At 41.0% G+C, this 288,358-nt stretch overlaps 10 protein-coding genes across 17 annotated transcripts in view; 7 read left to right on the top strand and 3 right to left on the bottom strand.

Annotated features, from left to right (window-relative positions):
- Positions 1–16,117, top strand: part of cfap58 (cilia and flagella associated protein 58) — a 23,408-nt gene extending 7,291 nt beyond the window's left edge. Inside the window, exons 8-18 of the mRNA XM_024443860.2 lie at positions 2,384–2,466; positions 2,826–3,017; positions 4,444–4,605; positions 4,703–4,849; positions 8,109–8,249; positions 8,769–8,992; positions 10,815–10,926; positions 11,108–11,212; positions 12,028–12,147; positions 12,405–12,538; positions 15,833–16,117. Of these exons, the coding sequence (XP_024299628.1) occupies positions 2,384–2,466; positions 2,826–3,017; positions 4,444–4,605; positions 4,703–4,849; positions 8,109–8,249; positions 8,769–8,992; positions 10,815–10,926; positions 11,108–11,212; positions 12,028–12,147; positions 12,405–12,538; positions 15,833–15,953 (1,541 nt within the window). The 3' untranslated portion in view covers positions 15,954–16,117. The remainder of the gene's footprint in view (positions 1–2,383; positions 2,467–2,825; positions 3,018–4,443; positions 4,606–4,702; positions 4,850–8,108; positions 8,250–8,768; positions 8,993–10,814; positions 10,927–11,107; positions 11,213–12,027; positions 12,148–12,404; positions 12,539–15,832) is intronic.
- A 16,356-nt stretch (positions 16,118–32,473) lies between these two features.
- aars2 (alanyl-tRNA synthetase 2, mitochondrial (putative)) lies at positions 32,474–59,531 on the top strand. Of its 2 annotated transcripts, none has more exons than XM_024443882.2 (22): positions 32,474–32,759; positions 33,183–33,371; positions 33,449–33,594; positions 33,699–33,890; positions 34,587–34,731; positions 36,418–36,563; positions 40,161–40,269; positions 40,349–40,387; positions 40,601–40,715; positions 40,845–40,972; positions 41,715–41,859; positions 42,085–42,254; positions 42,458–42,571; positions 43,515–43,655; positions 46,981–47,118; positions 47,335–47,438; positions 47,807–47,915; positions 48,380–48,505; positions 53,044–53,154; positions 53,405–53,488; positions 53,760–53,873; positions 58,288–59,531. In XM_024443882.2, exons 1-22 carry the CDS (start codon positions 32,505–32,507, stop codon positions 58,459–58,461), a joined length of 2,994 nt encoding a protein of 997 aa, XP_024299650.1. In that variant the 5' UTR covers positions 32,474–32,504; the 3' UTR covers positions 58,462–59,531. The 2 variants fall into 2 exon arrangements, with proteins under 2 accessions (XP_024299650.1, XP_024299640.1); XM_024443872.2 differs by having other exon boundaries at positions 40,845–40,981.
- A 9,854-nt stretch (positions 59,532–69,385) lies between these two features.
- Positions 69,386–92,272, bottom strand: capn8 (calpain 8). The gene is made up of 21 exons (XM_024443894.2): positions 91,948–92,272; positions 90,846–90,915; positions 88,748–88,866; positions 88,350–88,483; positions 85,536–85,704; positions 85,035–85,118; positions 84,570–84,655; positions 82,270–82,344; positions 81,863–82,023; positions 77,950–78,119; positions 77,184–77,195; positions 76,735–76,946; positions 76,128–76,164; positions 75,904–75,969; positions 75,754–75,811; positions 73,582–73,646; positions 73,262–73,330; positions 73,088–73,166; positions 71,302–71,418; positions 70,862–70,920; positions 69,386–70,756 (listed from the first exon to the last, which is right to left on the bottom strand). Exons 1-21 carry the CDS (start codon positions 92,182–92,184, stop codon positions 70,733–70,735), a joined length of 2,103 nt encoding a protein of 700 aa, XP_024299662.1. The 5' UTR covers positions 92,185–92,272; the 3' UTR covers positions 69,386–70,732.
- A 3,393-nt stretch (positions 92,273–95,665) lies between these two features.
- Positions 95,666–113,696, top strand: LOC112266436 (calpain-2 catalytic subunit). Its single transcript, XM_024443907.2, has 21 exons — positions 95,666–95,972; positions 96,528–96,597; positions 100,031–100,149; positions 100,384–100,517; positions 100,722–100,890; positions 101,411–101,494; positions 102,925–103,010; positions 103,102–103,170; positions 104,509–104,669; positions 105,234–105,403; positions 105,865–105,876; positions 107,328–107,539; positions 107,696–107,732; positions 108,015–108,080; positions 108,305–108,362; positions 110,920–110,984; positions 111,285–111,353; positions 112,079–112,157; positions 112,600–112,716; positions 113,107–113,165; positions 113,302–113,696. Exons 1-21 carry the CDS (start codon positions 95,736–95,738, stop codon positions 113,323–113,325), a joined length of 2,097 nt encoding a protein of 698 aa, XP_024299675.1. The 5' UTR covers positions 95,666–95,735; the 3' UTR covers positions 113,326–113,696.
- A 140-nt stretch (positions 113,697–113,836) lies between these two features.
- On the top strand, positions 113,837–142,712 carry capn1b (calpain 1, (mu/I) large subunit b). Of its 4 annotated transcripts, none has more exons than XM_024443931.2 (23): positions 113,837–114,622; positions 116,236–116,265; positions 118,626–118,872; positions 120,636–120,705; positions 130,400–130,518; positions 130,839–130,972; positions 131,377–131,545; positions 132,145–132,228; positions 132,742–132,827; positions 135,496–135,570; positions 135,785–135,945; positions 137,013–137,182; positions 137,402–137,413; positions 137,488–137,699; positions 138,770–138,809; positions 139,118–139,183; positions 139,301–139,358; positions 139,627–139,691; positions 139,932–140,000; positions 140,106–140,184; positions 140,821–140,934; positions 141,777–141,835; positions 141,930–142,712. In XM_024443931.2, exons 3-23 carry the CDS (start codon positions 118,627–118,629, stop codon positions 141,954–141,956), a joined length of 2,115 nt encoding a protein of 704 aa, XP_024299699.1. In that variant the 5' UTR covers positions 113,837–114,622; positions 116,236–116,265; position 118,626; the 3' UTR covers positions 141,957–142,712. The 4 variants fall into 4 exon arrangements, 3 of the variants coding, with proteins under 3 accessions (XP_024299699.1, XP_024299684.1, XP_024299708.1); XM_024443916.2 differs by having other exon boundaries at positions 113,837–114,629; XM_024443940.2 differs by lacking the exon at positions 116,236–116,265 and having other exon boundaries at positions 113,837–114,629.
- Positions 142,713–143,237: 525 nt separating this feature from the next.
- On the bottom strand, positions 143,238–143,981 carry LOC112266492 (28S ribosomal protein S28, mitochondrial-like). Its single transcript, XM_042301484.1, has one exon. It carries the CDS (start codon positions 143,943–143,945, stop codon positions 143,367–143,369), a length of 579 nt encoding a protein of 192 aa, XP_042157418.1. The 5' UTR covers positions 143,946–143,981; the 3' UTR covers positions 143,238–143,366.
- Positions 143,982–144,175: 194 nt separating this feature from the next.
- LOC112266476 (replication stress response regulator SDE2) lies at positions 144,176–152,940 on the top strand. The gene is made up of 7 exons (XM_024443970.2): positions 144,176–144,355; positions 148,338–148,455; positions 148,662–148,773; positions 148,951–149,120; positions 151,021–151,126; positions 151,270–151,615; positions 151,924–152,940. The coding sequence occupies exons 1-7, from the start codon at positions 144,254–144,256 to the stop codon at positions 152,134–152,136; spliced, it is 1,167 nt and encodes a 388-aa protein (XP_024299738.1). The 5' UTR covers positions 144,176–144,253; the 3' UTR covers positions 152,137–152,940.
- Positions 152,941–158,042: 5,102 nt separating this feature from the next.
- Positions 158,043–158,776, bottom strand: mrps28 (mitochondrial ribosomal protein S28). The gene has a single exon (XM_024443982.2). The coding sequence runs from the start codon at positions 158,737–158,739 to the stop codon at positions 158,161–158,163; it is 579 nt and encodes a 192-aa protein (XP_024299750.1). The 5' UTR covers positions 158,740–158,776; the 3' UTR covers positions 158,043–158,160.
- A 178-nt stretch (positions 158,777–158,954) lies between these two features.
- Positions 158,955–167,244, top strand: sde2 (SDE2 telomere maintenance homolog (S. pombe)). Its single transcript, XM_024443957.2, has 7 exons — positions 158,955–159,129; positions 162,963–163,080; positions 163,288–163,399; positions 163,569–163,738; positions 165,783–165,888; positions 166,035–166,380; positions 166,702–167,244. The coding sequence occupies exons 1-7, from the start codon at positions 159,028–159,030 to the stop codon at positions 166,918–166,920; spliced, it is 1,173 nt and encodes a 390-aa protein (XP_024299725.2). The 5' UTR covers positions 158,955–159,027; the 3' UTR covers positions 166,921–167,244.
- Positions 167,245–177,596: 10,352 nt separating this feature from the next.
- LOC112266500 (CSC1-like protein 2) lies at positions 177,597–275,332 on the top strand. 4 transcript variants are annotated; one of them, XM_024444017.2, is made up of 24 exons: positions 177,597–177,644; positions 205,583–205,826; positions 212,198–212,277; positions 216,928–216,966; positions 221,257–221,347; positions 222,457–222,494; positions 229,336–229,478; positions 231,494–231,545; positions 231,781–231,889; positions 232,076–232,146; positions 238,647–238,727; positions 243,967–244,090; positions 244,199–244,332; positions 244,522–244,659; positions 260,499–260,652; positions 261,664–261,770; positions 265,263–265,349; positions 266,126–266,191; positions 266,489–266,651; positions 266,735–266,840; positions 269,072–269,239; positions 269,527–269,663; positions 269,803–269,889; positions 271,889–275,332. In XM_024444017.2, exons 2-24 carry the CDS (start codon positions 205,653–205,655, stop codon positions 272,069–272,071), a joined length of 2,532 nt encoding a protein of 843 aa, XP_024299785.1. In that variant the 5' UTR covers positions 177,597–177,644; positions 205,583–205,652; the 3' UTR covers positions 272,072–275,332. The 4 variants fall into 4 exon arrangements, with proteins under 4 accessions (XP_024299785.1, XP_024299794.1, XP_024299775.1 ...); XM_024444026.2 differs by having other exon boundaries at positions 177,597–177,924; positions 269,527–269,642; XM_024444007.2 differs by having other exon boundaries at positions 177,597–177,924.
- The last annotated feature ends 13,026 nt before the right edge of the window (positions 275,333–288,358 follow it).

Below are 288,358 nucleotides of genomic sequence, written 5' to 3'. Positions count from 1 at the left end.
TCCCAGACAAACTAAACTAATTCTTTGCTCGCTTTGAGGACAATACAGTGCCACTGACAAGGCCCGCTACCAAAACCTGCGGGCTCTCCTTCACTGCAGCCAACGTGAGTAAAACATTTAAACGTGTTAACCCTCGCAAGGCTGCCGGCCCATACGGCATCCCTGGCCGCGTCCTCAGAACATGCGCAGACCAGCTGGCTGGTGTGTTTATGGACATATTCAATTGATCCCTATCCCAGTCTGCTGTTTCCACATGCTTCAAGAGGGCCACCATTGTTTCTGTTCCCAAGAAAGCTAAGGTAACTGAGCTAAACAACTATTGCGCCGTAGCACTCACTTCCGTCATCATGAAGTGCTTTGAGAGACTAGTCAAGGATCATATCACCTCCACCCTACCTGACACCCTAGACCCACTCCAATTTGCTTACCTCCCAAATAGGTCCACAGACGACGCAATCACAATCACACTGCCCTAACCCATCTGGACACGAGGCATACCTATGTAGCTGTTTATCGATTATAGCTCAGCATTTAACACCATAGTACCCTCCAAACTCGTCATTAAGCTCGAGACCCTGGGTCTCGACCCCGCCCTGTGCAACTGGGTCCTGGACTTTCTGATGGGCCGCCCCCAGGTGGTGAGGGTAGGAAACATCTCCACCCCGCTGATCCTCAACACTGGGGCCCCACAAGGGTGCGTTCTCAGACCTCTCCTGTTCTCCCTGTTCACCCATGACTGCGTGGCCATGCACGCCTCCAACTCAATCATCAAGTTTGCAGACGACACTACAGTGGTAGGCTTGATTACCAACAACGACGAGACGGCCTACAGGGAGGAGGTGAGGGCCCTCAGAGTGTGGTGTCAGGAAAATAACCTCACACTCAACGTCAACAAAACAAAGGAGATGATTGTTGACTTCAGGAAACAGCAGAGGGAGCACCCCCCTATCCACATCGACAGGACAGTAGTGGAGAAGGTGGAAAGTTTAAGTTCCTCGGCGTACACATCATGGACAAACTGAAATGGTCCACCCACACAGACAGAGTGGTGAAGAAGGCGCAACAGGAGAAGGCGCAACCTCAGGAGGCTGAAGAAATTTGGCTTGTCACCAAAAACACTCACAAACCTTTAGAGATGCACAATAGAGAGCATTCTGTCGGGCTGTATCACCGCCTGGTACGGCAACTGCGCCGCCCACAACCGCAAGGCTCTCCAGAGGGTAGTGAGGTCTGCACAACGCATCACCGGGGGCAAACTACCTGCCCTCCAGGACACCTACACCACCCGATGTCACAGGAAGGCCAAAAAGATCATCAAGGACAACAACCACCTGAGCCACTGACCTGTTCACCCCACTATCATCCAGAAGGCGAGGTCAATACAGGTGCATCAAAGCTGGGACCAAGAGACTGAACAACAGCTTCTATCTAAAGGCCATCAGACTGTTAAACAGCCATCACTAACATTGAGTGGCTGGTGCCAACATACTGACTCAAATCTCTAGCCACTTTAATAATTAAAAAATAGATGTAATAAATGTATCACTAGTCACTTTAAACAATGCCACTTTATATAATGTTTACATACCCTACATTACTCATCTCATATGTATATACTGTACTCTATACCGTCTACTGCATCTTGCTTTTGCCATTCGGCCATCGCTCATCCATATATTTATATGTACATTTCCTTATTCATTCCTTTACACTTGTGTGTATAAGGTAGTTGTTGTGAAATTTTTAGATTAGTTGTTAGATATTACTGCACGGTCGGAACTAGAAGCACAAGCATTTCGCTACACTCGCATTAACATCTGCTAACCATGTGTATGTGACCAATAACATTTGATTTGGAGACACACAAATATCTGGGTTGACACTTCAACACTCCTCTGCTCTGTCAAAAGCACTTTTTACTTTTTACCCCTTTTTCTCCCCAATTTCGTGATATCCAATTGGTTGTTACAGTTTTGCCCCATCCCTGCAACTCGCATACGGACTCGGAGAGGCGAAGGTCGAGAGTCTTGCGTCCTCTGAAACATGACCCCGCCAAGCCACACTGCTTCTTGACACACTGCCCGCTTAATCCGGAAGCCACCCGGTCACGGCCTGCTGCGACATATCCCGGGATTGAACCCGGATCTGTAGTGACGCTTCTAGCACTGCAAGGCAGTTCCTTAGACCGCTGCTCCACTCGGGAGGCCAAATGCACTCTTTTTGACAGGAAGATGACATTTTTTCTTACCTTTTAGTAACTCTGAAAATATTAAATGTAGTGGTTACGTTGTGGTGGGGTTTGTGTGCAAGGTACATCAATTATCTATACAGAATTTCTGTCATTCTCTCTCACTCAAAAACATGAACCATGTGTTGTGAACAGAAATGGAGTCCTCCAAAAAACAGATGGAGATTGACAAGAAAGGCATTGACGAACTGGTGCGGGAAAGAGACATCCTGAACAAGGTATGTAGAGAATAATATAATTTAGCAGACACTTCTATTTGAAGCAACTTGCAGAACTGTCAACATTGACAGTGACAAACATCCCGTGTGTACCCCATGCAGAAATCAAACCGACAACCCTGGCATTGCCAGCACCTACTACTACATGACATTATGTACATAGCCTATCATGTTGAAGGTCTTGTTTAGCATGATTTGTTTAATTAGACACATCTTAATGTGACAAATGTGCACCAAGCACACTCTCATCTGCTCATAACCCATTGTTAAAGTGTGTCTGTGTTCGTTTGTGCATGTACATTTGTGTGTGTGTGTTTGTTTTGTGCGTGTTTGCATGCACGTGTGTGTGTACATTGTAGAACATGATCAAGGCAGCTAATGCCACGGAGAAGCAGCTGAATGTAGTGAAGCTCCATGAGCAGTCCAAGAAGAACCTGGACCAGGAGATCATGAACTACCGCGACGAGGCCCAGAAGCAGCGCAAGATCATCTACCAGCTAGAGAAGGAGCGTGACCGCTATATCAACGAGGCCAGCGACCTCACACACAAGGTGCACTAAGATAGCTCAGGGATGAGTGGAGAGACCAGGGGCCTCATTTATAAACGCTGCATACGTACAAAATATTATATTTTGCGTGCAAAACATAACATGCACCCGTTTTCAGTGCATTTATAAAAACTGAACTTGCCTGGAGAATGTGCTTACCTCCACGCAAAGTTCAGACCATCCAAAGCACAACTTCTTGCTACTTATAGTAATTATTGCATTGCAAGCAGGCAAGTAAGTACTTTGTGCAAATGAGGAATGGTTAGGTTGACACGCTGTTCATAAAACAACAACAGAAAAACATCATGACAAAACAAATGCAGCTTTTTGTCGTTACTAAGAAGAGCGAACATCTATTTACTTTATATTTGCAATCTAATTGATAAATAGGAATTATTGAACCTTTATTTAGGCAGGGTAGTTCCATTGAGACCAAGGACTCTTTTACAAGGATGCCCTGCATGACAAGACCAAGCAGTTAAAAGCCGTTTTACTTAAATCTGTGGTGACAAAAGGAGTTTCAAGATTTAGCCATCCCTTTGACTGGATATGGTATCTTGTACATCTATTAGTAACGACAAAGACAGTACAGTATGAAGATAGGCAGAAACTGCTTTTCCAATAGAAATCCCCAAAGATGAAAACATTGTGGTAACACTTCCAAAATATTTGATAAAATGTGCCATTGCTTGTTTTTGGTGAAACTGTTCTGGCTTAATTTCAGTATACCTCCAAATTATACAGAAAATAGGGTGTTATTAATCACAATAAAAGGTGAAAGTTTTCCAGGCGAATAAATAATGCTCATTCACATGCACACAGTTTTAGGACGGGGCTGATTTTATAGTGAGAAACATGCGTATGTATGGTGTACGCCAAGTTTATGAATCTCAAATGTTTTTTATAAGTAATGGGTTTTCAGAAATTGGTTACGTAGATATTTAGTGTGAGGATTACACAATGCTTATCAATGAGGTGCCCAGAGTGCTGGCAGGTCTTATTCGTTGTGATCTAAAGGGCATAGCTGATCCTAAATCCACGTTGGATACATAACAGCCCCAGGGATTTAGGCTCAGTTACATACTGTACCAGTAATGTAGCACTAGCATTAATGTTGATGAAGCAGAGAAAATGGGAGAGAACTCCATTTGAACATTGCAGTTGATCAATTAGGATTTCAACACAGAAGACGAGATAATGTGATATGCGACGTGTGTTGCAACAGACTAAACATCTTTACATGTGGAGAAAATTTGAACATTACAGTTTATCATTTAGGACTACAACAAACCGGTATTGTGTCTAGGTTGTCTTTTATAAACACCTCGCTTTCAGCTTCTGGTTACGTAAGCCCAAGTCTTATATTAAGTCCCAAACTAAACCCCCTCTTGGGATGATTCTTTGTTCTCGCTGTTCTTTTCTTCCACAGGTGCTCCAACACATGGAGGACATTAAAATGAGGGAGATGCAGATCTTTGAGTACAAGAAGAAGATTGCAGAGGCAGAGACCAAGCTCAAACAGCAGCAGAACCTCTATGAGGCGGTCCGATCTGATCGGAACCTCTACAGCAAGAACCTCATCGAAGCCCAGGTTGGATTTACATAGGAGTAGTCAGTCGTGTGGACAGGAAGGCGGGTGATTGTCCGGTCTGTCGACTCACTCATTCACTCTCCGTCCTCTCTTTCAGGATGAGATTACAGAGATGAAGAGGAAACTGAAGATCATGAACCATCAGATTGACCAGCTAAGGGAGGAGATCAACAGCAAAGAGTCTGCCCTGGTCAAGGAGCACCTGGAGTTCCAGCGAGTGGAGAAAGAGAAGGAGGCTCTGAAGGTAATTTACTATGCCGTGCTCACTGTATGAGTGGCTGAAGTAACTACTGTGCAAATGTACTTTTTAGTCTGGGAACCCATTGGTGTAACTAGTCATGAGAGAAAGGAGGGTTGTAATTGAGCGTTTTGTTTTACTCAAATATTAACACCAACCTCAAATCAAATCAAATTTTATTTGTCACATACACATGGTTAGCAGATGTTAATGCGAGTGTAGCGAAATGCTTGTGCTTCTAGTTCCGACAATGCAGTAATAACCAACAAGTAATCTAACTAACAATTCCAAAACTACTGTCTTATACACACAAGTGTAGGGGGATAAAGAATATGTACATAAAGATATATGAATGAGTGATGGTACAGAGCGGCATAGGCAAGATACAGTAGATGGTATCGAGTACAGTATATACATATGAGATGAGTATGTAAACAAAGTGGCATAGTTAAAGTGGCTAGTGATACATGTATTACATAAAGATGCTGTAGATGATATAGAGTACAGTATATACGTATACATATGAGATGAATAATGTAGGGTATGTAAACATTATATTAGGTAGCATTGTTTAAAGTGGCTAGTGATATATTTTACATCATTTCCCATCAATTCCCATTATTAAAGTGGCTGGAGTTGAGTCAGTGTGTTGGCAGCAGCCACTCAATGTTAGTGGTGGCTGTTTAACAGTCTGATGGCCTTGAGATAGAAGCTGTTTTTCAGTCTCTCGGTCCCAGCTTTGATGCACCTGTACTGACCTCGCCTTCTGGATGATAGCGGGTTGAACAGGCAGTGGCTGGGTGGTTGTTGTCCTTGATGATCTTTATGGCCTTCCTGTAACATCGGGTGGTGTAGGTGTCCTGGAGGGCAGGTAGTTTGCCCCCGGTTTGCAGACCTCACTACCCTCTGGAGAGTGATCCGTAACAGGTGGTGATACAGCCCGCCAGGATGCTCTCGATTGTGCATCTGTAGAAGTTTGAGTGCTTTTGGTGACAAGCCGAATTTCTTCAGCCTCCTGAGGTTGAAGAGGCGCTGCTGCGCCTTCTTCACGATGCTGTCTGTGTGGGTGGACCAATTCAGTTTGTCTGTGATGTGTATGCCGAGGAACTTAAAACTTGCTACCCTCTCCACTACTCTTCCATCGATGTGGATAGGGGGGTGTTCCCTCTGCTGTTTCCTGAAATCCACAATCATCTCCTTAGTTTTGTTGACGTTGAGTGTGAGGTCATTTTCCTGACACCACACTCCGAGGGCCCTCACCTCTTCCCTGTAGGCCGTCTCGTCGTTGTTGGTAATCAAGCCTACCACTGTTGTGTCGTCCGCAAACTTGATCAGAACGCACACTTGTGGGGCCCCAGTGTTGAGGATCAGCGGGGTGGAGATGTTGTTGCCTACCCTCACCACCTGGGTGCGGCCCGTCAGGAAGTCAAGTACCCAGTTGCACAGGGCGGGGTCGAGACCCAGGGTCTCGAGCTTGATGACGAGCTTGGAGGGTACTATGGTGTTGAATGCCGAGTTGTAGTCGATGAACAGCATTCTCACATAGGTATTCCTCTTGTCCAGATGGGTTAGGGCAGTGTGCAGTGTGGTTGAGATTGCATCGTCTGTGGACCTATTTGGGCGGTAAGCAAATTGGAGTGGGTCTAGGGTGTCAGGTAGGGTGGAGGTCCTTGACAAGTCTCTCAAAGCACTTCATGATGACGGAAGTGAGTGCTACGGTAGTCGTTTAGCTCAGTTATCTTAGCTTTCTTGGGAACAGGAACAATGGTGGCCCTCTTGATGCATGTGGGAACAGCAGACTGGGATAGGGATTGATTGAATATGTCCGTAAACACACCAGCCAGCTGGTCTGCGCATGCTCTGAGGGCGCGGCTGGGGATGCCGTCTGGGCCTGCAGCCTTGCGAGGGTTAACACGTTTAAAGGTTTTACTCACCTCGGCTGCAGTGAAGGAGAGGCCGCATGTTTTGGTTGCAGGCCGTGTCAGTGGCACTGTATTGTCCTCAAAGCGGGCAAAAAAGTTATTTAGTCTGCCTGGGAGCAAGACATCCTGGTCCGTGACGGGGCTGGTTTTCTTTTTGTAATCCGTGATTGACCGTAGACCCTGCCACATACCTCTTGTGTCTGAGCCGTTGAATTGAGATTCTACTTTGTCTCTATACTGATGCTTAGCTTGTTTGAATGCCTTGCGGAGCGAATAGCTACACTGTTTGTATTCGGTCATGTTTCCGGTCACCTTGCCCTGATTAAAAGCAGTGGTTCGCGCTTTCAGTTTCAGGCGAATGCTGCCATCAATCCACGGTTTCTGGTTTGGGAATGTTTTAATCGTTGCTATGGGAACGACATCTTCAACGCGTTCTAATGAACTCGCACACCGAATCAGCGTATTCATCAATGTTGTTGTCTGACGCAATACGAAACATATCCCAGTCCACGTGATGGAAGCAGTCTTGGAGTGTGGAATCAGATTGGTCGGACCAGCGTTGGACAGACCTCAGCGTGGGAGCTTCTTGTTTTAGTTTCTGTCTGTAGGCAGGGATCAACAAAATGGAGTCGTGGTCAGCTTTTCCGAAAGGAGGGCGGGGCAGGGCCTTATATGCGTCGCGGAAGTTAGAATAGCAATGATCCAAGGTTTTGCCAGCCCTGGTTGCGCAATCGATATGCTGATACAATTTAGGGAGTCTTTTTTTCAGATTAGCCTTGTTAAAATCCCCAGCTACAATGAATGCAGTCTCAGGATGTGTGGATTCCAGTTTGCAAAGAGTCAAATAAAGTTCGTTCAGAGCCATCAATGTGTCTGCTTGGGGGGGAATATATACGGCTGTGATTATAATCGAAGAGAATTCCCTTGGTAGATAATGCGGTCGACATTTGATTGTGAGGAATTCTAAATCAGGTGAACAGAAGGACTTGAGTTCCTGTATATTGTTGTGGCCACACCACGTCTCGTTAGCCATAAGGCATACGCCCCCGCCCCTCTTCTTACCAGAAAGATGTTTTGTTTCTGTCGGCGCGATGCGTGGAGAAACCAGCTGGCTGCACCTGCTTTAACTCTTTCAATCACACCAGGATGACACCCTCACCACCAGGGTGACACCCATCCTGCCTTCTTGAAGAAAATGCTGCATTCCAAATGGCACCTAATTCCCTTTTGTAGTGCACAACTTTTGACCAAGGCCCAAAGTGTTTTCTTTTTCTTTACCCCTCATTTACCTCATTTTCAAATTCAAATTTTAAGTATAGGCCGTCTTTCCATTCCTCCCATAGGCCGAGCTCCAGAAAATGAAGCAGCAGGCTCAGGAGACTAAGCAGTTTATCGACAACCAGGAGGCCGAGGAGAGAAAGCTGCTCAAGATCATATCCGACGCTGATGCTGAGCGGCTCAGACAGAAGAAAGAATTGGATCAGGTAAGGGACAGAGAGAGGGGTGGAAAGGTGGCTGCCTGCTTTCATTGAGAACTCACTGCCCATTCAAAGAGACAAATAGTACTGTCATAGCGATAAAATAGTGCTGATTTGAATAAAGGGGCAGGCCCTTCCCATAGAGGCCTGGGATGGAGAGAGATGTTTTCATCAGCCAGCAGATCTGTCATGCCTTTGTGGTCTCGCATCACATGGGTCAAAAAACATTGTGTTGATGTGGCTGCAGAATGTGACAGAGCTGCAGCTTTTCATTTCTTCCTAATGAGGTTTGTCTTTGAATGTATGAGACCAAGTAAAACATTCTATAAATGTGACTTTCTAGGAAATAGCAGGTCATTTAGCAGGTCATCTACCAGTATCCATTTAGATGGAAAATAATCAAACACGTTATCACAAAGGGCCAATATCACAAATATGTTTTATTTCTAAATGTATTTCTACAGTCTTTGATCAAAGTAACCTGGGGTTTTTGTTGTTTGCTCTTTTGCCATCACCGTCTTGTAGGTGATCAGCGAGCGAGATATCCTGGGCACTCAGCTGGTACGACGAAATGATGAGCTGGCCCTACTCTACGAGAAGATCAAGATCCAGCAGTCCATGCTGAACAAGGGAGAGATCCAGTACAACCAGAGGGTGGAGGACATTCGCCTCCTCAAGATGGAGATCAAGAAACTCAGACGGGAGAAGGGCATCCTGGCCAAGACTGTGGCTAATGTGGAAGACTTAAGGTGAGATTGAAAGGGGAAGAGGGAGAGGGAGTAAGAGAAAGACAGAGGTAGAGAGTGAGAGAGTGCAAGACAGCAAGAAAGTGTATTATATTTCTAACCTACTAAGCGGGGTCAACTCCTTGCACATCTACATAGCCAATGCATCTACGTTGCTAGGCAGGAACTAACTTGGTTCCTCTCAAATGGTATAGTCATGGCCTTGCCTGATGCTAGAACCTTTGTAGGCGTGGAAGTGAATATGTGTGAGATAGGACTGTAGTAGGATGGTTGTTGGGGTGGGCCCCTCTGGCCCCCCTCCAAGAGGTTTCTTCTCACTTCTTCTGTTGACTTGGACCTCAAGTCGAATGCCTCGCTCCTCCCTGGTTCCGCAGCTGGCCTGCTTTATCAAAGACTAACTGTTGCCCTTCGCCTCCCTCATTAACTTTCCATACACGTTCCTTATACACCTTTCAATGACACAGAACATCCTTTTACGGCTAGGGGTTCCGCTACCGGAACATTTCAACAACGTCTGGTGAAATGGCAGAGGGCGAAATTCCCAAAGAATTATTTGAAATATTTAACTTTCATACATTCACAAGTCCAATACACCAAATTAAAGCTTAACTTCTTGTTAATCTAGCCACCATATCAGATTTCAAAAAGGCTTTAGGGTGAAAGCAAACCATGCAATTATCTGAGGACAGCACCCCATCAAACAAACACATGACAATCATAATTCAACCCGCAAAACTCAGAAATAACGATATAATTCATGTTGGCACTCCAATATGTCCCATAAACATCATAAATTGTCCTTTTGTTCGATAAATTCCGTCGTTATATCTCCAAAATGTCAATTCCCACAAAGTGGAGCGAGCTTTTAGGTCGTGCGCCCCAACCACAACAGTACACTAGACTCGACTCTTGTTCTGAACAGCAATACTTCTTCATTACTCAAAAGAAAACATCAACCAATTTCTAAAGACTGTTGACATCCAGTGGAAGCGATAGCAACTGCAAGCAAGTGCCTTAGAAATCTAGATCCGCATAGAAAACCCATTGAAAACACTGTCACACATTGGTGCGGCTGGCTTCCGGGTTGGATGCGCGCTGTGTTAAGAAGCAGTACGGCTGGCTGGGTTGTGTATCGGAGGACGCATGACTTTCAACCTTTGTCTCTCCCGAGCCCGTACGGGAGTTGTAGCGATGAGACAAGATAGTAGCTACTACAACAATTGGATACCACGAAATTGGGGAGAAAACGGGGTAAAATTAAAAAAAGAAAAAAGAAAACACTGTCACCTAAAAAAAAAAATGTATCTGGGTTTCGCCTGCCAAATAAGTTCTGTTATACTCACAGACATTATTTTGACAGTTTTAGAAACGTTAGTGTTTTCTAACCAAATCTACCAATTATATGCATATCCTAGCTTCTGGGCCTGAGTAGCAGGCAGTTTACTTTGGGCACGCTTTTCATCCAAAATTCCGAATGCTGCCCCCTATCCTAAAAAAGATAAACAGTTATCATACATGTTATGTAATCAATAACTTATTATATAGTGACAGGAATAAGTATATTTCAAATTAGAACCCAACACCATTCGAAGAGCACAGCACACTAAACTCCTAATCAATGTCTGTAATTTATGCAAAATTCTTAATAACTTTTCTTTTCACATTATTTCACTATTTAAATGGTTTTTTTACATCCTTAATGATTAATGAAAATAGTGGAATTGAAGTCTGTTTTCAATCTATGCCCCACTTGAATTTGTTGTCATACAATATGTGATGAGGAAATGCCATGACATTTGATGCCCTTTTTTGGGTTTTGTGACAGACGTGAGGTTTACCACATGCAGAAGGAGCTGCTCAAAGAGAGGACAAGGTGCAGAGCCTTGGAGGAGGAGCTGGAGAATCCTATGAATGTACATCGTTGGAGAAGGCTGGAGGTGTGTGTGTGTGATTGTGTGTGTGTGTGTGTGTGCATATTTTGTGAGTGCTTGGGCTCAAAAACATTTAGACCTGTTTCAGTACATTAACTTCTTAATGCTTCGGCCTAGCTTCTGTGAGACATAGCCAGAGAACCTATTTAGGGTTATACATTAATGCCTCTTATTTGACTTTCTTCAGGCCAGCGACCCAAGCACCTATGAGTTGATCCAGAAGATTCACTCTTTACAGAGGCGTCTGATAACCAAGAGCGAGGAGGTGGTGGAGAAAGAGCTTTTATTACAGGTAAACTCCAGATAAATCTGTCTTATCCTGTTGGCTATCCTGTTGGCTACCCAAACACTAAACACCTACTACCATACCCCGTTCAAAGGCACTTAAACCTTTGTCTTGCCCATTCACCTTCTGAATGGCACACATGCACAATCCATATTTCAATTGTTTCGAGGCTTAAAAATCCTTCTTTAAAACCCTTTCCTGGAGTCAAATGACCTAGTGACCTTATTTTTCATAGTTTCTAAATTAATAAACTTTTTTTTTTTTACGCTGAAAATCTGGTGTTTCTATGTCAAACAGTTTTGATATATTTCAGTCCTCTGTGATATATAAAGTGTAATATTAGAAAGCAAACTAAAAATGAAGTACATTTCAACTCTATATGTGACATGGTATACAGGTGTCTTATTTTTTGTAAGGCCATAAACACCATGTTTATGGCTCACCATGTGTGTGAGGTGTATACTTTTGTTTCAAAGTAGATTTCTTTAAGACTGCCAAGAGGCACTGATTTAGCCCACTGCAATAAAATGTTAACCTGTCTCCTCTCCTTCATCTACACTGATTGAAGTGGATTTAAGTGGCATCAATAAGGGATCATAGTTTTCAGCTGGATTCACCTGGTCACTCTATGTCATGGAAAGAGCAGGTGTTCTTAATTTTTATATACTCGGTGTAGATACAGTATGCAAATATGTAAATAATGGGTGGGTCGAGAGCTGGTAAGGAGGCGCCCAGTGGGATGTGTGCACGTTTTTAAAGAGCCCATCCCTGACTGAATGTTTGGCTGCCTAACGTCCCCTCTCTTCCACTTAAATGCTCAGGAGAAGGAGAAGCTGTACGTGGAGCTGAAGCACATTCTGTCCCGGCAGCCTGGACCGGAGGCAGCCGAGCAGCTTCAAATCTACCAGCAGACACTGAGGCAGAAGACAAAACAGCTCAAGGTCCTCTGTGCCTTTCATCTTCTTTTTGTACATCCCTCATCTGTCTGTCTGCCTCTCTCTCTCACTCTACTTCCAAGCAGCTCTGACCACTGGCAGAGAAATGGCCACTTCAGATACAGCAGGACCATGCACAGGCTTGCGAGCCAAGCTCACAGGCCCAGAGTAACTTTTTCCCTGCTATGTCATTTTCAGTTTAGTCCTATGCTGCTGCTTGAAGTTGATTTATTTTAGATGTCCTTTTAATCCCCCACATCCAGGCTTTGTCATCAGAGCTGAACATGTATGAGTCCCAGACACAGGAGTACAAGTATGAGATTGAGAGACTGGCCCATGAGCTGCAGAACATCAAGAAGAAGTACCTCAATCAGAAACGCAAAGAACAGCAGTGCAGGTAAAGATTATCCTGGTATAGTACTTACCAACCACGTGAATCACACTTGAGCTCATTCTGGGGTTTCTGATCTAAACTGATTGAACTGTTCAAGTAGGGCTGGGCGATATATCAAATTCATTTGAGTGTATATGTTTGTGTGATATTCCAAATGCCTGTATCGCAAGAATCAAGGTTTTGTTATTTTTCTTTTTTATGATTGTTTATGTCCGCTTGTTCTCATGTTGTATTTTTGGTCTCATCTCCTTCACTCCTCTGTGCTGTGTGCACCTTCCCATTTACACCAGAGATCTGTATATAATGACGAGTTGCACATCTCCGCCCTAACAATGGGAGTCGTTGTCACAAAGGCCGGAAGGCAGGTGACTAGCTTAGGTCCAAAATAAGCCCATAGAAACACATTGGCCTTATTTTGGACAGATTTTAGCGAGAGTGGAACCTCTCGCTTTGCCTCTTCCTCTATGGTTTACACACACACCAAGCCCCTCTCCCCATGCCACTCACGCCAATAAAGTTCAGAGATCACATCTTCTCTGACAAGTGGTTTCAACTCGCTATTTGTATTTGAGGTTTGGTCCAACAGAATCGGTCATCTGGACACCAAAACACATTTAGACATTATTTTACTATAATAGAGAAGTTAACTTTTTGAACAATATCCTTTTTATGTTTCAACTACTCAAATTGCGCACAGAGCAGACACTACTAAAACAGGAGTATCAATGAACATTGATTTGCGAAAATTAATACTCAGTTTGTCGCAGGACATTAGGGTACCGCTTGCAGCATTTTAACCAAATACTGTTATACTAGCTGGCTAGTCTGTGTTTTATAAACGTGCAATAAGCATAAAACACAATTATACAGTTGAAGTCGGAAGTTTACATACAGTCGTGGCCAAAAGTTTTGAGAATGACACAAATATTAATTTTCACAGTCTGCTGCCTCAGTTTGTTTGATGGTCAATTTGCATATACTCCAGAATGTTATGAAGATTGATCAGATGAATTGCAATTAATTGCAAAGTCCCTATTGCCATGCAAATGAACTGAATTCAAAAAACATTTCCACTGCATTTCAGCACTTGCCACAAAAGGACCAGCTGACATCATGTCAGTGATTCTCTCATTAACACAGGTGTGAGTGTTGACGAGGACAAGGCTGGAGATCACTCTGTCATGCTGATTGAGTTCGAATAACAGACTGGAAGCTTTAAAAGGAGGGTGGTGCTTGGAATCACTGTTCTTCCTCTGTCAACCATGGTTAGCTGCAAGGAAACACGTGCTGTCATCATTGCTTTGCACAAAAAGCGCTTCACAGGCAAGGATATTGCTGCCAGTAAGATTGCATGTAAATCAACCATTTATCAGATCATCAAGAACTTCAAGGAGAGCGGTTCAATTGTTGTGAAGAAGGCTTCAGGGCGCCCAAGAAAGCTTCTGATAGGCTAATTGACATCATTTGAGTCAATTGGAGGTGGACCTGTGGATGTATTTCAAGGCCTATCTTCAAACCTAGTGCCTCTTTGCTTGACATCATGGGAAAATAAAAAGAAATCAGCCAAGACCTCAGAAAAATAATTGTTGACCTCCACAAGTCTGGTTCATCCTTGGGAGCAATTTCCAAATGCCTGAAGGTATCACGTTCATCTGTACAAACAATAGTGCACAAGTATAAACACCATGGGACCACGCAGCCGTCATACTGCTCATGAAGGAGACGCCTTCTGTCTCCTAGAGATGAACGTACTTTGGTGCAAAAAATGCAAATCAATCCCAGAATAACAGCAAATGACCCTGTGAAGATGCTGGAGGAAATGGGTACAAAGTATCTATATCCACAGTAAAATGAGTCCAATGTCGACATAACCTGAAAGGCCGCTCAACAAGGAAGAAGCTACTACTCCAAAACCGCCATAATAAACCCAGACTACGGTTTGCAACTGCACATGCGGACAAAGATCGTACTTTTTGGTCCTCTGGTCTGATGAAATAAAAATAGAACTGTTTAGCCATGATAACCATCGTTATGTTTGGAGGAAGAAGGGGGAGGCTTGCAAGCCGAAGAACACCATCCCAACCTTGAAGCACAGGGGTGGCAACATCATGTTGTGGGGGTGCTTTGCTGCAGGTGGGACTGGTGCACTTCACAAAATAGATGGCATCATGAAGTAGGAAAGTTGTGGATATATTGAAGCAACATCTCAAGACATCAGTCAGGAAGTTAAAGCTTGGTCGCAAATGGGTATTCCAAATGGACAATGAACCCAAGCATACTTCCAAAGTTGTGGCAAAATGGCTTAAGGACAACAAAGTCAAGCTTTTGGAGTGGCCATCACAAAGCCCTGACCTCAATCTCATAGAAAAATGGTGGGTAGAACTGAAAAAGCGTGTGAGAGCAAAGATGCCTACAAACCTGACTCAGTTACACCAGCTCTGTCAGGAGGAATGGGCCAAAATTCACCCAACTTATTGTGGGAAGCTTGTGGAAGGCTACCTGAAACATTTGACCTAAGGTAACCAATTTAAAGGTGATGCTACCAAATACATATTGAGTGTATGTAAACTTCTGACCCACTGGGAATTTGATGAAAGAAATAAAAGCTTAAATAAATCATTCTCTCTACTATTATTCTGACATTTCACATTCTTAAGAAACAAGTGGTGATCCTAACTGACCTAAAACAGGGAATTTTTATTAGGATTAATTGTCAGGAATTGTGAGAAACTGAGTTTAAATGTATTTGTCTAAGGTGTATGTAAACTTCCGACTTCAACTGTATAATTTATGGTACAGTATGTCTGAAGCCATCACTGATCACCCACCTCACATTGAAGGTCACCATCAGTTAGGATCACGCATTCAAACACACTCACTTCATTTTCGCAACCCTTGTGTGATACGGCCTAAAAATCATATCTACATTAAAAAAATAAAAAATAATGGGCAATTCTGTGTTTTGTGGTTGAAAAACAAGTTTTAATGACCCCAACCTAAGTGTATGTAAACTTCCGACTTCAACTGTATTTAGTATAGTTTTATCTGGAAAAACTTTTTAAATATTTTACAATTTTTATTTTTCTGAAATTCACTGAGGAGGATGGTCCTCCCCTTCCTCCTCTGAGGAGACTCAACTGCTCAAATCAAAAAAGCTGGGAAGACGACCAGAGAATCAATTAGCTAGAGCTTAGGGCGACCTTACCGTGTGTGTGTGTGTGTTGACGGAGCAACTCTTAAATGCGTCTGCATGTGTCTGTGTGACAGATTTCCTGGAACTCTCTTGTGTGTCCGCAGGGAGAAAGAGAGGAGCCTGGCCCAGGTGGGACAGTCGGTGATCCTGCCCCAGCGCAGCGATGGTCCATGCTTCACCGGTGGAGGCTTCAGTCTTAAACAGCCTGGCAAAATCACCACCTAGAGGGAGAGACAAGAAGTTCCCTCCAGCCTTGACACACTGCCTCTTATTACCACTTATAGGACACTCATCTTTGTCGATACTGTTTTTAAGAGCTCTTATAAAGGAAAAATCAATATTACCAGAGTTGGGCTGTGATTTTATTAAATAAAATCGTACTTCACGTATCAGTCTGGCCTTTCTCCAATATTTGTTTGAAGTTAGAAAATGGCCAGTCCAATCAGCGTTCTCTCAGATAGAAATGTGTGGGTTTAGGATAACCTCGGAAACCCTGAACTAAAATATTGTGTAATTGCGTCAGATGCTCCATTAGGTTCTGGAGAAAGGTGAATGAGAAAATTATACTAACGAGACTAGTGAAATCTCCACCCTGCTAAATGGAAACTCTCAGCCAAAGCCCTCAACCACTTCTGAAAACTTTCTGTTTGAAATCATTGCTTGAAATCCCCATCCCCACTTTAAGCACCACCATCACACAATCGTAATATGTCCAAATAACCAGTGATGTAAAACCAAAGCACAGGAAATACTGCACTTTAGTCGTCACATCAGTCTTTTGACAGACGATACCATTTATGTTACATAGTCTGTCCACGAGAGATTAGGTTTAGGACAACAACTCACACAGCCAAATACTGCACTTTTAAATATTGGTTAAAGGTGCTCTTATCGCAGACAAATTAGTTTTTAATAATGCCCCTCATTACAAGCGTGGGCTCTTAGGCTGATACTGTATGTGAAGTGTACAGAAAGGTGAGTAGCTAAACTTATTTATCACAATTTGGAAGTGTTTGCACCCTCTGTAGCCATTATGGTTCTGATCCTGCTGGTTATCAAAGTTTGAATGTATTTTTGTGTGCTCCATCCTGTTGTGGTTATCAGTCTGCCAAGCATGCACACCATGAACTGATTAACAATCTGGCCTTAATGGAAACATGTACTCTTTATCTCTACCCGGTACAACCAGAAGAGGACTAGCCACCACCTAGAGCCTGCTTCCTCTTTGGTTCCTTCTTTCTAGGGTGGTCACTTAGTATCTGCTTCTGCATTGCTTGCTCTTTGGTGTTTTAGGCTGGGTATCTGTAAAGCACTTTGTGGCAATTGCTGATGTAAAAAGGGCTATATAAAGCCAATTTGATTGATTCAATGAGCAGTTGCTACATTTTTGGATTTATATATTAATGATATGTACCCATTGATTTTTGAAGAATAGAATTTATAAGTATATCATAATTCAAACCATTGATGATGTTCTTTTCTACACAGAAGATCAGTCACAATTATTGCCTGATGATTTTCCTTGATGTTTTCCTGAACTTCCCAATAACTTTCGGAAGCATTTCAGTTACTGCTAACCATACTTCGGACTGAAATATGAAATACTGTCAAAAATATTGTCAGACTGATTTGTAATAGACTGCCATAGCCTCAAACAAAAAAGGAAATATTGGCTGTTGATTACATTCTTTTTTTCACATGGTGGGGTCATGATAAAGTTCTTATATCAATGTGGGGTTGTGTGCCAAAAAAGTTTGGGAACCCCTGTTCTAGCGGTTCGTGACAAACAGCGCCAGATACCATTACAAACCAGTAGAGATTACCTCATCACTGTCATGCCTAGATAGAATAAAGCTTATATCAAATTGACGTCAGAAGTGGGAATGTTTGTATTTTAGCTAACACGAACCCTTTTTCCTAATCGTAACCTAATTATCCTAACCTTCTACATGAATTATCCTAACCTGCGTATATTCTCCTAATCTTGCCTGACGACTCGCCCTGAATTGCTGCTCTATCGATCGCTACACACTGTACAGTACATTTGTTCAGAATCTGCCACCCTAGAAGTATTTTGTGTGACTTCAAACTGACAAACACAAATTCATAAGCGTTTGGATTGTCTCTACCAAACTGGCTCTGGCCCAACCCATCCGTTTCTGGGACCAATTGGAACGGTCAGAATGTATTCACATTCTAGAAATCGTAGGGGAGGGAGGCTCTCCTCATGGAGAGCGATGTGGAGTCAAATCTGGTCAATTCTGACAAACTGTATACTATTTAGTCAAAACCCCACAACCCAGATAACCCCTGGTCGAAAAGTGAATTATACAGTCTTTTGAGCAATGTTATTTTTACAAGATTTTAGTTTGTTTTGTTTTATGACAGCAAATGTTTATCAGCAGCACAGTGTTCCAAGTTTTTATTTTTGTCAAAATCTGTGTGAAGGCTGATTTGGTTGATACTGAGATCCAAGCGACCATGATTCTCCGATCCCAAGAACTGAGTTACTAACACCCATTCGACTTGATAGGCACGTGCAAGCTGCACTTCATACTGCTTCATCCTTCATCCATTCATCCTTTCCATCTGGAGCACGTTTCTTCATCAGGGGTTGGAACCAAAATGATTTTCTAATCGTTTTGTTCTGAACAGAACTACAGTACAGTCAAAAGTTTGGACACACCTACTTTTTCAAGGGTTTTTCTTTATTTTTACTATTTTCTACATTATTGAATAATAGTGAAAACATCAAAGCTATGAAATAACACATGGAATCATGTAGTAACCAAAGAAATGTTAAATCAAAATATATTTTATATTTGAGATTCTTCAAGTAGCCACCCTTTGCCTTGATGACAGCTTTGCACACTATTGGCATCCTCTCAACGAGCTTCATGAGGTAGTCACCTGGAATGCATTTCAATTAAGGTGTGCCTTGTTAAAAGTTAATTTGTGGAATTTCATTCCTTCTTAATGCGTTTAAGCCAATCAGTTGTGTTGTGACAAGGTATACAGAAGATAGCCCTATTTGGTAAAAGACCAAGTTCATAGTATGGCAAGAACAGCTCAAATAAGAAAAGAGAAATGACAGTCCATCATTAAGACATGAAGGTCAGTCAATCCAAAGAAATTTCAAGAGCATTTCTTCAAGTGCAGTCGCAAAAACCATCAAGCGCTATGATGAAACTAGCTCTAATGAGGACCACCACAGGAAAGGAAGACCCAGAGACATCTGCTTAAGAGGATAAATTCATTAGAGTTACAGTACCAGCCTCAGATTGCAGCCCAAATAAATGTTTCACAGAGTTAAAGTAACAGACACATCTCAACATCAACTGTTCAGAGGAGACTGCGTGAATCAGGCCTTCATGGTCTAATTGCTGCAAAGAAACCACTACTAGAGGACACAAATAATAAGAACAGACTTGCTTGGGCCAAGAAACACAATGGACATTAGCCGGTGAAAATCTGTCAAAATTTGAGATTTTTGGTTTCAACCACCGTGTCTTTGTCAGATGCAGAGTAGGTGAACGGATTATCTCCGCATGTGTTGTTCCCACCGTGAAGCATGGAGGAGGAGGTGTGATGGTGTGGGGGTGCTTTTTTAGTGACACTGTCTGTGATGTATTTAGAATTTAAGGCAGACTTAACCAACATGGCTACCACAGCACTCTCAAATGTATGAGAGAGATTCCTACTGCCTGAGCTATGTTGTTGATGTAAATTGAGAAGGCCGTGGGGCCTAGGATCGAGCCTTGGGGTACTCCCTTGGTGACAGGCAGTGGCTGAGACAGCAGATTTTCTGACTTTATACACTGCACTCCTTGAGAGACGTAGTTAGCAAACCAGGCCAAAGCCCCTCAGAGACACCAATACTCCTTAGCCGGCCCACAAGAATGGAATGGTCTATCATACCCAAGTCAATAAAAATAGCAGCAAAACATTGCTTAGAATCAAGGGCAATGGTGACAATATTGAGGACCATTAAGGTTGCAGTGACATGTCCATAACCTGAGCGGAAACCAGATTGCATACCAGAGAGAATACTATAGACATCAAGAAAGCCAGTCAGTTGATTATTGACAAGTTTTTCCAACACTTTTGATAAACAGGGCAAAATATAAATAGGCCTATAACAGTTAGGATCAGCTTGATCTCCCCCTTTAAATAAAGGATGAACCATGGCTGCCTTCCAAGCAGTGGGAACCTCCCCAGAAAAGAGAGACTGAGATAGGCTTGACGATGATAGGGGCAGCAACCTTAAAGATAAAAGGGTCTAAACCATCTGACCCAGATGTTTTTTGGGGGTTAGGTTTCAGGAGCTCCTTTAGCACCTAGGACTCAGTGACTGCCTACAGGGAGAAACTTTGTAGCGGGGCAGGGGAAAAAGAGGGAGAAGCATCGGGGATAGTCGCATTAGAAGGGGTGGGAGATGAGGAAATGTTGGATGGGCAAGGAGGCATGGCTGAGTCAAATAAGAATCCTGATTTAATGAAATGGTGATTAAAGAGCTCAGCCATGTGCTTCTTGTCAGTAACAACAACATCATCAACATTAAGGGACATGGGCAGCTGTGAGAAGGAGGGTTTATTCTCCAGGTCTTTAACCGTTTTCCAGAACTTCTTGGAGTTAGACCCACAGAGAGAGAACTGCTCCGTAAAGTAACTAACTTTGGCCTTCCAGATAGCTTGAGTGCACTTATTTCTTATTTGCCTGAACGAGAGCCAGTCAGCCTGAGTATGCGTGTGCCGAGCCTTTCGCCAAATGCAATTCTTGAGGTGGAGTAACTCTGCAAGATCACGGTCGAACCAGGGGCTGAACCTGTTTTTAATTCTCATTTTCTTTATGGGGGCGTGGTCGTTAACAATACCACTGAAAATATCAAAAAAGAAGGTCCAAGCGTCTTCGACAGAGTGGATAAAGCTGATTCTATATCATTTTACAGAGGCCAGTTCATGAAGGAAGGCTTGCTCATTAAAGTTTTTTAGCAAGCGGCTGTGACAAATCAGGACAGGGCGTTTCACTGAGCAGCCATTACGAACACAGGCTGTAAAACAGTGATCGCTAAGGTCATTACAGAAAACACCAGACTGATACCTATCAGGATTATTTGTGAGGATAACCTTTTCTGGGTGTTTGGAGTCATACCTTGTGGGATTGGTAATAATCTGAGAAAGATTTAGGGAGTCCCATTACTTTCAGACTTGGTCAAGTGGTTTAAGCATGTCCCAGATTAGGCCACCTAGCAGGACAAATTTACTTAGTGCAAGGGGCCAGGAGAGAGCGTAGGGCAGGTAGGGTACAGACTGGTGATGGAGGACGATAGCACCCAGCAACAGTCAACAAAGAGCTATTTGAAAGTTGAATGCTTAAAACCAGCAAATCAAATTGTTTGGGGACAGACTTGGTGAAGACAACCGAGCACTGTAGGTCATTTTTGGTAAATATTGCCACTCCCCCACCTTTGGAAGATCTGTCTTGCCGAACAAGGTTATAGCCAGAAAGGTTAACATCAGCATTCAACACACTCTTCCTTATCCACGTCTCAGTCATTTAAAAAAATTGTTTTTAACCTTTATTTAACCAGGAAAAGCCCATTGAGACCTAAAGTCTCCTTTTCAAGGGAGACCTGGCCAAGAATGCAGCAACTATTAGTACATTACAGAATTAAAACATACAACAATACAATACAACAACATGATCCAGCCAAAAAAAGCATTTAGACTCCTCGGTAACAGAGTCTCCCATCAATATTTTAAATTCATTCAGTGCCACTAACATATCTAGATGAAGCATGGATTATCTGGTGCACAAGAAGAGAAGGCAGTCTTGCCTAATACTGTGAATGTCCTGGGGGTTTTAATAAGAAGCAACCACCTAGCAGACGGGTATGGTAACTGCTGTTGGTGAAGGAGACCAGACTACAGAGCTAAAGAGGGCATTTACCCAAAAGGGCTTTGTAGATGAACACATACAAATGTATCTTTCTACGCATATAAAGTGAGGTCCAACCCACCATTTGGTACAATGTGCAATGGTGGGTGAGTGACTTGGCATTTGTAATAAAGCGCGAGGATGCATGATCAACAGAGTCCAGTCTCTGTAAGAAGGAGGAGGCTGCATATATGCATATACAACAAGTATATGCATATGCATAATAAATTACAGAGAGAAAGGTGGCCTGAACAAGCTTCTTTCTAGCCATAAGCGGGAAGCAAACCTTATTACGAAAATAAAAACCCAATTTCAATTTAAGCTTTGTCACAAGATTATCCACATGAACTTTAAAGGACAACTTGTCATCCAACCAAATACCTAAGTATTTGTAGGATGACACTTTTCAATGGATAAGCAACCAGATGTGACAATTTTAACATTCTCTGGCAGAGTTCTAGCTCTGGTAAAGGTCATGAATTTTGTATTTTGTATATTCAAGACCAGTTTGAGACCATAAAGGGAGGCCTGCAGTGACTGAACAGCAGTCTGGAGCTCTTCAACAGTCTGAACCAGAGAAGGAGCACATGAAAATATAACTGTATCATCTGCATATAGATGTAACTTTGCTGGTTACATCCCGTTTCCAAAATCATTAATAAAAATTGAGAACAACACAGGAGCTAAAATTGAACCTTGGGGCACACCTCTATTAATCTCAAGAAAGCTAGACTTATGATTGTCAGTATATACACATTGTGTTCTGTCAGAAAGATAGTTCCTAAACTAATTTACTGCCCCTTCACTGAGACCAATGTTTCTGAGTCTAGCTAGTAACAATTCATGGTCAACTGAATCAAAGGCCTTTGATAAATCCACAAACAGAGTAGCACAATGTTGCTTTTTATCAAGTCCATTAATGATGTCGTTTGCCACTGCCATAGCTGCAGTTGTGGTGCTGTGCCCCGATCTAAAGCCAGACTGCTTCTGTGTCTTTAGATATTTTTGTCAGATGTTACTATGGAATACTGAAGTATAATTACAAGCATTTCATAAGTGTCAAAGGCTTTTATTGACAATTACATAAAGTTGATGCAAAGAGTCAATATTTGCAATGTTGACCCTTCTTTTTCAAGACCTCTGCAATCCGCCCTGGCATGCTGTCAATTAACTTCTGGGCCACATCCTGACTGATGGCAGCCCATTCTTGCATAATCAATGCTTGGAGTTTGTCAGAATTTTTGGGGGGTTTTGTTTGTCCAACCGCCTCTTGAACCCTGGCTAACAAGTTGAATCAGCAATACAAAATTGGGTTTAATTATTTATTTACTAAATACCTAACTAATCACACAGAATTACACATACACATAATTAATCATAACTTGATTAGAAATTATGTCATAAAGGAAAAAGTCCCTAGCGGGCGGAACAGATATGACAGCTTGTTACACAAAAGAAAAGAGGCTGGGTTTGAGTGAAAGTGCGGGAAGACTGAGTAACAAAGGAAGAAGCTGTGCTACCGTAAATACAGAATCTTATGCATTCTAAATTACCGCCCATTTGGAAAAGGAAAATGCAATAAATATTTACTCTGAGCTGCGCTTCGGTAGGTTGGTGGTAGATGGAAGGCTGTGTTGCCCAACCGAGTCCTTTGTCCTTTGAAGAATGTCTCTGGTGGTCAGTTAAATACGTTGTAGTAACGGCGTTGTGTGATAAATGGGATACTCTGTCTGTTCCTTCCTAACCCTTGTTTGCAGCTGCTGTTGCTAACTCAACGGCTAGGAGGTATCACTTCTGTAGTGAATAAGAGTTCAAAAGTTCATACCATTCGCAACCAAAGCTCATGCTGATGTTGGCTTCGTTCTGAAGTTATTATCTGAACCATTCTGACATCGGACCGTCGTCCTCACATCCTCGGAACTGGAGGTTACATTTTCGTCAAGGCTTTATATAGTGGAGCGAGAAGGGTGTGTCTGAAAAGTTTTGTAACCCATTAGTCTTCACAGGGGCGGGCCACTGATTGAGCAGAGCCCTAACCTTATGAAAACCCAATTTTCACATTTTAGAAGCTAAAATCACATTTAATTCCATCAAAAATATTTATATATTCAAACATTTAAATTGAACAACAATTCCATGTGAATCTGATAACTCTGATGTGCAGACTTTCCACTGTAGAGTTTATGTCATCTTATCATTGATGAGAATGTCTCAGATGACAACCGAACTGACATCATATTCATTAAGTACCACCGCATATGTTCAATTGGTCAGATTACCAGAATATAGTTCATTTCCCCCCACCTTCTGATGTTCCCAGAATCTCTATGTTAACCAAGGGGTTTGCAAATGTAACATCAGTAGGGTAGAGAGAGGAAAAAGGGGGGAGGAGGTATATATGACTGTCATAAACCTACCCCCAGGCCAACGTCATGACACATGAATGGCCTCAGGATGCTTTACTGTTGGCATGACACAGGACTGATGGTAGCGCTCACCTTGTCTTCTCCGGAAAAGCTTTTTTCCAGATGGCCCAAACAATCAGAAAGGGGATTCATCAGAGAAAATGACTTTACCCCAGTCCTCAGCAGTTCAATCCCTGTACCTTTTGCAGAATATCAGTCTGTCCCTGATGTTTTTCCTGGAGAGAAGTGGCTTCTTTGCTGCCCCTCTTGACACCAGGCCATCCTCCAAAAGTCTTTGCCTCACTGTGCATGCAGATGCACTCACACCTGCCTGCTGCCATTCCTGAGCAAGCTCTGTACTGGTGGTGCCCCGATCCCGCAGCTGAATCAACTTTAGGAGACGGTCCTTGCGCTTGCTGGACTTTCTTGGGCGCCCTGAAGCCTTCTTCACAACAATTGAACCGCTCTCCTTGAAGTTCTTGATGATCCGATAAATGGTTGATTTAGGTGCAATCTTACTGGCAGCAATATCCTTGCCTGTGAAGCTGTTTTTGTGCAAAGCAATGAAGACGGCATGTGTTTCCTTGCAGGTAACCATGGTTGACAGGAAGAACAGTGGTTCCAAGTACCACCCTCCTTTTGAAGCTTCCAGTCTGTTATTCGAACTCAATCAGCATGACAGAGTGATTTCCAGCCTTGTCCTCGTCAACACTCACACCTGTGTTAACGAGAGAATCACTGACATGATGTCAGCTGGTCCTTTTGTGGCAGGGCTGAAATGCGGTGGAAATGTTTTTTTGTGGGGATTCAGTTCATTTGCATGGCAAAGAGGGACTTTGCAATTAATTGCAATTCATCTGATCACTCTTCATAACATTCTGGAGTATATGTAAATTGCCATCATACAATCTGAGGCAGCAGACATTGTGAAAATGTATATTTGTGTCATTCTCAAAACTTTTGGCCACAACTGTAGAAGCACGATGGATAGGAAAAACTCCCTAGAAAAGCCAGGACCTAGGAAGAAACTTAGACAGGGTCCAGGCTCTGAGCGGTGGCCAGTCCTCTTCTGGCTGTGCTGGGTGGAGATTATAACAGTACATGGCCAAGTACTGCATGAGTAGGCTACCTAGTTGTTCCACCTTTGGGCAGCCAAACATTCTAGGCAGAGCATGTGTATCCAGACCGGTAACCAGAGTCTGATAATGGTCGAGTTATTTTTGCAGTGCCTCGGTACACTATTATTGCCTTACATCGTTTGTCAACTACTTACACTGCCTTTAGATGACGTCCCTCCCCGTTTTGTTCCATTTGCTCTCTTTGCTTCTATTTGACACTTCGTCCAACCAGACCTACAACCGAAGACCACGTGTATGGCGTTGTGTGGGTGAGCGGTTTGCTAGTGTCACCATTGTGAACAGAGTGCCCCATGGTGGTGGTGGCGTTATGGTATGTGCAGGCATAAGCTACTGACAGCGAACACAATTGCATTTCATCGATGACAATTTGAATGTAAAGAGATATCGTGGCAGGATCCCGAGACCCATTGTTGTGCCATTCATCCGCCACCATCACCTCATGTTTCAGCATGATAATGCACGGCTCCATGTCGCAAGGATCTGTACACAATTCCTGGAAGCTTAAAATGTCCGGCATTCTCACCAGACATGTCACCCATTGAGCATGTTTGGGATGCTCTGTATAACCTACGTGTTCCAGCCAATATCCAACAACTTCGCACAGCCATTGAAGAGGAGTGGGACAAAATTCCACAGGCCACAATCAACAGCCTAAACAAATCTATGCGAAGGAGATGTGTCGCGCTGCATGAGGCAAATGGTGGTCACACCAGATACTGACTGGTTTTCTGATCCACGTCCCTAACTTTTTAAAAGCTATCTGTGACCAATAGATGCATATCTGTATTCCCAGTCATGTGAAATCCATAGATTAGGGCCTCATGAATTTATTAAATGGACTGATTTCCATTTGTGAACTGTAACTCAGTAAAATATTTTAAATTGTTTCTTGTTACATTTATAATTTTGTTCAGGATAATAAAAGAAATGAGGAAACAACATAATTACTAACATACTTGGAGCAGGATTTCATTTGGAACCTTTTCAATTTGTCCCTCAATTATTTATGCAGGAAATTAAAGTGTATAGTGCAGTACTGAAGGGACAATCTTGGAAATGTCCTGCTGTTCAGTTATTTAACTACACTGCTCAAAACAGGGAACACTTAAACAACACAATGTAACTCCAAGTCAATCACACTTCTGTGAAATCAAACTGTCCACTTAGGAAGCAACACTGATTGACAATACATTTTGCATGCTGTTGTGCAAATGGAATAGACAACAGGTGGAAATTATAGGCAATTAGCAAGACACCCCCAATAAAGGAGTTGTTCTGCAGGTGGTGACCACAGACCACTTCTCAGTTCCTATGCTTCCTGGCTGATGTTTTGGTCACTTTTGAATGCTGGCGGTGCTTTCACTCTAGTGGTAGCATGAGACGGAGTCTACAACCCGCACAAGTGGCTCAGGTAGTGCAGCTCATCCAGGATGGAACATCAATGTGAGATGTGACAAGAAGGTTTGTTGTGTCTGTCAGTGTAGTGTCCAGAGCATGGAGGCGCTACCAGGAGATAGGCCAGTACATCAGGAGACGGGGAGAAGGCCGTAGGAGGGCAACATCCTCCAGCATGACCGGTTTGGCGGTGGGTCAGTCATGGTGTGGGGTGGTATTTCTTTGGGGGGCCGCACAGCCCTCCATGTGCTCGCCAGAGGTAGCCTGACTGCCATTAGGTACCGAGATGAGATCCTCAGACCCCTTGTGAGACCATATGCTGGTGCGGTTGGCCCTGGGTTCCTCCTAATGCAAGACAATGCTAGACCTCATATGGCTGGAGTGTGTCAGCAGTTCCTGCAAGAGGAAGGCATTGATGCTATGGACTGGCCCCCCTTCCCCAGACCTGAATCCAATTGAGCATCTTGGACATCATCAGACTGTCCAGGAGTTGGCGGATGCTTTAGTCCACATCATGTCCCCCACCTCATCCATCCACCAACGCCACGTTGCACCACAGACTGTCCAGGAGTTGTTCGGATGCTTTAGTCCAGGTCTGGGAGGAGATTTCCATTTGATTTCCATTGATAATTTTTGTGTGATTTTGTTGTCAGCACATTCAGAGATGGCCAAGATGAACCAAGATGGCATAGCAGTTCAGACGTCTTTTTGTCCTCGTCTTGTCGTGTCCTGTATATATATATATATATATATATTTACAACTTTTTTCACATACATTTTATGTTTATTTTCCATCAACTCATCTTCAAAACACTCTCCTGCAACCCGCCTCACCAATTTATATTTATAAAAAAGTATTATTTACCTCAAATCTGTAATCCTCCAAGAATACCTAGGTTTACCTCCACTGTATTCACATCCTACCATACCTTTGTCTGTATATTATACCTTGATGCTATTTTATCGCCCCCAGAAACCTCCTTTTACTCTCTGTTCCAGACGTTCTAGACGACCAATTCTTATTGCTTTTAGCCGCACCCTTATTCTACTCCTCCTATGTTCCTCTGGCGATGTAGAGGTTAATCCAGGCCCTGCAGTGCCTAGCTCCACTCCTATTCCCCAGGCGCTCTCTTTTGACGACTTCTGTAACCGTAATAGCCTTGGTTTCATGCATGTTAACATTAGAAGCCTCCTCCCTAAGTTTGTTCTATTCACTGCTTTAGCACACTCTGCCAACCCGGATGTTCTAGCTGTGTCTGAATCCTGGCTTAGGAAGACCACCAAAAATTCAGACATTTTAATTCCAAACTACAACATTTTCAGACAAGATAGAACTGCCAAAGGGGGCGGTGTTGCAATCTACTGCAAAGATAGCCTGCAGAGTTCTGTCCTACTATCCAGGTCTGTACCCAAACAATTTGAACTTCTACTTTTAAAAATCCACCTCTCTAAAAACAAGTCTCTCACCGTTGCCGCCTGCTATAGACCACCCTCTGCCCCCAGCTGTGCTCTGGACACCATATATGTGAACTGATTGCCCCCCATCTATCTTCAGAGCTCGTGCTGCTAGGCGACCTAAACTGGAACATGCTTAACACCCCAGCCATCCTACAATCTAAACTTGATGCCCTCAATCTCACACAAATTATCAATGAACCTACCAGGTACCTCCCCAAAGCCTTAAACAAGGGCACCCTCATAGATATCATCCTAACCAACTTCCCCTCTAAATACACCTCTGCTGTCTTCAACCAAGATCTCAGCGATCACTGCCTCATTGCCTGCATCCGTAATGGGTCAGCGGTCAAACGACCTCCACTCATCACTGTAAAACGCTCCCTGAAACACTTCAGCGAGCAGGCCTTTCTAATCGACCTGGCCGGGGTATGCTGGAAGGATATTGATCTCATCCCGTCAGTAGAGGATGCCTGGATATTTTTTAAATGCCTTCCTTAACCATCTTAAATAAACATGCCCCATTCAAGAAATTTAGAACCAGGAACAGATATAGCCCTTGGTTCTCCCCAGACCTGACTGCCCTTAACCAACACAAAAACATCCTATGGCGTTCTGCATTAGCATCGAACAGCCCCCGTGATATGCAGCTGTTCAGGGAAGCTAGAAACCATTATACACAGGCAGTTAGAAAAGCCAAGGCTAGCTTTTTCAAGCAGAAATTTGCTTCCTGCAACACTAACTCAAAAAAGTTCTGGGACACTGTAAAGTCCATGGAGAATAAGAACACCTCCTCCCAGCTGCCCACTGCACTGAAGATAGGAAACACTGTCACCACTGATAAATCCACCATAATTGAGAATTTCAATAAGCATTTTTCTACGGCTGGCCATGCTTTCCACCTGGCTACTCCTACCCCAGTCAACAGCACTGCACCCCCAACAGCAACTCGCCCAAGCCTTCCCCATTTCTCCTTCTCCCAAATCCATTCAGCTGATGTTCTGAAAGAGCTGCAAAATCTGGACCCCTACAAATCAGCCGGGCTAGACAATCTGGACCCTTTCTTTCTAAAAATTATCTGCCGAAATTGTTGCCACCCCTATTACTAGCCTGTTCAACCTCTCTTTCGTGTCGTCTGAGATTCCCAAAGATTGGAAAGCAGCTGCGGTCATCCCCCTCTTCAAAGGGGGACACTCTTGACCCAAACTGCTACAGACCTATATCTATCCTACCATGCCTTTCTAAGGTCTTGAAAGCCAAGTCAACAAACAGATTACCGACCATTTCGAATCTCACCATACCTACTCTGCTATGCAATCTGGTTTCAGAGCTGGTCATGGGTGCACCTCAGCCACGCTCAAGATCCTAAACGATATCTTAACCACCATCGATAAGAAACATTACTGTGCAGCTGTATTCATTGATCTGGCCAAGGCTTTCGACTCTGTCAATCACCACATCCTCATCGGCAGACTCGACAGCCTTGGTTTCTCAAATGATTGCCTCGCCTGGTTCACCAACTACTTCTCTGATAGAGTTCAGTGTGTCAAATCGGAGGGTCTGCTGTCCGGACCTCTGGCAGTCTCTATGGGGGTGCCACAGGGTTCAATTCTTGGACCGACTCTCTTCTCTGTATACATCAATGAGGTCGCTCTTGCTGCTGGTGAGTCTCTGATCCACCTCTACGCAGACGACACCATTCTGTATACTTCCGGCCCTTCTTTGGACACTGTGTTAACAACCCTCCAGGCAAGCTTCAATGCCATACAACTCTCCTTCCGTGGCCTCCAATTGCTCTTAAATACAAGTAAAACTAAATGCATGCTCTTCAACCGATCACTACCTGCACCTACCCGCCTGTCCAACATCACTACTCTGGACGGCTCTGACTTAGAATACGTGGACAACTACAAATACTTCGGTGTCTGGTTAGACTGTAAACTCTCCTTCCAGACCCATATCAAACATCTCCAATCCAAAGTTAAATCTAGAATTGGCTTCCTATTTCGCAACAAAGCATCCTTCACTCATGCTGCCAAACATACCCTTGTAAAACTGACCATCCTACCAATCCTCGACTTTGGCGATGTCATTTACAAAATAGCCTCCAATACCCTACTCAACAAATTGGATGCAGTCTATCACAGTGCAATCCGTTTTGTCACCAAAGCCCCATATACTACCCACCATTGCGACCTGTACGCTCTTGTTGGCTGGCCCTCGCTTCATACACGTCGCCAAACCCACTGGCTCCATGTCATCTACAAGACCCTGCTAGGTAAAGTCCCCCCTTATCTCAGCTCGCTGGTCACCATAGCATCTCCCACCTGTAGCACACGCTCCAGCAGGTATATCTCTCTAGTCACCCCCAAAACCAATTCTTTCTTTGGCCGCCTCTCCTTCCAGTTCTCTGCTGCCAATGACTGGAACGAACTACAAAAATCTCTGAAACTGGAAACACTTATCTCCCTCACTAGCTTTAAGCACCAACTGTCAGAGCAGCTCACAGATTACTGCACCTGTACATAGCCCACCTATAATTTAGCCCAAACAACTACCTCTTTCCCAACTGTATTTAATTAATTAATTAATTAATTTTGCTCCTTTGCACCCCATTATTTTTATTGCTACTTTGCACATTCTTCCATTGCAAAACTACCATTCCAGTGTTTTACTTGCTATATTGTATTTACTTTGCCACCATGGCCTTTTCTTGCCTTTACCTCCCTTATCTCACCTCATTTGCTCACATCGTATATAGACTTGTTTATACTGTATTATTGACTGTATGTTTGTTTTACTCCATGTGTAACTCTGTGTCGTTGTATCTGTCGAACTGCTTTGCTTTATCTTGGCCAGGTCGCAATTGTAAATGAGAACTTGTTCTCAACTTGCCTACCTGGTTAAATAAAGGTAAAAAAAAAAAAAAAACAACTATGTAAAGGAAAAAAGTATTTAATAAGAATATTTCATTCATTCAGATCTAGGATGTGTTATTTTAGTGTTCCCTTTGTTTTTTGAGCAGTGTATATAGCTCCAACTGTTTATAACTATCAAGTCAATGTCATCTCATTTGTCAGTATTCTCAAGGTGTAGTTTTTTATAATTCACATTTTTACACCAACATTTTAGTTCGGGCAAGCACACAGGAAAAGTCTATTTGATTTTGCACTTCACTTGGACATTAGCACACCTAAAGACCTTTCTCAGACAAGTGTAGGTCAGGAAATTATTTCAGGTGCAGAGAGTGTTTCATTCAGGCATTACAATATTTTTTCTAGAGTCTAACCATATGTAATGCACCCAAAATAAAGTACGGTCGCAAGGCCACCTATTCAGACGGCCATGACAAGTATTTCAGTGATTGGACACAGACTGCACACCTTTACCTTTGACCTTAGATGAGCTGCCACCATGGCCCTCTGTGCAGAGGAGATGGCGGAAACGGATGTTTTATTTGAAACCGACGGTGCTTCAGGTGAAGATGAGAGCACAGAGTGAGAATAAGTGGGTTACATTTGTGAAAAAGAAAGGAAACAAGAGAAGTAAAGGTGTACTGAAATCCAAGCCTAATCTAGACACATTTTTTGATCGTGTGTCTGCGGAGCAGAAAAAGTGTGCTGTGCATCTCAAAAAGATATCCTAGTGGAATGTTTTGTGTATGGTTTTTCTAAGCAGGGCACATATCAAGAGGGTTATCTCTGGGATGGGGCATGAAGTAAATGCAGATTGTATAACTGAAGACCTTGATGGAGTGCTTGGTGCACATCAACTGACCCATATGGTGGATGGAGTAAAGACATTTGCTTCATCAAACTATTGTTCTTTGATGAAGAGTCTCTCCTTTCTCATGTAAAGTTAGGATTCATGAAATACCCTGTAAGAGCTTTCGTGCACAAGCCCCAAAATATATGGTAATGTGTCAAGTGTATGCAGATGGGAAGAGTATCGTATGCCAGCTGAGTTGAAATGCTGCAATTGTGGTGACAAACATACGCCCAAAGGAGACAGAGGTGGTAAGAGTAAGTGCTCTCCAGGGGTTCTCCTATCTGGACGCGATGAGAAGAGGGAAGGAGTGAGTCGTGGTGAAGAAACAATGGTAGTAGAGACACCACCAGTGAAGGTTTCACACCAACTAAGGGATCATGATACATTACATGTTAAAAGGGTGGGATTTGTGTCATTTATTGCAATAGTCATCAACTGTAAAGCACAGGAAAGAGTCAGAGAAATTGGATTGGACTGTGACTGAATGAGGGGGGTGGGTTTTGCTTGTTGATGCGTCTGTCTATTTTTGTATTTGGTATGATATCGTTTCCCCCTTTTTTCGGCAATATGTTTGGTATTTTCTCGTTCAACAGCCCGTCCAGTTGGTGGCGGTAATGCCCCATTAACATTTGATGCCAACCGCAGTTAAACTCCACCGAAGAAGAAGAGCTGCCAACATGGCGGCGCACATGAGACGCTTGACACATTGGTACAGAGCAGTGATAAACAATAATTTAACATCACTTTCAAGCGTCAGAGGATATTTATCAAGGTCATATTCTCAGGTTCAAACAGACTTTTCGTCTAATCGTGTGCGGCGTACGTTCACAGATTTTTTTCATGAACTCTACCAACACATAATTGTGCCATCCTCCCCTGTTCGTCCGCGGGGAGACCCGAGTCTCCTGTTTGTCAACGCAGGCATGAACCAGGTAAATTGAACAATCATCGGTCGGTTTTCACATGAAGTATTAGCTATATTATCGAATACAGTAGACACTAATTTGATTATTGGCAAAGGGGCTATAGCGAAGAAAGCTAGCCTCATGCATGACACTGGAGATTTGACACCTCTGACAGTTCTGTTGCTCTATGGGTGTACAGTCCCGCGTGAACAACAGCATTGGCGAGTGTAGACAATACATAGACCTACTAGCTAGCTATCTAAAGGCAATTCCAGTCAAATGCAGATTTGTGTCTTGTTGACTTGTTGATTTTTTTTGCGTAAAAGTGAAAAGTTGTGTATACATACCATACCTTAGGCCATGCATCAAATGCCTTCATAGCTTTTTTGGGGTGCTTCAACTTCACTGGCTCTGAGTTGGAATGACGCCTCTCTTCTCCTCTTCACTTAGTTCAAGCCTATTTTCCTTGGAGCAGCAGACCCGCGCAGTGAAATGGCCACATACCGGCGGGTGGTGAATAGTCAGAAGTGTGTCCGGGCTGGGGGTAAACACAACGACCTGGAAGATGTTGGTCGAGATGTCTACCACCACACCTTCTTTGAGATGTTAGGAAACTGGTCCTTTGGCGATTACTTCAAGGTGTGTGACATACATGTAGCTGTGATCTATGATGCCATAGCAGTTTAAAAGGCAGGTTTAAAAGTGTCTCTGTGCAGGAGGAAGCGTGCATCATGGCTTGGCGTCTACTCACAGAGGAGTACAGGATTCCTCCAGAACGCCTCTACGTCTCATACTTTGCCGGTGATGCCACCTCTGGTTTGCCAGCAGATGAGGAAACACGCCACATCTGGCTAAGCATGGGGTATGAAAGCCATAGTTTCCTCTCCAAGATAATAACAACTTCCTGACTCATTTGTGTTTTGATCCTTTGCCGTTCTCTTTTTTGGTTGATGTTTTTGTTTGTAGAGTGCCCTCTGATCACCTCCTGCCATTTGGGATGAAGGACAACTTTTGGGAGATGGGGGAGATTGGCCCCTGTGGCCCCTGCACAGAGATCCACTATGACCACATTGGGGGCCGTAACGCAGCATCGCTGGTCAATGCAGACAGTCCTGATGTGGTCGAGATTTGGAACCTGGTCTTCATGCAATACAACAGGTGCTATACCTACTACCAGGGGCTTATAGTTTGGTTTTTAATTAACCATACTATATACTATTTAGAACATGCTGTTTAGTATAAAAATGTTGCAGTAAGCAACAAATATCAACATTCTAGACTCATTCATAGGATTGCATCATCTAATGCACAACTGCGTTGTTTCCCACCGTGTGTACATTTTGGTACAACTCATCCTCATTACTGAATATAAATAGTGTACAGTGAATTCATACTAAATGAAAAGCTTAAATTAGTTTGACTTCCTGGCATTTAAAACATAATACATTTTTGTAATGTAACATACTATAAAACTTTATGTTTTTGCATACCCAATCGATGTACTATTTAGAATGCAAGTTTGGGTATTCGGACAAGCCCACTTGCGAACTCATTTCGTTTTTATTTCAGCCAAGGTCTCATGTATCAAAGATAAACAAACACAAGCACTTTTGGCACACACAGCTAGCTAGTTAGGAACAATTTCTGCTAATGCTCATGCACTCTAACCTTGGCAGAGGATGTTAGCAAGACGATAACATCTTTACATTATTATGTGATGAAAATATATTCCATCTGGAGTTCACTCTACTATGGACTGTTATACTTTTTCCATGACTGAATCAAATTACTAGGGTGGATTGTGTGTCTGTGTTTACAAGCCTATGTCTGACTCCTTGCGTTTGGCTGTTCCAGAGAGGCAGATCACAGCTTACGGTCACTCCCCCAGTTCAGCGTGGACACTGGCATGGGTCTGGAGCGACTGGTGACCGTTCTCCAAGGACAACGCTCCAACTACGACACTGACCTCTTTACCCCTCTGCTGTCTGCTATACAACAGGTAAGTTTAGTTTGTTTACAGATAATTAGGTACAATAAGATAGAGGATTGAAGAAAAACATTTAAGAAATTAAACAAAATACATGTGAAGGAAGAGAAGCAGACATTTTATTTAACCTTTATTTGATCTGGAAGTCATACTGAGATCAAGGTATCTTTTACAGATGAGTCCTGAATTACATAAATTACAGAAAATACACACATCAAAATCTAAATACAAAATGCAAGCAGAAAGAAAAACACGGCCATAAAAAACGAACACATTAATGAGTAGTACGATCCTTAATCAGCTTTGTGAATTGCCCCCAAAAAGCACCATAACATAAAATGTAAGAACATTTAGAAGATTGTTCCACAGATAAGGTGCAAGGAAACAACTAAAAGCTGATTTACCTAACTCAGTATAGACCAAAGGACCGTGGGGGACAATAGCATACGCAACATTATCATCGGCATACAAGTGCAGGTTACAGTTATTTACAGATAAAGTTGATATTGTTCATGTAAAAAGTACAGGACCCAGAATCAACCCCTGCAGGAAATATCCAGGACACCCTATTTAATGCCATCTGTAGATATAAATTGAGTTCTATGTGTCTAGAAATTATTATATATTACCAGTCAAAAGTTTTGACACACCTACTTGTTCCAGGGTTTTTCCTTATTTGGACTATTTTATACAATGTAGAATAATAGTGAAGACATCACAACTATGAAATAACACATATGGAATCATGTAGTAACCAAAAAAGTGTTAAACAAATCAAAATATATTTTATATTTGATATTCTTCAAAGTAGCCACCCTTTGCCTTGATGACAGCTTTGCATGCTTTTGGCATTCACTCAACCACCAGCTTCACCTGGTGCAGAAGCCGGATGTGGAGGTCCTGGGCTGGCGTGGTTACAAGTGATCTGTGGTTGTGAGGCCAGTTGGAAGTACTGCCAAATTCTCTAAAATGACATTGAAGACGACTTATGGTAGAGAAATTATCAATCAATTATATGGCAACAGCTCTGGTGGACATTTCTGCAGTCAGCATGCCAACAGCATACCAATTGCATGCTCCCTCAAAACATCTGTGGCATTGTGTTCTGTGACAAAACTGCACATTTTAGAGTGGACTTTTTTGTCCCCAGCACAAGGCACACATGTGTAATGATCATGCTGTTTAATCAGCTTCTTGATATGCCACACTTGTCAGGTGGATAGATTTACCTTGGCAAAGCAGAAATGCTCACTAACAGGGATATAAATACATTTGTGCACCAAATTTGAGAGAAATAAGTTTTTTGTGCATATGGACACTTCCGGGATATTTTATTTCAGCTCATGAAACATTGGACCAACACTTTACATGTTGGGTTTATATTTTTGTTCAGTATAGAATACATTTCAAAGATAAGAAGGATCTTAGCTGAGAATTAATCAAGATTATATTTTTGGCAAGAAAGATAATGAACTAAACCTTCCCTACATAGGTAAATTTGTATCTGATTGTCCAAATTATGTGTCATAATTAATTTCACAATGAACTGCTATGGCTCTGTTGCTCCCACGGGATTAAATGAATGTTCACTGACGTCTATATCTTTCTTACAGGAGAGTATTAGTGCCAAATGATTTGTCTGTTTTGTAGTTTGGTTTGTTTCTTTTTCTCATTTAGTTATCATCTAAATCCATCTAGCGCTCCAATTGCCCTGAGTATAGAGGGAGGACTGGAGAGGCGGATGTGGGCAAAGTGGACATGGCATACCGCGTCGTTGCTGACCACGTGCGCACCCTGTCTGTCTGCATTGCTGACGGAGTCTACCCGGGCATGTCTGGGGCCGAGTGAGTCAAACTGCTGTTAGTCTCTTGCTGCACCATGCTCCGATTATGGCTGATGCACAACAGGCAATCTGAAAAATGCCAGACTTACTAAGCATTTCCACTTCATTGAGGAAGGGAATGATAACACCTAAAGGTATTTAAAAAAAAACGGTAGTCAACACTAGAACAGCCTGGCCTTTGAGCCTATAAGTACCCGCTAGAGAACGTTGAGTGTTACTAGGCATCCCGGAGTCCCCTTTAACATCAGATGCATATCAACCCGCAAGGTGCCCAAATATAAGCACCAACGGGTGATAAATAGAGCATAAACAGTTGTGAAGCATGAATAAATATTCATGGGAATATATCCATGTAAAAAAATATAACAACTGTTATTTGTTTAGATAGAGTCAAGGATATGCTTAGTGTAATTCTACAAAGTTTGAGTGAGAAATATGCTATTGGAATAATATACAGTTGGTTGTGTTTATAAAGGCCTTAGGCAACATTAGAATACTAAAACACAATTATTTCAAAGAACATAATAGCATTTTCCCTTGTTTATTTTACTCTAGGCTATAAGTTAAAACTAAAAACCACTAGTTCAAGTCCATCACAAAGAAGTCCTTTTATAATTTCATTTTGGCAGATTAAAAGAAACATTGTGTAAAATAAGAAAATGTATTTAGAAAAAAAACAACCGAATATCATATTTTTATTATGTTACTAGTGTTGTGACGTTGTATTGATTGTGACGACTGCTGTTCATCGAATTATTAACTGTTTATAATTACGTGATTAAATTCATCAGGTCATCATTAACTCAGTAACCTGGGGCACCATGGGAAAGTTTGTTTTTATTGAGTTTCCATTTCCCAAATTAACTCAAAAGAATATCAATATAGAATTTACAACAGTTGCTAATTAATCGATTTCCTCTACAGTCTCATCCTGAACGTTGCATAATCCAGGAATCTGCACAAACCCGAGTCCCACTAAATGAGTCCTTACCACACCAATTGAGATGATTATTTATTGATAATATACTGATAATATAAGATACACAAACACACAGTCTAGGCTATTGATTAGAACTTAGTACAATGAAATAGGTCCCTAGCGGTCCAACACAATATGACACACAAAATGGGAATATAGAAAGAGAGAGTGCACGAGAGAAAAGCACACTTGGATACATTTGTAAACTATGCTTACTTTACCCCTAACACCTTGCCCCGAACTACAGCTCTTATGGGTCAGAATATAATGATGTAGTTATCTCCTCGTGGACCGAGTTCCGACTTCCCCTCTGATGGCGACACTTCTGTTGTTACCGGGTGTAAGTCTCTGATTGTCCACACGATGTCAGTGTCCTTGCTCTTAATGGTCTGTTTCCTCGCGCTTGTTCTGTAAGAGGGTCTTGTGAGGACGATCAGCCGTGTAGATGGTTCCAGCGTGGGAATGAAAGCAGTGTAGGCGCACGATTCATTGGAGAGAATAACTGGGTGGTCCTGCTTGAATTCACCTTAGATACAGATACAGTTACTCAACCGTAGCATCCGTCTTTATGGCAAATTCTCTGGGGCGTCACTAGTTACGAGTCAAGGTCTGAATTTGACTCAGATCCAATTTAGACAACTAACTTCACATTTCATCTTTAAAAAAACATTCTCTTTGAAATGAACATTTTCCACACAACGTACAGTATGCAAACATCAGGTACATATTATGAAAACTCTTCAAGTTACAATGTTTTTGTTATAACGTCGTCATTTAATAACATAACAAAAATTACATTAATTTTCATATTCCACCACCATTTTGGCTGACGAAACATATTGTCCCCAAGTCCATTTATTGCATGTGACTGTTCTGAGGTTATTTCTCCATAGGCCCATCATACATTCCATTCCTCCACACTGAGAGGACAAAGGGATTTTGTCTGCTGCCTTAAGATTTACAATGGGTGTGAGGTGGGAAAAAAAACCCACCTCCATATCTCTTGATTTCTCTTGATCTCTCCCCCAGAGAGATGTCTCTGTAGGATTGTGGTCCACAGTAACCTGATCCGAACAGGCCAGTAGAAACTGCAGAATATGCTCTTTCTTATAGAAATCAAAATGTTTTACCTGCATGTGACTGACGGAGGATTTGATAGTGATGTTCCTTGCCCTGCGTCTGTCAATTACAAGATGTGCCTATCTCTTCATGTACAATTTGACAACTGATAGTATTGTCACTCATCAGACTATTGTCAATTGAATCTTGTCTATAGGCTTACTGTTATCATGTGTTAAATGAGTTTCGGTATAGTTTGTGTAGTTTCGGTGGGCAGGCTGAGTGGCATCATTTATTTTCCCTCGCTCATCATCTTGGATAGAGTCAAGGATATGTTTAGCATTATTCTGAAGGCCTGCTGCAACACGTAGCATGTTATCATTTCCCTTACAATAAATGTGATTCACAATAGAGTTATAGTTAATAAAATGTAAAAGAGAATGGTATCAACCCACAAGGTGCACGGGGAAATTATTAACATGAGCGCCAACACTGATAAATAGACATAATACAAACTCATCATTACACTATTGTTGTTCTAAATGAACTCAACTACGTAACCCTCCTTATCATTCAATTAGGACTATTTTAAATTTGACCGTGGAGTAATGTACACAGTTATTACCCATTCATCCATTTGTCATTCAGTGGGCTGGCATCGTTTGCTTCCCTTCGCTCGTCAACTCAGATAGTCAAGGATATGTTTTGCCTTATTCTAAAGGCCTACTGCAACACATAGCATGTTTTTGTTTTCCCTTACAATAAGTTTGAATAATTATAGTAAATAGTAAATATAAATAAAGTAAATAAAACAGTCCCATAACAGCTTATTTTTACAAAGTAGAACTTCAAAGAGAATGATATCAACCCATAAGGCGTGGTCAAATTATTTGCCTTAAACATGAGCGCCAACGCTGATAAATAGGCATAACACAAACTCATCATTACAGTATTGTCTTTCTAATTTAAATCAACCTCTTCACCCTCATTATCATTCAGTTTGGCCTAATTTAAATTCCATTGTGAAGTAAGGTGAACAATTATTGCCCATTCATCCATTTGTCATTCATTCAGTGAGGAGAGAGAGAGAGAGACACGTCAGTGCCTGGCTGTGTACCAACGTCCTACAGCGCATTGTTTCGGCGGGTTATGTTGGGTGTGAATAGGTGTGAACAAAACAGGAAACAAAGTCTCTAAAGGCCGTTTCTGATTTCAAAATTCGGACAAATGACCAATGTAAAATACAAATATTTAGGATAAGTCAGGGAGTAGCAGGACTTACTTTTTCCGGGGGGTATTTTATTTATAAAATCAAACGTCAGTGGCTAATGGCGTATGGCGGTTCTAGAGTTAAAGGTTAAATTAACTGAGAGTAATATTTCAATCTAAAATTAACATATCTCAATCCCAAAGATTGAGAAAGAAGATTGACATGGTAAAATTAGTTTGGGATTGAGACATAGCTGAATCTACAAAATAGACTGTGGGAGGTCTGAACACATCTAACAATTGTAATTTTCATTCTCTTTCAATTAATATGTTTGTGTGTGCCTGCTGCAGATTGGTTTTACGCCGTATCCTCCGGCGAGCTGTGAGGTTCAGCACTGAGGTACTGCAGGCCCCTGAGGGAGCGCTGGCAAGCCTGGTACCCACCGTTGCCCACATCCTGGTGAGTTGGGCTGTGATATCAGACTTGTGACCTTTGTCATCATGGTCTTGATCCTCTATCATCCACATCTTTTCTACAGGGTGATGCTTATCCCGAACTGCATAAAGAGTCAGATAGGGTAAGTTAATTACCATGAAATTAGAGAAATTACATCAACACGTTTAATGATGGTTATACACCAGGAAGTAAAGTTCTTCCAAATAAAATAAAGTCTTGCATATACAAACTTCCTGACATTTCGACACAGCCATTCACTTGACACACTTTCTCAGATGAGTGGCAAGGAAGGTATAGTGATAAACTACTAAGATCTATTTGATTTATTTTTCAGATCATGGATATAATCAATGAAAACGAGGCCCAATTCCTGTCCTCTCTGAAGCAGGGGCGCAGAGTGATTGACAGGACACTCCAGAGATTGGAGAACAATGACACTCTATTCCCAGGTCAGCTTCAGTACTAGGATACAGTATTGGGATAGGGTATGGTTTGTAATAGGGTATTTGTGGTATACATTTTTGGGCCAATTTATTTCAATAGTCAATCCTTTGTGTGTGTGTGTGCTTATCTCCTAGTGTCTGTTGCCTGGTCTCTGCATCGTAACCTGGGCTTTCCTCTGGATCTCATTGGACTAATGCTGGAGGAGCAGGGCTTGAGTGTTGACCAACGGGCCCTTGATGTGTTGGCCATTGAAAATGAAAATGTAACTACAGTCAGTGCTTTTCCTCTCCTTTTCTATACATGAAGCCAATATTGCTAGTCTAATCTAGCTTAATGAAGCTGCATAGCAAAATACCAAAAAGTAAATGTCCAATGTTTCCAGATTTCTATGAAATATCACATGTAATTAATTACCCTGTGTGAAATAGTTTCCCTTCCAAAAATTGGTAATTAAGTATTTCTGTGTTTGAATGGCGGGGACATACCCCAACAACAGTATGGTGGGCGTATAACGGTCATTAAAAATATTCATGTGAGGAGACCGCTGATTGATGAGCCAACATGACTTCATGTGCTATGAGGATATTGCAAGCATTTTTGAAACAGCCTGTTTGAGATTCAACTTTGAGGTGGAGTTCTTGTGTCTTTTCTCTAATTTATGCTTTGGCCACACATGGGACGAGTCAAAAACAATATTTGGGTATGAGTTGAATGTGAGATTTTCACTGGACAGTTGCTTCAAACATGACACTTTTATGATTTTATCATATATTAGTTTGTTCCTTTACTCAACACTGAATTATTTAATGAGTACCGTGCTACATTTTACATTAAAAGCTTGAATTACTTCTTAATAAAAAAATATTTATGGTTTTAAACTATTGAAACTAAATGTGGCCATCCAGCTTTTTCCGCAACCCTTGCAGATAAGTATCTTTTCAGTATCTTTTTACTGAAAATGATCCACCCCATTCCATGGCTGTCTCTCCTCTCCCCACCACCAGCTTAGGTGTCAGGTGCAGACCTCTGTTGGGGATACGCTGGTCCATCTGGATCTGCACAGCCTAGCCCAGCTGCAGAGTGGAGAAGTTCCCCACACAGACGACTCCCCCAAGTACCACTACAGCTTGGCACAGGATGGCAAATATGGTATAGATGAGTTCTCGAGATTATAAACAACATGCTCACTCACAAATACAGTAATTAGTCTAAAACGGTTGGGTGCTGGATCCTCGCTAGTAAAATCCTTAGAGAATGAGTTAGACAGCACTCCAAAGGATAATCTTCAGTGAATATATTATATTCAGGTCAATTATCCTTTGTTTTGCTGTCCAATTTATTCTCTCTGAAAGGAGCCCTGTGTCTTTTCTCCAGTGTTCCAGCCCTGCCATGCTACCGTGCAGGCCCTGTACTGTGGACAGACTCTTGTCTCGGAGGTGTCCGGGGGCCAGAGGTGTGGTGTGGTGCTTGACCGGACATGTTTCTATGCAGAGCAAGGGGGGCAGTCCCATGACCAGGGCTACTTCATCAGAGATGGACTACCGGTCAGCATTAGCTACACCTTTTTTAGGACACCATGTTTAAGTACACTGTGTCATAACGTGTGTCTGTGAGCTGCTTGTTAGGGATGTACCTGAAAATGTAGGGTCCATACATTGAATGTTTCTGATGTCAACTTTGAACATTGAATCATTCAATTGATAGTACATTTACTAGCCTAGTTGGGATGGTGTGTGTGTTCCCTCAGGATGTCCTGTACCCTGTTGAGGCTGTGCAGCTTGCTGGGGGATATGTGGTTCATCAGGTCACTGCTGCTGAAGTGCTGAGAAAAGGGGACCAGGTCCAGCTCTACCTGGATGAGGTATAGCATTTTCTACAGGTTGACCCTTAGCTTACACAATGGACCTTATTTACACAGCAGTCATGATCATTTGAAATCCAGGCTAGTCGGGTCGTAGGAAGAAAAAGTGTTATTTTGAAGTCTATGGAAAGTAGTGGTGAAACTATCCTCACATTCAACATTTAAATTAACAAAAAAGTCATAAATCAACAGAGTATCTATAGTCACACTGTATTTGACTGCCAACCCTGTTTAAACATATGTTGGTTACCATGGACCAGGGGTGTCAAACTCATTCCATGGAGGGCCTAGTGTTTGCTGTTTTTTGTTTTTTCCTTTCAATTAAGCCCTAGACAACCATGTGTGGGGAGTTCCTTACTAATTAGTAACCTTAATTCATAAATCAAGTACAAGGGAGGAGCGAAAACCTGCAGACACTCGGCCCTTTGAGGAATGTGTTTGACACATGCCATAGACAAACGCAGTATAGCTTATAAAAAAAAATATTTATTCATAAGGCTTCTGCAACAAATTAACTGTGGGTGTGTGTGTTATTTGTGAGATGTGCTCTTTAAAGCTATTTGTGAGATGTGCTCTTTAAAGCTATTTTGGCAAAAACTGGTTGAATCAATGTTGTTTTCCACATCATTTCAACCAAAAAATACAATGTGAGGATGTTGAATCAATGTGGAAAACTGATTGGATTTACAAAGTCATAAACGTACAGGAATTTAGTATTTTTTTCACCGAACTTTTAACCTAAATCCAATGACAGGGGGACATTTTTGGTTGATTTCACGTTGAATTCACATGAACGTAAATCAAAACTAGACGTTGAACTGAAGTCTGTGCCCAGTGGGATGTTTGTGACGTATACTTTGTCATAAATATGATTATGTTAATGACATATTACATGTCATAATTGAATTTGCTAATAAGAAAATGAATGTTTATTCACATCCAGCCACAGAGACTAGCCTGCATGGTCAAGCACACCGCCACACACGTCCTCAACTTCGCCCTCCGTCAGCTGCTGGGTTCTTCTGTGGAGCAAAGAGGCAGTCATGTCGCTGCAGACCGCCTACGCTTTGACTTCAGCGTCAAGGTATACAGTATGATCCGTGAATTTCATCATCTGTCGTTGTCCAACAATTCAATTATATACATTTTCAGTAACTTTATTTTGATTTATTATTACTATTTCATCCTTCCACAAAATATAGTCCCAACACAAATCTAGGGTTGCTACCCAAGCCGGCTGGTCGTTCGTTCTATCGATTCGGTTGCCAGAGACGCGACCCAGTCATTAAATCTTTGGTCTCCAACTATGGACTCGACCCAGTCGTTTGTTCTAAATGTTCTGTTGCCATGATGGCTGGCAACATTCTTATCCCTTGCATGCTAGCTAGCCTACTTTGGCTAACACAGTCACGTCAAACAATGGAGCCAGAATAATAGCAAAGTAGCTGCATTTTCTTATGTTTAAGCTGTTTTCTAGTTATTTATTTTGGGGGAGGGAATACATCCATAACACTGATGTGCAATTTCACCTGTAGAACATTTGCTCTCTTGCCAGGCCATTGTTCAGAAGAGCCAACTACACAGCTAACACAATCACTTCAAACTGAAGTTGGAATGACAGAAAAATAGCTGCATCTCGTGTTTTTTATTGACATTTCTTTGTATACAGTATATCCATAAAAACTATGCTGATTCATGATTTAGACTGGCTGAGAAAAGCTGCCAGCCGGTCTGTCTCGTCCCGACTCCCGACACGTTCATTACCATAGGACAGCTAGAGATCGAATTTCAATATTGAAACAATGTTGCAAATGTCAGAGAGGCAGATTATTACTAATCTCCTGTTGAAAACCGAATGCTATTCTAAAAGAAATGGGAGATAATCTCTAGATGCTTTGTACAGTGCTTTCGGAAAGTGTTCAGATCCCTTGATTCTTTCCATATTTTGTTACCTTTCAGCCTTATTCTAAAATTGATATATTTTTTAAATCGTCGGCAATCTACGCACAATAACCCATAATGACAAAGCGAAAACAAGTTTTTAGATATTTTAGCAAATGTATTATAATATCAAAAGTAGAAATACCTTTTACATAAGAATTCAGACGCTATGCTATGACACTCTAAATTGAGCTCAGGTGCATCTTGTTTCCATTGATCATCCTTGAGATGTTTCAACAACTTGATTGGAGTCCACCTGTGGTAAAATCAATTAATTGGACATGATTTGGAAAGGCACACACCTGTCTATAAGGTCCCACAGTTGACCGGGCATGTCAGAGCAAAAACCAAGCCACTAGGTCATAGGAATTGTCCGTAAAGCTCCAAGACAGGATTGTGTCGAGGCACAGATCTGGGGAAGGGTATGAAAAACATGTCTGTAGCATTTAAGGTCCCCAAGAACACAGTGGCCTCTATCATTCTTAAATAGAAGAAGTTTGGAACCACCAAGACTCTTCCTAGAGCTGGCCACCCGGCCAAACTGAGCAATCGGGGGAGAATGGCCTTGGTCACTGAGGTGACCAAGAACCCGATGGTCACTCTGACAGAGCTCCAGGAGTGGCTTCATAACAAGTCTCTGAATGTCCTTGGCCCAGACATGAACCTGATTGAACATCTCTAGAGAGACCTGAAAACATGGTGCAGCAACTTTCCCCATGCAACCTGACAGAGCTTGAGAGGATCTGCGAAGAAGAATGGGAGAATCTCCCCAAATACAGGTGTGCCAAGCTTGTAGCATCATACCCAAAAAGACTTGAGGCTGTCATTTCTGCCAAAGGTGCTTCAACAAAGTACTGAGTAAAGGATCTGAATACTTATGTAAGTGTGATATTTTAGTTTTTTATTTAAAAAAATCTGAAACAAACTCTAAAATCCTGTTTTTGCTTTGTCATTATGGGGTTGTGTGTAGATTGCTGAAAAAACAACAACAATTTAATAAATTTTAGAATAAGGCTGTAACCTAACAAAATGTGGAAAAGATCAAGGGGTCTGAATACTTTCCGAAGGCACTGTAGATCTAGTATATACTGTACATTGCCTGGCTGAGCTGATGAGACAGTGCTTTGTGTAGTCAGATGGAACAGAGTAAATAGGCATTTCGTCATATATTTAGCCTGTGGTAACTTGTGGGATAGACACCAGCTGGAATGCGGTTTTAACCAAATATTATCTAGGATTAGACCCATACGTTGTATAATAACACTGTAATAGTAATAATATCTTGAATATATAAGGCCCCTGTAGCCTATTTTTATAAACATGGATGACTTAAATGTTGTTTTTATAAAACACACAAAAAAACAATAACCAAGCCAATTAAGTATTTTTTTAATTGAATTGATTGTTTGCACAGCCTACATAGTCTGTGTTAGATTTTTTTTAATACTCATCGTAGAAATTAGATTTGACAGTTTTGCTTGTCATAAAAAACTTCAGCAACTGATGATTTTGTGAACGCTTTCCATGTTCAATTTTAAAGCCGGGCAAAGTATGAGGTGATAGCATCACTGAAATCACTGCTGCTGTGGTCAGGCTATGGTAGGCCCTGTGGTACCTGGCCCTCCCTTCCAGTTGCATTGCCGGGAATTATTTGTTGTTGTACTTCATCCTCCTCAAAATACTTATTATGAATTTCACAGAAATGATACAGCTAACAACATGCCATAATTAGTGTGTTTATTGTGTCAATGTGACAGTCATTGCGTTTAAGCAAACACCTCCATCTCCCCTTCAGTCGACCAAAAGCCCTCTACAGTCATGCGAGAACTACTGAACCTCTCACTACAGTTGGTCTTTTATTATACTCTATAGAGGCAACAAGTTGTGCAGAAATAGCCAGGCATCATTTTACTCACCTTGTTGCGTGCTTTTGGATGAGTATGCTGAGAAACATATCCAACCTCTAACTCTTGATTCATCCTTAAAATCCGCTGGCCTCTGGCTTTGTTGTGTGAGCCTCCTGTGTCAGTTTAGGCAGATAGTTTGCTGCTTACATCCTTCACTATATGCATAATGGTCCCGACATTTCAACAATACTGTTGATTCAAGCAAATCATAAGAGAAAGTAAAAATTCTTGTAAATTGGTCTCCATGTTTAAGCTAGTGGGGTTTTAATGGCGACAGTCCCAGAATTCCCAAAAACATTCTGATACATAAAAAATAAAATACATTGTGAAACCCAAACGTATTCTGTGGAATTCTTCCAAGCGCACCAGAGAACAGCACCAGGGTAACAAATTTCATGTGACTACGCCCTTAGAGTCATCACATCCGTTATGAATAATGTGAAGTTATATACATTGCCAAAGTCCAGTAGATAATCAAAAAAAACTCACTTTTGTATAGAAGCATGAAAATGCTTTTTTGGATGTAATAATAATCATTGATTTTTGGTGGTCACTCTGTAGGGATCATTGAGTATTCCCCAGCTCCAGGAGATTGAGAGGAGCATCCACAACATTATCACAGAGAATAAAGCGGTGTACATAGAGGAGGTTCCCCTGGCCCGGGCTAAAGACATCCCAGGTCTAAGGACTGTGGATGAGGTAACTGTGTGTTGATTCGGGGACTCTCCTACCCAGATTAAAAGGAATAATGTTGATAATAATTGTGTTTTGTAAAGTGTTCAATTCTCTTAGCAACATAATACATTAACAATGTATAAGTGTCAACCCAATGGTTGCAATTTGTAAGTGCAAGATATACTGCATAATAGTGTGTTGGCATTGGAGGATTCCTGAATCCTCTGTAATTCTTCCTAGGTGTACCCTGATCCGGTGAGAGTGGTGTCCGTGGCAGTTCCCGTAGCAGACCTGTATGATTCTCAGACGGACAGATGGACGTCAGTGGAGCTCTGCTGTGGGACGTAAGTTTTGTCTGTCTGTCTCACTCAATCACTCTTTCTCCCTCTCTATGATAGATTCAAAAGGCATTTTTAAATGTAGGACTTAACATTACTTGTTATTTACCATAAGATATTATGAAATGACAATATGCACAGCCTCACCTTTCGGGCTGTGAGGATGTGGCAAATTGTTCTATATACTGTAAAGGGGCCAAAATGAGAAGAGACAGTAGAATGTATACGTTTTATCATGGGTTAAGGATAGAAACGGTTCATATATTTGGAGGAGTAGATTTGACAATTCCTATAGTTGTGAACAGTGCTAAATATTTTATGTTCATTGGCTGTTTCTAAAGGGCTACTAGACCAAGCGGTTTTCTCTTTTTCAGGCATTTACTGACGACCGGGGAGATCGGGGATTTGGTTATCATTTCCGAGAGGCAGATGGTTAAAGGGATCAGCCGCATCGTGGCAGTCACTGGAGACGACGCCAGAGAGGTGTGTTATATAAAAGCAAGAAGGCATAAAACTAAATAGGTCGTGTCTTATTGTGAATATGCCAGAGGTGCATAGTAGCGGACTATATAATCACGTCACTTTATCCCATGTATTCTCGTGTTTTACAACACCAGTTAGTCCCTCGCTCAAGACTTTTGTGTTGCTGATTCAGTATTAATTTTGTACATTTTCCTATTTAGGATGTCATGTATCACTGATCTTTTAAAAAACACTCCATGATCAAATATGCATCGGATTGTTGGAGGCATGGGCTTGTGGGAGTTTGCACCATATTTCTTAAAGCAGTCATTTCCTTTCAAATTAGTGAAGGGGAGTGAATAAGTGCACACTTTGGAGGAAGGAGAGATAATTGGGACGTAGCCCAAGTTGAGAGTTTTACAGAATCACAAGTAGCTTTCAACGAGATTCATTCTGATATTTGTCGTTGTTTTGTTGGCTCACAGGCTCGAGAGGCGGGTCAGGTCCTGACCCAGGAAGTGGAGTCTTTGTCAGCACGTCTTGCAACGGTCGCCAGCCCCTCCCTCGCACATGCCAACCGGCTGGCCAAAGAAGTGGGCATACTGACAGATGTATGTATGCTTTTCCACTCCCTCCCTACTGACCTAACTGATGGTCATTAGACAGACAATATTGAAAATGCTCCAAAAGGCAATTTCAGACAGTATTAAATTATTGCCTAAGTGTTTGAATAGCTGAGAACATGGGACCTGCATTTTTTACATTTTAGTTATTTGTAACAGTATTTTTATTGGAATTTCACCATTTTCACCCATATTAAGAGATACAACAACAGAGACAAAGCACACAGAACAAAAACAAGAAAAACAGCACCCGCTTACACATCTACACGCATATATATACACATACATACATACACACATACATATACCCATGCATATACACACACATACGCATAAATACGCGCACGCACATACACACATACACACCCATACATACACACACATACATATACCCATGCATATACACACACATACGCATAAATACGCGCACGCACATACACACATACACACCCATACATACACATACATACACACACATACATATACCCATTCATATACACACACATACGCATAAATACGCGCACGCACATACACACATACACATCCATACATACGTACACCATTTTCCTCTTCCCGCTCGGTGCTTCTCTCACCCCATCACCATCATTGCGTCTCTCAATACATACATTTTAAACAAACTTACAAACAGAAATTAAACTAAAAAGCTCAGTTTAAACCAAGAGGTTAGGTTCCACACATGGAACGTACAGTGTAGTTCTGAAATACATAGATCCCCGCCATTCTAAGAGAATCCTTGCAACATAATAGCTGATACCTCAGGTTCTAGGTAATTTAGATAAGGTTCCCATACTTTGTAGAACTGGTCTGTTTTAGAATGCAATGTACATGTCAGATATTCCAGAGGCACCCATTCAAATAGTATCTTATGCCAATCTTTAATAGAAGGAACCTTATCACTAATCCACTGTAAAAGGATGTTTTTCCTCGCTGCGAAGGTAAGGATGTTGTAAAGACTCCTTTTACCCACAAAAGTAACATGCCTACTAGGGAAACCTAGTAGGCATGGAGACCTAGTAGGCATGTAGGGAGACCTAGACAGTAAAGAAACTGGGTTCAATTCTAGATTAACCCCTAGGATCTTTTCAATTTCTTGCAGAACACCAGACCAGTATCTTTGTATTTTGGTACATGACCATAAACAATGTGTTAGAGTGCCTGTATCAGTTTTGCATTTAAGACTCTGAGGGGAAGAGGAAGTGGGGCTAAAAGCATGTCTGCGATTTAGGGATATATGCAATCTGTGTATTATTCTTAATTGGATTGCTCTAGTACGGTTACATATAGATATTGTTTTTGCATATCTCCAAATGTCCTCCCACATCTCTTCGTCAATATAGTAACAGACAATTCTTTCTCCCACACTTGTTTCACCCTCTGTGTGTTGACAGCAGAAAAGGACCTTAAAGTATCATAAAACAGACTTACAGACATTTTCCTTTGTGGGGAAAAAAATCATTATTTCAATGACAGACACATCAGGGTTACCAATTAAGGTGGTGCTCTTCAGAATATAATGTCTTACTTGTAGGAAGAGGAAAAAGAGTCGATATTGGGAGTCGATATTTCTCGACCATCTGCTCAAATGACAACAAAATCTTATCAGCAAATAAGTCATTTAGCCTGCGTATGCCCTTATTAAGCCATAAGTTAAAGCCAGCAACCCTGGACTGAAATCTGGGTTGTTAAGAATTGGGGTAAGAGCAGAGGTTAGTTTGGACCTTCCCATGAAGCGTTGAACTGACCTCCATACTTTGAGAGTGTTAAGTGTAACAGGATTATTGCAGTGATCTTCTACAGACTTGAAACTTCTGAAAAATAAAAGATCCTGTAAGGGGTATTTTGAAAGAGAAGTCTCAATGTCTAACCAAATAGAGGAGTCATCATTTGTGATCCAGTCAGAAATATAACAAAGGTGGGCACACCATTGATAGAACCTGATATTGGGCAGGTCCAAGCCGCCCATAGAACTTGGCAGCTGCAATATTGACATCTTAAGTCTTGGCTTGCGTTTACTCCATATAAAGGAACTTAGCCATCCATTTACATCCTTTATTACCTTATTGGAGAGTAATACTGGGATCATTTGGATTGGGTAAAGTAGTCTAGGTAAAATGTTCATTTTCAAGAGGGATATTCTACCCAACCAAGAAATCGGGAGAGAGTTCCAGCGCTCCAGATCCTGTCTTATTGTATCAAACAAAGGAACAAAATTGGCTTTGTACATTAGCTGGAATTTAGGAGTTACAAATATACCCAGATACATGAAACCTGAGGGAGACCATTTAAAAGGGAAGGGGGAGAAGTATTAGGTACCAAGTGGCTACCAAGTGGCATAGCCTCTGACTTATTAAGGTTAATCTTGTAGCCTGAGAATTCGCTGAATAATTCAATAATATTAATAAGAGATGTAATTGAAGTCTCGGGACTAGAGATGAATATCAGGACATCATCAGCATACAAGCTTATTTTATGAGCAGCCCCTGTATAGCAGGCGTTACCCTGATGGCCTCGGCCAGTGGTTCCATAACGAGTGCAAAGAGGAGGGGGGATAAAGGACAGCCCTGTCTGGTACCTCTGTGTATAGAGAAGCTATTTGACCTTAGCCCATTAGTAAGGACAGCAGCCTGAGGATCATCATATAAACTTTCACCCATTTTATAAAGTTGTTTATTTTGTATTAAGTTGTTTACCAAATTTATTTAGAGCAAATAATAGGTAAGACCACTCCACACGATCAAATGCTTTCTCAGCATCTAGGGAGAGCACAAGACCATCCACAGCACTTTGTTGGTAGGCTTGAATTACATTAAGAAGCCGCCTGACATTGTTGCATGACTTACAGCCCCTAATGAAGCCAATTTGGTCTCCTTTCACAATTAGTGGCAGTGAGTCCTCTAATCTTGTGGCTAGAATTTTAGAAAGCAATTTTCTATCCACATTCAGAAGGGAAATTGGTCTGTACGAGGAACAAGACTCTGGACATTTTCCCTTTTTGAGAATAAGTGAAATGTTGGCTTCTCTCAGCATTTGAGGGAGTTGGTCATTTGAAAATGAGTGGTTAAACATATCACGTAATGGCTCAAGGATCAGGCCATGGAACTCTTTATAGAACTCACTACAAAACCCGTCTGGTCCTGGTGCCTTACCATTTTGCAGGTTCTTAATTGCGAACATTATCTCTTCCTTGGTAATAGGGGCATTAAGGAGGGAGATAGTAGGGAGCTCAATCTTACAAAATAGGGTTAATTTGGGTGCATCCTTTGGCAGTTCTGAGGCATAAAGGTTTGTATAAAGTTTCTTAAATGAGTCACTTATCAATTTATTTTCATATAAATGATTACCATCAGAATCAGTAATAGTAGCAATTGACTGAGAGTCAGCCCTCTTTTCAGCTAGGTATGCCAAGTACTTTCCTGGCTTATCGCCATGTTCATATAGCTTTTGCCTGACAAATCTCATTTTCTTTTCAGCGTCCTGTGTTACGAGAGAGTCTAACGTTGATCTAATGACTGATATTTCCTTTAATAGGGCAGGAGTGGGCGTTTTAATGTAGTCCTTCTCTTTAGTTCCTAATTCACCCTCTAACATTTTTGCTTTTCCCGCTTTTTCCGTCTCTTAGTAGCTGTGTATGACATAATCAGACCCCTGGCATACGCTTTACAGGTCTCCCAAAGGAGCGAGTGGTTATCTGTTGATTGAGAGTTAATAGAGAAAAATGCTTTAAACTCTGTAATAAAATATGATGTGAATGTATGGTCTTTAAGAATGGTTGTGTTCAACCTCCAATGTCTTGACCGATTGAATGCCCCGTTGAGTTTTATGTCCAGGATCACCTCAGCATGATCAGATATGACTATGCTTCCTATCCTAGCGGATAAAACAGACTGCAAAGACGTCCTGGGCATAAAAAAAAAATCTATTCTAGTCTGACATCCATGAGGTGCAGAGAAAAAAGTGAACTCTCTGTTGGAGGGATGAAAAGCTCTCCAGACATCCGCATACCCCAGATCATCACAAATAGCTTTTTGTGACTTAGCTTGAGGAGAGAGTGAAGCTATACCACTGGGAAACTTATCAATAAGGGGGTTCAACAAGCAGTTAAAATCTCCTCCAACCACTGCAGTGTCCGAGTTTAATTCTGAAAAGTCTAGAAATACCTTGGTGAGGAAATCAGGGGGGTGAGCAGGGGGGGAAGTAAATATTCATTATGGAAATGTTCTGCCCTAAATTTTAGTTATTGACATAGCCTTGTTCTGTTCAATGTTCTCCACCTATATAGTACTCTAAATACCCCAATTCATGTTGTTAAGTTCAAAAGAATACAAGATAAAAACTCCTTACACCATTCAAACCAATGATGGTTCGAAACTTTAAAGGTCATTTACTCAGAATCATCTTTTTGCAGATATAACCTTATAGTCCCAAGCTACCACATTACTTTAAATAGTTAGAATTAAATGTGAATATGACACAAATGCTTAGGCCTTATTTGTGTTTTGTCCCAGGCAGTGGATTGCACTCCTATACCACAGTGGAAGCGGAGGGAGCTTCAAACTCGCCTCAAAGGTCTACAGAGGACAACCAACACAAGCATAAGGAAACTGGAGACCAAAGAGGTATCACAAGCACACAACCCCATTGTCCTTTCAAACATGTATTAAATCCCCCACAATAACTATTTCATGTGACAAGTAAAAATACATGAAAATGATCTAACTTTTTGTATGCAGGAAGACACATGAGTCACAACAGCATTATAAAACAATCACAATAGTTAATGCATGATAATTACTGCATGATAAACCATTATACTAATTGTACTTTTAACTACTTTCTCTTTCTTACTTACTTTTGTTCCATTTTCAGGCTGCTGTGAAAGCCCAATCACTATTCATAAAGAATAGCAACAAGAATATTGTAGTGGACACTGTGGACACAGACTCTATATCAGTATGTTTTTCATCTGAATTTCTGATGAGGCTCAGTAGTTGTTTAACATCCACAATTAGATCATTTTGCCCCATATAAAACTAATGCATCAGTTTTCACAGCGAGTGAGTTACTGTATTTTATCAATCACTTTCAGTGCAACCATCGTTTTTTTGGAAACACCTTAGATTCTAATGATGCACTTAAAGTGGGATCTAATAATGAACTTACCGTTACTAAGGCTCTGGGAAACTGAGCCTCGATGTAGTTGATCCCATTGCTCTCATTGTAGGTGCTGATGAAGACAGTGAACCAATACAGTGACAGAGCCCCAGGGACCCTGATCATGCTACTCTCCCACCAGCAGCCATCGGGGAAGGTCCTGTGTGCGTGCCAAGTGCCCAAGGTATAGGGTCTAGCTCTTACATCACTGTATTTACTGATATGGCATTTTCTCTCAATAGGTCAAGGGTGGGGGGGACTAAATACATAAAGCGCTTTCATTTCTTAATGGTAATAAAAAGATAGGTGAGAGTGGGGTAAGTTGTGCCAAAGGGTTAGTTGAACAACCCCTTGTTTCTAGGAAACCATGCACAAAATTAATAGTGTGACCAAATATTTAGGGAGAGGTCATTATTTCATGGAGTCTGTGATGGAAGAAAACACATGGGAAAAGTAGTAAGCAAGTTCGGTCCAAAAACCTGATTTTCACAAAGTCAAATTTATTTATTTGATAGGTTTCATGATTATTTTATCTAAACCAAAGTAGATTGTTTTAAGACTGTTTTGTACATCAGTTGGGGTCTCTATAAGCTGTAATATGAGGTCCTAACCCTAGCATGAAAGTGCATCCTTGTAGCTCTATGGGCTAATATAGTCAAAATGATTGCTTTGTGGGTAATTGATCTAATGGCTAATCAATATACAGTGGGGCAAAAAGTATTTAGTCAGCCACCAATTGTGCAAGTTCCCCCACTTAAAAAGATGAGAGGCCTGTAATTTTCATCATAGGTACACTTCAACTATGACAGACAAAATTAGAAAAAAAATCCAGAAAATCACATTGTAGGATTTTTTATGAATTTATTTGCAAATGATGGTGGAAAATAAGTATTTGGTCAAAAACAAAAGTTTATCTCAATACTTTGTTATATACCCTTTGTTGGCAATGACAGAGGTCAAACGTTTTCTGTAAGTCTTCACAAGGTTTTCACACACTGTTGCTGGTATTTTGGCCCATTCCTCCATGCAGATCTCCTCTAGAGCAGTGATGTTTTGGGGCTGTTACTGGGAAACACGGACTTTCAACTCCCTCCAAAGATTTTCTATGGGGTTGAGATCTGGAGACTGGCTAGGCCACTCCAGGACCTTGAAATGCTTCTTACGAAGCCACTCCTTCGTTGCACAGGCAGTGTGTTTGGGATCATTGTCATGCTGAAAGACCCAACCACGTTTCATCTTCAATGCCCAACCACGTTTCATCTTCAATGCCCTTGCTGATGGAAGGAGGTTTTCACTCAAAATCTCACAATACCTGGCCCCATTCATTCTTTCCTTTACACGGATCAGTCGTCCTGGTCCCTTTGCAGAAAAACAGCCCCAAAGCATGATATTTCCACCCCCATGCTTCACAGTAGGTATGGTGTTCTTTGGATGCAACTCAGCATTCTTTGTCCTCCAAACACGACAAGTTGAGTTTTTACCAAAAAGTTATATTTTTGGTTTCATCTGACCATATGACTTTCTCCCAATCTTCTTCTGGATCATCCAAATGCTCTCTAGCAAACTTCAGACGGGCCTGGACATGTACTGGCTTAAGCAGGGGGACACGTCTGGCACTGCAGGATTTGAGTCCCTGGCGGCGTAGTGTGTTACTGATGGTAGGCTTTGTTACTTTGGTCCCAGCTCTCTGCAGGTCATTCACTAGGTCCCCCCATGTGGTTCTGGGATTTTTGCTCACCGTTCTTGTGATCATTTTGACCCCACGGGGTGAGATCTTGCGTGGAGCCCCAGATCGAGGGAGATTATCAGTGGTCTTGTATGTCTTCCATTTTCTAATAATTGCTCCACAAGTTGATTTCTTCAAACCAAGCTGCTTACCTATTGCAGATTCAGTCTTTCCAGCCTGGTGCAGGTCTACAATTTTGTTTCTGGTGTCCTTTGACAGCTCTTTGGTCTTGGCCATAGTGGAGTTTGGAGTGTGACTGTTTGAGGTTGTGGACAGGTGTCTTTTATACTGATAAGTTCAAACAGGTGCCATTAATACAGGTAACAAGTGGAGGACAGAGGAGCCTCTTAAAGAAGAAGTTACAGGTCTGTGAGAGCCAGAAATCTTGCTTGTTTGTAGGTGACCAAATACTTATTTTCCACCATAATTTGCAAATAAATTCATTAAAAATCCTACAATGTGATTTTCTGGATTTTTTTTCTCATTTTGTCTGTCATAGTTGAAGTGTACCTATTATGAAAATTACAGGCCTCTCTCATCTTTTTAAGTGGGGGAACTTGCACAATTGGTGGCTGACTAAATACTTTTTTGCCCCACTATACCTCAAATTATGATTACATTTTGGCAGTTTTTTTTTCATAATATGCATAATATTTTGAAGACAGCTCGCGTTCGTGTGATTAGTCAAGTTCAAATGATGAGAAATGCCTTCCTCAGTTGGATTCGCCCCCCTCTAGGCCACAATTTAAGTATTTTCTTCCCAGGTGTAATGCAGGGCATTATCGCTGGGATATGAGGTTACACCAGGACCTGAGTCTATGTTAAAAGTGCAAAGTTTTAGAAATGTGTCCCTATGCTCAATTTACCCCATAATCAAGGTAAGTTGTGCCAAGAGACCACTTTTTTTGGACAACTATGTTTTCAAAACTGTTATGTTTACATGAATTCTGATTATTTTCAGGGATGATCAACATCCTGAAATATTTGTAGATATCTATGTTAGAAATAATAGTATATTTCCTTTGATATAGTGATCCTGAATGTAAATAATGTCTCAACATACCCCACTCTCACCTACAATGCATTTGGAAAAGTATTCAGACCCCTTGACTTTTTCCACATTTTGTTACGCTACAGCCTTGTTCTAAAATGGATTAAACTATTTATTTTCCTCATCAATCTAAACACAATGCCCCATAAAGATAAAGCAAAAACAGTTTGTTTCTTTATTTTAGCAAAAATAAATAAAATAAATTAGCATAAGTATTCAGACCCTTTGCTTGGAGAATTTAAATTGTGCCTAGGGGCATCCTGTTTCCATTGATCCTCCTTGAGATGTTTCTACAACTAGATTGGAGTTCAGTTCACCTGTGGTAAATTCAATTGATTGGACATGATTTGGAAAGGTACACACCTGTCTAAATAAGGTCCCACAGTTGACGATGTATGTCAGCAAAAACCAAACCATGAGGTCGAAGGAATTGTCCGTAGAGCTCCGAGACAGGATTGTGTCGAGGCACAGATCTGGGGAAGAGTACCAAAACATTCCTGCAGCATTGAAGGTCCCCAAGAACCCACTGGCCTCCATCATGTTTAAATGGAAGAAGTTTGGAACCACCAAGACTCTTCCTAGAGCTGGCCGCCTGGTCAATCTGAGCAATCGGGGGAGAAGGGCCTTGGTCAAGGATGTGACCAAGAACCAGATGGTGACTTTGACAGAGCTCCAGAGTTCCTCTGTGGCGATGGGAGAATCTTCCAGAAGGACAACCATCTCTGCAGCACTCTACCAATCAGGTCTTTATGGTAGAGTGGCCATACGGAAGCCACTCCTCAGTAAAAAGCACATGACAGCCCGCTTGGAGTTTGCCAAAAGGCACCTAAAGGGCTCTCAGACCATGAGAAACAAGATTCTCTAGTCTGATGAAACCAAGATTGAACTCTTTGGCCTGAATTCCAAGCGTCACGTATGGAAGAAACCTGGCACCATCCCTACGGTGAAGCATGGTGGTGGCAGCATAATGCTGTGGGATGTTTTTCAGCGGCAGGGACTGGGAGACTAGTCAGTCTCAAGGGAAAGATGAACAGAGCAAAGTACAGAGAGATCCTTGATCAAAACCTGCTCCAGATCACTCAGAAGCTCAGCCTGGGGCGAAGGTTCGCCTTCCAACAGGACAATGACCCTAAGCACACAGCCAAGACAACGCAGTAGTGGCTTCGGGACAAGTCTCTGAATGTCCTTGAGAGGCCTAGCCAGAGCTAGGACTTGAATCCGATCGAACGTCTCTGGAGAGACCTGAAAATAGCTGTGAAGCAATGCTCCCCATCCAACCTGACAGAGCTAGAGAGGATCTCCGGAGAAGAATCTGACAAACTCCCCAAATACAGGTGTGCCACGCTTGTAACGTCATACCCAAGAAGACTCGAGGCTGTATTCGCTGCCAAAGGTGCTTCAACAAAGTACAGAGTAAAGGGTCTGAATACTTATGAAATGTAATATTTAATTTTCTAAAAACCTGTTTTTGCTTTGTCATTATGGGGTATTGTGTGTAGATTGATGAGGGGGAAAAAAACAATTTAATCCATTTTAGAATAAGGCTGTAACGTAACAAAATGTGGAAAATGTCAAGGGGTCTGAATACTTTTTGAATGCACCTTATGAAAATAATCTTGAATAATAGTTTTTTTGTTTTTGATTTTACTGTCGCCTTATATGAAACATTTGATCTCAAATCCAAAAATGCTGCAGTATAGAGCCAAATTAAAACATGGAGCTTCACTGTCCAAATACATGTGTATATTCACACACTCTTTACCCACCTGTTCTCTCTCTCCATCACACCAACACTCACTCCTGATCTTTGTCTCTCCATAGGGCTTTAGTGCTCTCTCTGCCAGTGACTGGGCCCTGACAGTGTGTGCCCGCCTGGGAGGGAACGCAGGTGGCTCTGCCACTGTGGCAAAGGGCACAGGGAGTGGGGCCAACCTCACTGAGGCACTCAGGTGTGCTGAAGAGTATGCACAGGACAAGACCCAAAACGGATGCTAAGTACAAACGTCCAGGGATCACAAGCCCACATTTACCATAGGGTGTAGGCAAAATACACCTCTGTTCAATGGAAAAGTTCTCCAACTGCCACATGGCGGGTTGATGACAAAAGTACATATTACAGCATACTACAGGTTGGAAGAACCTACCATTTTGGGGGGGGAGGAATGACTGTGAGAAGTTCAGTTCGGGTGACTTTTAAAAGGACAGCCTATTGAAATGAAATGATACTGACATCTAAGATATAGTTTCCCCTGTTGTAGCTATAAATAAATAGACTGAGGGTTACCCATCTGCATTCACCCCATTGGGCTAATCATTAGCTAGATCACAAACTCTAAACATTATCTTGTTGCTAGTTAGCAACATATTGATGATTTGAATGTCCCACTGGCACCTATCCAAGGATCATGTACTGTGAATACCTCCTGCCCCATGGTACGTTTAGCCCTGGTCTTTCCTATGCATTCAACACCATTGGCGAGTGCCAACGGGCATAAACCATGCCTCTGCTAAAAACTCTGGTTCTAAAATGGTGCAGTTCACAAATTTTGGGGATTTGAGAAATACGTTGAGTAAAAAAATTAGAACGCTCTGTGATCCTCCTCTTTTAACAGTGGCCATCAAAAATGATTTAAAATGTGTGTTTTCCAGCAACTACATTAAGAATGTTGTAGGCCACAATGACTTGGCATGCATGTTTTTCTCCATGTTGTTCTCCACTGCAATTTGAAAGCACTTTGAGAGGGATTTTCTTTTCTCTCATAGAATGCGACGGCCCAATTTAACCCCTGCTCCTATTTATTATGGATGGAAGTGTCTGGAATTTCTGTCAGGACTCAGTATGTACATGTGTATGATAAGCATTATGAATAGGTAGTCAAGACAGTGTTTGGAGATTTGTATTGTGCTTCTGTCCTAAGATTGTGGAGAATAAGGAAAGTCTAGTTTGTCCTGCGATGTACTGAATGCCAGCCTTGTAATAATTAACAATTTATGAGTGTAAGGATTATGCATATTCCAGTTGTCTACTTTCTTTGTTTTAGAAGGAATAAAGACATTTGAGGTCATTTATTATTGTACAATTTTCACAAATGATTCACTTGATAACCTTGAGTAACTCAAAGCTCACATTTTTACAATAGGTATTATTGTATATTTAAATTGTTAATGACTGACCACCAGAATCCAAATAGATCAGGTTTGCAATGAATAACTTCAATCAGACCCCCTCTCACCCGTAGAGGGGGAAGGCAATAATTGGTGGGGATTAACAACTCATGCCCTGTTGTTAATCAAGGGAGAAGATCCAGGCCTGTGCTCTCCAAATTCACCAAATAATGTGCTTTGTCTCAACAGACCCTTTGTCTACTTACAACCTCAAATTAAAATAGATTTTTTTTGGCGAGGGTTGTATCATTTGATTTACATAACATGCCTACCACTTTGAAGATGCAAAATATTTTTGATTGTGAAACAAACAAATAAGACAAAAAAACTTGAATACTTGAGCATGCATAACTATTCACCCTCCCAAAGTCAATACTTTGAAGAGCCACCTTTTGCAGCAATTACAGCTGCAAGTCTCTTGGGGTATGTCTCTATAAGCTTGGCACATCTAGCCGCTGGGATTTTTGCCCATTCTTCAAGGCAAAACTGCTCCAGCTCCTTCAAGTTGGATGGGTTCCACTGGTGTACATAAATCTTTAAGTCATACCACAGATTCTCAATTGGATTGAAGTCTTTCCAAGACATCTAAATGTTCCCCTTAAACCACTCGAGTGTTGCTTTAGCAGTATGCTTAGGGTCATTGTCCTGCTGGAAGGTGAACCTCCGTCTCAATTCTCAAGAATGTCCCTGTATTTAGTGCCATCAATCATTCCTTGAATTCTGACCAGTTTCGGAGTCCATACCGATGAAAAACATCCCCACAACATGATGCTGCCACCACCATTGCTTCACTCTGGGGATGCTGATCTCGGGGTGATGAGAGGTGTTGGGTTTGCACCGGACATAGCGTTTTCCTTGATGGCCAAAAAGCTACATTTTAGTCTCATCTGACCAGAGTACCTTCTTTCATATGTTTGGGGAGTCCCCCACATGCCTTTTGGCGAACACCAAACGTGTTTGCTTACTTTTTTCTTTAAGCAATGACTTTTTTTCTGGCCGTTCTTCTGTAAAACTCAGCTCTGTGGAGTGTACGGCTTAAAGTGGTCCTATGGACAGATACTCCAATCTCCGCTGTGGAGCTTTGCAGCTCCTTCAGGGTTATCTTTCGTAGTTGTTCGGTATTCGGTGTCTTCTTGCTCAAAGCGGGCGGCGGTTTGTGTGCAAAGTATATGGTTACTGTGGGTGAGAGTCGTTTCTGAATGTGGCAATGTTAAGTGTCTCTTTCCCTCTCTCTCTCCCTCTCCATATTTTCTTTTACCTCTTAAGGATCTCTACAGATCGGGGTCCCACCCGCAGGACGGTTGAGCTACTGTGCGCTAATGCGATTAGCATGACGTTGTAAGTAGCAAGACAATTTCCCAGGACACAGACATATCTGATATTGTCAGAAAGCTTAAATTATTGTTAATCTAACTGCACTGTCCAATTTACAGTAGCTATTACAGTGAAATAATACCATGCTATTGTTTGAGGAGAGTGCACAGTTATGAACTTGAAAAGTTATTAATAAACAAATGAGGCACATTTTGGGCAGTCTTGATGAAACATTTTGAACAGTAATGGAATGGCTCATTGGATCAGTCTAAAGATCTGTACATACACTGCTGCCATCTAGTGGCCAAAATCTAAATGGCACCTTGGCTGGAATATACACTGCTCAAAAAAATAAAGGGAACACTTAAACAACACAATGTAATTCCAAGTCAATCACACTTCTGTGAAATCAAACTGTCCACTTAGGAAGCAACACTAATTGACAATAAATGTTGCATGCTGTTGTGCAAATGGAATAGACAACAGGTGGAAATTATAGGCAATTAGCAAGAAACCCCCAATAAAGGAGTGGTTCTGCAGGTGGTGATCACAGACCACTTCTCAGTTCCTATGCTTCCTGGCTGATGTTTTGGTCACTTTTTAATGCTGTCGGTGCTTTCACTCTAGTGGTAGCATGAGACGGAGTCTACAACCCACACAAGTGGCTCAGGTAGTGCAGCTCATCCAGGATGGCACATCAATGCGAGCTGTGGCAAGAAGATTTGCTGTGTCTGTCAGCGTAGTGTCCAGAGCATGGAGGCGCTACCAGGAGACAGGCCAGTACATCAGGAGATGTGGAGGAGGCCGTAGGAGGGCAACAACCCAGCAGCAGGACTGCTACCTCCGCCTTTGTGCAAGGAGGTGCACTGCCAGAGCCCTGCAAAATGACCTCCAGCAGGCCACAATGTGTGAATGTGTCTGCTCAAATGGTCAGAAACAGACTCCTTGAAGGTGGTATGAGGGCCCGACGTCCACAGGTGGGGGTTGTGCTTACAGCCCAACACCGTGTAGGACGTTTGGCATTTGCCAGAGAACACCAAGATTGGCAAATTCGCCACTGGCGCCCTGTGCTCTTCACAGATGAAAGCAGGTTCACACTGAGCACATGTGACAGAGTCTGGAGACGCCGTGGAGAACGTTCTGCTGCCTGCAACATCCTCCAGCATGACCGGTTTGGCGGTGGGTCAGTCATGGTGTGGGGTGGCATTTATTTGGGGGGCCGTACAGCCCTCCATGTGCTAGCCAGAGGTAGCCTGACTGCCATTAGGTACCGAGATGAGATCCTCAGACCCCTTGTGAGACCATATGCTGGTGCGGTTGGCCCTGGGTTCCTCCTAATGCAAGACAATGCTAGACCTCATGTGGCTGGACTGTGTCAGCAGTTCCTGCAAGAGGAAGGCATTGATGCTATGGACTGGCCTGCCCGTTCCCCAGACCTGAATCCAATTGAGCACATCTGGGACATCATGTCTCGCTCCATCCACCAATGCCATGTTGCACCACAGACTGTCCAGGAGTTGGCGGATGCTTTAGTCCAGGTCTGGGAGGAGATCCCTCAGGACACCATCCCCCACCTCATCAGGAGCATGCCCAGGCGTTGTAGGGAGGTCATACAGGCACGTGGAGGCCACACACACTACTGAGCCTATTTTTGACTTGTTTTAAGGACATTACATCAAAGTTGGATCAGCCTGTAGTGTGGTTTTCCACTTTAATTTTGAGTGTGACTCCAAATCCAGACCTCCATGGGTTGATAAATTTGATTCCCATTGATAATTTTTTGTGTGATTTTGCTGTCAGCACATTCAACTATGTAAAGAAAAAAGTATTTAATAAGAAATATTTCATTCATTCAGATCTAGGATGTGTTATTTTAGTGTTCCCTTTATTTTTTTGAGCAGTGTACATTATGCCATTTCTCTTGCAAAGATGATGGTACAAAAATACAAAGGAATGGTTGTTTTTTTCTTTGTATTATCTTTTACCAGATCTATTGTGTTATATTCTCCTACATTCCTCTCACATTTCCACAAACTTCAAACTTTCCTTTCAAATGGTACCAAGAATATGCATATCCTTGCTTCAGAGCCTGAGCTACAGGCAGTTTGATTAGGCTTTGTCATTTTATGCGAAAATTGAAACAAAGGGGCGGATCCTTAAGAGGTTTTAACAAGCATCCATGTTGATGTCATTCCGCTAAGAACCTGTTTTCAGTGTGTTAAGTCTCCAGTCAATAGCCGGTGCAGAATGTGTGTGTTTATCCTGTGTTCCCATTTAATTAGCTATTAAATAAATAATTAAACCAATTTGTGTAGCACTGTATCATGAGTAGGGCTTGGGTTTTTGCAGATGCAAGGAGGTTATGACTGTTCAGAATGATGATATGATACAAGGTTTTGATTAATAAGTTGACTGTTTATATATGTGATAAGTAAAAATCTTTTTATAGTTTAATTCGGGAGATTTAAAGAACCGCTCTAATGAGTTAATTGTTACATGATTAATTTAATTGGGTAGCAATTACTAACTGTCTTAAGATTCAAGTCACGACATATTGGTGCCCCCGTGTGAGGAATCTAAGACAAAATTAGGCCTTACTGTTGAATTCAGTCATCAGGAATTGCAGAGCAAATTATTTTTAAAAAGCAGTAGGTAGGTTTGATGTTGAGTGGTGTGTGTTTCTTTTCGACCCAAATACCAGGGAGAGATTGTCACCTGTGTGGTACAGTGCCTTGCGAAAGTATTCGGCCCCCTTGAACTTTGCGACCTTTTGCCACATTTCAGGCTTCAAACATAAAGATATAAAACTGTATTTTTTTGTGAAGAATCAACAACAAGTGGGACACAATCATGAAGTGGAACGACATTTATTGGATATTTCAAACTTTTTAACAAATCAAAACTGAAAAATTGGGCGTGCAAAATTATTCAGCCCCTTTACTTTCAGTGCAGCAAACTCTCTCCAGAAGTTCAGTGAGGATCTCTGAATGATCCAATGTTGACCTAAATGACTAATGATGATAAATACAATCCACCTGTGTGTAATCAAGTCTCCGTATAAATGCACCTGCACTGTGATAGTCTCAGAGGTCCGTTAAAAGCGCAGAGAGCATCATGAAGAACAAGGAACACACCAGGCAGGTCCGAGATACTGTTGTGAAGAAGTTTAAAGCCGGATTTGGATACAAAAAGATTTCCCAAGCTTTAAACATCCCAAGGAGCACTGTGCAAGCGATAATATTGAAATGGAAGGAGTATCAGACCACAGCAAATCTACCAAGACCTGGCTGTCCCTCTAAACTTTCAGCTCATACAAGGAGAAGACTGATCAGAGATGCAGCCAAGAGGCCCATGATCACTCTGGATGAACTGCAGAGATCTACAGCTGAGGTGGGAGACTCTGTCCATAGGACAACAATCAGTCGTATATTGCACAAATCTGGCCTTTATGGAAGAGTGGCAAGAAGAAAGCCATTTCTTAAAGATATTCATAAAAAGTGTTGTTTAAAGTTTGCCACAAGCCACCTGGGAGACACACCAAACATGTGGAAGAAGGTGCTCTGGTCAGATGAAACCAAAATTGAACTTTTTTGGCAACAATGCAAAACGTTATGTTTGGCGTAAAAGCAACACAGCCCATCACCCTGAACACACCATCTCCACTGTCAAACATGGGGGTGGCAGCATCATGGTTTAGGCCTGCTTTTCTTCAGCAGGGACAGGGAAGATGGTTAAAATTGATGGGAAGATGGATGGAGCCAAATACAGGACCATTCTGGAAGAAAACCTGATGGAGTCTGCAAAAGACCTGAGACTGGGACGGAGATTTGTCTTCCAACAAGACAATGATCCAAAACATAAAGCAAAATCTACAATGGAATGGTTCAAAAATAAACATATCCAGGTGTTAGAATGGCCAAGTCAAAGTCCAGACCTGAATCCAATCGAGAATCTGTGGAAAGAACTGAAAACTTGCTGTTCACAAATGCTCTCCATCCAACCTCACTGAGCTCGAGCTGTTTTGCAAGGAGGAATGGGAAAATTTTCAGTCTCTCGATGTGCAAAACTGATAGAGACATACCCCAAGCGACTTACAGCTGTAATCGCAGCAAAAGGTGGCGCTACAAAGTATTAACTTAAGGGGGCTGAATAATTTTGCACGCCCAATTTTTCAGTTTTTGATTTGTTAAAAAAGTTTGAAATATCCAATAAATGTCGTTCCACTTCATGATTGTGTCCCACTTGTTGTTGATTCTTCACAAAAGAATACCGTTTTATATCTTTATGTTTGAAGCCTGAAATGTGGCAAAAGGTCGCAAAGTTCAAGGGGGGCGAATACTTTCGCAAGGCACTGTATATCTGACAAAGGTTCAGAGTGTTTACGGTGAATTATACATTTTTCAGAGCTAGGACATAAGGGCTAGCCGATTTAAGGATATTTGAAAAAATATATTTGCTTGGCAGAAGCGTAGTATTATCTCTCTGCCTTTCCGAGTATTTTTTTGTTATTGCGTGCTCTGGTAACATCACTAGCAAGAAACGCAGATTGGGTTGAACGTGAGACATCGTTAGTAAACCCCCATTCCCAAATTGAACGGGACCTTTTTGTGCTTGAAGTGAACATTCTTGTACAAGAGCGGTTAGCTTTGTATTAGAAGCTAAGCTAACAGAGAGAATACATTTTTCTTTGTTTACAGCGGACATCCCAAGCTTTGGGCGACTGAAGTCCCACCTTTGCTGGAATCCTGTTTGATTTCAGTTTTCAGGGTCAGTGACCCCTTGTAGTGAAGAATCTGCTATTTTGGGGGGGAATAATTGTTTTTCCAATGTGAAGGCAAACATCTTCTCACATCTGTAAAATCTGGTTACACTTAATAATATCCAACCAATCTCAACTGATTGGATAGCGTGTCTCATGATTTAACAAGGAAGGTAAATTGCCAAACAAACCTTTTTTCCCGGTTAATCATTCGGCTAAGGACCAAATTAATTTGTTCCAACCAATGAGACATTTTAAACTTGTCAATCTTAACCTAGATACAATGACGCTTTCAGGTTAATTAAAGTTGAATTCCCAGATAGCCTATACATGTATGATTAATCATTAAAATTGCTAAATCAATTAAGTTTTGCAAGTTCATTGAAGTCCAACTCCCACATTACTGATCCAGTATTAATTCATTAACATCTATACATTGATTCAAATTGTTTTTGCAGTTTCCAACGAGTCAAAACACAAACTTTATAAAATAGTAATAATAATAATAATGAGCAAGCTATCAGAGGTGGTGCCTCCCATTCCCTTGCTAATAAGTGAACCCTCACCAATGGACACAGCGTAAGTAGCGATATAAACCCAAACTATGCCAAAGCGGAGATATCTCTTTCTCTAAACAAGGTTCTGGGCATACTACCAAATTGCAGATAGTGAAGATTCGATCAATCAGTCACTTGCATGAACACAGAAATTGGTTATTAGAAAAGAAAATGAATATAACACAGAAATTGGATGTTAGAAAAGCACAAACATAAAATGTTCAATCACACATGTTTATTCTGTATAGGCTTCCTGCATTTCACTCTGTCATTTAGGTAAGTGTTGTGGAGTAACTACGATGTTGTTGATCCATCCTCAGTTTTCTCCTATCACAACCATTAAACTCTGTTTTAAAATAACCATTGGCCTCATGGTGAAATCCCTGAGCAGTTTCCTTCCTCTCCAGCAACTGAGTTAGGAAGGATGCCTTTTTATTTGTAGTGACTGGGTGTATTGATACACCATCCAAAGCCTAATTAATAGCTTCACCATGATTAAAGGGATGTTCAGCATCTTCTTTATTTATTTTTACACATCTATCAATTGGTGCCATTCTTTGCAAGGCATTGAAAATCCTCCCTGGTCTTTGTGGTTGAATCTGTGCTTGAAAGTCCCTACTCGATTGAGGGACCTTACAGACAATTGTGTGGGGTACAGAGATGAGGTAGTGTCACAGTTGTTGTAAGAATGGGACGAAGACGCAGCGTATGTAGAGTTCCACATCTTTATTTTGAGGACTCCGGCCGCAAAACCTGAAACCAAAGGGGAGGGTTAGGGGGGATGACTAGTGTCGGTGGCGGCCCCGGTGCGGGTCGTAGCCCCCCCCAGACCCTGGATCCGACCATGGCGCCGGGCTAAACGACGTGCCTGTACTGGGCATCGGCGCAGTGAAGGGCTCTGGCCCTGGAGCTGGGTTGGACCCCGTGCCTAGACTGGGCATCGTCGCAGAGGAAGGCTCCGGCCATAGAGCTGGGCTGAACGCAGCAGCCCGGAATGGGAAACGGCGCAGAGGAAGGCTCTGGCCTTGGAGCTGGGCTGGTCACCGTGTCTGGACTGGACACCGGCGCAGAAGAGGGCTCCTGCCATGGAGCTGGACTGGACACCGTGCCTGGAATGGACATCGGCACAGAGGAAGGCTCCGGCCTTGGAGCTGGACTGGACGCCGTGCATGAACTCCGGACCACTGCCCCTCGCTGGAGGTTCCGGACCGTTGCCCGTTGCTGTAGGTTCCAGACCGTTGCTGTAGGTTCCGGACCGTCGCTGTAGGTTCCGGACCGTCGCTGGAGGTTCCGGACCATCGCTGGAGGTTCTGGACCGTGGACCGTCACTGGAGGTTCCGGACAGTCACTGGAGGTTCTGGACTGTGGACCATCGCTGGAGATTCCGGATCGTGGACCGTCACTGGAGGTTCAGGATCGTGGACCGTCACTGGAGGTTCAGGATCGTGGACCGTCACTGGAGGTTCAGTATCGTGGACTGTCGCTGGAGGTTCCGGACCATGGACCATCGCTGGAGGTTCCAGACCGTGGACCGTCGCTGGTCCACGAGCAAATGCGAGGCACAAGACGTACCGGACTGAGAACACGCACTTCAGGGCGAGTGCGAGGAGGAGACAAAGGACGTACCGGACTGGGGAGCTGCACTGGAGGCCAGAACCGTGGAGCCGGCCCAGGTTTCACCAGACAGTTAACCGGATCTTCTGGTCGGATGTTGAGCAGAACACACTTGCACAACATCTCTCTCATCTCTCTCTCTCCCAACTTCCCCATTGCCTCCCTGATGGTCTCTGGCTCTTCAGGGCAAGTGCAGGGAGCAGGCACATGACGTACCGGGCTGGGAAGGCGCACTGGAGATCTGGTGCGTGGAGCCGGCACAGATGGCACCGGACTGATGACCCGATCTTCAGCCAGCCTGCGCTGCAGCCTACTCTTCGCCAACATCATTCTCCGATATCCCTCTTCACACTGCTCCATCGATTCCCAGGCGGGCTCTGGCTCTCTCCTTGGGTCGACCGACCACCTCTCTATCATCTGCTCCATGTACTCTGGCTCCTCCCGCGGCTCAGACGGCCACCCCCTGTGCCCCTCCGCCAAAAAACTTGGGGTTGTCCTTGGGCTCTCTCTGGCCGCGAACCCTGGCGTTGTCGCTGTCCTCAATTATTATTTTCCGTCTGCCTCCAAGGAAGGGTTTCGTATCCACCCATCACTTCTTCCCATGTCCAAAACTCCTTTACCTCGTAGATACGCTGCTTGGTCCTCATTTGGTGGGATATTCTGTCACGGTTGTCGTAAGAACGGGACCAAGGCACAGCGTACGCAGAGTTCCACATCTTTATTATAAAGTGAAACTTAAGCAAAACAAATAAACGAACAATGAAACGTGACTACGTGGTGCACATAAACAAACACAAAATAATATCCCAACAAACACAGGTGGGATAAATGGCTACTTAAATATGATCCCCAATTAGAGGCAACGATTACCAGCTGCCTCTAATTGGGAACCAAACCAAAACACCAACACAGAAATTTTAAACTAGAACACCCCCTCGTCACGCCCTGACCTACTCCACCATAGAGAAACAAGGGCTCTCTATGGTCAGGGCGTGACAGGTAGTCATTCAAAAATCATGTTAACCACTATTACTGATCACAGAATGAGTTCATGCAACTTATTATGTGATTTCATTTTTACTCCTGAACTTATTTAGGCTTGTCATAACCGAAGGGTTGAATAGCTGTTGACTCAAGACATTCCAGCTTTTCATTTTTTATAAATTTCAAAACATTTCTACAAACAAAATTCCACTTTGACATTATGCCGTATTGTGTGTAGATCAGTGTTACAAAATCAAAATGTTCAAAACTGTTAAATCACCAGGAAATCTGCTCTAAGTGATTTTATTTTAGGAAATCTATATATGTTGAGTCAATTTGCAGTGTACAAATCTTTTATAATTCTGTACCGGTAATGACACATGCAATGAAATCATATGTATGAGTATAGCACTAGAGCGATATTCGATACGGAATAGATTTTATAATTGCGCTTTAATTCCAATTGAAATCTTGAATTTTAATAAGGCTATTTGTAGAATATGAATTGGAATGAAAGGAAACTGAATTGATTGAAATTAAAATGTCTTATTTATTCATTCTATACAAGTGGTTGTGATACAGTGAGCTACAAAGGTTTTGGGACAGTGACACATTTCGTTTTTTGGGCACTGTACTCCAGCACTTCCTTATTGTAATTGTGAGAGGTTAGCATGTCTTTATTTTTTGCATCTGTAACTTTCACTCATCATTATTCATTATAGTGATGTATTTTCTTAACAGTTCACCCGATATGGATGTAAATACCCTCATATTAAAGCTGACAGTCTGCACTTCAACCTCATAAGTCATTGTATCATTTCAAAACAAAACAAATTGTCACAGTCCCAATACTGTTGGAGCTCCCTGTATATCATGAATATAGTTACAACCTAACGTCTAAAAAACAAAACATAAAATAAACATATTTAAGTGATAATCAAGTTATTATTTTAAATGCTATATTCAATATTTTGCAGTGATATGGCTAGTGGCAGGTGATTTTAGTAATATGAATGAGACTTTTCATGTCTCAATTCAAATTTCAATTCTGAGTTGAAATTAATTATTTGTACGGGCAAAACAAAATCCATGTTGTAAGAATGTTTCAGAGGAACTACATGTTCCCCCATTAGATGGTTCTTTGGATGCCATCTACCATTGTGCCTTTCGGTTTGTTACAGGTGACAGTTGTGATACTCATCACTGCAGACTGTATCAATAGGTTGGCTGGACTTCGTTAAAGATCCGTAGATCTCTACATTACTCCGTTTTCGTTTACAAGGCCCCATTTCATAAACTTCTAACTTATCTAACTTTGCTGTTGAAGTGTAGACACATGAGTTGCCTAACTTGTTCACAGGATTGGTTAAATCTTGAGGTTCCTAGGGTCTCCACCAAGCTAGGTAAATCTGCTTTTTACTTTTAAAGCACTGTGCTGCTGGTACAAAATTCAAAATACATTTCATCTTAATATTCTGGTGCTGTTCGGGGCAGTTTAGAGTATTGACCGGGGACTTAATTGTGTAGGAATGTAACTGTTTTTCTGCGTGATTTGTGATGTTTTACTTGTGCTTCCCATAATGTGTATATTTTTGTTGTTGTATTGCGCAGGGCACATTTGAATAAGAGACCTAGGTCTCAATATGTCTAATGGTAAAATATAAAATATTTTTTCAATCTGATTGACCCCAACCCTGGTGTAGAGTGATCCATATGCTATTGTAGACAAGAGCCCTATAAAGTATTTTGTCCAAGTCTCATTCAATAAAAGCAACAGTAAAATAACACATTGAGAAATCTTATCCGTAGAGTCCAATGCAATTGAGTTGTATGTCTTCATCTGTCCCTGTAGTAGATTATTATCTCTGGAATCTTAATTGAGGCCCAGGCAGACCCACTGAAAAACATGCACACAAACACAAATCGTTCAGAATTGATTGGAAACAATTTCAGGAAAATATTTATTAAATGAACAAATTAAAGATTAGATGTGAAGACATACCTGCAATGCATCCAATTCGATCTTCCCACTGTCATGTTTGTCAAGTGTTTTGAACATTTCTAGTAGAGAGGGAGAGAGAGATATATATATATATATATCTTTATATATCACCTTGTATTTATATAAATATAAATACAAGGTGATTCTGACTCTGAGAATCTGCCTGCCCATTACAGGTATTGCTAATACCTTTAATTTGATTGTAGTAACTTTATAAATGTTAATTTAAAACAATATCCTGTGCACACTCAGTTCATGGGCTTTCCCCAGATAGTTTATTTTTTATTTATAAGAATGATAATAATAATGGTCATGGAACAGACACTTTTATCCAAGGCAATTTATAGTGTACAATATCCAGAGATGCAAGCACCATGCTCTGGATTGAATCATTGGAACCACCTCTATTAGAAGACATTATGAAGTCAAAAACCACTCACTAAATAGCATTTCCAGTCGTATCAGGCAGCCCATGAAGCAGTCAAAGTCCATGGAGTACTCTGAGTTAGCGTAGCGGGACACAATTAGCTGGAGCACCTCGCTGTTAAGCTGAAATCCTGCGACAATAATAAACACAATAATAAAATCCTGGCCCAGCATTTCAACCAAAGTCCTAATACAACAATTTGTTATTGACTGACCCATGTAAATGTTGTGTGACATGGGGGTAAATGAAACAGCGTAATGCTGCATTCTAATAAATATTTACAGTTAACAAACAAATGCATTTGAATTGATAATATTACAATATTACAATAGTAAGAGCCCCTCCGGTAGTAGTAGTTGTGGTAGGGGTAGCATACAGTAAGTAAGAGGTAGCCGCATTAATGTGACTTTAAAGGGATACTGCGAGATAGCATATACAAGCAGCTAGCATACACTAGCGTACCTGTAGACTTCCAGTCATTGTGCTAACAATAGTTAGCATTGGCTTGCGAAACTACCACTAATTCACACCTTTAAATGTGTTTTAAGTTCTCCATAAAGGAAAGAGTGTGTTCTATTGACCCTGATATGTCTGTGCTAGTGTACAGTTGGCAATGTTTTCCTGAAGGGCAATACTCCATTTTCTCATTGCTGCAACTCCCCAAAAGGAGAGGTGAACGTCAAGTGTCTTCCGAAACATCACTTGCCAAGCCACGCTGCTTCTTAAGATTTGCTTGCTTAACCCGGAAGCCAGCCGCACCAATGTGTCGGAGGAAACACCGTTCAGCTGAAGTCAGCTGTCAGGCTTACAGACGCCCGGCCCTCCACAAAGAGTCACTATTGCACAATGAGCCAAGGAGGCCCCCTCGGCCAAACCCTCCCCTTATCCCGATGAATTGTGCACCGCCCTATGGCACTCCCGGTCACGGCTGGCTATGACACATAGCCAGCTGTGGGATCGAACCCCAGGCTGTAGTAACGTCTCAACACTGTGATGCAGTGCTTTAGACCATTACAACACTCGGGAGGCCCGCACATAGGTAGATTTCTAATACCCTTCTGTTTAACTACACTGAGTGTACAAAACATTAAGAAGACTTTCCTACCCCCTTTTGCCTTCAGAACAGACTAAATTTGTCAGGGCATGGACTCTACAAGGTGTCGAAAGCGTTCCACAGGGATGCTGACCCATGTTTACTCCAATGCTTCCCACAGTTGTGTGAAGTTTGCTGGATGTCCTTTGGGTGGTGGACCATTCTTGATACACACGGGAAACTGTTGAGCATGAAAAACCCTGCAGCGTTGCAGTTCTTGACACATTAAAACCGGTGCGCCTGGCATAGCCACGGGTAGGGGTGCTGGGCACCCCTGATAAATTACAATTAAAACAATAATTTATATGTTTTTTAATTATTATAATAATGTGAGAAAAAAAAATCACATTTAGTGCACTAGGCCTTTATTACTCCTGTGTGAGCAGAGAAATTGTCGTCAGCAGAGTAGGGAGAAAAATACCCCCCAAAACATGTTCCCGCGGCCATGGCGCCTGCAGCTACTACGATAGCCTGATACTGTAAATCTTTTTTCTTGCCCATTCACCCTCTGAATGGTACACATACACAATCCTTCTTTAAACTGTCTCTTCCCCTTCATCTACATACACTGATTGAAGTGGATTTAACAAGTGACATCAATAAGACATTTCACCTGGATTCACTAGGTCAGTCTATGTCATGGAAAGAGCATGTTTTGTACATTGTAAATTAAATGGTTAAATAAGTCAATGTTTCTTAACAATACCTGCTTCAGTCAACGCCTCCCTCATCTCGTGGGTGCTCATCGTGCCAGAGTTGTCAGAGTCGTGACTTTTGAAGATTTCCTATAAGACATCGAAATTATTGACAGACTCGAATACGATTAATAATACCAGTTTCAATGCTGTACACTCAGCACAGTCTCTGACCTTAATCTTACCAAATACTTCTGGATCTTAGTCCACACAGTATGGAACTCAACCAGGCCCAACTTTGCATTGCCATCCATCTGATTGTTGTCAAGACAGATATAATATATGCCAGTTAGCAGACACTTTTATTCAAAGCGGCTTTCAGTAGTGCATGCATACATTTTCCCCTGTGGGAACCGAGCCCACGACTTTGGCGTTGCAAGCGCCATGGTCAACCAACTGTGCCACACAGGAACAATTTCCTAATACCACATGTTGAAAAGTAAAATGTGCATTTTTCCATATCATATTGAGAATGAATGGCTCATGCTACTGTAGGAAAGGATACATCCAACAGACTGATGATGTGACGACAGGTCTCGAGGCTAAATCCATCAGTTTTGACGTGAGATCCTTGAAAACAGAGTGGCAACAAGTAAAGCTAATATACCGTACTGTTAACACATACTGGGTCCATACTGGTGAATATTTAAGTTGACATTTTATCTGTCTCAAAATGCACATCAGCCAATTCAAAAAATATTGTTGCACGTGATACAATACTACATGTGCATTTTAGTCAGTTATCCAGACCAACTTAAGGGAACATCAACAGATTTTTTTAACCTAATTGGCTCAGGGATTCAAAGCAGTGACCATTCAGTTACTGGCCAACGCTTCCCATAAAATAACCTGGCATATTTAGTGTTTCTTAAAATAGGTCCATTTGGCCACCAGAGGGATATTTTAAACCTCCAAATGAAAGGTTTACTTTTCTTTCACTTGGTCTGTAAAGTGTCTTGTCCCAATATTACCGTGTCCCAATATTGAATGACGAATCCTTGACTAGGCTACTAGCTTCTAACGTTAGACAAAATTAAAAAGGTATGTTTTTTTGCATATATGAAAAAAAAATCACATGTTTTTGCTTATCCGTTTCACACACATCCATGTGTTTTACAGGAAAAATATAAAGGAGGTCTACACAACATTTCAGTTTATCGTACATTGTAAAAATAAATAAAAAAAGCTGTCATGTACCTCCATTACAATCACTGCCAGGTGGCATACACGCTAAACTGGTTAACTGTGAATCTGTGGGGTACAGTATCAGTTGGTTCAAGGCCCACTCTTGTCAAGCTTTTTTGTTAAGGAAAAAACTGTTCTCTGCTGGTCCTCGATGATCGATTCAAATAGGCGATGAAATGGATGATTATAATGCATGTAAATTGTTGTAAGTGTAGCCTACATAAAAAATTAAGACGTTTTGGTCTAACAGTAACGTTATACTATGCTATTATGTTCAGTATATTCGGTATGCTAGGCCTATATAGAATACTAATTCATCCTTAAAGTTAAGTGTCCAGTGATAATCTCACTTTTAAAAGTTCATATTCTTTTAACTCATACCCAAATAATGTTGTTGACTCGTCCTATACTCGTATTTGTGGCCAAAGCATAAACTGGAGAGAAAAACCCACACCTCAAACATGTATCTCAAAAACACTGTTTCAAAAATGCTTGCTATTTTGTCATAGAGTATGATGTCATACTCCTGAGAAGGATAAACTGGCCAATCAGTGTTCTAGAGGTGGATGAGCTGGCCAATCAGATGTCAACTCTGATTAATATTTTTAATAACCAATATATACCCATACCATTCTTTTGTTGGAATATACCTACACCATTCCAACACAAAAAAGCTGCTTTTTAATTACCAATTTTAGGAAGAAAAACTATTTCACTCATATTGTAAGTAAATAGAGGTCATATTTCATAGAAATCTGGAAACACTGGACAGTTACTGTAGGTGATCTTGCGAGACATTGATTCCGCTTTGATCTAAACTTTATTAAACAAGCACCATTCTGAGAAGCGTCGCTTCGGTGCACATCGGCAGCACTAACGTTAACGTTACACCACTGTAGCAGTAGCTTACATGTTGGTCTGCAATAGGGACTCCAAGAACCTCCTCATTAAATATATTTGTAATCTTCATTTGCAAGGTTTTGGCCGTACTTTGGATAACACTATCACAATAAATGTAATTCTACATTTCAAATGAAAAAACCTCTCCTGGGATTTCAACTTGCCACAAACTGCAAAAATTACCCAGGAACCAAGTTCGCTACACTATGAGCTTATCATTTAGTTGAGATTTTGCGTGATTTTTAGTAACCGTTTTTAAATTATTATTTTTTAAACTTCTGTTAAGAACATTTTCATGAAAAAGTGTTAAATCACGTCCACCTACATCAACATTTGTAATTGGCTGATGAGGAATTTGTGACCGGACATAATCACTGCCACCTGGTCAGGTTAGCATAGGGTTAAATGTGCCAGGTTATGTAATGGGAACAACTAAAATGTAGCATTTTATCACGTGCAACTATGTCAACAATTTTAATTGGGATGGAGAAAAGGTTTAAATTGAAACCTTTTCTAATGTTGGTAAATATAGACCCCACTGTGTCTCATCACAGATGATGCTTCACAATGTATATACATCTCCTTTACTCACTCTGAGTTACCACTCTGTTTAAAATCTTTTGAAGTTCAAAGGCAGAAACTTCGGAATCCTGTCAAGATTAAATTAATATATTAGAAAGAAAAATAAGATTGTTATGTGACTGATTTAAATAAAGAACAAAAATAATATAGAAATACATACGCTTCCAGCAATCTGCAAGAATAGACGTTTGAAGTAGGGATCCACATCACCCTCTGTAATATCAGGCTAAAAAGGGTAAAAAAAAAAATTTAAACGTTCAGAAATCTCTGTTTAAATATTATGTTGCACTTGGAGTGTCCAGCCGGAAACATACCTCAGTAAACATTTTTTTTAAATTGTTGGAAGATGTTGAGATCAAAAGACAAGAAATAACTATGATGTACCTCGTCAACTTCCACACTGATATCCTCTTCCATTGGACTGCAACAAAACACATAGAAAGATATACATATAACATACACCATATGATAAACGCATCACATTTGTACATATGTTTGTCATTGTGCCCTGGAAACAAAGCTACATTTTCAAATTGAATGAAAATGTATGATCGAACTCATGTAAGTGTCAATAATGTCACGTTGCTTCCTTAGCGAGTACCACTTCCTCCTGATTCGGCTCATACCGAGGCTCGAACCCAGGACCTCTCTGCCTCACAAACACACATGACCGCCCTCCTGAAATGTCTTACCCAGCCGTGCCATAAAACAAATTGTCAGCACGAGTGGATCCCCATTCGCTATAAAGGCCTGCATTATTTTTAAAAACACTTCCGTCTTTGCTACATAGGCCTACATTATATAAAACGTTACAGTGTTCACAACAGCATCTAGAAACATAAAAGCAAGAATGTTAATAAAACAATGAGACACATATGGATCTATTCACATGCCTTACGACTTAATAATGTATTTCAAATAATCACTATAAAAATGGTATAGTCCCACTCTATTGCAGGCTGTATAACCTCTTCATAAACGCGGGGCCCACCTGGTGGCAGCATGCTTCTCGGCGAAGACTCTCAAGAGGAAGCTGCCCTTCTTGTGCGGCTCAAACGTGGAGGGGATGATGACGTACTCCCCGGGGGGCAACTTGAAGCGGTCACAGATCTCCCGCAGGTTGATGAAGGTATTGCTCATTGCCACAGACTTCTGTCTCAGCAGCACATCTGGGCCCAGGTGGATGTTGGTGCGGCCCTTATACTGCCATCAAACACAGAGGATAGGGCCTTTTTACAGTAGTCTACCTTGTGGCATTATACATTGGTTTCAAACAACATATTACCTTACTTTTTGTGCATTTGACACTGTACTCATATTTTGGCTCAAAATAAAAGTTGAGAATGTGATGTGAACAGATCAGCATGAAAATGGCCTTATACTGTATCTATAATTATGCTTGAGTTTCTTTCTTTGTATGTGTTAATGTACCATACATACCTCATCAGGAACCTGGAAAACAAACAAAAACAAAACAAACATCAGAATATTAACAGATTTGACCATTTTATTTAAAAATTGATTAAGTCAGGGGTAGCCAACTCTCCTCTCTGAGAACTACTGGGTATGCATGCTTTTGCTCCAGCCCTGCTCTAAAACACCTTATTCAGCGAATTCATGATATCATAAACAGCTGATTTGTAGAAAGAAAAAAACAATCTGTGTTTTGTATCATATTGTACAACAGCTGATTAAACTAACGCGGTAAAAGTGTAAAACAAATATGATCAGTGTTATTTTCTGATAGTTGCTGGTTGAAAAAAAACATTTTAACAGGACCTTCTAATTAGCAGGTTTTGCATGGGTGGAGTTTTGGCTTACCTGGTGACATCACCAGGCGGTGTAAGTTCATAGACCAATAACAAAGAGAGTTCCAAACCTCTCTGCCGATAACAGCTAGTTTTCAGGTAACATATCCCTCCCATTAGGCCCCTCACTCAGACCACTCCCAGACAGTCCTAGCAAAAGTATTGCTTGTGAAGTCCCCCCCCCAAAAAAAGCTGTTTGTTTCTTTTTGACAATTTTAATGGAAAACTATTACACTAAGGAACCTCATTGTTACCCAGAAATGATTTAACATTGAGATAAAAATGTCTGCATTGGCCCTATAAGGCAGGGGCTGGAACAAATGCCTGCATACCCAGGTGGAGGGTTGGACAGTTATGGATTAAGTGAATAAATTCACTCTGGGGTGGTGATGTTGCACCTGGTATATTGAAAAGCCAATGGTGTTGAGGTCCCGGCTGAATCTCCTCTCTTTGCGGCCGTCTTTTTGCATGAGGCCCACCAAGAAGGTGCAGCCATCCTTGCCATCATGAGGGTCATCATCCACATCATCCAATTTAATGGCAAACTGGGGGTTAGAGCAGAATGTGGCTGCAGAGAAGTGGGTGAGAAAAAAGATTTGTGAAAAAGGATTAGTGACTAATCGAGGCAACACTATCAGAGTTGCCAGGTTTAGCTACAATGTCCAGTCTATGACCGCTCAAAACCTGCACAAAGGCCTGAAAACTAGCCTCAAGAGAGGAGTTGCCACATGTATCGAATAAGTGTCTCCATATTAGCTAGCTAGTGCCGTCAGTTCGTTGTTCTCACATCACTTGTCAAGATGTGAGCGCATGTGCTGCTTTCCTCATTTACGTGATTCAGCTGCCTGCTGCCAGTGATGCCAATTTAGCTATTTTTTTGCTATATTTAGCAACTTTTCAGACTACCCTGACAACTTTTTTTTTTCAAACAGCACCTAGCAACAAATGTATCAAAAATTTGTTTGGAACTTTTAGCAACTTTTGAAAAGTGACTCAAATGCTAAAATGCACACATTTTCCCTCTAAATGACACAAAAACGATTTTCTCTCAGTCACAACACACGTGCCTGGCTGCAATAGTGCATTGTGAGTGACGTCAGCAGCAGGCGCTCAGCTCGTGTACAGGCAGCAGCAGGCAAGCAGCAATTTGGGCAAATTGCCAATCATTGTTGGCTGAGTGCGGCACGAGCTAAACTCAATGAATATAGTTGGTCACAAATGTTTGATCTTGAACAGAACTTACAACATCAATCAACATATCCCAATCAAAAGCGTACAGCCAGAAGTACAGAAAAGAGTGGGTGTCTGTACCTGAACAAATGTCAAATCATATTTTTTGCCGAGATGGCCAGTCAATTTGAGAAACGTTATTGTGTATTCTACGTAATGACGCAGTTTTACGTTATCACGCAATGACATCACAACATCATTTAGCAACTTTTAGCAACAAATTAACCTGCCTCTAGCAACTTACCCTGAAAATGTGTTGGCAACACTGCCTGCTGCAGCGCTTGTCTCAACACACACACACACACACACATACATTCATCTAACACACACACACATACATTCATCTGGCCCACACACTCACTCAGCAACTGCCTGTCTCATTGTCTGATAATCAGAAGCAGCAGGTCACAGTAAAATTAATAGATACAAAAAAATAAGAGAAATGCCATGGTGGACGCAGTGCAATTTAGAAGTAGCCCAAAATCCCGCAACCCATGACAAATACATTTTCACTAGCAACATTTTCCCGGAAAATCGTGGACATGGCTACCCTGAACACTATACACTTTTTACTCTAAACCAGTGCTTAATTTGAGCCTCTCCGTTTTGGAGTTTTTCTTCCAGAAACGATTTGTCTGAATCCCGTACCTCTCGTGGCATGAATTTATTTTCTCTCACCTTTTTGCAATGTAAAAATTCAAATAAAAGCAATCAAAGTTCATTCGAGTTGCCCATTCGTTCATTCTCATGCCCCCACAACAGAACATAATGTGAAAAGGTTGATTTTCCGCTGGTGCCTAATATTCTAAGAGTTGATTTTGGTTGGCCCGGCCCAGGTTTATGGTTTGCGCAACATTGTAACCTATGTTTGAGACCAAACAGACGTCGCTGTGTGAGAAGCGTGCCAGTATCTCTCACATAGGTAGAATGAGATTCACTTTCTATGATCTGCTCTGATAGACATGAATGAGCCTGCAACTCTCATCTCTCTAGCGTTGCACGTCATCATTTCCTTATAGAATCATCGCCACGCGAAGGGTTCTGAAGTAACTGCAGCACCCCTTATACATTGAAATACATTTGCCAAAGCTTTAGAATTACTACTGTACTACTGATGTGATCTTCCTGTCTGGGTAGGCGCCCCCCTTTGGTTGTGCCGTGGCAGAGATCTTTGTGGGCTATACTTGGCCTTGTCTTAGGATGGTAAGTTGGTGGTTGAAGATATCTCTCTAGTGGTGTGGGGGCTGTGCTTTGGCAAAGTGGGTGGGGTTATATCCTTCCTGTTTGGCCCTGTCTGGGGGTATCATCGGATGGGGCCACAGTGTCTCCTGACCCCTTCTGTCTCAGCCTCCAGTATTTATGCTGCAGTAGTTTATGTGTCTGGGGGCTAGGGTCAGTTTGTTATATCTGGAGTACTTCTCCTGTCTTATCTGGTGTCCTGTGTGAATTTAAGTATGCTCTCTCTAATTCCCTCTTTCTTTCTTTCTCTCTCTCAGAGGAACTGAGCCCTAGGACCATGCCTCAGGACTACCTGGCATGATGACTGCTTGCTGTCCCCAGTCCACCTGGCCGTGCTGTTGCTCCAGTTTCAACTGTTCTGCCTGCGGATATGGAATCCTGACCTGTTCACCGGACGTGCTACCTGTCCCAGACCTGCTGTTTTCAACTCTCTAGAGACAGCAGGGGTGGTAGAGATACTCTTAATGATCGCCTATGAAAAGCTAACTGACATTTACTCCTGAGGTGCTGACTTGCTGCACCCTCGACAACTACTGTGATTATTATTATTTGACCATGCTGGTCATTTATGAACATTTGACCATCTTGGCCATGTTCTGTTATAATCTCCAGCCGGAAGAGGACTGGCCACCCCTCATAGCCTGGTTCCTCTCTAGGTTTCTTCCTAGGTTTTGGCCTTTCTAGGGAGTTTTTCCTAGCCTCCATGCTTCTCCACCTGCATTGTTTGCTGTTTGAGGTTTTAGGCTGGGTTTCTGTAACAGCACTTTGAGATATCAGCTGATGTACGAAGGCCTATAGAAATACATTTGATTTGATTTGATTGCTACCAACGTGACTGCTACAGGGCAGTAACCATGTAGGCAGGTTACCTTCGTGTAGGTATTACAGACTGGATCAGGGAGAGGTTGAAAATGTCAGTGAAGACACTTTCCAGTTGGGCCGTGCATGCTTTGAGTACACGTCCCGGTCATCTGGCCCTGCAGCTTTGTAAATATTGACCTGTTTAAAGTTTTCACAATATTTTAAATTGAGGGAAAACACAGGTTATAAAGCAAATGGCTACTGCTGAAAAGAGAAGACTGCTTTAGGTTACCAACATATTTGATCAACTTCCAAATATTGTTTTACAAAAGAGAGATAGGCTTTTGGCATGAGCGCATCGGCCATCACCAGCACGTGAGCTGCATATCATTGGATGAGTCAGTGAAACTGGAAAGCATTTTTAGGGCAATAATTTCCTCTTCATATTGTAGCCTACGATATGTGTCTCTATACACCTGGGCCTTGGCTATTGATGGATTCAAGACAAGGTAATTTTTATTTATCTCATATTTTCTGTTTGTCAGTGTCAACGTAGCCTGCCATTTTGATTATTTTTAGTGGTATTAAAAAAAATTCTGCTGAAGTCTCCAGTTATGTCAAATAACGTAGATTTGCATGAAATGCGTTAATAAAATGCCATATTTTTCCCAGATCCTAGAAAACTAAAAATGTTATCCATGTGTGCAACTTCTGTAAGTGCCTCTACTCTACTGCTCTATTCCACTACGCAAATGCAATGCTATGCATGCAATGGTTTATTATAAAGTTTTTAATGCATTCCGGTACCTCAGAACTCCCCAGGTCACCCCACTCTCACGCTCACTTTTTGTTCCGGAACCTCCCGATTTACAAATTAAGCTCTGCTTTTACCATAACGGTAAACATAATATAACTCATCAGCTGTCCATGAATATTGCAGGTAGGATTAGTGCAAATAGGCAAGCAGCACAAAATCTCTTACAAGTAGTTTTAATACCTACTGAATATAATGTTATATTATTAGATTGACAGGTTCTGTACCTGCATGGTTCCTGCATCCTCCAGCGGTAGAGCCTACCCTCCACATCCCCTCAAACTGGTAGTGGTTCCAGCGACCCACTTCATCACTGACCAGCGTGTCTGGAGTCAGGTTGCAGATCTCCAGCTTGGAGTACTGCCTTAGGAAATCAGAGTAGGCCATCCTGGATAAGGAACAAGGAGTAGGTTGCTACCATGTACATCAAATATAAAGGAATATATATTTTATGTATGACATTTGAAAGAGACAATAATGGAAATAAACACTTTTTTTATGTTACAATCAAAAGTTATTTTTATGCCAGCTGTTAGACAATATCATTCTAATGAAAGTGTTATACTGTAGCAAACAATATTATTGGGGTGTTTAATACAGTGCAATACCAATAGAAAAAAAATAACAGTTTCACCAAAACTCTCCATCTTCTGCAGAGTGGTCGAGCTTGGATTTCTCCTCCGGTCGTACTCCATCCCATTCCCTGGAACTATTGAGAGAAAGAGTTTAAGCTTGTCACGTGGCTTCCCCAAGCGGTATTACAACATCAGGGAATTTCACAACCAAATAAATATGCTTTCTTGGAGGCTTACCTACAGCTTTCTCCCAGACATTGTCAACACAGTATCACCATTTTTAAAGCTTACAGTGCATTTGGAAAGTATTCAGACCCCTTAACTTTTCAAATTTGATTTGTCACATGCGCTGAATACAACAAGTGTGTACCTTACAGTGAAATGCCTACTTACAAGCCCCCTTAACCAACAATGCAGTTTTAAGAAAAATAAGTGTTAAGTAAAAAAAATCGATAAGTACATTTAAAACATTTGAAAAAAGAAAGTCACAAATAATTAACAAGCACAAGTAAAGTAACAGTAGTGAGGCTATATACAGGGGGTACCGGTACAGAGTCAATGTGCGGGGGCACCGGTTAGTAGAGGTAATTGAGGTAATATGTACATGTAGGTAGAGTTAAAGATAATAAACAGAGAGTAGCAGCAGTGTAAAAGAGGGGGGCAATGCAAATAGTCTGGGTAGCCATTTGATTAGCTGTTCAGGAGTCTTATGGCTTGGAGGTAGAAGCTGTTAAGAGGGCCTTTTAGACCTAGATTGGGGCTCCGATACCGCTTGCCGTGCGATAGCAGAGAGAACTCTGCTCCCGAATGGCGCAGGGTCTAAGGTACTGCATCTCAGTGCAAGAGGCACTGCAGTCCCTGGTTCGAATCCAGGCTGTATCACATCTGGGCGTGATTGGGAGTCCCATAGGGCAGCGCACAATTGGCCCAGCGTCGTCCAGGTTTGGTCGGGTTAGGACATCATTGTAAATAAGAATTTGTTCTTAACTGACTTGCCTAATTAAATAAAGGTTTTAGGGCCTTCCTCTGACACCGCCTGGTATAGAGGTCCTGGATGGCAGGAAGCTTGGCCCCAGTGATGTACTGGGCTGTACACACTACCCTCTGTAGTGCCTTGCGGTCGGAGACCGAGCAGTTGCCATACCAGGCAGTGATGCAACCATTCAGGATGCTCTTGATTGGTCATCTCCTTTGTCTTGATCAGGTGGAGGGAGAGGTTGTTTTCCTGGAACCACACGGCCAGGTCTCCTCCTCCCTTTAGGCTGTCTCATCATTTTCGGCGATCAGGCTGTTGTGTCATCTGCAAACTTAATGATGGTGTTGGAGTCGTGCCTGGCCATGCAGTCATGAGTGAACAGGGATTACAGGAGGGGACACAACCCTGGGGGGCCTCCGTGTTGAGGGTCAGCGTGGTAGACGTGTTGTTGCCTACACTTAGCACCTTGGGGCGGCCCGTCAGGAAGTCCAGTTGCAGAGGGAGGTGTTTCGTCCCAGGGTCCATAGCTTAGTGATGAGCTTTGAGGGAATATTGGTGTTGAACGCTGAGCTGTAGTCAATTAATATCATTCTCTCACATAGGTGTTCCTTTTGTCCAGGTGGGAAAGGGCAGTGTGGAGTGAAATAGAGATTGCGTCATCTGTGGATCTGTTAGGGCGGTATACAAATTGGAGTGGGTCTAGGGTTTCTGGGATAATGGTGTTGATGTGAGCCATGATCAGCCTTTCAAAGCACTTCATGGCTACAGACGTGAGTGCTATGGGTCGGTACCTTTTGGTACCCTTCCCCAGATCTGTGCCTCGACACAATCCTGTCTCGGAGCTCTACGGACAATTCCCTCAACCTCATGGGTTGGTTTTTTCTCTAACATGCCACTGTGGGACCTTACATAGACAGGTGTGTGCCTTTCCAAATCATGTCAGGTCAATTGAATTTTCCAAAGGTGGACTCTAATCATGTTGTAGAAACATCTCAAGGATGATCAATAGAAACAGAATGCACCTGAGCTCAATTTGGAGGCTCATGGCAAAGGGTCTGAAAACGTATGTAAATAAAGGTGTTTCTGTTTTTTAAATTTAAAACATTTGCAGCAATTTCTGAAAACCTGTTTTCACTGTTTTATTATGGTGTGTTGTGTTTAGATTGATGAGGACATTTAAAAAATGTTAAAATTTTTTAGAGCAAGGCTGTAATGTAACAAAATGCGGAAAAAGTCAAGGGATCTGAATACTTCCAGAATCCACTGTATATACCTGCAATTAAGTGTTGTATAATTGTTTGTTGTGTGTGCCACAACAATCCAAAATTGTTATATGGTCAATAAAGTTGCTCAACACTGCTACTAATTGAGTTATTTACTCACTCATCGCTCCAGGCACCCGTCCACTCCACCTGACCCCAGGGGTTTCTGATCCTCACCAGCTCAACTGGAGTCCCATGCAGGTGTACCTTCACTCAACACGAAAATTCGACAGACTGTTACGATTGACAAGAGGCTACCTGGCTATCTTATCTTGTTGAAAAACACACGCCATCTACAAACTTCATGCATCACGATCTGTTGTCTAAAATACGTATTTTTTTAAATGATCTATGTGTCATGTGTCATAAAATGACATAGTAATAGTATGTCAGTTAGAATACTACTAATGATATCATAGTCGTTTTTATGACATTGTTGCAGAGACAACATTAAGTGTAATGTTACCAAAGCAGTATTTTTAAAACAGTTCAACTCATTGAACTGCTAAAAAGGCTGACCACATTATATTAACTTATTTTACTTCTCCTTGATAGTTTTATGTACTGAGAAAAGACTTATTCTTACCTCTTCTGCTGCAGTGATTGAGTATGCATGCCCCTTCACCAGCTTCTGACCAGTGACTGCCTCCGTCTCGTACGCACTTGTTATCTACAGTACCCCAGAACACTACATATCAAAAATGTTTACCGCTACTGCACACTCTAATTTATTCATGTAGGACCGATCCAAACAGATGTATAATTGTATAATTTGTCTTCTCACGTCAATAAGAGATGTATGTAGTTACACATGCCAATCTTAAGGTAGGGTTTCGCACTTTCCGTTGTCTGACATATACATTTAAAAAACAGTCATGACATCAGACCTATATTCAAAAAAATGTTACTATGGACATTGGATTTCTGGGATCAAGGTGTATAGTCTGCTCACAATTAAAACGCATTTCGGTGTGTCCCAAAGGTACAGTAACACGTCAGGACCTTGGCAGCATTATATTTCTTGGCTCTTGTAATGTACAACTAGAATAGTCTGTATTTAAAGATGACTCATCAAAAACACCCTTACATCAATGGAGCAGCCCAAAAGAGAACCCAGCCCCAGGGCCTTCTTCATGATTTTGAACAGGCACTGTGGGGCCTTGCCAAGATTATATGTCTCAGCGATGCCCCCAGTGAAGTCCTCAAAGCCTTCTGTGGTGGAGCCCCCAGACAAGGCCTCATAGGAACTGTTGACTCTACAAAGAAAAGAAGAGTTTGATTATGTTTGGTTATATCAAAATCAAATACAATGTCATCAACACAACACATTTCTTGAAAAAAAAAAAAAAAGTAAGAATCCATCTCTGTTTAAAAACTCACATCAAACAAAACAGGTGATTGAATTTATTTGATTTGTTTAGCACGTTTTTGGTTACTACATGATTCCATATGTGATATTTCATATTTTTGGTGTCTTCACTATTATTCTACAATGTAGAAATAGTCAAACTTTGACTGGTACTGTATATATATATATTTTTTTGTCTCAGGACAATATTGTGCATTTAAGCTACTTTTTTCCCCCCCTCAGTGCAACGTTGTGCAGTTAGGCTACTTTTCAGGGCAATTCAGTATGATGTTCAATGAAAGACATGTAATTTGATGTAAAAAACAAACAACCCCTGACATTCACAGGCAATGGACACAGGGACGTTCTATGGGCGAAAGGAGCCTAATCGAGCAGTTAGGATCATACCCTCTGGTAGTGAGGACAGTGAGCTTGAAGACCACGACAACGATGAAGAATGGACCCCAGAATCAGGTTTGAAAGGCTGTGAAATATTAGTTTATGCCCAACTTGTATTATTTCATGAAAAGAGTGCTTGTTTATGATATTTCTATTTTTATTTTTTTATTTCACCTTTATTTAACCAGGTAGGCCAGTTGGGAACAAGTTGTCATTTACAACTGCGACCTGGCCAAGATAAAGCAAAGCAGTGCGACACAAACAACAACACAGAGTTACACGTGGAATAAACAAATGTACAGTCAATAACACAATAGGGGGGAAAAGTCTATATACAGTGTGTGCAAATAGCGTGAGGAGGTAAGGCAATAAATAGGCCATAGTAGCGAAGTAATTACAATTTAGCAAATTAACACTGGAGTGATAGATGTGCAGATGATGATGTGCAAGTAGAAATACTGGTGTGCAAAAGAGCAAAAAAGTTAATAAAAACAATATGGGGATGAGGTAGATTGGATGGGCTATTTACAGATGGGCTGTGTACAGCTGCAGTGATCGGTTAGCTGCTCAGATAGCTGATGTTTAAAGTTAGTGAGGGAGATATAAGTCTCCAACTTCAGCAATTTTTGCAATTCGTTTCAGTCATTGGCAGCAGAGAACTGGAAGGAAAGGCGGCCAAAGAAGGTGTTGGCTTTGGGCATGACCAGTGAGATATGCCTGCTGGAGCGCATGCTACGGGTGGGTGTTGTTATCGTGACCAGTGAGCTGAGATAAGATGGAGCTTTACCTAGCAAAGACTTATAGAAACCCTTGAGCCAGTGGGTCTGGCAACGAATATGTAGCGAGGGCCAGCCGACGAGAGCATACAGGTCGCATTGGTGGGTGGTATATGGGGCTTTGGTGACAAAACGGTAGTAGAGTGTTGGAGGCTATTTTGTAAATGACATCGCCAAAGTCGAGGATCGGTAGGATAGTCAGTTTTACGAGGGAATGTTTGGCGGCGTGAGTGAAGGAGGCTTGTTGAGAAATAGGAAGCCGATTCTTGATTTCATTTTGGGTTGGAGATGTTTAATATGAGTCTGGAAGGAGAGTTTACAGTCTAGCCAGACACCTAGGTATTTGTAGTTGTCCACATATACAGTATTTCACTTAATAAATGTTCTGAAAATATCAGATTTTGCTTGGTGTTTTAGTAAAATCCACCCTCTGGTGGTATGGATAACTTATTGTGTCTCCAGAGAAACCTAGATTCAAATAAAGGTCACATCTATCAAATTATTACAGGCGGAATTAGGTGTTTTTAGCTGGGGTCAAAATGACCCCAAAGTTATAAGTAAGAACAAGGTTATTGACAAAGTCTGGAAAAAGTTTAAGAATTGAATAAACCACCTTTGAGCTATGATAATAAATATGCCTCTGTGCTAAAATGACCCCAGTCGGTAGTATGAGGGTTAATAATAGTTAATTCTTTTAAATGAATCGTTTTACAATAAAATAACTTTTTTTAAGAAGCTAAAATAACTAAATTAAAATAATAGCAATAATATTGCTAACCAAAAGCCATGCTAAGAAGGTTTTCAAAATACTGCAATAGGTGTTGAGGTTTTTGTACAGGAATGTTTTGTAAAAGATATGACAAATTATACAATTTAGAGCATAATAGGGACTGGCATAACAAACACAGTAAGTAAAGAAGGTGAGGGGAGCAATCTGGTGGCATGTTTACATTTGAGGCTGTGGCTGGTGGCTACAGGTACACTTCAATATTTATTCAACAGTGACTATGACTAAAGCCTCTGCTGGTCACCACAATGGTCCAGATCAAAATTATACTATAGCGAATGTTCTGTAATTCATTCAGAACAGTTAAATTTAAATCCATGTCCTTTGTGTTATTCCCTTTGTGCAGGTTCAATGCCTTGGGCCCTATTTAATCAAACCTAGTCACTGAGTATACGGGATAAGTCAAAGCCACATTTTCTTCAATTGCAGGGATGCATATTTGAGTAAATAAAATAAATCTGACTGCAAAGTATTTATAGACTGACAACAACAGAAAAACTGTAAGAAAATGTGTTTTTATGTGTGGTTATCAATTCTGATTGAATAGGACCCCAGTTTACTAACCATGACGGGTGAATGATGTTTACTCACTTAGCATAGGCCTTCTCCAGCAGGGCGCTCCAATACTCTGAGCCCTCAGCTGAGTGAACAAACAGCAGTTTCCCCTCTCTTGTGGGCAGCCTATCGTCAATCACAACATCCACCCACTGTCCATACTGCCAAAACTGTAAACAAGGAAATCTGAGCAGAGGTAGAACACAACTTCCCCTTCCTGTTCAGCTTCACCCTTTAAGTACTTTTTCCTCTTTACCACTCTTCACAAATAAATCATTAAAGGTTGAACATTTCTCTGAGTGTACAATAACATCTACCCTACTCCCCCAATCCTAACTTTTGGAGGTAAAAAGGGGGTTAAAAAAAGACAAATTGATCTTAAATCAGCACTTATGGGCAACCTCATCTATCACTACGAAAAACACATTGCTCACCTGGAAGTGAAAGATGCCAGCATAATTCTCCTCAAAGCTCTGCCCAGGGGGTACCACTCGAGCCAAGATGTCTTTGTCCAAGGTAAGAGAGGCAAGGGCTGCCAGCAACCAACAGTCACCTGTATACATACATCAGTGGGAATAAGAATATGTTTACTCTCTATATTAAATAAGTAATACAAAATGTGTATATATTCTTAGGAATGTTTTATATACCGGGAACATTCTAGAGAACTTTGAGATTCTTCTTGATATTCATTTGTTTATTTTGATTTTGATAATAATCCAACTTTATTGAATAACTTAATTTGTTAAACACTTCATATCTTACACTCAAAGTGCTAATAGTAAAAACATTGCATTTTAATACTTTAGTGTGCTACCAAGAAATGGGTATGTCACTTGATAGAGTATTCAAGTATAAACTACCAAAGTTACCATAGATTGCCATAGATTACCAAAATTACAGAACATTTAAGTAACTTTGGTAAATTACTGGTAGTTTTGTGTCCCTTATTATTATATTAATATATTATGAAATACTAATATAACATGATGCAATATAGTGAAACATAAATGCTGAATAGTTTAAGACTGCAGATATATCAGCTCCGGGTATCAATTTTGGAGAGCGAAATCAAAGTACTGTAAAATCAAGGCAGAGTTAACTGTACAAACATGAACAGTAACAGCCAAAGCAAAGGGAGTGCACAACAGTGAGCAAACATTCTCAGCATGAGTAATTCTTCATGACTATATGAATAGGTGTATACCACCCTCTATTGTAATAGAAATTGAGTCAAATCTGTAGCTAGCTGTGAATAAAATCTTGTTTGTTCAGCGTTGCACACTTGAGTCTTCCATGTCTGTGTAAATTAGGGGTGGTGTATGTTTACTACAAAGGGCGAACCTGATGTATCATTTCTTCAAGAAGCAGTATAGTAGTCAAATTATACTAATGTGTACTGTAGGCCTTTACATGAATGTAACATTTTGTGAACATTACTGGGACATGTCGTGGAAATTTCCTCTATTTACCAAATCATGGGAGCAAACCACACACACAAGTCAGAGTTAGTTATAAAAGTCCATCTTTAATTATATAAGCTCTATAGCATTTTGACTTTCAACAGTTCAGTATCTCTAATGACAAGTTGAGAGTCCCCCCACAATGGCAAAATGGGATCCTTTATAGCAAAGATCACACATAGTCAGACAGCATAGACATAATTCATCGTTCAGCTTTGTCTCCTTTCCCAAACCCCAGAACCATAAACCAATCCTCCAAATCAACATGCATATATCAAATTGTCATTTAGATACAACCAACTCTAAATACAGTCTCCTGGACAAACTCACAGAGAGGAGAATGAGGCTATAGGTTAAGATAGAAACAACATTAGAGGGAGCATAGAATGATTCCAGACACTGCCACCCTCCTTTCCCCACTGGGAAAGGTAGGGAGTAAAAGATATGTTTACACATGAAGACACTTTGACCTCTCCCCTCTCAGCGGCCAAGGCAACTTAGTCTTGACATAGAACAGATAACTGCAACCTCGCCACAGTATTATACAAAAATACCATTCTGATGAGAAGTAACTTACACACATTAGATAAATATAAAACATCTTACATATGTTACCAACAAATTCTGAATCTTCCCTAACAGACACTAAAGGGAAGTGGCAACCTACCACATACAACAGGTGTATAGACACTATTTGAAAAGTAAGAGGTTTTGAACAATTGGTGCCACTTCCATTTCACTCCCATTGATGACTCGATGACTACAGTGACACACACCTTTGTCATTGAATACAGATAAACATAGGTGAGTGAGATAACTTATCCTTAATAACCATGCTTTGGGATGTACACTACAGTATGTTGTCTGGAAGAAACTAGTGACAACAATATGTGGTTTAATGTATTATTAGAATTTTTATTTTATTTTATCTGTAGTAAAGGTGCCGTTTGGATATGTAAAGCCAATACATTTTCAAACAAACAATAAAATATAATATCATTACACCCTATCCTATGTTATGGCAAACATACAGAGCAATATACATATGGGGGTTAGGTGTCAAACTCACCCAAAGCCCCTTGGCAGATGTCAGTTCTCGTGGCTCCTTCAACAATGAACTGAGGGTTTGAGCACAACTCCTGTTTGGAAAATGCATAGGTTGTTTAACTAACAGAATGAATAGGAGGAATTTGGTTCATTTAAAAAATACTAAGCAATTGGTACTTTGCTCCACATGATGCTAAATGGCATGAATTGTTTCCCGACATTAAGACCAAATGTGTTGACTGGAGTGTAATTTGTTTCAAGGGCAGAGCAAAAACAGTGACAGAATATAGGGACGGTTCATGGAATTTGCATGCTTGAGACAGGGTGCCAGCACAAATACAGGCAGTAAGTTGCAATGACATTCTTTATCAAGACTTCATTTGCCTTCCAATCAGTCTTAAATATTCCCTGCACTATGGTTCATCTTCAATCAAGAGTTTTGAGACATAGACTGGAGAAATGTCACCCAAGATCACATTTTCAGTTATTGACTAAATCAGAATTAGGCCTATCTATGCCTGAGTATATTCCACCTGTCTGTGAAAATAAGAAATTGGGGCATAACATAGTCCCTTTCATGACTGCCACCACCCCTATATTCCCCATTGCAACTTCTTAGAAACTTGAACTATGAGGAGGTTACCCTGGTGACGTGGACAGTAGGAGTCAAAAGACACACAAGTTATTTGAGAGGAGGAGGGGTTTGGGTGTTAATTGTTCCAATTTATAGTTTCATTTTAATCTGTCAATTGTGGGAAGAAAATGTTGTCCATCCGTGTATTTTTGTGAACAAATCCTGATCAATCCAAATACACATAATATTAAATAAGCACACAGAAAGTAAGAGAAGGGAAAACAATGGGCCCTTCTAAAACAAAGTAAAACAAAAGCCTAAATCAAGTTAATAATCCAAAAGACATACTGTGAGCTCGATAAATGTATCTTGATGAAATTGCAAGAAGTACCAAAGCAAGAATCTCATTGATAAGTGCCTCTGTTACTGCACATCTAACAAATCACTAAAGCAGAAATGGCTAATATCATGTGAGATGTGGTTAGCCTACCACATCCTTGTGGATATACCTCCTACAGCTATCCTCCTTACACTGAGACAAAGTCCTCACCTTTGGTCTTTTCCACTCAACGCCCCGGGTTTTTGAAGAGTAGCGACCCAACTCATTGTACCCAAGAGAGTTCCAATCAGCAGGGAAGGATGTGTCACTGAAGAGTTTCCCGCTCTCCAGACACTCTCTCCTCAGGGTCTGGAAGTCTTGCTTGTTAAAGGGGATGGCCTTGTCGTTGCTACCTTCACCTTCCTCCCTAGCTTTCCTCCTGGCCAAGTGGTTAGCTATACTGGACATAGTGCTGTGAACTCAGATGGCTGCAGTGTGTGAAGTGTGACTGTGTGAACTGTGTCGTAGTTGCTTCTGTGTGTATACTAAAAGGCTTTTGGGACTGGGGAGGTAGATGTGAAGGGGTGGAGTCAATTTACCTGCAGTCTATAAAGACAGAGGTGGAGGTGTGGCATCTGCTGCCTGCCCCATACAGGTACTGGCCTAAGAAGTCTCAGCAATATTGAGGAACACATTCCCAGGGGATAATTGTAGATGACATACGACAACAGCAAGAGCGGTGTGTGTGTGTGTGTGTGTGTGTGTGTGTGTGTGTGTGTGTGTGTGTGTGTGTGTGTGTGTGTGTGTGTGTGTGTGTGTGTGTGTGTGTGTGTGTGTGTGTGTGTGTGTGTGTGTGTGTGTGTGTGTGTGTGTGTGTGTGTGTGTGTGTGTGTGCGTGTGCGTGCGTGCGCGCGGTCTTTCAAAGGGACCCCTTTTATGCAAAGTAGACTAGTTACTATTAGCCTAGACCAGTGGTTCCTAAACTTTTTATAGTCCCGTACCCCTTCAAACATTCATCATTGTAAGCCTGCCACGCACACACTATACGATACTTTCGTTAAACATAAAAATGAGTGTGAGTTTTTGTCACACCCCGGCTCGTGGGAAGTGACAAAGTGCTCTTATACGACCAGGATACAAGTAATAATAATAAACAGTAATGTTGCTCTTTATTTAACCATATTACATATAAAACCTTATTTGTTCATTGCAAATTGTAAATAACTCACCACATGTTAATGAGAAGGGTGTGCTTCAAAGGATGCACATAACTCTGCAATGTTGGGTTGTATTGGAGAGAGTCTCAGTCTTAAATAATTTTCCACACACAGTTTGTGCCTGTATTTAGTAGTCATGCTAGTGAGGGCTGAGAATCCACTCTCACATAGGTACATGGTTGCAAAGGGAATCAGTGTCTTAACAGCACGATTTGCCAAGGCAGGATACTCTGAGCGCAGCGCAATCCAAAAATCTGGCAGTGGCTTCTGATTAAATTCAATTTTCACAGGACCGCTTGTTGCAATTTTGATGAGGCTCTCTTGTTCAGATATCCATAGGTGGACTGGAGGCAGGGCATGAAAGGGATAACGAATCCAGTTGTTTGTGTCATCTGTTTCGGGAAAGTACCTGCGTAATTGCGCACCCAACTCACTCAGGGGCATCGCTATATCACATTTGACATTGTCCGTAAGCTTGAGTTCATTTGCACACAAAAAAATTAATACAGTGATGGAAAGACCTGTGTGTTGTCCTTGTTAATGCAGACAGAGAAGAGCTCCATCTTCTTAATCATAGCCTCAATTTTGTCCCGCATATTGAATATAGTTGCAGAAAGTCCCTGTAATCCTAGATTCAGATCATTCAGGTGAGAAAAAACACATTCCCCAGATGTGAGAAACTCATAATCATGCAAGCGGTCAGACAAGTGAAAATGATGGTCGGTGAAAAAAACTTTAAGCTCGTCTCTCAATTTTTAAAAAATAGCGCACTTCTGCATGTTGTAAAAGCAGTACATGGTTGCTGCCCATATCATTGCATAGTGCAGAAAATACACGAGTTCAGGGGCCTTGCTTTAACAAAGTTAACCATTTTCACTCTAGTGTCCAAAACATCTTTCAAGCTGTCAGGCATAAATTCCCTTGGCAGCAAGAGCCTCTCGGTGGATGCTGATGTATAGGTGGATGCTGCGGTATAGGTGGATGCTGAAGTATAGGTGGATGCTGCAGTATAGGTGGATGCTGAAGTATAGGTGGATGCTGCAGTATAGGTGGATGCTGCAGTATAGGTGGAGGCTGAAGTATAGGTGGATGCTGCAGTATAGGTGGATGCTGCAGTATAGGTGGATGCTGCAGTATAGGTGGATGCTGCAGTATAGGTGGATGCTGCAGTATAGGTGGATGCTGCAGTATAGGTGGATGCTGCAGTATAGGTGGATGCTGCAGTATAGGTGGATGCTGCAGTATAGGTGGATGCTGCAGTATAGGTGGATGCTGCAGTATAGGTGGATGCTGCAGTGTAGGTGGATGCTGAAGTATAGGTGGATGCTGCAGTATAGGTGGATGCTGCAGTATAGGTGGATGCTGCAGTATAGGTGGATGCTGCAGTGTACCCAAGTGGCATCGGGAGCAACTGCTTGCACTCTTAACACTCCACTATGTCTCCCTGTCATGGGTTTTGCACCATCAGTACAGATACCAACAGATCTTGACCACCAAAGTCCATTTGATGTCACAAAGCTGTACTTCCTCTCCTCTCCTGTTGTCCTGGTTTCCAGTGGTTTGCAGAAGAGGAAGTCTACCTTAATTGACCCCCCGTAAACGTAACGGACATATACCAGGAGCTGTGCCAGGCCCGCCACGCCTGTTACTCATCCAGCTGTAATGCATAGAATTTACTGGCTTGTATGTGAAGCAGTAATTGTTTCAAAACATCTCCTGCCATGTCACTGATATGTTGTGAAACAGTGTTGTTTGACGAAGACATTGCCTGTATAGTTTTTTGGGCCTTTTCCCCCAGCATTGTCCCAGCCATATCTGCAGTAGCAGGAAGAATTAAGTCCTCCACAATAGTATGGGGCTTGCCTGTCCTAGCCACTCGGTAGCTCACGATATAAGACACTTCTAGCCCCTTCTTATTAATGGTATTTGTTGCTTTTATACACGTCTTACTACTCGAAAGTTGTCTTAATTCTCACTCAAAACACTCCTGTGACAAATTTTTCAAATTGACATGTTTAGTTTCTAAATATCTGTGCAAGAGTGAAGGTTTCATCGAGTTGTGAGATAATACTTTTGCACATATAACACACTGTGGCTGAGGAAAGGCACTACTCCCAATATAAGTGAACCCCAAATCAATGTAGTTCTCATCATATTTGCGCCTCTTCGATTCGCTACATATGGACTGTTAGTGGAATTCCCGCTAGAGAGTAACGGTTAATGTGATTGGATGTTAATTGTATGACTATGCTACCTGTATTTGACATTGTGTTGTAATTTCGCTGAACACTAGATGGTCAGATGTCAGTGAAACAAGGCTACTCAGGCAAGAAAAAAAACCTCACCCAAATGTATAGCCCCATTGGAAAATATAAATGGACTGTTTGAAAATGTGGAGAATGTTTAAAAAATATATATTTTTTTTATTTAAAAAATCTATTTATATAAAAAAAGTGAATATCTGGCCTAGACTATTATTAGTTGACTTTGTTAATGGAAAGGCTAGTAGTGTTGGCTACACTACAGAGAACGTTCAATTTATGTCAAATGCCCAATGAATATTAGAGATTTCTGATTTCTAAAATATGTGTTGTTAATGTGCAATTAAAGATGTGAAAATTGTATGGAGATGTTCAATTGAGCTCTTTCTTTTCCCCGTAAGAGATGTTGAGAAAACACGCATTAACTTGCGTCTGACAAGCCACGCCTGTAAAAGTTTTGGGCGGAGAGTCACAGCAAAACTTTCCATTAACATCTGTAGATTTTTTGGTGATAACGACGTTGTACAGCATCTCACTGATAATGTCTGGAATGGCGTCTAACCTAGCTAAAAAGCGGGCATTGGCTGCAGGGTTTGGCACTAATGCTAATGCGGTGAAATATCTCAATCAGGATTTTGAAGCGCTTAGGGCGCAATGTTTAAATCGAGGAGGGCTGTTCTCGGATCCAACTTTCCCAGCCGCACCCGAATCTTTGGGCTTTAATGAACTCGGACCAGGCTCGTACAAAACTAGAGCAGTGCAATGGAAAAGGCCAGGAGTAAGTCTATTTTTCCACCCATTAATGTTATATGTTCAAGTTTATTTAGAAAGTTTTATTTTAAACATTATAATATATATATGTATTTCCAATTTCCCATCATATTTGCTCCGTTCATATTGTTGCTCCGTGCGTTTTAAACTACCCGTGTATCATTTGGCCTATAGCCTATTCTGTGATTATTTTCCAAAATATTAAGTAGAGGGGCTTTTGAATCAAGCTCAACTCAACTGCGTCAATAGTCTACTCATGCTGCTGAGACAAGATTTGTCCAACGGAGGCCAGGATAAAACCAAGCTAAGCATTGATTTATGCAGTTTAATGATTCTAGAGAATGCTTGTAAAGAATTTGGAATTTGCGACAGCTTGACAATATTGCATATACTATGTAGATTGTGAATTTCTTAATATATCATTTGAAATTGTTACTTGATTTATCCATATTTCCTTTGCTTTTACATGAGATATCCTAAGCATAGAAAATGCTCTTGGCTTTGTTGTTTGTTTTCTGTTCTTGTGGTTAATGCATGGTTAAATGTGACATAATATCCCCAGGAGTTGTGCTCAAGTCCAGAGTTCATTGTTGGAGGAGCCACCAGAACAGATATCTGTCAAGGAGCTCTAGGTAAGTTATGTCACACTCTTATAGGCTCCACTGCAAAGCAATTTTTATTCGAAAAACTGCCTTTGGAAAAAGCCCCCATTGCATCAAAACACGAGTTAAACTAGTACAGTCCCTACACTCATGGCTTAAAACATTTACATTCTTCATGCACTGCATAAGAGCTCCATGGCCTTACTCAGCACTGTTTATTGTAGAGTCCAGTCTTCTGCCAAATAAATAATACAAACCACCTGAAACATATAACTGTGCCTTTTCTAGTATATATTCAGGAAGGGCAATCATCTAAAAGGGATAATAACGTTTTTTGGCCTTGAAAAAAATGCAGCTGAAATTTGATATCATCCTCATACCACAGAAAGGGGTTTGGCCATTGTTTGTCACTGGTTTAATCAACGGCACCATATGCTTTTAAGGAGACTGCCGAAGTGGGAAGTGAAGACCACACACACACACACACACACACACACACACACACACACACACACACACAAACACACACACACACAAACACACACACACACACAAACACACACACACACACACACACACACACACACACACACACACACACACACACACACACACACACACACACACACACACACACACACACACACACACACACACACACACACACACACACACACACACACACACACACACACACACACACACACACACAAAGTCTGCCTATCCCAGTTGCAGAATTGGAGAATATAATTGTTTGTTTTTCACAGGCTGGCTCACCACTTGTGTGCGTGCCTCTGTAAAACCACACAAGAGTTCTAGTTTATCTTTTTTCAAAGCTACCACTTTGAAAACATGCATGCCAGCTAAGCTTTCTTTTGTAGGAGCCAAGACACTCGTAGGTTGCAGAAGTTTGAATAGTCTTTTATTCATTCAGAGGCATCACCATTTGTGTGCCAGTTTTTTGTAAACCGACAGCTTCAAGGCCAATTTATAATGCTTCTTTTAAGCTTGATATGTTCTGAGCGTGTATAACAGGCTGTAAGTTGTAAGTTAAATTAACTTATATATTAAAAATGTTTTCAATCGCATACATGCATTTTTTAGAACAGTGTTGATTTTCAAAACAGTGTACACTAGTTACCTTATCAAAACAGAAAATACATTAATCAATCGCAAATACAATCATCAAAAGAACATGACTTCCTGCAAAAGGATTAACACAACATACCTCTTGAGTCAAACTGACAAAACAGAAAGGTAGTCCCATTAAATCAATATATTTTCTTTGCAGTCACTTATTGACCAAAATTCGAAATTCAACTATCAAGGTGCTATATTATGGGCAATTACTGTCCTTTTATGCGTTTTTAACCAAATAAATTCATATACATCAAGTTCAATATTGTTTCTAATCAAAAAGAAAATGGAAATCAGCACATTGTGTGCAGGATATATTAATCGGTATCATCAGAAACCAATTCCATGTATATAATAAGTAGGCTGGTCTACGTATTCCTTTGTAGCCTTTCCATCACCAAGCAGACAATCCCCAATAGAAGTAACGAAATATAAATACAGTGGAGAAACACAACTTATATGACGAATGTATAAGCCTCAACACACACCAAAGACAAGCGCTGTAATAGAAGGTCACAATGTTGGAAATGACGACTTAGGACTAAACCAAAGTTACTTAGAAATAACCCAACCTTATTCTCTGCGCCTCTGCATGTCTGCAATGTTGTTAAAATATGGAACTGATGGTGTTTTAGAGTTTTGTGCACTATTATTTACTGATGATGGCTGGAAACAGTGAACACAATCAGGCTTATTTCTCTTCTGATGAAAATGTGAGATGATTTAGAGAACAAAACTCTTAACAGTGAACTTGACACCTAGTGTCATAACACGTTATATGTCATAACAGCTGACATAGCGTGTCATCTGTCGTAATATGGTCATAACAATGTCATGACACATATATTTAGACCTGTTGTGACATATATTGCATCGTTTCATGGCTGGTTATGGCACCTACATAAGAGTGTCAAAACCCACATCACAAGGCAAAACATTCCATTACACCATAGCCTATTTGTCAACAGTATTTATATGTTGTAAACATTTTCTGAAATTGACCATATTGAATTATCATTGTAATTGCGCACACACTGATGTCAAACATGTACCTACCCCAATTCTCTGTTGCTGATGACTGGGATGAATGCAGGAGCAGACTGATGATTGACATAAGGGCATGTATGTAATAGGCCTATCTGGCTTATATGATTCTGACGGTCATAATGCTTCTTGACAGTGTCTTAAAGTGTATTTTATTAGTCCAAGTAAAGTGACACAGGATGGTCATAGTGCTTCTTGACAGTGTTATAAAGTTTAATAACACGACTTTAAAGAACTCATTACAACAACGACACAGGATTTAAGAATCACATTTTCAATCGAAAGGAAACTTCTTGGCAGGGAAAAAACACATTTGAATGTAGGTGTCATAACCAGCCATAAAATAACGCCATATATGTCACAGCAGGTGTTAATATAAGGGTCATGACAGTGTTATCACCATATTATCACAGGTTATCACAAGTTATGTCAGCTGTTATGACACCTTATGACATGGTTATGACCGTATCATAATGTGTTATGATGCTAGGTGTGAAGTAAAGTGTTATCAAATTTTGTGTTCACTGATTTGTATTTATTTGTATTTATAGTTTTGCAAAAGGGCGTCAAAGATATGCAATCCAGATACAAAGACAAAAAAGTGATCAGAAGTTTGTCAAATTCATTTGGCCATTTGATCATTGTTGTTCTGCTACAGTTACGTTTGTCCACAGTTCTGGAAAAAAAAAAGGCTTGCACGCGATTGAGAAAAACGTTATAATATAACTAATATTTTGTTACCTAGTTTTGTTCATTGGATTTCCTCAATTGACTTAACTTGAAAATTTGACTCAATGGCCTATGTCCTCATAACAAACTTTATGATAGGACCCTAGTATACAGAATTGTTTGTCTCCAGTTAATGGTTCGCCTTCCATTGCAAATGTCACAACTGCATTGATAATATAATAGATAACCCAAAATCAACCAGTTACACCACTTAGAACCAGTTATTTTATTGTCAAGTGACTGTTGGCTTTTCGCTTTCTGCTGTTCTCTGGGTGGACTTAACAGATCTGTTTATTGTTCCCTGTCCCCATTGGAAACGACATAACATGAGAGGAGGTTAGACATATCCTTCCAGTGTGTTGCCACGTCACAATGCACTCTTGTTTGCATTGTTTGCTCTTGTTTGCATTGGGCAATAGCTTGGTGCACTCACTGCTTGTGGTTAAAATCATAATGCAAGTATTCCCCTAAAGTACACAACCGTAATCTATATAAATAATGCAAATAAACCCAAATATACAAACTTAGATTCTGTTCTTTTTTTTTTATTTAGGTGACTGTTGGCTTTTAGCTGCCATTGCCTCTTTGACACTCAATGAAGATGTCATGGCTAGAGTGGTCCCCGTTGGACAGAGCTTTGGGGAAAGTTACGCTGGCATTTTTCATTTTCAGGTAAAATAAAAGCGAAAAAAGCAAAATAATGTTAGGCCTCTGTTTGTAATCCATGTGTACTCTGTGTACTCACCCAAAATACAAATAGGTAACTATGTGTACCTTTAATGTAATCAAAATATGCCACATGTGTTTAACCATTTAAATCCATAGGTTGAAAATACACAAGGTCTAAACTAAATCTAAATTATGGTACGAAATTGTATGTATTAATTTCTGTCCCCCATTACACAGTTTTGGCAGTTTGGGGAGTGGGTGGATGTTGTCATTGATGACAGGCTGCCCACAAAAGATGGAGAGCTGCTGTTTGTTCACTCAGCTGAGGGCTCAGAGTTCTGGAGTGCACTGCTGGAGAAGGCCTACGCTAAGTGAGTCTATATACTTGCGCTGCCTTAATGATTAACTGCCGGTGTAGCAGTCAAAAATCTATGCTGACAGAATGCAAATATTGCATGGCAAATGCTAAGAATACAATACTTTCTTTAGGCATTGTAGGGGAAACCATTGTGTGACCTATTTTAAACATGTGTGATTTAGTCTTTTTAATTTCAGTCTTTCTGCCTTGCCCACAGGGTGAATGGCTGCTACGAGGCCCTGTCTGGGGGCTCCACCACTGAGGGCTTTGAGGACTTCACTGGGGGCATTGCAGAGAACTACGACCTGAGGAAACCCCCTCCGAACATGTTCCAGATTATTAAGAAGGCAATTGAGTCAGGGGCTCTGCTTGGCTGCTCCATTGACGTAAGGCTCTCTTTTCTGTCCTTTTCACTCTGTTTATTTTAACAGCACAATTATCACCATAGACCGTTAAAATATATATATATATATTTTAAATATCATTAAAATATATGTTTCAAGTTATCCTTTTGGATAGTGTGTTGGGTATATGGGTTTACTTGCACAGTGTGTGTGTTTAGAAATGGAAAATCAATGTGTGAAATACGTTACGAGAGGTAGAGTAGAAAGGGGTAAATGTGTAACATAAACAAATCAATCAAGTTATGCAGTTATTTTTTAAACACATTTGTTGCAAAGTGCTTAACAATAGTAACCTAGACCTAAGCCAAAATGCCTATCAGGGGTGTCAGTGGCAAGGAAAAAGTATCTTGGTAGGAAGTAACCTGGTCAAGTTGAAGTTCAAAATATACTGTATATTAACATCTAGGTCTTGTGTAACTATTCAGTTCATAGTTCATTCCAAGTTTTTTCTCACACCCCTACAATTCTTTGGTCTAATCTTAGTTTTCCTGTGTTGGTGCAGATAACCAGCGCCGCTGATTCTGAGGCAGTCACACGACAGAAGCTGGTGAAAGGGCATGCCTACTCCCTAACAGGGGCTGTTGAGGTGAGACCCAAAATGAAAGTAGATGATATACAGTTGAAGTCGGAAGTTTACATACACCTTAGCCAAATGCATTTAAACTCAGTTTTTCACACAATTCCTGACATTTAATCCTAGTAAAAATTCCCTGTCTTAGGTCAGAAAGGATCACCACTTTATTTTAAGAATGTGAAATGTCAAAATAATAGTAGAGAGAATTATTTATTTCAGCTTTTATTTCTTTCATCACATTCCCAATGGGTCAGAAGTTTACATACACTCAGTTAGTATTTGGTAGCATTGCCTTTAAATTGTATAACTTGGGTCAAACGTTTCATGTAGCCACATTGTAGCCACAAGCTTCCCACAATTAAGTTGGGTGAATTTTGGCCCATTCCTCCTGACAGAGCTGGTGTAACTGAGTCAGGTTTGTAGGCCTCCTTGTTCGCACACACTTTTTCAGTTCTGCCCACAAATTTTCTATAGGATTGAGGTCAGGGCTTTGTGATGGCCACTCAAATACTTAGACTTTGTGGTCCTTAAGCCATTTTGCCACAACTTTGGAAGTGTGCCAGGGGTCATTGTCCATTTGGAAGACCCATTTGCGACCAAGCTTTAACTTCCTGACTGATGTCTTGCGATGTTGCTTCAATATATCCACATCATTTTCCTACCCCATGATGCCATCTATTTTCTGAAGGGCACCAGTCCCTCCTGCAGCAAAGCGCCCCCACATGATGTTGCCACCCCCGTGCTTTACGGTTGGGATGGTGTTCTTCGGCTTGCAAGCCTCCCCGTTTTTCCTTCAAACATAACGATGGTCATTATGGCCAAACAGTTCTATCAGACCAGAAGACATTTCTCCAAAAAGTATGATCTTTGTCCCCATGTGCAGTTGCAACCCGTAGTCTGGCTTTTTTTTTGGCGGTTTTGGAGCAGTGGCTTCTTCCTTGCTGAGAGGCATTTCAGGTTATGTTGATATAGGACTCGTTTTACTGTGGATATAGATACTTTTGTACCTGTATCCTCCAGCATCTTCACAAGGTCCTTTGCTGTTGTTCTGGGATTGATTTGCACTTTTCGCACCAACGTACAGTACATTAATCTCTAGGAGAACACATCTCCTTTCTGAGCGGTATGACGGCTGCGTGGTCCTATGGTGTTTATACCTGCATACTATTGTTTGTACAGATGACTCCAATCTAAGTGAATGTAAACTTCCGACAACTGTAGATATGTGGATTTTTTTACATTTTGGTCAGAAAAATTAAGATAAATGATAAATTACTTCATTCTTCTAACTATAAACATTCTTGTTATGGCATAAGGGCAACTTAATGTAAAGTGTCACCCAACTGATAATGACTGTGAAGACGCAATCATTCCCCCACCCACATGATCCCAATTGATGGTCCATGAGGGTACTTATGTGTAAGTTGTGCATGTGTTTTTAGGTGACCTATCGTGGCCGTAAGGAGAAGCTGATCAGGATACGTAACCCTTGGGGTCAAGTGGAGTGGACAGGGGCTTGGAGTGACAGGTGTGCCTTTATCAGAACAATAGCTCAGAGAAATGAAGGTTCCTTGTACCTTATAGTAATATGACCTTTCACTGCTTTGCCCTCCTTCCAGCTCCTCAGAGTGGAACTCCGTTGATGATTCAGAGCGCCAGAACGTCAAAGCTGATGATGGAGAATTCTGGTACAACAATTTTAGTTATTTAGAGTTGATAACCTTGTGTCTAAAACTAAGAAATATGGGTAACACATTGAGCTACGTATCTTATGCCAAGTTACAAACTTTTCAATAATGTGTGTTATGAGGTGATTAATACTAGTTTAGATAACCTTGTCCTTTTAATGCTTATTGTTGAAGAGTTTCCAAATAAATCAAGCTGCCAAATTATATTGAGGTTTATGATAAGTTTTGCACATAATGGTTTTGCATTACGAAAATGTTGCCCTTATGTCATGGGCAGGATGTGAACCCTGGTCTCTCACAGGAGAAACCCACAATATTTCCTGTTGGGCCCAGAGTGACATTGATTTTGAAGTCGCTTGCACGCGGGGATACCCCATTACGAGACTATGAGCCGGACTCATGTCCACTACACGTAGGCCAACATTTCTAGATGTAGCCAAAGTCTTGAACCCTGTTAGTTAAAATGTTCTACCTGTAGGCAAAGCATGAATAAACCTGTTAGGCTAAATTTGCAAGCTGTAGCCTTAAGACATATGTTATGTTATATGCATTCGCTTAACAGTAACTATTGCCAGACAGTGGTGAAAAAAGTACCCAATTGTAATACTTGAGTAAAAGTAAAGATATCTTGATAGAAGATTAATCAAGTTAAAGTGAGTCACCCAGTAAAATACTACTTGAGTAAAAGTCTAAAAGTATTTGGGTTTAAATATACTTAGCCAGGGCACACTCCATCACTCAGACATCATTTACAAACTAAGCATGTGTGTTTAGTGAGTCTACCAGATCAGAGGCAGTAGGGATGACCAGGGAATTTATCTTAGTAAGTGCTTGAATTTGACCATTTTCCCATCTTGCTAAGCATTCAAAGTGAAATGAGCACTTTTGGATGTCAGGGAAAATGTATGGAGTAAAAAGTACATACTTTTCTTCAGGAATGTAGTGAAGTAAAAGTAAAAAAATATAAGTAGTAAAGTACAGATACCCATAAAAGCTACTTAAGTAGTACTTTAAAGTATTTTTACTTAAATACTTTACACCACTGGTGCCAGAAGATGAAAGGTGCATTCTGTAATTTCCAGTCAAAAGTGCTGCCCCTGTTTTTGTTTCTAAACTGAAGGGTGGATCGTAGCAAATGTAATTTTTTTGTTAGTGTTTCTGTTTTTTTTTCTTCTGTTTTATCTTTTAGTTAAGCTTCTTGCCCAAATGTGTTTATAGTACCTGATATGAAAATTAAATGAAAGTTACAAAATGCATTTACCTTTAAAGTGGATCTGTCCCCTTTAATCTATTAACTGGTATCCGCTAAGTATTCCACCCATTCTTGCCCATCTGCAGGATGTCATTTACAGAGTTCCTGCGGCATTACTCTCGCATAGAGATTTGCACTCTGACCCCAGATACACTAACGGATGACTCTGTGAAGCACTGGAGTGTGTGTAACTATGATGGTAGCTGGAGGAAGGGTTCCACTGCTGGGGGGTGCAGGAACCACGCCTGTGAGTACAATTGCTGAAGTATTCAAAAGTGACCATATTCGTCTCTCTCTACTTTCACATTCACTTAGAGAGCAGAGAACCATTCATTTCAATGGAACCTATTTGATATGCATCAATAGTGCAAAAGCCAGTACAAAAGCTGGAATTATATTGAACTCATAGCAATGTTTACGCAAAGTGTCTTTGTTTACAAAACAACTGCCTGTGTACAGTGCTAGTTCAGTGGTATCAGTGGTAGTTGTTACAAATGCTGTACACAACATTGTATTGAATATTAGCACAACATTCCGATGATATTTGAAAGTAGACTATAAATAGCACTTTGTTTGTGAAATTATATAATGCTATTGTTTGTTTATAACCTAAATAAAAATTAATAATGTGATTGTTAGCTAATACTAGCTGGGAATGTCCTTGGTTTGCTGGGTGTACTGTTACTCTGTCTTGTGCTTGTATTCAACCTCATTCAGCGTAACACTCCTCAAACAAAAATACTTTCCAAGTAAACTCACACTATTTCATGCTTTAAAAAGGTATATTCCATTACCTCCCTCCCAACTCCAGACACCTTCTGGATGAACCCCCAGTTTGTGATCAGGCTGGATGAGGAGGACGATGACCCTGATGATAACGAGGTGGGCTGCAGCTTCGTGGTGGGCCTGATCCAGAAGAACCGGCGCCGGCTGAGGAAAGTAGGCGAAGACATGCACACCATTGGCTTTGCCATCTATGAGGTGAGGAAGGTCTTTCTCAACCCCCTGAGGTGTGGCTTGAGGAAGGGGGGTAGGTTCTAGTGGGCAAAGCAGTTTCACTAAAAGTTCCACATACTCCATACTCCTCGTACAAGTTGAACTAGATAGTGTTTAAATCACAATTAAAAGGCGTCTGACATGCTCTGTTGGCATTAGCAAATGCATTTAAATGCTTTGTTTTGTTTTTGGCATTTATATATTTGAATGTATATATTTGGATAACTGTTTATTTCGATGCTGTAATTTTTTAATTGACTGAAAATATCTGTTATTAATTCAGGATTTCATTGTCATTATGAGATGATACTAAGACTATATAAGGGGGTCATACATGCTTATCAGAAGTTTTATAATGATTATAACTGCATCACAATAACAGATATTGGCAGAAAATGAATTTGTTGATATGAGGTGAAAATATAGTGATTTTTCTTTTGTTTCAGGTTCCATCACAGGTGAGGGATTTAAGAGACCATGCAGTGTGTAAGGACCAATAGTCAACAAAGGTCTGCTACATATGTTTACATATGTTACAGTTATCTCCTTTAATTGTATTCTGTACCAGGGGTTGGAACTGGTTCAGGGAACAGAACCAAAATCTGGAAAATAATTGTAAAAAATTTAGGAACAGAACCAGAACCGAGAATGAAAGTGATCTCTACTGTTCCGGAACAGAACTGTTATTCTAAAAACATGGGAACCGGTTAATAACGTTATTTTACGTTCCAGGCATTTTTTTCCAGTCCCACAAAAAAATGCAAAGCCCTCACTGTCACTCAGAAACGTATTCCAGTGTCTGCTTGCCAGCTGAAAATCTTTGCCAGTGTGTGTGTAGGCTTCCTGCCCCTCCCCCTCCCGCCGAAGCATGCATAGTCTACTGTAGCTACTGAATTTACAGGCATGATTCCGAAATTAGGGAGAGAGATTTTTTATTCGCGAACAATAGATTTACTTTTTCAATGCTAGTTAAGGAAACTACAGTTATCACGTTTCCCATTGGATTTATTAACAACAAAAAGGTAAGATGTGTTTTTATTTGAATTATAGTGCCACTCTGCACACACTTCGGGGTGGCAGGTAGCCTAGTGGTTAGAGCGTTGGACTTGTAACCGAAAGGTTGCAAGATCGAATCCCCGAGCTGACAAGGTAACAACAAGGCAGTTAACCCACTGAACAAGGCAGTTAACTCACTGTTCCTAGACTGACAATGAAAATAAGAATTTATTCTTAACTGACTTTCCTAGTTAAATAAAGGTATAAAAAAGAATAAGCTTGTTAGCTCTGGTCTAGCTCTTGAAAACTCTAGGTGGCATTATGTGTAATGTGATGGAACTGAGAATTATGATCAAGGTCAAGCTCTGGTAAAATGTTAGTTAAGCCAACTCTCTGAAGTACAAAGACATTCAAAGTTCCTTCATAGAAGCTGCTCCTCCGTAGGTAAAGTTTTGTAGGCCTAATTCAGATAATGCACGTTATAATAACAAGATGCCCAGCGCTTCATGCCTAGCACTCTCCTCACCCGCATCATTTCAGTCGCATTGTAGATGCATTGGACTTGCCTGTCCAATGCATCTACATAGCTTGCCCGCTCCATAGCGAGCTGCTCTATCCATTGGTAAAATTATGTAATGTCGAGCTAAATGTAAAAAAATATGCTGATTTCAGAGGTTGAAAAGGGAACAATATAAATTGCTTTTTGGTTCAAACCGGTTTAGAATTTTATTTTGCTTTTCGGAACAGTGGAACGGGATGAAAAAAATATTGGTTCTGTTCAGAATGAAACAATTAGAAAATAATTTTGGTTCCAACCCCTGTTACTTTAAATAACCTTTAGGAATGCCTTTTGTTGGTTTGTTTCTTAAAACACACCCTGCATCTTTCCCTGATTGGTTCGTTCTCCTGTCAGTTTCATGGTCAGAGGGAGGTTCACCTGGACAAGAATTATTTCCTGACACATGCTCAAAAGGCCCGGTCTGAGACCTTCGTCAACCTTCGGGAGGTTAGCACCCGCTTCAAAATGCCCCCTGGGGAGTACCTCATTGTGCCCTCCACCTTCGAGCCGCACCTAAATGGTGACTTCTGCATCCGTGTTTTCTCAGAGAAGCAGACTGAGACTCGGTAATGCTCTCACCTTTGCTCAGGTTTCATACATTTTCAGGGCCAAGTGATAAAATGACTCCTGCACACACAATGACATCTGACATACAGTATAATGTGTTGGTAGTCTGACTTGTTACTGCCTGATGTCAACTTTTTTTATGTTGTGCTATTTAGACCATGTGACGATCCTGTCAAGGCAGACTTAGATGATGTGAGTAGTGCACAGAATGTTTTGGTTTCACTTTATTTTATGCTATTGTTTCCTCTAGTATTTACTAGGAAATTGGGTAGTAACAATGCTTAAGGTACTTTCTGATACTTAAGACAATTGATAACTAACCGTGCCTAATAGTCCTTGTTTAGAAGAATCCCAAAGAAACAAACATGTGATTACAACTCAGGTTTCTTGGTTTATTGTGAGTATTGCTCTCATATCTTTACATGTATAAACATTCTCTAATTATGTTCTAAAATCAACTATTTTATTTTTTAGGAGACTGTATCTGATGCTGAAGTCGACGCAGGATTTAGAGGCTTGTTTACAAAGCTTGCAGGAGATGTACATTCATTTTTACACATCATTCTTTTGACGCTTTTATCAGTGCATTACAACCTCCTAACCACCTCATTCACTTACAAAGGATGTTATAGAGGGTGAACCTAAACATCATTAATCTGGAAAACGATTCTCTTTGCGGTTCTTGGGAGTTCTGATTTCTTTAGTATTCAAAATTGTGTAAAAAAACACATTTTGAATTTGATATGTTTTGTTTATTTATTCAGGACATGGAGATCTCTGCAGCAGAGCTGAAAACCATCATGAATAAGATTGTCTCCAAACGTAAGTAAAAGTTTTGTTTTGTGGATCTGAGGCAGATGCGAATCAAATCAAATCAAAGTTTATTTGTCACGTGTGCCAAACAAAACAGGTGTAGATCTTACAGTGAAATGCTTACTTACAGTTTCTAACCAATAGTGCAAAAAGTAGGTATGTGTGTGTGTGTGTGTGTGTGTGTCTGTGTGTGTCTTTGTGTGTGTGTGTGTGTGTGTGTGTGTAGGTAAGTAAAGAAATAAAACAACAGTAAAAAGACATTTGAAAATAACAGTAACAGTAGTTACTCCGGGTAACCATTTGGTTACCTGTTCAGGAGTCTTATGGCGTGGGGGTAAAAACTGTTGAGAAGCCTTTTTGTCCTAGAATTGGCACTCCGGTACCGCTTGCCATGCGGTAGTAGAGAGAACAGTCTATGGTGTAGAGGTCCTGGATGGCAGGCAGCTTTGCCCTAGTGATGTACTGGGCCGTACGCATTGACCTCTGAAGTGCCTTGCGGTCGGTAAGCCGAGCTATTGCCATACCAGGCAGTGCTCTCGATGTTGCAGCTGTAGAACCTTTTGAGGATCTCAGGACCCATGCCAAATCTTTTTAGTTGCCTGAGGGGAAAAGGCTTTGTCTTGCCCTCTTCACGACTGTCTTGGTGTGTTTGGACCATTGTAGTTTGTTGTTGATGTGGACACCAAGGAACTTGAAGGTCTCAACCTGCTTCACTACAGCCCCGTTGATGAGAATGGGGGCGTGCTCGGTGATCATTTTCCTGTAGTCCACAATCATCTCCTTAGTCTTGGTTACGTTGAGGGATAGGTTGTTATTCTGGCACCACCCGGCCAGGTCTCTGACTTCCTCCCTATAGGCTGTCTCGTCTTTGTCGGTGACCAGGCCTACCATTGTTGTGTCGTCTGCAAACTTAATGATGGTGTTGGAGTCGTGCCTGGCCATGCAGTCGTGGGTGAACAGGGAGTACAGGGACTGAGCATGCACTCCTGGGGAGCTCCAGTGCTGAGGATCAGCATGGCAGATGTGTTGCTACCTACCCTCACCACCTGGGGGCAGCCTGTCAGGAAGTCCAGGATCCAGTTCCAGAGGGAGGTGTTTAGTCCCAGGTTCCTTAACTTAGTGATGAGCTTTGAGGGTACTATGGTGTTGAACGCTGAGCTGTACTCAATGAATAGCATTCTCACATAAATGTTCCTTTTGTCCAGGTGGGAAAGGGCAGTGTGGAGTGCAATAGAGATTGCATCATCTGTGGATCTGTTTGGGCGGTATGCAAATTGGAGTGGGTCTAGTGTTTCTGGGATAATGGTGTTGATGTGAGCCATGACCAGCCTTTCAAAGCACTTCATGGCTACGGACGTGAGTGTTATGGATCTATAGTCAGTTAGGCAGGTTGCCTTTGTGTTCTTGGGCACAGAGACTATGGTGGTCTGCTTGAAACATGTTGGTATTACAGACTCAATCAGGGACATGTTGAAAATGTCAGTGAAGACACCAGCCAGTTGGTCAGCACATGCCCGGAGCACACGTCCTGGTAATCCGTCTGGCCCCGCAGCCTTGTGTATGTTGATCTGTTTAAAGGTCTTACTCACGTCGGCTACGGAGAGCGTGATCACACAGTCGTCCAGAACAGCTGATGCTCTCATGCATGCCCCAGTGTTGCTTGCCTTGAAACAAGCATAGAATTGATTTAGCTCGTCTGGTAGGCTTGTGTCACTGGGCAGCTCGCGGCTGTGCTTCCCTTTGTAGTCTGTATTAATTTGCAAGCCTTGCCACATCCGACGAGCGTTGGAGACGGTGTAGTATGATTCAATCTTAGCCATGTATTGACGCTTTGCCTGTTTGATGGTTCGTTGCAGGGCATAGCGGGATTTCTTGTAAGCTTCCGGGTTAGAGTCCCGCACCTTGAAAGTGGCAGCTCTACCCTTTAGCTCAGTGCAAATGTTGCCTATAATCCAGGCAACAGTGTTGGATACGCAGTGCTGGATAGCCCATTGTACAAGGGATTTCATCCGCCCTAAGATCTAGTCAACTGTTGCTCACTCCGGTTACACGGTTGACTTGAGTGACAAGGTGTTGTTGGGACCATTGGATCGTCCAAGGATTGCTGTTCAGGGTTAGTCTCTGTTACTCCTACTATTTAGAAAGCACACAGCTTCAGATGGACATGAAGGCTATTCCAGAAAGATAAATAATGCAAATGCAAACTTTTATTATGTAGGTTACACTCATTGATGCCCTAGTACAAATGTATCAGTGCAACAAACAACTAGCAAATCCTCATCCACATTTTATCTGTCACTGTGTCACATGTTGGAATAGTGACATTCTTGGAAGAGGTAGGACATTTGATTTGATTGGTTGAGAACTTGTGAATGTAGCCACAAATTCAGGATAGAGTTGAGTTATCCTTTTTTATGGATGATTTGTTGCCATCGTTTCAGCTCTCTCTGGCGCAGAACATTCTATCTAGAGCAGCGTTGATTCAAGATCTGACAAATTTGCTGGCTAACTCATTAATCTCCCTTTTCTGGAACATCCCTCAATAGTCCTTTTTATTGTTTTGCAGGAACTGACATCAAAACAGATGGCTTCAGTCTTGAAACCTGTAGAATCATGGTCAACCTCATGGATGTATCCTTTCTTTCTGTCAGTATTCCCAGACTAAATGTGGTTTCCATATGTTTGATGTGTTTGATACCGTTCAATTTATTAAATTCCAGCCATTACAATGAGCCCGTCCTCCTATAGCTCCTCCCACCAGCCTCCTCTGTTCTATACTATAGTATGTCAATCGCTTAACTTATATCACATTAAGTAAAGCAGTGTTTTCATCTGCTGGCCAGTGGTACAAATTTGCTTAAGTTCCATGTTCAACCAATTATACGATATGGTGTGCTCATACTGAAAGTTTGAATCTTAACTCTACAGTAGGACAGTGGGAATGGAAAATTGGGCCTTGGGGAATTCGCTACTCTGTGGAAGAAAGTGCAGAAATACCTGGTAAGATATGTGTCGAGAAGGGTTTGAATTTCTACCCCGAAGTGGGTGCCCTGATTGCAATTTTCTATTGGTAGTTCCCAGCAATTTCTCCAACAGGTGTCACAGGTATGACATAACATGCTCAACCAAAAACAATGATGAGATGCATATCTGAGATTAGTTACACAAAGAAAAGAGGAGGGTCTTGACCCCTGTAATACTCTCATATTTATTACAAATAGATGGCCAGCGTTTCGGCAGTAGGTAGCCGAGCGGTTAGAAAGGCGAGCCAATAACTGTAGGGTTGTCAGTTCCAATCCCGGGTCTGATGGAAGAAATCTGTTGGGAAGTGAGTTGGCAACCCAAAGGTATGCTATATGCCAATGTGTGCCCTTGGGCAAGGCACTTAAAAACAACAGCTACCTGGGCACCCCGTGTATAACATAATCATTAGAACATAAGACACTCAACATTTACAACAAAACTAAAAGATAAACAAACAAATACTTATTTTCCACCATAATTTGCAAATAAATTCATAAAAAATCCTACAATGTGATTTTCTGGATTTTCTTCTCTCATTTTGTCTGTCATAGTTGAAGTGTACCTATGATGAAGATTACAGGCCTCTCTCATCTTTTTAAGTGGGAGAACTTGCACAATTGGTGGCTGACTAAATACTTTTTTGCCCCACTGTATAACCAAAAAATATTTCATTGGGTAACATGTGTCATTTGTTCCTACAGGGTATCTATAAGAAGAATGACATGGACAATTCAGGCACCATGAGTACTCCAGAGATGCGTATGGCCCTGAAAGAAGCAGGCGAGTCTCTTGGCATTTTCTGATCCTGTGACTACTTTTTAATTGAGGCTATCTTTTTGGCTTCCTTGGAGATTTCGCTGATCTGACAGATATGGGTTGGTGAAAGTGTTCACGTTTAAGTAGAAGTAGATAGGGGAAGGACAACTATCAATGGTATTGCAATGAGGCACCCGATTTGGAAAAGGACTGGTGCTCGTAACCATAGAGTTCAAATTTCCAGAAATTGAGCCGTTGAGCAAGGCCTAAGGTGATTGGTCTTAGAAGTGAATAATGTATGTGCATAACAGACTAAAAACCCATTGAAGCATTTTGGAGTAAGGTGAATTGAGCTGAACTGAAGGTGTTTGCAACAGAAAGAAACTATTAGGTACACAGGCTGCCATTGCACTCAATGCTTCACTGCTCAGTTTCTAACAAGGAAACGCTTCTTTTCCTTCCTCAGGCTTCACTTTGAACAATGGCATTTATCAGATCCTCGTGGCTCGCTACGCTGAGCCAGACATGACCATCGACTTTGATAACTTTGTGGCCTGCCTTATGCGTCTGGATATGATGTTCAGTGAGTATAGTTGGCTTTCTCAAAATCCCAAACCATAAAGATTTCCTGTTGTTCAATAGTCATCATTTCAGTTAATGATATAGTCATTTATTCTTGAGGGATTTAACTTACAGTTGCTTTATGAACATCTGTCTTACCGTATCATAACCCAAAGCCTGTAGTTTCACTCCAAACAATGTAGTTTGTTCTCTTCCAGACTAAGTGGCTGTTTGGGCTGAAACACAAACTTCAGTTTGTGGTCATTTTAAAACTAATGAAGAAACAGTGTTTAAAAACTTTTCAATTATATAAATTCTAGCTAGTCTAACACCAGGCACTGATTTCATAGTTTGAGCTGTAACCTGTGTTTTTTTTACTGTAAACAATGGATAACTACTCTATTTTATACAGGAGTCTTTATGAAGATTGATGCTCATGACAGTGGCTCCATTGAGCTCGACTTCCATCAGGTCAGTGAATGAATTATTCAAAGAAACAAGGATGGCTGCTCAGACTTGGATATGATGGATATGGTACTGCAGATAGCTTGGATTCACATCACAGGTAGGCCTAATGCAGTATGATGGTCTGTTCTTTTTGTTACAGTGGCTAACATTTACGATGATCTAGAAGACCCCTGTTCATTCCGAAGAAAAATGTGCAAGTTAAAAAAACAAGTATTAAATTCATTATTTAATGGAATTTTTTAGATTTTTATGTCACATTTTTGTATGTATTTTATTCACTGCTGCATGGTATTGTGTATTCGGTTAGACATTACTAACTGTGGGATGGTATTACTGTGGTAGATTTCATGTGAATGTCATTCTGTAAGAGGAACAAGGAAATATTTGTTCGCAAACCACTGTAATCTGTTTACTTTTTATATTAGAAAATATGCCTTGTAGAAATTGTGAAATTGCTTTTTATTTTGGCCTGTTTTATGGAATGTCTACATGGAATTCCATGCAATGCTCAAATAAAGATTTCTTATATTCTAATAATGTTAAGTCGGAAATGAATCCATCCGCTATATGTAGGCTTTTAGGTTATAAACCAACGGTCTACGACAGTCTATAGGCCTATACGGCCTATGATGCCCAGTTGCGCACCAACTATACACGGATCTTGGCCCTTCAATAATACGCTAAATACGATTGGGTGGATAAGATTGGATTGGTTGATTCATTTATGCTGAGCCGCGGGGCACCGCACATAGGCACCACACGTCATCGGGCGAAAAGGAGGCGCTCCTTTCTCAAACCAAACAGTAATCTGCCTCGCTCGGTCATTTTGGCATCAAGGCAGAATGGTGCATCGTCCAGAAACACATCTCTTTTCCATAAAATAAATGTTTGAATTTTCTATCTAGTTTTCATTAGGAAAGCAGATAACGCGTTTTTATCTAACGCAATCCCTTTTGCATGGGAAAACACAGAATCTTAGCTTCATTGCGTCACTTTTGTTTTGAACTGCATCACATCCGGCGGTGATTGGGAGTCCCATAGGGCGGCGCACAATTGGCCCAGCGTTGTCCGGATTTGGCCGTCATTGTAAATAAGAATTTGTTCTTAACTTAACTGACTTCACGAGTTAAATAAAGGTTAAATAAAAAATGAACCGACTTCGCCGTGGGCTTTGAACGGGACTCCTGGCTCACGCCCGGGAGGCAGTCCTGTTCCAAATCGAATGCAATCAACTTTTAGTCGTCGCAAAACACGCCTGCCCGGGCGGGATTAATCGAATCCCCTCATTTTGATGCTGCTAAACCCCTCCCACCGGAATGGGCTGGGCAAGACACTGCAGTAACAACACTGATTGCATCTTTGTTCTGGCCTTCACTCATATGACATGATAGATATATTTACACATATCGGTTAACAGAGACACTGAACGTCACCTCGGAAAGTGTCTAAAAAGATTTCGGGTCAGTGGTAAGTTATATCTGATCTATGATTTGGAATGCAAGATGCATGTCTCTATGTGATTGTGTTATTGAATTGGGACTATTTACCGAAATTAAATGCGCTGAAACTCAGCATAACAGCATATATTGCATGTTACCATGCTTCATTGCAATGGTAATCTATGTGAAGCATGTCCAGTCATGGAAATTAGTTTTGCGGGTTTGGATGATGCAATATGATGTGATGAACTGCTCAGTATCAGCTGATTCCTCCAAACATGGCAGGCGACTCTCTTCTTTGAGAGACGTTATCCTTGGTCCTTGATATGATTTCTAAAACAAAATAAATTCTCTCTGAAAGGCTCCATTACTGTCATACACCCTTCACGGTCAACACTTGACATGCTGCTCTGAGGCATTTTATTTATACAACTATAAAAAGATCATGAGCTCATTTGATCCACTGAAAACAACATGAACAAATGTGATATGCACAGGGATTATTGCAGAAATTAAAGTAGTCTACAGGCCTATACTTCAAATGACTCGCAACCATGTAGATTGTGGTTCAATTAATTATAATAAGGAGGCTAACACAGTGTTATTGAGGGTTTATTTTAAAGGTGATGCAGCTTTCTGGAAGGGGTGTGAACCTGACTAGACTGAAATCAATACTCAAAGCAACAATTTGATCAGTTTGATGCAGGCTTACAGCATAGGCTGTTGGATTTATCCAAGAATATGAAATGATCATTCAATGTTTTCTTGATGACCATGAAATGAACAAGAAATGCACATTTAATTCCACATAGTTAACTATAGTGTTGGCAGGCAAATTGGCATTAGTTCCAATGGACTTGCCACAAGCATTTCAGTTTCAATCAACAGTATTGATTCAAATGTATTGTTGCAGCCTTGTTTATTGATATATCAACCCAAACAAATTCCTTGTTAGACTTTCTTTCTGGTTACTATGTAAAATGTATATATGGAGTATACCCCATAAAATGTATTTTATTGGTAATAGAAGAAGACGAGGGCTGTTTATTGTATTAGGTGCGCGGTGTAAATGAGTGCAAAAACAAAAGGGGATTCCAACTGTGTGAAAATTGAGCATCACTACCAGTTTATTGAAGTGTGTTTGATTTCCACAGCAAGTGTCTTTGGATGGAGGAAGGGAGTCATTGTCTGCAACAATTGAATTCTGTTTTTAGGTCCTACTTTGTCATGTACCATACAGATCTGCTACAACGATCGACTATTGTACCATAAACCTTTTTTGTTATGAGACACAGTTCAGCATTCAAAAACAGTTGCTTCTTGTTATAAGTCTGTGATGCTACAGTGCCGCTGTGTTCAAAGCAATCCCCCCTCTAGTCAATTAACCTAGTGAATGACATGACATACTGTACCATCCAGCTCTATAGGTACCTACAAGAGTTCTCTACCAGCTGCTGTCCTTATCAATCTCATGTCAGTGAAATGTACAACATGGACAACGAACAGTGCTTCTTGCTTGCATGTGTGTATAGCTCACTGCTTTGCTATACTACAGTGAAATTCCAGCTATGTATGCATGTGACTGCACCTGTGAAGACTGAATCCTAAATTAACTGGACTTTTGTTTTCCCAAGCCTGCTGCCTCCCACACTGAAGGACTGAAGGTACAATAATATATATGTGTGTTCTTGTCATGGTCTGTTCAGTGACTGGAGTGGAGTCTAATGTACAGATTGGAATTGTAGTCCCTTCTCTAACTTAAGCATCAAATAATGTTTTATGCTGCAGTTTCAGTTTTGTGTCTAACAGAATTGCGTTGACGGACACAGGGTGTCCTTCCTCTGTATCCAATTATGTTAGAGCATGATCACCTTTTTTTAGGGCAGGCCAGGAAGAATGCCTCTTCAAAGTATTTGAGCATAGTGATTGTTCTACCGTATAACTATCCAGCCATATAAACAAAATATATGTTTTATATGGCTGGATATAAACATACTGAAAGTGTATGATCAATAGTCAAACTGTATCTGCAAAAGGCTATCATCCCACTTATTAATTTACATGAAAATACTAGTGGAATTCCAGACAATCCAAACGCCTTTACATTGTGGCACTCAGTTTTACCTATGAAATATTCAGACAGCACTCAGAGAGAGTGTCCTACCCATGGCCACTCTGGGGCCATCACGGCTCCTAGCTCTGATACATTATCTCCATTGTCATGAGTAAAAAGCGTTTACTGATAATGAGCCACATCGTACAGTGTCCCCTCTCATTTGAAACAATGTCCCTCTGCCTACACGTTTATTCTGTTGGGGCTATTTACAGTGCCTTGCGAAAGTATTCGGCCCCCTTGAACTTTGTGACCTTTTGCCACATTTCCGGCTTCAACATAAAGATATAAAACTGTATTTTTTTGTGAAGAATCAACAACAAGTGGGACACAATCATGAAGTGGAACGACATTTATTGGATATTTCAAAGTTTTTTAACAAATCAAAAAACTGAAAAATTGGGCGTGCAAAATTATTCAGCCCCCTTAAGTTAATACTTTGTAGCGCCACCTTTTGCTGCGATTACAGCTGTAAGTCGCTTGGGGTATGTCTCTATCAGTTTTGCACATCGAGAGACTGAATTTTTTTTCCCATTCCTCCTTGCAAAACAGCTCGAGCTCAGTGAGGTTGGATGGAGAGCATTTGTGAACAGCAGTTTTCAGTTCTTTCCACAGATTCTCGATTGGATTCAGGTCTGGACTTTGACTTGGACATTCTAACACCTGGATATGTTTATTTTTGAACCATTCCATTGTAGATTTTGCTTTATGTTTTGGATCATTGTCTTGTTGGAAGACAAATCTCCGTCCCAGTCTCAGGTCTTTTGCAGACTCCATCAGGTTTTCTTCCAGAATGGTCCTGTATTTGGCTCCATCCATCTTCCCATCAATTTTAACCATCTTCCCTGTCCCTGCTGAAGAAAAGCAGGCCCAAACATGATGCTGCCACCACCATGTTTGACAGTGGGGATGGTGTGTTCAGGGTGATGGGCTGTGTTGCTTATACGCCAAACATAACGTTTTGCATTGATGCCAAAAAGTTCAATGTTGGTTTCATCTGACCACAGCACCTTCTTCCACATGTTTGGTGTGTCTCCCAGGTGGCTTGTGGCAAACTTTAAACGACACTTTTTATGGATATCTTTAAGAAATGGCTTTCTTCTTGCCACTCTTCCATAAAGGCCAGATTTGTGCAATATACGACTGATTGTTGTCCAATGGACAGAGTCTCCCACCTCAGCTGTAGATCTCTGCAGTTCATCCAGAGTGATCATGGGCCTCTTGGCTGCATCTCTGATCAGTCTTCTCCTTGTATGAGCTGAAAGTTTAGAGGGATGGCCAGGTCTTGGTAGATTTGCAGTGGTCTGATACTCCTTCCATTTCAATATTATCGCTTGCACAGTGCTCCTTGGGATGTTTAAAGCTTGGGAAATCTTTTTGTATCCAAATCCGGCTTTAAACTTCTTCACAACAGTATCTCGGACCTGCCTGGTGTGTTCCTTGTTCTTCATGATGCTCTCTGCGCTTTTAACGGACCTCTGAGACTATCACAGTGCAGGTGCATTTATACGGAGACTTGATTACACACAGGTGGATTGTATTTATCATCATTAGTCATTTAGGTCAACATTGGATCATTCAGAGATCCTCACTGAACTTCTGGAGAGAGTTTGCTGCACTGAAAGTAAAGGGGCTGAATAATTTTGCACGCCCAATTTTTCAGTTTTTGATTTGTTAAAAAAGTTTGAAATATCCAATAAATGTCGTTCCACTTCATGATTGTGTCCCACTTGTTGTTGATTCTTCACAAAAAAATACAGTTTTATATCTTTAGGTTTGAAGCCTGAAATGTGGCAAAAGGTCGCACAGTTCAAGGGGGCCGAATACTTTCGCAAGGCACTGTATATGCTAGCTTCCAGTAACCCACCTCTTAACACACACCCACACACCCTCTTATTTCTTCCATCCCAGCATGTACCCATTCGGAGGGGTCTCAGCGCGCATCCAGAGGGAGAGACTACACGCCGAGGGAATGGGAACCAACGAGCGGGCGCTGAAGTTCCTCAACCAGGACTACGAGGCCTTGAAGCAGGAGTGCCTGGAGAGCGGCTGCCTGTTCGAGGACTCCTGCTTCCCCCCCGAGCCACCCTCCCTGGGCTTCAAAGAGCTGGCCCCCCACTCATCCAAAACCCAGGGCGTGGAGTGGATGAGGCCCACAGTAAGAGACTGATAGGAGTCAGTGTTCCAAATTAATATTGTATTTGAAGCCATACAAGAGATACACATACAAATCCCTTGGTTGTATCAACCCTTTGGGCTCCTGAGTGGCACAGGGGTCTAAGGCACTGCATCTCTGTGCTATAGGCGTCACTAAAGACCCTGGTTCGATTCCAGGCTGTATCACAACCGCCGTGTTTGGGAGTCCCATAGGGCCATGCACAATTGGCCAAGCGTCGTCTGGTTTAGGGTATGGCCGGGGTAGGTCGTCATTGTAAATAAGAATTTGTTCTTAACTGACTTGCCTAGTTAAATAAAGGTTAAATAAAATAAATGCAGATCTCAAGTAAGGATTTGTCCCTAAACTCATAAATGATATTGCAAAAAAGTGTGTAAGCTATTCTTGTGGTGTCTAAATGGCTTTTGCTCCAGCCTCTGAATCAAACCCTTGTTCCTGTGTGGTTAGACTGCAGGATGTGCACAGTATGTGCTACTTGCAGACACATGGAACTCTAGATATATTTTGTGCCTATGCTGAGAATTAAATAGTTATTTTGGCATGGAGGGGCACAATGAATGGCATGTCATGAGAAAAAAAAACAGCCGGTCTTTTCAACAAAGAGGGTTAGGGGGTTGAGAGTTAGCTTTTAGGGTTAGCATTTCACCAAACCTGAAAAGGTGCTGTTTAAGATGAGTCTCTCATTGTGACTTCTGTGTCCTTACCAGTAATTCCTCCCTCTCCATGCAAAGATAAAGGTCGCAGTTGCCAGGTCGCAGTTGTAAATGAGAACTTGTTGTCAACTGGCCTACCTGGTTAAATAAAGGTGAAATATAAATATAAAACACTCAAACAACAAATGAGTCCCTTCCTTGATTATGTATCCACAAATGGTTGATACATTACTGTGGTCACAATGTGCCAGTCTATTTCTGCTTTCAAATAGTTCTTTGTATTGAAAAATGTATTTTATTCTTTACTACAGGAAAATGTTAGTGTCTGGTGGGCAAAAAACAAATGTAACTCAAAATCCCTCTTTCGCGCAGCATGTGATGACACTGTCATTATGTAGCAGAGGTAAAGACAGCACTGTTGATAGATTAATGTGGCGGTGGGCTGGCGTGAGAGCCATGCTCACTTCAGTCAGCGTCCCTTGTCGGGAAGTGTTGAACAAACAGTCTAGAGGCCTACATGCCAGACATATCTCCTCCAACAGCTGCTGCTTGTGTATACTAACGAACAGCACAAGCTGCTAAATTATTTAAATAACTTAAGGCTGAGATGGCAGCCCTGCTCTCTCACACTAGCGGCAGCTTTTCACTCCTCAAATCATGCTTTGATGTCATTTGACTCTGTACCGGTACCCCCTGTATATAGCCCCGCTATTGTTATTTACTGCTGCTTTTTAATGATTTGTTATTCTTATGTCTTTTTTTTGGGGGGGGGGTTCTTAAAACTGTATTGTTGGTTAAGGGTTTGTAAGTATTCGGCACGTGACAAATAACATTTGATTTGTTGAGAGAGTAACAATCTACTTTTGACAGACATTTTGAAAGCTTGAAAAGTTTGACCAAAGATACTTTCAGTGTCAGTCCAAAATGGCCATGGGTAAAGTTGCAAAATCCTAAGTAGGGGTACTGTAATTACACAAGCTTTTGCACCAGATTTAAAAACATCAGCCACATTTTCATTCATGATATTTGTCTCTGTGTACATATTTGCGTGTCTTTAAAATACTGTTTCTGATTTAACTTCATTTTCAATAGGAGTTTTCAGATAACCCTGAGTTCATTTTGGGCGGCGCCACAAGGACTGATATCTGTCAAGGAGCACTGGGTGAGTATCAATGTGCTTAGGTGTCAATGTGCTGTAATAGTTTGACACTAAAAGGGGGCTTAATGGAAGGCCTTAAAAATAATATGTATTTCTGTTTTCTGCAGTGTGGTACTCCAGGAACTACAGTACTACTATTGTAATAGCTCAGACACACCGATAGGATTGTCAAACTTTTGCTTGCCGACAGTACTTAGCACCTCTGAACAGAGTGTTGGCAGTCGATCTCTTTTGTATTCACACAGCAAAGACCTTGAAGTCATCAGCTATTCAGCCTTGTTAAAATACTCCAGACCAGAAGGTGGCAGTAGCCTTGTTTGGCAATGCATATCCATGTGAGTTGCTTCATGGTCTAGTCAATGTTACTTAGCTAACTAGCCAACTGCGCTAATGTTGCTATTGTTGTAGAAAGCCATTGTTGATACCAGCCAGCTGGCCACAGCTAGTTTGGCAACAGCTAAATAATAGCTAGCAAGATGACAAAAACTATTTAATTTACTCTCACATGGACAGTCCATAGATATATTTTTAGCTATCTGGTTAACATTAGCTAAATTGTTAGCATGATTCTCTAGATAGCTAGCTAGCTGTTGTGCTAGCTAGGTAACGTAAAGACGCTGTATTGACTCTGGGCAGCCAGCTACAGGCTGCTGCTTCATGGAAATTAGTCCATTGTGATTTCATTATAATGTTACTAGCTACAGTGGCCAGATAGCTAGCTTGGTAAAGCATTTAGTGTTGTGTGCATTGTGCTGCACTTATTAAGACCCCATTCATTTTATATGAAGTGTGTGTGACTACCTTGCTCAGTTAGCAAGCTAACGTTAGCTATCTAGCGAACTAATAAGCTAGTGCACATTAGCAAAAAGTACTTATTCGAGCACAAAACTCCTTAGCTAGACGTAAAAAAATATAAAGACTTGCTCTAGAAAAAAATATGTATTATACAGCTTTATTGTTTTATTTAGAACACTGACGAAAAGGGTGGATTAGACCAGAAAAAGTGCCCTATTTTTTTCCCCCTTGTCACTCCTGTCGGCTCCCCCATGTGGAGGTTCGTGCTCTCTGATTGTCTCAAAGTCAAGTTGTCGGCTACTGCCTAGCATTGCGATTCTACAAGTAGAAGCTGTAGTTTTGGCGGTACCAGGTCGATACTCAGCAGGTATGTATTTTGTACTAGCAAGAAAAGGAACGGCCTCCTTCTGTGATAAGTACCTATTGGGAGTCTATCTACACTCAGATTTTCTGTGTGTTTCTTCCTTAAGCGGTTTCTGGGAGAAAAAGTCCCTGTTATAAAAAAACTTGTTGCTTAACAGCAGCGTCCCTCCCCCTCCCTCTAATGTGTTGCATGTTTTCAATGTGAATGTTATTTTCCTTGACAGAGCACTTAAGTGAAACCAGAGGACTAGAAAAACTAACAAAGTTACTGCCTGCATGGAACAGTGAATAGCTCTTCCCTCATTCTGAGACATACAGTAGTTCATTCTGCTCCATAGAACAGAAAAACAACTCATCAATTCTTGCCAGACCTAACTTGCCTAGATGTGCAGTGGGATAGATTACGGTTATGGTTTTTCACATTCCTTGGGAGTGGTGGGAGTTCTGTGAATCAAGTAGTATACAGCATTGTATGAGATCTTCAGTTTCTTGGCAATTTCTCGCATGGAATAGCTTTAATTTCTCAGAACAAAAATATACTGACGAGTTGTTTCTGGCCATTTTGAGCCTGTAATTGAACCCACAAATGCTGATCCTCCAGATACTCAACTAGTTTAAGAATGCCAGTTTATTGCTTCTTTAATCAGGACAACAGTTTTCAGCTGTGCTAACATAATTGCAAAAGGGTTTTCTAATGATCAATAAGCCTTTTAAAATGATAAACTGGGATTAGTGAACACAACGTGCCATTGGAACACAGGAGTGATGGTTGCTGATAATGGACTATCTACATAGGAGTATAAAGGCCCATTAAAAATAAGACATTTCCAGCTACAATAGTCATTTACAACATTAACAATGTCTGCACTGTATTTCTGATCAGTTTGGTGTTATTTTAATGGACAAAAAGTGAGCTTTTCTTTCAAAACCAAGGACATTTCTAAGTGACCCCAACCTTTTGAACGGTAGTGTACATATATACATACAGTACTAGTCAAACGTTTGGACACACCTACTCATTCAAGGGTTTTTCAGATTTTTTTCCTAATTTATACATTGTAGAATAATAGTGAAGATATCAAAACTATGAAATAACATAGTAACCAAAAAAGTGCAAAACAAATCAAAATATACTTATTTATTTTATTTTATTTCATCTTTATTTAACCAGGTAGGCAAGTTGAGAACAAGTTCTCATTTACAATTGCGACCTGGCCAAGATAAAGCAAAGCAGTTCGACACATACAATGACACAGAGTTACACATGGAGTAAAACAAACATACAGTCAATAATACAGTATAAACAAGTCTATATACGATGTGAGCAAATGAGTTGAGATAAGGGAGGTAAAGGCAAAAAAAGGCCATGGTGGCAAAGTAAATACAATATAGCAAGTAAAACACTGGAATGGTAGATTTGCAATGGAAGAATGTGCAAAGTAGAAATAAAAATAATGGGGTGCAAAGGAGCAAAATAAATCAATAAATTAAATGCAGAAGGGAAAGAGGTAGTTGTTTGGGCTAAATTATAGGTGGGCTATGTACAGGTGCAGTAATCTGTGAGCTGCTCTGACAGTTGGTGCTTAAAGCTAGTGAGGGAGATAAGTGTTTCCAGTTTCAGAGATTTTTGTACTTCCTTCCAGTCATTGGCAGCAGAGAACTGGAAGGAGAGGCGGCCAAAGAAAGAATTGGTTTTGGGGGTGACTAGAGAGATATACCTGCTGGAGCGTGTGCTACAGGTGGGAGATGCTATGGTGACCAGCGAGCTGAGATAAGGGGGGACTTTACCTAGCAGGGTCTTGTAGATGACATGGAGCCAGTGGGTTTGGCAACGAGTATGAAGTGAGGGCCAGCCAACGAGAGCGTACAGGTCGCAATGGTGGGTAGTATATGGGGCTTTGGTGACAAAACGGATTGCACTGTGATAGACTGCATCCAATTTGTTGAGTAGGGTATTGGAGGCTATTTTGTAAATGACATCGCCAAAGTCGAGGATTGGTAGGATGGTCAGTTTTACAAGGGTATGTTTGGCAGCATGAGTGAAGGATGCTTTGTTGCGAAATAGGAAGCCAATTCTAGATTTAACTTTGGATTGGAGATGTTTGATATGGGTCTGGAAGGAGAGTTTACAGTCTAACCAGACACCTAAGTATTTGTAGTTGTCCACGTATTCTAAATCAGAGCCGTCCAGAGTAGTGAAGTTGGACAGGCAGGAAGGTGCAGGTAGCGAACGGTTGAAGAGCATGTATTTAGTTTTACTTGTATTTAAGAGCAATTGGAGGCCACGGAAGGAGAGTTGTATGGCATTGAAGCTTGCCTGGAGGGTTGTTAACACAGTGTCCAAAGAAGGGCCAGAAGTATACAGAATGGTGTCGTCTGCATAGAGGTGGATCAGAGACTCACCAGCAGCAAGAGCGACCTCATTGATGTATACAGAGAAGAGAGTCGATCCAAGAATTGAACCCTGTGGCACCCCCATAGAGACTGCCAGAGGTCCGGACAACAGACCCTCCGATTTGACACACTGAACTCTATCAGAGAAGTAGTTGGTGAACCAGGCGAGGCAATCATTTGAGAAACCAAGGCTGTCGAGTGTGCCGATGAGGATGTGGTGATTGACAGAGTCGAAAGCCTTGGCCAGATCATTGAATACGGCTGCACAGTAATGTTTCTTATCGATGGCAGTTAAGATATCGTTTAGGACCTTGAGTGTGGCTGAGGTGCACCCATGACCAGCTCTGAAACCAGATTGCATAGCAGAGAAGGTATGGTGAGATTCGAAATGGTCGGTAATCTGTTTGTGGACTTGGCTTTCGAAGACCTTAGAAAGGCATGGTAGGATAGATATAGGTCTGTAGCAGTTTGGGTCAAGAGTGTCCCCCCCCTTTGAAGAGGGGGATGACCGCAGCTGCTTTCCAATCTTTGGGAATCTCAGATGACACGAAAGAGAGGTTGAACGGGCTAGTAATAGGGGTGGCAACAATTTCGGCAGATAATTTTAGAAAGAAAGGGTCCAGATTGTCTAGCCCGGCTGACTTGTAGGGGTCCAGATTTTGCAGCTCTTTCAGAACATCAGCTGAATGGATTTGGGAGAAGGAGAAATGGGGAAGGCTTGGGCGAGTTGCTGTGGGGGGTGCAGTGCTGTTGACCGGGGTAGGAGTAGCCAGGTGGAAAGCATGGCCAGCCGTAGAAAAATGCTTATTGAAATTCTCAATTATGGTGGATTTATCAGTGGTGACAGTGTTTCCTATCTTGTGGGCAGCTGGGAGGAGGTGTTCTTATTCTCCATGGACTTTACAGTGTCCCCAAACTTTTTTGAGTTAGTGTTGCAGGAAGCAAATTTCTGCTTGAAAAAGCATTGGCTTTTCTAACTGCTTGTGTATAATGGTTTCTAGCTTCCCTGAACAGCTGCATATCACGGGGGCTGTTCGATGCTAATGCAGTACGCCATAGGATGTTTTTGTGTTGGTTAAGGGCAGTCAGGTCTGGGGAGAACCAAGGGCTATACCTGGTTCTAAATTTCTTGAATGGGGCATGTTTATTTAAGATGGTTAGGAAGGCATTTAAAAAAAAATATCCAGGCATCCTCTACTGACAGGATAAGATCAATATCCTTCCAGGAAACCCCGGCCAGGTCGATTAGAAAGGCCTGCTCGCTGATTTAATATATGAGATTCTTCAAAGTAGCCACCCGTTGCCTTGATGACAGCTTTGCACGCACTCTTGCGTTTCAGCCAATCAGCTGTGTTGTGACAAGGTAGGGTTGGTATACAGAAGATAGCCCTATTTGGTAAAAGTCCTTATTGTGGCAGGAACAGCTCAAATAAGTGAAGAGAAATGACAGTCCATCATTACTTTAAGACATGAAGGTCAGTCAATCTGGAAAATTTCAAGAACTTTGAAAGTGTCTTCAAGTGCTGTCGCAAAAACCATCAAGCGCTATGATGAAACTGGCTCTCATGAGGACCACCACAGGAATGTAAGACCCAGAGTTACGTCTGCTGCAAAGGATAAGTTCATTAGAGGTACCAGCCTCACAAATTGCAGCCCAAATAAATGCTTCACAGAGTTCAAGTAACAGACACATCTCAACATCAACTGTTCAGAGGAGACTGCGTGAATCAGGCCTTCATGGTTGAATTGCTGCAAAGAAACAACCACTAAAGAACACCAATAATAAGAAGAGACTTGCTTGGGCCAAGAAACACAAGCAATGGAAATTTGACCCGTGTAAATCTGTCCTTTGGTCCTAATTTGAGATTTTTAGTTCCAACCGCCATGTCTTTGAGAGACACAGAGTAGGTGGACGGATGATCTCCGCATGTGTGGTCCCCACCGTGAAGCATGGAGGTGATGGTGTGGGGGTGCTTTACTGGTGACACTGTCTGATTTTATTTGGAATTCAAGGCACACTTAACCAGAATGGCTACCACAGCATTCTGCAGCGATATGCCAATCCCACTAAGCCCAAACCAGATGGGATATCATTTTGTTTTTCAACAGGACAATGACCCAACACACCTCCAGGCTATGTAAGGGCAATTTTATTTTACCAAGAATGAGAGTGATGGAGTGTTTCATCAGATGACCTGGCCTCCACAATCACCCGACATCAACCCAATTGAGATGGTTGGGATGATTTGGACCGCAGAGTTAAGGAAAAGCAGCCAACAAGTGCTCAGCATATGTGGGAACTCCTTCAAGACTGCTGGAAAAGCATTCCAGGTGACTACCTCATGAAGCTGGTTGAGAGAATGCCAAGGGTGTGCAAAGCTGTCATCAAGGCAAAAGATGGCTACTTTGAATAATCTAAAATATATTTTGATTTGTTTAACACTTTTTTTGGTTCCATTATTCCACATGTGTTATTTCATAGTTTTGATGTCTTCACTATTATTCTGCAATGTAGAAAATAATAAAAAATAAAAACCCTTGAATGAGTAGTTGTCCAAACTTTTGACTGGTACTGTATATCTCTTTTGTAATAGCTCTGTGTGTAAAATAAGAATGACCCTGACTAGGCAGCTGACTGTTTGGGTGTGGCAGAACCCATTTGTGAGTCAGGGAGACCCTGGTAATGATTCACAGAAAGGCTAATAGCGGACACGCCTACAGAGAAAGCGTGCTAATGGATCTTGGCTGATGTCCCATGCAGCAATCTCTGGCGTATGTTTGCAAAACAGGGTGGAGGGAGGCGGATAACAGACCTAGCCACTGGAATGGAATTCAAGATAAAAGATTGTTCAATCAGCGAGCTATCAGTCGTGATTAATGCCATGATCAGCTTCCTTTTTAACTAGTGAGAAAATGTTGTGAGTAGATCACAGGATATGGCCCAAAAAAAGCCCAAAACTGTTCTGTTCTTGGGATCTCATAAGTCTTGGTTAAATTTTTCTCACATCTCTAGTCTAGTTGGAACTGAAAAGGTGGTCGGATGTGTAATTGTTATACACACGACGTTCTGAAGACCCAGCCCACAAACAACTTCCTCTCTTTCTGTCTTTGGCAGGAGTCGACTCTCCTGTTATGTCACAGCCTGTGGGCTCCCCCTCTGTTTGTTTTGGGGAATTATCTTGACTGAGTTATGTAGCCTTTCAAGTATTCTATAAGGCTCGTCAAACTTCAGGTTGAAGCTAACCAGTGCTTGAAATGTAATAGAAGATGTGACAATGATTGACAATCTGATAATACTCCTCACTATAAGGTCCATACTTGAACTTTTTCACCAGAAAGCAGTGCTAAGCTTATTAAACATATCCACTTCTGAGTATACACTTATATGGATAAGGCTGCTGTCATATGCACCCACATTACAACGCCGACACACTAGAATTTTATGTTTGAGAATTTCGTATGAAGCCAATGCTTTTTGAAGTGGTAATTTTGACAAAAACGGACAATGATATTGGTCATACACAATTTAATCTGTTAATGCGTTTGAGTGTGGCCTTAGCCTTAGGATTTCAACCCCTCAGTCGATAACAGCAGTTACACTTAAAAGAAAGGGAGATTTTAGCAAGACCTTGAGGCCAGAGCAATCCCCAGTTGTGACATTAGGGACGTTTTAAAATTGCATTAGCAATCCCCATAGCTCTCTCTCTAGGGAAGTAGCTCATTCTTACTCCCCACACTAATTCAGTTACAGTACATGGCCCCTTAAAGGCTGAATACATTTACATTTGAGTAATTTAGCAGACGCTCTTATGCAGAGCAACTTACAGTAGTGAGTACATACAATTTCGTACTGGTCCCCCGTGAGAATCAAACCCACAACCCTGGTGTTTCAAGCGCCATGCTCTACCAATTGATCTACACGGGACCATAATAGTTGAGGTTGCCTCATGGTTTTAACAATGTGACGATGGTGGGAATAAGCCTTTGACATGTTCAGCTGTTCTTGCTGCATGCCATTGATAGTAGTCTACTGATGGTATATGATTTCAGTTAAAGCAAATTGGAAGCGATTTTCAAAGAGGAGTTGAGGTTTTGGAAAACCAGAACAAATGTTTGAAGGCTTGGCTCAGACTGGCCAAAATGCATTAGGTTGGCTATTCACTCACTACTAAATGCTGAACAAGGGTGATTTGAGCTGAGTGCTTGAAATGAGTTAAGTGTTTTGTTTTCTACTTAACAGCAGCCTTCATTTAAAGTGGTGAGATACAGTGCCTTGCGAAAGTATTCGGCCCCCTTGAACTTTGCAACCTTTTGCCACATTTCAGGCTTCAAACATAAAGATATAAAACTGTATTTTTTTGTGAAGATTCAACAACAAGTGGGACACAATCATGAAGTGGAACGACATTTATTGGATATTTCAAACTTTAACAAATCAAAAACTGAAAAATTGGGCGTGCAAAATTATTCAGCCCCCTTAAGTTAATACTTTGTAGCGCCACTTTTGCTGCGATTACAGCTGTAAGTCGCTTGGGGTATGTCTCTATCAGTTTTGCACATCGAGAGACTGACATTTTTTCCCATTCCTTCTTGCAAAACAGATCGAGCTCAGTGAGGTTGGATGGAGAGCATTTGTGAACAGCAGTTTTCAGTTCTTTCCACAGATTCTCGATTGGATTCAGGTCTGGACTTTGACTTGGCCATTCTAACACCTGGATATGTTTATTTTTGAACCATTCCATTGTAGATTTTGCTTTATGTTTTGGATCATTGTCTTGTTGGAAGACAAATCTCCGTCCCAGTCTCAGGTCTTTTGCAGACTCCATCAGGTTTTCTTCCAGAATGGTCCTGTATTTGGCTCCATCCATCTTCCCATCAATTTTAACCATCTTCCCTGTCCCTGCTGAAGAAAAGCAGGCCCAAACCATGATGCTGCCACCACCATGTTTGACAGTGGGGATAGTGTGTTCAGGGTAATGAGCTGTGTTGCTTTTACGCCAAACATAACGTTTTGCATTGTTGCCAAAAAGTTCAATTTTGGTTTCATCTGACCAGAGCACCTTCTTCCACATGTTTGGTGTGTCTCCCAGGTGGCTTGTGGCAAACTTTAAACGACACTTTTTATGGATATCTTTAAGAAATGGCTTTCTTCTTGCCACTCTTCCATAAAGGCCAGATTTGTGCAATATACGACTGATTGTTGTCCTATGGACAGAGTCTCCCACCTCAGCTGTAGATCACAACAGTATCTCGGACCTGCCTGGTGTGTTCCTTGTTCTTCATGATGCTCTCTGCGCTTTTAACGGACCTCTGAGACTATCACAGTGCAGGTGCATTTATACAGAGACTTGATTACACACAGGTGGATTGTATTTATCATCATTAGTCATTTAGGTCAACATTGGATCATTCAGAGATCCTCACTGAACTTCTGGAGAGAGTTTGCTGCACTGAAAGTAAAGGGGCTGAATAATTTTGCACGCCCAATTTTTCAGTTTTTGATTTGTTAAAAAAGTTTGAAATATCCAATAAATGTCGTTCCACTTCATGATTGTGTCCCACTTGTTGTTGATTCTTCACAAAAAAATACAGTTTTATATCTTTATGTTTGAAGCCTGAAATGTGGCAAAAGTTCGCAAAGTTCAAGGGGGCCGAATACTTTCGCAAGGCACTGTAGAAACCGCATCAGCCAGTGTAAATGTTGTGTTTTTAAGACACATGGGTAATATTTTAGAAAGATGCACACATTACTAATTTAGGCTATGGTGCCTTTTTAGATTTTGAATGTTAAGGTTTCTGTATCGTTATTTGGTGTTATTTTAAGAAAACATTTGAGGCTCAGCTAAGCTAGCTTAAATTTATTCACCCTCTCTCACACTTTCACCCCAGGTTGAAATGATTACGTTTGAAAATGCTTTAACTATCTCCCTCTTCTCCCATCTGGGCCAGGTGCTTCTATTCTGAGCCTGGTTCCTCTCTAGGTTTCCTCCTCGTAGGAAGGTTTTCCAGGCCACTGTGCATCTGCTTGCTCTTTGGAGTTTAGGCCAGGTTACTGTGAACCACTTGGTGACAACCGCTCAGTGTTTAAAAGTGCTTTATAAATACATTTGATTAATTTATTTTTTACTATTTTACCTCTGGTTAGGTGACTGCTGGCTCCTGGCAGCCATTGCTTCCCTCACCCTTAATGAGAAGCTGCTACACAGGGTGGTCCCTCATGGTCAATCCTTCCAAGACAACTACGCTGGCATCTTCCACTTCCAGGTCCATTCAATCAAATACAATAGAGGAAATGGAATAGAAAAACCTTTTAATGAAAGATAATATAATGATACAGCATTGTAGCCTAAATATGTAAGAAATAATGACTTGCCATATTCAGAAGTTTGATTGGAGGGATTTTAAATCAACCTTTGTAGGAGGCTCAATCCTGAATTATCAAGTCAACAGTTCTCGCATATATTATTAGGTGATTATGGGGAGCACTTAGAAACATATGCTGGAGACGTTATTTAGCTTCATAGGGGAGCATAAAACAATTATAACCTTCGTGTCTGACTCCAAACTGTTTTGTTTGTTCACAGTTCTGGCAGTTTGGAGAGTGGGTGGATGTTGTCATTGATGATCGACTGCCTGTCAAAGATGGCGAGCTCATGTTTGTTCACTCTGCTGAGGGTAACGAATTCTGGAGTGCCCTGATTGAGAAGGCTTATGCCAAGTATGATTTTCCTTAATATTAGCTATTGTCCGTGTCAAAAGCTTTAAATGTTTTTAATGGTACCGTAAAACAGGCTTTAATTCAGGTATACAGTGCATCCATCTTTAGAATATAATTGTATTTTTTCTAAGTTTAAGTTGCTACACCAAGTAAACAGTGGGTAACAATTGAATGTTCATAAAGCATTCATGTCACAAGTCCAGTTAGCTCTGACTAATGTGTAATTGCATCATACATTTCTTAAGCTTTCATAAATCTATGTAGCTATAATGTTATGTTTATTATGTTTGTTTTATGAACATAAATTTCATTTACGAATATTGTAGATGGCGAATACTTTTACATTGTTGCATGAAGGGATGTAATTATTTTCCAGGATTGACACACTGACATTTTTGTGTTAGACTGAGTGGCTCCTATGAGGCCTTGTCTGGTGGCAGCACCACAGAGGGCTTTGAGGACTTCACCGGTGGCGTGGCAGAGTTTTACGAGCTACGTAAGGCACCTAAGGATCTGTACCGGATCATCGGTAAAGCCCTGGAGAGAGGCTCCCTTCTGGGCTGCTCCATTGACGTAAGTTACATGTTACATGGCACACACGACAACCTGCAGTACACATATGCAGTCCTCTCAGATGGGGGTTGTTTCTGGATGGGACCTATGTCACTGGTTCTAATCTAGCTTGACATTTTCCCCCATTCAGCTTTTAAATTCCCCAAAACAACAGAATCACTCACAACATGAATCTTGGCTTATTTTAAAACAACCTATTTTTCCACATATTGGAATTGTGAGCTGCAGTATGCTCATCGTTTGCCTCTGGGGATGGTTTGAGCCAAAAGTGGTCCCCTAAAATGGACAGAAATATTGGTTTAGACATTGCCACATTGGACAGAAATGGGCACATCTTCCCACGCCCATGGACATAAGGTATATTGTTAGCCTGAAGCTACTTAAAAAATGATTTATATTGTAATATGTGTATATGAACCACACAGGCAACACTCAAGCCAACATTTTAGGTAAACAATAACTAAACATCCATGCAGCCTCTTTAAAGTGGAGAGAAAAAGAGTTTGTTGTCACAATTGTAGTTTTGGCCAAAGATGTCATGTCCGAAGTGCGTGTGGTAACAATTGGAAATGTATGATGACATCTGTTTGCATTACCAGATCACCAGTGCCTTCGACATGGAGGCAGTGACCTTTAAGAAGCTGGTTAAAGGCCATGCCTACTCTGTCACAGGTCTGAAGCAGGTGAGTGAGTGAAAATAAGGCTTCGTGGAAAAGTGAGGGATTTGCCTCTTCCTGCGGGCCATTTCAAGCCTTAGGCGATTGTGCCTGATTCATACTAAAGGGCAGACCCGAACCATACTGTAATAGCTCAGATTTTTCATTTTCACATTGTCCTTTCCAGCATGGTTCCATGGTGGATTCGTAAGCAGGCCAGCTAAGTACAACTTAGCATAGCGTGGCTCAGCTTGACCCTAGTGTGAATCTGGAATTGGAGGAAAAGGAGTGGTGAAAACAGGAATATAAACGTCAACAAATCACAAAAAGCAAAATAAGAAGCACGTATTCTCCTCATCTTTCAGTAAACAGACAATATTTTACAGAAATGACTTATTTCCAAATGAATAGTTATACGGGCATCTGTGACTATCAAACATCATGATTGAGAAATTCTACTCTCAAATTGGAATGTGGCAAGTGGTTAAAATTTCTAAGTAAAATCTGACCCAAATTTTGTGTGTCTGTCTATCATCATAGGTGGATTTCCGGGGTCGCATGGAGAGGTTGATCCGTATTCGTAACCCCTGGGGTCAGGTGGAGTGGACCGGGGCTTGGAGTGATAAGTGAGTTCACATCACAACCATCATGCTTTTCTTGACAGCGTAGGGCTCCGTGGCTCAGTCTAGTATAATAGTCAATGTGCATCAGCAGTTTTTCTCTTATGTCAGTCACTGACAGTCACTCAATTAGCCCATGTCAGCTAATATTTTCTAAGATTGCTAGGTAAGTTAGCCAAGCCAGCTATATCTAAACCTTCATGGCTGAATTACCTACCGGGCATGAAGGGCATGTGCCCAGGGGCCCTGATCTTCAGGGGGCCCCTGACCTCCAGGGGTCCCCCATTGATTTTGTTATTCACCCAGATATCGTATGAACATGGCATAAGTCAAGGCAAAATGTGCTTTAAAACTGCAACCAAATCTCGCTTAGGGCCCCCAAAAGGCTGCGTGTGTGTCTGTGTACATCTGTTCGTGTGCACAAATTCGCTATTCAATTTTCACGTTTTATTAGACGTATATACAGGATACACATTGTATCCACCATCCAACAAAATGCTTATTTGCAGGTTCCTTCTCGACAATGCAACAACAATAAGAACTAAGAAAAGTTAAGGATACGAACATAAAGTAAATTACTATTAGAATAATCATTTTAGCATAAGTATAGTAGAGGAAGCCACAATTTATAATCTAATATTTACACTTGTTTTGGGGAAGGGGGGATTGGGGGGCAAGTGTTTTAAATTGTGCAGTATTTAGCAATAATAATAAGAGTCTGTTTGTTAGCAGCAGTGATGTGTGTGTGTGTGTGTGTGTGTGTGTGTGTGTGTGTGTGTGTGTAGCATGAATGTGTGTGTGTGTGTATATCTGTGTGGTTGGGTGTGTCCGTGAGTGGGTGCATGCGTGCTAAGGTATGGAGAATCAGTGGCTGCTGGTCAGTCCAGTTCAAGTGTTCAGCAGTCTGGTGGCTTGTAGATAGAAACTGTCTTTGAGTCTGTTGGTATCAAATTTTATTTGTCACATACACATGGTTAGCAGATGTTAATGCGAGTGTAGCGAAATGCTTGTGCTTCTAGTTCCGACAGTCTATTGCTCCGATACGTCATGCTCTTTACCACCCGCTGAAGGGCCTTGCAGTCGTGGATGGAGCAATTCCTGTACCAGGCCCCGATTCAACCGGTCAGGATGCTCTCGATAATGAAGTTGTAGTATTTAGAGGACCCAGGGTGGCTTGCCAAATTTCTTTAGTCACCTTAGGAAGTAGAGATGCTGTTGCGCTCTTTTGACAAGACTGGTGGTGGTGGTGTTGGTTATTGTCATGTCCTTGATGATGTAGACCCCGAAGAACTTAAAACTGCAGACTCTTTCTACTGCAGTCCCGTTGATGTGGATCATGGCATGTTCCTTCCCTTGCTTCCTGAAGTCAACAATCAACTACTTTGTTTTGCGGACGTTGAGGGAGACCACAATGCCAGTTCACTTACCTCCTTGCTATAGGCTGACTTGTTGGTGTCATGCAAAGCCACGCAGTCGTGGGTGAACAGGGAGCACAGAAGAGGGCTGGGGACACACCCCTGGGGGGCCCTATGTTAAGAGTCAGTGTGGGGGAGGTGTTGTTACCAATCCTCACAGCCTGTGGTCTGCCTGTCAGGAAGCCCAGGATCCAGTTGCAGAGCTTGGTGTCGAGCTTGTAGGGAACAATAGTGTAGTCAACTGTAGTCAATGAACAGCATTCTCACACAAGTGTTCCTCTTGTCCAGATGTGTTAGGGCCATGTGAATAGTGATGTAAATGGTATCTTCTGTGGATCTGTTGGAGAGGTTGGCAAATTGGAGTGGGTCCAGTGTGCCTGGCATGCTAGCCTTGATGTGGGCCATGACCAGCCCCTTGAAGCTCTTCATGATGACCGGGGTGAGTCTGATAGTCATTTGGGCATGTCACCTTGTTTTTCTTGGGCACCGGTACGTAATGTTCTCCTTGAAGCATGTGGGGTCTACAGCCTGGGACAGTTTGAAGATGTCAGAGAAGATGCCCCCCTGTTGGTAAGCACTAGGACTGGGATGATATCGGAATATTTTTTTCCATGGCAAAAATGAAAAAACGAAGCAGAACAAACTCTTTGGTCCTTTAAAAACCTTCTATATGTAAAATATTGTCTGCTATAGCTTGGAAAATAAATAAATGTGACTCTGGATGACAACGTGATGATGATTGTTACCAACATTAGGGCTGTTTTCCTAAAGAAGGTGAATCCGCTTTGTTTCCTTGCCCACGATACTAACGAGTATCGTGTTACTGGTATCATCCCAGCCCTTGTCAGCACACACTCATCTGGGCTGGTGGGTTTGTGAGTATTCACTCATGAGTTGTCCTCACGTCAGCCTCGGAGAGCAAAAGCACCTGGTCATCCGGAGCAGCGAGAGTTTTCCTGGATGGCTCGGTATTGGCTGCCTCGAAGCAAGCATAGAATGTGTTAAGCTCGTCTGGGAGGTGGGCTTCGGTGGGCACCACACACACAGCTGGATTTGCCTGTGATAGTCTGTAGTCCTTGCCACATGCGTCGTGAGTCTGAGTTGTTGAACATCAATTCAAGTTTGTGTCTTTGACTTTTTGCGTCCCTAATGGATTTGCGGAGCTTGTATCTGCTTGCCTTGTAGTTAAACAATACTCATCACTGTCTCTTTTTTCTCTCTCTCTCTCCGTGTCTCTCTCTCTCGGATATTGCTATTAGTTCGTCTGAGTGGAATGCGATTGATCCAACAGAGAGGGAGGACATGAATTGTCACATGGAGGACGGGGAGTTCTGGTGAGTTCACATTCTGAGATATTACCTTGTGTGTTTTCTACCCACAACTCTGTTTTCTATGGTGTCCTGTTTGTTGAGGCTGGACCCTGTATACCATACCGGCACCCGATAATAATCTAACCCAACCCACACCTGACCCAAACCAGATGGAAATATTCCAATTTTATCAAACAGATTCCATCTGTCTCCCTTTCCCTGCTCTCTGAATATCCAGGATGCCCTTCCAGGAGTTCCTGCGCCAGTTTTCCCGGCTGGAGATCTGTAACCTGACAGCAGATGCTCTGAGTGATGACAGCCAGAGTTTCTGGAACACCATCAAGTTTGACGGAGGCTGGAGGAAGGGCAGCACGGCTGGAGGCTGCCGGAACCACCCAAGTGAGAGAGCACCATGACCACCACACTACACCCACTACCTTGTAGGCTCTTGTGTAGTCCTGAGAGGAGAGGATAGGATAGTTGTAAGCAATATGGTAACAATTCCACCTAGGTGGTAGGGGCTAGGAGTTGATTTCGGATTCAGGGATACACTTCAACTTCATCAGTCACTGACTGCATGTCTTTTGTTTATCACATGAGTTGCATACATTGTTCATGGATTGCATATGTTGCTAAATACAAATATCCTAGTGAGAACATACCATAACATATTTTATAAGGAATATACTGATATTTTGGTGTAATGCTTTCAAGTACCTAGTTATGACATTAGGGGGTGCTGTAGGATCATAAGGAATCAGATAAAGGAGAGAAGTGAACAAGTACTGCAGTCGGAGAGACGTGATCTAAGATATTTGCCTGTTTGTTTTCTTCACGTGGCAAAGTCACTATACAGACGATATCAAACAGCGAAGGTTGGCTAATCTTAAAACCTTTTGCAGGCAATGTCCATGGCTCGGACCTGCATTGCAATTTAGGCTATGGAAATGCGAATGCAATGTGTAGGCTAGTTTTCCCATGTTGAAGGCAATTACCTTTTATGAATAACTGGGTACATGTTTTTTTTTAAAACTAGGCCTATTATAGGGTTACTGTAGGCCTATGACGTTTAATAAACAGTCTTCAATGGATAGGACGCACAGCCATGCCTTCCTAATGAATTGGAGTTCATGACAACGGAACATCAAACACTAAATGCACAACCACATTAAAAGCTTCAGAGCAGGTTTTCATTGGCCAGTAAGTGGTCAAGCCCTTGTTACACCTACAACAAATTAATGAAAAGCGTGCCTCTACACTACCACCAGCTGTTGTGCCCATAATTCCCACTGTCAAAACAACAAAATTATTTCTGACACACCCACAGCACTGCGCGAGTGTGCTAAGATTTGCGTTTGGTTTGTTAAAATAGAGCCCTGAGTTTAGTTTGAATTGACTGCAGGCGTTTTTACTTGCTATGTTCAAAAGGAGGCATTATCATGGCCTCTGCCTTCTGTCTTTGTTAGACACCTTTTGGATCAACCCCCAGTATAAGATTACCCTGCTGGAGGAGGATGATGACCCTGAGGATGAAGAGGAGGCCTGCAGCTTCTTGGTGGCTCTCATGCAGAAGGATAGGCGCCGTTACCGACGCCAGGGGCAGGACATGCACACCATTGGCTTTGCCATCTACGAGGTGAGGGGTCAAAGGTGACATGCCAGTAGCAGAGGAGAAAATTAAGCTGCAATAAAAGTTGATGAAAGGTAGAATAAACTAAAGATACATTTAGCCAAGTAGGGGTAGATTCTGTGTATAATGTCTGTTTATTTGATGTGATACCCAGTGACCAAAGAATCAACAGTAGACCAAAACAAAATGTCCCTAAAACTGACCTTGTCCTTTCTATCATTACAGATTCCAGAAGAGGTATGTAACAGTTTCAGTTACCCACATAAACACACACACAAACTAGCCCTATCTACCCCCTGTCCTTCTCTCAGTTTAAGGGTTGTCAAAGTGTTCATTTGAAGAAAGACTTCTTCTTGAAGCACTCATCATGTGCACGTTCTGAGACCTTTATCAACCTGAGGGAGGTGAGCGCACGGCTGCGCCTGCCACCCGGGGAGTACCTGGTGGTACCCTCCACCTTCGAACCTGGGAAAGAGGCTGACTTTGTCCTCAGAGTGTTCACTGAGAAGCAGTCGGAGACACAGTGAGTACAGTATAGTAGTACTTCAGGGATGTGCAACTTAAATGGAGAAATACAGTTCTGTTAGCAGCAAAATTGTCAATCCTAAATAATTTCTCGTCTGGTTTTCTCAATACACCTTAATGAGTTGTTGGTAATTATGTACAGATGATGGGTCTTAAATTGACCCATTTTGTCGCAGGAGAAAATAATCCTGCACTAGGAGGATTTGAATGTTTGAGGAAATATTTAGAATCGCAGCCAGGTGGCAGCTGGAAGCGGCGTTTGTATACAATGCAGTATCGTACCTACATTTTAGGCCTACTGCAGGTCCACTGGGTACCAGTTCAACTGGTTTTAAGATGTCCTTTTTTTTGATAATATATACTGTAGATCTAAAAAGGTAGCCTACACAATGGCTCATGAAAACCTATGATTTTTTATGACCATGGGGGGAGTAATATCGTTTCATATTTAGTTTGTATTCACCTGTGGGCTGCCACTCGGAAAAAAAAAACATTTAAAAAAAAGTACATATATACAAAGTATTGATCATGTTGATCACAGAGTTTAAAAAAACTATACATTTAGTATGTAAATGAAAAGAATGAAAAATAAGTGAGCCTTGATCCCCAACCCCACATTTCCAACAAGACTCCATCCAACCAACCAACCAACCACCCACAATATATATCTGTGTTATTAAGCTATATAAAATGACAGTTGTTGATGAGTATGGCTGTAATACAGATACATTTTTGTACATTTGAAAGTTGGAGTAATGGACCTGGGCCTAGCATTTGACTGCCCCCGCATGGAGAGAAAAATATTACTTTTCAGGGAATCACATTTGAATTTCCTGATGCAGTAGGAAAATTCTCAGTGACAAAAGAGTGATCAAGTTAAGAATTGACATCTGTATACCACTGTAGCTTCTAGACATTGGCACAATTTGGTAAAGAATTGGAATAAGAGTCTGTGGCTATTGTATTGTATGGCTATTACTGAATGTAAAAAGCAGCTTTGGTATAATCTAAACATTGCATGTAAACATTTATGGAATTTATTTTTAAATAGTTGCTATGTCATTTCAGAGAACTGGATGATGATGTGGTGGCAAACTTTGAAGATGAGGTAAAGAGTCAAGCTTAGATGTTCAAGTGTCAACTCCCTTGCAATAAGTGCTTAACCAAGAACTTGACTCAGGGGTGTGAATACTTGTGCAATTGAGACATTCCATTTTTTATTACGGGAAAAATACAAATGTATTTTTCTTTAAGTTTGAATGTGTGGAGTAGGTTGTGTGTGTATGTGTGTGTATATATATATATATATATGTTACTGCAACATGTCAGAACTTTGCAAGGAATGAAATACTTTCACAAGGCACTGTTATTTCACTTGTTGACCATGGATGGACAACCGAGTCTTTATCTTCACAGGAGGACATCTCAGAGAGTGACATTGAGGACTCATTCAGGGCCATGTTCGCTCAGTTATCTGGGGAGGTGAGTTTCAAGTTTGGTTTTGCTCCGAAACGCATTTGAGTGCAAAGATAATGTGTTTTATGTTTAAGAACATGGAGACATTTTGAGTACAAAACCATTATCTGCTTTATATTTTAGGACATGGAGATCTCTGTCCGTGAGCTCAGGACCATTCTCAATAGGGTGGTGACCAAACGTAAGTACTGTTCATTCAATGCTCTTCAGGTCCAGGGGGTTTAGTGGTCTGTTATCCTATATTCAGGTAAAAGGGGAATACACCATTGAGGTTTTAAATCACTTTTAAAACCCCACCTTTTTAGCCGGGCCTTTAATAAGTGATTATTTTACACATATTCTGTGATCTTATTTTCTTTTATTTATCCTCTTTAATTCTTTAACTTTTTTTTAAATGTATTGCTTTAATGTAAAGTGTGTTGTGATTTTAAATTGGATTTGATTCCCAGACAGGGACCTGAAGACTGATGGGTTCAGCATGGAGTCCTGTAGAGGCATGGTCAGCCTATTAGACGTATCCTTCCTCAGCTAGTCACTTTAACACTCCCTACCCTTCATTTCAATACATACACATACACTCAACTTTATTTGGGCAAGGATATATTACGGCAGTATTAATGAAAAATACAAAACATACATAACCAATTCCGTGATCACAAAAAAGTATCATTACTTTGACATGTGACACTAACAGACAAATGTTGCACTCCATTTCCAATTGCTATCATGACACCTTGACTCACCTGTCACGCAGAAAGATGGCAGCGCTCGCCTTGGTATAGTTGAGTTTCAGATTCTGTGGAATAAGATCAGGAAGTGGCTGGTGAGTTGAAATATGCTGATAATTGTATGACAATATTCACGTCTGTAATAGTAAAATTGACAATGGCATGCAAGAATGCAAGGCTCTAATCTCTTCTTTTCCCAGGGAATCTTCCGCCAGTTTGATCTGGACAAGTCTGGATGTATGAGCTCCTATGAGATGCGTCTGGCCTTGGAGTCTGCTGGTGATTACTCTATCTTCGCACTACTGGATTGGTGTTGTTCAGTAGACATGAAACAGGCAAAAGTATTTTTGAATAGAGTAAGACAGAGATGTACTAGCTACCTGCACTTGAAAATAACTTGTAGGTTTTGCTACAGTGTACCTACTGAACACAATCCAGGGGCTTCAATTAAACAGCTAATAACGATAACTTATGCACTACAACACATTATGAATTGCAGAGTTGATGTTGTCAATTACGTCAATGACATTATAGGTAATTCAGTACTGTTTGTCACAGGAGGTTGGTGGCACCTTAATTGGGAAGGACAGGCTCGTGGTCATGACTGGAGCTGAATAAGTTGATGCCATCCCATTCGTTCTGTTCCAGCCATTATTATGAGCCGTCCTCCCCTCAGCAGCCTCCACTGGTTGATATCAATGGATAACACTGCTTTCATCTATACAGTCAGACTACAGTAGCCTGGTCCCAGATCTGTTTGTGCTATCATGTCAACTCCTTGTCACTTATTGCCATTGCATTACTATGACTTGACATGATAACACAACCAGATCTGGGACCAGGCTTAGACAACTGTATGTGATGTCGGAAAAACACTTTGGTTTTCATGTGTTACATGCTTTATGATCTTCACAGGATTCAAACTGAACAACGGGCTGAACCAGGTGCTTGTGGCCAGATATGCTGAAAACGAGGTCATCGACTTTGATAACTTTGTCTGCTGTCTGGTCAAGCTAGAAGCCATGTTCAGTATGTATTTTTTTGTCTTTGACTACACAACCTGGTCCAGAAACAACATTTAGTCCTGAAAGTATTGGATATATGTACGCTCCTCTATGCCTGATTGGAATGGTTAGTGGAGCCATTTTCACAATTTTGCATACATATCTGATTATTCTACATCTGCAAAGGGGTGTGAGGGCTAGGCCAGTGATTGTTTCTGGACTGTGATTTTGTGATTGAATTCACATGATAATTTCATAACTAGGATCAGGAGAAATTCTTGACTTCTGTCTGTACTGCTAGTTCTGTCCTCCAGCACCAAGACATTGATGTAATGTCCTCTGAAGCTTACAGTCATTCATCACATCTTCATACCTTAATCATTTCCATTAATAGTCTACTTATCACACATTAAAGGGATACTTCAGGATTTTGACAATGAGAATGCTAGCAAGTACCCATAGACTTAGTCTTTGTGATAACGCTAGTTAGTATTGGCTAACGAAACTACCTCTACCTGCCTTCATACTGGACACAGAGACATAAAAATGGTAACCACAAGTTCATCCATCTCTGGGGAAGTAGATAAATGGCCTCATTGCCAAAATCCCGAAGTCTCGCTTTAAGCTTCTATGCATGTGAATGGTCCACACAGTCTTCTATTAACTGGGGCATTTATATTACTTCTGCTTCCCAACATACCAAAAAAATGGTTCAGCAATGGTGTTTCTTTTGAGGGGGGGGGGGTGCGCATCGAATTACAGGTTAAAGATGTCATTGGTCAGATGGTCAAGAAAAGTTAATGGCCTTAATTACTGGTAGTGTTAAAGCACAATTAAAAATATATATATTTCCCCTTATTTTCATAGAGGCCTTCCAGGCGTTGGATAGAGAAGGCGCTGGAACTGCTGAAATGAATGTCACAGAGGTGAGACCATTTGAATTTCAATGCTTTGTGTCTTTTAATCACTGATTCACTACGGATAACGTAACCTTATCCACTCTGTCTTTGTCTCTCACAGTGGCTGTATATGACCATGTGTGGTTGAAGTGGATGGTGATCTAGTATGCTGTAGAAGAGGACACATACACACCCATAGTAGAGGACAACCATAGCCTCAAAGAGTCTCCAAAGCATCATCTCAAACAATCCCAAAGAAAATGCTACTCCCTGCATTTTAATAACCACCACAAATACTTTGCTGCCTCTGCTCAATAACTTGGCAATTGCATTTAACCTGGTCAATTACACGTGATGAAAATGAAATGCTCTACTAAGGGAGTCGCTGCCTATAAATCACTGCACGCATTATACAATTGCAAAGTTTTCAGGGCATACCGTTATGCAAAAAATACATGTATTTTTAAAGTTCCATTCCAAACCTCTTAGGTTTTCCTCTCTTTTGTTTAACCATCAAATTCAGATGTTAGTCTGTCATAAGAGATGATGATGACATCGTACTCTGACATTATGTATTTTTTGCTACCTTTCACGGGATCTTGGATTATAGAAAGTATGTATTGCTATAGGCTGTTAATGAACTGCAAATTGTACTGATGCCTTCGTCTTTAGGATACCTCAGTACAGTAAACTACATCAGTTAAAGACAGAAATATAACCAATCTTTTTCTCAAGATGGCAATTTTAGTCTAAAAATTGGTGAGGGTACTTTCAATTAAAACACTAAATGTAGGAAAGGGATTCCTCAATGTGACAAGGTAAAAAGTAACTTTGATGCATATGCTGAAGTGCACATTTTAATTCTACGAATAATGTCACTGAATAAAAACTGACTGATCATGTACCTTTTGAGTTATTCATTTTCTAAAGATGATTAAGAACATGGTTAATGCATAGTTATAATCCCTAATGCAAACAAGGTGTGTATGAATAACCTTTTATTTACCTTTCATATCAACGATAAATAAGGTCCTTTTGCTTCCAAAACCGTACCGCAAGAGATGCATGTTAATGTTCAGACCGAGCGTGTGGGATCTTTAAAGAACTCTCCCCTACAGAAGACACCTTCGTCCAATGACTTATAGTATAGTGTAATGGAATGTAAGAGTCATGATCAAGTGCTACCCCAACACTTGATTTGCTGAGAGGTAGTATGGGACTGGAGAAATGTAACCACTTTCATATTCAAACATTGACATGCAAGGATTAACAGTCCATGAGATCTTGATTAAACATTTGAAAGCTACAACCTTATTTGGGGTTATGATTATACATGACTGTTACTAAGCATGAGGCATTTAATGACTCTTCCAGGGTAAATTAAATGACCATTTAACATGGATGTAGCAGATTTCAAGATGAAACAAACGTTACATTTTTATACATTTATTGTTCAAGCTCTCAGTGACAAATGCCAATAATGTGGGAATAGTGACATCAACAAGAAAAACTGTCCTCTGCTGGGGCAGGTCTATTGGTCGGAGGAGTCAATGCTGTTCTACTCTTTGGTCTTTCCGTCCTTGCTCTCGATCAGTCCAAGAAGAAAGGCATCTGCTTCTAGTAGTGTTGTGTCGGTGTTCGCACCCAGGAAGCGAGATGTGAGCTCGAGGTCCTCAAGACGCAGACGTACCCTGCTCCCCCTCTGGTACTTCTCTCCATCCACTGTCGGTCGTTTACATACACAATGGAACTTGGCACCAAAGTCTATGTATAAATCGTCTTTGATTATGTGAAAGATCTTCCCGATTACCATTTTGTCCTTTGCTGGGCCCATCTGCATGAGAGGAGAATTTCGTAGCAATGACGCAAATGATTTTTCATTTCTTGTTGACCCAAGTCTGACAGTAGTTCCCGTCTGATTTTGTCTCTGCTGAAGGTCTGTGTGTTGTTCATATGCTGCAGCGAAGCCACTTTTCACCTTGTCGGCTGCTGGTTTTTGCGTTTCTTCCACCGCTTTTCCTTCCGATGTCTCCCCGATATCTGTGCTGTATAAGGACTTGCAAATATCAATTGCTCGTTTTGGAAACACACTTGCGCCAGTCCTCAGACCTGACACGACCTTGCACAAAGCTGCCATGTTGGTGTGTCTGTCGCAAAGGATGGTGGGTGTTTTATTTGTGTTACATTTAAATGAAAAAGGAAGGAATACCACAATAATCCAATTCGTACTGTGTATAACAATAACGAACTCATTACATTTGTGGTGGCAAAATTAGTATAAAAAACAAAGCCCTTAAAAAACGCTACATCGTCACGTTACGTTTTTCGGCTTCCGTGGCATAGCTCTCCGGCTTCCGTGGCATAAAACATTTTGACGTCAGCGTAAATATCCGGTATTAGCTCGACAAAGTATCCTTACATTTCTGTGCTATCTTTGGCAACATCATGGAGTTGTTTCTTTCTGGTCCACTTCTTCATTTTTGCAGCGCTTATTTTCCTACTGGAGCATCTGTTCGTGATCTAGTTGATATTTTTACGAAAGAAAAGGTTGGTATCAAAATGGTCGTGTTATCAATTCAACTGAAACATTACTTCATAGGTTCTACATCCAACAAGCTAGCTACTGGTAGCTAGATAACTAACGCGGTATTAGCGGAAGCTAGCTAGCGATCTAGTTTAACACACTTTGCCAACCAGGATTTGAAAATACGTAGTATCAGACGGCTCTGCGCTGTACTTTTCTTTATAACTAGCTAGCTAGTACTGGCATTACTAATACTAGTAGGGATGTGCGTATTTTCCTTTCAAGACGATTCGATACGCATTTAACGTTAGATGGGCTCCGATGCGATTCAATAACGAAACATTTTCCAACATTTTAGTCATTTAGCACATGGTTCCCAAACTTTTTGGTGGGTTTATAAAGAACTCCGTCCGGCTTTAAACGTACTCTTGACAGTTGTAATAGTAGAATGCACAATGATCTGCCTTCTGTCTGTACTGGGTCTGAAGTTCAAATGTATGCAGATGATACAGTGATATATGTGCATGCAAAGAGCAAACAACAAGCTGCACAAGAACTCACTACTGTAATGGTCCAGGTTACAAAGTGGCTCAGTGACTCGTGTCTGCATCTCAATGTGAAAAAAACTGTTTGCATGTTCTTCTCAAAGAGGGCAACAGATGCTCCTGAGCCAGATGTCTATGTGTCAGGGGAGAAGCTCCAGGTGGCATCCGATTTTAAGTACCTTGGCATCATACTTGATTCCAACCTCTCTTTTAAAAAGCATGTGAAAAAGGTCATTCAAATAACCAAATTCAACCTAGCTAATTTCCGATTTATACGAAATTGTTTGACTACAGAGGTAGCAAAACTACTTCAAATCTATGATACTCCCCCACTTAACATACTGCTTGACTAGTTGGGCCCAAGCTTGCTGTACAACATTAAAACCTATTCAGTCTGTCTACAAACAGGCTCTCAAAGTGCTTGATAGGAAGCCCAATAGCCATCATCATTGTCACATCCTTAGAAAGCATGAGCTCTTGAGTTGGGAAAATCTTGTGCAATACACCGACGCATGTCTTGTATTCAAGATCCTTAATGGCCTGGCTCCCCCTTCCACTCAATATTTTTGTTAAACAGAAAACCCAGACATATGGCAGCAGATCCACAAGGTCTGCCATGAGAGGTGACTGTATAGTTCCCCTAAGGAAAAGCACCTTTAGTAAATCTGCATTCTCTGTGAGAGCTTCCCATGTCTGGAATACACTGCCATCAGACACACATAACTGCACCACATATCACACTTTCACAAAATGCTTGAATACATGGCTAAAGGTCAATCAGATTTGTGAACATGGTCCCTAGCTGTGTGTTGCCGCTCTCCATGTTGTCTGTAGCTTGTGAGGTGTGGAAACACTTTGTTGCTTTTATGAATTTTGTCTTGCTGCTTTTTGTTCTATTTTGCTCTGTCTGTATGCTATGTCTTGCTTGTTCTATGTTGCTATTGTCTATATTGTAATTTTTTTTTAATAACCTGCCCAGGGACTGCGGTTGAAAATTAGCCTGCTGGCTAAAACCGGCACTTTTACTGAAACGTTGATTAATGTGCACTGTCCCTGTAAAAATAAACTCAAACTCAAACAATGTGCAATTTCGAAATTGAGTAGTGCACCATCAGGTCCTCTTGTCATGTTTGTCATTGCATACCTTTTTAGATAACTATTTATAACTTGTCAGAAATGTCCAGATCAACTAGCCTATGTCAGCAGTTTTTTTTTTTTTTTTTTTTTGCCCATAGATATTGTTGTAATATTGTAGTCACACAAATATTACATGAATACACATTAGACATAGACAAATGTATAGAATTGCCGTTTTAAAGCGACCTTTTTTTTGTCCTCCACATGACAATTTGTAGAATTGCTGGAAATAAGCTTTAACCCTGCAAAATTCTCTCCACCAACGAGGGGTGTTAACGGTTTGTGTCATGGACAGTGCTTTTTCCTATGGAAATAGAGGTGGTGGGCGTGGGATGTTACCCAATGCTGGAAGTGGGGGCCCCAACTGGAAAAAGTTTGAGAACCCCTGATTTAGCAGATGTTGTAATCCAGAGTGATTTACAGTTTGCTTTAATCTTAAAATGGCTAGGTGGGACAATCACATATCACTTGCATCTAAATGAACATCTTCCTCAAAGTAGCCATCATTAGAGTCTGAGCTAGAAAGGGGGGGGTGCAAGTGCTGGTTCAACAACCCTCATTTTAATAACTAAAAAAGGAGTACAGTAATGAGATTTATCCACCAATCCAGATGAAGGATAGGCTGGAGCTAGACAGCCTGCTGTGCCTCTTTGCGGACCACGACCCATTATTTGGGCGGAGAGACATGTATCTTGTCAGTATATCCATAATCTTTGACCAAGGTAATCACAATTGTTAATGAGATTACGTTTTATATAGCCTAGGCAGCCCATAGTGGGCGCTAGATCTGCACAATCATCTAGGATTGATGTGCGTTCTTGGTAACACACTCGTGTACCCCGTGGACCGGCTCCTACATAAAGCATCTTCCATTCAGGTTGCAAAGGCATAATTTTCCTCCTTTGCTTTCTATAATGGCGAGCCACCGGAAATAAAACAGGAAAAATGTGTCCTGACCTTCCACCACCGTTTTCGTATTTTCAGACTTTAGAATGTTGCACACCGCTTTCGAAAGTGCACACTCCTAACTTTTCAGCTGAAATCACCATCAGATTTAAAGTCTTAGCGCTAGTAATGTATCAAGATATATATATATCTTTAAAAAATATCGACGACATAGTCAATGAATAAATGGCATGAATTTGGATTTCACCCCCGTCTCATCAAATGGTTTAGACCGTTTGAAAGTTTTGACACACTTGATTGAGCTTCTCTTCTCCTGCTTCAACCATGAAGTGCTGGTAGTTAAATAAGTAATATCCAAGAAGACTCGAGTCTTAATTGCTGCCAAAGGTGGTTCAGTAAAGTAAAGGGTCTGAAACGTATGTAAATGTGATATTTTAGTGTTTATTTTTAATAAATTAGGAAACATTTCTAAAAATCCAGTTAAAATCCAGAATAAGGCAGTAACATAACAAAATGTGGAAAAGTCAAGGGGTCTGAATACTTAAAGGTCACTTTTTTTAAATAAATTTTTAAACCAGGCAAGTGAGTGGAGAACAAATTCATATTTACAATTCTGGCCTACCCCGGACCTGGGCCAATTGTGGGCCACCTTATGCGACTCCCAATCATGACTGGATGTGATACAGCCTGGATTTGAACCAGGGACTGTAGTGAAGCCTCTTGCACTGACATAGTGCCTTAGGGCGCTGCACCACTTTTTGTGTGTGTGTGTGTGTGCACTCTGTTTTCAAGTGACACCATTGCTGATGGTGAACCTGAACAATCAAAGTAAAATCGAATGTAATCTCCATCATGTGTGTATCCTGATGAGTTGTCTCCTGCGGTAGCTTAGGCTGCATTTATTCTGGTAACAGCACGTTTGATAAAATAACCTAGCAAATTATGTACTCATCTAATAAAGCCTATTATTGCGCATGCCATTTTACAAACATTTGAATGCTAAAGGTGACGCATAGATGTGCCAAATCAGGAATAAGCCTACCTCTCGTTGGTCAGCGCGCAAAGCTGCATACAGCGTGCGATTTGACTTGGCTACTGATATTGCCTGGGGTTGTAGCTCAATGACTGTCAACACAATTAAATGCTTAGCTCTACACTGAAGGAGAGAACGCAGTTGTTACCAAAGATTAGTTATTTTCTGAAGGTAGAAAGTCACTTGAGCAACAACAAAAAATGGAACTTGTGATTCGTAACGTTTGAATCGATTTCCTGGCCTATTCTACATTTGGATCGGTTTGGAGTCCTGAAGACCAACCGCACTCATATCTTTCACATCGGTCCCCGGTTCAAATGTTTGTTCAATCATTACGTCCCTACTAGCTAGCTACTTGCCTAATGTTTCTTCTATACTTTTCAGGGAATCCCATCATCGGATCTCTATGTCAAGAATAATGGACGACTATCAGAGCTTGATGAGAAATTGCAGGCTGGAGCGGTGTATCGACTGGAGCCTCGTCTCTGTGGAGGGAAAGGAGGTAACTAAGTAGTTTTTAAAGTCTGCTTGTCCCTTAGACTTACAGTAACAGGTTCATTACTATAACTTCTAGTAAGCTAGCTACTTAAGAAAATGATAATTTACTGTTAAGCCTAAAGTTAGTGGACAGGTGTGAAATGTTGCTTACATTATTCTGAATAAGTGAGTAAATGAAGAACTAACTGTTCCATTATTTGTAACTGGCAGGCTTTGGGTCTATGCTTAGGGCTCTTGGGGCACAAATTGAGAAGACCACAAACCGCGAAGCCTGCAGAGACCTAAGCGGAAGGAGACTAAGAGATGTCAACCATGAGAAAGAGTAAGATGGTCACCCACAGACTCAATTTTATCTGGTATTTGAATTATTTTTCTAAATAGGGTTTTTTGATGAAGCTCACCTGTTGGATTTGATTGTCAGTTTGCACTTTTGGTACAATGGGATGAATAAATAGGTAATGAAAATGTAGTCATATTGTGTGTGTGTGTGTGTGTCCAGGATGGCAGAGTGGCTTAAGAAGCAGGCAGACCGCGAGGCAGAGAAAGAGCAAAGGCGTCTGGACAGACTGCAGAGGAAGCTGGCCGAGCCCAAGCATCACTTTACAGACCCGGAGTACGAGAAGCAGTGCCACGATCTCTCAGAACGCCTGGAGGACTCCGTTTTAAAAGGCACGAATTTCAAATGGATATTTAGAATGAAATGGTAGAATAATATGTTTATTGTCCATTTGTAAGAATGGTAATGTTTGTTTTTCACCCAACCCCTCTGAGACACACGGAAGCTACACAGGGCCAAACAGTGCAGAGCCCCTGGTGTAATTTTTATGGAGATATATTTATATATACACTACTGGGCACAAGTTTTTGAACACCTACTCATTCAAGGATTTTTCTTTATTTTTACTATTTTCTACATTGTAATAATAGTGAAGACATCAAAGCTATGAAATAACATATGTGATCATGTAGTAATCCAAAAACTGTTAAACAAATCAAAATATGTTTTAGATGTTAGATTCTTCAAAGTAGCCACCCTTTGCCTTGACAGCTTTGCATGCTCTTGACATTCTGTCAACCAACTTCATGAGGTAGTCACCTGGAATGCATTTCAATTAAGGTGTGCCTTGTTAAACGTTAATTTGTGGAATTTCTTTCCTTAATGCATTTGAGCCAATCAGTTGTGTTGTGACAAGGTAGAGGGGGCTTTACAGAGTCGAACCAGAGTGTATGTAGTGACGCCTCTAGCACTGAGATGCAGCGCCTAGACCTATTTGGTAAAAGACCAAGTCCATATTATGGCTCCCGAGTGGCGCAGCTGTCTAAGGTGCTGCATCTCAACAGCTCAGATAAGCAAAGAGAAATGACAGTCCCTCAAGTCACCTCTAAGACATGAAGGTCAGTCATTATGGAACATTTCAAGAACTTAGAAGGTTTCTTCAAATGCAGTCACAACAACCATCAAGCGCTATCATGAAACTGGCTTTCATGAGGACCGCAGGATTGGAAGACCTAGAGTTGCCTCTGCTGCAGAGGATAAGTTCAGTAGTGTTACCAGCCTCAGAAATTCCAGGCCAAATAAATGCTTCACAGATTTCAATTAACAGACCCATCTCAACGTCAACTGTTCAGAGGAGACTGAAATAGGACTTCATGGTCGAATTGCTGCAAAGAACACTAAACACTAAAGGACACCAATAATAAGAAGAGACTTGTTTGTGCCAAGAAATGTGAGCAATGGACATTAGACCAGTCTGATGAGTCCAAATTGGAGATTTTTGGTTCCAACGGCCGTGTCTTTGTGAGACGCAGTGTCGGTGAACGGGTGATCTCTGTATGTCTATTTCCCACTGTAAAGCATGGAGCAGGAGGTGTTATAGCTTGGGGGTGCTTTGCTGGTGACACTGTCAGTGATTTTATTTAGAATTCAAGACACGCTTAACCAGCATGGCTACCACAGCCTTCTGTAGCGATACGCCATCCCACCTGGTTTGTTTTTCAACAGGACAATGACCCAACACACCTCCAGGCTGCGTAAGTGCTATTTTTACCAAGAAGGAAAGTGATGAAGTGTTGCATCAGATGACCTAGCCTCCACAATTACCTGACCTCAACCCAACTGAGATGGTTTGGGATGAATTGGACTGCAGAGTGAAGGAAAAGCAGCCAACAAATACTCGGCATATGTGGAAACACCTTCAAGATGGTTGGAAAAACATTCCAGGTGAAGCTGGTTGAGAGAATGCCAAGCTTTATGTAAAGCTGTCATTAAGGCAAAGGGTGGCTATTTGAAGAATCTCAAATAGACAAGTCAAAATATATTTTATAACACTTTTTTGGTTACTACATGATTTCATATGTTATTTCATAGTTTTGCCTTCACTATTATTCTACCATGTAGAAAATAGTCAAAATAAATTACAACCCTTTAATGAGTAGATGTATTCAAACTTTTGACTGGTGCTGTATATACGTTTCTTAATGATCTGTGCTGTGGAAAATGATTACAATGTAAAGAGCTGTTTGTTCCATAGAACTAATTCAAGGGTGAGTCTAACAGTTTGTTTTTTAGGAATGCAAGCCTCTTCCAGTGGACTAGTGAAAGTAGACGAGGCACCGAAACGCAAAAAGCCACCTCCAAACAAAGGCCAAGGGAAAAGCAAGAAGAAATGCTTTTGGTGAATGAGCTTTGTCACCTTGGTTTAACATTTTTTTGTAAATAAAATAAATAATACTCTTTAAAGCCTCTTAAAAAAATTAAAACATGCCAAAAAAATGTCATGGGGACAAAACTGATAGTGAAATGCTTTGGATATTACAGGACGGGTGTTGGTGGCCTGGATGACCTCGACAGCTCTGAGGATGACGACGATGCAAGCGACAGCGGGAACTCTCCCTCCACATCTGCTTCCGGTTCAGGGGTGCCTGATTGTCCCGTAACGGGAGCAACGTCAGCTCACACATCAGCCTCTCAGAGCAGAGCGGAACAAACGGCAACTCCGGAAGCTCCTAGGGCAAGCAGCAACTCCATCTCAGGACCCAGCTCTCCAGAGAGCCCAGCCGAGGTGCAGACACAATCTCAAGCAGAGGCAGCAGCTTTTGCTACCAGTGGTAGTGGGGAGCAGGAGGTGGTCCCCACAGAAGAAACATTCCCAAAGACCGACAATGTAAGCGTAGCTCAGAGTAGCGTAAACCAAGCCGCTGTGAGTTTCTTAATGTTCCACTCAAGATTTGTCTTATTGGGTCTTGTTACTTCATTATTTAATGTTTTCCATTTTCATTATCCACCCATACATGCTCCTTAGTTGTTCTGGGTCCCACAAATTAAGCAGATTTCCTTGTGAGCATAATGCAAATGAGATGTTGGGATGACCAAATATGTTTAAAGACCAACTGCAGTCATGCAAAATAGAACAGTGTAATGAACAGTTACTTTTAAAGATGAACTCATGTGTGTTTCTCCCCTGGTATGCAGTGTGAAGATGGGCCCTTAGACCTCCAGGCAGTGCACTCAGACAAGGAGTTGGAGACTTTGGGGTTGGACAGGCTAAAGGCAGAACTGATTGCACGGGGGATGAAGTGTGGGGGAACCCTGTCCGAGCGCGCTACTCGCCTTTTCTCCACCGTAGGGCTTTCTGCAGAGGACATCGATCCTGCCCTATTGGCCAAACCCAGCAAGAAGCAATGACTGCCTAGTGCCTATTACAGCACCGTATAATATTGAGTCTTCTGCTAAGTGGACTCCTGATATAACTATGCCATGTGCCCCAGATTCAAAGTGTGATTATTTTTGTTTGCCCTATATAGTGGACACACTTAAAGATTGTCCCAGCTATTGGATATATCCCAGAATTCTCCTGTTCTCAATGTATTTCTGACATTTTTTTCTAGAGTAGATTTTACTTTTTGAAATTCTAAAGTCAATGTACTGTCCCTTATGTTTGATGAAATGTCACAAATTAAATGAACTTTCTCTATCACAGTAGCTAGGTTTTTATCCAATTGGTGACAGATTTTCATGCAAATTTTCTAAAACGATATGTGCATTTTTCAACTAGAGATGTTACCATCACGTGACTCCAAGTTTACATTGATATGATGGTTATTATATTAACATTTGAGTATGAAGGTGTTTCCACTGCCATTTCTCGTGTAATTAATTTTCCAGAAATACAGTGTTCCCACCTTGTCTTGCCTTTTGTTGACATTTGGAAAGTTAACACAATTTGCTGTTTCCAAAAGGCCTGTTGTGACTTTTTTTTAAAATTCAACGCTCTTTACTCACATAAAAAGGTTGAATGGCAACCTGGTTAGTGAGTGGTTGTTCTCACAACCAACATCTTTTTAGGACAGAGAAATTCTTTGCCTTAAAAATTAGGTTCGTAACTCTGGAAATGGCTATCTTGTTGTTCTGTGGTCTTATATGTACCTATGTTCCTTTTGTGGATATATGGTTGAATAAAAGGACTTACTCTATTGTTTTAAGCTCAAATACCTGAATGTGACTTTTTTTAAACCATAAACAATATTATAACCATGATGGCGCAATCAACATTTGCGTCATCTCTGTGTACCTCAGAGACGCTGGGCAATCCGGGGCTATCAATATGATTGACAGCCAGCCTGGTCTGAACCAGTAGATCTGTCTCCAACTCTAGGAGGTTGATGGGGCGTCCCGAGGGAGGCCACACACCTCCGACCGCCTGAGCCTGGCATGTCCCTCCCCATCCAGTCAGACAAGCGCCTGTAAACACTGGAATGTAGGAGGACACTGCCTATTGGAACCCCTTGCGTCCTCCAATAGTGCAGGTTCGCGCTGCGCAAGAGGGGAACTACCAACAACCGACGACGATGCCTCACTTAGTCCAGTCGTAGTGTTTTCTATCCTAATCTGTCAATTATAGGCATATTCTAGCATCTGGTCCTGAGAAATAGGCTGTTTACTTTGGGAACATTTTTCCAAACCTAAAAATAGTGCCCCTAGCTTCAAGAGGTTAATTAAGCAAACCATCGCTGTGTTCTGCGCATGTGCAGAAGTCCCAGCGGAACCACAGAGTGGCCAGACAACATGAGACCCAAAAGTGTAATGACGGAATGCGCTGTCACCATGTCATTCGGATAAAACTTTCGTAGGGCTAGCAACAAGGCAGCCAGCTGAGGATCTGAAATTCGAGCCTTCATAGTCGGTGTCTAGGTGTAACCCCAGGTAGACAATCCGATGACTGGGCCAAGGCACGCTCTTTTCCCAATTCACAGCGAACCTCAGACGTGTGAGATGAATCACTGTCTGTGTCGTGTGTGTGATCGCCAGCTCTGCTGACGTGGCGACAACCATTAGGTCTTCTAGGTAGGCTAGTAGCCTTATCCCCTGATGATGCAACGGTTCCAATGCCGCCTCCACGCATTTGGAAAAGGTGCGGGGTGCCAGGACGTACCCCAATGGCATCATTGCATATTCCTATGCCACCCATTGACAGGTGAAACACAGAAACTTCCTATGAGGTAGATGCACCGGCACATGAAAGTACGCGTTCTTTAGGTCTATACTTACACAGTATTTGTTGTGGATACAATCCAGCAGACGTTTTGACGTAAGCATTCGAAATGGCCTTTTGACTACGATCTCATTGAGAGTGCATAAATCCAATAGTCGCCTCATTCCCCCCATCCTTTTTGGCACTAGGAAGCAGGGCGAATATAGCCCGCTGTTCCTTTGGTGTTGGGGAACTACTGTAACCGCCTCCTTCGCCAAAAATTCCGTAATCTCTTTTACAAGAGCGGCAACTTTCTCTGGAGTCTTCATCGCCGTCTCTACCAAGCCCGAAAACGGGGGAGGAGTTCGGTGGAATTGGATGGCATAACCATTCTCCAGTGTCCGACTTAAATCGGATGTGAGGGTGCAGCTTCACTGCCACTCCGAGTAATGCTCTGAGAGTGGGAGAGCGAGAAGCTGTGGTACAGGCATTAGGAAGGACCTGTATTCCTCTATGGCGAAAGCTGCGATGTCCCTCGACACTGAAGTGGTGGGACAGGCCAGGGTGGGCCCCCCTCGAAAGGGGGAGGAAATATTGGCGCCTCCTGTGAGAAACGGGGGCGCCAAGATTTTGCCGGCAGGTAGCCTTGTGGTTAGAGCGTTGGACTAGTAACCGAGCTGACAAGGTAAAAAATCTGTCGTTCTGCCCCTGAACAAGGCCGTTAACCCACTGTTCCTTCATTGAAAATAAGAATCTGTTCATAACTGACTTGCCAAGTTAAGTAAAGGTAAAACTTTTTTTTTTAAACAGCGTTGTGGTTCCAACCCTTCCTGAACGCAACACGGGTCTGAGATGCACTGACTGAGGCGCCGGTAAACCAATAGAAACAGAGCTCCACTATGGGGCGGAGCTCCAGATATAGAACATTTTAGCCCTGAAGGTTTTGGATATATGTACGCTCCCCTATGCCTGATTGGAATGGTTAGTGGAGCCATTATCACCATTTTGCATACATATCTGATTCTTCTACATCTGCAAAAGGGGATGAGGGCTAGGCCAGTGATTGTTTCTGGACTGTGATTTTGTGATTGAATTCACATGATCATTTCATAACTAGGACAAGGAAAAATGATTGACTTCTGTCTGTACTGGTAGTTCTGTCCTCCAGCACCAAGACATTGATGTCGTGCCCTGTGAAGCTTACAGTCATTCATCACATCTTCATACCTTAATCATTCCCATTAATATTCTACTTATCACACATTAAAGGAACATTTCTGGATTTAGACAATGAGCATGCTAGCAAATACCCATAGACTTAGTATTTGTGATAACTCTAGTTAGTATTGGCTCTGGAAACTACCTCTACCTTCCTTCATACTGGACACAGAGACTTAAAAATTGTATCCACAAGTTCATCCAACTCTGGGGAAGTAGATAAATGGCCTCTGCCAAAATCCCAATGTATCCCTTTAAGCTTCTATTTAAGCTTCTATGGATGTGAATTGTCCATGCACTCTACTTTAACTGGGTCATTTATATTACTTCTGCTACCCACCATAACAAAAAATTGTTCAACAATGGTTATTTTTCATTTGACAACAGCAAGCAGGGAAATACTTCCAAAGAGATGTTTAACAGTCTTGTTTGTTGTGAACAAACTCCAGTCTTCTACTTTAAAGTTGTTAATAATTAGATCCTAATGTGAGATTTAACTGGTGAGACTGGGGGGAAGGGGCGGGGGGAGCCTGCAGTGGTGCCTTGAATCGAAATACAGGTTAAAGATGTCATTGGTCAGATGGTCAAGAAAAGTTCATGGCCTTAATTACAGATAGTGTTAAAGCACAATTAAATATATATATATTTCCCCTAATTTTCACAGAGGCCTTCCAGGCGTTGGATAGAGAAGGCACTGGAACTGCTGAAATGAATATCACAGAGGTGAGACCATTTGAATGTCAATGCTTTGTGTCTTTTAATCACTGATTCACTATGGATAACATAACCTTATCCACTCTGGTCTTTGTCTCTCACCGTGGCTGTATATGACCATGTGTGGTTGAAGTGTATGGTGATCTAGTATGCTGTAGAAGAGGACACATACACACCCATAGTAGAGGACAACCATAGCCTCAAAGAGCCTCCAAAGCATCTCAGTGCACCCAACTAAGGCTTGCATCATCTCAAACAATCTCAAAGAATCTACTACTCCCTACTTTTTAATCACCACTACAAATACCTTGCTGCCTCTGCTCAATAACTTGGGAGTTGCATTTAACCTGGTCAATTACACGTGATCAAAATGAAATGCTCTACTAAGGGAGTCGCTGCATATAAATCACTGCAAGCATTATACGATGGCAAAGTTTTCAGGGCATACCGTTGTGCCTGTATTTTTAAAGTTCCATTTCAAACCTCTTAGGTTTTCCTCTCTTTGTTTAACCATCAAATTCAGATGCTAGTCTGTAATAAGAGATGATGACATCATACTCTGACATTATGTATTTTTGACTACCTTTCACAGGATCTTGGATTATAGAAAGTAAGTAGAGCTATAGGCTGCTAATGAACTGTAAATTGTACTGATGCCTTATTCTTTAGGATACCTCAGTACAGTGAACTACATCAGTTAAAGACAGAAATATAACTCGTCTTTTTCTCAATATGGCAATTTTAGTCTAAAATTGGTGAGGGTACTTTCAACTAAAACACAAAACGTAGGAAAGGGACTCCTCAAAATGTGACAAGGTAAAAAGTAACTGCACAAAAAGTATGCTGAACTGCACATTTTAATTATGCGAAGAATGTCACTGAATAAAACGGACTTATATAACTTTTGAGTTATTCATTTTCTAAAGATGATTGAGAACATGGTATTCTGTATTTTACATTATAGCCATTACCATATATATATGATTAAATATTATCTGATGTTGGCTGTGTGAAGTATCTGCATTTGTGCACTTGAGCATCATCATGAGATTAAACAACTGCTTGCTACATCTACTTGCCTGTTTGTGTGTGTGACAAGAACTGAGTAACATGGTGTGACCTGCATGTTGCAAAACTGTAGATAACAGCCCAGCAGATGCTTTGTCCTTGTGTTTGTATGTAACCATATTGAGCACATGGTGTGACTTGCTGTATCTTACAAAGTTGTGGTTAAGCAGGCATAGGGAGTGGTGGTCATCACGAGGTTTAACTGAGATGGAAAAATACTGAACAACACAATAGCAGGAACTGAGCAACTGTTATAACAAGGCTGCAATACCAGAACAGTAAGAATCTATACATCGACGGAGGGAGGACTCCAAGAAGCGCCAAGAGGGGACCCGCCTGAGCGCCTGCGATAGGCTGAGCAAGTCTAAACCACGCTCAGCCTCTACTGTGATAGGCAAACAGACGGGTCAGAACTATGTCCATCAGAGTATAAGAACACTGTTTACATACATCCTGTCAATTCCCTGTTCTGCCCTGCGAGGTATTACAGTGAGCCCGTATATACGAAAGTTGCATTTGCCATTTATTGCTTAGTTAATAAAAAATACATAGTATACAATCAGTGACTCATAGTCATATTTATCCTGATTCCAGATTTGAATTTACGCAACTCTAACAATGGTTAATGCATAGTTATAATCCCCAATGCATTCAAGGTGTGTATGAATGTAACCTTTTGATACTAATTATTATTTATCATTGATATGAAAGATAAGGTCCTTTTGCTTCCAAAACCGTACCACAAGCAATGTTAATATTCAGACCAAGCGTCTGGGATCTTTAAAGAACTCTCCCCTACAGAAGACACCTTTGTCCAATGACTTATAGTATTGTGTAATGAAATTTAAGAGTCATGATCAAGCGCTACCCCAACACTTGATTTGCTGAGAGGTAGAAATGTAACCACTTTCATATTCAAACATTGACATGCAAGGATTAACAGTCCATGAGATCTTGATTAAACATTTGAAAGCTACAACCTTATTTGGGGTTATGATTATACATGACTGTTACTAAGCATGAGGCATTTAATGACTCTTCCAGAATAAATGGGTAAATTAAATGACCACTTAACATGGATGTAGCAGATTTCTCAAGATGAAACAAACATTACATTTGGATACATTTATTGTTCAAGCTCTCAGTGACAAATGCCAATAATGTGGGAATAGTGACATCAACAAGAAAAACTGTCCTCTGCTGGGGCAGGTCTATTGATCGGAGGAGTCAATGCTGTTCTACTCTTTGGTCTTTCCGTCCTTGCTCTCGATCAGTCCAAGAAGAAAGGCATCTGCTTCTAGTAGTGTTGTGTCGGTGTTCGCACCCAGGAAGCGAGATGTGAGCTCGAGGTCCTCAAGACGCAGACGTACCCTGCTCCCCCTCTGGTACTTCTCTCCATCCACTGTCGGTCGTTTACATACACAATGGAACTTGGCACCAAAGTCAATGTATAAATCGTCTTTGATTATGTGAAAGATCTTCCCGATTACCATTTTGTCCTTTGCTGGGCCCATCTGCATGAGAGGAGAATTTCGTAGCAATGACGCAAATGATTTTTCATTTCTTGTTGACCCAAGTCTGACAGTAGTTCCCGTCTGATTTTGTCTCTGCTGAAGGTCTGTGTGTTGTTCATATGCTGCAGCGAAGCCACTTTTCACCTTGTCGGCTGCTGGTTTTTGCGTTTCTTCCACCGCTTTCCCTTCCGATGTCTCCCCGCTATCTGTGCTGAACAAGGACTTGCAAATATCAATTGCTCGTTTTGGAAACACACATGTGCCAGTCCTCAGACCTGCCACGACCTTGCACAAAGCTGCCATGTTGGTGTGTCCGCCGCAATGGACGGTGGGTGTTTTACTTGTGTTACATTTAAATAAAAAAGGAAGGAATACCACAATAATCCAATAAAAATAACAAACTCATTACATTGGTGGTGGCAAAATTAGTATAAAAAACAAAACCCTTAAAAAACGCTACATCGTCACGTTACGTTTTTTTTTAAAGCTCTCCGGCTTCCGTGGCATAAAACATTTTGACGTCAGCGTAAATATCCGGTAGTAACTCGACAAAGTATCCGTACTTATTTCTGTTCTCTCTTTGGCAACATCATGGAGTTGTTTCTTTCTGGTCCACTTCTTCATTTTTGCAGCGCTTATTTTCCTACTGGAGCATCTGTTCGTGATCTAGTTGATATTTTTACGAAAGAAAAGGTTAGTATCAAAATGGTCGTGTTATCAATTCAACTGAAATATTACTTCATAGGTTCTACATCCAACAAGCTAGCTACTGGTAGCTAGATAACTAACGCGGTATTAGCGGAAGCTAGCTAGCTATCTAGTTTAACAAACTTTGCCAACCAGGGTTTGAACATACGTAGTTTTTTTCTGCACTGTATTTTTTTAAATAACTAGCTAGCTAGTACTGGCATTACTAATACTAGTAGGGATGTGCGTATTTTCCTTTGAAGACGATTCCATACGCATTTAACGTTCGATGGGCTCCGATGCGATTCAATAACGAAACATTTTTCAACATTTTAGTCATTTAGCACATGGTTCCCAAACTTCTTGGTGGGTTTATAAAGAACTCCGTCCGGCTTTAAACGTACTCTTGAACGTTGTAATAGTAGAATGTGCAATTTCGAAATTGAGTAGTGCACCATCAGGTCCTTGTCATGTTTGTCATTGATCAACTAGCCTATGTCAGCAGTGTTTTTTTTATTTTTAATGTAGTTATTTTATTTTTTTGCCCATAGATATTGTTGTAATTTTTTAATCACTCAAATATTACATGAATACACATTAGACAGCAAATTGTATAGAATTGCAAAACAAAAAGTAGCTTTAAAACTCCACTTTGTTTTTGTGCGCCACATGACAATTTGTAGAATTGAAGGAAAAAAGTTTTAACCCTGCAAAATAATTTCCACCAACAAGAGGGGTGTGAACGGTTTGTTTCATGGACTGTGCTTTTGCTGATAGAAATAGACGAGGGGCGCGCGGGATGTTACCCAATGCTGGAAGTGGGGGCCCCCCAATTGGAAAACTATTGAGAACCCCTGATTTAGCAGATGCTGTAATTTAGAGTTATTTACATTTAGTGCTTTAATCCTAAAATAGCAATGGGCGACAACTACATATCACATGCATATAAATGGACATTTTCCTCAAAGTAGCCATCATTAGAGTCAGAGCTAGAAGGGGGGGCAAGTGCTGGTTCAAGTTCTGGTTCAGTTGTTTATTTTGGTTAATCTCTTGTGTACAGATGAAACAGCAAGAATCTGTCAAAGCCCAAGTAGAACAACATGCGCTCGGTCCAAGACTTGCTCTTTTCTGATAAATGATGGATTTACTCTTTCTTTTCTTTTTTTAAACATTTGACATGGTTGAACACCCTTATTTTCTATCCTTTGGAGCTTTATGGTTTTGGAGGAAAGTTCAGGAACATGATTAGATCCTTTTATCAAAACACTAATAGCTCAGTGTCCTTAACACTAGGGACTTCTCCACGATTTGACATAAGTCGTGGAATTCAACAAGGCTGCTCTATTTCACCATCACTCTTTCTTATGTCTGCAGAAATTCCGTCAATTCTTATCAAGAATTCTGATATTGAACAGCAGAGTGTTTTTGATGACCAGATTTTCATGAATCAGCTGGCAGTTTGTTTTTGAGAAATATTGTCCAGTTTCCAAAAGCTCATAAACCATAAAACAATTTCCCAAAGCTTATGTTTTACACCTTCAATTAAGGAAGTGTGAATTAATGGCTCTTGCATGACTGTCACCTTGTGGTGGCTCATGATATTCCAATTAAATCCACAGACAAATATCTAGGTATACATATTACCAAAGATGTCAAGATAAGTGAGACTTTCAGTGTCTGGAATCATTTGGATGAATGCAAGGCCAGACTTAACAGATGGATGCAAAGAGATGTCTCTATTTGGTCGCATATATTTAACTAAAATAAAGTTTATCCAGGTGCATTTATCCAGCTTAAAGAAAAGCCATGAAGGCCATTTTAATTTAGACTATCTAGAAAAAGAAAGTTAATTTGTGACAAGCTGTCTTGGTAAAGGAATATATGTTATGCCTTATTGTATTTGGACATTGACAAAGCATTTTTAATAAAGAGCAGCAGTTTTTCCTGGTTTTGGATTTTCGTCTGTGATTATTTCGATGACTCAGGATTGAGCGAAGGCGGTGGTTAAACTGATGTCCACTAGAATCTACAGCCACAAAGTCAAAATAGGCTGTATCGTAAAAATTCTTGAAAATACAAATGTTTTTGGGGGCCATGGTAAACATGGGTGACATTAGCGGAAGAGATGGGTTTAGCCAAGAGTTTGTCTGTAAGGGAGGAGACTTCACTTCCTTTCTTTGCACAAAGGCAGAGAGGCCCATCTCGGCAGAAAATCTGTCTCCCTCCAGCAGGTGGTGGTTTTTGTTGTTTTACCAATTAAGAAAGTAGTTTTTCTATGGAGGTCAATGAGAGTGTTGAATTTGGTCAACATTTGTTTTTAGGGGGCTTATTTGGTATGTGATGTTATTTGATCAAATAGTTTCGTAATGCACAAATTAAGAGTGTACTGATTTATATAAGTAGGACACGTGGCATCCCATCAACTTTGAGATAAAACACTGTTGGAGTTCTCTAAATTTCTATGCATATTCATGTATTGAAGCTAGTAGCATAGCATCTCTCTCCATTGACTACAGGCGGTTGACGTCACAACCCTCATTTTAATATCTAAAAAAGGAGTACAATAATGAGATTTATCCACCAATCCAGATAAAGGATAGGCTGGAGCTAGACAGCCCCCCGTGCCTCTTTGAGGACCACGATTCCCATTATTTGGGCGGAGAGACATGTATCTTGTCAGTATATCCATAATCTTTGACAAAGATAATCACAGTTGTTAATGAGATTACGTTTTATATAGCCTAGGCAGTCGATAGTGGGCGCTAGATCTGCACAATCATCGAGGGTTGATGTGCGTTCCCGGTAATACACTCGTGTACCCCGTGGACCGGCTCGTACATAAAGCATCTTCCATTCAGGCTGCAATGGCATAATTTTCCTCATTTGCTTTCTATAATGGCAAGCTGCCGGAAATAGAACAGGAAAAATATGTGTACTGTCTTAACATCTTCCACCACCATTTTTGTATTTTCGGACAACTTGGGATGTTGCACACCGCTTTCGACAGTGCACACTCTTGACTTTTCAGCTGAAATCACCATCAGATTTAAAGTGTTAGAGATGGTAATGGATCAATACTTATCTCTAAATATGACATAGCCAATGAATAAATGGCATGAATTTGGATTTCACCCCCGTCTCATCAAATTGTATTGACACCCTTGAGTGAGCTTCTCTTCTTCTCATGCTTCAACCATGCGGGTAGCTAAAGAAGTCATAGCCAAGAAGACTCGAGTCTGTTGAAGCACCTTTTGGCAGTAATTACAAAGTAAAAGGCTTGAAACTTATGTAAATGTGATATTTTAGTGTTTACTTTTTTTAATAAATTAGCAAACATTTCTAAAATCCAGTTTTTGCTTTGTCATAATGCAGTATTTTGTGTAGATGGAGGGGAATAAAAAATTAAAATACATTTTAGAATAAGGCAGTAATGTAACGAAATGTGGAGAAAGTCAAGGGGTCTGAATACTTAAATAAAGGTCACTTTATTATTATTTTTTTTTAACTAGGCAAGTCAGTTAAGAACATTCTTATTTACAGCTACTGATATTGCCTGGGGTTGTAGCTTAATGACTGTCAACACAATTAAATGCTCAGTTCACGCAGTTGTTACCAAAGATTAGTTATTTTCCGAAGGTAGAAAGTAATTTGAGCAACAACAAAAAATGGAACTTGTGATTCGTAACGTTTGAATCGATTTCCTGGCCTATGCTACATTTGGAGTCCGAACGACCAACCGCACTCATATCTTTCACATCGGTCCCCGGTTCAAATGTTTGTTCAATCATTACGTCCCTACTAGCGAGCTACTTACCTAATGTTTCTTCTATACTTTTCAGGGAATCCCATCATCGGATCTCTATGTCAAGAATAATGGACGACTATCAGAGCTTGATGAGAAATTGCAGGCTGGAGCGGTGTATCGACTGGAGCCTCGTCTCTGTGGAGGGAAAGGAGGTAACTAAGTAGTTTTTAAAGTCTGCTTGTCCCTTTAGACTTACAGTAACAGGTTCATTACTGTAACTTCTAGTTAGCTAGCTACTTAAGAAAATTATAATTTACTGTTAAGCCTAAAGTTAATGGACAGGTGTGAAATGTTGCTTACATTATTCTGAATAAGTGAGTAAATGAAGAACTAACTGTTCCATTATTTGTAACTGGCAGGCTTTGGGTCTATGCTTAGGGCTCTTGGGGCACAAATTGAGAAGACCACAAACCGCGAAGCCTGCAGAGACCTAAGCGGAAGGAGACTAAGAGATGTCAACCATGAGAAAGAGTAAGATGGTCACCCACAGACTCAATTTTATCTGGTATTTGAATTATTTTTCTAAATAGGGTTTTTTGATGAAGCTCACCTGTTGGATTTGATTGTCAGTTTGCACTTTTGGTACAATGGGATGAATAAATAGGTAATGAAAATGTAGTCATATTGTGTTTGTCTTCAGGATGGCAGAGTGGCTTAAGAAGCAGGCAGACCGCGAGGCAGAGAAAGAGCAAAGGCGTCTGGAGAGACTGCAGAGGAAGCTGGCTGAGCCCAAGCATCACTTTACAGACCCGGAGTACGAGAAGCAGTGCCACGATCTCTCAGAACGCCTGGAGGACTCCGTTTTAAAAGGCACGAATTTCAAATGGTTATTTAGAATGAAATGGTAGAATAATATGTTTATTGTCCATTTGTAAGAATGGTAATGTTTGTTTTTCACCCAACCCCTCTGAGACACACGGAAGCTACACAGGGCCAAACAGTGCAGAGCCCCTGGTGTAATTTTTATGGAGATATATTTATATATACACTACTGGGCACAAGTTTTTGAACACCTACTCATTCAAGGATTTTTCTTTATTTTTACTATTTTCTACATTGTAATAATAGTGAAGACATCAAAGCTATGAAATAACATATGTGATCATGTAGTAATCCAAAAACTGTTAAACAAATCAAAATATGTTTTAGATGTTAGATTCTTCAAAGTAGCCACCCTTTGCCTTGACAGCTTTGCACGCTCTTGACATTCTGTCAACCAACTTCATGAGGTAGTCACCTGGAATGCATTTCAATTAAGGTGTGCCTTGTTAAAACGTTAATTTGTGGAATTTCTTTCCTTAATGCATTTGAGCCAATCAGTTGTGTTGTGACAAGGTAGAGGGGGCTTTACAGAGTCGAACCAGAGTGTATGTAGTGACGCCTCTAGCACTGAGATGCAGCGCCTAGACCTATTTGGTAAAAGACCAAGTCCATATTATGGCTCCCGAGTGGCGCAGCTGTCTAAGGTGCTGCGTCTCAATGCTAGAGGCGTCACTACAGACACTGGTTCGACTCTAGGCTCTATCACAACCGACTGATTGGGAGTTCCATAGGGCTGCACACAATTTGCCCAGCCTCGTCCGGGTTTAGACGGTATAGGCCGTCATTGTTAGAATAATAAATATGTCAAGAACAGCTCAAATAAGCAAAGAGAAATGATAGTCCCTCAGTCACCTCTAAGACATGATGGTCAATCATTATGGAACATTTCAAGAACTTAGAATGTTTCTTCAAATGCAGTCACAAAAATCAAGCGCTATCATGAAACTGGCTTTCATGAGGACCGCAGGAATGGAAGACCTAGAGTTGCCTCTGCTGCAGAGGATAAGTTCATTAGAGTTACCAGCCTCAGAAATTCCAGCCCAAATAAATGCTTCACAGATTTCAATTAACAGACCCATCTCAACATCAAATGTTCAGAGGAGACTGTGAAATAGGCTTTCATGGTCGAATTGCTGCAAAGAAACCAACACTAAAGGACACCAATAATAAGAAGAGACTTGTTTGTGCCAAGAAATGCGAGCAATGGACATTAGACCGGTCTGATGAGTCCAAATTGGAGATTTTTGGTTCCAGCGGCCGTGTCTTTGTGAGACGCAGTGTCGGTGAACGGGTGATCTCTATGTGTATTTCCCACTGTAAAGCATGGAGCAGGAGGTGTTATAGCTTGGGGGTGCTTTGCTGGTGACACTGTCAGTGATTTATTTAGAATTCAAGACACGCTTAACCAGCATGGCTACCACAGCCTTCTGTAGCGATACGCCATCCCACCTGGTTTGTTTTTCAACAGGACAATGACCCAACACACCTCCAGGCTGCGTAAGTGCTATTTTTACCAAGAAGGAAAGTGATGAAGTGTTGCATCAGATGACCTAGCCTCCACAATTACCTGACCTCAACCCAACTGAGATGGTTTGGGATGAATTGGACTGCAGAGTGAAGGAAAAGCAGCCAACAAATACTCGGCATATGTGGAAACACCTTCAAGATTGTTGGAAAAACATTCCAGGTGAAGCTGGTTGAGAGAATGCCAAGCTTTTGTAAAGCTGTCATTAAGGCAAAGGGTGGCTATTTGAAGAATCTCGAAGACAAGTCAAAATATATTTTATAACACTTTTTTGGTTACTACATGATTCCATATGTTATTTCATAGTTTTGTCTTCACTATTATTCTACCATGTAGAAAATAGTCAAAATAAATTAAAACCCTTGAATGAGTAGGTGTATTCAAACTTTTGACTGGTGCTGTATATACGTTTCTTAATGATCTGTGCTGTGGAAAATGATTACAATGTAAAGAGCTGTTTGTTCCATAGAACTAATTCAAGGGTGAGTCTAACAGTCTGTTTTTTAGGAATGCAAGCCTCTTCCAGCGGACTAGTGAAAGTAGACGAGGCACCGAAACGCAAAAAGCCACCTCCAAACAAAGGCCAAGGGAAAAGCAAGAAGAAATGCTTTTGGTGAATGAGCTTTGTCACCTTGGTTTAACATTTTTTGTAAATAAAATAAATAATAATACTCTTTAAAGCCTCTTAAAAAAAATTAAAACATTCCAAAAAAATGTAATGGGGACAAAACTGATAGTGAAATGCTTTGGATATTACAGGACGGGTGTTGGTGGCCTGGATGACCTCGACAGCTCTGAGGATGACGATGATGCAAGCGACAGCGGGAACTCTCCCTCCACATCTGCTTCCGGTTCAGGGGTGCCTGATTGTCCCGTAACGGGAGCAACGTCAGCTCACACATCAGCCTCTCAGAGCAGAGCGGAACAAACGGCAACTCCGGAAGCTCCTAGGGCAAGCAGCAACTCCATCTCAGGACCCAGCTCTCCAGAGAGCCCAGCCGAGGTGCAGACACAATCTCAAGCAGAGGCAGCAGCTTTTGCTACCAGTGGTAGTGGGGAGCAGGAGGTGGTCCCCACAGAAGAAACATTCCCAAAGACCGACAATGTAAGCGTAGCTCAGATTAGCGTAAACCAAGCCGCTGTGAGTTTCTTAATGTTCCACTCAAGATTTGTCTTATTGGGTCTTGTTACTTCATTATTCACCCATACATGCTCCTTAGTTGTTCTGGGTCCCACAAATTAAGCAGATTTCCTTGTGAGCATAATGCAAATGAGATGTTGGGATGACCAAAGATGTTTAATGGTTCACAATGCACCATGAATAGGACTTTGCTACAAGACCAGCTGCAGTCATTCAAAATAGAACAGTGTAATGAACAGTTACTTTTAAAGATGAACTCATGTGTGTTTCTCCCCTGGTATGCAGTGTGAAGATGGGCCCTTAGACCTCCAGGCAGTGCACTCAGACAAGGAGTTGGAGACTTTGGGGTTGGATAGGCTAAAGGCAGAACTGATTGCACGGGGGATGAAGTGTGGGGGAACACTGTCCGAGCGCGCTGCTCGCCTTTTCTCCACCGTAGGGCTTTCTGCAGAGGACATCGATCCTGCCCTATTGGCCAAACCCAGCAAGGGCAAGAAGCAATGACTGCCTAGTGCCTATTACAGCACCATATAATATTGAGTCTTATGCTAAGTGTACTCCTGATAACTTGGTGACAATTAAGGCAACAGATTTAACTATGCCATGTGCCCCAGATTCAAAGTGTCTGATTTTTGTTTTCCCCAAATAGTGGACACATTTAAAGATTGTCACAGCTATTGGATATATCCCAGAATTCTCCTGTTCTCAATGCATTTCTGACATTTTTTCTAGAGTAGATTTTACTTTTTGAAATATGTAAGTCAGTGTACTGTCCCTTATGTTGGATGAAAAGTCCAAAATTAAATTAAGTTTCTCTTTATCACAGTAGCTAGGTTTTTATCCTATTGGTGACATATTTTCATGCAAATATTCTAAAACTTTGTTTGGTAAGTTGAGGGATGGGGCTGGGGAAATGTAGCCATTCACAGAGAGCTGGATGCAAGGATTCATAGTTTGAGATTGGCATGGTGGTTTTAATTTTATTTAAACTACATTGTTTACAAACACTTATACTGAACAAAAATAAGATGCAACATGTAGTGTTGGTCCCATGTTTCTTGAGCTGACAAAATATCTTTGAATTTTTCAATGCACTCCCCAAAAAATTAACTAATTTTGTGCACCCTTTTGTTAAACAGCATGATCATTACACAGGTGCACTTTGTGCTTGTGCCAATACAAGAACACCGAAAGGTGCAGTTTTATCACACCGCACAATGCCACAGATCTGAGGGAGTGTGCAATTGGCATGCTGACTGCAGGAATGTCCACAAGAGCTGGTGCCAGATAATTTAATCTTCATTTCCCTACCATACATATCTCCAATGTTGTTTTAGAGAATTTTGCAGTACATCCAACCGGCCTGACAACTATGTGTAACCACACCAGCTAAAGACCTCCACATCTGGCCTCTTCACCTGCGGGATTGTCTGAGACCAGCCACTCGGACAGCTGATAAAACAGGAGTATTTCTATCTGTAATAAATGCCTTTTGTGGGGATAAACTCATTCTGATTGGCTGGGCCTGGCTCCCAAGTGGCTGGGTCTATGTCCTCCCAGGCCCACCCATGGCTGCGTTCCTGCCCAGTTGTGAAATCCATAGATTAGGGCCTAATGAATTTATTTCAATTGACTGATTTCAGTTGACTGTAACTCAGTAAAATCATTGAAATGGTTGCACATTGCGTTTGTATTTTTGTTCAGTATATATGACTAAAAACAATGGACTAATATTGCCTAAGACATTCTTCAAGAATCAATTGGTATATGTTATTACTTGAAATGACCAGTCGCCTGTGAACAGCAGGAAATATTCTAGACTTCGAAAAGACATCACAAAAATCATATTACCTGCATAAAGAACAAAGATAATTGCCAAAAGAATAGGATTATATCTACACTTTGGTTTTGAAAAGCTCTGTCTTAAGTAGCCCTAGACCAATCAATCAAATGTATTTATAAAGCCTTTTTACATCATCACACAGAAACCCAGCCTAAAAACAAGCAATGCAGATGTAGAAGCCCTGTGGCTTGGAAATACTCACTAGAAAGGCAGGAACCTAGGAAGAAACCTATCATTCTTCAAGATGTTCAAACATTCATAGATGACCAGCAGGGTCAAATAATAATCATAGTGATTATAGAGGGTCAGCACCTCAGAAGTAAATGTCAGTTGGCTTTTCATAGCCGAGCATTCAGAGCTTGAGACAGAAGGTACGGTAGAGAGGGAGAAAGAGGGTCAAAACAGCAGGTCAAGGTAGCACGTCCAGTGAACTGGTCAGGGTTCCATAGCTGCAGGCAGAACAGCAGAAACTGGAGCAGCAGCACGACAAGGTGAACTGGTGACAGCCAAGAGTCGTCAGGCCAGGTAATCCTGAGGCATGGTCCTAGGTCCTCCAGGAGGGGAGACAGAGAGGGATGGGAGAATTAGAGGGAGCATACTTAAGATCATACAGGACAACAGATAAGACAGGAGAATTACACCAGATAGGATAGACTGACCTTAGCACCCCGGCACAAAAACTATTGCAGCATAGATACTGGGGACTGAGACAGGGAGGGCGCAAAACCAGACAGGAAGATCACGTCAGTGACTCAAGCACCCCTCCTAGGGATGGCATGGGAGAGCACTAGCTAGCCAGTGACTCAGCCCTCGTAATAGGGACAGAGGCAGAGAATCCAAGTGGAGAGAGGGGAGCCTGCCAGGCAGAGACAGCAAGGGTGGTTTGTCACTCCAGTGCCTTGCCATTCACCCTTCACACCCCAAGTCAAGACTAAACTCGATCATAAGACTGACTGAAGAGATTAGTCTTCAGTAAAGACTTAAAGGTCAAGACCCAGTCTGCATCTCTCATATGGATCAGCAGACCATTCCATAAAAATTGGGGAAAGCCCTACCACCAGATGTTTGCTTAGAAATTCTAGGAACAATAAGGAGGCCTTCATCTTGTGACCATCATCATAAACAATGTATGGCAGCACCAAATTGGAGAGATAGGTAGGAGCAAGTCCATGTAATGCTTTGTAGGTTAGCAGTAAAATCTTGAAATCAGATCCTAGCCTTAACAGGAAGCCAGTGTTGAATAATCTGATCACATTTTTGGGCTCCAGTCAAGATTTTATCAACTGTATTTATCACTAGCTAAAGTTTGTTTGGTGCTTTATCCGGGTAACCGGAGAGTAGAGCATTGCGGTATTCTAATCTTGAAGTGACAAAAGCATGGTTAGTCTTTCTGCATCATTTTCTGACAAAAGTTTCAAGTTTTTTATCAATGTTACGAGGATGGAAAAAATGCTGCTCTTGAAACAATTTGTATATGTTTGTCAAAAGAGAGAAAAGGGTCCAGAGTAACGACGAGGTCCTTCACAGTGGATGCTGCTGAGGGGAGGGCGGCTCATAATAATGGCTGGAATGGAGAAAATGGAATGCCATCAAACACATGGAAACAATGTGTTTGATGTATTTGATACCATTCCACCCATTCTGCTCCAGCCAACCACGAGCTCCAACCACGAGCCCATCCTCCCCAATTAAGGTACCACCAACCTCCTGTTCACAGTTTTATTTGAGACGACTGTACAACCATTGAGATGAACTGTCAAATTAAACAGCAGATCTCTTTGTTTCTTGGGGCCTAGAACTAGCATATTTTTGTCTGAGTTTAAAAGTAAAACGTTTGCCGCCATCCACTTCCATACGTCTGAAACACAGGCTTCCAGGGTAGGCTGAAGACTTCAATGTCGATTTTCTCATTGCAATTTTCTATGTCAATGTAAAATAAATAAAACACAACAATAATACGTAGTGTACTTGGGCTATCAAACTACTGTATTTGATCAGGTGACTTTCTAAAGAAAATGTTAAAACATGTCTTTTGCAAAGTGTTCTAAAGATTGAAAGGCAGCAAATCTGACAGATCATTTACAGTAGTTACACCAAATTGGGAAAAAAACGATGGTTACAATTTTATATTTACAATTGCTCTCCACAGATTGCAGAATTCTTGGCAGTGGGTGGTTTATCACTTATCAGTGTAAAAATAAAGTATTTTTTCAGGGTGAATAAAAGCATGAACAATTGAGCTTTACTTCCTTTGTTATTAAAGTTGCATAACACAGGCAGCCCAAATCCGATCTTTTGCCAATTACAGTACGTTCGGAAAGTATTCAGACCCCTTAACCTTTTTGATTTTTTTTTGACGTTACAGCCTTCTTCTAAAATAGATTACATCATTTTGTTCCTTAATCAATCTACACACAATACCCCATAATGACGAAGCAAAAACAGTGTTTTTTTGAACATTTTGCAAATGGAAATATCAAATTTACATAAGTATTCAGACCCTCTGTCAGCGATTACAGCCTAGAGTTTTCTTGGGTATGACGCTACAAGGTTGTCACACCTGTATTTGGGATCAAGTCCAGGCTCTGGCTGGGCCACTCAAAGAAATTCAGAGACTTGTCCCGAAGCCACTCCTGCGTTGTCTTGGCTGTGTGCTTAGGGTTGTTGTCCTGTTGGAAGGTGAACCTTCGCCCTAGTCTGATGTCCGGAGCAATCTGGAGCTGGTTTTCATCAAGGATCTCTCTGTACTTTGCTCCATTCATCTTTCCCTTGATCCTGACTAGTCTCCCAGTCTCGAAGGCCAGCATCCCGGAGTCGCCTCTTCACTGTTGATGTTGAGACTGGTGTTTTGAGAGTACTTTTTAATGAAGCTGCCAGTTGAGGACTTGTGAGGCATCTGTTTCTCAAACTAGACACTGTAATGTACTTCTCCTCTAAGGATCAATAAGCCTTTTAAAATTATAAACTTGGATTAGCAAACACAACATGACATTAGAACACAGGAGTGATGGTTGCTGATAATAGGCCTCTGTACGCCTATGTAGATATTCCTTAAAAAATCTGCTGTTTCCAGCTACAATAGTCATTTACAACATTAACAATGTCTACACTGTATTTCTGATCATTTTTATGTTATTTTAACGGACAAAAAAATGTGCTTTTCTTTAAAAAACAAGGACATTTCTCAGTGACCCCAAACTTTTGAATGGTAGTGTATGTAAATAAGGTATTTCAGTTTTAATAATAATAATTTTACAAAAATTTCTAAGAACTTGCTTTCACTTTGTCATTATGGGGTATTGTGTGTAGATAAATTATCAAAAAATATATTTTAGTGGTGAAGGGGTCTGAATACTTTCCGAAGGCACTGTTTTTTGAATATTTGATACCTATTTGATCTTTCCCTAATGTGTAAACAGCAACAAAAATGTTTGAGTTCAGATTTATACCACATCCATATGTGGATCTAAATCCTAACACAATTCTAGTGCTCCATCTTTGACCTCAGTCTGGACGGGCAGATCAGATTTCTTTGCTCTGACCTCTTAAGCCTCATAAGAACCATCCTGGGCCTTTATTTCCCGATAGCAATGCCACTCTTCTCGGAAGGCTTTCCACTAGATCTTGGAACATTGCTGCGGGAATTGCTTCCATTCAGCCACTAGAGCATTAGTGAGGTCGGCACTGATGTTGGGCGATTAGGCCTGGCTCGCAGTCGGCGTTCCAATTCATCCCAAAGGTGTTTGATGGGGTTGAAGTCAGGGCTCTGTGCAGGCCAGTTAAGTTCTTCCACACCGATCTCGACAAACCATTCCTGTATGGACCTGGCTTTGTGCATGGGGGCATTGTTATGCTGAAACAGGAAAGGGCCTTCCCCAAACTGTTGCAACAAAGTTGGAAGCACAGAATCATCTAGAATGTGGTCTAAGGCTGTATGCTGTAACATTTAGATGCCCCTTCACTGGAACTAAGGTGCCTAGCCCATGAAAAACAGCCTCAGACCATTGTTCCTCCTCCACCAAACTTTCAGTTGACCCTATGCATTCGAGAAGGTAGCGTTCTCCTGGCATCCACCAAACCTAGATTTGTCCGTCTGACTGCCAGATGCTGAAGCATGATTCATCACTCAAGAGAACGCCTTTCCACTGTTCCAAAGTCCAATGGCGGTGAGCTGTACACAACTCCAGCCGACGCTTGGTATTGCGCATGGTGATCTTAGGCTTGTGTGCGGCTGTTCTGCCATGGAAACCCATTTTATGAAGCTCTTGACGAACAGTTATTGTGCTGACGTAGCTTCCAGATACAGTTTGGAACTCGATAGTGAGTGTTTTAACCGAGGACAAGTGATTTTTATGCACTAAGCGCTTCAGCACCTGGCGGTCCCGTTCTGTGAGCCTGTGCAGCCTACCACTTCGTGACTGAGCCATTGATGCTTCTAGATGTTTCCACTTCACAATAACAGCACTTACAGTTGATCAGGGCAACTGTAGCAAGGCAGAAATTTGACTAATTAACTTGTTGGAATGAGCACTATGACGGTGCCACGTTGAAAGTCACTGAGCTCCTCAGTAAGGCTATTCTAATGCAAATGTTTGTCTATGGAGATTGCATGGCTGTGTGTCTGATTTTGTACACCTGTCAGCACGAGTGTGGCTGAAATACCCGAATCCACTAATTTGAAAGAGTGTCCACATACTTTTGTATATGTAGTGTATACAGTATATTCTCCAAATCTATGCAAATTGTTATTGTTCCTAAAGATGTTAAAATTGCCAAAGTTATCCCCCTCTATAAATCTTGGGATCCAAGATCTTTTACAAACTATCTCCCAATATCTGTACTTCCATGTTTTTCTAAAATCCTAGAAAAATGTGTGTATAAGAGAATGTTGAAACATTTAAATCAACACCGTATTCTTAATGAGCACCAACATGTTTTTTGTAAAAACTACTCCACAGATTTGGCTCTTTTGCAACTTGTGGATAAAATCTTTACAGCATTTTTAACAACATTTTTTAAAAATCTATCCAAAGCATTTGACACAGTTGATCATGACACACTACCTTCTAAATTGCATTATTACTGTTATATTGTTATGTTTATGCTAGAGAACAGTTTGTTTATGCAAACGGCTGTGCATCTACCAGGGCCAAGATATCCTGTGCTGTGCCACAGGGTTCGATAATTGGACCTTTGTTATTGATGACCTTGCTGCTGTGTCTTCTACTGTACTTCCCATTCTCTTTGCTGATGATACCAATTTAATTTTATCACACAATCATTTTGATTCACTAATTAATGAAGCCAGCTCAGGTATGGCCAAATTTTCTGAATGGTTTCAGATAAACAATTGTCCATTAAATGTTAAAAAATCTAACTTTATTCTAAAAACTAGTAAGAGTAAGAGTAAGAGACAGAATCTCAATTGGTGGGAATGAAATGGAACAAGTCACATCCACTAGATCCCACTAGTTCTAGTTGATGAAAAGTTATCCTGGAAATGTCATATTACATTTGTCTGTAGCAAAGCAATGAAATCTGTTATCATCAGAAAGATTAGTGGTTTGGTTCATCAGGCTTGCTTCCTAACTCTATACTATAGCTTAATTTACCCATATCTCATTTACTGTAATATTGTCTTGGCCAGCACATATGCCTCCTACCTACACAAATTACTCATCATACAAAGACATTTGCAAGACTAGCCACCTCCTCTAATTACTTAGCTCCATCTGCAACTTTGTTTGAGAAACTCAATATATTGTCTGTTTACAACATTAATGTACGCCAATTATGCACTAATTTTGCACGCCCAATTTTTCAGTTTTTGATTTGTTAAAAAAGTTTGAAATATCCAATAAATGTCGTTCCATTTCATGATTGTGTCCCACTTGTTGTTGATTCTTCACAAAAAAATATAGTTTTATATCTTTATGTTTAAAGCCTGAAATGTGGCAAAAGGTCGCAAAGTTCAAGGGGGCCGAATACTTTCGCAAGGCACTGTATATAATCAAACATGTTTCTTCTTGTATGCTAAATATATAATGTACAATTATAGTTAATATGCTTTGTTTAACTGATATATATATATATTTTTACATATGGATTCTTTAGGCCTTTTGCCATTTGGTAGGCCGTCATTGTAAATAAGAATTTGTTCTTCACTGACTTCCCTAGGTAAATAAATGTTCAATAAAATTTACAAAAATAAAGACATTCAGAAAGGTGGAAAAAATGCAAATAGAGAGCCACTCTACAAATGATCACTAACCTAAACAGGTCTATAATAGATAGTAAGACAAAATATGTTGCAGCTTCCCCCAGTCTCCCCTTACTAATAGTGAGCGTGCAACTTTCAAAAAATTTCTCCCACTCTTGCCTACCAGCAAATCAATGAAATTCCGATTTATAGAGGGAGATAACTTTGACAATTTTCAAGTCTTGAGGAAGAATACCAATTTGCATAGATTTGGTGAAGATACCGTATTCGCTACATATACAAAAGTATGTGGACACTCTTCAAATTAGTGGATTCTGCTATTTCAGCTGACAGGTGTACAAAATCAGGCACACCGCCATGCAATCTCCATGGACAAACATTGGCATTAGAATGCCACAAAGTTTGCAAGTTGTTCAACGAATGTAAAGGACGGAAGGTAACTATTGGGAACAGTAGGAAGCCCATGTTTCAATAGGCGATAAGGTATTAATGTGTCATGAAAGGAGTGTGGATATTTGGCCTAGCGAAGCCTGGAATGGAAGCTGATACTGGTCACGTTCCTCTGCTCACAGTGCATTTCCACATAGCACTATGGGGGTGATGAAACAACAGAGCCCCATTCATTTTCAGTGGAGGGAAGTGAAGTGGATGGGGGGACCATTGGGCGATGCGAGAAAGAGTGAACAAAGCAGGACCAAAGTTGGAGAAAGCTGAACTTTATTCAAATATTCTACGATAATGCGATGCTATTGACCAATTGAAGCTCACTATAGCTTCCAGCCCCTACTGGATTGGCTGTTGATACCTAGCACTACCTCAGCTGCTTGCTAGCTCCCACACGAAGGCAAAGCTAGAATGGCTATTGGAATTATTGTGTTATGTGGAAATGTACTGATAGACGTAGCCAGATCTTACGTCATATGTTATAGCAATCTGTCTGTAGATGACACATTCAATGACGAGGCACAAACCATTGGTTGATGCATGCAACATCTAAGCAGTGGAACGCGACCACTGCAATTATGAGTTTTTTACTCTGCTGGTCTCGCCTGGTCTCTGGAAGAAATTATGAGTCCTCATTGTCTGAGACCGAGTCAAGACTGAGTAAATACGTATCAGACACTGAGACCAGACCAAGACACTCAATATGTGGTCTTGATTACTACAACACTGAACTGTTCCTTGTAGTTACTGCAGACTGCAGATAGATATTATAGGGAAATATGGTCACAATGTGGACACAGTAGACAGATAACAGACACATTTTATTACCATGTGTAAACGTGACAGGACTTGTTTGGATCATCTTGATCAGATAATGAAGGTGAAAACAAGGCTTTTGGGTGTGCACAGCCTTTAGTAGCATTCAGAAAGCATATTGTACAAACCTAGGAACACACCTAGGGTTCCAAGGATGACTACAGGACAGAAAGAACACATTTATCCCAATGTTGGAAGGAAAACAGACTCATTTTTATGTGAAAAAACAACAACAAGGAAATGACAATAAACTTCAGAACTTTAAAAGATGATCTCGGGCCCATTCACATTGACTCAGAGCAAATAGAAACAGTTGAGCAACACAAATATCTTGGAACTATAATTGACTCAAAACTCTCCTGGACTGTAAACACAAAACAGATGTACAAAAAGGGACAACAACGACTGTCTTTCATGAAGAGATTAATTACATATCAGGAGTTAATCTCAAGAACATGGAAACGCTGTTCTTAGAGAGAGTAATGAGGGCAGGAGCGAGAATTGCCACTGATCTGACACACCCACTCAACCAGGAGTACCAGCTCATACCGCTGATGCAGAGTCCATCTTTACAACACCGCCAGAGCCCAGAAATCATTCATTCCCACCAGTATAAATAACTACTCACTGCCCACCTGAATTGATGAACATGTCTGCTGTAGTTATTGCTTGTGATTTATGTATTTTACTAGGCAAGTCAGTTAAGAACAAATTCTTATTTTCAATGATGGCCTAGGAACAGTGGGTTACGTGCCTTGTTCAGGGGCAGAACAACAGATGTCAGCTCAGGGACTCGATCTTGCAACCTTCCGGTTACTAGTCCAAAGATCTAACCACTCGGCTACCTGCCACCCCACTTATTGGTGATGCTGTGCTGTTGTTTGTCGAGATGCAATACACATTTCCCAAAAGGGACGCACAATAAATAACGTTTTAATATCTCATCAGAAAGTTCAAACCTCTTGGTGTAACAATTTAAGTTTTGGACTCACAGTAGCAGTAACCTGGGTTTGTGTCTTGGTCGGGCTACATATTCGCTATGTTGGTGTTAGAACAAGAAGTGTGTCCCAAGGGACTTGTGAGAGAAACATGGGGATGGCAGTAGCAGACAGTAAGCATGTAGAGACCTTTGTACAACAACTAGTGACCTCATCAAGAAGTGGCAGAGTCCCGAATTGGGCTTAGCCCTGAATTTGCTACAATATTTTCAAAAACAGCAGTCTTCTGGTAGCCTAATATGGATGAGTGTAAAAATGATCATAATGGTTCATTTACGTTATCATTAGTCTTAATTTTATTTTGTGAATACTGTTACATATTTACTGATCTATTTGTGCATATGTAGCAGATGGGGATCTATGAAACTCACTCTTCATCCTGAAAGTGTCATCCCTTGCGCTATTGAAATAGGCATTTTTTTGGCAGTGCAATGGGTTGGAATGCTCTAGGAGGGCCGTCATGTGTGCTTGCGAGGCAGAGGTCCTGAGTTTGCGCTGGGTAGGAGCCGAATCGGATGGAAGTGGCACTCCCTAAGCAAGCAGCATGATCTGCAGTTGCCACTTGGTAATTTGCAACTTCCATACTAATAAAATTTGGTTTTGGTGAGCTGAGTGGACTGGTTTTTAGTTAAGACAATATATTTTTTGTTCTTAAGATTTCAAGTAAATAAAACAGGTGTGTTCCAATGATTCCAATGAGGTGTAACTAATAGGAAATAAATAAAATAACACTTTACAAAATGTCTGTGGGCACTGACAGTCACACTTTGCAAAATTACTTTGCATGCGTTTTTGGATAAAGGGACTTTTATTCTGAAAACCTAACGGAAGTGTTACTTTGTCGCCACCGAGTGGTTGTTGTTGGGAGAGAGGCTCACAATGGAATATGTCGGGCTTCCAATTGCCGGTAATTATTTTCCTAGCGTTCACGTCCATTTTCGGTGTCGTTCAAAGGGACTGTGAAGCAATTCGCCGCTTTTTTAACTTTTGCAACAAAAAGCCCATAATGGATTTCGAATATGTTTCTGACTCTTCTCAGTAGCTTTCTCTCGTGAGGCTGATTGCTTGATTTCCAGACCTTGTCACCTTGGTGGTGGATTTGTAACGATATATTTAGCCTCTCTCGTTTGGGATATTGCCATTGGAGCAAGAGAAGACGCAAACAGAAATTCAAATTGGATTGCCAGGTAAAAGACGATGCGGCTTCATTTAATTTGTTTTGACATATGGCCAGAAGGTAAAGACCTACATACAATATATACTATTTCGAGGGTTCACGTGTTTAAATATGTTGACGCAGCGCAGCAATCATGCAGAATCGCATTCGCACTATTGTGCTCTGGGCCTGTCACGCCTATAGGCTAGTTGAGGGATAACCTACTTTATATAATTTTATAGTAGCCTAGACCATTTGAAGAATTATTTCAAAACCAAACAACGTCGTGTCGTATGATCTAATTGACGTTCTAAGAACCGCATTTAAAATAATTTTGGGCTGATCTGTCTTTGCAGAAAGACTTTGTAGGATCCAGTGAGAGGAACGGTCTTGAGTCTAGCCCAGTTTCTAGACAGATATTGTAATCTCCATCTAACAGCATAGGGTAACGTGGGATAACTGACCCTTCTGTAATTCTCACAGAAACTAATTTGTAACACTTTTCCTGGCTGCCACTACTCGAGTTAAGCTAAAAATGTCGAATCTACATTTTTAAGTCACTAACAGAACTATTCTGAGGTAAATTAATCGAATATTTAATCATTTAGAAAAATAAATTACTATATAGTACCACCTACTCATTCCAGAGTTTTTCTTTATTTTTACTATTATTCTAAAATGTAAAAAATAAAGAAAAACACTTGAATGAGTAAGTGTCCATACTTTTGACTGGTACAAAGATATATATAAGCGATTTTTCTAAGTTACAGTTCATATAAGGAAATCAGTCAATTGAAATAAATTCAGTATGACTTAATGTATGGATATCACTTGACTGTGCGGTGGTGCAGCAATTGGAGGGCATAGGCCCACCCACTTGAGTGCCAGGCCCAGGCAACCAGAATGAGTTTTTCCCCTCAAAGGGTTTTTATTACAGACACAAATATTCCTCAGTTTCATCAGCTTTTCGGGTGGCTGGTCTCAGACGATCTGACAGGTGAAGAAGCCATATGTTGAGGTCCTGGGCTGGTGTGGTTACACGTGGTCTGTGGTTGTGAAGCCGTTTGGACGTACTGTCAATTTCTCTAAAATTATGTTGGAGGTGGCGTATGGTAGAGAAATAGCAACATGTCTGGTGGACATTCCTGCAGTCAGCATGCCAAATGCACGCTCATTCAACTTGACATTTGTGGCATTGTGTTGTGTGACAAAACTGCAAATTTAGTGGCCTTTTATTGTCCCCAGCACAAGGTGCACCTGTGTAATGTTCATGTTGTTTAATCAGCTTCTTGATATGTCACACCTGTCAGGTGAATGCATTATCTTGGCAAAGGAGAAATGCTCACTAACAGGTTGTGTTTTTGTTCAATATATGTAGATAGATTAGTGTATTCAGACCCCTTGACTTATTCCACATTTTGTTATGTTACCTTGTTCTAAAATGTGTTCAATTGTTTCTTTCCCACTCATCTATCTACACACAATACCCCATAATGACAAAGCAAAAACAGTTTTTTTGAAATTTTGCCAAAAATGTCAAACGTATGTACATGTGACATTTCAGTGTTCAGACCCTTTACTCAGTACTTTGTTGAAGCACCTTTGGAGCGATTACAGCCTCGAGTCGTCTTGGGTATGACGCTACAAGCTTGGCACACCTGTATTTGGGAAGTTTCTCTCATCCTTCTCTGCAGATCCTCTCAAGCCTGTTGGGTCGGGAGCGTCGCTGCACAGCTATTCCCAGGTCTCTCCAGGGATGTTCAAGTCCGGGCTCTGGCTGGGCCACTCAAGGACATTCAGAGGCTTGTCCCGAAGCCATTCCTGCGTTGTCTTGGCTGTGTGCTTAGGGTTGTTGTCCTGTTGGAAGGAAAACCTTCACACCAGTCTGAGGTCCCGAGTGCTCTGGAGCAGGTTTTCATCAATGATCTCTCTCTGTACTTTCCTCCGTTCATCTTTCCCTCGGTCCTGACTAGTCTCCCAGTCCCTGCCGCTGAAAAACATCCCCACAGCATGATGTTGCCACCACTGTGCTTCACCGTAGGGATGGTCCCAGGATTCTTCCAGACTTGACACTTTAATCTTGTTTCTCATGGTCTGAGAGCCCTTTAGGTGCCTTTTGGCAAACTCCAAGCGGGCTGTCATGTGCCTTTTACTGAGAAGTGGCTTCTGTCTGGCCATTCTAGCATAAAGGTCTGATTGGTGGAATGCTGCAGAGATATTTGTCCTTCTGGAAGGTTTTTCCATATCCACAGAGGAATTCTAGAGCTCTGTCAGTGACCATTGGTTTCTTGGTCACCTCCCTGACTAAGGCCTTTCTCCCCTGTTTGGCCAGATGGCCAGCTCTAGGAAAATTATTGGTGTTTCCAAACTTCTTCCATTTAAGAATGACTGTGTTCTTGGGGACCTTCAATGCTGCAGACGTTTCTTTTCTTAATTTTTTTGGGATACCCTTCCCCAGATCTGTACCTCGACACAATCCTGAATCGGAGCTCTACGGACAATTCCGTCGACCTCATGGCTTGGTTTTTGCTCTAACATGCACTGTCTACTGTGGGATGTTATATAGACCGGTGTGTCTTTCCAAATCAAGTCCAATCAATTGAATTTGCTAAAGGTGGACTCCAAGTTGTAGAAACATCTTAAGGATCATCAATGGAAACAGAATGCTTCTGTTTTTTCTTTGCCATTATGGTGTATTGTGTGTAGATTGATGAGGGGGGAAAAAACAGTATAATCCATTTTAGAATAATGCTGTAAATGAACAAAATGTGAAAAGTCAAGGGGTCTGAATATTTTCAAAATGTACTGTATGCATGACCAAGGTGGCAGGTGAAAGAACACTTTGAAGATGATTGGGAAATTATCAGACCAATAGTGAGGACACAACATTTTCACCTGACACAAGAATCCAAACATTACGCTGTTTATTTTGGTGCATTTTACATTTACTTCACTTTTCAATAACTAAATCTGAAAATACTCTGAATACATTCAGTGATGTAAGAATATTCATTTACATTTTGGAGTAGGTGCAAGATAAGAAAAAAACAATTACAAGGGTTTGAGTGAGAGGTCAAACTGGTGTTTCCAGGTGGCCACACACCTTTCCAAGCTGCACAGTTCCTAAGTAATTTCAATGCAGTTTTATGACTCAAGGAAAGAGCCTTCAACTATGAAGGTTCTTTTTAATTTTTTTATATAAAAAAAATTAAGGTCTTCCTGCTTTGCCATTTGAGGAACTGAAGCAAACATGCTTGTGACTTTTTGTTTGGAACAAAATGACTGTTTTTGCAATCCAAAAACGTTTCATTATGAATCACAATCTGGGTCAGGTGGGTATCGTGAAAGCTTATTCTATTGCCAGCACAGCTAGCTAAATTATAAAATTCAATCTTAGTGTTAGCTTTGTCAGACAAAAGGATTGTAATTTTACATTTTCAAATATGGAAATGGTGAAGTGCACATTTTGGACTCATGGGTGTGTGGTTTGCTTGTGTGACATCAAAGCGGTCTTTGTTATAATCCTCAATGTCTCATCTTTCAGAACACCGACTCCTTTTGAGTTAGGCGCTTGTCAATGACAAGGATAACTGGCTGTGAGTGGAAAGGACTACTACACGGAAGCAAAATATCATTGTTTTCCAAAATATTATTGTTTTAATTGCAAAACTAGAGTTTTAGAACTGTTTGGCCCATCGGGTGAACGCAGGGAGGGAGGAGCGCCCTTCTCAAATCTAACAGTAATCTGCTCATCCATGTTGTCAAAGATGCAGCATAGTACATCATCCAGAAACAAACATCGCTTTAACATAAAATAAATGTAACATTTTTCAAGGCAGTTTTCATTGGGAAGGCAGATAAAACATTATCGAAACAAATCACTTTTGCATGGGAGAACACAGATCCCAAGTAATTGCTTAATTATGTCACTTTTGTTTGGAGCAGACTTCACCATCGGACCGAGCGGGGCACCTGGCTCACCCCCGGGAGGCAGCCCGTTTCCAAATGGAATGCAATCAACTTTTAGTCTATGCAAAACACGCCTGCCCAGGCGAGATTAATCAAACCCCCTCATGGATTACACCTCAGGTGTGAAACAGACAGGTGTGTGCCCGGATAGTGAAAACAACATTGAATCCATCTATGTTTGGTTTTAAATTAGAGGTGGGTGGTCGCATCTAACAATTGTATTGACTTATTTCTTGAGTTTCTTGTGTTCGAGACCACCTAAAGCAAGACTGATTCAAGACCGAACAATGGGTCCAAGACCGAGACCAGAAAAACGTCCAATTCAAGACCATGATTGTAATTCTGTCAAATCGCCACCATAATAAGAGTTCAAAATGTCCAGTATTTCTGAACAACATATGGATTTTTTTGCCATTCAGAAGTGAAAAAATGCATGCTGAGGGAAAATAGAACTGCTCTACAAATTATTATTAACCCAGACACAGTGAGGAAGAATGGGTCTTCTAAGCCTTCAGAGAAGATTAATAAAATCATTCTAATATTATTTTCAATGATTTTCGGATTTCATTGCTTAAATTTTTTTTTTTTGAAAAGAAAGGGAAAAAAGATCCAATCAGCATTTGTATTTGCTGGTCTCTGGGGAGATACAGTAAATCTAGCTAGATAAGTCAACTATTGGCTAGGCCATCAGAAGCTGTATAGAAGGCATCTGCCATTCACCTGTATTATGGCAAAAGTGACATTGAAATCAACCTATCACATTTGGACAGTTTTAACAAAATTGTATGGAAACTTCTGCCTTCGAGAAGGCCAACGGGTCACAATAATGAGCAGTAGTTTTCCCCCATGGTCTAGCTAGCTAGCTTTTGTTGTCGGCTAGTTTGCGGAGGCTGCAGCAGGTGTTGTTGCTAATTTGTTAGCTTCTCCCCTTTGAAGACTAACTTCCAACAGGAAGTCCAGTTTTAAATGATCATCTGGTGACTGGAACTGTTTTTTAATGCAGCACACCTGCTGCTGATAGCTTGAAGCATTGTTGCACTTCAACTTTAGGTCAGCGCTTACTTTGTGTGCTAAATGTAAAAATGTCAGTGTGAATGGACTGCTTATCCTTTAACATCATGCTGTGTGTGACTGCTGTCTTTTTATCGGCCCTGTGTAGTGGTGCCTGGAGAAGTGGGAAAGGCACCCTGTGTGTGAAATCCTATGTTTCACTGGTGATGTTGTAAGTCCACAACAATGCTTAAGCAACATCAATCTGATTGGGTGGGCCTGGCTCCCCAGTGATGCAAACAGCGCATGACAATTGGGCATCATAAATGGCCTACTAACAAACACTTCGGACCAAACTTTTTCAATACCTGGTTTTCATATCCATTGTTGCCTTAGTTAGCATTTACTGGGAGATATCTTTCCTACCCTACCGGCTACCGATTTCATTCTTCTGTGAGCTGCTGTTTACCAAAGCCAGTTGAGTACTGTGCGCTCTTGCTGCCTGCAGATGATATTCTGCTGAAACTAAGCTATGTGTGTGGCGCTCGTGACTATACAGTATTTCATGTGTTTTGCGACGTGTGTAGGCTACTTTGTGCATGATTTCTCTATTGTACTACATAATTTATAAGCCTTATACCTCCACTACTCTACTTTGATACGCATCAGTAGGGATTAAGAAGTGAGTTTATGCAATGCCAACTGAAGAAGAAAGAAAAAGGTGTGTGTATATGGCTTATACCGGGTGTATAACTTCCACTGCACCACTTGGCCGTTGTGTTTTACTAAAAGTGTAATCTCCCTTAGCCGCGGAAAGTAAGGGTGCTGAGGGTGATAATAATATATTACTATTTTTTAAATTTAAAATCACAGGTAGTGCACTGGGCCTTTACTAATCAAATTAAATTGTATTTGTCACATAGACATGGTTAGAAAATGTTAATGCGAGTGTAGCGAAGTGCTTCTAGTTCTGATAGTGCAGTAATAATATATACCAAGTAATCTAACAACTACCTAATACACACATCTGAAGGGGTGAATGAGAATATGTACATATAAATATATGGATGAGCGATGGCCGAGCGGCATAAGCAAGGTGCAATAGATGGTATAAAATACAGTATATACATGGAAGATATGTAAACATTATTAAAGTGGCATTATTTAGAGTGCGTTGTATAAAGTGACTAGTGAGCCATTTGTGGCCAGTGGTTGGGTCTCAATGTAGGCACCAGCCTCTGAGTTAGTGATTGCTGTTTAGCAGTCTGATGGCATTGAGAGAGCTGTTTTTCAGTCTCTCTGTCCCAGCTTTGATGTACCAGTACTGGTCCCGCCTTCTGGATGGTAGAGGTGTGAACTGGCAGTGGCTCGGGTGGTTGGTGCCCTTGATGATCTTTTTGGCCTTCCTGTGACATTGGGTGCTGTAGGTGTCATGGAGGGCAGGTAGTTTGCCCCTGGTGATGCGTTGTGCAGACAGCACCACCCTCTGGAGAGCCTTGCGGTTGAGGGCGGGGCAGTTGCCGTACCAGGCTGTGATACAGCCCGACAGGATGCTCTCGATTGTGCATCTGTAAAAGTTTGTCAGGGTTTTGGGTGACGACAAATTTCTTCCTCCTGAGGTTGAAGAGGCACTGTTGCGCCTTCACCACAGTGTCTGTGTGGGTGGACCTTTTCAGTTTGTCTGATGTGTACGCCAAGGAACTTAGAACTTTCCACCTTCCCCACTGCTGTCCCTTCGATGTGGATAGGGGGTGCTCCCTCTGCTGTTTCCTGAAGTCCACGATCATCTTTGTTTTGTTGACGTTGAGTGAGAGGTTGTTTTCCTGACACCACAATCCAATTGCCCTCACCTCCTCCCTGTAGGCTGTCTCGTCGTTGTTGGTAAACAAGCCCACTACTGTTGTGTCGTCTGCAAACTTGATGATTGAGTTGGAGGTGTGCATGGCCACGCAGTCGTGGGTGAACAGGGAGCACAAGAGAGGGCTGAGCATGCACCCTTCTGGGGCCCCAGTGTTGAGGGTCAGCGAAGTGGAGATGTTGTTTCCTACCTTCACCACCTGGTGGTGGCCTGTCAGAAAGCCCAGGACCCAATTGCACAGGGCGTGGTCGAGACCCAGGGTCTCCAGCTTGATCATGAGCTTGGAGGGTACTATGGTGTTGAATTCTGAGCTGTAGTCAATGAACAGCATTCTTACATAGGTATTCCCTTTGTCCAGATTAGATAGAGCAGTGTGATGGCGATTGCGTCGTCTGTGGACCTGTTGGGGTGGTATGCAAACTGAAGTGGGTCTGGAGTGGCCGGTAAGGTGGAGGTGATATGATCCTTGACTAGTCTCTCAAAGCACTTCATGATGACAAAGTGAGTGCTACGAGGCAGCAGTCATTTAGTTAAGTTTGCCTTCTTATGTACAGGAACGATGGTAGCCATCTTAAAGCATGTGGGGACAACAGATTGGGATAGGGAGTGATTGAATGTGTCCGTAAACACACCAGCCAGCTGGTCTGCACATGCTTTGAGGACGTGGCTAGAGATGCCGTCTGGGCCAGCAGACCGTTATAGATGTCGGTTGTGCAAGCCAATTTTTACTTAATTTATTTTTTAAAGCATCTTAGCGTTGACAAAAAAGGTAGTTTTCTAATTAATGCAGGATTCAATAGTTGGAATTGTAAGAGTTTTTGCTCTGTCCCTTTCTCTGCTGTTGTCATTCTAATGGAATCCATAAAGAACAAAATCCTGTCCTCAAAATAATTTACATCAAAAGGTGCAAAGTGTAAATTAACATTACTGTATTGTATATAGGCTGGTCATCTAGGTTTGTACCTGTAGGCTTTACATCACCATGAAGAAAAACAATGACCAATACAGTGTTTGAGTACATTGAGACATCAAGTGGTTTGTGATGATGTGATGTGGCTCAGTTGGTAGAGCATGGCGCTTGTAATGCTAGGGTTGTGGGTTCGATTTCTACGGGGGGCCAGTATGTAAATGTAAACTCACTACTGTAAGTTGCTCTGGATAAGAGTGCCTACTAAAATGGAAAAGGAATGAATAGACGATTTCTGTTTTCACATAAGTTGCATTTGGAAAGTATTTCAAGAATCTGGAAAACTTATATCAAGCAAGTAATTTTTATATTCCTCAAGTATTATCAGAATAACTGTTTTGTACCGATAATTATCAGACTCCAATTACAAATGCTGGTAAACATTCAAATACATTTTTTGTTTAAAAAAAAAATCTGAAAAGCAGTGCACTGGGCCTTGTATTAACGGACCGATATAGATGCCTTTAGCGCGGGCAATTCCAATGCCAGGGTCATGGGTTAGGTTCCTGCTGCACTAACTATTGTATAATAGGTAATGCTAATGGCATGCAGACAACCTGGGTTCAAACCCAGATGGTAACACAATTATGCAACCTTAATTTTCTGTGGAGACTTTCAGCATGTGCATGTACCCACTAGAATTCTGCACAACCACTATTGATAGAGGTGTGAAAGTATCTTGCAGAGTCTGCCACAGACACGCACATTTTTATGATCTTCATGGTTGAGTCAAGTTTCATGGAGTTGGGATGATTTGGAAATAAGTCTGACTTTATTGTCATATCCCAGTTGTGTAAAAAAAAAATATATATACTGTCTTTTTTTTCATGAAAAATTTGTCAATCAATTAAATTTGAAGACCTCCTTACAAAATAATAAGGTAATGAAATGGTTTGCTGTCCATAGCTTTTCTGTCAAAACTAGATTCTATATTTTGTAGTCTGCAGCCACCACCGATATGTTGATCATCATCCATTTACCCCATTGTCTTTTGAGGAGTGCATGCAACTCTTCAATCTAGATAAAGTCCCTTGCATTAAATCAGGGGTGTCAAACTCATTCCACAGAGGGCCAAGTGTCTGCAGTGTTTTTTTTTCAATTCAGACCTAGACAACAAGATGAGGGAAGTTCCTTACTAATTAGTGACCTTTAATTCATCAATCAAGTACAAGGGTGGTGTGATAACCCTCAGACACTCGGCCCTCCATTGAATGAGTTTGACACGTGCATTACAATGTCCCAGGTTATTTTGAAATATGCCAGGTATGATTTCCAATACCATACCAATACCGATTTCCAATTCTTTTAAAGGTATGATTTTCAGAAGGCTACTAATTTGGATACCACCCAATCCATATTTCCAATGGCTCTGTGTTTTCTGACATGGAAGCATTGGAGGGAGAGTCATTATCTTTTGTTTTTATGTGGGTTGATTCTAATATTTTATATTTAATATCTTTAAAGTCAGTCATTCTTTCACTCTCATTCTGTATCATTTTCTCTTCTCTCACTATCTCCTGCTCTCTCTCTCTCTCTCTCTCTCTCTCTGTATCTACCTTTCAAGTACATTTACTGGTTACCTTGGGTCTGTGTAATGGACACAGTGTTTGAAATTCAGTGAGAGAGCTCCTGCATGGGACCCAATCTACTGCAGCTAATGAACGAAGATAAGAATTCTGTGTCCGAGAGAGAGAGGGATGCGGAGTCATAACGCAGCACTTGTTCAACTTCACTACAGCATGTCCTTCCCATTGATTAGTCTGGGTCAGCTTTACCTTGTTCCTAGGGCAGAATTTTATATTTATAATCTAGTCTTTAACTCAGGTTTACGATACGGATACATACGACCAATGTACAAACAGGCTATGTAAGTGGTAACAAATACATGGACAGTCATGGGACTTTTACGAGATGTTTCTGTGTTTGTTGATAAGCACTGCACTCATGTTAAGCGGGTGCGTTCTTATAGGCTACCTAGACATTTTTTTCGCCTCTCTCTGCTCCTTTTCCCCTTGTTGCACACTTGCTCTCTGCTTGGAGCAGATAATCTCACTCTCGCAGAAGAACATGTTCAGTGCAGATATGTGATAATGAGCAGCCTGCTATATGACGATCCACATCAGTTTCCCTTTGAGAAATTGCTATGATTGTAAAAAGAATTGGCTTGTATACATACCACTGGAATAGAGTTCTTGTTTTGGCCTAAACAAATAGATACAAAGTACTTCTAGAATTCCAAATTATACATTCAAAAATAGTCTATTTCATATGGAGGGAGTATAGTGGATTCTAGTATTCATAAATGGTTATGATTGTAATTTGTTATAATGTGAAATCTACTGCTGTTTGATGCAGTGTTATGTGTCCTGCTCCATTGCAGTGTTGTTGACAGCATAACCCCCCCCCCCCCCCCTTACCCACAAACCAAACACTGGTCAGAGGCAGGTTGGTCATAAGAACCTCATGCGCTCTGTTGACCAGACTAAATGCTAACGTTCAATTTGGTCATGTACGAGTGTCAGCCAACAATGTTACGGCACTCTTAGTCAGGGATACACCGACTCTGTACACCTTAATGGGTGTGTACCTATTGTTGTATTGATAAAGCTCTACTATTCAGCTGTTCTGATGTTTTGACTTGCAGTATGACATGAGGGTTTCTGATGCAGTGTATGAATCATGTACGTCAGGAGATGTTCGTCGATCTGCACATTGAAAAGCGATACTGACTGATAGGTTTTGATTCGGTGCTTGGTAGCACATTCCGGCATATAGAATTATCAATGGTTGCTGTTGGTTATTATTTTTAGAGATTGACAGATTAATCGCAATGGGCGATTTTAATTAGGGCCGATTTTCAGGTTTTCATAAAAATCTGTAATCTTTATTTTTGGACGCCGATTATGGGCAATTACATTGCAATCCACGAGGAGACTCCGTGGCAGGCTGGCTACCTGTTACGCGAGTGCAGCAAGGAGACAAGGTAAGTTGCCAACTAGTATTAAACTTATCTTATAAAAAACAATCAATCTTAACATAATCACTAGTTAACTACACATGGTTTATGATATTACTAGCTTGTCCTGCGTTGGATAAAGTCAATGTGGTGCCTGTTAATTTATCATCAAATCACAGCCTACTTCGCCAAATGGGTGATGATTTAACAAAAGCACATTCGCGTCAGGGTATATGCAACAGTTTGGTCCGCCTGGCTCGTTGCGAACTGTGTGAAGACCGTTTCTTCCTAGCAAAGACCGTAATTAATTTGCCAGAATTGTACTTAATTATGACATGAGGTTGTGTAATGTAACATAAATATTTGGACTTAGGGTTGCTACCCGTTCGATAAAATACAGAACGGTTCCGTATTTCACTGAAAGAGTAAACGTTTGGTTTTCGAAATGATAGTTTCCAGATTGACCATATTAATGACCTACGGCTCGTATTTCTGTGTGTTTATTATATTGTAATTAAGTCTATGATTTGATAGAGCAGTCTAACTGAGCGGTGGTAGGCAGCAGCAGGCTCGTAAGCATTAATTCAAACAGCACTTTCCTGCGTTTGCCAGCAGCTCTTCGCAAGGCTTGAAGCACAGCGCTGTTTATGACTTCAAGCCTTTCAACTCCTGAGATTAGGCTGGCAATACTATAGTGCCTATAAGAACATCCAATAGTCAAAGGTATATGAAATACAAATGGTATAGCGAGAGAGTGCTATAATAACTACAACCTAAAACTTCTTACCTGGGAATATTGAAGACTCATGTTAAAAGGAACCACCAGCTTTCTCATGTTTTGAGCAAGGAACTTAAACGTTAGTTGTGTTTTTGCATTATTTAAACCAAATTGAACATGTTTCATTATTTATTTGAGACTAAATTGATTTTATTTATGTGTTATATTAAGTTAAAATAAGTGTTCATTCAGTATTGTTGTAATTGTCATCTATCTATCTAATCTTGTCCAATAATCGGTATTGGCTTTTTTTGGTCCTCCAATAATCGGTATCTGCGTTGAAAAATCAATTATTCGTCCTTATTTCCATTTGACATTAAATGTGTTCTCTGTAGCTGTTGGCTCTGTTATGGAGCAGAAAGATCGATTGGCTCTCTTGTTTGAACAAGACATGGCTGAGGTGTTTGGACAGCTTTGGACAAGTTCAGCACAGACTTCTCAGGTGCAACCCAACTCCTTGAACATGGCTCAATATGCACACAAATGTTTTATGTGAATTAATGTATCTATTTACATTGTTTGTGTTTTCGACCATCCCCAAATTGAAGCGATGGATCGTTTGACAACTATAATGAACCATGATTGAAGTGTTGGTTTCTTGCTTTTTGTTTAATAAACAATGGCATGTAGACAAGGGACTTTCACTCTTGAATATTTAATATGTTTGCGACCACAGTGGAGCTGCTTGGTATGGTGAGTGAAGACGACAAGATGTTCCAGTTGAAAGTATGGCGATCAACAGTATTTGTCTGTAGGCCGAGGGTTAGTACTAGCAGCCAGTCCTTCAGAAATTGGTGCTGAACCTGGCAGTGTGTCAGTGAAGGATGGGACAAAACTCACTCACACAGACACACACAAACCTAGACATATGGGTTGTGATGCAGGACACACGCACTAACTAACCGTGGATGTTGGTGAATAATGGGGTTTGTATTTCGCCGCTGTACCCTGACAGTTTGCCATGGCGCAAGGCACCAGGCCTCAGCCCTGTGTTAATAATACTAACATAGTTGTCAGCAATGACACAGGGAATTTACGACTTGCTATCCATGTGATGCCCTTCTATATATTTCATATTTACTTGCTGTCTACATGGGCTAGAGAAGTGAATTATTATTTATATATCCGTAAATAGATAATTAATCTGTTGGTTATCGCTCAATATTGTTTATGCTCCATGCTACTGGTAATTCCAAAACAACTGAGTATTTCTTGGTGAGTTCCTGCAAATTTCTTCAGGTCTGCTGTTGTGGTGGAGGAAAGTGATGTTTTTTTTTTAATTAACTGAATCACTGGACAGTTGTTTACACCATACTATTACTGAACAAAAATATAAGCGCAACATTCGGTTTCAAAGATTTTGAGTTACAGTTCAGTTCATATAAGGAAATCAGTCAATTGAAATAAATTCATTAGCCCCTAATCTATTGATTTTCACATGACTGGGAATAAAGATTTTTTTTTAAATGAAAAGAGAGGCGTGGATCAGAAAACCAGTCATAGATCCAGGGTGACCACATCTCCTTCACATAGAGATTATCAGGCTGCTGATTGTGGCCCGTGGAATGTTTCACTTCTTTTCAATGGCTGTGCGAAGTTGCTGGATATTGGCGGGAACTGGAACATGCTGTTGTACATGTCGATCCAGAGCATTGCAAACTTGCTCAATGGGTGACATGTCTGGTGAGTGCAGTCCATGGAAGAACTGGGACATTTTCAGCTTCCAGGAATTGTGTACATATCCTTGCGACATGTTTCCGTGCATTATCATGCTAAAACGTGAGGTGAAGGCGGAGGATGAATGGCACGACAATGGGTCTCGGGATCTCGTCACGGTATCTCTGTGCATTCAAATTGCCATCAATAAAATGCAATTGTGTTCGTTGTCCGTAGCTTATGCCTGCCCATACGTAACTTTGACAACAGCAAACCGCTCGCCCAAACAACACCATACATGTAGGCTGCTTGGACGTATTGCCAAATTCCCTTAGATGACATAGGAGGTGGCTTATGGTAGAGGAGTTAATTCAATGTTATCTGTCAACAGCTCTGGTAGACATTCCTGTAGTCAGCATGCCAATTGCACGCTCCCTCATCATAAGATGCCTGTGGCATTGTATTGTGTGACACAACAGTGGCATTGTATTGTGTGACACAACAGTGGCATTTTATTGTCTCCAGCACAAGGTGCACTTGTTTAATGATCATGCTGTTAATCAGCTTTTTGATATGCCACACCTGTCAGGTGGATGGATTATCTTGGCAAAGGAGAAATGCTCACTGATAGGAATGTAAAAAAAAATGTATGCACACAATTTTTGTGAAATGTGTTTTGTGTGTGGAACATTTCTGCGATCTTTTATTTCAGCTCAGGAAACATGGGACCAAAACTTTACATACAGCGTTTATATTTTGGTTCCGTGTATTTATCCACAATTATAATATTATGTAACTTATGTGCCCAAATTAGACGTTAAGAGTTTCACTGTGGAGTAGTGGTGTAAGAAATAGACTTCATTATGGTATTCTGCCACGTCTTGCCTTTTGACTCAATAAAATGATTGTTGTATAAAGTCTATCCCGGTAGGCTATTTTATTGCATAATATCTTCTGCTTGGCAGTTAAATCAAGCAGAAATGGTTTGAATGGTATCTGAAGCTTCCCTATATGAATGGACTAGGATGATTCTTTAGTTTACAGAATTTTGTTCTCACACAGTCTGGACGGGGGGGGGTAGGGGGTGACAATGTTGGGATGGGCTGAGGGGTTTCCATGTCAGGAAGTGCAGAGGGCTTTCCATGTCCTCCACCATGAGTCACATGTTTCCACTGCACCCTGGCAGCCCATTGAGTGTTCATTGTTACATCTGTGAGAGTGTTGTATTGGGGAGTGAAAGAAAGAGGGAGGGAGAATGTGTTGAGGTGCGGAGAGAAAACAAAGGCCTGTGGGTAACAGGGATTTCGCTGATCTGCAGAGTGGGATGATTTAAAAAAATAATTGTCACTTGTGTGAATAAGAGTTTGGGCAGTCTGGCCTCGAGTCGGATGCATTTTTACCCAGAATGTTATTTTTTTTGTCTGCCGACCTGCTACCACGCTGCATTTGTGCACGTCGCAGGTGACCATAACTTGGACCAATGTATTTATTTTATCTAACTTTTATTTTATCAGGGAGTCCTACTCAAATCAAATGTTAGTCACATGCGCCGAATACAACAGGTGTAGACTGTACAGTGAAATGCTTACTTACAAGCCCCTAACCAACAATGCAGTTTCAGAAATATGAATAAGAAATAAAAGGAACAAGTAATTAAAGAGCGTCAAGAGTCAATGTGCGGGAGCACCGGTTAGTCGAGGTAATTGAGGTAATATGTACATATAGGTAGAGTTATTAAAGTGATTATGCATAGATAATAACAGAGTAGCAGCAGCGTAAAAGAGGGCATGGTCAATGCAAATAGTCTTGGTAGCCATTTGATTAGATGTTCAGGAGTCTTATGGCTTTGGGGTAGAAGCTGTTTAGAAGCATCTTGGACCTAGACTTGGCACTCCGGTACCGCCTGCCGTGCTGTCGCAGAGAGAACAGTCTATGTGGGGTGGCTGGAGTCTTTGACAATTTTTAGGGCCTTCCTCTGACACCGCCTGGTATAACGGTCCTGTATGGCAGGAAGCTTGGCCCCAGTGATGTACTGGGCCATATGCACAACCTTCTGTAGTGCCTTGCGGTCGGAGGCCAAGCATTTGCCATACCAGGCAGTGATGCAACCCGTCAGGATGCTCTCGATGGTGCAGCTGTAGAACATTTTGAGGATCTGAGGACCTATGCCAAATCTTTTCAGTCTCCTGAGGGGGAATAGGTTTTGTCGTGCCCTCTTCAGGACTGTCTTGGTGTGCTTGGACCATGTTAGTTTCTTGATGTGGACACTAAGAAACTTGAAGCTCTCAACCTGCTCCACTACAGCACTGTCAATGAGAATGTGGGTGTGCTCGGTCCTCCTTTTCCTGTAGTCCACAATCCTCTCCTTTGTCTTGATCACGTTGAGGGAGAGGTTGTTGTCCTGGCACCACACGGCCAGGTCTCTGACCTCCTACCTATAGGCTGTCTCGTCGTTGTCGGTGATCTGGCTTACCACTGTTGTGTCATCGGCAAACTTAATGATGTTGTTGGAGTCGTGCCTGGCCATGCAGTCGTGGGTGAACAGGGAGTACAGTAGGGGACTGAGCACGCATGCCTGAGGGGCCCCTGTGTTGCGGATCAGCTTGGCGGATGTGTTGTTACCTACCCTTACCACCTGGGGGTTGGCCCGTCAGGAGGTCCAGGATCCATTTGCAGAGGGAGTTGTTTAGTCCCAGGGTCCTTAAGCTTAGTGATGAGCTTTGAGGGCACTATAGTGTTGAATGTTGAGCTGTAGTCAATGAATAGCATTCTCACATTGGTGTTCCTTTTGTCCAGGTTAGAAAGGGCAGTGCGGAATGCAATCGAGATTGCAGGATCTGTTAGAGCGGTATGCAAATTGGAGTGTTTCTGGGGTAATGGTGATGTGCGCCATGGCCTGCCTTTCAAAGCAGTAGGTGCTACGGTTCGGTAGTCATTTAGGCAGGTTACCTTGGTGTTCATGGCACAGGGACTATGGTTGTCTGCTTAAAACATGTTGGTATTACAGACTCGGACAGGGAGAGGTTGAACATGTCAGTGAAGACACTTGCCAGTTGGTCAGCTTATGCTCGCAGTACACGTGCTGGTAATCCATATGGCCCTGAATGTTGACTGAGACCAAAGTCTATTTTACAGATGAGCCCTGAATTACAAAAGTTCACATCAAATACAGAAATAAGAGAACAAACTTGGGTCTGAAGGAAGATATGTTGAGGGCTCCCGAGTGGCGCAGCGGTCTAAGGCACTGCATCTCAGTGCAAGAGGCGACTACAGTCCCTGGTTCGAATCGAGGCTGAATCACACCTTGTCGTGATTGAGAGTCCGCGCACAATTGCCCCAGCGTCGTTTGGTTTGGCCGGGGTAGTTTAAAATGTTTTTTTTTTACAAATTGCCTGTCGGCCCATGTGGGGCAAGTGCCGAGTTGTTATATGTTGACGCTTTTGTTGTCCCGACTAAATTGTATTTAAATTCAGCTTAAGCCCCGCCCCCTCTTGCTCTTCTTCATTCTTATGTGCGAGAGAGGGCGCTCATTATCTTTCCTTAAAGACACCGCACACATTATATATCTCAGCTGTATCTCACTCACTCACACTGTCTGACTTTATTACAAACCCATGATTCCTCCCTGCAGACCAAGGAAATTCAATCAGATGGATCATTTTAGATTTGTATTTTATGTGCACTTAATTGCAGCTCATGAGTTGGCCCCAAAGTTTTTCCACTCTGGGTGTAACTCTTATACTGACATGGAATTGATCTTGTAGGAGAATTGTCCTTTTTCAATAATAATGTATATGCCTTTGTTCGCTACACACACACTTATATTAATAAACTGAGTACCTTACAGTATTTTTGGCAACGGAAGGGTGGATTTCTATTTCATTAAGCCCTTTGTGTACTTTTCTGACTATCCTCTCATGAGGTCTTACGGCAATGGAAAGTAATCACATTTGTACTTATAAGACATGGGCTTTTCATCAGGACGGTTAGATGGCTGCATAACACTATGTTCAGATACAGCTATGAAGCCATGTCAAACAGAAAAAGGACACTTTTTCATACCAAGAGTAGTAAAAGAGCCCTGTATGAAACAAAGCTGTGCACCTGGCCTTTGTTGTGCTGTAGACTGCAGTGCACCTGGATTTAAAAAGAACAAAGCCCCTCTTTCCTCTGCTAGGATTCAATGGTAACATGTAGATGTGAATTTGGGGGGGGGGGTAGCCTGATCTAGAATTGAACCCATGTCTCTGTGACTCAGTCCAACACCTTAGTCATTACCCCAAGAGGCTCAAACCTCATGGCGAGGTTCCTACTTTGTACTTAGTTGTACAAGTTACTTTCTACTTAAAATACCCCTTACTTTGTAAATAATTGGTGTCAGAAGCATTCAACTTCTGACAACAATGCAGCTAATTTGGGAATAGCCTGACTGGAACTCAGTCATGGGTCTTTGCAACTGTCGGTCAGACGCCTTAGTCATTGCGAAGAGGCTCAAACCAGTCAAGTTACTAGGTTTTGTACTAAGGTCGCTACAATGGCACACCCACAACTGAACCTGTGGTTACTTTTGTTACTTTTGAAGTTGAAAACATTTATATAACACTACTTCACAACCCCGCAATTTTTTGTTTGTTGATAAGATAAGGAGGTAGTAGGCTAAGGTATTAAGTGTTTCTGAGCAGTGTTCTTCAATCACCACAGACGAATCACAATGATCATTATCAAGGCTGCGTAGGAGGTACAACAACATATATTTTCTGTCAGATTTTCCCTATTGAGTCCACATCCTTATTTAGTCTTTGGGAAGTTCAATGTTGTCGGTAAGATCTTTGCATAGAATTCCTGTTGATCAGCTAGAATTCAGCTGCCAGAACTCCACACTCATCACTATCTTGGCTCATTTTCTCTCTTTTTTTTTGCTTCTCTACTCTGATCGGACACACAAGCGAAGAGGGAAAAAAGCATTCCATTCTCTTTTGATAAGAGAAAGTGGGACGATTTTAGGTGTGAAAAATAGGTTGGGAACACCTCACCATATCCATAAAGGGAATGCCGTCACCGAGTAGTAAGGCTGAGGCGATAGTCAATGCTAGCCCTGGGGAGTGGCAGCTGCAAGACTCATTGAAAGTCCTTAGCTTCATTTCTAAGCTGAGTACTCTGAAGCAAGCAGACATGCCATCTTTCGGGGAACGCAAATAGGCCAAACCCTTTTCATCTTATTCCTCAACAACATCAAGACCGATTGCACAGTTCATATTGATCCAACCTGTATTAGTTTATCGCCCAGTCAATCTAGCGCATGACTGTACAAGTGGTAGGAACTCTGAAACAGGTTACACTGTATCAGACAATGTATGAATCAATAGCTCTGTTTATAACTATCATGCACCCTTTGTCCAGATCTTGCCCACATTCTGATTGTGCCATCTTTAGACCGATTTTGACGATTAAAAGACACATTGTGATATGATTGTGATCAGATCTTCCTGACCACTTCCGGAGGTTGTCGGTCACACGGTGCCTGGATATCAATCAAGTGTAAACAGATCTAGATCAAACCATTTTAAATCATCATTATACTGGTCTCTAAAATCTGACCAGTAGCACCATTCACTAATGGCATTGGTAATTATCTTAAAATAAATATTATTTAGAAAATCTGTCAAATTATTTGCATACAGGGAGACACCAGCTGATCTGGTCACAAAGAGACACATTTCAACACAATAGAATGTGTAGAGAGTGATTGGATCATATTGATTAGATATCGAAACTCGTGTTAGTGCAGGGTGTCAACAAAACTAATGACTGAATAATATGGCTGAAGTAATGTGGTGACGTTCTTCAGGGAAGCATCACATAGCAGGCACCAATGATTTCAACTATTTAAAAACAACACTATTGAGCTATTTTAGACCCCACTACAGACAGCTTGTTCAACTATGCCTTTAGATAATAATGCATTGTCCATGTAAAAACTGATATCTTTGAGTATAAGGGTGTTTTTATTTTTTGTTCTTGTCATAATTATTTTGTGCAAATTATCACTATGTGTGGGATTAGATGTCAACTTAAATCAAATCAAATTGTATTTGGCACATGCGCCGAATACAATGTGATGCTACACAAGATTTATTTTAGATTTCTATCATTGTAATTTCAGAAAATGTCCATAATATACAGTGCATTCGGAAAATATTCCGACCCCTTGACTTTTTCCAGTTTTGTTCTTTCTCCAATCGACACACACTACCACATAATGACAAAGCAAAAACACAGGTTTTTAGAGTTTTTTTGTAAATGTATAAAAAAATAAAAACTATAATATTACATTTACATAAGTATTCAGACCCTTTACTGAGTAATTTGTTGAAGCACCTTTGGCAGTGATTACAGCGTCGTCTTCTTGGTTATGACTCTACAAGCTTGGCACACCTGTATTTGGGGAGTTTCTCCCATTCTTCTCTGCAGATGCTCTCAAGCTCTGTCAGGTTGCATGGGGAGCTTTGCTGCAAGTCTATTTTAAGGTCTCTCCAGAGAGCTTAGCTCGGGTTCAAGTCCGAGCTCTGGCTGGGCCACTCAAGGACATTCCGAGACTTGTCCTGAATCCACTCCTGCTATGTCTTTGCTGTGTGCTTAGAGTCGTTGTCCTGTTGGAAGGTGAACCTTTGCCCTAGTTGGAGGTCCTGAGCACACTAGAGCAGGTTTTCATGAAGGATCCCTCTGTACTTTGCTCAGTTCATCTTTGCCTCAATCCTGACTAGTCTCCCAGCCACTGAAAAACATCCTCACAGCATGATGCTACCACCATGCTTCACCGTGGGTATGGTGGCAAGTTTCCTCCAGACGTGATGCTTGGCATTCAGACGTGACGCTGGGCATTCAGACCAGAGAATCTTGTTTCTCATGGTCTGAGAGTCCTTTAGGTACCTTTTTGGCAAACTCCAAGCGGGCTGTTATGTGCCTTTTACTGATTCAAAGTAAAAATGCATTCATCACTGTGCAGGGGAATGAGGTAGATATGTACATGAAGGCAGGGTAAAGTGGCTAGGCATCAGGATAGATATGATTGTAAAAAATGTGTGTTTTGTGTTGTTGGTATGTATGTGCATATGTAGTTTGTGAATGTGTGGAGCGAGTGCTTTTTGAGGTGAGGTAAGTTTACCCTCTTTCTACTGTAGTCCATGATCAGCTCATTGGTCTTACTCACGTTGAGGGAGAGGTTGTTGTCATGGCACCACACAACCAAAGTCTCTGACCTCCATCCTGTAGGCTGTCTCATCGCTGGCGGTGATCAGTTCTACCACGTCGTGACCGATGGTGTTGGAGTCGTGCGTGGCCACAGTCGTAGGTGAACAGGGAGTACAGGAGGGGGTTAAGCACACACCCCTGACGAGGCCCCCATGTTGAGGATCAGTGTGGTGGTGTTGCCTACCTTCACGACCTGGGCCCGTCCCGTCAGGAAGTCCAGGATCTAGTTACAGAGGGAGGTGTTCAGTCCCAAGATCCCCTACTTGGTGATGAGCTTGGCGTTGAACGCTGAGCTGTAGTCTATGCACAGCATTCTCAGTTATTTCTCCTCTTGTCCAGGTGGAAGGGGGCATTGTGAAGTGCAGTTGACATTGCGTCATCTGTGGATCTGTGCATCTGTGCATCTGTTTGGACGGTATGCGAATTTGAGTGGGTCCAGGGTGTCTGGGATGATGGTGTTGATGTGTGTCATGACCAGCCTTTCAAAATACTTCATAATTACAGACGTGAGGTTACCTTGGAGTTCTTGGAAACAGGGACAAAGGTCGAGGACAATGGTTAGAGCACTTGTCAAACTCATTCCATGGAGGGCCAAGTGTCTGCAGGTTTTCCTAGGCCGTCATTGAAAATAAGAATTTGTTCTTAACTGACTTGCCTAGTTAAATAAAAATAAAATAAATAAAGGTCTTAATTATTCTTTTCACATGTGAGTGACACACAATGCATTCCGATTATGGCATAGATTGTAATGGACACGTGTGTGTAAAGTACCTTTTTGAAGGTTAACGAACTAGACGTTCTAAATAACCATTCCAATCACACCGGTTTGAGCTTACGCTGCAGGGACCACTGTAGAATGATCTCACCTGTTTGTCACCTTGACACCTTGTGAAAAGGTTAATTGGACACATTGAATGGAAGTAATGAAAACCAGTATACTCTCGGCCCTCCATGGAATGCGTTTGACACCCACGATTAGAGGAAAGAGCAAACCTTCCTTTTTGGTTTACACATCCTATGAATTCACTCTTCATAATGGATGAAGCACATGTGTAATACATTTATAATGCCTTCATATGATAATGTTACCTTTTTCTCTGTGACTAGAGACAGATGAGATCACTGAAGTCAGTACATGACATTTCCTTTGTGTCTGGCTCTTCTTGAAATGTCATTGCTCTTTGAGTTTGATTGATGAATGTCTTTGCCAGTGTCTACTTACCATGTCTCTGTCACCTTCTGTTGGCATTGTCGATCTCTGGGAGGATTTTTCTGTTATTGGCTGTTTGTTGACACTAGTTCACAAAGCAGGTGAAGACCCACACTGGGTTGGACTAATATGAGTGGAAACACTGTTTCCCAACAGAAGATGAAAAGCTTTGGATGTAATTCTAGTGCTCCGTTACATCAGACAGACAATTGATAGAAGAAGCCACTCCATAACTGTGCTATAAAAATATTTGTGGTCAAAAGATGGAAAAGGGTCTTAGAAAACATCTACCAGAAAGTCTAGAAATACATTAAAACACGAATGTTGAAGTAATGACCCCGACCTAATATCGGCACTTACATTTCTTTTTGGAGAAGTTATTTGCCTTCTGCAAGTTTAACTACATTGGCCTGTGCCTTTTTATTTATTTCACCTTTTATTTAACCAGGTAGGCTAGTTGAGAACAAGTTCTCATTTGCAACTGCGACCTGGCCAAGATAAAGCGTAGCAATTCGACACATACAACAACACAGAGCTACACATGGAATAAACAAAACATAGTCAATAATACAGTAGAACAAAAGAAAACAAAAGTCTATATACAGTGAGTGCAAATTAGGTAAGTTAGGAAATAAATTGGCCATGGTGGCGAAGTAATTACAATATAGCAATTAAACACTGGAATAGTAGATTGGCAGAAGATGAATGTGCAGGTAGAGATACTGGGGTGCAAAGGAGCAAAATAAATAAATACCAATATGGGGATGAGGTAGGTGGATAGATGGGCTGTTTACAGATGGGCTATGTACAGGTGCAGTGATCTGTAAGCTGCTCTGACAGCTGGTGCTTAAAGCTAGTGAGGTAGATAACCTGTAGCCAGTGGATTTGAGGGCCAACCAATAAGAGCGTACAGGTTGCAATGGTGGGTAGTGTATGGGGCTTTGGTGACAAAACGGATGCCACTGTGATAGACTGCATCCAATTTGTTGAGTAGAGTGTTGGAGGCTATTTTATAGATGACATCCCCGAAGTCGAGGATCGGTAGGATGGTCAGTTTTACGTGGGTATGTTTGGCAGCATGAGTGAAGGATGCTTTGATATACGAAGCTGATTCTAGATTTAAGTTTGGATTGCTTAATGTGAGTCTGGAACGAGAGTTTACAGTCTAACCAGACACCCAGGTATTTGTAGTTGTCCACGTATTCTAAGTCAGAGCCGTCCAGGGTAGTGATGCTGGACGGGCGAGCAGGTGCGGGCAGTGATCGATTGAATAGCATGCATTTAGTTTTACTTGCGTTTAAGAGCAGTTGGAGGCCACGGGAGGAGAATTGTATGGCATTGAAGCTCGTCTGGCATTGAAGCTCGTCTGGTGGTTAGTTAACACAGTGTCCAAGGAGGGGCCAGAAGTATACAGAATGGTGGCGTCTGCGTAGAGGTGGAGCAGAGAATCACCAGCAGCAAGAGCAACATCATTGATGTACACAGAGAGTCGGCCCGAGAATTGAACCCTGTGGCACACCCATAGACTGTCAGAGGTCCGGACAGCAGTCCCTCCGATTTGACACACTGAACTCTATCAGAGAAGTAGTTGGTAAACCACGCGAGGCAATCATTTGAGAAACCAAGGCTGTCGAGTCTGCCAATAAGAATGTTGTGATTGACAGAGTCGAAAGCCTTGGCCAGGTCGATGAATACGGCTGCACAGTAATGTCTCTTATCGATGGCGGTTATGATGTCGTTTAGAACCTTGAGCGTGACTGATGTGCACCCATGACCAGCTCTGAAACCAGATTGCATAGCGGAGAAGGTATGGTGGGATTCGAAATGGTCACTAATCTGTTAACTTGGCTTTCGAAGACCTTAGAAAGACAGGTTAGGATATATATATAGGTCTGTAGCAGTTTGGGTCTAGAGTGACCCCCTTTGAAGAGGGGGATGACCGCGGCAGCTTTCCAATCTTTGGGAATCTCAGACGATACGAAAGAGTTTGAACAGGCTAGTAATAGGGGTTGCAACAATTTCGGCAGATAATTTTAGAAAGAGAGGGTCCAGATTGTCTAGCCCGGCTGATTTGTAGTGGTCCAGATTTTGCAGCTCTTTCAGAACATCAGCTATCTGGATTTGGATAAAGGCCTTGTAATTCCATTACCAAAAACTCACATATCGTAAAGATTTTTTTTCCAAATTTCTCTCCCTCATGAGGAGGAAGAATAATGAAAGTTCACAGAAGTAACACGTAAAAGTAGACCTCAGAAAGTACTCACACCCCTTGACCTTTTTTCCCCCACGTTTTGCTGTTACAGCCTGAATTTAAAATGTATCCCATTTTTATTTTTGTGAACCTGGCCAACACACACTACACTATAATGTCAAAGTGGAATTATGTTTTTAGACATTTTTACAAATTATATTTTAAAGCTGAAATGTCTTGAGTCAATAAGTAGTCAACCCTTTTGTTATGGCAAGCCTAAATCAGTTCAGGTGTAAAAATTTACTTAAGTTGCATGGATTCACTCTGTGTGCACGAAGTGTTTAACAAGATTTTTTAATGACTACCTCATCTCTGTACCACACCAGTGTTTCCGCTGCAGTCTTTTATGTGGTGCTGCGCCATGGCAAAATGATTGAAGCAACATCCCAAAAATATGGAACATGAAAATATATATCTGCAGGAAATATATATCTGCAGAGGTGCACTTTAAAGATGCTAAGACCGTTTACATTTACTTTCCCTCTGCAAACAAAACAAGTAATTAATATAAAAAACAGACTACCCCATAGTAGAATAGTTTATCCATTTCCCTCGTCGGCTTGTTGTTTTGTGTTCAATGCTAGGGAAATACTCCTCTCAAAGAGCATTAAACTCAACTTTTTTTGAGTGACTTAAATTGTGATTAGACAGATTTATATTTTTAGTTGAGCAAGAGTAGTGGCAATTCTCCCTTGGCGTTGCCACCACGTGTTAATAGGCAAAAAGGGGGCATGTATGTTGACATTAGAGGTCGACCGATTATGATTTTTCAACGCCAATACCGATTTATACCGGACCAAAAAAAGCAGATTAATTGACCAATTTGTGTGTGTGTGTGTGTGTGTGTGTGTGTGTATATGTGTATATACATATGTATGACGATTACAACAATACTGAATGAACACTTATTTTAACTTAATATAATACATCAATCTATTTAGTCTCAAATAAATAATGCATAAGCAAAGTGTTGGAGAAGAGAGTAAAAGTGCAATGTAAAGAAGCTAACTTAAGTTCCTTGCTCAGAACATGAGAACAGCTGGTGGTTCCTTTTAACATGAGTCTTCAATATTCCCAGGTAAGAAGTTTTAGGTTGTAGTTATTATAGGAATTATAGGACTATTTCTCTCTGTACCATTTGTATTTCAGTAACCTTTGACTATTGGATGCTCTTATAGGCACTATATTATTGCCAGTCTAATCTCGGGAGTTGATAGGCTTGAAGTCATAAACAGCGCAATGCTTGAAGCACAGTGAAGAGCTGCTGGCAAATGCGGTCAAGTGCTGTTTTGAATGAACTCTTACGAGCCTGCTGCTGCCTACCACCGCTCAGTCAGACTGCTCTATCAAATATCAAATCATAGACTTAACTATAATATAATAACACACAGAAATACGAGCCTTAGGTCATTAATATGGTCAAATCTGGAAACTATCATTTCGAAAACAAAATGCATATTCTTTCAGTGAAATACGGAACCGTTCCGTTATTTTATCTAACGGGTGGCATCCCTAGGTCTAAATATTGCTTTTACATTGCACAACCTTCAATGTTACAATTCTGGCAAATTAATTACAGTCTTTGTTAGGAAGAAATGGTCTTCACACAGTTCGCAACGAACCAGGTGGCCCAAACTGCTGCATATACCCTAACTCTGCTTGCACAGAACCCAACAGAAGTGACACAATTTCCCTAGTTAAAAACTTCTTAGGGCTGCAATCCCGTTAACGGGATTGATATGACAACAGCCAGTGAAAGTGCAGAGCACCACATTCAAAAACAGAAATCTTATTAAATATTCCACAAACATACATGTATCTTATAAGGTATCATTTTAAAGGTAATCTTGTTGTTAATCCCACCAAAGTGTCCGATTTCAAATGGGCTTTACAGCGAAATCACCACAAACGATTATGTTAGGTCACCGCCAAGTCACAGAAAAATTCAGCCATTTTTCCAGCCAAAGAGAGGAGTCACAAAAAGCATAAATAGAGAGAAAATTAATCGCTAACCTTTGATGATCTTCGTCAGATGACACTCATAGGACTTCACGTTACACAATACATATGTTTTGTTCGATAAAGTGCATATTTATATCCAAAAATCGCATTTTACATTGGCTTTTTACATTGGTTATGTTCACTAGTTCCAAAAACATCTGGTGGTATTGCAGAGAGCCACATCATTTTACAGAAATACTCATTATGAATGTCGATGAAAATACAAGTCTTAGACATGGAAATATAGATACAATTCTCCTTAATGCAACCGCTGTGTCAGATTTCAAAGAAACTTTACGGAAAAAGCAAACCATGCAATAATCTGAGTACAGCTTTCAGACAACAAAGCAGCCAAAAAAATATCCGCCATATTAGGTAGTCAAAATTAGTCATAAATAGCATTATAAATATTAACTTACCTTTGATCTTCATCAGAATTCACTCCCAGGAATCCCCGTTCCACATGAAATGTTTGATTTAGTTCAATAATGTCCATAATTTATCCCCAAAGAGCTAGTTTTGCTAGCACGTTTAGTAAACAAATCCAAAGTCATGAAGCGCGTTCCCTAGCTGCAGACGAAATGTCAAAAAGTTATGTTACTGTCCGTAGAAACATGTCAAACGATATATGGAATCAATCTTTAGGATGTTTTTAACATTAAACTTCAATTATATTCCAACTGGAGAATTCCTATGTCTGTAGAAAAGCAATGGAATGAGAGCTAATTCTCTTGTGACCGTGCCTCAGAGCCTGTGGCAATCTGCCAGACACCTGGCTCAAACAGCCCTTAGGAGCCCCCACTTTACAGTAGAATCCTCAAACAAGTTTCTAAAGACTGTTGACATTTAGTGGAAGCCTTAGGAAGTGCAACATAACCAATATCCCACTATGTATTCAATAGGGGCTGGGTTGAAAATCGACCAACCTCAGATTTCCCTCTTCCTGTTTGGATTTCTTCTCAGGTTTTTGCCTGCCATATGAGTTCTGTTATACTCAGACATCATTCAAACAGTTTTAGAAACTTCAGTGTTTTCTATCCAATACTAATACTACTATGCATATATTAGCAACTGGGACTGAGGAGCAGGCTGTTTACTCTGGGCACCTCGGCACCTTTCATCCAAGCTACTCAATACTGCCCCTGCAGCCATAAGAAGTTAACAGAAATTCATGTTAGCAGGCAATATTAACTAAATATGCAGGTTTAAATAAATATACTTGTGTATTGATTTTAAGAAAGGCATGGATGTTTATGGTTAGGTACACATTGGTGCAATGACAGTGCTTTTTTTCACAAATGCGCTTGCTAAATCACCCATTTGGCGAAGTAGGCTGTGATTCGATGATAAATTAACAGGCACCGCATCGATTATATGCAACGCAGGACAAGCTAGATAAACTAGTAATATCATCAACCATGTGTAGTTAACTAGTGATTTTGTTACGATACGTTTAATTCTAATTAGCAATTTACCTTGGCTCCTTGCTGCACTCGCATAACAGGTAGTCAGCCTGCCACGTAGTCTCCTCGTGGAGTGCAATGTAGTCGGCCATAATCGGTGTCCAAAAATGCAGATTACCGATTGTTATGAAAACTTGAAATCGGCCATTTCGATTAATCGGTCAACCTCTAGTTGACATAATTGTAATCCAAACCCAGCCCTCATGTATTTCTATATAAAGTGCACAATTCCTCTCCCTAAGCGATGATGTTTAGGTGTTTTTCGTTGCCGTAAGTGGTTTATCTGGATATCTGAAATCGGTGGTTTCACCCTCCTTTTCCTCCTTCCTTCCACGATAGGTTTCCAGGAAGATGTGGCTGTGAGCTTGCTCACAGTGCTGATCCTGTGGGTCTTCACCTGATCGTGACCATGGGGATATGGCCGGGGGGTGTCCGGGCCTGCATTGCAGGCCAGGAGAACTGCTCTGCCAACAATGAGTCCAAAGACTACTGTTACTCAGCCCGTATCCGCAGCACCGTGCTTCAGGGCCTACCCTTTGGAGGGGTCCCCACAGTCCTTGCGCTGGACTTCATGTGCTTCCTGGTGAGTCTACCTAGAGATCTGTCTTGCCTGTATTTCAAATAGATGCCTAGCTCCCATTCCAGTGCTGCAGGTTTTTCTCGCTCCCCTGTAGTTAATTTATTGATTTGTCATTGATTCATTGGCCAGAGATTCTACTTACCTGGGATCCCAGGTCTGTGTACAACAATACTTCTGACCTGAAGGTGCGGATTTGAGAAAAGGGGTCCTAGTGACTTTATGCTAACCTGCAATGATCACATAGGTATACAGTATCTATGTGTGTGTGTACAGTGCTATATAACCGGTCTATATAACATCCCACAATTGATAGTGTATGTCAGAGCAAAACCAAGCCTTGAGGTCGAAGGAATTGTCCGTAGAGCCCAGAGACAGGATTGTGTCGAGGTACAGATCTGAGGAAGGGTACCAAAAAATGTCTGCTGCATTGAAGGTCCCCAAGAACACATTGGCCTCCATCATTCAAGCATCATTTAAGCACCAACTGTCAGAGCAGCTCACAGATTACTGCACCTGTACATAGCCCACCTATAATTTAGCCCAAACAACTACCTCTTTCCCTACTGTATTTAATTAACTAATTAATTTTGCTCCTTGCACCCCATTGTTTTTATTTCTACTTTGCACATTCTTCCACTGCAAATCTACCATTCCAGTGTTTTACTTGCTATATTGTATTTACTTTGCCACCATGGCCTTTTTTGCCTTTACCTCCCTTATCTCACCTCATTTGATCACATCGTATATAGACTTGTTTATACTGTATTATTGACTGTATGTTTGTTTTACTCCATGCGTCGTTGTATGTGTCGAACTGCTTTGCTTTATCTTGGCCAGGTCGCAATTGTAAATGAGAACTTGTTCTCAACTTGCCTACCTGGTTAAATAAAGGTGAAATAAAATAAATAAAATAAAAATTCTTAAATGGAATAAGTTTTGAACCACCAAGACTCTTCCTAGAGCTGGCTGCCCGGTAAAACTGAGCAATCGTGGGAGAAGGGCCTTGTTCAGGGCGGTGACCAAGAACCCGATGGTCACTCTGACATAGCTCTAAAGTTCCTCTGTGGAGATGGGAGAATCTTCCAGAAGGACAACCATCTATGCAGCACTCTACCAATGAAGCCTTTATGTGGAGTGGCCAGACAAAAGTCACTCCTCAATAAAAGGCACATGATAGCCCGCTTGGAGTTTGCCAAAAGGTACCTAAAGACTCTCAGACCATGAGAAGCAAGATTCTCTGGTCTGATGAAACAATGCCAAGCATCACAACTGGAGGAAACCTGGCACCATCCATACAGTGAAGTATAGTGGTGGCAGCATCATGCTGTGGGGATGTTTTTCAGCGGCAGGGACTGGGACACTTGTCAGGATCGAGGCAAAGTACAGAGATCCTTGATGAAAACCTGCTCCAGGACCTCAGACTGGGGTAAAGGTTCACCTTCCAACAGGACAACGACCATAAGCACACAGTCAAGACAATGCAGTAGTGGCTTCAAGACAAGTCTCTGAATGTCCTTGAGTGGCCCGGACTTGAACACAATCTAACATCTCTGGAGAGACCTGCAAATAGCTGTCCAGCAGCGCTCCCCATCCAACCTGACAGAGCTTGAGAGGATCTCCAGAGAAGAATGGGAGAAACTCCTTTTAAATACTGGTGTGTCAAGCTTGTAGTGTTATACCCAAGAAGACTCAATGCTGTAATCACTGCCAAATGTGCTTCAACAAAGTACTGAGTAAAGCGTCTGAAGAGTTATGTAAATGTAATATTTAAGTTTTGTTATTTTAAAAAATAAATTAGTAAACATTTCTTGAAACCAGTTTTTGCCTTGTCATTATTATATTTATTTATACATTTTTGAATTGACTCGAAGTTAACACTGCTTGAGCCACCTTTCCGTTTTGGAGACTGCAAATATTAGACCTAACATGGTGGGTTAGCTAGTTAGCTTTGTGCCACAACAGATAGCAAATATGCTAAAGTTATCTACATTAAAACATTTAGTATTTTGTCATTGTCCAACAACAATGCCCTTACAATTCTTTCATTGAAAAGGGCAAAATCCTGTGTGGATTTATGACTATTAGATAGCAGCGTAGTTAGCTAGCTTATTAGACTGTTAAGTTTTTGGCTTCTGAGTGCTTATACTACACGAAAACACAGGTTCATTCTATTCTCACCAGATAATTACCATATCTTTCAAACTCTACATGTTACATAATTGTTTTGACACTTGTAATTCATATTTAATGACTTCTCCCGTGGTTTGCTTGTGTGTTAATCCGCAGGAAGTTGAAAGACAAATTCGTTCGAAATGGCTCAGGTCAATTGGGCGGGCCTACATAAGGTGAACAGGGTTAGGATATTCAAATCCGGACCAGTAAGTCCGTCATTAGTGTTGATTTTCTTTTCTCCCTGGATGTTAATTGATGTCATTGATTGGTCTGAGTCCACTCAACCTTGTGTCCTTGTCATTTTAGGTCTGAATCAGTCCCCAATTTATAGGGGAGGAAGAGTATGGTTTGACAAATCTTATTGAGTCTTATTAAATTCCTTTAGAAACTTTACACCCACCCAACTATGGATTTCAAATTGGACAAGTCGGTCAGTGAGTTCAATGGTACCATTTTCTTTTTGACCAGTCCTAATGGTTTGGCTGTAGTACTGGTGTGGAACAGGATGCTCCTGTTCAGGAATAATTGATGGTAACATCCATAGTGCTTTGTGACCATGGGAACAATGGATTGACCTACATATAGTGGCTGACTGTCTGGCAGTGGTGTCATTCAAATGAAGCTGTATTGTCATTGGGGTTCACCTCATCTCCTGTTGTCTTTTAATGTATGCTACATTCACATGGCCACATGCTCATCTCCTCAAATGTATTGTAAAATGTTACTGGGCAGACAAGGTCACAAAGTGATGGGTTATGGCTGTGCCTTGGTAAGCATTATCAATAACTATATACAGTGCCTTGCAAAAGTATTCGGCCCCCTTGAACTTTGCAACATTTTGCCACATTTCAGGCTTCAAACATAAAGATATAAAACTATTTTTTGTGAAGAATCAACAACAAGTGGGACACAATCATGAAGTGGAATGACATTTATTGGATATTTCAAACTTTTTTAACAAATCAAAAACTGAAAAATTGGGCGTGCAAAATTATTCAGCCCCTTAAGTTAATACTTTGTAGCGCCACCTTTTGCTGCGATTACAGCTGTAAGTCGCTTGGGGTATGTCTCTATCAGTTTTGCACATCGAGAGACTGAAAATTTTCCCATTCCTCCTTGCAAAACAGCTCGAGCTCGGTGAGGTTGGATGGAGAGCATTTGTGAACAGCAGTTTTCAGTTCTTTCCACAGATTCTCGATTGGATTCAGGTCTGGACTTTGACTTGGCCATTCTAACACCTGGATATGTTTATTTTTTAACCATTCCATTGTAGATTTTGCTTTATGTTTTGGATCATTGTCTTGTTGGAAGACAAATCTCCGTCCCAGTCTCAGGTCTTTTGCAGACTCCATCAGGTTTTCTTCCAGAATGGTCCTGTATTTGGCTCCATCCATCTTCCCATCAATTTTAACCATCTTCCCTGTCCCTGCTGAAGAAAAGCAGGCCTAAACCATGATGCTGCCACTACCATGTTTGACAGTGGGGATGGTGTGGTCAGGGTGATGAGCTGTGTTGCTTTTACGCCAAACATAACGTTTTGCATTGTTGCCAAAAAGTTCAATTTTGGTTTCATCTGACCAGAGCACCTTCTTCCACATGTTTGGTGTGTCTCCCAGGTGGCTTGTGGCAAACTTTAAACAACACTTTTTATGGATATCTTTAAGAAATGGCTTTCTTCTTGCCACTCTTCCATAAAGGCCAGATTTGTGCAATAGACGACTGATTGTTGTCCTATGGACAGAGTCTCCCACCTCAGCTGTAGATCTCTGCATTTCATCCAGAGTGATCATGGGCCTCTTGGCTGCATCTCTGATCAGTCTTCTCCTTGTATGAGCTGAAAGTTTAGAGGGATGGCCAGGTCTTGGTAGATTTGCAGTGGTCTGATACTCCTTCCATTTCAATATTATCGCTTGCACAGTGCTCCTTGGGATGTTTAAAGCTTGGGAAATCTTTTTGTATCCAAATCCGGCTTTAAACTTCTTCACAACAGTATCTCGGACCTGCCTGGTGTGTTCCTTGTTCTTCATGATGCTCTCTGCGCTTTTAACGGACCTCTGAGACTATCACAGTGCAGGTGCATTTATACGGAGACTTGATTACACACAGGTGGATTGTATTTATCATCATTAGTCATTTAGGTCAACATTGGATCATTCAGAGATCCTCACTGAACTTCTGGAGAGAGTTTGCTGCACTGAAAGTAAAGGGGCTGAATAATTTTGCACGCCCAATTTTTCAGTTTTTGATTCGTTAAAAAAGGTTTGAAATATCCAATAAATGTCGTTCCACTTCATGATTGTGTCCCACTTGTTGTTGATTCTTCACAAAAGAATACCGTTTTATATCTTTGTTTGAAGCCTGAAATGTGGCAAAAGGTCGCAAAGTTCAAGGGGGCCGAATACTTTCGCAAGGCACTGTATGTGTCCAGAATTCGTTTTCACCCAAAATGACAGGGTCTGGTGACCAAATTAGTGTTCCACAGACATTTCGTAATGTGTGCCCTCAAAGATCCCTGTCTCTCAAGGATTTTGTTTCTTAGGACAATTTCAACTTTGACGCTCATAAAGCAGCATATAGTAGGTCCCCCTCCCAAAACAGGTTTCTGTCTGTTCCTGGTTAAATAAAGGTTAAATAAAATATACTAACAACATGGACATGATATCATAACACAATGAACAGATGAAAAGGCTTGTTTAGTCAATTTATTTCATATTATTACTCACGTCTTTGTCAGCGTAAGGAAAATGTGAAATGTATATGCAAAACTCAATCATTTTTGGAATCTGAACTGAGTGACGTGAGTGTTGGCCTTTTTATACTTTGACATTTTTTAAATTACCCTTCAGAATTAAGCACCAATGTTGCTCCTTTCTATTGTCATCCTCTAATCGTACTACATTTACCTCCTATAATATGAAGTGGGGTCTGAAATGATTGACACCCTTGATAAAGATGAGCAATAATGACTGTATAAAATATGTAATTCAAATACTAAATTATATTTTATACTGATACAATTTCTCAGAGAAAGATTTGGTTTAACATTTTTTTGTTTTGTCATAGGTAGAGGTCAAAATTGACATCCCTAAAGATTCTTATAAGTCAAAGTCCAAAAGGCTCCTTAACAGCTTCTACCCCCAAGCTATAAGACTGCTGAACAATTAATCAAATGGCCACCCAGACTATTTACTCTGCTGCTACTCGCTGTTTATCACATATGCATAGTCACTTTACCCATACCTACATGTACAATATAACTTAACTAACCTGTAACCCCACACATTGACCCGGTACCCCCTGTATATAGCCTCATTTTTATTTGACTATTTTTACTTGAGTTTATTTAGTAAATCTTTTCTTAACTCGTTCTTGAGCTGCATTGTTGGTTAAGGGCTTGTAAGTAAGCATTTCAAGTTGTGGTCAAGTAGTGGTCAAGTTTGGTTGTGTTTCAGATTTTGTGCTCAGTAGAAATGAATGGTAAATGTATTTTCATTTGAGTCACTTTTTATTGTGAATAGAATGTGTTTCTAAACACCTCTACATGAATGTGAGTGAGAAATTTAGAGGGTCAAAGATCATACCCCCCAAGACATGCTTAACCTCCCCTGGTTTTGGTAATGGTGAGAGGTTAGCATTTATTGAGGGGTATGATCTTTGACCTTCTAAATTTCTCACTCACATTCATGTAGAAGTGTTTAGAAACATATGATTATATTCTTATTTTCAATGTCTCCAAAATGACCACAATAGATCATTTACCATTTAATTTCTATTGGGCACAAAATAATCTAAAATGGAGCCAAAACGAACCGTGAAGGCATCCAATAAGTTGTGTAGTGTCAAGCTTGATGTAGTCATTGCATACTAGGAATATGGGACCAAATACTAATCTTTTGACTACTTTATTAATAAGAATCTTTTGGTGTGTCAATTTTGACCCCTACTTTTTTTTCTTCTCTCTTTCCAATTTTTTGGAGCGTACAATATAACTTCACATTTGTTCATTTTTCCCCCGTCATTATTGTTCATCTTTATCAAGGTTGTCAATAATTTCGGAGCCCACTAAGTGCTTACTGGTCCTACAATTAGTTTTTTTTAGAACATCAGTGACATTTGAATGATACACAGATGTTCTTGGGGCTCACCCAAAAAACACCAATGAAGAGGAAATCATATCACATTACTTTCCTCTGTGCTTTCAGGTGCTTCTCTTTGTCTTCTCAGTACTGCGGAAAGTGGCCTGGGATTATGGACGCCTGGCATTGGTGACAGATGCTGACAGGTAGGCCTAACAAATGACTGAGGTGTTACATTGTACGCACATGCAGGCGCACACGTATACTGCCCTGATGTAGTCCTACTGGTCATTAGCCCTTGTCCGTTGAATTGTGAGAATGACTTGCCTGTTATGACTGTGTGCCTTAAGTAACCCCATCACCATTCCTTCCTACCTCTTCCTTCAGGTTTATTGGTTTGCAAGTCATTCAGGGAGACGGAATGACTCACTGTCACTTACATACTACTCATTTCTGGAGCTGTATATGAACAAAGACTGTCTGGGCTGCAGGGTTTGCTCACACAGCAGAGCAACAAAATAGGGAATATTTTCACCAGTTTATTATCGTAACCCATTGGTATACTTATTAATCAATTATGATTCATCTATGGTTTGGGTATGTTGGTAATAAATATGGAAATAATTTCTAACTAGTTAGCATACTTACTGTATTTTACTGTTGTATCAAATCGATCACCTTGAATGTACATGATCTGGTGCAGTGCATTAAGAAGAGAAATAACACGTTTTGAACTCCTTGAGTACTGAATCAGTCATTCACTGAGAACTGGGTCTTGTCATGGTCGCTCTGCTCATATCGACCTCATTATTTCTCCTCCAGGCATTTCCCCATGCAGACACATGCACATACATACTTTGGACATGGTCAAAAGACAAAATGAAAGGGTTAGCTTTCTGCCTCCATCTTATTTTTATGGGGTTAGCTATCTGACATTAAAAGTTGACTGTCATATTATACATCAGTGATCATGAATTCATGAATTTTGTCAACCAATTTGTTCCATAAAACAAGAGTATACTTAGGAGACTTGTCCAGGTAATCCAGTGTATACTTGCACTCTGTAATGACGATGTAGGCAAACTTTCTGGCAGATTTCATTTTGGGTTTATGTCCTACTGGGGGAATATTGAGAGAGTAGGCCTTGCCCAACCAGACACAGGCTTATGCAAGATTTTCAAAACTGCCACAAATTAGTTTTGAAAAATATTCGGTAGCACTTTTATAATAACTCCACATAATAAAGCATTTATAATGTATTCGTTAATTGTTTATTAATCATTACTCCCACATTTGTAAATGTTAGTAACCTAGTTATTCACGCATTTATAAACAACTTTTAAAGTAGGTCTATTTGCTTGGCCTCATCTAAAGTGTGGGCTATTTATACTTTATAAATAATTCATAAATGTTTTGAGTATATGTTGTAATTTCACAAAATGATGCACATGCCATAGTAGACGTTCCAGCAGTACCTGATGCTCCATAAGGTCTCAAAATGACCCAAGAACATATTAATGGTTAAACAATAAGCACACGGTACAGAGGATGTTTAAGAAAATATATATATTGAACAAAGCTGTTTTAATATTGTAATGTGTCAATTCATACACTCTTTGCTGAGTGAAATAGCATTTTCAGACCAAAAATGTTAACATAAGCGTTTTGTTTCTACGAAAACCAAATTGTAGTTTGAGGTCACTCCTTAGAGCAGTCTAATCTCGTGTAATCTGGTCAACTACGGGATTACATTTTTTGTTTAAAAAAATAATATATATATTGAATTTTATTTGGACAGGAAGTAAATTGTAAATTCAGAGACCAAGGTCACTATTCCAGATGAGCCTTGCAGAGTTCTGGTCCATAAGTGAGTCCCAGTTTGCGAAGTCTCCACCCTTGCAAAAGGAACCCCCCCCCCCACCACCACCACCAAGAATTTGCTTCCACACTGTAGCTGCACATGTGCATGGGTTCACTTCATGAAGCTAGAGCGTGGTAGGTATGGGAGCAAAACAGTGAGGGAGTTTAGCCTTGCGCTTCTACGCTCTTAGGTTGTTCCGGAAATTGACCCACTATGCTGTTTACTTTGTGCACCTATATCATATCACTGAGTGTACCTGTAGCCCTTTACGCTCGTACCCGTATGTATACAGGTTAAAAATATCAGATTTTGGCACTTAAGCACCTAAAATGGAACACAGTGGCTGTACAGTAACATGATATAAATGACATCAGAGCTCAGGCTTTGCGCTGTATGGGTTTTGACTGACAGCCGTCCTGAACCTGAGCACCAAACGCATCAAGAAGTTGCCCCCATCCCTCCTGCTAATTGGGCAACTTTTGCAAATTTTTTGTTTGAGTGAGGGAAATGCTGTAAATTTAAGAGGACTCAATGAATTTTGAAAGATGAGACATTGAGGATTATAATACATACCAATTTGATGTCATACTACTGTATCAACTCAAACACATGTAAGTCCAAAATGTGCACTTCACATTTCCATATCACATTTTCAATAAACAGTGATTTTGATGTACAGTTACAAGATGACATGGCGTCATACCCTGGGTTGTTCTGAACAGAATAAGCCTATGTTTGTCTATTGTGAAGAAAATTTGCAATGGGACACGCACTTGAATGCACTCATGACTGCTTTCTATGAGCACCAAAATTACAATCTGTTTCTCTGAATTGCCCTGTGAAAGCCTAACACTTAAGGTTATATTTTAGAACTTAGCTAGCCATAAACAACAGTAATTGGTGTGGTGGGGGATGCAGAGTTATGTTCCAAACCAAACAAGTACCAGTGTCCCTGCCCTAGTTCCTCAAGGGCACAGCTAGGAGAACAAACAAAAAGAACACCTTATAGTTGAACTCTTCTTTGAGTCATAAAACTGCATTGAAATTACTTAGGAACCATGCACACTTTGGAGGGGGTTTTGGCCACTTGGAGACACATGTTAGTCCTCTCAGTCAAACCCCTGTAAATTTTTTGTAATGTTGCACCTACCCCACCTTTAAAAAAAAAATTGTGTTACTGACTGTATCCAGAGTATTTTCAGATTTTGTTCCAACAAATACAGTGAAAAGTACAGTAAATGTAAACTGGACATATAATCAACACTAACAACAGGTGCTGTGTCCTCAATTTTGACCTAATAATTTTTCCAATGTATCCAAACTGTTCCCTTTCAATTGCTTATACATATACTTTTCATATTTCTTCTGTAAGAAACATTTGAATTAAGCCTGATCCAAGTAGGTCAATTCCCACGTGTGTAAAGGGTTAAGTAACCTGTCTTTTTGTAATCATACAAAATGTAACATATCACACTATTTTGAGTCTCAGCTTTACATTTACTATGTTATTTTTGTCATTTACTATGTCTAAGTCTTTGATGCCAGGCTGTTTTTCATTATAATTATTTTTTACACTAATAGAGTAAATATCCAACTCTAATAGTTGATTACTCTTTTTAGTGTCATTTTAGTATACTCTTGCAATTTTACACTTATCTGTGTTTTGAATTAACAGTCAACTCCATCAGTTTACATTTTCTCTATCAGTTTACTACTTCTGAAGTGTAAGGGTGATGCCTTATTTGCATATCTTAATGTGTCACGTTATGGTAACTAGCAAAGTAATATCCAATCCCTGTTGGTATCCAACTCAAGGGAAGATATCACGACTTGCATTCAGAAAGCTTGCCGGAGCAGAAAGTAAAAAAACAAAGGATTATAAACAATCAATGTACATGCAAAAAGACAGATATTAAAATAAACGATTTAAATAAAAATCTACCTGCAACGGAGCATGCTGGGAAATATGAAAGGCCCCTCCCACACCTGTGGATACTCCATAGATTTAACTCCCTGTCTCTGTTTACTCTTAATTGAGTAAAAAGTACTCCGTCCCAACTAACTCCAGAGAGCGTATCACGCTGAGGGTTAAAATAACTCAAGTGGAGTCAATTTAACCCTAACAATTTTAACACCGTGATTTCAACTCTCCTTGATTTACTGTGTACCAATCCTGGATGGCCCCTTATAAGTACAATAATAGTTGAAGACTTATTTGGTTACTTTAAAGTGACCTGGGTCTGCTCATGGATATGATGTATGAGATTTCTAAGTGCTTCATGTCCTTTGAAATAGTTCTGTCCTCCCATTCATTTAAAGGACAGAGAGAGAGGGGCAAACCGTTTCCTGCTATAGTCCCACAGCTGACTGAACAATCTCTTTTGCGCCACATACTTCCTGTTTTTTTTGTCTGTCCCGCTCCCTCTCCCTTGTCACTCCCTACACACACACACACTAGTGCTGAGTGATTTAATGTTTTTTGAGGATGATTTGGTTACGGTTCGGTTTTTGAAAAATAGTCACGGTCTTCATTATTAGTAAGATTTTTGTTTTTCTTCTGTAACTACACATAATAAAACAATTAGCTAATAAAAGCCCCATGAGTAAACCGGGCCCACATTTTTGTTAATTGGTCAGCACTAACAGACAGACACACACACCCACACACACAGCTGTTTTGTTGCTTTCAGGAGCTCTTTCAGAGCTGTGATGAGGCAGGGGTCACCAGTGTGGGAGTTGTATGTCCGTGTGTGTGGTGAGGGGATTGTGGGGTGACATTTGATCAGGGCCCATGTGATGTGATGGATCGCCCCTCAACCTCACCCCGCCTATGGCTCTCATAAACCTGTCCTGCTCCTATATATTGTGTAACATCTAATTTGTTGACACTTTAGGATTTCTATCCAGGACTAACCTTAATGAAGTAAATGTGTACTCCTTTTCATGCCGATTATGCTCATTTTTCCTGTTTTTTTTTGTTTGTTTCACTGTGAAGATCGAAGAAGCGTTTCAACGGATTGGAGGAGCGGGAATAGTATGTTGTTTTTAAACACGTTTTGATTATCTCCTGGTTTTCCAATGTCGTCTTCTCTCTTCCCTGGTTGCTTTACTGTCCTAACTGTACTTGTCCTGCTCACTGGTGGACTAACACTCTCTTTTTTCCTTTCAGGTGTGTGTGTGTGTGTGTGCAGTCCAATTCCATAATGTACTGCAATCAACTCCAATTGGGGTGTCCTGCGGGTTGGTGTGTGTGAGAGGTTTATGTGTATCTATCTTATTAACAAGCAAGATGGTTTGGTGTGAGGGCTCCGTCACTGCTTTTTGCTGTGGATTTATTGGGTGTCGACTCTGACTTTGGTTAACCCACCATAAGTGCCTTGTGTGTCATTAACCATACTGTTGACTTCCACCAGTGTATCTTCCATGGCTTCTGATGCTTTTGACTGTCACCTAACATGTGAATCTTTTGACATGCATGCTTCCTTTTTACATATTTGAATATAACATAGTCGGAGAAGAGAAAAGGGTAACTATGATACACTGAGAGCAAATAATACAAGGTAAAGGTGAATCAGGGTGGATGTGAACTTCCCTAGGCCCTCTTGCTGTGGCGTCTTTGTGAATCCTTGTGACATTAGCTGTGATGATAGCACCTCCCGAGTGGATCCTTTTATTAGATGATAAGAAGCCAAGTTCTCAACAGGCTGGGTTCTCAGTCAAAAAATGACCCCTTCCCCTCTGTCCATTCAGGGCCATGAAGGGGTCAATAAAGGCAGAGGAAAGGAGTGTTTTCAGATTGGAATCCAGCTAGAAAGTGGAATGTGGTCTTCTGTCCTGACGGATAAATGCCCCCATTTCTGTACATGTCTTCATTGGACTAAGTTTATTGTTGGAACGTGGTAGATCTTCTGTTGTAGGATGTAAGAGTGGGAGATTACAATACACACCCAGTGCTGCATCCAAAACAACCTATTTGTAGACTTTGGGCCCTATTCAAAATCGCTAACTGTCTTTCCGGAATAGGTCAAAAACAAATCCTACCCTTCAAGAAATTATGGAGTAATACTGTTGTTGTTGAGGCCAGGCACCACACTGATGGTGTGTCCCCCCCCCCCCTTAATCACAATCACCTAGGCTGTAGAGCCCCACTCTGGAGGTGTCATAATACCCTTAAAACCTAGCAGTCAAACAGGGAAATGGTTCCAATCATTTAAAAAAAAAAAAACATTTTTCCCACAGGGGATTTTAGGAACACTTAAAACATGGGATGTGTTTCATGTAGGCTTACCCTGGCGTGAAGTTTTGATAACCATGTAAATCTCTCTCGGTCAATATGATTTTTAATCAATATATTCGGCTCCATTTACTCTCGGATTCGAAAATGTTAATTAGCATCAAAGTAGACAACATGCAAAACTACAAATCCCTGCAAGGTCCTGCACATCATATCTAGCTGACACCTTTACTAAAAAGTATTGTATCAATTTAAAACTTGCACAGTTCACAGAACTGTCAGTTTTAAAGAAATGTAGCCAATTTATTCATTACTACATTTAGCTAATGTTAGATGGTAAATCCAGAGATGACCTTTGCCTTGATTCGGCAGTCTCGTTCAGATCATCATGGCATTTGCAGTTCTTTATGATAGCCACATTAGCAGCTAATTAGCATTTAATTTTGGGGGGGTAAATACAGGCAAATATATTGATCAAAGTCACCTTGTCCTAGAGAGATTTACATGGTTTTCCAAACTTCACCCCAGGGTAAGCCCACACGAAACACAGCCCTTATTTGAAGCGTTTCTAAATCCCCTATGGGAGAGATCTATGGTGGAATAATTATTGGAACCATTTCCCTGTTTGACCTCCTAGGTTTTATGGGTATTATGACTCATACTGTAGTACTCTATATTTAATTAAATATGCAAATATGTGCATATCCTGTAAATCCATTTTTCCATTTTTTTCATTGTCAGTCATTAGGGGCGGCAGGTAGCCTAGTGGTTAGAGTGTTGGACTAGTAACCAGAAGTTTGCAAGATCGAATCCCCGAGCTGACAAGGTAAAAATCTGTCGTTCTACCCCTGAACAAGGCAGTTAGGCCGTCATTGAAAATAAGAATTTGTTATTAACTGACTTGCCTAGCTAAATAAATGTCAAATAAACACAAAACATTTGCCCGTAGTGCCTGGCCTTGTTGCAGTTTTTTGTTTTAACATGTTGTTTGAGTACATAACCCAAAACAGGCTTTCTTATAGCGTAAAAAAACAATTGCTCATGATGAGAAGACAGTTAATAGGTTGAATTGAATACGGCCCTTGGCGTTTAAAGCATAAGACAATGCATGTCCATTGCTCAGTGGAGCTCTAATCACAAAATGAGATTATGCATATCAAAGATGGTACACTACATGACCAAAGTATGTGGACACCTGCTCGTCGAACATCTCATTCCAAAATCATGGGTATTCATAATGGAGTTGGTCCCCCCCCTTTGCTGCTATAACAGCCTCCACTCTTCTAGGAAGGTTTTCCACTAGATGTTGGAACATTGCTGCGGGATCTTGCTTCCATTCAGCCACAAGCATTTAGTGAGGTTGGGTGGACCATTACTCCTCCTTCACCAAACTTTACAGTTGGCACTATGCATTGAGGCAAGGAGCGTTCGCCTGGCATCCGCCAAACCCAGTTTTGTCCGCTGGATTGCCAGATGGTGACGCGTGCTTCATCACTCGTGAGAATGCATTTCCACTGCTCTGGAGTCCAATGGTGGTGACCTTTACACCACTCCATCCGACACTTGGCATTGCACATGGTGATCTTAGGCTTGTGTGCGGCTGGTCGGCCATGGAAACCCATTTCATGAAGCTCCCGACGAACAGTTATTGTGTTGACGTTGCTTCCAGAGGCAGTTTGGAACTCTGTAGTGATTGTTGCAACCGAGGCTACGCTCTTCAGCACTCTGCTGTCCCGTTCTGTGAGCTTGTGTGGCTGAGCCGTTGTTGCTTCTAGACATTTCCACAATATTTACAGTTGACCGGGGGGGCAGTTCTAGCAGGGAAGAAATTTGACGAATTGACTTGTTGGAAAGGTGTCATCTTATGACGGTGCCACGTTGAAAGTCACTGAGTTCTTCAGTAAGGCCATTCTACTGCCAATATTTGTCTGGAGATTGCATGGCTATGTGCTCGATGTTATACACCTGTCAGCAATGGGTGTGGCTGAAATAGTCAAATCCACTAATGTGAAGGTGAGTCCACATACTTTTGTATATATAGTGTATTTCCTCAGGCATGTTAGGCAGCACAATGCAATGGTGGCCAACATAGATCGTTCAAAGCCTTTCTTCAGTCTAAAAATTATGCTGCTAGCACACAACCATTATTTGGCTTGAGGGTACCGTCAATGATGCCTACCTTAATGTCTGGATGCTTGGCATACTTGGGGCACCCTCAGCCAGAGTTGTGTTGGTCTGTTGCACACTGTGTATGTCTCTTGTCCTGTAGAGTGAGGGGTAACCCTTTACTTGATACCTCCCTGACAAGGCGGATGCCATAAATCGTCATTACACTGTTGGCTGATTCTACCAGACTTTACAGTCATGACACAAACCATAATCTAGACATCTATCCAGCCCCACGAGTTTGATGTTTGTGTAGTTACAAATGTTGAACTCATGGAGCTGGACATCCTATTATGTCATTCACATAGCAGCCTTGTTGATGTTGACCTTGGTGTGGGGAGTTCAAGTGAAATGTTGTGTGATTTTGTTAGTGCATAGTATCTACAGTAAAAAGTCAAATGTAGGATTATCTCATGTGACCATGACTAAATTAACTGTTTTCTGATTGACGCCTCTGTGCGTACCAAGTCAGCAATGCTTGATTGGCCAGTAATTCCGCTGAGGGATGATGGGATCTTGAATGTGTCATGTTAGACCCTCCGAGAGATGGAGAGTTTATCAAACTGACTATAAAATATACACAGAATGGCATGGTTCTACAGACATTGTTGAGTAACTGTTATGGTTTCTTTAATAAATTGACATTTTTGATGATAAATATGCAGCAGTGAAACATAATGTGGGTTGGGGTCAAATTATATTTAAATGTTGTAAATTCAGGAAGTAAACTGACATTCCAATTTTCTGTTTTACTTTCTGAATTGATGGAATTAAAATGGAATCGACCCCATTAGCTTTTCCTCTAGCCTCAATTCCATTCTGTTTCAAACCACAAATTAACAAACTAAACCACAGTTGCAGGACCCGGTCCTGCCTTGTTCTCCGTGCAGCCATCAAAGCCTCACACTTGTCCTCTGTTTCCAGTGTTGCCTCAGCTCTGCATTCTGAAACGCCAGACCGCTATGAACGTCTCACTTCAGTCTCCAGCTCTGTCGACTTCGATCAACGGGATAACGTGAGAAATCCCTCCCTACTCCCTCCCTCCGAATGTCTCCCCACCACTGAGGTTATCTCCTACTGGTCACACGTGCATCTCTTTAATCGACTCCATTGGCTTTGCCTCCCATCCCTGTTAAATAATGCAAGATAAGTAGAGGACTGTAAAGCTGCTGGCTGCCTGCCTTGGATGTGGGTGGAGTCAGGTCCGTCAGACACAGAGTTTCACTTGGTGACTCCTGATGGAGACTTCCCACCCCTTATCGATTCAGTACATAGATGTTTTATCATAAGGGAGACTTATCTCCTTATCTCTCTTGACTCTTCCAAGTAATGCAACACAATATTGTATATGATGATAGTTTGAATTAATATACTTAAGATGAAATGCCCCAGTGCGTGGAACAGACACTCATACACATTTTCAAACTTGTGACTTATACAGAAATATAAGCTAAACCAGTCAGTTTCCACACACCAATGTCCCTCAAGAACATTCTTTGGAACTCCATACGATATCCCAGAGTCATGTGTAGCACTGTAATCACCCTAGTAGGTCAATTCAGTCCATGTTATCTCTTTCTACCTCCTAGCCTTTTAATCCCAGCTGGTAGGCTAAGGCTCTGCCTCCACTCTCCCTGTCTGTTCACTGAAACTCACATCACGATTGGGCCACTGCTATAGCTGTCCTGATCACGTTGGCTTTATCCCAGATAGTCCCCTGTTTATTGCCCTCTCAGGTCATACAGTACTTGGACCCCAATTAAATAAATTGCAGATAAAGGAACACCTGTAGTTTAATTCTAAATGTTTACACTGTGTTTTGAGTTTAGGTTTCACATCAACATCCAATGACTATGAGAATAGCATGTTGCTATGTTGGATTTAACACCTCTGATAAATAAAAAACAATGCTGGTTTATTCTGTATCTGCAATTGATTGAATTGGGGACTAAAAACGAAAACACTTTATAATGCATCACCACTGTCAAATTATTTGATTGTGTGGAATTTCATTTTTATTTTATTTTTAAATCTCCATGTATTGAAAATGTTGAAAAGCGATTTTTGTTTTAAACTGCATATTTTTCAAATGTCTGATTGTCATTGTGCATGTCTACACTGCAGGGCTTCTGTTCCTGGTTAACTGCCATCTTCAGAATAAAGTAAGTGAGTCTGTTATCAACGTTCTATGTAAATGCTTGATTGGGAAAAAGCTAGAGCTCATGCACATCAATGTTGCCACAAAAATGTGCAACTGAATGAATAGTAATGCTAATGTGCTAAAGGCCACCTCTGATCGGAACAAACAGTGAAAAATAACTCGCCCTATTTCAAAACATTATTGCCTAGCAAAAATATTAGAATCCTTGATTAATTTTCAGCTACAATCTTTCTTATCTATGAAATGTATCCAGAATGTTCACCGGTCTGTTTTTAGACCAGGACATAGCACCATCTCTGCATCCCAAATACAATATCAGCATGTCAAGTGGCTAGTTAGTGCAACTTCTTTAGGCAATTTTACAGCTATCAATTTAGGAGTTTCCAATCTCACCATGTTCAACCTGTGGATAATGCGCCTCAAGGTGGGGTTTGACATTTGAGGAGATGGTAAACGTTGCCTGCGCTACGGCAATGGGCCGCGCGGTGCATTCTGTGTGAAGGCGCACTCTCACAGCTCAAAACCCAACATTAGCACGAATTTTGTCAAAAAGAAGTACAACATTACAAATCTTTTCCGAGATGTGCGATAATTAACTTGCTATCTCTAATATCGTATAGCTTTGGAATCGTTACATTGCGTACTTTCGAGGAAAATAGGCACATTCCTCGACACATATACTGACTTTGAGAAGGGATTGCGTGACGATTAGTTTAGCAACCGCGTGACGCAGCATGACAATGTGAATGCGATTAGTCGACAGTCTGCTGGGTGGGGTTTATACGTTCCATTATTCATTGGATTCCTATCTCCTTTCTATAATATCTCTGACAACGGCACCATACAATGCACCCCGGACTAAAGAGGCAGAAAATGTGCTAGACCCTCCGTTAAATTACATATTTCTCGAGGTAGGAATATCACAAAAATATAATCAATGGCTCATTCGAGAAGACATCCTCCCGAGTTTTGACATCGGCCAGTATTGAAATCTGACCTGTACGATAGACGTTTTTGCAATCCTAAATGTCATATTCCTGGTAACTTCCAGTGTAGTGAGAGCGACTTAATCAGTTCTACGTCATACCGGACGGATTTCTGTCTGCTTGAACCCCAATAACTCGGATGTGTGAACCTTTCCTTTAAAAACTACTTGACAGATCTAACATAATTTGTATCTATTGATGGTGTTCAGTTAAGTTTCCTTAATATAACAAAAGATGTTCTGCAAGGGCTGATTCTGGGTGCAGTACTTTTTGCCATCTACATGAACAATATTGGTTTTTCTGTGAATAATTGTAAATTGCGCCTGTATGCGGATAATACTGTTGTGTATTTTATTCCCCTCCACCGTGGACAAGGCTCTGTCTGACCTACAGACTGCTTTCATTCTCACGAAAAACACTAATTGCCCTGAAATTTGTATTAAATACTGGAAAAACGAGGTATATGTTTTCTAGAGCGCTCAACAATGACTCTAAAGATCTGTACCTTGAATGGTGCCTAACTTGATCATATCTCTGCTTACAAATATCTGGCATTTGGATAACTGAGAAGTTGAGAATAAAACTAGGCTCTATAGCAACAGGTCACGCCTCTTGCTTAATTGCAGGAAGCATATCTTTCAGTCGCCGTTCCTACCAGTCCTAGACTATGGCGACACCTTCTACATTGTTGCAGCTGCCACTTCATTAAAGCTGTTAGATGCAGTGCACTTTGCTTTATTACAGGCAACAGGTTTTGCACTCATCACTGCATTCCCTATCTCAATGGCCCTCTGACTTTGCGTAGGTCAAAACATTGCATTCTGTTTATTTTAAAGCCTGTTTGCTAAAACACCTGTATTACCTAACATTGTAACTAGCCTATTGAAGTATGAGATGTCATATCCTGTTGCAGGGATGGCTAAATCTTGAAATTCCTTCTGTCACTCTGTCACTACAGATTTCGGTAAAACTGCTTTTAGTTTGTTCTATGAGTGATGTGCTAAGAATCTTCAGAAAACCCTACAGTTGGATGCATTGGTGCCTTTCCTGGCAATTCAGATTGTTGGTAGAGGGACCTCTTCACTGGGGAATGTGGTCGTTTTTTATCATCGTTTTTTTTGTGTGTATTTTGCTTTGTTTCCTATATTCTTTCCTTTGTTGCTTGGTCTTGTTATGTAGGGCTCCCTTGAAAAAGATACCTTTGTTATCAATGGGACTCCCCTGCCTTAATACATACAATTAAATACTGTAATATAGTAGTTTTTATGTTCCCCACAAACAAGAGATGCTCAAACTATTTATTTAGAGGGTAAATGGCCTTTGTTTGAAAATAAATATCGTTTTAGATGTATCCCTTTTGTACACATAAGTGCGCAACCGGCAATTTGGAAGGGCTGGGTTGTTAAACCATGGGGGCTGTTTGAAATTGAAATTAACAATACAAGTGTTAATGAATTTACCTGCAAAAAACACAGCTAAATTCCCACATATAGTAATAAAAAAATATATAAATCTTGCCGGTCACAGACCTGGGCAGAAAATGGTTGTATTGTGTAGTTTGTTTTAAACTTTTCAAATAATCCAGGTAGTCGAATATAGTTTAAAAATAAATAATTATTTCCTTTGTTATTCAAGTACAGGTCTCATGAAAAATACTTTCAAATATCATTTGCTTTTCTATCTTTCAGATAACCAAATAATATTGGAAGTGCCTTCTGAAAGTTTTCACACCCATTTTCCCACATTTTGTTGTTACAAAGTGGGATTAAGATTTAATTGTCATTTTTTTGATCAATGATCTACACAAAATATGCTAAAGTCAAATTGGAAGTGGAAGAAAAATTCTAACATTTGTAAAAAAATATATATATATAAAAAAATATATAAAATGTATATATAAAATATAAAAAAGCAAAATAAACACTAATGTATCTTGATTAGATTAGTATGCAACCCTCACAGGTGATTATACGTGTTAGAATCACCTGTGAGTTGTGGGCTGTGAGTTTCTGGGTAAGTCTCTTAAGAGCTTTTCACACCTGAATTGTGCAACATTTGCCCATTTATTATTTTCAAAATTATTCAAGCGCTGTCAAATTGGTTGTTGATCATTGCTAGACAACCTTTTTCTGGTCAAAGATCATCAAGCAGAGTCAAAACTGTAACATTCACAATCTTCTTGGTAAGCAACTCCTGTAGATTTGGCCTATTGTCCTGCTGAAAGGTGAATGAATCTACCAGTGCCTGTGCTTAGCTCCATTAATTTATTTGTTTTTATCCTGAAAAACTCCCCAGTCCAGTATGATTACAAGCATACCCATAACATGATGCAGTCATCACTATCCTTGAAAATATAGACAGTGGTACTCTGTAATGTTGTATTGAATTTACCCAAAACGTAACATATTCAGGACAAAAAGTTGATTGCTTTGACACTTTTTTTTTGCAATATTACTTTAGAGGCTTGTTGCAAACAGGATGCATGTTTTGCAATATTTTTATTCTGTGCATCCTTTTCACTCTGTCAATTAGGTTAGTAATTGTGGAGTAACTACAATAACAGCCATTAAAATTAATGCATTTTAAATTCAGGCTGTAACACAAAAGTATTAAGTCAAGGGATGTGAATACTTGAAAACCCCAACATATTTATTTGATGCCTGACAAATATTTGATGAACCAAAAACTACAACAGCTAGTTGAATTTAGAGGTCGACCAATTATGATTTTTCAACACCGATACCCATTATTGGAGGACCAAAAAAAGCCGATGCCGATTTTTACATTTATTTTATTTGTAATAATGACAATTACAACAATATTGAATGAACACTTATTTTAACCTAATATAATGCATTAATAAAATCAATTTAGCCTCAAAACAATAATGAAACATGTTCAATTTGGTTTAAATAATGCAAAAACAAGTCTTGGAGAAGAAAGTTAAAAGTGCAATATGTGCCATGTAAGAAAGCTAACGTTTAAGTTCCTTACTCAGAACATGAGAACATATGAAAGCTGGTGGTTCCTTTAACATGAGTCTTCAATATTCCCAGGTAAGACATTTTAGGTAGTAGTTATTATAGGAATTATAGGACTATTTCTCTCTATACCATTTGTATTTCAGTAACCTTTGACTATTGGATGTTCTTATAGGCACTTTAGTATTGCCAGTGTAACAGTATAGCTTCCGTCCCTCTCCTCGCTCCTACCGGGGCTCAAATCAGGAACACAACGACAACAGCCACCACCCTCGAAGCAGCGTTACCCTTGCAGAGCAAGGGGAACAACCACTCCAAGTCTGAGCGAGTGACGTTTGAAACGGTATTAGCGCGCACCCCGTTAACTAGCTAGCCATTTCACATCGGTTACACCAGCCTAATATCGGGAGTTGATAGGCTTGAAGTCATTAACAGCTAGTGCCAGATGCACGAAAGTTCTGTTTGAATGAATGCTTACGAGCCTGCTGCTGCCTACCATCGCTCAGACTGCTCTATCAAATCATAGACTTAGTTATAACATGATAACACACAGAAATACGAGTCTTAGGTCATTAATATGGTCGAATCCGGAAACTATCATCTCGAAAACAAGTCGTTTATTCTTTCAGTGAAATACAGAACCGTTACGTATTTTATCAAACGAGTGGCATCCATAAGTCTAAATATTCCTGTTACATTGCACAACCTTCAATGTTATATCATAATTACGTAAAATTCTTTCAAATTAGGAGGCCCAAAATGTTGCATATACACTAACTCTGCGTGCAATGAACGCAAGAGAAGTGACAGAATTTCACCTGGTTAATATTGCCTGCTAACCTGGATTTCTTTTTGCTGAATATGCAGGTTTTAAAATATATACTTCTGTGTATTGATTTTAAGAAAGGCATTGATGTTTATGGTTAGGTACACATTGGAGCAATGATACACACCGCATCGATTATATGCAACGCAGGACACGCTAGATAAACTAGTAATATCATCAACCATGTGTAGTTAACTAGTGATTATGATTGATTTGTTTTTTTATAAGAGAAGTTTAATATTAGCTAGCAACTATCCTTGGCTTACTGCATTCGCATAACAGGCAGTCTCCTCATGGAGTTCAATGTAATCAGGTGGTTAGAGCATTGGACTAGTTAACTATAAGGTTGCATCCCCCGAGCTGACAAGGTAAAAATCTGTCGTTCTGCCCCTGAACGAGGCAGTTAACCCAAGGTTCCTAGGCCGTCATTGAAAATAAGTGTGTTCTTAGCTGACTTGCCTAGTTAAATTAAGATAAAATAAAGGTGTAAAAAAATAAATAATAATAATAATAATCTGCCAAATCGGTATCCAAAAAAATTTCCGATTGTTATAACTTGAAATTGGCCTTAATTCGGCCATTCTGATTAATCGGTCGACCTTTAGTTAAATTAGTCTAAATATATACTGAACGAAAATATGAACACATGTAAATTGTTGGTCCCATGTTTCATGAGCTGAATTCAAACATCCAATCAATTTTCCATACGCACAAAATACTTATTTCTCTCACGTTTTGTGAATTTATTTCAATTAACTGATTTCCTTATGAACTGCAACTCAGTAAAATCTTTGAAATTGTTGCATGTTATGTTTATTTTTTGTTCAGTGTATCATCGTTAGCACATGGTTTGGAGGGCTCTCAGATATGAATCTTAATCTATATCCTAGAAATAAATGTATGAGGGACATATTCATCTCAACATTAGAGTATTTCTAAATGACTAACAAATATATTTTCATGAGTGAGAAATAAGGTAATATAGTAATACTTAACATCAAGTTCTTATACATCTGTAATTACTTAGATTATTACAATAGCAACATTGGTGTTACATAGAACTTTGGTTATTTTTTTATAATTGCATAATAGAGTAATACCATAGTTATAAATACTCTCAGCTCATTGCTATGCAATTAAAATGCAATTATCAAAATGTTATTTAACAACATGCTAATAAAATGTTGCTCAAAGTAATTTGTTTTATTACATAGGCATAAGAACAGTTTAATGTTAACAAAATATGGATATTAAATGTCGAAAGGGAACACATTTAATACCAGCCTTCTTGAATTAACTACAGCCTAGGTAGGTTGAACATGTTAGTTTGTACTCTGTGTAAACTGTCCCGTTTAAGATGGTATAGTGTGTGTTTGAAACGAGAGCACTTACCATCAGATGAAGAAAACAATGTGTTTCTAAATGTTTTTTTCTGAGCATCCAACTTGCTGTTTGCAAATGGCTTTGAATGTCTCTGCAGTATTTTCAGGTATCATAAAATCAACTGCAGCTTTCAACCTTTTCAGTGGCATGTTGATAGTCATAGTAGTTGAGCGTCACAACTTGGTTATACTTATCTGTAAAAAAATATTAGTTAATTGGTTTGACTTGATTATCTACACCTGAGGCAATGGACATTCCGAAGAATTTCGTCATATAATGAATTGTGTAGATCAAATATGATTTGCTGTCGGATAGTGGAAAAGTATAAGAAATTGTGTGCTCTATTCATTATATTTCTATCTGCAACATGCAGTTCCAGATACAGCCATGCCATTTATTGTTGTCACCGCCAAACAAACTATTTGTTCCTCCCCAAAAATTGTTACTTTACACAAAGCATAGTTTAAAACTAGTTATCCCAGGTCTGCACATAACTAGGTCTCATGCTGGGCTTTAAGTGGTTTTAATTCAAATGTAAAAAATGTACCTCCTACCCCTTTCACCAAAAATAAGGTAAAAAGGTTTAAAAAATAAGGTCTCTGTGTAAATGGGGCTCAACTTATACTCCAAAAGTGAACCCACATCTCCTGCCCTCACCCCACCTAGGGACGAGGAGATCCGGGAGAAGTGTGGTGAGGACGCCGTGCACTACCTTTCCTTCCAGCGCCACATCATCGGCCAGCTGGTGGTTGTTGGGGTTCTGTCTGTGGGCATCGTCCTGCCGGTCAACTTTTCTGGAGACCTTTTGGGTGAGTATGCCATATTTCTATTAATGAAATGTACCTCTTGTTTACCTTTATAAATCCCTTATTAATGAGATCACCTTGTTTTTGTTGCCGTCATGTGAGACTTTGCCGTCATGTGAGACTTTGCATATTAATGTGAACAAAGAAATAAACAATGGTACAACATGAAGATGTATTCCATCAGATTTGCACATAGAAGTAGCATATCTGCTCTCCATTGTACAGTTCGTTTACAAAATCTCCTATGACAACAAAAACACACATGGACCAATCGGTCCTTGTTTTGGGTTTATGATATGCCAAAACGGCATATGTAATTTGCAGTGCCTTCAAAAAGTATCCATACCCCTTGCCTTATTTCACATTTTGTTGTGTTACAGCCTGAAATCAAAATGGAATCCCATCTATACACACTACCCCATAATGAAAAAGGGAAAACATATTTGTAAAACATTTTTCTAAAACATTTTTCTAATGTATTGAAAATTAAATACAGAAGTATTCACACCCCTCAGTCAATACATGTTAGAATCACATTTGGCAGCCATTACAGCTGTGAGTCTTTCTGGGTATGTCTCTAAGAGCTTTGCACCGTTGTATTGTACAGTATTTGCACATTTATTCTTTTTTTTAAAATTCTTCAAGCTCTGCCGAGTTTATTGTTGATCATTGCTAGTCGGCCATTTTCAAGTCTTGCCATAGCCATAAGCCAATTAAAGTCCAAACTGTAACTAGGCCACTGAGGAACATTCAACATCATCTTGGTAAGCAATTACATTATATATTTGGCCTTGTGTTTTAGGTTATTGTCCTAATGTAAGGTGAATTTGTCTCCCAGTGTCTTTTGGAAAGCACTGAACCAGATTTTTCTCTAGGATTTTATCGGTGCTTAGCTCTATTACATTTATTTTTATCCTAAAAAAAAACTCCCTCGCTGATGAAAAGAATACCCATAACATGATGCAGCCACCACAATTCTTGGAAATATGATGTGGTACTCAGTGATATGTTTGGGGCAATTTCTACATAACACAGCACTTTGTATTCAGGACATGAAGTTATTTAAAAAACAATTGTTTTACTTTTACCCCCTTTTCTCCCTAATTTCGTGATATCCAATTGGTAGTTAGTCTTGTCTCATTGCTGCAACTCCCCTATGGACTCAGGAGAGGCGAAGGTCGAGAACCATGCATCCTCCGAAACACGACCCTACCAAGCCGCCCTGTTTCTTGCCAGCTGCACCAAAGCTCCCCGCCATTGGAATCTGTAGCAGTGAAAACACGCTCTCTGGTGAAATGAATCACGCTTCATCATCTGGCAGGCCGACAGACTAATCTGTGTTTGGCAGGTGCCAGGAGAACGCTACCTGCCCAAATGCGTAGTTCCAACTGTTAAGTTTGGTGGAGGAGGAATAATGGTCTGGGCTGTTGTTTCATGGTTCGGGCTAGGCCCCTTAGTTCCAGTGAAGGGAGATCTTAACACTACAGCATACAATGACATTCCAACTTTGTGGCAAAAGTTTGGGGAAGGCCCTTTCCTGTTTCAGCATGATAATGCCCCCGTGCACAAAGCGAGGTCCATACAGAAAGGGTTTGTCGAGATCGGTGTGGAATAACTTCACTGGCCTGCAGAGCCCTGACTTCAACCCCATCAAACACCTTTGGGATAAATTGGAACGCCGACTGCGAGCCAGGCCTAATCGCCCAACATCAGTGGCTGAATGGAAGCAAGTCCCCGACACAATGTTCCAACATCTAATGGAAAGCCTTTCCAGAAGAGTGGAGGCTGTTATAGCAGCAAAGGAGGGACCAACTCCATGTTAATGCTCATGATTTTGGAACGAAATCTGTTAGGTTGTATTCTGAGGCAGACTACTTTATTTTAGTTGACTATCATAGCTAAATTGCTACAAGAAAGTTTATTTAAGTTGGCTAACAGACTAAGTACAGATAATATAAGTACTTAAAGGAAATGTTACAAGAAAATGTCTATATACATTGTTCTCTTTTTGTCACCAGAAAATAATGCATACAGCTTTGGGCGGACCACTATAGCAAACCTAAAGTCTGGGTAGGTACATTTTTTTTTATAACACGCTTTTGTTATGTTGTTGGATATTAAACCAATGGCATTATTTGAAAAGAAAGAATGATAGGTAGTTACGGAAAATCCCAGGGGGCAAAACTAGTTGCAATGACTTTATTAAGTATTTTGGTACATCATGATCAGATGACTGTATACTGTTTAATGTTTTTAGACATCTTTTAAACAACATATTTATCAAATCTCTTCTGCGTTTTCTCAGGACTAACCTCTTGTGGCTCCACACTTCGTTTGCATTCATATACCTGCTTCTGACTGTGTACAGCATGAGACGACACACGTCCAAGATGCATTACAAGGAGGACGACCTGGTAAAGTTTATTTGATTTATTTATTTATCCATAGTCAAATTCAGATGAATGCAATGTCCACTTAATCATGGGCTACTATAGAAACATTTGGAATGTAATAGTTATGAAGTACAGTACATGGCAACATCTGGTTAACAGATGTGTTATTTTCAGCAGTCATAAATCAAAGCATATGCTCTTTTCCAGGTGAAACGTACTTTATTTATCAATGGGATCTCCAAATATGCCGAAGAGGTCCACATAAAACAACACTTTCAGTAAGCATTTCTCTGGTTTCATTTATGGTCAGACATCAATCAGCAAGGCATTGGCTTGCACCTGCATGTGTGGTCAATCAATGCTGACCCCACAGTAGAATGTACATCATTGATAAACATGAGCAATAACGACTGTAAAATAAATAATTCAAATACTGTATGCAAACAAAAATGTGAACTTATTTTATACTTAAACAAAATCTCTTTCTCTGAACAATTGCATTAATAAGCAATATTTTTTTCTGAAAAAAGGGGTCAACATGATATACACCCATAAAGACTCTTTTATAAATAAGCTAGTCAAAAGATTAGTATGTGGTCCCATATTCCTAGCATGCAGTGAACTACATCAAGCTTGTGACCCTACCAACTTTTTGGATGCATTTCAGATTGTGTTGTGCCCAATATAAATTAATGGTAAGTGATGTGTTGTCATTTTGTCATCACTTTTATTGTAAATAAGAATAGATGTTTCTAAACATTACCATTAAATGGGAAGATTAGCATGTCTTTGGGGTATGATCTTTGAACCTCAAACTTTCTCTCTCATTATTCACGATTCATTCAGGATTATCTGTAAACATGTTAGCTTCCACATTATTGTAGAAGTGTTTAGAAAAATATATTCTTATTTACAATGAAAGTGACTCCAAAATGACACAGTACATTATTTACCATTTCATTTATATTTGGCATAAAATAATCTTAAACACAAAAAAACTAAATTCAAACACAGAAAAAAACTAAATGCAAACACAAAAAAAACTAAACACCAGTCTCAACATCAACAGTGAAGAGGTGACTCCGGGATGCTGGCTTCTAGGCAGAGTTGCAACGAAGCCTTATCTCAGACTGGCCAATAAAAATAAAAGATAGGCAAAAGAACTGGACAGAGAAACTCTGTCTAGAAGGCCAGCATCCCGGAGTCGCCTCTTCTCTGTTGACGTTGAGACTTGTGTTTTGCGGGTACTATTTTAATGAAGCTGCCAGTTGACTTGAGGCGTCTGTTTTTCAAACTAGACAAATGTACTTGTCCTCTTGCTCAGTTGTGCACCGGGGCCTCCCACTCCTCTTTCTTTTCTGGTTAGTGCCTGTTTGCGCTGTTTTGTGAAGGGAGTAGTACACAGCGTTGTACGAGATCTTCAGTTTCTTGGCAATTTCTCGCAAGGAATAGCCTTTATTTCTCAGAACAAGAATAGACTGACGAGTTTCAGAAGAAAGTTATTTGTTTCTGGCCATTTTGAGCTTGTAATCGAACCCGCAAATGTTGATGCTGCTCCAGATACTCAACTAATCTATAAAGGCCATTTTTATTCCTTCTTTAATCAGGACAACAGTTTTCAGTTTTGCTAACATAATTGCAAAAGGGGTTTCTATTGAACAATTAGCCTTTTAAAATGATAAACTTTGATTAGCTAACACAACGTGCCATTGGAACACAGGAGTGATGATTTCTGATAATGGGCCTCTCTACGCCTATGTAGATATTCCATAAGAAATCTGCTGTTTCCAGCTACGATAGTCATTTACAAAATGAACAATGTCTACCCTGTTTTTCTGATCTATTTGATGTTATTTTAATTTACTTTTCTTTCAAAAACAAGGACATTCCGTAATGACTTTTGAATTGTAGTGTACATGTAAATATCTCATGGCTCAAAGTTGAAGAGAGATAGACTTCATCACTCCCTATTTTTGTAAGAGGTGTTAACAAGCTGAAGGTACTGAGCTGTCTATTTAAAATACTAGCCCACAGCTCAGACACCCATGCATACCCCACAAGACATGCCACCAAAGGTCTCTTCACAATCCCAATGTCAAGAACAGACTATGGGAGGTGCACAAAACTACATAGAGCCATAACTACATGGAACTATTCCACATCAGGTAACTGATGCAAGCAGTAGAATCAGATGATTAAAAAAACAGAATAAAAATACACCTAATGGAACAGCAGGGACTGTGAAGAGACACACACACAGGCACAGACATACATACACATAAGACACACACTCTACAACATGTACACATGGATGTTGTATTGTAAATATGTGACAGTGGAGTAGTGGCCTGAGGGAACACACTAAATGTATGGCGTGAAGTGTTATGAAATGTAATGTCATGTAATATTTTAAATTGTATATAACTGCCTAAATGTTGCTGGTCCTCAGGAAGAGTAGCTGGTGCCTTGGCAGTAGCTAATGGGGATCCTTAATAAATACAAATACCAACATAATTTCCCACATTTTTTAGCATAATATATAGCTCAGTTTTTTTAATTGTTTATTTTCTACAGTCATTATTGCTCATCTTTATCAAGGGGGTCAATAATTCCAGACCCCACTGTATGTGCCTTCAGAAAGTATTCATACCCTTTGACTTATTCCACATTTTATTGTGTTATGGTATTAATTCAAAATGGATTAAAATAAAACAAGTCTCACCCATCCACACACAATACCCCATAATTGACAGTGAGAACATGTTTTTAGAAAGATTTGCAAATGTATTGAAATCTCATTAACGTAGGTATTCACACCCCGTTGCTATGATGCTCCAAATTGAGCTCAGGCGCATCCAATTTCCTTTGGTCATCCTTGAGCTGTTACTACAACCTGATTGGAGTCCACCTGTGGCTGATTCAATTGTTTGGACCTAATTTAGAAACACCTGACTATATAAGGTCCCACAGTTGACAATGCATGTCAGAGCAGAAATCTTGCCATGATGTCCAAGGAGCTGCCCGTAGATATGAGATTGAATTGTGATGAAGCATACAGTATATCTGGGGAAATTCCTCACTAAGGACTCAAAGTTAATGAACAGATGTATTATCACAGCCGGAGAGTTTACAACAAACTTAATACTCAAAATACAAGTCTGTCAGAAGCTCTGAAGAGATGCTCTCCCTTCAGCACTCTTTATACTCGTGCACAAACTGGGCGTCTCTGCTCTCAGGGTGCAATAGGCTGATCATGACCTTGCACACACAGTTTCTAGGCGTTGGGCCAAAGTAACAATGTGTTCCCTTCTTTCTGTTCTTCAATCAGTCCCTTCCCTGAGAGCAGAACATCCTAACACAATAACAAGAAACAACACGCTACATGTAGTCACACATTTGCAGACACAGAGGACGCTAAACATTTCCACTACAAAAGATCGAAAACAATTTCTACAGTGTTGAAAGTTCCCAAGAGCAATTTCCCATCATATGGAACTACCCAGCTGTCTGTCCATAAGCATAAGGCAAAATATCCTGTGGTCTGACGAGACCAAAATTGAACTACTTGGCCTGAATGCACAACACAATGTCTGGAGAAAGACAGGGGTTTAGCTGTGGCTGGTTAACACCATCCCTACTGGGAAGCATGATGGTGGCAGCAGCTTGCTTTGGGGATGTGTTATAGCGGCAGGGGGGACTGTGAGACTGGTAAGGATAGAGGAAACGAAGAATAGAACCAAATACATGCAAATGCTTGAGAATTAAAACCGGTGCGATGATTTTACGTTCCAACAGGACAATGACCCCAAGCATACAGCCAAAGCAATGCTGGAATGGCTTTAGAACAAGAATGTGAAAGTCCTTGAGTGTCCCAAGGCAAAGCCCAGACTTTAATACTATTGAAAATCTGTGGAAATACTTTAATTTTACTGTTCAATGCCGCTACCCATCTGATTTATCGGAGCTTGAGAAAATATGCAACGAAGAATGGGAGAAAATCCCCAAATCCAGATGTGCAAAGCTGATACAAGATGACTCAAAGCTGTAGTCATGGCCAAAGGTGCTTCTACAAAGTATTGACTCGGGTGTGAATTCTTATGTAAATTACATATTTCTGTATTTTTTTAATACATTTGCAAACCTGTTTTCACTTTGTCATTATGGGTTATTATTGTGTGTAGATAGATGGGTGAGAATTTTTCTTTAAATCCATTTTGAATTCAGGCTGTAATGCAACAACATGTGGAATAAGCCAAGGGGTATGAATACTTTCTGAAGGCACTATGTGGGAATTGGGTGAAGATCAGTGATGTAAAGTACTTAAGTAAAAATACTTTAAAGTACTACAGGTTTTACATAGTTTTTTGGGATATACAGTTGAAGTCGGAAGTTTACATACACTTAGGTTGGAGTCAATAAAACTTGTTTTTCAACCACTCCACAAATTTCTTGTAAACCAACTAGTTTTGGCAAGTCAGTTCGGACATCTACTTTGTGCATGACACACGTAATTTTTCCAACAATTGTTTACTGACATATTATTTCACTTATTATTCATTGTCACAATTCCAGTGTGTCAGAAGTTTACATACATGACATTGACTGTTTCTTTAAACAGCTTGGAAAATTCCAGATAATGATGTCATGGCTTTAGAAGTTTCTGATAGGCTAATTGACATCATTTGAGTCAATTGGAGGTGTACCTGTGGATGTATTTCATGGCCTATCTTCAAACTCGGTGCCTCTTTGCTTGACATCATGGGGAAATCAAAAGAAATCAGCCAAGACCTCCAAAAAGAAATTGTAGACCTCCACAAGTCTGGTTAAACCTTGGGAGCAACTTCCAAACACTTGATGGGCCACGTTTATCTGTACAAACAATAGTACGCAAGGATACACACCATGGACCATGCATCTGTCATTCCGCTCAGGAAGGAGACGCGTTCTGTCTCCTAGAGATGAACGTACTTTGGTGCGAAAAGTGATAATCAATCCCAGAACAACAGCAAAGGACCTTGTGAAGATGCTGGAGGAAACAGGTGCAAACGTATCTATATCCACAGTAAAACGAGTCCTATATCGACATAACCTGAAAGGCCGCTCAGTAAGGAAGAAGCCACTGCTTTAAAACCGCCCTAAAAAGCCAGACTACGGTTTGCAACTGCACATGGGGACAAAGATCATACTTTTTGGAGAAATGTCCTCTGGTCTGATGAAATAAAAATATAACCTTTTGGCCATAATGACCATTTTGTCGAGCCGAAGAGCCCCATCCCAACCGTGAAGCATGGGGGTGGCAGCATCATGTTGTGGGAGTGCTTTGCTGCAGGAGGGACTGGTGCACTTCACAAAATAGATGGCATCATGAGGCAGGAAAATTATGTGGATATATTGAAGCAACATCTCAAGACATCAGTCAGGAAGTGAAAGCTTGGTCGCAAAAGGGTCTTCCAAATGGACATTGACCCCAAGCATACTTCCAAGTTGTGGCAAAATGGCTTAAGGACAACAAAGTCAAAGTATTGGAGTGGCTATCACAAAGCCCAGACCTCAATCCTATAGAAAATGTGTGGTTAGAACTGAAAAAGCGTGTGCGAGCAAGGAGGCCTACAAATCTGACTCAGTTACACCAGCTCTGTCAGGAGGAATGGGCCAAAATTCACACAATTTATTGTGGGAAGCTTATGGAAGGCTACCTGAAACGTTTGGCCAAGGTTAAACAATTTAAAGGCAATGCTACCAAATACTAATTGTGTATGTAAACTTCTGACCCACTGGGAATGTGATGAAAGAAATAAAAGATTAAATTAATAATTCTCTCTACTATTATTCTGACATTTCACATTCTTAAAATGAAATGGTGATCCTAACTGACCTAAGACGGGAATTTTTACTAGGATTAATTGTCAGGAATTGTGTTGAAATGTATTTGGCTCAGGTGTATGTAAACTTCCAACTTCAAATGTATGTACTTTACTATTTATATTTTTTTCTACTTTTACTCCATAACATTCCTAAAGAAAATAGTGTACTTTTTACTCCATACCTTTTCCCTGATACCCAAAAGTACTTATTACATTTTGAATGGTTCTGACTTCTAAACTTGAAAACATGAAACATCCTTTTTCATCTCACAGAGAGAAAGAGGAATGTAGAACGTTTACATTGTCACAATATGTTATTGTTAGACATCAGGGATCCTATGGAAAGGAGAAGTGCCACAATCTGGTACAAGTCAACAGGACAGCTATGAGAGGGAGGAGTGAGGAATTTGGGCTGTGGTCAGATGAAGTGAGGAGGAACAGATCACTCAAGTTTTGTCTAGCAACAGAGGTGTATTGGCTGTTCAGATATGTAAGGAGGAGACTCTGCATAGGAGGAAGAGTTAAATACCAGTGCTTGTGTGAATGTCTTTGTCTGTTCAGCTGTCTGACCCATTGGGTGAATCAACTTGGTTTGAGCTTTTCATAGTTGTCCGTCAGTTTTTACCCTGTTATTTAGAACCTAACACAGGAAAATGATATAATTCACACACTTATCAAGAGACCATCCCTACGCCTCTGATCTGGCAGACTCACTAAACACAAATGCTTCATTTGTAAATGATGTCTGAGTGTTGGAGTGTTCCCCTGGCGATCTGTAAATTAAAAAAACAAGATAATCGTGCCATCTGGTTTTCTTAATATGAAAAATTGTCACTGCATTTGTAAGATCACTGACTTTATCAACTCTCATTATAGTATGGTAATTGTTTTATTTTCTCTCCATTGTCACACAGACAAGCCTATGAGAACTGCACTGTTCTTGATGCTCGAATCTGCTACAACGTAGCCAAACTCATGTCCCTGAATGCTGAGAGGTGAGACTTTACCTGCTGTTCACCAATTATGTTCATTCTCACTTTCCTTTAGCGTGCGTCATCACAATTTCAGCCCCCAACATATCAAACCCTCACTACATAAAATGGCATCGCTTGACAAAATTGTACAGATGTATGATTGTAGGACAGCCCCTGAAGTGACTCTTTACACTGTATGCAAAGATTTCCTTTGTGTTGTCTTAAGAATTCAGCCTTCTCTGTGTTGCTCTCCACATCCCTCATTCTGTCGTCTTTATATCCTGCGGGTCTGATGGGAAGTTAACTCAACACTAATGCTATTGGTCAACAACTCAGATTTTGAATCCAAACAAGTCAGATACTTATTTTTTTTTAATTCTTAGATTCGTTCTCTTTCTCTTTTGTTCCTGACCTGCGTTGGTGAAATATACACAGTCTTTCTACCTCTCTCTCCCCCAAATGCTATGGGACATGGCACAAGCCATGACTTCTCTCTCGTTCCCGGTCTGATCATACCTAGGATAAGGCCTTGTAACTTAAGGTTATGCCTTGTATGATTTTATCATTTATTTTACAATAATATTACATATTTTTGCCTTTGATAGACAACTCAGACCTTTCTTGAAAACCTATTACTGTAACTCAACTATAATTTGTTGAGTATTGTTAAATCATCTTTATGGAGTCAAAAACATTTTAATAGGCTAATTACATAGTTTTATCACCGGTCACATGTGAGGTATCTATTATATAGCCTATGTTAAATATTACTTTTAATTTGATCACTCTTTTGTTGCTGAGATTTTCCTGCGCTGCAATGCAAATGAGTGATTTACATAATTTCACTTAAAACCCATGGTTATATTATCAGTATTCCACTTTACATGTAGCCTCATTTTGACCAGCGATCAAGCAACATGATGGACTAAATGGACAAATCCTGTTTCTGCAGGATTCTTTTGCTGCGACAATACAGGTCTAATTAAGATCATACATCTGTAGTTACAGTAGAACAACTCCAGGTGGAATTTACTCCTGCCATTTTTGAAGGGAAGAAAAGCCCCCCATATTTTGTTGTTGATCAGACATAGACATAATACATTAATTAAACTCATCACCTCCTCACTCTCAACAAATGGGTCAAGGCAAGTGTAAGGTCCATAAAATAGTGTTTGAATTGTATATGGAGACGCAGGGTTGAGGAGTAACTACATGTGGAGTAACTAAACCTTAACCCTTACTTTAACCATTCAGAGTGTGGTGTAAAATAGTGGTGTAAAGTACTTAAGTATAAATACTTAAAATTACTTTTACTTCATACATTTTCCCTGACACCCAAAAGTGGAAAGTTTTGCTTTGCTTCTTGAAAATCCTATATCTTGAAAAGGTATCACAGGTCAACTACAAGTCAGTATTCAACATCTATCCATGTCTGAGGACGTTGGGAGATAACATGGAAACCAGCAGCTAAGGGCAACAGTGAGTGCTGTTACCATCAAGTAGGCTTTGGTTTTGCTAGGGTGTTGTGAATGGGGATGGCGGATGGGCTTCTGTCTCTGGTTCCAAAGGTTGCATGTTCGAATCCATCGATAGAAAGTTGTTTTTGATATTTTTGTTTTAAGTATATTCCAAACCTTAACCATTCTGAGTTAATGCCTAAACTTAGATTACTTTATGGAGTTTGGGTAATCCAAAAGTTACTTTACTGGTTTATATTTTTGGTTAGGTAACTAGTAACTGTAAATGATTACATTGATAAAATAACCTACCCAACCCTGTAGACACACCGCTTTTGTTTAAAGTTTGCAACAGTGTCCATAACTGTGACTAAGACATGTTATCTGTGTGACCTATACAATATCGCAGGAGAGGGGCCTTGTTTTTTAGGCCTGTGAGTTCTGATGACAGAAGTAGCCCTTGATGACTCAGCAGTGGCCATCTTGATCTCCTCCTACTCGCCCACTGGTGCTAAACACTATTGATCTCCAGTGGCTGGAGAAATCTTCCATGCTGCTGGAATTGATTGCCAAAGTTATGGGTCGGAATCCACTTACCCGAAGACTTGAGACTTACTTTGTGTGTTGTACAGTACATGTCAAAAGTTTGGACAGACCTACTCATTCCAGGGTTTTCTTTATTTGTACTATTTTCTACATTGTAGAATAATAGTGAAGACACAAAAACTATGAAATAACACACATGGAATCATGTAGTAACCAAAAAAGTGTTAAACTAATTATTCAAATCAGCCACCCTTTGCACAGTATTAGCATTCTCTCAACCAGCTTCATGAGGTAGTCACCTGGAATACATTTCAATTAACAGGTGTGCCTTGTTAAGTTAATTTGTGGAATATCTTTCCTTCTTAATGCGCTTGAGCTAATTAGTTGTGTTGTGACAAGGTAAGGGGGGAATACAGAAGATAGCCCTATTTGGTAAAAGACCAAGTCCATATTATGGCAAGAACAGCTCAAATAAGCAAAGACAAACGACAGTCTATCATTACTTTAAGACATGGTCAGTCAATCTGGAAAATGTCAAGAACTTTTCAAGTTTCTTAAAGTGCAGTCGTAAAAGCCATCAAGTGCTATGATGAAACTGTCTATGATGACCGCCACAGGAAAGGAAGACCCAGAGTTAACTGCACCTCAGATTGCAGACCCACATTTTTCAGAGTTCAAGTAACAGACACATCTCAACATCAACTGTTAAGAGGAGACTGCATCAATCAGACCTTCATGGTCAAATTGCTGCAAAGAAACCACTACTAAAGGACACCAATAAGAAGAGACTTGCTTGGGCCAAGAAACACGAGCAATGGACATCAGACCGGTGGAAACTTGTCCTTTGGTCTGATGAGTCCAAATTTGAGATTTTTGGTTCCAACCGCCGTGTCTTTGTGAGACACAGAGTAGGTGAATGGATGATCTCCACTTGTGTGGTTCCTACCATGAAGCACAGATGAGGTGTGATGGTGTGGGTCTGCTTTGCTGGTGACACTGATTTAATTTGAATTCAAGGCACACATAACTAGCATGGCTACCGCAACATTCTGCAGTGATACGCCAGCCCTTCTTGTTTGGGCTTAGTGGGACTATCATTTGTTTTTCAACAGGACAATGGCCCAAAACATACCTCCAGGCTGTGTAAGGGCTATTTGACCAAGGAGAGTGATGGAGTGCTGCATCAGATGACCTGGTCTCCACAATCACCCGACCTCAACCCAATCAAGATGGTTTGGTATGAGTTGGACCGTAGAGTGAAGGAAAAGCAGTCAACAAGCGCTCAGCTTATGTGGGAACTCCTTCAGGACTGTTGGAAAAGCATTCCAGGTGAACCTGGTTGAGAGAATGCAAAGGGTGGCTGTTTTTTTGTTGTTACTACATGATTCCATATGTGTTATTTTATAGTTTTGATGTCTTCACTATTATTCGACAATGTTGAAATTAGTACAAATAAAGTAAACCCTTGAATGAGTAGGTGTTTCCTAACTTTTAACTGGTACTGTATGTGTGAGCGTGTACAGTTGATGTCGGAAGTTTACATACACTTAGTTTGGAGTCATTAAAACTCTTTTTCAACCACTCCCCAAATTTCTTGTTAACAAACTATAGTTTTGGCAAATTGGTTAGGACATGTACTTTGTGCATGACACAAGTAATTTTTCCAACAATTGTTTAGAGATTATTTCACTTATAATTCACTGTATCACAATTCCAGTGGGTCAGAAGTTTACAGAAGTTGATTGTGCCTTTAAACAGCTTGGAAAATTCCCAAAAATGATGTCGAAGCTTCTGATAGGCTAATTGACATTTGAGTCAAGTGGAGGTGTACCTGTGGATGTATTTCAAGGCCTACCTTCAAACTCAGTGCCTCTTTGCTTGACATCATGGGAAAATCAAAAGAAATCAGCCATGACCTCAGAAAACAAATTTTGGTCTGGTTCATCCTTGGGAGCAATTTCCAAACGCCTGAAGGTACCACCTTCATCTGTACAAACAATAGTATGCAAGTATAATCACCATGGGACCACGCAGCCATCATACCGCTCAGGAAGGAGATGTGCTCTGTCTCCTAGAGATGAACGTACTTTGGTGCGAAAAGTGAAAATCAATCCCAGAACAACAGCAAAGGACCTTGTGAAGATGCTGGAGGAAACGGGTACAAAAGCATCTTTATCCACAATAAAACGAGTCCTATATCGACATAACCTGAAAGGCCGCTTAGTAAGGAAGAAGCCACTGCTTTAAAACCGCCATAAAAAAGCCAGACTATGGTTTGCAACTGCACATGGGGACAAAGATCATACTTTTTGGAGATATGTCCTCTGGTCTGATGAAACAAAAATAGAACTGTCTGGCCATAATGACCATCCTCATGTTTGGAGGAAAAAGGGGGAGGCTTGCAAGCCAAAGAACACCATCCCAACCGTGAAGCATGGGGGTGGCAGCATCATGTTGTGGGGGTGCTTTGCTGCAGGAAAGACTGGTGCACTTTACTAAATAGATGGCATCACGTGGGAGGAAAATTACATGGATATATTGAAGCAGCATCTCAAGACATCAGTCAGGAATTTAAAGCTTGGTCGCAAATGGGTCTTCCAAATGGACAATGACCCCAAGCATACTTCTAAAGTTGTGGCAAAATGGCCTAAGGACAACAAAGTCAAGGTATTGGAGTGGCCATTACAAATCCCTGACCTCATTCCTATAGAAAATATGTGGGCAAAACTGGAAAAGCGTGTGAGAGCAAGGAGTTCTACAAACCTGACTCAGTTCCACCAGCTCTGTCAGGAGGAATGGGCCACAATTCACCAAACTTATTGTGGGAAGCTTGTGGAACTGTACCTGAAACGTTTGACCCAAGTTAAACAATGTAAAGGCAATGCTACCAAATACTAATTGAGTGCATGTAAACTTCTGACCCACTGGGAAGAAATACAAGCTGAAATAAATAATTTTCTCTACTATTATTCTGCCATTTCACATTCTTAAAATAAAGTGGATGATCCTAACTGACCTAAGACGGGGAATTTTTACTATGATTAAATGTCAGGAAAACTGAGTTTAAATGTATTTGACTAAGGTGTATGTAAACTTCCGACTTCAACGGTATATGCCTGTTTGTGAGTATGTAGTGCTCTGATGGGATTGTGTGGACATACTGTATGTCACCATGCATTTGTGCAGGATTGTGCGTTTTGTGCACCATGTGTAGAGCTTTCAATATGATTTGTGTGTGTGTGTGTGTCGCCTCACAGGAAGAAGACGGAGCGCAGTTTAAAGTTCTTCACTGATCTCATGGCCAAAGAGCACATGCCTACCATGGTCAACCCCAAACCCTGTGGCCACCTCTGCTGCTGTGTCATCAAAGGCTGTGAGCAGGTTAGACACCCAGAAAACCCTCACATTTATTAGGCTGTGCCTTTAGGCATTTGCAAATTAGACTTCTGTGCTATGTTATGTAAAGTATAATCTGTCATTGTATTTCAGGAAGAGGCGGTGAGCTTCTATACTAAGCGGGAGGCCAAATTGAAGGAGGAGTACAGAAAGGAGAAAGAGAAGGTCAACACTAAACCTCTTGGCATGGCGTTCGTCACTTTCCAGAATGAGGCAATGACTGCAATGTGAGTCGATCTCGACATAAGTTGATGTTTTTGTGGTGTATGTATTTGTTTGTGCATGCATGCTCTGCTATATCTGACCAGGATGGTCTTTCAAAACGCCTCAGTAGATCAGTGCCATCACCAAATGCCATATGTAATAAAAGATTTTTTAGCCTGCTTAATTTCCCTGCCATTTACCACTTTTCATAGAATCCTAAAGGACTTCAATGCCTGCCAATGCCATGGCTGCACATGTCGCCAAGAGCCCAAGTCATCCCAGTTCAGTGAAAGTCTCCACATCTACAACTGGAGTGTGAGCTATGCTCCTGACCCTCAAAACGTGCGCTGGTAAGAGTCAGTGTCTTGTGCAGGGTGGGCCAGCCATAGAAATATAATTTAGAGAACTACTAATTCTATTTCTATGTGGCTAGCACCAACTATGATGTTGAGGTAGAACAAAGGGGGCAGCAAGAGAGGCTAAAATTGACTCTATCGTCAAATTTTATTGGTTGCATACACATGGTTAGCAGATTTTATTGCGAATGAAGAGAAATGCTTGTGCTTCTAGTTCTGACAAGTGCAGCAATATCTAACATGTAATCTAACAATTCCTCAACAACTACCTAATACACACAAGTCTAAATAAAGGAATTGAATAAGAATTATTACATATAAACATTATTAAAGTGACTAGTGATAGTGGTTCGGGTGGTTGTGGTCCTTGATCTTTTTGGCCTTCCTGCATGAGCGACTACACTCCACACCTTTGCACCCAATTACAAAATGTGGCTATGGATGGAAGGGATGGGGTGATGACGGGTATTTGTCATTAGTGATCCTCAGGCCCCCATGACCTCCAGTCAGCTCTTTTCCTAAACCCCTGACTTTGTAGCTTTGCGGCTTACTGAATGCTTGCCAATAACTTAACCCACTCAGTCTCCGCCCATGCTTAGCTGGCTCCCCATCAAATGAAATCAAACGTTATTTGTCACATGGGCTAAATGCTTACTTACAAGCCCTTTCCCAACATTGCGGAGTAAAAAAGTAAGAACTTTTTGCGAATTAAAAAATAAAATAATAATGGTAACACAATAAAATAACAAGTACAAGGTTATATAAAAGAAGTACTGTTACCGAGTCAATGTTCAGGGGTACGAGGTAGTTGAAGTAATTGAGGTAATATGTACATGTAGGTCGGTGTAAAAGTGACTAGGCAATCAGGATAGATAATAAACAGCGTAACAGTAGCGTATGTGAAAGTGTGTGTGGCATCAATATGCATGTGTGTGTTGGAATGTTAGTGTAGTATGTGTCCATGAGTCCAGTAAGTGTGCATAGACTGTATCCCCATTAGCTGTTTGCGAAGGCAGTAGCTACTCTTCCTGGGGTTCACAGCCAGTGTAAGAGTCAGTGTGAAGAAAAAAGGGGATCTATGAAAATACTCTGGGTAGCCATTTGATTAACTGTTCAGCAGTCTTATGGCTCGGGGATAGAAGCTGTTCAGGAGCCTTTCGGTCCCAGACTTGGTGCTCCGGTACCGCTTGCCCTGCGGTAGCAGAGAGTACAGTCTATGACTTGGGTGACTGGAGTCTGTGACAATTAAGTTGTTCTTCTGACACCGCCTAGTATAGAGGTCCTGGATGACAGGGATGCCTATCGAGATGCTCTCAATGGTGCAGCTGTAGAACGTTTTGAGGATCCGAGGGCCCATGACATATCTTTTCTGCCTCCTGAGAGGGAAGAGGCATTGCCGTGCCCTCTTCACGACTGTGTTGGTGTGTTTGGACCATGATAGGTCCTTAGTGATGTGGACACTGAGGAACCCATAACCCACTCCACTACAGCCCCGTTGACGTGAATGCAGGAGTGCTTGGCCCTCTGTTTCCTGTAGTCCACGATCAGCTACTTTGTCTTGCTGACGTTGGGGGGGGGTCCTAGCACCACACTGCCAGGTCTCCGACCACCTCCCTATAGGCTGTCCCATCGTCGTCAGTGATCAGGCCTACCACCGCCGTGTCATCGGCAAACTTGATGATGGTGTTGGAGTCGTGCATGGTCACGCAGCCGTGGGTGAACAGGGAGTACAGGAGGAGATTAAGCACGCACCCCTGAAAGGCCCCCGTGTTGAGGGTCAGTGTGGTGGATGTGTTGTTGCCTACCCTCACCACATGGGGGCGGCCCGTCAGGAAGTCCAGGATCCCGTTTCAGTGGGTGGTGTTCAGTCGCATGTTCCTTAGCTTTGTGACGAGCTTGGAGGGCACTATGGTGTTGAATGCTGAGCTGTAGTCAATGAACAGCAATTTTCACGTAGGTGTTCCTCTTCTCCACGCGGGAAAGGGCAGTGTGGAGCGCAATAGAGATTGAGTAATCTGTGAATCTGTGTCTGGGTGTCTGGGATGATGTGAGCCATGACCAGCCTTTCAAAGTGTTTCATGGCTACAGATGTGAGGGCTACACAGTCTTTTAGACGAGTTACCTTGGCGTGCTTGGGCACAGGGATTATGGTGGTCTGCTTGAAACATGTTGGTATTACAGACTGGGTTAGGGAGAGGTTGAAAATGTCAGGGAAGACACTTGCCAGCTGGTCAGCGCATGCGTCCTGGTAATCCGTCTGGCCCTGTGGCCTTGTATGTTAACCTGTTTCAGGGTCTTACTCACGTCACTGGACAAAAAGGGTCCTCATCAGGGGATATCTTTATCTATATATTTCCAGGTATCTGACATTTTATTAGATATAAGGAGTAGACATGCTCCACATACACATGTTCTTCAGTTCATATACAGAGCTAGGGTATCCTCCGTAATGGGAAGGTTTCTACAATCATCCAATCCCAACGTTCAAGACACACACCTGATGTTCGTGCACCCGCTTACATATTTGTTGAATATTCTATTGTTTTTATTTTTTTATTTTACATTCATTTTTATTCAAGAGCACATAAAGAACATGTACCATACATACACAACTTATCTTTGCGGTCTTTACTAAAGAGCGTAATTACGTTCCCATCTAAAGGGTACATTTTGGCTGTATAGAGCGACTATTTCAAGTCTGAATAAGTATACAAGTTGGATTAAGCCACACAAAAACAGAAACAAACAAAAATCCCAGAAATGACAGAATAAGACCTGTACAATATGTCAGGAGCTCTGACCAGACACCTTCATACCTGTGCTGTCTATGTTGCAAGATTGATGTAATTCTCTCCATGTCAGCAAGTTCTCCGCATCGACCGAACCACATATCTTTTGAGAGTGAATGTTAATTTTTCCAGCATTTTGTTACACATTTCCTTGCTGCTGCTAAAAGATAATCTATACATTTAAGTGGAGAGGGTTGTAGTATATCCACAGGCACAATACCTCGAAGGAGATGACATGGGTCTGGTTGAATAATAATACCTATGATGTCCTGAATAACATGGAGAATTTCAGACCAGAAATACCTGATTTTTGGACATTGCCTAAATATATGTGAGAAAGTACCTATTTGTCCACACTGCCTCCAACACTTAGCGGATATTCCTTTTTTCATGTTATTAAGTTTTTATCAGGTCTCAAAAAAATAACAATGTAGTACTTTGAATTGAAACTCCCTTGTTCGTTTACATGTAGTGGCTCTCCCAGCTTTCCACTGATATCTGCACCAGTAATTCAACCTGCCACGTGTTCCTAAGATTATCTAAAGATGATATTTGCATGTTGGGTATATTGTGATAAAAATGTGAAACGGTTCCAATGTTTTCCTCTTGATGAAGTAATTCAATCATCTCGTCAATAGGCGTAATTGGGCTCAGTCATTTTTTTGTAACAATCCTTTTTTTTTAACAATGAATTGCCTTACTTGAAGGTACCTATAAAACTTTTTTGGGGATATAATGAATTCCACCTGGATTTCTTGAATTGATTTAAAAATTGAGCCTTTGAATAGTTGAGACTCGACAAAGCTCTCTCTCTCTCGTCCAATTCCCTAAATCCTTGGGACATGGTAGCAGGAAGAAAGGCTGGGTTGTGGAATATTGGCGAGTGTCTAGAAATGTCATTACTCAGTTTTATATTGGCATTGAACCACTCTCCATGTCCTCAATGTAAGAGTAATAATTGGGTTTTGTTTAATCCTGTCAATAGAAATAGGGTCTGCTATAAAGAGATGAAAATGTAAAGGCATATCACAATATTGACTCTCAATTTCAATCCCATGACAAATCCTTTGGTTGTTGAATCCATGATGCTATGTGATTAAGTTGTGCTGCCCAGTAATATGATTTAATGTTAGGAAGGTCAAGCCCACCCAGTTTTTGAACAGCTGTAGTTTTTTATAACTAATACTAGCCTCCTTATTTTCCCTTAAAAATGTGCCTATTGCTGCATTTAGTCAAGGAAAGGTTTTAGCAGGGATTTTAACAGGATGCATTGAAAACGGATAAACCAGTCTTGGTAAGACGTTCATTTTCACTGAAGCAACCTGACCTGTTAGAGATATAGGGAGAGGCATCCAATGGTCTAGATCTTCAGTGATTTGACTAATCACGGGGGTATCTGAATATTTATTTCACTCTAACCTTATGACGAATCCCTCTGATCAGCGGTATTATTTCCTTCCTGAAAGTTTTATAGAACTCACAGGGGAACCCATCGGGACCCGGGCACTGTCTATTTTGCATGCATCTGATGGCTGCTTCGATCTCAGAGTCAGTAATGGGGCGTCTATCATTTCCCTATCTTCACACGATAGTTCTGGCAGCTTCAAATGTGTGTGAGAAAGTCCTCCTGAGAGGAAACATCTTTAGATTTCTTATATAGGGTCTCGTAGTACTCACTAATAAGTAACTTTGCCCTGCACAGTTCTGATAATGAGAATACATTCAGTTGCATCCTTTTTAAGTTGTAGTACAATAAGTTTCCCTGTTTTTTCTCCCTGAGTATAGTATTTATTTTGGGCAAATCGTATAGAACCCTCTGCTTTATAAGTAAGAAGCGTATTAAGCTCCCCTTTCGATGCAGTCAACTGAATTAGTGTCCCCATCCCCTTGTTTCTTATGTCTGTCTTCTAATTTCTCTCTACATCTTCTCTTGTTTTTGTATACATACTTTTTTTGCAGAGATGAAAAGGCTATGATTTGAACCCTAAGATATGCCTTAGCACTCTCCTATAAAGGGTTGGGCTGACGCCTTCTGTTGAGTTAAATTCCAAAAGCATTAAGTTCAGCTTGAATAACCTTTTTGAAAATGAGTTTCTCCAAGAAGAGAAGTTTATCCTCCACCTCTATGTATCAGGTTGTCTGTATTTTAACTTTAGTTTTAGGGACACCGGACTATGATCTGAGATGGTGATGTTATTAAAAAATACAGTGTTCTACCTGATGAGCTAAGGTTTGAGTGATAAGAAAGTATATCCTAGTGTAAGTGCCATGAAGATTTAAAAAGAAAGTACAATCTTTTGTTGTTTGGTTGAACTTTCTCTAAATATCAATAAGCCCTTGTTCTTCACAGTGAAATTGAACTGCTCTAGACATTGTTTAATATGGGACCACCTGGTTGTGACTTTTACAAATTTGGAGATAATATGCAATTAAAGCCACCTCCAACTATACAATGTGTATTTGAATGCTTAGCAATCTTTAAGAAACATCTATTAATAAATTGTGGGGAATCATAAGTTGATGTGTACAAATTTTCAAAAGTAACATTTATGCCAAATAATAGGCACTGAACAATAACAAACTTACCCTCTGAACCCAGTTACCTGATTTCACTGTAAAAGACAGCCTCTTATTAAACTTCTTATTAAGGATCAGTTGGAGGGCATGCAATTCAAATAAATAATCATAAATATTATGGATTTTGAACATTTAGGTAAATAGAAGTGTCTTATATCGGCTGAAAGCTTAAATTCTTGTTAATCTAACGGCACTGTCCGATTTACAGTAGCTATTACAACAAACATTTTTCCACCGGCACAGTTTTCATACATTCAAGTATAACGATTAAATATTCACTTACTTTTTGAAAATCTTCCTCTGATTTATCCTCCAAAGGGTCCCAGCTATAACATGTAGTGTCGTTTTGTTAGATAAAATCCTTCTTTATATCCCAAAAAGTCTGTTTAGTTGGTGCCATCGATTTGAGTAATCCACTAGTTCAACTTGCAGAGAAAGGAATCCGAAAATCTACCCCTAAACTTTGTTTCAACAAGTCAAAATACATTACTATTTACTCCTCAGATAACCTAAAATGTAATCAAACTATAATATTTATTTTGGAAAGAAGTATGTTCAATAGGAAACCGATTTTAGTAGGTGCTAATGTCTTTATGCTGCGCGAACATGAATTTCCAAGACTGTGTCCCTCTACTAAAAGTGTTATTTCTTATTTGTTTTTGAAGTTAAAGCCTGAAACCTTGAACATAGACTGCTGACACCATGTGGGAGCCATAGGAATTGCATCCAGGGAGCTAATTTACAATATGACCTTTCTCTTGCATTTCTAAGAGGATGGTCTCTCAAAAAAATAAAATCAGGTTGCTTTTTCTTTTGGATTTTCTCCTACCATCTTGTTATATTCTCCTACATTATTTAACATTTCTTCAGACTTAAGTGTTTTCTTTCCAATGGTACCAATTATATGCATATCCTGGCTTCAGGGCCTGAGCTACAGGCAGTTTACTTTGGGCAAGTCATTCAGGCAGGAAGTGGAGAAAAAGGGGCCTAGCCCTAATACAAACACCTATTATTTTTGTGGAAGAGTGAGAGGAGAAAAAAGTCTGACCTACCCATTCCTGTTGAAGCTTTTTGTGCTCCTCATCTGATAAGTGTCTCCTGGAGGAGGGCAATGTCACAATCCATTTGTTTTAGCTGTGTCAATATTTTTTTCTGTTTAATCACATGGTTTAAGCCCTTTGCGTTATAAATCAAAATGTTAAGTGACTTTCAAATGTTCAAATGTTAAGTGACTTCATTGTCAGTATAAAGTGTCTACAGACCTTATAAATATAAAACACTACAGACCTTGATTTGAATTGACCTTTTCCTTGTACCCATATTTGCAGAAAGAAATGCTGCCTTGTTTTTAATTTCAATACAAAACACACAAACAACAAGAACGTCCACACAAAAACCAGTGTCTCCACTAGAACAAAGGGAGCCTGAACAATTAAAAGTAGAACACATAAGACTGCTACATTCCTGGGTTGCAGATCTTGGTGGTGTTCTTTAAACAAGGGGGGTTCTTCACGAGACCCAGTACCGGGGCAATTGTAGAAACTAAGTGATATTTCGGCCTATAGTATATCTGACCTAATATTTATCACTTGACAATTTCACTTCAGCGACCTACCATGTAAGAGTAGCCTGGATGCAAAAATAAATAAATAATCGCCAAAAAAGGGGAGGGGCCCATAAACAAACCCTCATTTATTTATTTTTTACCTTTACTTAACTAGGCAAGTCAGTTAAGAACAAATTCTTATTTACAATGACAGCTTACAGAAATTGCCTGCACTCCATTATAAACTATAAAATATAGCCCCGTAGCCTAATAAATGTTTTCCCAACTCAAATAATATTAGTCAATAAGAAAACGCAAAAATAAATCATTAAGAAAATAAATAATAAATACATTAGCCTGCCCACATATGCTTGTATGACTGTCTCTCCTTCCAAAGCAGGCTTTCCTAAACAGTAAGGGTTACAGGCTGGAAAAAAACATCAAATGCATCCAAAAGCATTGTATAAATAAATAAAGGATCAGCACTTTTTGTTAATAGTTTGACTAACCTATACTTGGGTAGCCTATATGTAATTGCCATAAACAACGTAAAATATTGATAATCTTTACTCTTTAGCCTATTAAAAGAGAAAGTGGGAATGAGAAAATCAGGCTATTCTGTTTATTCCAGATTGAATAATTACCTCCATCCCAGCAAACTGTAGGTCAAAGATTGATGAAGTAGTCCAGCAGTATGATCCCAGTTATGAGCATAAATCCAGGTAGTTTCATGTCCTTAAGAAGAAGGGGTTGCTTCAGTAGTCAATGTGGACAGGACAGTGTTTCGCGGTAGATTTAGGCTACTTCTTCGGCCTTGAGTCCTTCTCTCTCACTCCTTCTGGGCCCAACCATTTGCCACGTAGTCTGCAAATTTTTCCGGACCCTGTCCTCGGCTCTGGTGTGATTCCAATGGAGTGCAGGAAGGACTCGGCAGGCACAGAATCAAAGATGTGGGTGATGCGCTGCGTCGCAGGGAACATCAGAGAGTACGTGATGTTTTTGGCTGCCAATTCTCTCTTGATTCTGTCGTAATCTTTTCTCTTCTGCAATAGTCATTGAAGATAGATATGCGTTTGTCTTTGTAGAATAGGTCTCCCTTGGTTCTCGACAGCTGCATTATATCCTGTTTTGTTTCGAAGTTGACAAGGCGCACGGTGATAGCGCTGGGCCTCTGTGTCTCCTTCTCTCTGGGCCTGCTCTGGGCTGCAGGTGTAGTTCTGTGGGTCCTCTCTATGACCAAAGGTGTAGCAGTATCGATGTCCAAAACCTCCCTTAGCATCTTGTAGACATTTTCTACCCCCTTTCTGCATTGGTTTTGACCCCAAAAATTCTAATATTATTACGACGAAAAAGTCTTCCAACAAGTCTCCTTTTCTAATTTCTAACTGGCCCATCAGGTAGCTAATAGCCTGGTAATGTATTACCCGTTTATCATTTTTCTCTAGAGTAGCCTTCATGCCATTGATAGAGATTTGCATTTTGCATAGGGAGGTGGCTGTTTCTCGTCTAAATAACTTCAATTCTGCCATGAGAGATGAATCTCCGACCATCTCTGTTTCGGCTGTGATGGCGAACTCTAACACCTCGTGGAGTTGGGCTCGGTGAGCGACTTAATCTGCTACGTTCACCGTGTTTAGCTTCTCTTTGATGCCGTTTTCACTTGAATATTTATCCTTACTCGTTGTCAGTCCGATTTAGGTGAAATATGTACTTTTAACTCGTGAAGTTTAATTTAGGCCAAAATTGTTAGAGCTTGATCAGCAAACAGCCTTTCCCCAGAATTCCATGCAAGATCCTCTTGTAGAATATTCTGACTCCGGAAAGGGTATGTGTCACCATGCTCACATACTGTGTCTAAGCCTTTATACTAAGGCATGAAGGAATCCACATATTGTCTGAAATGTATCATATCTGTTAGGCTTGGGCGGTATACCGTTAACACCGTTTATTGGGCTATTTGGAAATAGCCACAGGATTGTTTTTCAAAACAATTTCTTAAAGTTTTTTTATAAATGTTAATATTTGTTGCCACTTTTTAAGTAAATACCTGCAGTCAACTTGTGAAATAAGTTAGGTCAAATGAAGAATGCAATCTTTATCTCCTATCACATCATTTTGCATGATGAAGTTTACCGGTAGTTCCGGTTGTTTACAACTATGACAGACCTGAGCCTTGTGGGTCACTCACTGTTGTGCAGCACTTGCCAGGTGATATATACTTAACAAAAATATTAACTTAATATGCAACGGTTTTACTGAGTTACAATTCATATAAGGAAATCAGTTAATTGAAATAAATGAGGCACCTAATCTTATTACTATTATTTTTTTACCCCTTTTTTCCCTCTCCAATTTGTGGTAACCAATTGGTAGTTATAGTCTTGTCTCATCGCTGCAACTCCCGTATGGACTCAGGAGAGGTGAATGTCGAGAGCCAAACCAAGCCGCACTGCTTCTTGACACAATGCTTAACCCGGATTCCAGCTGCACCAATGTGTGGAAGGAAACACTGTACATCTGGCGACCGTGTCAGTGTGCACTGCCCCCGGCCCGCCACAGGAGTCGCTAGTCCACGAGGGGACAAGGACATCCCTGCCGGCCAAACCCTCCCCTAACCTGAGCGACGCTGGGCCAATTATTTAGGCAAAAGAAAAAGGCTCACTAACAAGGATGTAAACACATCTGTGCACAACATTTGTGAGAAGTAAGCTTTTTGTGCATATGGAACATTTCTGGGATCTTTTATTTCAGCTCATGAAAAATGGGACCAAGATTTTACATGTTTGCATTAATATTTTTGTTCAGTATGGAATTGAAATGTTGGAAGTTAAATATCATATAACTATTAACTGTCTAAAATGTGCTAAATGTTCTGCAGTTGTGCATTTGGTTTGCTAATTTAGTAGCTATCTAGCTAAGTGGTTAGCTTCTTTCAAAATCAAGTTAAGCTTGGTAAGAGGATCCCCTATCCTCATGATGTCTGATATTTGTTTTGCGCATGCAGCAAACTGTCAGTAGCATGTTTTAGTTAGTTGTGTAACTTTATGAGCTGAGAAGTCTGTCCTACAATAACTTTAGATCAGAGACGATACAATTTCCGCAAAGCGATCATTAGCATTTAGTTAGCATTCTCTATGGGATGTTACATGTACTTGTTAGCATTGCTAACCGTCAGATTACAATAGCACCCATTGTGTTCAGTGCCAGTATTACAGAATAACCCATTATGGGACAAGGTCGGTATGAAGGTATGACAATCTGGATATCGCCTAAGCCTAATATCTGTAGTCATTACCAGATCATTTGCTTGTCATTCATATTTTTTTAAAACTATTTAAATACATTTCCTTACATAATATGTAATATTCATCCTAGTATGTCTGATTGAACCTGGGCTAAATCCTCCTCATGACATGTCCAGCGCCCAAATTATAAATCAGTGTGGTTCTTCACAAGAAGGTGACATATCTGAGCATTCATTTGCACCATATTCAGTAGTAGACTATACAAGACACAGAAAGGCAAACATTGTCATATTTCATCCTAGTTGCTATTTCCAAAGCGCATATCTGTTATTTCTGTAAAAAAAAAAAAAAAGCTGCATAGCAAATCCATTGCTCCAATCACAACACATATTGCATTTTCTGGAAAGATGCAAACGTAGGCCAATCTTTGCTAAATGTTTGTTTATTTATTTAACATCAAATAAAATGCCCTCAATACTCCTGCCTGCCCTGTTTTGATATGGACAATGGGTGCAGATTGAGTCACCAGCTGTGGTCCCTCAAAGTCCAGACACAACACGGTGGTAGTATTGGTTTGTAATACACTCCAAACTGTCAATGCATAAATCATTAATCAAAATTGTCAATGTTGCAAGAACATATTGTCCATTCACATAACCATACCACAAGGTAGCTACTCTACCTGCTTCATTCTTGACGGGAAGATTAACTGGAATAAGCTAACTAGCCAGGTTGCTAGCTTATATTGACCAGTAATACAAAATCTGCCTAAACATTTTAAAATGTTAGCTGTCAGCTTGAGGCTTGATGGGGATAAATAAAAAAAATGAAGAGAAGGCAATTTCGTAATTTGTTAGCTGACTAGGCTACCAGTTAGCGTAATCTCACTCACTTTTGTACATCGCCTTGGTCTGTACAATTGACCTTATTTTAGCGCCCCAAAAACGTAATACTTCCAGATCAACTGTATTGTCAATACCATTGTAAAGCACAATTTCTCCCCTTTCCAACAGAATCAATTGCATGACCCCCACGCTGCCCATTTCTGCATGATTCAAGAAGGCAATGAGCTCCGTCGGGTCTTTTTAAAAATGGCGGGTGGGGAAGCGAAACTAATGCGTTTTAGCGAGAAGGAGAGATGTTGTGTGGGAAAATGGCTTTTTTTCACTCGATCTGTCCAACTAATCACCTTATCGCCTCTAAAATGTAAATAAAACACTATAAAGAGTTTATATAATATGTCATTACATACCTATTTGAGAATGATGATCGCTTGTAGTGATGACGCATAAAATGACTAGGTACCCCCGTCACTGTCCATTTCTTGTTTTAAAATGATGAGAGTAGTGCTACACCTGGTGGAGAGAGATTGTAAGACAGAAATGGTTGCTTTATGCGTGCTGTACGTTACGGCATGACACGTCACAATCTAATGGAGGGTCCGTTTTTTTCAACTTTTCTCCAATACTATAGAGCCATTACCATGTCGATCAACGCTTGAATAAAAACGTAGTTCACACCCCAGATTTTGAAGTTAACACAGTCGCTACAGTCCCATTAGTTTTCTTTGTAGCCTCGTTTGAATGTTGCGGTTGCGCACATTTGTACAGAATGGGGTGAGTTTACGTTTCCCACCTAGCTAGCTACTGCTGCTGGCCAAATTTAGCTGACGTTCCTGATTCTAGTTACTAAGATAACAAAACATCCTAAATTAGATACTCACTTTAGCTTTAAATTCTTTGGGGTATTTTTGGAACAGCTTCTCACTTCTTTATTTATCCAGTTGTCAGTTTGACCACACCGTTAACACACTTATTTGTGGCACCCAAATTCCAAAATGACAGTTGGAACTTGTTGCTAGGCTACCAGTTAGTGATTTTAGCCTGCAGTTTATGAGCACCTTTATCAAGAGGCAATATCTAAATTATAGCTGGTTTCTGAAAGAATGATATGGTTTAATATTTGTCGAATTATTGAGCAAGTCCTCAAATATGCATCAGAAATGTTCCTTATTTAGCATAGTAAGATCCTGATATGGACCTCAGTCAAGAGCATATGCATTGTATGTACTGAGAAAATATGCTTTGCAGGCCTACTGTCAATATTTGTCATAATATAGAGAAAATAAGATATCCACAGGTCATCATATAGAGAAAATAAGATATTCACAGGTCTATCTCAGGATATCTAATGAGTCAATATCCTGCCATACCATTTATGATATCCGGAGGGAATCTAAACATTATTTGTGCGTGAAAGAAATATGAATTTCATATTCGTCAAATTATTGAGCATGTGCTTAAACCTCATGCATCAGAAATCATGCTGTAGCAAATCAAATCAATCACCTCAGCCAAGAGAAGCATATCTGGAATCAATAGATCTTCATATTTTGAATGTGCTGAGAAAACAGATATGCAATGTATACAGTCAGTATTTGTCAAAGGAGGACCGGCTCCTTGTAATGGCTGTAATGGAACTGTATCAAACATATGGAAGCATATGCTTGACTCCATTCCAATAAATTAATTCCAGTCATTACAATGAGCCTGACCTCCTATAGCTCCTCCCACCAGCCTCCACTGGTGAGGATGTCGTTGTAGATTCACTTATTAATGAAGGCGATGACTGGTAAATTCTTCAATGCCATCGGATGAATCCTGGGACACATTCCGCTGTGTGCTAGTGAAACAGTCTTGTAACTTAGCATCCGCTTCATCAGACCACTTCTGTATTAAGTGCTTCACTGGAACTTCCTGATTTAAAGTCTTGCTTGTAAGCAGGAATCAGGAGGATAGAGATTGCCAAATGGAGGGTGAGGGAGAGCTTTGTATGTGTCTCTGTGTGTGGAGTAAAGGTGATCTAGAGTTTTTTTTGCCTCTAGTTGCACCGGTGACATGCTGGTAAAAATGAGGTAAGACTAATTTAAGTTTTCCTGCATTAAAATAACCGGCCACTAGGAGTGCCGCCTCTGGATGAGCATTTTCTTGTTTGCTTATGGCCCTATACAGCTCGTTGAGTGTGGGTTTAGTGCCAGCCAGCATCAGTTTGTGGTGGTAAATAGACAGATTTTAAATATATAGAGCATAAAAGTGGTTCCCAAGCTTTTCATAGTCCCGTACCCCTTCAAACATTCAACCTCCAGCTGCATACCCCTTCTAGCACCAAGGTCGGCACACTCAAAAAACTGTTTGGGCCATGATTGTAAGCCTGCCACGCACACACACTATACAATACATTTATTAAACATAATAATAAGTGAGTTTTTGTCACAACCCGGCTGTGGGAAGTGACAAAGTGCTTTTATAGTACCAGGCTATAAATAGTCATCAATAATTTTGCTCTTTATTTAACCATCCTTACATATAAACCTTATTTGTTCATCAAATTGTAAATAACTCACCACAGGTTAATAAGAAGGGTGTGCTTGAAAGGATACACATAACTATGCAATGTTGTATTGGAGAGAGTCTGTCTTAAATCATTTTCCACACACAGTCTGTGCCTGTATTTAGTTTTCATGCCAGTGAGGGCCGAGAATCCACTCTCACATAGGTACGTGTTTGCAAAGGCCATCTGTATCTTAACAGCACGATTCGCCAAGGCAGGATACTCTGAGCGCAGCCCAATCCATAAATCTGGCAGTGCCTTCTGATTAAATTCAATTTTCACAGAACCGCTTGTTGCAATTTCGATGAGGCTCTTGTTCAGATATCGGTAAGTGGACTGGAGGCAGGGCTTGAAATGGATAACGAATCCAGTTGATTGTGTCATCCGTTTCGGGAAAATACCTGCGTAATAGGGCATCCAACTCACTCAGGTGCTTCGCTATATCACATTTGACATTGTCCGTAAGCTTGAGTTAATTTGAACACAAAAAATCATACAATGATGGAAAGACCTGTGTGTTGTCCTTGTTAATGCAGACAGAGAAGAGCTCCAACTTCTTAAGCATAGCCTCAGTTTTGTCCCGCGCATTGAATATAGTTGCAGAGTCCCTGTAATCCTACATTCAGATCATTCAGGAAAGAAAAAACATCACCTAGATAGGCCAGTCATGTGAGAATCTCGTCATCATGCAAGCTGTCAGACAAGTGAAAATTATGGTCAGTAAAATAAACTTTAAGCTCGTCTCTCAATTTAAAAAATAGTGTCAATACTTTGCCCCTTGATAACCAGCGCACATCTGTATTTTGTTAAAGCGTTACATGGTCGCTGCCCATATCATTGCATAGTGCAGAAAATACACGAGTTCAGGGGCCTTGCTTTAGCAAAGTTAACCATTTTTCACTGTAGTGTCCAAAACGTCTTTCAAGCTGTCAGTCATTCCCTTAGCAGCAAGAGTACCTCGGTGGATGCTGCCGTGTAGGTGGATTCTGCAGTGTACCCAAGTGGCGTCGGGAGCAACTGCTTGCACGCGCTTTACTACTTCACTATGTCTCCCTGTCATGGCTTTTGCGCCATCAGTACAGATAATAACATGAGCATCAGCTACGTTTGGCTATATACGGACCGTTTGTGCAATTCCCGCAAGAGAGTAAGGGTTAATGTGATTTGAATGTTAATTATTTGACTAGGCTACCTGTATTTGACATTGTTCTTATTTCGCCCTACACTCGATGATTTATTTTTTGGCAGTGAAACGAGGCTACTCAGGCGAGGGGGAAAAACACCTCACCCAAATGTATTTCCCAGTTGGAAAATATAAATGGACTGTTTGAAAATGTGAAGGAAGAAAAAGTAAAATAAATGCCTAATTTAAAAAATGTATATTTTTCATTGTTTAAATCTCTTTTATTTGACATTCCCCAGTTTGGGAATACCTGGTCTACAGCTTGAGGTATTCTCATTCAGTGTGTGTGTGTGTGTGTGTGTGTGTGTGTGTGTGTGTGTGTGTGTGTGTGTGTGTGTGTATATGTGTGTGTGTGTGTGTGTATGTGTGTATGTATGTGTGTGTATATATGTGTGTGTGTGTATGTATATATATAGAAAAAAATATCCACGACTCGGAGAAACATAGGATATTAGATTTCTTCAGATCATGTTGATATGATAGTCTCGAACGTAGCTTGTCCAGTTTTTTTCTCCAGTGATTGCACATTCACCAATAGAACAGAGGGTAGAGGTGGTTTATCCACTCGTCGTCAGGTATCCCACATGCCAGTCAGCGTTAGACTCTGCCTCTTCCTTTGTCAAATGTCTGGGGTTTGGGCCTGTCCTTCGCCACCGACTCATTGAAGTAGAAATCCTCCTCCAAATCGAGGATCATTGTTCTGATATCCAGAAGCTCTTTCGGTCATAGGAAACGATGGCGGTAACATCATCTACCAAAAAGTTAAGATCAGCAAAACATTCTTATAATAATAGCACAATTGGTCATGGCCCATAAAACAGAATAATAGTATGTGCGTGTGCACACGGGTGTGAATTTTGGTCGATAAATTTGATATCCGTAGATTTGATATCAACAAATCTTATGATTGTATTGACATCTTTTTAAGTGATGAACACCAAAACTAGTGTTCTATTTTTCTTTTCTATTTATATTACCTTACCAGAAGGTATTGTATTAAGTCTGATATGAAGGTAACACTTTAATGTTCATATTGGGATGACTTGTTTAAATGTTGGATGATTTACAAATGATCTCTGTGTATATCCACTTCTCTCTGACAGGGAGCACTTATGGTTGGGGGGGGTTTCCTGGTGGATTCGCTGCTTCATCATCAACTGCATCCTTTTCCTCCTGCTCTTCTTTCTCACCACCCCCGCCATCATTATCTCCACGATGGACAAGTTTAACGTCACCAAGCCTGTGGAGTATCTCAATGTAAGGACATCTTCGATATCCCCCCAATGTATTTCACTACATATCAAAGGTTTTGTCGTGGCCTGGCTGGTCTAGTATCCTCTGCTACACAGGTCCTCAGTATCGGCATGGGTTCGAATCCAGCCTTCTGTCCTTTTACAACCTTTCTCTATCTTTCCCCACTGTTGTTCTCTCCCACTATATGTTCAATCTGAAAATACCTTTAAAATATGTATTTTTTTTTTAAAGGCTTTGTCAACTGAAACTTAAATTGATTATACGTTGACATAATGAAAGAAAATTATGCACTGTGAATTTGCTAGTACGCCCTTGTACAGGGCAATTTATTCCAGCCCTAGAAAGCCATATCACTGCTAGTTTTCTTTTCTACTTGTTCGTTAATTGAATGTCATTGATTGACCAGAGTTAATCTGGGTTGTGTTTATTTGGGCAATGGTTCTTAAACCCCCAGCCGTTCCATGTATTTGATATATTCCAGAGCTTGCAAACCTGATTCAACTTGTCGATAATCATCAAGCCTTTGACTATGTCATTTAGGTGAGAGCTAGTTCAGGATTACACAAAGATTTTGAAAAGTCTGGGGATCCCCGAGGAGAGGTTTGAATAAACACTATTAGGGTAGACCACAAAATAACATTTTAAATGTTTTGCAGCGGAAAATGGAAAATTACCATTGTTATTGGTGAATTCTTGGTAGTCCCTTTCCATTTAATTTCATTCCTTTTAATGAACACAACCCTGCTTTCCCAGGTCTGATCCAGTCCTTGAATAGAGGGTAAAAATCAAAACCAGCAAAGCTTCTGACGTAATTTAATAGTCATACCCTGCCCTGCCTTAGTACTTTGGTCAGTGAGAATTCAGTCATTGTTCTTAGCATGGCGTTATAGATTGCAGTTGGACAGAATCGAATGCTTTTTGGTACAGAGCTGAATCTGAGGGCCTTTGCGGAGCTAGGCTTTGTTGACACTTAAGGAAATGTCTGTCTTCTGTTCCCCTGTAATTTTTCTCCAGAACCCCATCATCACCCAGTTCTTCCCTACTTTGCTCCTGTGGGCTTTCTCTGCCCTGCTGCCCACCATTGTCTACTACTCTGCTTTCTTCGAGAAACACTGGACGAGGTACTGTTCACTTTCCTATCCTAACTACACTACCGGTCAAAAGATTTAGAACACCTACTCATTCAAGGGTTTTTGTTTATTTTTTACTATTTTCTACATTGTAGAATAATAGTGAAGACATCAAAACGATGAAATACACATGTGGAATCATGTAGTAACCAAAAAAGTGTTTTATATTTGAGATTCTTCAAATAGCCACCCATTGTCTTGACGACAGCTTTGCACATTCTTGGCAGTCTCTCAAACAGCTTCATGAGGTAGTCACCTGGAATGCATTTCAATTAACAGGTGTTCCTTCTTAAAAGTTAACTTGTGGAATTTCTTTCATTCTTAATGCGTTTAAGCCAATCAATTGTGTTGTGACAAGGTAAGGGGGAAATACAGAATATAGTCCTATTTGGTAAAATACCAAGTCCATATAATGGCAAGAACAGCTCAAATGAGCAAAGAGAAACGACAGTCCATCATTACTTTAAGACATGGTCAGTCAATCCAGAAAATGTCAAGAACTTTTCAAGTTTCTTAAAGTACAGTTGTAAAAGCCATCAAGTGCTATGATGAAACTGGCTGTGATGACTGCCACATGAAAGGAAGACCCAGAGTTACCTCTGCTGCATAGGCTAAGTTCATTAGAGTTAACTGCACCTCAGATTGCAGCCCAAATAAATGCTTCACAGAGTTCAAGTAACAGACATCTCAACATCAACTTTTCAGAGGAGACTGTGTGAAGCAGGCCTTCATGCTCAAATTGCTGCAAAGAAACCACTACTAAAGGACACCAATGAGAAGAAGAGACTTGCTTCGGCCAAGAAACACGAGCAATGGACATTAGACTGGTGGAAATGTGTTCTTTGGTCTGGAGTCCAAATTGGAGATTTTTGGTTTCCAACTGCGGTGTCTTTGTGAGATGCGGTGTGGGTGAACCAATGTATTTCCCACTGTAAAGCATGGAGGAGGAGGTGTTATGGTGACACTGTCTGTGATTTATTTAGAATTCAAGGCACACTTAACCAGCATGGCTACCACAGCATTCTGCAGTGATACGCCATCCCATCTGGTTTGCGCTTAGTGGGACTATCATTTGTTTTTCAACAGAACAAAGACCCAACACGCCTCCAGGCTGTGTAAGGGATATTTTACCAACACGGAGAGTGGTGGAGTGCTGTATCAGATGACCTGGCCTCCACAATCCCTCAACCTCAACCAAATTGAGATGGTTTGGGATGAGTCTGACCTCAGACTAAAGAAAAAGCAGCCAACAAGTGCTCAGCATATGTGGGCACTTCTTCAAGACTGTTGGAAATGCATTCCAGGTGAAGCTGGTTGAGAGAATGCAAAGCTGTCAAGGCAAAGGGTGGCTATTTGAAGAATTTCACATACACTGCTCAAAAAAATAAAGGGAACACTTAAACAACACAATGTAACTCCAAGTCAATCACACTTCTGTGAAATAAAACTGTCCACTTAGGAAGCAACACTGATTGACAATAAATGTCACATGCTGTTGTGCAAATGGAATAGACAACAGGTGGAAATTATAGGCAATTAGCAAGACACCCCCAATAAAGGAGTGGTTCTGCAGGTGGTGACCACAGACCACTTCTCAGTTCCTATGCTTCCTGGCTGATGTTTTGGTCACTTTTGAATGCTGGCGGTGCTTTCACTCTAGTGGTAGCATGAGACTGAGTCTACAACCCACACAAGTGGCTCAGGTAGTGCAGCTCATCCAGGATGGAATATCAATGCGAGCTGTGGCAAGAAGGTTTGCTGTGTCTGTCAGCATAGTGTCCAGAGCATGTAGGCGCTACCAGGAGACCGGCCAGTACATCAGGAGACGTGGAGGAGGCCGTAGGAGGGAAACAACCCAGCAGCAGCATCGCTACCTCCGCCTTTGTGCAAGGAGGAGCACTGCCAGAGCCCTGCAAATGACCTCCAGTAGGCCATATCATTTAGCTTGCTCTGTCTGGACTCCAGAGTAAGTAATCAGTCAATCAAACGTATTTATAAAGCCCTTTTTACATCAGCCGATGTCACAAAGTGCTATACAGAAACCCAGCCTAAAACCCCAAACAATGCAGATGTAGCCTTGCACAAGCTTATGCGAGCCGTAGCGGCTCATAGGGTAGGAGCCGAACTCCTGTTTCTGTAGCGCGAGTCTGGACAGGACGCTAGTCTAGCACAGGGCCTTACCTCCAATCTACAGCATCTTAATGCTGAGTGCCAAGCAGAGATGCATCAGGTCCATTTTTTACCCTCTTTGGTTGAACTCTGTGTCAACTGTGTTGACTCCAGAGTAGTGACATGATATATCTACTTCTAATTCTGATATTGGCTACTAAAATGAATGACCTTCCGATCCATGCAGGTGTAAAGAGCAGTTTATGCGTCACCATTTATGGCTGTAACGACAGGCTACACTTGTGGTGCGATTGTGGATGCATGTTTACGTGTGCATGCATGTGTGTGCGTGGGGGGTTGCACCACTCCTTTTTGGGGGTCGCGGGTCAAAAAGTTTGAAAACCACTGGGATGATAGTGGCAACAAACAGTTGGGTTGGATACAGTAATGGTAGGCTTCAGTATTTCTTACAACATTCTATTTTGACTGGAATTGTGTGTTGGTAATTGATAATAGTGCAGCATTTATTCCAGTTCAAAATAGTTGATCAAAATACTTGTGCTGCTTTCCCCTCATCTTGTAATGATTGCTCAAAACGTCTGACCGCAGAGAAGCTATTTTTGTTTCTTTTTGATCATTTTATTTTAAACAGTTACTTAACTGTTACCCAGAAATGATTTGGTATTGAGATAAAAACAACTACATTGGACCTTTAAGAGTACATGTGGCCATTAAAGTTATGTTCTGAGAGATCTTTAATTCCAACAGCTCTTTGTGCAGATGTGATGTTGACAATGGGGAATCACCAACATTTATGGGAGGGGTTTCTTACAGTTGACCTATGTTATTTCCTCTTGATTTGGGGTTTTCTAAAGATCACACACACTTAAATTAGTATAATTGTAGAGATGAGGACAGCTACTCTGATTACCGATGGCTTTCTGGCGTTCGCGGCTGCTGGGGCATCACCCAAGTGGGTGCTACAAATTAGTAGTGAAGAGGAGTAGCTACCTACAGAGTCCACAAGGAGAGGCTGAGGACGTCGGCGACAGCGAGGTGTGCTGATGGCTGCGGACCTGTCTCTGACTCTTGATAAAACCACTGAGCTCCCTGGCTGTGACTGTGATCAAGATGCTCCCTCCACCGCTCAGACCATTCGACCTGCCTTCTTGCCTCAACTCCCTGACATTTTGATTTGAAATTGGTTGTATCCACTTATTAATTTAAATGTGTTTCTTGTATATGTTACTGTAATTCAGCTTTTAACTGCCATAGTATACGTGAAACTAAATGAAATAGACCATTATCATCATGTAAGTGATTTAATGCTCCATCAGTGACATTGGCCTTTTTCTCTTTTTTTTAAATGGGCAGGTCGGGGGAGAACCGGACCACCATGCACAAGTGCTACACCTTCCTCATCTTCATGGTCCTCTTGCTGCCTTCACTGGGTCTTAGCAGGTACCTGTTAAACTGTGTTTTAAATTCGCAAAACATTTCATGCAGGTCGTTGGTTATTTCAACTAAGGTAATATGCCCTGTACTTTAACTAATATCCCTTAAAGACATGCTCTAGAACTTGGGCATCTACTAATTCTTTTTTAAACCTACCACTTTGGATGTGTCAATGTGTAGTTTATGCATAATCGATGAGCAGAATTACTGTCTTCTCTCAATTAGCCACGAAATCCCTAGTATGAAAGCGACTGTTTTTCTGGAAACTCTGCTGTGCCATTTTCCCAGAATTTTACATATCTGTACTTATGTGATGTATTACGCTATTTTCGGGGATCCATTTATGGCTCATGAGCGCTACTTTCAGAGCTACTGGCTAAAAAGTTTGGACAATGTCATTAATAACCCCAAAAACCTAACCTAACCTTTTGACATCATAGAAGACTTTTTGAAATATAACTACATGAAATTGTAAATGTAGGGGCATATCTTATGCCTGGCACCTGGAAAGAGATTGAGGTTTAGCTGTAGAAATCAGCAGGTGAAGTACAGTAGTTTCCCTTGGCCCTAGGTAGGAAGTTACAGTGCCTGGCTGTGCAAGTCCACCTTGGCCCAAAATGCCCTGTAGAGATCGATTTTGCTCTGTTTTTGCCAAATTAGTTTATCAAATAAATGGCACATGAATAATCAACCAATATCTGCCTACGGATATCAACCAAATTATGACCTGCCCAGGAAAGCTCATTTGATTTCATTTTTTGTTGTTGTTGCTTTTAATACAGTTTGGATGTCTTCTTCCGCTGGCTGTTTGATAAGAAATTCCTTGCTGATGCCACTGTCAGATTTGAGTAAGTATTTCTATTTTTATAGAAGAGATCCATTGATGTTACAGCTGGTATTTGCCTGGTATTATGGGGAAAATATGTAGTACGTCCTGGTACTGTACTATTCAACACAATCACAATTACCAATTACCTTACCTCAACACTAATTACCTGGTACATAACAGCGTTTCTCTCAATGAAACCAAAGCATACTTACTGTGTGATTTGTCAGGCCATTACTCGTAAATACCAGTGAAATGTATTTACAGTACTATGGTAAATGCTATCTAATCACACTGGTGGTGCCTCCCGCTGTATAAGGTGTGTCTTCCTCCCTGACAACGGAGCCTTCTTTGTCAACTATGTCATCGCCTCAGCGTTTATCGGTAACGCCATGGACCTGCTGCGGATTCCAGGCTTGCTCATGTATATGATCCGACTGTCCCTGGCCCGTTCCTCTGCAGAGAGGCGCAACGTAAAGAGGGTAAGAGTCCTTAAGGAATATATTGCCGCTGCCTTGCTCAAGTTCAATTGACTTTTCAATGCTGAATGTTTTCGTGTCTACAGCATCAAGCGTTTGAATTCCAGTTTGGAGCAGCCTACGCCTGGATGATGTCCGTCTTCACTGTAGTTATGACATACAGCATCACCTGTCCAATCATCGTCCCCTTTGGTGAGTCAGCCCGCCTCTCCCTAGAGAGGAAAGGGGTAAGAGGGAGAGAGTGGGGAGAGATTGAGTAGGGGAAGAGATTGAGTAGGGGAAGAGAGACTGGGGTTAGAGAGGACTACTCTCCCCTCTCTTGGGCCACCTATTGGCAGTTCTTTGTATGCGTCAGAATGAATCACCAAGGAAATTAGGGAAAATTAAACACTGCGTTATGCCTAGAACAGGCTGACCCACTCCTGGTGTGTACATACAGTATTAATACATCACTACTGTGCATCTCTATGTTAAAGCACTGTATAGGTACAAGCCGGGTGCTTGAAACCAGAAGCGAGAGCCCGTTTAATAATATTAAACCATCTAGTGTTCAGCAAATAACAACACAATGTCATATACAGGTCGCCTAGTAAAATAATTAACATCCAATCACATTAACCGTTACTCTCGTAGGAATTAGCCAAACATAGCTGCTGCTCATTCTGTTTGCTCGAAAATGGATAAATGGTTAAAAAAAAGTAAGTCCATACATAGACATACCAGCTCACCACGTACCAACTCTCCGCAACTATATTCAATGTGCGGGACATACCAGCAGTACTACACCTGCACCTGTCGACAACACAAGTTGTTCTGCTTCATGAGCACATCCAAAGCTAGCATCAGTAATTCTACATTTGTTGTTTGCTCAGCTAGCATGGACACTGACAGTTGTGATTCTGATGCAGCTGAAGAGCTACTGCCCCCTTACCTGGGAAAGCACCAAACAACAGAATTTAATGCGTTTGAGCCAATCGCTTGTGTTGTGACAAGGTAGGGGTGGTATACAGAAGACTTTACCCTATTTGGTAAAAGACCAAGTCCATATAATGGCAAGAACAGCTCAAATAAGCAAAGAGAAGCGACAGTCCATCATTAGTTTAAGACATGAAGGTCAGTCAATGTGGAACATTTTCAAGAACTTTCAAAGTTTCTTCAAGTGCAGTCGCAATAACCGTCAAGCGCTATGATGAAACTTGCTCTCATGAGGACCGTCACAGGAAAGGAAGACCCAGAGTTACAGCTCTGCTGCAGAGTATAAATTCATTAGTTACTAGCCTCAGATTGCTGCCCAAAGAAATGCTTCACAGAGTTCAAGTAACAGACACATCTCAACATCAACTGTTCAGAGGAGACTGCGTGAGTCAGGCCTGCATGGTCGAATTGCTTTAAAGAAATCACTACTAAAGGACACCAAAAAGAAGAGATTTACTTGGGCCAAGAAACACGAGCAATGGACATTAGACCGGTGGAAATCTGTGCTTTTGGTCTGATGATTCTAAATTTGAGATTTTTGGTTCCAACCACAGTGTCTTTGTGAGACGCAGAGTAGATGATAAGATGACTTCCACATGTCTGGTTCCCACCGTGAAGCATGGAGGGGGAGGTGTAATGGTGTGGGGGTGCTTTGCTGGTGACACTGTCAGTGATTTATTTAGATTTATATACCCTTGTCTACTTTAGTAAGAATGGGAACATTTGCTTTTTGGACAAAAGTGAACACACATTTATTAATTTAGTAAATACTTGTAACCCCTTCAAATCAGGAATTTCAACTGTAGCAACCCAGGTGTAATCCCCAAAGAGCAAGCACAGACTTATCTTTGGCATGGGTCCTCAGATCCTCAAAAGGTTTTACAGCTGCACATCGAGAGCATCCTGAAGGGTTACATCACTGCCTGGTATGGCAATTGCTAGGCCTCCGAGCACAAGGCACTACAGAGGGTAGTGCGTACGGCCCAGTACATCACCGGGGCCAAGCTTCCTGCCGTCCAGGACCTCTATACCAGGCGGTGTCAGAGGAAGGCCCTAAAAATGTTCAGACTCCATGCATAGCCATTTTAATAACCCTACTTTCATGTACAGAATTACCGCGACACCGGTGCCCCCGCACATTGACATTGACACAGACTCTGAACCGGTACCCCTCATTTACTGCTGCTATTTAATTATTTGTTTTTCTGATCTCTTACTTTTTTTATTAGGGATTTTCTTAAAACGGCATTGTTGTTTAAGGGCTTGTAAAGTAAACATTTCACTGTAAGGTCTACACCTGTTGTGTTCGGCACATGTGACAAATACAATTTGATTTGATGTCAGTTGTCTCCAGCAAATACTTAAAATGGGTGGGGGGAGGTGCATGTTCAGTAGTTATACCATTTAAACAACAGTTCTCAAACCAAACATTTTCTCCCTCTTTCTAGGTCTGATGTACATGCTGCTGAAGCACCTGGTGGATAGATACAACATGTATTACGCTTACCTTCCCTCGAAACTGGACAAGAAAATCCACTCAGGTGCTGTCAATCAGGTGGTGGCAGCTCCCATCCTCTGTCTTTTTTGGCTGCTATTCTTTTCTACCATGCGCACAGGTAAGGGGCTGGGGGGGATCTTTTTCTTTCCTGAATTACTGGTAATTTGGATTGTTTAAATGTGTATTTATTCATACAACAACACAGTTACACATGGAGTACAACAAACATACAGTCAATAATACAATAGAAAAATAAGTCTATATACAATGTGTTAGTAGTGTTAGTAATGTGTTCGTACCTTACACTTACCACCTTTTTCAGAGGGTGAGTCCTGAAGTCAAACAAATTCAATTACAGTAAATTAAAGTAAATTATCATCTCTTTGCACTTTTTTAAAAACCCAGGCTTTGTAACCCCCACGTCCATGTTCACTTTGGTGGTCCTAATCATCACCATTGTGGTATGCCTGTCGCACGTCTGCTTCGGCCACTTCAAGTACCTCAGCGCTCACAACTACAAGGTACGGGTCACTGTGCTCAAGGTACGGCTCACCAACACGCCAAGTGTCCAGTCCTTCAATTCAGGTAGCAGACTTAGGCCAAGTAGTACCATAGAGGATAATCTCTGACAGCTCTTTCCCCTTCTTTCCCCCTTTTCTTCCCTCCTCTGGCCTTAAACAGATTGACACCAAGGAAACAGATGTTGACGTGGTTGAAAATGGCCGCCCTCCACTCCGCACCTTCTCCTCTCCTTCTAATAAGTCTCAGGTAAGCAGATACATTTTTTTTGAGTATTCCAAGCTGTTGAATTGTGGGGGACTAGAATGGAACTGTCCAGATGGCACAGTGAGATTGGCCCAACGTTATCCCAATGCGTAATTGTATCCAGTGTTCCAACGGTGTGTGTTTGTTTGCTCCCTTGACAAACAATCTGACTTTGGTCCAAATCTGGGATTCAAAACAACAACAAAGCAGCCACCCGCCATTGTTTTGGAAAATGAAAAAAAGATGAGACTGGAGAAATGTAACCACTCAAATTCATAGACCGAGCTATCGGTGCAAGGACGAACCGTCTGTGAGATCAAAGTTATAGCTTTAATACTTTTTGAAGCTATACAGTACTTCGACATTGCAGCCGACTTTGAAAAGCAAGTCGAGCTTGACTGATCTACAAATCAGCTTGCATCATAAATAATTACTCAATATTATTTGCAGATCAGTCAGTCACAATGATGCATCACGGTTTTGATGCTCCCGAACACGGCCCATGTCAAGTGTTTTCGGATCATGTCATCGGAAATACTTTTCTTCCTCTTTATCTTTTTGAGTACGAAACATAGATACACACCATTTGCATGTGGGTTCGTTTCCCAAGAGCACACATACGTAAAATGTATGCACACATGACTAAGTTGCTTTGGATAAAAGCGTCAGCTAAATAGAATATATTATTATATATGTTGATGTTGGGGAGGTGCTGAAAATGATGAATATGAAATGTTCCTTTAATTTTAAATCACCAGCTCGAACTGCTATCACGCTATGTTTGCAAGTGCTAAATTGCTTGTGTTATAGTGGAAATTCTGACGAGTCGGGTTCTGATGCCCGACTTGGCTGTATATAAATGTTTGTCTCCTTGTCAATGCAACTACGTACCATCTCCCTGTCAGCTTTTCACTAACAGCATACCACTCTGCACCCCACTTCTGTCTTGCTTCTGAAGCTAAGCAGGGTCGGCCCTGGTCGATCCCTGGATGGGAGACTAGATGCTACTGGAAGAGGTGTTGGAGGGCCAGTATGGGACACTTCACCTCGGGTCTTAAGATCAAATCCCAATACCCCAGGGCAGTGAAGGGGACGTTGCACTGCTTAGGCTTGCATCTTTCAGATGGGACTTTAAATAGGTGTCCTAACTCTGTGGTTGTTAAAAGTCCCACAGCACTTATCGCAAGAGTAAGGGGTGTCCTGGCTAAATTCCATCATGGCCAACTAATCATCCCCTAATTGGCATATTTCACTCCTCACCTCTCCACCATGCTAGCTGATGTGTGGTGAGGGTTCTGGCACAAAATGGTTGCTGTGCATTACCCAGGTGGGTGCCACACATTGGTGGTGGATGAGGTGAGTTTCCCCCTTATGATCTAAAGCACTTTGAGTACCGAAGTTGGTTGAAAGGGGCTATACAAATCCAATCCATCATTATTATAGACTTTTGACAATTTGCTCCCTGTGTATTCCCTGTCCCAGTGATGGTTTGGAGTCAGCAGCCCTTTTAAATAGGTCTTAATGTCAATTATAATATCTGTAATAGAGAAAAAAAGAGAAGAAAGAATAAGAGATTGCTGATTTACTATTGGTTCACATTCTTGGCAGTTGAACATGTGAACATTTCTCGCATAGAATGGGCGATTTTCTGCCCGACTAGATGCGCAGGCGTTGTATTGCATCAACCAATGGTTGTGTCGACTACGCAGTCAGGCATCATTTTGCTATATCATATGATATGTTTAACTGATATGTTAAATACCTATCCAGGGCTTGTAAGAGCTGGCATTGATCTGCAATGTAGTCAGGCAGGAACTCAACCACTGTATGTATGGGTTATGATGAAGTATGAAGCAATACAAAGCTAAGGAGTATTCTTTCAAAAACAAGTGGAAGTTGAAATTCAAACACCTTTAACTTCTCACGAGGCCATTTATAAACATATTAATGGTGACGTGCAGGATCCTTCATAACATTGAATGTTTGTTTCTTTTCTCCTTAGCAACCAACGTACATTGCCCAGGTTTTACAGGACCCAATCATGGATGATGCTTGCACAGGCAGTGGGGAGGAAGATCGGGGGTCCTCACAGGATGAGGAGATGATCAACACTGGGAATAGTCTCAATGAAGCTGACTTCCAGTCCGGTGAAGACAGCCTCATAGCCAACGAGGTCCACCAGTAACACTACCAGCTGAGAAGGGGAAAGAGCGAAAGATGGTGAGAGAGGGATTTTGGAGAGGATGAATGCCAGACACGAACATCAAACCACCGACTTCACTTTGGATTCTAAAACAATTTGCAGTCATCCCTCCCCCATGCTCCCCCACCTTTTTTCAGTTGTGCCTCTGCACATTGGCATTACCAGAAAATGCCAGGTACATCCCCCCCCACACACACACACACAGTGTAATTGTGAATGGTTTTGTTAAGTATAATTTGGAGCTTGTCTCTGCGGATTCTTCAAAGTCCCCTCTGTGTATTTTGAACACCTATCAGCGCGATATGAATCTGGGTGTTGACGCCCCTTGTTTTATTTATTTATCTACTGGAGTCCTACACTTTTATGGAGATTCTATGGAGCACAAGTCCAACACTGGTTTTCATCCAATCCAAAAAGATGGAGTCCCAGGAAAGAAACCATACAATAGCCTAGACTTTGTACATATCCCAAAATATGCCAACTGTTTTTGTCTCTTATTTGAAAGAGGGGGTCAAAATTGTGCCTGGTTTGGGTTTCTTTTCATCCATGTTTCCTTACTAAATCCCCATCAGTGTGGCTCAGGACTGGTGGAGAGGTCATGAAAATTAGGCTACAAAGCCTCTAATGAAATCCTGCTCCAAGCACAGGTCCCATTTAACTTTTATGGGTCTACAGACTCATACTCAAACTAAACTTGGTTCATTCTTGTCAATGTGCAAAGCACCCTGCATTAGGTCTTCTTTCTCATAGCTTATGAACAAAATGACTTGCTTGCCCCTTTTTTCTTTGATATCTTATGTTCGTCATAAGATATTCACTCTGCCACTGAACATCCTAGTCAGTGGTTGGAGACACCATCTTAACATGACGTATAAAAACATGATGCAGTCACTGTCAAGTTTGTGTATTATTATTATTTTTTACTTCATGCGTCTCACGTCACTGAATGGGCACTGTTGGAGGATATCAGGGCCATCACATCGGCCCTCTGTTGTGTCATCGATATTCCAAAGACGGCAGTGGGCATGGCATGCCAAACAGACCAGGGTCCGCTCAGATGGATTGTGGGGTTTCTGGTGTGACATGTGTTGTTATGGCATTCGTCTACTGTCCTCCTGCCTGTGATGCCCTGTCAGTCACCTGGTCTTGCTGCTCCCCTCCATCCTGTCCATCTCAGTTTCCAAAGGTTCAGTCATGGATGGCTTGGTGACTCTTGCAGCCACTAACGTTGTACAGTTTTTATTTGGTCTTTTATTTTTTATTTTACCTCTACCACCTTAAACATATGAACATATACACCTGAAATAGGAAGCACATTTTCTTGTCGGTGCGTAGTTCAAATAGGCAACTTCGACTCTAACTGGGTTCTGTTCACCTTGGAGAACTTCAACATTTACACAGTAGTACAATAGTTTAGCCTATGTTGTAGATCCAGGGAAAAGCTGGGAGACATGAAGAAACTGGTCTTGCCTCAAGTACTCTCTACCCTTAAAATCCTCCAGTCAGAAGTACGATATATGCATCTCTGGAAAAGCCAAGTCCCAATGCATTAGCTGTTTTTCTACGCTTTCTCTGAAGGAATAGAAATGAAGTGTAGATTAAAAATGTAGTATTTTGCTCTTCAGGAGTCATACCTATGGAAGGTAATTGTTCAGATATACAGCACCAATGAATAGCGATGCTTCCATTTATTTTTGTCACATCAGTTTGGGTGCAGTGTGTGTCTCTGATTTGAAGTGCAATCAGCCAGGTGTCTGTCTGTCTGCAAATTGGCTCTCGGATTCTTTTCTCAGCCCACATAGCATCTTCCCCATTTGGTGTTCACAGTTATACCCTGGGAAATTGTGATGACATTTCAAAGGCAGTGTGCTATTTCTTTTCTTAATGCACTTCAAGCACAAATCACATGAAAACGCAATCAAATACTTCCATAAAAGGCACTGGGTAGAAATAAATTAATGCTATGTATAACTATGTATATAATTTCATATATATCTTAAATTACCACAATTTCATGAATTTGAAATAATCCAGTCCAAAACAGAAAAAAAGTGGATAACAGGTACATTAGGCAGAATTAAATGTAACTTTCCTGAAGTATTAAATCACTGGGTAAGTATATCAATATACAGTAGTGATGGCTCTATCTCCCTAATACTTTTAAGTGGAGCATTCTAAGTATTTCTTTATAAACCTAGCCAGTCCTTTCAGATCTGTGAACACCATAGGGATTTGGCCAAATGGACCAAAAATGGACCAGGCCCAAGAGTGTGGCTCCACTGACTAGTCCAACAAATGAGGTGCACTGATAGTGAAGATCTGCTAGAGGTCACTGTATACCTGTGTTTTTGTATTACTATTATTATCATGTTTTGGAACGGGACGAATCGTCTCTGTGCAAAATGATTTGTTGTAACAAAAAAAGGACGTTTTACCAATTTGCATCAGGAACATGCAATAGCAAGCCTGACATGCAGCAAAGAAATAGAACTAGAGCAGTGACTTAAGGAAATGTTCAAGTCTCAGGTGTACTTGTTTAAAAAAAAAAATTAAAAAAAATGTTTACATCTGTTTTTTTTACATTGTGATAGTTGTTTTCAACTTTAAGCATTTCGATCTGTTGATGAAGCTAATCTATGAAAGCTGTGGCTATTGGTAACATTCTATCAGGTAGGAAAATAAAAACATGTACTGTGGTTGTCTTGTTGTTAGCAGCACAGTTTCCTCTGTAGACACTGAAATTACCATTGTATTGTGGTTTGTCCCTGTTTAAAAACCATAGCTACATGCTGGAGATATTGTAGCTTTTCTGTGTCTACTCTGTTCTGTAACATCTGTTTCCCTTTTTAAGTTAGTGTGCACTAACACTGTTCATGATTGTATGCACGCTAACACAAGACTAACAACTATCCAGTGGAAGTACATTTTCCTGACAATATAATAAATATTTTAAGAGGCTTGCTTGCTAATGGACAGTCTATTTCTCAATGGAAATGAAGTTACTTTACAATAACACTATTCTACAGTGATGAAAAAGGCTGAGATATTTTTGTAAATCGCAAAAGGAACTGTTTTCAGTGACACAGCCTATTCCAGATGTGATACCGATTATGTATTATGTTGAAAGCTGTGACGATGCTGTTACATGTATTGTGGTTTTTTATTTATCATGAATTGACTTTTTATTTTATAACTGTTGCTAAGGATTTAAGTTATGAAAATAAACATGCCTTGATAGAAGGATTCGGGATCAGGAATGGTTTGCTAAAAGTTTATGATTAGATTTCTATATACACTACCATTCAAAAGTTTGTGGTCACTTAGAAATGTCCTTGTTTTTGAAAGAAAAGTCAATTAATATAACATCAAATTGATCAGAAATACTGTGTAGACAGTGTTGATGTTGTAAATGACTATTGTAGCTGGAAACGCAGATTTCTTTATGGAATATCTACATAGGCGTACAGAGGCCTATTATCAGCAACCATCACTCCTGTGTTCCAATGGCATGTTGCTGGCTAATCCAAGTTTATCATTTTAAAAGGCTAATTGATCATTACAAAACCCTTTTGCAATTATGTTAGCACAGCTGGAAAGTGTTTTGCCTATTAAAGAAGCAATAAAACTAATCGAACCCACAAATGCTGATGCTCCAGATACCCAACTAGTCTAAAGAAGGCCCATTTCATTGCTTTTTTAATCAGGACAACCGTTTTCAGCTGTGCCAACGGGGCGGCAGGTGGCCTAGTGGTTAGAGCGTTGGACTGGTAACCGAAAGGTTGCAATCGAACCCACAAATGCCCGAGCTGACAAGGTAAAAATCTGTCGTTCTGCCCCTGAACAAGGCAGTTAACCCACTGTTCCTACGCTGTCATTGAAAATAAGAATTTGTTCTTAACTGACTTGCCTAGTTAAATAAAGGTAAAATAAATAAAATAACATAATTGCAAAAGGGTTTTCTAATGACCATTTAGCCTTTTAAAATGATGAACTTGGATTAGCTAACACAAGTCCACAACAGAAAAAAAGTGAACAGAACAAAGGGAGAAATAGATAACTAAAATCACTGGGTAAGAAGAGCCATCACTGCTGTTCATTGACTAATACTTTTCCCTAATACTTTTAAGTGGAGCATTATAGGTATTTCTTCATAAACCTAGCCAGTCCTTTCAGATCTGTGAACACTATAGGGATGGGTCCAAATGGAAAAGACTAGGGACCAAAAATTAACCAGGCCCAAGCGTGTGACTCCACTGACTAGTCCAACAAATGAGGTGCACTGATAGTGAAGATCTGCTAGAGGTCACTGTATACCTGTGTTTTTGTATTACTAGAATTATCATGTTTTTGAACGGGGCGAATCGTCTCTGTGCAAAATGATTTGTTGTAACAAAAAAAGGACGTTTTATCAATTTGCATCAGGAACATGCAATAGCAAGCCTGACATGCAGCAAAGAAATAGAACTAGAGCAGTGACTTAAGGAAATGTTCAAGTCTCAGGTGTACTTGTTTGGGAAAAAAATTACATCTCTTTTTTTTGTGCATTGTATTAGTTTGCAACTTTAAGCATTTCGATCTGTTGATGAAGCTAATCTATGAAAGCTGTGGCTATTGGTAACATTCTATCAGGTAGGAAAATAAAAACATGTACCGTGGTTGTCTTGTTATTAGCAGTACAGTTTCCTCTGTAGACACACTGAAATTACCATTGTATTGTGGTTTGTCCCTGTTTAAAAACCATAGCTACATGCTGGAGATATTGTAGCTTTTCTGTGTCTATTCTGCTCTGTAAATTCTGTTTCCCTTTTAAGTTAGTGTGCACTAACACTGTTCATGATTGTATGCACGCTAACACAAGACTAACAACTATCCAGTGGAAGTACATTTTCCTGACAACATAATAAATATTTTAAGAGGCTTGCTTGCTAATGGACAGTCTATTTCTCAATGGAAATGAAGTTACTTTACAATAACACTATTCTACAGTGACGAAAAAAGGCTTTGAGATATTTTTGTAAATCGCAAAAGGAACCGTATTATGTTGATAGCTGTGACGATGCCGATACATGTATTGGGATTTATTTATCATTGTTGCTAAGGATTTAAGTTATGAAAAGAAGAATGTGATCTGAAAAATAAACATGCCTTGATAGGATTATATCACTAACAGGAGTCATGGTTGCTGATAATGGACCTTGGTACGCCTAAGATGATTTTTAATGGAATATCTACAGTTTCCAGCTACAATAGTCATTTACAACATTAACAATGTCTACACTGTATTTCTGATCAATTTGATGTTATTTTAATGGACTTTTCTTTTAAAAACAAGGACATTTCTAAGTGACCCCAAACTTTTGAATGGTAGTGTATATATGTTTTTGTAAATAGCCATAAATTCCCTATTAAGCTATGGTAGTGTTATGAAGTACATAATCTACAGTTTCTATAAAACATGAGTAAGGGTAGGGCTACATATAAACACAACAAATGGTCACACGTTTGTTCGCTTTTCAGTCTCTCCTAACGTTCATGCTGGTTCCCTTCACTAAGACAACTAAGGAAAGTTTAATTTGAGGCTGTAGATTTGTCAGGTTGTGTGTACTATTTATTTTTACTTTTGTCCAATGGTCTGTATGGAGAAGCATTTGTCATCTGTTCCTTGATCAATAAAATTGGCATTCATCCTTCATGTTGGTTTATAAGAACATGATTGAGGAGCGATCCCTGTGGTAGCAGAGATTCCATCTCTTTTGACATAATGCTGTCCCAGTTAGGTTTTGTAGGAGATTGGATTCCCATTCAAATACAATTTATTTATATAGCCCTTCTAACATCAGCTGATATATCAAAGTGCTGTACATAAACCCAGCCTAAAACCCCAAACAGCAAGCAATTCAATTAAATTCACACAGGACACCGGATAAGACAGAAGAAATACTTCAGATATAACAGACTGACCCTAGCCCCCCGACACAAACTACTGCAGCATAAATACTGGAGGCTGAGACGGGAGGGGTCAGGAGACACTGTGGCCCCATCCAATGATACCCCCGGACAGGGCCAAACAGACAGGATATAACCCCACCCACTTTGCCAAAGCACAGTCCCCACACCACTAGAGGGGAGGGATATCTTCAACCACCAACATACCATCCTGAGACAAGGCCGAGTATAGCCCACAAAGAGCTCCGCCACGGCACAACCCAAAGGGGGGCGCCACCCCTGCGCAATCTGTAACGCTTCAGTGATCGATTGAATACAGCCTCCAGTTGAATATTTTTCTCTGTCTCAAAATCCACATCAGACATTTTAAAATCAGACGTCGTGGCACTTGGTATAACGCTACATGTATAGCTGCTCCCATAGGATCACCTGGCACATTTAGCCCTAAGCTAACCTGACGAGTTGGCCAGTGACTATTTCCTGTAACAAATTCCTATCAAGATCTTAGACTTTATATCCACCAACCAATGGCATTTCTTAAAATAGGTCAATTTGGCCACCAGTGGGATATTTTTATCCTCCAAATTCAAGGTTGACTTTTGTTCCACTTTGTAAATAAATGTAGTTTGCCAACATTGCATAGGTTACTTGCTACTAGTGCAAAATTCAAAAAGGGACATTTTCATAAATGTGACAAAATCCCACATTTTTGCTTATCTGTTTCACACACATCAGTGTTTTTAAGGAAAAAATATAAATGAGGTCCTTACAGCATGCAAGTTTATTGTACATCGTAAAAGACGTAAAACACATTAAGCACGGGTTCAAGCTTGTACCGTGCCAAGCTTTTTTGTTGAGGAAAAAACTGTTCAGTGCTGATGCTCGATTCAAATAACGCATATGTGACTAAGTGGATGATTATTGACTATCCTTCCGATCCTCGACTTCGGCGATGTCATCTACAAAATGGCTTCCAACACTCTACTCGGCAAACTGGATGCAGTCTATCACAGTGCCATCCGTTTTGTCACTAAAGCACCTTATACCACCCACCACTGCGACCTGTATGCTCTAGTCGGCTGGCCCTCGTTACATATTCGTCGCCAGACCCACTGGCTCCAGGTCATCTACAAGTCCATGCTAGGTAAAGCTCCGCCTTATCTCAGTTCACTGGTCACGATGGCAACACCCATCCGTAGCACGCGCTCCAGCAGGTGTATCTCATTGATCATCCCTAAAGCCAACACCTCATTTGGCCGCCTTTCGTTCCAGTACTCTGCTGCCTGTGACTGGAACGAATTGCAAAAATCGCTGAAGTTGGAGACTTTTATCTCCCTCACCAACTTCAAACATCAGCTATCTGAGCAGCTAACCGATCGCTGCTGCTGTACATAGTCTATTGGTAAATAGCCCACCCATTTTCACCTACCTCATCCCCATACTGTTTTTATTTATTTACTTGCTCTTTTGCACACCAATATCTCTACCTGTACATGACCATCTGATCATTTATCACTCTAGTGTTAATCTGCAAAATTGTAATTATTCGCCTACCTCCTCATGCCTTTTGCACACATTGTATATAGACTCCCCCCTTTGTTTTCTACTGTGTTATTGACTTGTTAATTGTTTATTCCATGTGTAACTCTGTGTTGTCTGCTCACACTGCTATGCTTTATCTTGGCCAGGTCGCAGTTGCAAATGAGAACTTGTTCTCAACTGGCCTACCTGGTTAAATAAAGGTGAAAAAAAATATATATATAATAATGCAAATAAAAGGTTGTACATGTACAGTAAGTGTAGACTACATAAGAAATTAAGTGGTCTTTTTGGTCTAAAGGTAACCTTATGCTATGTATATTCGTTATGTTAAGCCTATGTAAAATACAAATTAAGTGATCTTGAGAGACATTGATTCAGCTTGATCCAAACTTTGATCCGGCAGCACTTAACCCACAGATAGAAGCTAGTTACCAGTATCTTTGCTTACACTCCCGTGTAGCAGTAGCATATGGCGCATTTCCATTGAAGACCTTACCTGTGTTTTACCCAAAAGGCTCAGACTGTGTCCATCTATGCATGCCATGGCCCTGTGTACTACTTAACTCATTTACATAACAATGGCTAACCTTAACACCTCACAAAGCAAAAGTTTTGAATGATGCAGATGTGGTTAATTCTGCTCGCCACGAGTCTTTAGTGTCACACTCCTGATGGAAACTTAAGGTTACGTGCATAACCCCGATTCTATGATATTATGAGTGAGACATCTCACTAGTGGAATTCACCAGAATCTCCTAAGTAGCTCGAAGAACCAATGATGCACGTCTGTTGGATGGGTCATGACGAATGAGGGAGCCCCTCCCCTCATACTAAAGAGCCATTGCCTGCCCGAACTTCCTCATTGTCTTGCGAGTACGGGAATGTGTTGATGTCTCACTCATAAAATCAGAGAACCGGGTTTTTGCAAGTAACCTTGAGTTCCCTTTCAATTATTCATTTTGACTTCTCAATAGTGGGATATGGCCAACTCCAGTATCGCACACGCTCTCTGAAGCCAGGCAGTCTTAATATCAACCCTCGGCGGTCCTGACACTAAGAACAGTGACGTCTCATCAGTAGAACCTCATAAAAGTATGAGGTGATGCCCAACAAGCTGCATTGCAAATCTCCTGCAAGGACATGCCATTGAACAGTGCCCAAGAGGTAGCCATACCTCTGGTGGAGTGAGCCCGTAGGCTATTGCTATTATATGCCGATATAATAGCTTCCACAATCCAATGTGATAACTGTGGACGAGCCCAGGACACAAAAGAGTTGGTTGCTCTTGTGCAATGCTCTCGTCCTATCCAAGTATATGCGCAACGCGCATACCGAACCCAAATGGTGTAACCGCTCCTCTTCCATAGAAAGGAAAGGTGGCGGGTGAAAAAGCCACAAGCTCCAAGATGAGGCAATTGTATTTGACACTAACCTTGTGCATAAAGGCAGGGTTAGACAACAAGGTGACCTTGGAAAAGCCCTGGGCAAACTGCAGGCACGAATGGTAAACTGACAGTGCATGTAGCCACTTGTACATTTTGCAGAGGGAAGGGCAAACAGTAAAGCGGTCTTAAGGGAGAGATTATTTATCTCCATGCTTTCATCTCCAAAGGTTGCCGTGAATTAGCCCTAGGCACAATAGACAAATCCTATGTGGTTAAAGGCTTTTCAACTGGAAGTAAGCAATGTGCCCCCTTCATGACGGGGTGTTTTCCCACCGTGTTCTCGTCAAAGCCTATATGACAGGCCAAGATTGCTCTAGATAAACCTTAACAGTGGAGAAAGCCTTCACTCTGTTCGAGAGATCCTGCAAGAAGCATAACATCTCAGATTCAGATCATTGGTATGGAATTATCTGTTTTCGTTCACATCACTTCTCAAAAACGCAGTACTTATTTTCATACAGTGAGCATGTTAACGGGCCCTAGCACTCTGGATTGTCTCAATGGCTCCAAGAGGCAAGCCAGTCGCATCCAGATTTAACCTCTCAATGAGTTAGCAAGGCTCAGTGTATAACAGGAGAGTGATCTCCTATATCCAGAGCTTGATTTGCCATGGAGGGGCTACCAAGATGAGGGATAAGCCTTCTCCCTCACTCTGGCCAGAGTGGGAAGTTTGAGGCTGAGAGGAGGAACATCGTAAAGCAACGTCTTCGGCCAAGGGTGTGCCAGCGCATCCACCCACAGTGGTGCATCTTCTGCTAGTGCTAAAAACAACAGATGCACGTTTTCTTGCTATGCGAAGACAGTATATCTCCCAGATCTGTTTCTCCACTTGGGGAAGTAGTCTCCAGTCCCTAAGATGGGGATTTCCTCTGGACAATAAGTCCGCTCCTACTTTCATTACGCCCAGGACTTGAGTCGTGCTTATGGACACTAGGTGTGCTCCACATAATAATCCTGAACGTATAGTCTGTGTAAGCGCAGGGAGCAAGTGCCATCCTGGCACTACCGTCGTATTGTCCATTCTGATCAAGACGTGACAATTCAGAAAAGGGAGGTAGAAAATGTTTCAGTGAAAGCAACCCTGTCAGAAATTCTAGGTCATTTATGTGAGCAATGCGGAGTTGTGGGATCCATACTCTGTTTATTGCATTTCCCTTGTGAACTGCAATGGCATTACCCCCAGGGGAGTGCCATGAATGAAGATTGAGGGACTCTTCTAGAATGGAGAGCTGAGAGATGTGCGGAAGTTACCTCTATCTGGCGATGGAGACGATGCTGTGTACACAGGAGTTGGACAAACACCCCGCGCAGGAAGTCTCTCATCCTCAGTGGGCCAAGGGGTACTACTGAGAATGTGGACGCCATCAACCGCAGCACTCGTAGGCACATCCTGAATGTGACTGAGCACCCCCTACGGAAGAGGGAGAGACACTGTTGGAATAACTCAATGCGGTCTTCCGAGAGTGTTGCCTGGTGTAAGAGTGATTTCACCATTACGCCTAGGTGGGGAGAGTCTGTGCTCCACCCGAGAGGAGGCAGGCCATGGAGTAAACTGTTGGCTGCCCCTCTCTGCCACAGGGGGCGTACCTGTGGGTACGAACTGTGGGTTCGATGCGCACTTTGTCGCTGGGGGCCTCCCACGCGAATTGGCCTATCCCTGCCACGAAGCCCTGGCTTGTGGTGGGATAGGCTGGGTAGCCCGATTTCCAGGTCTATGGGTCAGACAGAAGTTGAAGGCTTCGCCCTTCTTCTTTTGAAGTTTGCATGGCAGCGACAGCCAGCCCAAACAGTTCCTTCAGCTCAACAGGAGAGTCAAGGAAATCTGCTTTCTCTGTCTGACAGCCTGGGCAGGTTGAGCCACAGGGCCCTCTCCCCTTCCACTGCAAGGCTCATGTCATGGCCACAGCCTTCAATGGTGCCTCTGGAGACTCAGCGGTTAAGGTCTGTGACAAAACATCTCATCCCAAATGTCTGGGTTAGGCTTGCCAATCGATAGGAGACTGTGCACCTCCAACATCAAATCAGCCTGGTAAGCCAGTAATAGGGATGTAATGTTCAACAACCATACAGAATGTGCAGGAGACATGTACACCTTTTGGGTGATAGACATGGAGAAGTAGTCTGCCTTAACAGGGAGAGAAGTGCCTGTCATTGACGAGGCACTGGGGTTGAGGTGGTTGGCCAGCTCCTCCATGTCTTTGACATTCATGTTGACAAAACGTTTGGTTTCCACCATGTAAACTGGGATGGCTGGGAGAAGTTGTCTGCCTGGGATGGTGCAAAAGGGAAGCTTCCCCCCGTCATACCAGTCCCTTTCTGCGTTGCCACCCCCCACGGGTTTGGGCCACTCTGTGTATGGTCGCTGCCCGTTTTGAAGTCGTCTACGTCTTCTGTCATCTACCGTTGATGCCCCGTTTTCACCTCCTCGTCCTCTTCCTGCTTGGCAGCCTGGAGGAGGTTGGACATACCCTTGCCATCGTCCTCATTGATGACTATTCTGGGGCCAAGCCCTGAAAAAGTGGGTGAAGGTCCACGGGTTAGACATACAAGACGTGGGTCCACGAGGGCTCAAGTTAAGCGTGGCGACAAACCACATTGGGCTGCTTTGTGTACTCTCCAACGCAATGTGTTAGTAGCAAAAAGCCGGGGCCTTGCTGGTTGCCCCCTGGGCCTAGCTAGCCAGTTCTATTGCTCCAAAAAACAGCTAGTCCTTTATCAATGTGAACATAGTGAGCGTTCACCACGTGGGCTAATAGCCTAGCTAGTTAGCACAAAGTTATCCAAAGGAAGCTAATGCTATGTTGGTCTTGTGACGAACAAAAGTGCGATTCCTGACCGATAGGCAGTGACACTAGGACAGTCGGTCTAGTCAACGGCGGTAGTGGTTAAAGCTAAATAAGAGTGAACTAGTAATTCCACCCTTCCAGGTAGAATAACCAGTTGGTAGGATAGCTAGCCTTGTGGCGTGATAGTCAGGTTAGTTAAGCCTTGCAGCTAAGCTAGCTAAGACTCTGCAGCTAGCAGTGTGGCACTAGCTACAAAAGGAGACAATGGAAGAAAAGCGGTGAAGCTAATTCTTATCCAAAGCGGAAACTTTTCCTTTTGGTAAAGTCACCCAACACAAAAGATGATAAACCCTGCGCTTGGCAGTGTAACTTTGACCGCACACCAGTGAACAGTTAGACAGGAAAACAGATCAAGTTCTACTGAGAAGAGTTAAGTATAACTCTTCTGTGAGGAAGAGGCACAAGAATGATCGGAGGGCAGGCGGGTGGCTCTTTTGCAGTGGTGGGCCGTCAGGGCCAGCAAGGCCTTCTCTGCTGGCCTAAACATCATCAGAATATAATATTTTTTAAATATATTTTCCCACAAATATGTATTAAATTATTCCCCAGAGTAAGAGTTACACTCTTCATTTCATAGCTTTCCTCTTGGTTGCACTGCTTCCAGCCCCAGGTTGAGATTTGGAGGGCGGCCTTTATGTTAGATCTTTTATCCAATCATATTCAGCCATCATGTGTTGCCAGGGGTCTAAAATCTGCCCCCAGGCCTTCAGAATCAACAGTGCGGGCGCTTGTAGCTTAAAGTGAATGGAAAGGAAAATTTAGTGTCAACCAATCAGCTTTAGAGTTGGCTATTGTACGCCTGCTGGCTGGCTCCAGTGTTACACAGGAGCCAGCTAGCAGGCGTAGTGCGTGCACATCTTTTGATTGGATTACCAATATTGAGAGGCAGGTCCTATATGGGCAGGTCTCAGAACTAGGAAACTGATAAACAAATTAATTTGCGTACTACTAAGCTGTTTTTTCAACCCACAATGGCGGAAGGAGAAGATATCGACTTGGTCGAGGATATAATTATAACGCCATTCTCAAGACAAACTTTTCAAGAAAAGTTAGACATTGTCAGGAGAGGTCGCCCGACGCCTACGCTACAAAGCCTGTCAAGGTTCCAACTACGAGCGCTATCAATGGCTCACAGGCTCCGAGAAGCACTGCAAACTGTACTGCTGGGAATGCCTATTATTTGCAAGTGATCGATTTGCCGTTTGGAGCCACACTGGCTTTGCAAACCTGAGTTGTCTAACCAAGGCAGCAACGAGACACCAAAGTACAGCTGGGCACTTACAAGCAATGGTGCTTTTGAAAACTTTTGGGGACACCGGAGTGGATCTACAGCTCAACGAACAAGCGCGCAGGGCAACAAAGCTACACAATGAACAGGTATTGTACCCTTCCCCTGCAATTCTTTGAATAAAAATGTCAATTTCAAGGTGACGCAACGCCTGGTTATACTGCGTTTCTGTCTAAATGTATAGTGTCTAGAGCCATGGCATCATAATGATGGTAATAAGAGGTGGATTCATTCGGGTGGGACTGTGTAGGATTTCACTGAAGACCCAGGTCCACGGCAAGTTAATCTTAACTTACAAGGTATTGGCTGCACTTCCCTTCACAACACACTATTACAATAAATGTAATTCTACATTTCAAAGGGAAAAAACGATCTCACCTGGGATTTGAACTTGCCGCAAACAGAGAAAATTACTAGGAGTAATGCTCACTACTGAGCTATTGGTCCAGATGAAATTATGTGAATAGCAGATTGTGTCATTTGACTTCTGTTAAGGACGTTCTCATGGAAAAGTGTTCCATCACGTTCATCTACACCAACATTTATAATTGCCTGATGCAGAATTTGTAACCAGACATAATCACTGCCAAATGGTCAAGTAAGCATAGGGCTAAATGTTTCATGTTATGTACTGGGAACAGCTAACATGTAGCGTTGCATCACATGCAACGACATCAATGACTTAAGTTGGCAGATGCACATTTTGAGACAACGAAAAGGTCTATTTTTCTAATGTTTGCAGGTATGGACCCACAAATATTCAGACCTAATGGCTTTTTCCACATTTTTTACTTTACAACCTTATTCTAAAAACAATGTAATCCATTTTTCCCTCGTCAATCTACACACAATACCCCATAATAACAAAACAAAAACACTGTTTTTCTGTTTTTGCAAATGTATTAAAAATAAAACTGAAATATAACATTTACATAAGAATTCAGACCCTTTACTCAATACTTTGTTGAAGCACCTTTGACAACGATTACAGCCTTGAGTCTTCTTTGGTATGACGCTACAAGCTTGGTACAACTGTATTTGGGGAGTTTCTCCCCAAATAGCTCCACAGCTATTTTCAGATCTCTCCAGAGATGTTCAATCGGGTTCAATTCCGGGCTCTGGCTGGGCCACTCAAGGACATTCAGAGACTTGTCCCAAAGCCACTCCTGCGTTGTATTGGCTGTGTGCTTAGGGTCGTTGTCCCGTTGAAAGGTGAACCTTTGCCCCAGTCTGAGGTCCTGATCACTCTGGAGCAGGTTTTCATCAAAGATCTCTCTGTACTTTGCTCAGTTCATCTTTGCCTCGATCCTGACTAGTCTCCCAGTTTCTGCCATTGAAAAACATCCCCACAGCATCATGTTGCCACCACCATGCATCACTGTAGGGATGGTGCCAGGTTTCCTCCAGACAAGGTTCTCTGGTTTGATGAAACCAAGATTGAACTCTTTGACCTGTATGCCAAACGTGACGTTTGGCATACAGGTCAAAGAGTTCAATCTTGGTTTCATCAAACCAGAGAACCTTGTTTCTCATGGTCCGAGAGTCCTCAAGAAGCATTTTTTGCAAACTCCAAGTGGGCTGTCATGTGCCTTTTTACTGAGGAGTGTTACTGTCTGGCAACTCTACCATAAAGACATCATTGTTGTAGTGCCGCAAAGATGGTTGCCCTTCTGGAAGGTTATCCCATCTCCACAGAGGAACTCTGGAGCTCTGTCAGAGTGACCATTGGGTTCTTTGTCACCTCTCTGACCAAGGCCTTTCTCCCCCGAATGCTCAATTTGGCCGGGCGGCCAGCTCTAGGAAGAGTCTTGGTGGTTCCAAACTACTTCCATTTAAGAACGATGGAGACCAATGTGTTCTTGAGGACCTTCAATGCTGCAGAAATGTTTTGGTACCCTTCCCCAGATCTGTGCCTCGACACAATCCTGTCTCGGAGCTCGACGGACAATTCCTTTGACCTCATAGCTTGGTTTTTGCTCTGACATGCACTGTCAACTGTGGGACCTTATATAGACAGGTGTTTGCCTTTCTAAATCATGTCCAATCAATCGAATTTACCACAGGTGGACTCCAATGAAGTTGTAGAAACATCTCAAGGATGATCAATGGAAACAGGATGCACCTGAGCTAATTTTTAAGTCTTATAGCAAAGGGTCTGAATACTTATGTAAATAAGGTATCTGTTTATTTTTAATACATTTGCAAAAATGTCTAAGAACCTGTTTTTGCTTTGTCATGATGGGGTGTTGTGTGTAGATTGATGAGGAAAAAATGATTTAATCCATTTTAGAATAAGGTTGTAACGTAAGAAAATGTGGAAGGGAAGCCAGGCCTCCCCAAAAAAACGACTTTCGTCTCGCTGTGTTTCAGAATTTTCCTTCAATACGCTAGAAGCTGAATGTATCTCACTGGAGAAAGTGCTGTCTGGTCCACTATCTGGTGCTGCCTGGTCCAAAAGAATATGACATTGTTGCAGCCCGTAGCATTGACTACAAGGGAAGCAAGTGAGCATTCGGCCTCATTGATTTAAAAAAAAGAAGTATAAAATAGACAATCAGCATTGAGCCAAACTGAGTGAGCTCAACTCTGAATGGTCCTGGCACGCCACAAAAAAAGTGTAAAGGGAAGCAACTTGAATTGTTGTATCTCATTGTGTTGTTGTCCTCCAGTGGCTAGCTAAAATTGTCCCTTTCCTAAATTAGCCATGGATAGATATAGGATTTGGAATAGTAGTTATAATTCATTCTCACTACTGGCCAATGATTATAATGGCAATTCTGATCCAATCCGTTAAATAATAAATGCTTGCCCCCGGGCCTGAGAGGATGTAAGTTCAATATATAGCTAGATGTAGATGGCTAATGTTAACTAGCTAACGTTGCCCATGAAAGGAAGTTAGTCTAGCGAGCAAGCATTTGAGCCAGGTAGTCTAAGACAACAAAAAATAAAAGTTTATAGTTCTAGACCGTTTCGTCAACAGGAAAGAGATGAGGATGGCATTGGCGTTTCTCTACAATAGGGGGAGTCTCCATGTTTTTTCTACTTGCATGAATGCACACGTACGCGCACACACTCAGAAATCCACATCATATGTATCTTACGTTGATTGGACTAAATCGTTTTTGGTATCTTTTAGTTGTCACTGTATTAGACTAAGCATAAGTTATTTGATAACATTGAAATGGTGCTGGTATAGTGGAGG

The sequence above is a fragment of the Oncorhynchus tshawytscha genome, linkage group LG02 (genome assembly GCF_018296145.1).
Source record: "Oncorhynchus tshawytscha isolate Ot180627B linkage group LG02, Otsh_v2.0, whole genome shotgun sequence".
NCBI lineage: Eukaryota > Metazoa > Chordata > Actinopteri > Salmoniformes > Salmonidae > Oncorhynchus > Oncorhynchus tshawytscha.
Note: the sequence above shows the minus strand (reverse complement) of the source record. Positions and strands in the feature narration are given on the sequence as shown.

Excerpts from the sequence above, each read along its gene's own strand:
- sde2 (XM_024443957.2), top strand. The coding sequence starts at position 159,028 with ATGGAGTTGTTTCTTTCTGGTCCACTTCTTCATTTTTGCAGCGCTTAT. Across the intron at positions 163,400-163,568 it reads GATGTCAACCATGAGAAAGA|GATGGCAGAGTGGCTTAAGA; the intron begins GTAAGATGGTCA and ends GTTTGTCTTCAG. Across the intron at positions 166,381-166,701 it reads CATTCCCAAAGACCGACAAT|TGTGAAGATGGGCCCTTAGA; the intron begins GTAAGCGTAGCT and ends CCTGGTATGCAG.
- capn8 (XM_024443894.2), bottom strand. The coding sequence starts at position 92,184 with ATGTCCAGTATAGCTAACCACTTGGCCAGGAGGAAAGCTAGGGAGGAA. Across the intron at positions 73,331-73,581 it reads ACATCATCAGTCTGTTGGAT|ATGGATGGCAATGCAAAGTT; the intron begins GTATCCTTTCCT and ends GACAACAATCAG. Across the intron at positions 71,419-73,087 it reads GGAGGCGTTGACTGAAGCAG|GATTTCAGCTTAACAGCGAG; the intron begins GTATTGTTAAGA and ends TTATTGTCGCAG.
- capn1b (XM_024443931.2), top strand. The coding sequence starts at position 118,627 with ATGTACCCATTCGGAGGGGTCTCAGCGCGCATCCAGAGGGAGAGACTA. Across the intron at positions 132,828-135,495 it reads ACCGGGGCTTGGAGTGATAA|TTCGTCTGAGTGGAATGCGA; the intron begins GTGAGTTCACAT and ends TATTGCTATTAG. Across the intron at positions 137,700-138,769 it reads GAGAAGCAGTCGGAGACACA|AGAACTGGATGATGATGTGG; the intron begins GTGAGTACAGTA and ends ATGTCATTTCAG.
- LOC112266492 (XM_042301484.1), bottom strand. The coding sequence starts at position 143,945 with ATGGCAGCTTTGTGCAAGGTCGTGTCAGGTCTGAGGACTGGCGCAAGT.
- aars2 (XM_024443872.2), top strand. The coding sequence starts at position 32,505 with ATGGCGGCGCACATGAGACGCTTGACACATTGGTACAGAGCAGTGATA. Across the intron at positions 40,982-41,714 it reads AAAATGAAAATGTAACTACA|CTTAGGTGTCAGGTGCAGAC; the intron begins GTCAGTGCTTTT and ends CCCCACCACCAG. Across the intron at positions 47,119-47,334 it reads GTCTAAGGACTGTGGATGAG|GTGTACCCTGATCCGGTGAG; the intron begins GTAACTGTGTGT and ends AATTCTTCCTAG.
- LOC112266476 (XM_024443970.2), top strand. The coding sequence starts at position 144,254 with ATGGAGTTGTTTCTTTCTGGTCCACTTCTTCATTTTTGCAGCGCTTAT. Across the intron at positions 151,127-151,269 it reads AGCAAGAAGAAATGCTTTTG|GACGGGTGTTGGTGGCCTGG; the intron begins GTGAATGAGCTT and ends TGGATATTACAG. Across the intron at positions 151,616-151,923 it reads CATTCCCAAAGACCGACAAT|TGTGAAGATGGGCCCTTAGA; the intron begins GTAAGCGTAGCT and ends CCTGGTATGCAG.
- LOC112266500 (XM_024444017.2), top strand. The coding sequence starts at position 205,653 with ATGGGGATATGGCCGGGGGGTGTCCGGGCCTGCATTGCAGGCCAGGAG. Across the intron at positions 229,479-231,493 it reads CTTTTCTGGAGACCTTTTGG|AAAATAATGCATACAGCTTT; the intron begins GTGAGTATGCCA and ends TTTTGTCACCAG. Across the intron at positions 244,660-260,498 it reads GACCCTCAAAACGTGCGCTG|GGAGCACTTATGGTTGGGGG; the intron begins GTAAGAGTCAGT and ends TCTCTCTGACAG.
- LOC112266436 (XM_024443907.2), top strand. The coding sequence starts at position 95,736 with ATGTCTGGAATGGCGTCTAACCTAGCTAAAAAGCGGGCATTGGCTGCA. Across the intron at positions 95,973-96,527 it reads TGCAATGGAAAAGGCCAGGA|GAGTTGTGCTCAAGTCCAGA; the intron begins GTAAGTCTATTT and ends TAATATCCCCAG. Across the intron at positions 100,518-100,721 it reads CTGGAGAAGGCCTACGCTAA|GGTGAATGGCTGCTACGAGG; the intron begins GTGAGTCTATAT and ends CCTTGCCCACAG.
- mrps28 (XM_024443982.2), bottom strand. The coding sequence starts at position 158,739 with ATGGCAGCTTTGTGCAAGGTCGTGGCAGGTCTGAGGACTGGCACATGT.